Consider the following 273,467-nt stretch of genomic DNA (forward strand, 5'->3'; position numbering starts at 1 on the left):
TTTTGCCGACTTTTCCAACTTTTAAGAGACTCGGCTGGGTGTGTTATGGACATTTTGGGCATCCCGGCCGGGACTTGTGGGACTGGAACCTGGGTAGGTATTTTAAACATTTTTGGGGACTTTTGCCGACTTTTCTCACTTTTCTCCCCCACATCCCGTGGGACTTTGTTGGGTGCGTTTTGGACATTTTTTGTATCCGGCGGCAGGACTCGTGGGACTGGAACCCGGGGAGGTAGTTTGGACACAATTGGGACTTTAGACCAATTTGGCCGCCTTTTCCCCCTCTTCTTCCCCGCCTTCCTGTACACCATTGCTGGGTATGTTTTGGACATTTGGACAAAAATATTTTCAAGCATGTTTTACTCAATATAGGTCATAACATCTCAGCAACAAGCTGTAATATCTTACTGAGATCATTTAGGACCAAAACACTTAAAACAAGTAAAACACTCTAACATAAAATCTTATGTATGGCCACGCAAGTCCCGGGATGCCCAAAATGTCCATAACACACACAGCCCAGTCCCAGGGGGAGGGGAGATAAAAGTTGGAAAAGTCGGCAAAAGTCTCAAAAATGTTCAAAATACCTACCCAGGTTCGAGTCCCGCATGGAGTCTTAAGACTTGTGGCACTCGAACCCGGGTGAGATTTTTCAACATTTTACCGACTTTTCTCGCTTTTCTCCCCGCCTTCCCGTCGCCGGCCGGGATGCAAAAAATGTCCAAAACGCGCCCAGCAAAGTCCCACGGGAAGGCGGGGAGAAAAGTGAGAAAAGTCGGTAAAATGTTGAAAAATCACACCCGGGTTCGAGTGCCACAAGTCTTAAGACTCCATGCGGGACTCGAACCTGGGTAGGTATTTTGAACATTTTTGGGACTTTTGCCGACGTTTCTCACTTTTCTCCCCCACTTCCCATGGGACTTTGCTGGGTGCGTTTTGGACATTTTTTGCATCCCAGGACTTGTGCGGCCAGCAGCGTGACTCGTGGGACTGGAACCCGGGGCGGTATTTTGGACACAATTGGAACTTTTGACCAATTTGGCCGCCTTTTCCCCTCTTCTTCCCCACCGTCCTGTGCACCATTGCTGGGTGTGTTTCGGACATTTGGACAGAAATAGTTTCAAGCATGTTTTACTCAATATGCCCAAAATGTCCATAACACACCCAGCCGAGTCCCACGGGGAGGGGAGATAAAAGTTGGAAAAGTCGGCAAAAGTCTCAAAAATGTTCAAAATACCTACCCAGGTTCCAGTCCCTTAAGTCCCACCGCCGGCCGGGATTCCCAAAATGTCCAAAACGCGCCCAGCAAAGTCCCACGGGAAGGCGGGGAGAAAAGTCGGTAAAATGTTCAAAAATCACACCCGGGTTCGAGTGCCACAAGTCTTAAGACTCCATGCGGGACTCGAACCTGGGTAGGTATTTTGAACATTTTTGGGACTTTTGCCGACGTTTCTCACTTTTCTCCCCCACTTCCCATGGGACTTTGCTGGGTGCGTTTTGGACATTTTTTGCATCCCAGGACTTGTGCGGCCAGCAGCGTGACTCGTGGGACTGGAACCCGGGGCGGTATTTTGGACACAATTGGAACTTTTGACCAATTTGGCCGCCTTTTCCCCTCTTCTTCCCCACCGTCCTGTGCACCATTGCTGGGTGTGTTTCGGACATTTGGACAGAAATAGTTTCAAGCATGTTTTACTCAATATGCCCAAAATGTCCATAACACACCCAGCCGAGTCCCACGGGGAGGGGAGATAAAAGTTGGAAAAGTCGGCAAAAGTCTCAAAAATGTTCAAAATACCTACCCAGGTTCCAGTCCCTTAAGTCCCACCGCCGGCCGGGATTCCCAAAATGTCCAAAACGCGCCCAGCAAAGTCCCACGGGAAGGCGGGGAGAAAAGTCGGTAAAATGTTCAAAAATCACACCCGGGTTCGAGTGCCACAAGTCTTAAGACTCCATGTGGGACTCCAACCTGGATAAGTTTTTGGGACTTTTGCCGACTTTTCTCACTTTTCTCCCCCACTTCCCATGGGACTTTGCTGGGTGCGTTTTGGACATTTTTTGCATCCCGGGACTTGTGCGGCCGGCGTATTTTGGACAAAATTGGGACTTTTGACCATTTTGGCCGCCTTTTCCCCTCTTCTTCCCCGCCTTCCTGTGCACCATTGCTGGGTATGTTTTGAACATTTGGACAAAAATAGTTTCAAGCATGTTTTACTCAATATAGGTCATAACATCTCAGCAACAAGCTGTAATATCTTACTGAGATCATTTAGGACCAAAACACTTAAAACAAGTAAAACACTCTAACATAAAATCTTATGTATGGCCACGCAAGTGCCGGGATGCCCAAAATGTCCATAACACACCCAGCCGAGTCCCACGGGGAGGGGAGGTAAAAGTTGGAAATATCAGCAAAAGTCCCAAAAATGTTCAAAATACCTACCCAGGTTCGAGTCCCACAAGTCCCGCCACCGGCCGGGATGCCCAAAATGTCCAAAACGCGCCCAGCAAAGTCCCACAGGAAGGCGGGGAGAAAAGTGAGAAAAGTCGGTAAAATGTTGAAAAATCACACCCGGGTTCGAGTGCCACAAGTCTTAAGACTCCATGTGGGACTCCAACCTGGGTAGGTTTTTGGGACTTTTGCCGACTTTTCTCACTTTTCTCCCCCACTTCCCGTAGGACTTTGTTGGGTGCGTTTTGGACATTTTTTGCATCCCAGGACTTGTGCGGCCGGCGGCGGGACTCATGGGACTGGAAGGGAGGTATTTTGGACAAAATTGGGACTTTTGACCATTTTGGCCGCCTTTTCCCCTCTTCTTCCCCGCCTTCCTGTGCACCATTGCTGGGTGTGTTTTGGACATTTGGACAAAAATAGTTTCAAGCATGTTTTACTCAATATAGGTCATAACATCTCAGCAACAAGCTGTAATATCTTACTGAGATCATTTAGGACCAAAACACTTAAAACAAGTAAAACACTCTAACATAAAATCTTATGTATGGCCACGCAAGTCCCGGGATGCCCAAAATGTCCATAACACACCCAGCCGAGTCCCACGGGGAGGGGAGATAAAAGTTGGAAAAGTCGGCAAAAGTCTCAAAAATGTTCAAAATACCTACCCAGGTTTGAGTCCCACAAGTCCCGCCGCCGGCCGGGATGCCCAAAATGTCGAAAACACGCCCAGCAAAGTCCCACAGGAAGGCGGGGAGAAAAGTGAGAAAAGTCGGTAAAATGTTGAAAAATCACACCTGGGTTCGAGTGCCACAAGTCTTAAGACTCCATGTGGGACTCCAACCTGGGTAGGTATTTTGAAAATTTTTGGGCACTTTTGCCGACTTTTCTCACTTTTCTCCCCCACTTCCCGTGGGACTTTGCTGGGTGCGTTTTGGACATTTTTTGTATCCGGCGGCCGGCATCGGGACTCGTGGGACTGGAACCCGGGGAGGTAGTTTGGACACAATTGGGACTTTAGACCAATTTGGCCGCCTTTTCCCCTCTTCTTCCTCGCCGTCCTGTGCACCATTGCTGGGTATGTTTTGGACATTTGGACAAAAATAGTTTCAAGCATGTTTTACTCAATATAGGTCATAACATCTCAGCAACAAGCTGTAATATCTTACTGAGATCATTTAGGACCAAAACACTTAAAACAAGTAAAACACTCTAACATAAAATCTTATGTATGGCCACGCAAGTCCCGGGATGCCCAAAATGTCCATAACACACCCAGCCGAGTCCCACGGGGAGGGGAGATAAAAGTAGGCAAAAGTCCCAAAAACGTTCAAAATACCTACCCAGGTTCGAGTCCCACAAGTCCCGCCGCCGGCCGGGATGTCCAAAACGCGCCCAGCAAAGTCCCACGGGAAGGCGGGGAGAAAAGTGAGAAAAGTTGGTAAAATGTTGAAAAATCACTCTGGTTCGAGTGCCACAAGTCTTAAGACTCCATGTGAGACTTCAACCTGGGTAGGTATTTTGAACATTTTTGGGGACTTTTGCCGACTTTTCTCCCCCACTTCCCATGGGACTTTGCTGGGTGCGTTTTGGACATTTTTTTGCATCCCAGGACTTGTGCGGCCGGCGGCGGGACTCGTGGGACTGGAACCCGGGGAGGTATTTTGAACAAAATTGGGACTTTTGACCATTTTGGCCGCCTTTTCCCCTCCTCTTCCCCGCCTTCCTGTGCACCATTGCTGGGTATGTTTTGGACATTTGGACAAAAATTGTTTCAAGCATGTTTTACTCAATATAGGTCATAACATCTCAGCAACAAGCTGTAATATCTTACTGAGATCATTTAGGACCAAAACACTTAAAACAAGTAAAACACTCTAACATAAAATCTTATGTATGGCCACGCAAGTCCCGGGATGCCCAAAATGTCCATAACACACCCAGCCGAGTCCCACGGGGAGGGGAGATAAAAGTTGGAAAAGTCGGCAAAAGTCTCAAAAATGTTCAAAATACCTACTCAGGTTCAAGTCCCACCGCCGGCCGGGATGCCCAAAATGTCCAAAACGTGCCCAGCAAAGTCCCACGGGAAGGCGGGGAGAAAAGCGAGAAAAGTCGGTAAAATGTTGAAAAATCACACCCGGGTTCGAGTGCCACAAGTCTTAAGACTCCATGTGGGACTCCAACCTGGGTAGGTATTTTGAAAATTTTTGGGACTTTTGCCGACTTTTCTCACTTTTCTCCCCCACTTCCCATGGGACTTTGCTGGGTGCGTTTTGGACATTTTTTGCATCCCAGGACTTGTGCGGCCGGCGGCGGCACTCGTGGGACTGGAACCCGGGGAGGTATTTTGGACAAAATTGGGACTTTTGACCATTTTGGCCGCCTTTTCCCCTCTTCTTCCCCGCCGTCCTGTGCACCATGTTTTGGACATTTGGACAAAAATAGTTTCAAGCATGTTTCACTCAATATAGGTCATAACATCTCAGCAACAAGCTGTAATATCTTACTTAGATCATTTAGGACCAAAACACTTAAAACAAGTAAAACACTGTAACATAAAATCTTATGTATGGCCACGCAAGTCCCAAAATGTCCATAACACACCCAGCCGAGTCCCACGGGGAGGGGAGGTAAAAGTTGGAAATGTCAGCAAAAGTCCCAAAAATGTCCAAAATACCTACCCAGGTTCGAGTGCCACAAGTCTTAAGACTCCATGTGGGACTCCAACCTGGGTAGGTATTTTGAACATTTTTGGGGACTTTTGCCGACTTTTCTCACTTTTCTCCCCCACTTCCCATGGGACTTTGTTGGGTGAGTTTTGGACATTTTTTGCATCCCAGGACTTGTGCGGCCGGCAGCGGGACTTGTGGGAGGTAGTTTGGACACAATTGGGACTTTTGACCAATTTGACCGCCTTTTCCCCTCTTCTTCCCCGCCTTCCTGTGCACCATTGCTGGGTATGTTTTGGACATTTGGACAAAAATAGTTTCAAGCATGTTTTACTCAATATAGGTCATAACATCTCAGCAACAAGCTGTAATATCTTACTGAGATCATTTAGGACCAAAACACTTAAAACAAGTAAAACACTCTAACATAAAATCTTATGTATGGCCACGCAAGTCCCGGGATGCCCAAAATGTCCATAACACACCCAGCCGAGTCCCACGAGGAGGGGAGATAAAAGTTGGAAAAGTCGGCAAAAGTCCCAAAAATGTTCAAAATACCTACCCAGGTTCCAGTCCCACAAGTCCCACCGCCGGCCGGGATGCCCAAAATGTCCAAAACGCACCCAGCAAAGTCCCACGGGAAGGCGGGGAGAAAAGTGAGAAAAGTCGGTAAAATGTTGAAAAATCACACCCGGGTTCGAGTGCCACAAGTCTTAAGACTCCATGTGGGACTGGAACATGGGTAGGTATTTTGAACATTTTTGGGGACTTTTGCCGACTTTTCTCACTTTTCTCCCCCACTTCCCATGGGACTTTGCTGGGTGCGTTTTGAACATTTTTTGCATCCCGGGACTTGTGCGGCGGGACTCGTGGGACTGGAACCCGGGGAGGTATTTTGGACAAAATTGGGACTTTTGACCATTTTGGCCGCCTTTTCCCCTCTTCTTCCCCGCCTTCCTGTGCACCATTGCTGGGTGTGTTTTGGACATTTGAACAAAAATAGTTACAAGCATGTTTTACTCAATATAGGTCATAACATCTCAGCAACAAGCTGTAATATCTTACTGAGATCATTTAGGAGTAAAACACTCTAACATAAAATCTGCTTAGTGAGAAGAATGATCTTATCAGACAGAAAAAAAGCAAATATCACCCTTATTTGAGATATTTCATCTTACTTAGATTTCACTTTTTGCAGTGTGATCGAGGGTGATGGGTCAAATGCAGAGAATAATTTCACCACACCTAGTGTGTGTATCATTGGTACTTTTTTTTACTTTTTGAGTTTGTTTCTAGTCAGTGAGTATTTTTGCAGTTTCCGCAGCATGGACTATGACATGCTGGACAGACATGGACCGTGTCTGTTTACACAACCTCCAGTTGATTTACCTTTTTTTAAAACGACTTGCAAGTTTGTTCTGTCTTTAATTAAAAGATAAACGTGCACAAAAAAGCAGGTTGTTGTTATCCTTGATGTTGATTCAATCACAAAGATGATGTCGTCCACTTCAATGCGGTTTACTTTGATAACAGAGCAGTTTTTTCTCATCTCAGAAAACACTTCAAAAAATCAAATCAACTTTATTTATAAAGCACATTTAAAATGTACCACAGGGGTATCCAAAGTGCTGCAGAATAGGCAGGTTAAAAGATAACACAAGAAAAACAAGCAAACAGAGCACGATAAAAAAAAAAACTTTGCTCTCCTAGTATCACCATAATGACCAGCTGTAAAATACAGTAGCGTAGTAGACCTAAGGCTATGTCTACACTAAGCCGGATAACCCTTTAAACCAGTGGTCCCCAACCCCAGTTCCAAAAAGGTTGGGGACCACCGCCTTAAACTAATACTTATTTAGCCTAAGCCCAGTTTCAGCCACACTAAACTATCGTTTAAGGCAGGGGTGCTCACACTTTTTCTGCAGGCGAGCTACTTTTCAATTGATCAAGTCGTGGGGATCTACCTCATTCATATATATCATTTATATTTACTTATTTATGAAATATATGTTTTTGTTAACAAGTTAAAGGTGTTTAATGATAATGCAAGCATGTTTAACACATATAGTTAATATTGTTAAAAAATTAAAGGTGTTTAATGATAATACAAGTATGTTTAATACATATAGTTAATATTGTTAAAAAATTAAAAGTGTTTAATGATAATACAAGTATGTTTAATACATATAGTTAATATTGTTAAATTAAAGGTGTTTAATGATAATACAAGTATGTTTAATACATATAGTTAATATTGTTAACAAGTTCCATCCATCCATCCATTTTCTACCGCTTATTCCCTTTGGGGTCGCGGGGGGCGCTGGAGACAATCTCAGCTACAATCGGGCGGAAGGCGGGGTACACCCTGGACAAGTCGCTACTTCATCGCAGGGCCAACACAGATCGACAGACAACAACTAGGGCCAATTTAGTGTTGCAAGTTAAAGGTGTTTAATGATAATGCAAGCATGTTTAACACATATAGTTAATATTGTTAAAAAATTAAAGGTGTTTAATGATAATACAAGTATGTTTAATACATATAGTTAATATTGTTAACAAGTTAAAGGTGTTTAAAGATAATGCAAGCATGTTTAACACATATAGTTAATACTGTTAACAAGTTAAAGGTGTTTAAAGATAATACAAGCATGTTTAACACATATAGTTAATATTGTTAAAAAATTAAAGGTGTTTAATGATAATACAAGAATGTTTAACACATATAGTTAATATTGTTAATAAGTTAAAGGTGTTTAAAGATAATACAAGCATGTTTAACACATATAGATTCCTTTCTTTCATGAAGACAAGAATATAAGTTGGTGTATTACCTGATTGTGATGACTTGCATTGATTGGAATCAGACAGTGGTGCTGATAACGTCCGCATTTTCGAATGGAGGAGAAAAAAAGTCCTCCTTTCTGTCCAATACCACATGAAAGTGGTTGGTTTTTGGCATCTTATTTGTCCAGCTTCCGTACTCCTTTGTATACACTTTACAAGAAATACATTGTCGGCAAACTCCGTAGGTTGCTAGCTTGTGCACGCCAGCTTTCTGAGACTCTTATTTTGGTAGCGCAACTGTGCAGTCACTCTTTGGAGTTTTGACAACAGGTACGGCGCCAGAGTCTGTTGAAATAATGTGTTTCTCGCCTTCCAGTCGGTAATTTTAAGGAGCTGGCAGCAGCCAGCGTCATCTCAGAATAAGACCCTTGGGTACCGTGAATGTCAATCAAGTGACGAAAGTGACGTCATAGTGAAGATTTATGATCGCTCATTTTTAGGACTATTTTTTTAATGCCTGGCTGGTGATCGACTGACACACCCTCCGAGATCGACCGGTAGCTCGCGATCGACGTAATGAGCACCCCTGGTTTAAGGTAACCCTCCTTGGATAATTTTTTACACGGTACAAAAATACAAAATCTCCGGCTCTTCGCTTTGTATGGACTCATTGATCGTTTACAAAGTGAGTTCGGAGAGGAAGTGACGCCAGAGAGACCGAGCCCCACGCAGGAAGTGACGTCAGAAAGAACGCGCCCCAGCCAGCTTCATAATAAAGCGGTTTCGTAACTCGGGGCTTACCACTGTAAATATGGAGGCGAGTCATCCAGACAAGCCCGTGTTTCTCCTTCTTCTACATCATACTTGCCAACCTTGAGACCTCCGATTTCGGGAGGTGGGGGGTGGGGGTGGGGGCGTGGTTGGGGGTGGGGCGGGGGGCGTGGTTAAGATATATATATATATATATATATATATATAAGAAATACTTGACTTTCAGTGAATTCTAGCTATATATATATATAACATGGCAAATTCTTGCATCCAGCACACCTTACAATAGTGGTAATAAAAGATGCAACCTATGCTTGAAAGAGAAACTGTTTATTATTTACCGTCCAGACCTGTCATCCCTCAACAAGCGCAGCGAAATTGTAACAACATGCCGCCATAGACGGAAACACCTCCTAGGTAACACATGAGCCAATCACCACGCCCCTAGGCCAGCCTGTACCCACCCACTCTGTGCCCTATATAAACCATGGTATGCGAATGCTCCCATTAAAATCTCCTGATGATTGAGGGTACCCCCCCTCATGAAACAGGCCTGTAGAGATGAAATAGTCTTGTGATTTTTTTCCCACACATACATATATATATATATATATATATATATATATATATAAATAAAATAAATACTTGAATTTCAGTGTTCATTTACAAACTACAACTCACAAACACTTTAGAGTTAGGCTCCACCATCAGAATGTGTACTTAAACTTATAAAGATCACATGGATATTATTCAGTGAGTTGATTCACCAAAACTAACCTGTTACACAGGAGGAAAAAGCACACAGGACGTTTCAATTGTTCACAGACTGGTCGCGCTCATCAGAATGACAAGCCACATCCGGTCTGCAGGTGATAGCATTCAATTGGGAAGAAACGCCCTACTGCCCCCTACTGACCAATGTGAATACTGATAAATGTGTAATGACAGCTCCAAAAACGAATTCAAACCACAAAATAAACTAAATAAATCAACACAAAAATGTGACACATTATGGGTGGGTCACATATGCATGTACAGTAGATGGCAGTATTGTCCTGTTTAAAAGTGTCACAACATTGCTGTTTACGGCAGACGAACTGCTTTACGGTAGACACTGTTGTTGTGTGTTGTCAACACGTCACTCAGGTCCGCCTGAATTTCGGGAGTTTTTCGGGAGAAAATTTGTCCCGGGAGGTTTTCGGGAGAGGCGCTGAATTTCGGGAGTCTCCCGGAAAATCCGGGAGGGTTGGCAAGTATGTTCTACATGTACAGACGCTTGTGGAACTCACACATGAATACCTTAAGAGAAAGCCATTGCAGCTATTTGGGATACAACACTTCTCAGACACCAAGAGAACTTTCCAATTGTGATTCTACTTACCGAAAAAACTTCAACCATTTGTCGAAGGAGAGACGACGAGAATGCGGGCTCCCGTGGATGTGATTAAAAAAAGGTAGCGTGTGCTTTGTATTACCTGGCCGTCGAGGAAAGACTACGGAAAACGGCGAATGCTTTTGGACTGGCAAAGCAGACTGTATCAGTTATTGTCCGCCATGTATGTCCCGGACTCAACGTCTAGGTTCAGAGTATATAAAGTCACCAAAAAGGAATGGACAATGAAGGCGAAGGCAAAAGTGTGAGGAGTGTCCTGACCAGATATCTAGATCCCTAGTATGATTGATGTAAAATGTTCTTTATCACATTGTTTACTTTTACTTGTTTAAAAAATATGTGATTAATGTATGATGTCAGGTGTGATTCACTACAATAGAGCCCCACAGCACACTGGATTCCAGTTCATTGAAATAGCACAACACTGGATATTGTTCAGATAAGTGACATTTAAGAACTTGCACACAAAGCAACACTAGAGGTGACTATGACAAGCGCATTTTCCACGCATGCGTACTTTGGCGCCGGCGGACGGAGGGGTTAGGGGGTCTTAAACAATGGCATTGTTGTGTGTGGACACGGATAAGGTTAAGTGTGATTTACCCTGGATAATCTTATCCGGCTTAGTGTAAACAGGGCCTAAATATTCATCAAAACAAGACAGAGGTTTTATTTAGCAAATATATTTGATATTGTTGGCAACTGTAACATTACACAGTTTGAACAGTAACACTGTTTGAATATTTTTATGATTTTGGCATATTCAGTGGTACATGTACCACAGTTTGAATAGAGACGATATAAAAAAGGCTACAGTAGCCACTAACTTCTGTGAAAAGTACAAAAGATAATATTGAACTCTACGAGGAGTCCAAGTAGTTGCAAAATGCATTTTAGTTTGATGAATGGGTACAGACCATAGACAGATAGCTAACTACTAACTTGTGAAGATCATAACAGACTGTACACACAGTTTGAACAGTAACACTGTTTAACTATTTATTTGATTTTGGCGTACTTAGTGGTACGTGTACCACAGTTTGATAATCATGGTGTAGAGTAGAGACAATACAAATTAAAGCTGCAAGCAGCGTTGGTCGGGCCCGCGTATTTGGCAGGTGCTAGTCCTAAGTGTCCCAATACTTTTGTCCAGTTTTAGTCCCAAGTGTCCCAATACTTTTGTCAAGTTGTAGTCCTAAGTGTCGCAATACTTTTATCCAGTGTAGGTGTCCCAATACTTTTGTCCAGTGGTATTCCTAAGTGTCCCAATACTTTTGTGCAGTGTAAGTGTCCCAATACTTTTGTCCAGTTTTGGTCATAAGTGTCCCAATACTTTTGTCCAGTTTTGGTCATAAGTGTCCCAATACTTTTGTCAAGTTGTAGTCCCAAGTGTCCCAATACTTTTGTCCAGTTTTCGTGCTGTGTCCCAATACTTTTGTCCAGTGGTAGTCATAAGTGTCCCAATACTTTTGTCTACTTTTAGTCCGAATTGTCCCAATACTTTTGTCTAGTGTACCTACCTTGTCTGCATTGTGTGGGCACGCTGGTGCTGCCTGCTTTTAAGCAGCCATCTTGAAAAAAACAGCAGCATCAGCGCAGAGGTTCTTTGAAGGGTCATAAAATCAAAACCGGAGCAGGTATCAAAACTCTTTTTCCAACTTTTAATCAGAAGGGTTCAATCTCTCTCCTGTGTTAGTTTGAAGCCGAAACAACAAATGCGCTCCGAGGAGATAATGTTTGAAGAAAGGTGACCGGTTTTTACAAACATTTTGTTTTGAAGGGGGAATAGCAAACTTCCTGTTGATTTTTGCTGGGGGTTGTCAATTTATGAAATGTAGGTCTAAGTTAGACCTACCGTATTTTCCGCACTATAAGGCGCACCTAAAAACCACAATTTTTCTCAAAAGCTGACAGTGCGCCTAATAACCCGGTGCGCTTTATTACGATTCATTTTCATAAAGTTTCGGTCTCGCAACTTCGGTAAACAGCCGCCATCTTTTTTCCCGGTAGAACAGGAAGCGCTTCTTCTTCTACGCAAGCAACCGCCAAGGAAAGCACCCGCCCCCATAGAACAGGAAGCGCTTCACCCGCCCCCATAGAAAAGGAAGCGCTTCACCCGCCCCCGGAAGAAGAAGAAAAAACGCGCGGATATCACCGTACGTTTCATTTCCTGTTTACATCTGTAAAGACCACAAAATGGCTCCTAATAAGCGATCCGGTTCATAAAAAGACGCAATCTCTCCATCCGCACACGGATTACTACCGTATTTCACAGCAACTGATATTCCTGTGAACCGCACTGTGGAACGGGAGCACGTACGGTGAATATTCGCACCACAGGGAATGAAGTCATCCTTCACTGTGGTTCTAGCTTGCCATGCTAACTTCCACTCATGGTGATATTCAAAAGGAAGACCTTGCCAAAAGAGACCTTTCCAGCCGGCGTCATCATAAAAGCTAACTCGAAGGGATGGATGGATGAAGAAAAGATGAGCGAGTGGTTAAGGGAAGTTTACGCGAAGAGGCCGGGTGGCTTTTTTCACACAGCTCCGAAGGCGAACACACCTTCACTAAGACGGGCAGACAGCCTCGGACGACATACGCCAACATCTGCCAGTGGATCGTAAATGCTTGGGCAGATATTTCGGTCACAACTGTGGTCCGAGCTTTCCGGAAGGCAGGATTCACAGAACAACAGCGACACTGACTCCCGATGACTTCTACGAGACGGAACCGGCCATTTTGGATCCCGTATTCGCCCAACTTTTCAATTCGGACACCGAAGACGAAGAATTCGAAGGATTTACGAATGAAGAATAACTTCAGAAGGTGAGCGCTATGTTTATTTTGTGTGTTGTGACATTAACGTTAAAGCAACATTATGTTGCTATTGTTCTACACCATTTTGAATTTTACTATGTTTGTGATTGCACATTTGCATACATTTTGGGACAGAGTTGTTAGAACGCTGGTTTTCAATATATTATTAAAGTTTGACTGAACTATCTGACTGTTTTTTTGACATTCACTTTAGCGCAGCGTTTTTTTGACATTCACTTTAGCGCAGCGTAGGCGCGGCTTTTAGTCCGGGGCGGCTTATTGGTGGACAAAATTATGAAATATGTAATTCATAGAAGGTGCGGCTAATAATCCGGTGCGCCTTATAGTGCGGAAAATACGGTACATAGAGGTTTTTGTTTCATGTCTCTCCGACCTTCCCAGTGGGAGTTACAGGCAGTTTTGTCATTTTTTTTCTTCCGAAGAGCAGTTTTTTCTGCGTTTTATTCAAAAATGGGGTTAGGTTTTTTTATAAGATCGCAATTTTTGACAGTCCTGATGTGTGCGTTCAGTTTGGTGAGTTTTGAAGCGTGTTAAGGGGGTCAAATTACAGCTCAAAGAGGCAAAAGTTACTGTTTTTAGTACTTTTTTGTCTTGAAGGGGGAATTACCAACTTCCTGTTGATTTTAGCCCGACAATGTACTATTATGAAATGTAGGTCCAAGTCAGACCTACATAGAGGTTTTTGTTTCATGTCTCTCCGACCTTCCTAGTGGGAGTTACAGGCAGTCTAGGTTTTTTTTTCCTAGGGGGCGCTATAGTGCAATTTTGAGTTTTGTGGTTCGTTTTTTTTTTTAAAAGGCAATTTTCGCAGGTCCTGATTTGTGGGTCAAATATGGTGAGTTTTGAAGCATGTTAAGTGGGTCAAATTACAGTTTAATGTGGCGGCGGAAGAATAAAGAATAAAGAATAAAACCTTACAAATTCAATAGGTCCTTATGTCCCATTGCATAAGGGAGTCCTTATACAATGGGCCATGCGGGCCCTAAAAAGGCTACAGTAGCCACTAACTTCTGTGAAAAGTACAAAAGATAATATTGAACCCTACAAGGAGTCCAAGTAGTAGCAAAATGCATTTTAGTTTGATGAATGGGTACAGACCATAGACAGATAGCTAACTAATAACTTGTGAAGATCATAACAGAATATTAGAATGAATCGACGGAGTATTGTGAAACATTTGAAGTTAGAAAACTGTTGTTCTTTACACAGGAAGTCACACAAACGGTTTGTGTTTTTGTTCAGATCCCAATTTCACTAACCCTTTTTCATGTGTAGTTGAATCGACTTGCAAGCATTTATCCTGTCAGACTCCGGGTGCCTTGCTTAAAGGGGAACATTATCACCAGACCTATGTAAGCGTCAATATATACCTTGATGTTGCAGGAAAAAGACCATATATATTTTTTAACCGATTTCCGAACTCTAAATGGGTGAATTTTGGCGAATTAAACGCCTTTCTAATATTCGCTCTCGGAGCGATGACGTCACAATGTGACGTCACATCGGGAAGCAATCCGCCATTTTCTCAAACACCGAGTCAAATCAGCTCTGTTGTTTTCCGTTTTTTCGACTGTTTTCCGTACCTTGGAGACATCATGCATACCTGCCAACTACTCCGGTTTTCCCGTAATTAGTACGGTTTTCATCAACCTATTCCGGGTTACGGTTGCAGTGATAAAAAATACGGTTTTTCATTCATTTAAAAAAAAATTTTTTTTTAAATGCGCGAGGCTATTTATAGCACCGCTGCCAAGCACGAGGCACCTGTTGCCATTGTTTCCAAACGAGCGAACGATCATGGAATCAGCCGGAGAAAAATCGCAAACGAGTCTTAAACCGAAAAGAAAACTGCAGTCATTCCGTGAAGAATATTCAAAAGCCTATCCGGGAATAATTATCCGTTCCAAAAAGGGTGAAAACTACGCCAATTGCACCTTGTGCAGACAAGATTTTTCGATCGGACACGGAGGAATTAGCGATGTAAAAGACCACGTTGGGACAAAAAAACACAAGTCTAATGCCGTTGCTAGCGATACAAGTGGAAAACTTTCAACGTTTTTCGGATTTTAGCCGCAAAAAGGTAATGACACCAATGTTATCTATTGGAATTGTTTAGTACTGTTATACTGTTAAAAGTGTTTATACTATTTATGCTTTCAAGTCCAAGTTGAAGAAATCTTGTTAAATGTTGACAGCATAACTACCAAAATACAGAAGTATGTCCTTAATATTTTTGCAGTGCTATTTCTGTTGAAAAGTTCAAATGATTACATTAGAGATGTGATGTGCCACTTTTCAAGTGTCTGATGGCTTAAATTAATTTTCATTAATTTTTCATATTTTGAATTCTTTTGAAAGGCTTACAAAAAAACTACATTTGAATTGTAATTCCATGCTATTGACAGGACTATTAATTTTAATGAAGTTAGCTTACCATGTTTACAGTATGATAATTGTGATAGAAATGTGAATTTTAGGCACAGAATATTTTTTACAATTGAACAAGGCAGTAGATTATACAAGCTTGGACAGAAAGTTAATAATGACACCAATTTTTTTTTTTATGGAATTGTTTAGTACTGTTTTACCATTTGTTTACTGTAAAAAGTGTTTATACTGTTTATACTTTCAATTAACAAATTGAAGTCTTGTGAAAGGTTGACAGGATAACTGGCATTAACTGTCAAAATAATTTCAAACTATTGAAGTTATCTTACAGAATAAACATGTCAATCAACCCATATGATTTTTGCTGTAATATTTTTGTTTTGAAAAGTCACTGTGACTGATAGAAAAGTGATGGTTTTAGCAACATTTTAACCTGTCTGAATGCTAATAATCATTTTGCGTCGGGGGGCGAAGCCTGAACCCCCCACCAGGACTTTGTCCTGGACCTACCGGAGCCTGCGGCCCCTGGACCCTGGCTACTAGGTTTTTCTGATTTCAAAAGTTGGCAGGTATGCATCATGCCTCGTCGGTGTGTTGTCGGAGGGTGTAACAACACGAACAGGGACGGATTCAAGTTGCACCAGTGGCCCAAAGATGCCAAAGTGGCAAGAAATCGGCCGTTTGTTCCGCACACTTTACCGACGAAAGCTATGCTACGACAGAGATGGCAAGAATGTGTGGATATCCTGCGACACTCAAAGCAGATGCATTTCCAACGATAAAGTCAAAGAAATCTGCTGGAGTGTGTGAGCAATTCAGGGACAAAGGGCCTCGGTAGCACGGCAAGCAATGGCGGCAGTTTGTTCCCGCAGACGAGCGAGCTAAACCCCCTGGATGTCTTGGCTCACACCGTCCCTTATGCCACCGAAGATGATCAAGAGAAGAATATCGACCCTAGCTTCCCTGGCCTGCTGACATCAACTCCAAAACTGGACAGATCAGCTTTCAGAAAAAGAGCGCGGATGAGGGTATGTCTACAGAATATATTAATTGATGAAAATTGGGCTGTCTGCACTCTCAAAGTGCATGTTGTTGCCAAATGTATTTCATATGCTGTAAACCTAGTTCATAGTTGTTAGTTTCCTTCAATGCCAAACAAACACATACCAATCGTTGGTTAGAAGGCGATCGCCGAATTCGTCCTCGCTTTCTCCCGTGTCGCTGGCTGTCGTGTCGTTTTCGTCGGTTTCGCTTGCATACGGTTCAAACCGATATGGCTCAATAGCTTCAGTTTCTTCTTCAATTTCGTTTTCGCTACCTGCCTCCACACTACAACCATCCGTTTCAATACATGCGAAATCTGTTGAATCGCTTAAGCCGCTGAGATCAGAGTCTGAATCGGAGCTAATGTCGCTATAGCTTGCTGTTCTTTCCGCCATGTTTGTTTGTGTTGGCTTCACTATGTGACATCACAGGAAAATGGACGGGTGGTTAAAATCAGGCACTTTGAAGCTTTTTTTAGGGATATTGCATGATGGGTAAAATTTTGAAAAAACTTCGAAAAATAAAATAAGCCACTGGGAACTGATTTTTAATGGTTTTAACCCTTCTGAAATTGTGATAATGTTCCCCTTTAAGAGTACTGGACAGTAGTCAGGATGCAGACTACCATCTTTATGATAACTAGCTGCAGTATTTTGGAGCCAAAGTAGGGCTCAAACTGAGAACTAAAGCTGCACGATTTTAAGAAATCTTTCATTTTTTTCATTAAATCATAAGAAATAGTTATTCTTGTGAAATTGCATTTTTTGTTCTCATAAAATAATAACTTTTATAATGTGTTTTAATTCATAAAGCACTTTGAAAAATACAACTTTAATTACTAAACTTGAACAATTTTTACTGTAATATTACAACGATATACATATATACGATTGTGGCATTGACCAGTAATTACTACTTTTCTCTTCATTTCTTTTAATCTGTGGGCCTTTTATTGATACAAGAGGATTTGCTGTGTGTCTTAGCTAGGGGTGTAACGGTACACAAAAATTTCGGTTCGGTACGTACCTCGGTTTAGAGGTCACGGTTCGGTTGATTTTTGGTACAGTAAGAAAACAACAAAATATACATTTTTTGGTTATTTATTTACCAAAATATATATATTTTTTTTATTTTTTTATTTTTTTGGTGGAAGATTTTTATTTTTTTTATTTTTTTTCTTTAGAAAAAAAATTTGCAAAATATTTTTCTTAGTGTAATATTTGATGTGAAGTAATCGGAACCTTGGATAGGTCAATAATTCATAATAACATTGATTTTGATTCAATATTATGTTTTGAGCAAAACAGCTTTGTTTTATTAGTCAACATTGCAACTTTTTCTAAATTACATTTAACCTTTTCGCTTTTTTATTTCACTTTTGTTATGTTTTTGTTTGTTTTAATAATATTTTTAGAATTTGCCGTGGGCCTTTAAAACATTAGCTGTGGGCCGCAAATGGCTTCCGGGGCACACTTTTGACACCCCTGCTATAGATGATAAAAAATTAAATGTGATAAATCTATGGATAAAAAGCAGAGCCTGGCGACGCATGCGCGTTCATCATAACTCTCTCTCTCTCTCTCTGTCTCTGCCCCCTCCCTCACCAATGCTGCTGCACGCACAATTTGTTTTGTTTTTAACCCCTTCTTAACCCTGAACGTACATTGAAAATACACACAACCATAACTCAAAATGCCATGTCCTCTTTTGCGGAGCTGTCCGGGCGGAGTTTCTTAAATGCCTCAAATGTCCGGCATTTTTGAGTATTGTTTACACAACGTGCAGTACGCTACTTAATATGTCCGTGTGGAAACTCATTCGGTACACTTCCGAACCGAACCGGAACCCCCGTACCGAAACGGTTCAATACAAATACACGTACCGTTACACCCCTTGTCTTAGCTGATGTCTGTTGTTTCTCCTGGTCTAACGCTGCTTTTGTCCCAAACAAATATAGTATATACAAAAAAGTAGTTTTTTTGCGATCTTATCACAGTTGCAGATTGGTTGTGCTCTGACGGTGCGTGACAACACTCCACTGAACTAACACCGAGCTGTTGATAAAGACTGATATTATCTTAAAGTGCTCTGATTGACAGTAAAATAGATGGCAAAAATGCGTAGGGTGTTGCCTTGACGACAACCTATGCCAACTCCACACTTCAGTCTGGTGGTACACCTGCACCTGTTGCTGATATTATTTTACCATATCAACATTTCTTTTTACTGGTATCTGTAATGAACGTGAATGAAGTTTAAACACCCTCGGGACTGTCAGCATAGCCATCAAACACAACTAATCACGTGATTCCCCTGCCAACATGGCCATCAAACACAACTAGTCACGTGATTCCCCTGTCAACATGGCCATCAAACACAACTAGTCACGTGATTCCCCTGCCAACATGGCTATCAAACACAACTAGTCACCTGATTCCCCTGCCAACATGGCCATCAAACACAACTAGTCACGTGATTCCCCTGCCAACATGGCCATCAAACACAACTAGTTATATGATTCCCCTGCCAACATGGCCATCAAACACAACTAGTCACGTGATTCCCCTGCCAACATGGCCATTAAACACAACTAGTTACGTGATTCCCCTGCCAACATGGCCATTAAACACAACTAGTCACGTGATTCTCCTGCCAACATGGCCATTAAACACAACTAGTCACGTGATTCCCCTGCCAACATGGCCATTAAACACAACTAGTCACGTGATTCCCCTGCCAACATGGCCATCAAACACAACTAGTCACGTGATTCCCCTGCCAACATGGCCATCAAACACAACTAGTCACGTGACCCTCCTCTATTCTCAGGGCATTCAATTGATCACAAATAGACTGTTTGGTTTGTCTTAGAAGACGTTTCGCTTCTCATCCAAGTAGGCTTCATCAGTTCATGCTCTTTGGCCCCATTTACACAGCACACCAAATCTGATTTTTTTTGCCCTCAGGTGACACGGATATGATTTTTTTTGTTTGCCAGTCCAAATGCTCCAAAGTGCTTAAAATCGGATCTTTTGGCATCAGATTTGTGCCACATCAGGAGGTAGTCCTGAATCCGATAGGAATCTTCTCTTCTTAAATGTGAGTGCAGTCTTAATGCAATGCAACCTGAATCTGACCTGAAAGATAAAAAATCTGACCTAAAAAAAAAAATTTAAAAAAGAAAATAAAGAATCTGACCTGAATGTGATTTTTTTTTCCCCGTCAGCTTTGGGCGAGTTACGTCAAGGAATTATTTTTTTTTAAATTTAAGATTACCAAATTTTCACTGCATCACTTGTCAATAATGCACAAATAATAGGCTATATTTAATATATGAATATATATTTTGATTCCACAGATATGGCGATTGTTAAAAGACAGGAATTGATGCTGTGGCACATTTGCTTACATATGGGTTGAGAAATGAAGCTCCTGTAGATCATACTTGCCAACACTCCCGGATTTTCCGGGAGACTCTCGAAATTCAGTGCCTCTCCCGAAAACCTCCCGGGTCAAATTTTCTCCCGAAATCCAGGCGGACCTGAGTGACATATCGACAGCCTGTTTTCACGTCCGCTTTCACACAATATAAACACCGTGCCTGCCCAATCACGTTACAAGAATGATCGAGGGCGAGTTCTTGGTTTCTTATGTGGGTTTATTGTTAGGCAGTTTCATTAACGTCCTCCCAGCGCGGCAACAACACACAACAACAGCAGTCACGTTTTCGTCTACCGTAAAGCAGTTTGTCTGCCGTAAACAGCAATGTTGTGACACTCTTAAACAGGACAATACTGCCATCTACTGTACATGTATATGTGACAATAACATCTAGGGCTTTTAGAGAGTGCAGTGCACAACTGCGCACACAACAAGGAGACGAAGCAGAATGCATCATCAGAGAGGGTGTTCAGCATGGTTAGAAAAATAGTGACAGAGAATAGAACAAGGATGGACAATTCAACTCAACAATGAGTAGATGAGTGTTATGTGTGTTTTGTATGTGTAAATAAATGAACACTGAAATTCAAGTATTTCTCTTATTTATATATATATATATATATATATATATATATATATATATATACAGTGGGGCAAAAAAGTATTTAGTCAGCCACCGATTGTGCAAGTTCTCCCACTTAAAATGATGACAGAGGTCTGTAATTTTCATCATAGGTACACTTCAACTGTGAGAGACAGAATGTGAAAAAAAAATCCAGGAATTCACATTGTAGGAATTTTAAAGAATTTATTTGTAAATTATGGTGGAAAATAAGTATTTGGTCACTTCAAACAAGGAAGATCTCTGGCTCTCACAGACCTGTAACTTCTTCTTTAACAAGCTCTTCTGTCCTCCACATCTTACCTGTATTAATGGCACCTGTTTGAACTCGTTATCTGTATAAAAGACACCTGTCCACAGCCTCAAACAGTCAGACTCCAAACTCCACTATGGCCAAGACCAAAGAGCTGTCGAAGGACACCAGGAAAAGAATTGTAGACCTGCACCAGACTGTGAAGAGTGAATCTACAATAGGCAAGCAGCTTGGTGTGAAAAAATCAACTGTGGGAGCAATTAGCAGAAAATGAAAGACATACAAGACCACTGATAATCTCCCTCAATCTGGGACTCCACGCAAGATCTCATCCCGTGGGGTCAAAATGATCATGAGAACGGTGAGCAAAAATCCCAGAACCACACGGGGGGACCTGGTCAATGACCTGCAGAGAGCTGGGACCAAAGTAACAAAGGTTACCATCAGTAACACACTACGCCGACAGGGAATCAAATCCTGCAGTGCCAGTCGTGTCCCCCTGCTTAAGCCAGTGCATGTCCAGGCCCGTGTGAAGTTTGCCAGAGAGCACATGGATGATACAGCAGAGGATTGGGAGAATGTCATGTGGTCAGATAAAACCAAAATAGAACTTTTTGGTATAAACTCAACTCGTCGTGATTGGAGGAAGAAGAATACTGAGTTGCATCCCAAGAACACCATACCTACTGTGAAGCATGGGGGTGGAAACATCATGCTTTGGGGCTGTTTTTCTGCTAAGGGCACAGGCCGACTGATCCGTGTTAAGGAAAGAATGAATGGGGCCATGTATCGTGAGATTTTGAGCCAAAACCTCCTTCCATCAGTGAGAGCTTTGAAGATGAAACGTGGCTGGGTCTTCCAGCATGACAATGATCCCAAACACACCGCCCGGGCAACGAAGGAGTGGCTCCGTAAGAAGCATTTGAAAGTCCTGGAGTGGCCTAGCCAGTCTCCAGACCTCAACCCCATAGAAAATCTGTGGAGGGAGTTGACAGCCCCAAAACATCACTGCTCTCGAGAAGATCTGCATGGAAGAATGGGCCAAAATACCAGCTACTGTGTGTGCAAACCTTGTAAAGAACTATAGTAATCGTTTGACCTCTGTTATTGCCAACAAAGGTTATATTACAAAGTATTGAGTTGAATTTTTGTTATTGACCAAATACTTATTTTCCACCATAATTTACAAATAAATTCTTTAAAATTCCTACAATGTGAATTCCTGGATTTTGTTTTCACATTCTGTCTCTCACAGTTGAAGTGTACCTATGATGAAAATTACAGACCTCTATCTATATATATATATATGAAATACTTGACTCCTCCCCTCTTAACCACGCCCCCCCCCCCCCCCCCCCCCCCCCCTTCCTCCACCTCCGGAAATCGGAGGTCTCAAGGTTGGCAAGTATGCCGTAGATCCACGTTGATGTCCGTGTCTACTCTACTTAACAGCAATAAAAAGATTACAACCCTCCCAAATGTATTTCACTATATACATCCATTTATACATTATATTACTTTCACTTAAAAAAAACCTAATTTTTAAGGTGTTTAGTTTATTTTGTAGTGGTAGAGACTTCCTTCCCTTCAACTTCCTTTGTTTTCACTTTATCGAAGTGCGCATGCAAGTGACGTCGAGGCCACATTGGGGCCTGTGCGCGTTTACACTGTAGTCTGATTTAAAAAAAATCGCATTTTACTTGCAGTGCAAACAGTCGTCAGGAAAAAATCAGATCTAAAAAAAAATAATCTGATTTGGGCCACTATGGCCTGCAGTGTGAACATAATCTAAGTGGCACAGTCAGAGTTGCTAAGAAATACAAGTTCTTAGAAGATTCCATAAAAAACTGCCTGGTTGTTTTTAGCCCAACTTGTGGAAGAGTGGGGTAGTGATACAAAAACTGCAGTTTCTTAAAATTAATGAGAGAAAACAAATTACAAATGGCCTCATGTCACAAACATGTTTTATGAGAAATACTTGGAATATGAAAATATTACAACTTTTCATTTTAAAGATTTTGAAAAAATAACCTGGTCAAACACATATGAAGTGCTCTTACTAAGTGCACAAATTGCTTTGTGGAAATATTTAGGATCATCTTTCTAGGCACCATTTTTAATAATGCTATTTAGGATGCATCATGTTGAACTCATATTGTTTTTGTTCCGGTCCAATAATTAGAACTAGTTAGCATACTTCCACAATGGCGCCATGTAACAAAATGCAAGAGCTGAACGGGTTGGTGTTGGAATTGTTTGAATCGGTTAAGAAATGTGGGGATTTGAAAAATGTCACATTCATTTCAGTGGAAAACTTTTGGTAGTTTTTGGGAAATGATAAATGGCATTAATGTCCTAAATGAGCTGAATTGGTTGGTTTTGGAATGGTTTGAACTGGTTGAGAAATGTGGGAATTGTTGAACTTTGAAAAAAATTCCTATTAATTTAATTGGGAATTTCCTGGTAATTTTAGGAAAATAATAAATAGCATTACTTTCCTGAACTAGCTGAGTTGGTTGGTGTTGGAATGGTTTAAATTGAGACCTTTCCAGCCGGCGTCATCATAAAAGCTAACTCGAAGGGATGGATGGATGAAGAAAAGATGAGCGAGTGGTTAAGGTAAGTTTACGCGAAGAGGCCGGGTGGCTTTTTTCACGCAGCTCCGTCCATGTTGATATACGACTCCATGCGCGCCCACATCACGCTGGTTTTTAATATATTATTAAAGTTTGACTGACCTATCTGACTGTTTTTTTGACATTCCTTTAGCGCAGTTAGATGCGGCTTATAGGTGGACAAAGTTTTGAAATATGCCGTTCATTGAAGGCGCGGCTTATAACCCAGGGCGCCTTATGGTGCGGAAAATACGGGATATATTGACGCTTACATAGGTCTGGTGATAATGTTCCCCTTTAAATCTACCATCTTCCGCCTGCTCCGCCGTTGAGGTCTTCACCGTATTCCTGGCTAGGGGGCAGTCAGGTACTAGGCCTTTGCCAAGGGCCACCTGGGGTAACAGTAGTAAAGGGGTTAACCTCCTAGTGCCCCAAGACCCCATAGAGGAGCCTCCACTGCCGGATGCACTTTAACGTCATGCCCAGGACACAAAGCAAACAGCCAGGCACGGAAGAAAACCCTCAAAAGAGCAACACTGCTTTAACGTTCACTCATTGAGAAATATTTTGTCTGCTTGCTTCAAGATATCGTCTCGGAGGCAGCAATTTCCCCATGGTACACCAGTTTGAGACCCCTGCGCTACTCTCTGAATATATCGACAACGTCGCTGAAGTGCATCGCAGATCATTTCTGCTACGTCTCAATTTCTAGTAAACCAACCAATCATCTTGGATTTTGTTATACCTAAACCAACCAATCATCATGGAGTTTCTCCGTATTTTTTTTCCATGTTTGTCTCTGCAATGCCAACAAATTACGTCCGTTTTATCTAAAGTTCCTTCAGAGTGTGTTTTGAAGTGAAATTGGCCGCCTCTCATCACTCATCTTTGCACCGTACAACAATAGGCGTCGATGAATGGGAATGGGAAGAATGCAGAACTGACTAAGTCAAGTTGACTAACCACTTTTTGGCATTTTTCCCCTCAAACAATTATCCTTACCACTTTTTCACAGTACGTTTTGGAGCCTATTCCAGCTAAAGGTGCACTACACTGGGACTTTTTGCCACATAAGCAGTGTTGGAGCCATATACTATTTCTGCCCGTCAAGTGCATGGCGTCACTAAGGGGTTGGCTCAAGGCCAAGTGCCAGTCTACTTGGGGAGGGGCTGGGATCTTGCTCAGGTGTTGCTGAGTGGAGGCGCAACAGTTTTTGACTATGCCAGGCTATTATTTGCTTGCTCCCGTTTATTTTCCGTTTTTGCTCCAAAGTGAGTTTTATTTAGGTGACTTTATGATAATAAACATTTTTCTTAAACATGGACACAATTCTGGACATCGATTATTAGCCGGCTGCACACGTCTGAACTAGCTTCATTTACTGTGGGGCAAAAAAGTATTTAGTCAGCCACCGATTGTGCAAGTTCTCCCACTTAAAATGACAGAGGTCTGTAATGTTCATCATAGGTACACTTCAACTGTGAGAGACAGAATGTGAAAAAAAAAATCCAGGAATTCACATTGTAGGAATTTTAAAGAATTTATTTGTAAATTATGGTGGAAAATAAGTATTTGGTCACTTCAAACAAGGAAGATCTCTGGCTCTCACAGACCTGTAACTTCTTCTTTAAGAAGCTCTTCTGTCCTCCACTCATTCCCTGTCTTAATGGCACCTATTTGAACTTGTTATCTGTACAAAAGACACCTGTCCACAGCCTCAAACAGTCAGACTCCAAACTCCACTATGGCCAAGACCAAAGAGCTGTCGAAGGACACCAGGAAAAGAATTGTAGACCTGCACCAGACTGTGAAGAGTGAATCTACAATAGGCAAGCAGCTTGGTGTGAAAAAATCAACTGTGGGAGCAATTATCAGAAAATGGAAGACATACAAGACCACTGATAATCTCCCTCAATCTGGGGTTCCACGCAAGATCTAATCCCGTGGGGTCAAAATGATCATGAGAACGGTGAGCAAAAATCCCTGAACCACACGGGGGGACCTGGTGAATGACCTGCAGAGAGCTGGGACCAAAGTAACAAAGGTTACCATCAGTAACACACTACGCCGACAGGGAATCAAATCCTGCAGTGCCAGACGTGTCCCCCTGCTTAAGCCAGTGCATGTCCAGGCCCGTCTGAAGTTTGCCAGAGAGCACATGGATGATACAGCAGAGGATTGGGAGAATGTCATGTGGTCAGATGAAACCAAAATAGAACTTTTTGGTATAAACTCAACTCGTCGTGTTTGGAGGAAGAAGAATACTGAGTTGCATCCCAAGAACACCATACCTACTGTGAAGCATGGGGGTGGAAACATCATGCTTTGGGGCTGTTTTTCTGCTAAGGGGACAGGCCGACTGATCTGTGTTAAGGAAAGAATGAATAGGGCCATGTATCGTGAGATTTTGAGCCAAAACCTCCTTCCATCAGTGAGAGCTTTGAAGATGAAACGTGGCTGGGTCTTCCAGCATGACAATGATGCCAAACACACCGCCCGGGCAACGAAGGAGTGGCTCCGTAAGAAGCATTTGAAAGTCCTGTAGTGGCCTAGCCAGTCTCCAGACCTCAACCCCAAAGAAAATCTGTGGAGGGAGTTGAAAGTCCGTGTTGCTCGGCGACAGCCCCAAAACATCACTGCTATCGAGAAGATCTGCATGGAGGAATGGGCCAAAATACCAGCTACTGTGTGTGCAAACCTGGTAAAGACCTATAGTAATCGTTTGACCTCTGTTATTGCCAACAAAGGTTATATTACAAAGTATTGAGTTGAATTTTTGTTATTGACCAAATACTTATTTTCCACCATAATTTACAAATAAATTCTTTAAAAATCCTACAATGTAAATTCCTGGAATTTTTTTCCACATTCTGTCTCTCACAGTTGAAGTGTACCTATGATGAAAATTACAGACCTCTGTCATCATTTTAAGTGGGAGAACTTGCACAATTGGTGGCTGACTAAATACTTTTTTGCCCCACTGTATATTCGGCAACCAGTAGTAGTAATAGTTTAGGATTTTACCGCTACACTAAGTCAAAAACTGTTGCGCCTCCACTCAGCAACACTTGAGCAAGATCCCAGCCCCTCCCCAAGTAGACTGGCACTTGGCCTTGAGCCAACCCCTTAGTGACGTCATGAACTAGACAGACATAAAGAGTATATGGCTCTAACAAGCAGTTTTTTATAATATACAGTAGTAGCTCATATCCCCCTTTTTTCGTGTAATTTGGTTTTCGCTAAAATGCTCACTCTAATTTTGCCCCAGTTTTTGTATATGGCTCTGTTATCGTACGGCCAAACATTGTGCTTAACAAACTAGTCGTTTTCCCCACGCATCACTATGCACTATCAAGTGCCCCAACAAAACTTATTTTGCATGATATCGAATGGGAAAACTTTGCTTTGGTTTTCGTTTGAGTCAGACATCGCCCAACAATTTGGAACCAATTATCAATGAAAGCCAAAGTACCATATCATTGGACTGTTGCCATTGCCACGTGATTTGTTGTGGTTGGTTGGGGATGCAGCTCAGTGACACTTCACCCTGCTAGAATGTTGCCAGGGAACACTGATTCAAGTGCTTGAGCTGAATGTCTGGCCTCAATCCAGATGGGGGAACTGAAAAATCACAGATGTTGGAACCGCCCAGTTCTTCAGTATTATGAAACCATATGACTCAAAAACTAGACGTGTATACCGTGGTCAAAGATGAACAGAGAAAGAATGAGAATTATGACTTCTAACAGCTGTCCTTACATTTTTGTTGCCATTTAACTTTCAAATGCTTTCAGATGAGTGGTCAAAGACTTGAGTTTAGAGTGCACTGTTGCGTTATACTGGCGAGTTAGTGGGAAGTGTCACAGGTGCACAATGTTGACATGCATGCTGGAATAGGATGTGAAAGGAAGTTCACGGACCTCATCCAAATTTACAATCCTGCTCGCGCTCTGAGGTCCGAGAGCCAGCTCCAGCTCGTGGTGCCCAAGACCAGACTTAAAACCAGGGGAGACAGGGCCTTCTCTGTGGTCGGCCCTAAGCTCTGGATTGGATTGGAAGTGATTTAAAATTGCTTTACATTAAGAAACCCATTATCTACATTTAGGCTACATTTACACCAGTGTGGTTGACACTAGGAGCAAAGTGGGGGAAGTGTCTTGCCAGAGGACACAACAGCAGTGAATAGGATGGCGAAAGCTAGATTCGAACCAGGAACCCTCAAGTTTCTGGCTCAGACAGTGTACCGTCTGAGCCATGCTGCCCCTTCTATGTTCCTAATCATCACTAATTTACAGGCTCGGTTTGATTGATTGATTTAAACTTTTTTATTAGTAGATTGCACAGTACAGTACATATTCCGTACAATTGACCACTAAATGGTAACACCCGAATAAGTTTTTCAACTTGTTTAAGCCGGGGTCCAAATATATACTATCATCATAATACAGTCATCACACAAGTTAATCATCAGAGTATATACATTGAATTATTTACATTATTTACAATCCGAGGGGCGGGATGCGGGGGGGTTTGGTTGGGTTGCTATCAGCATACTTCAGTCATCAACAATTATATCATCAGTGTCGGAGGCAGATATTTACATATATCCGAATTTAAGTTGTACTTCTTTCATTTCTTAGTCATATTTGAAAACAGCTCGTGTTTTCCATTTCTTGTCTTGATGCTCTGTCAGCAAGTAAACTGTGTGTGTTAACCTTGAGTTCTTTGGAATGTATTATGACTAGGGAGACGTTGTGCTTGTATTATGGCTAGGGAGGGGGAAGGAAAGAGGGGTTTTTGGCGTTGGGAAGACAGACCATTTTTGGGAGGCGCAATAGAATGTTCTAGGGTTAGACTGGTCTCAAAATGTATATTGGCAAAGCTTTGAAAATATACAACAAAATACCTATTCTGTCTCTGGTGGTTTTTCAACTCAGCTTTAAGTGTCGTAACGAGCTTGGGAGCGAATTGTGACTTGAATTCCCTGGGAGGAACAACTGGTCCAAAACGCAACATCAGAGAAATGGACATTGTAACAGTGTAGGTCTCACTTCGTAGGATATGTACAGCGAGCGGTGAACATAGTGAGCTCAGAAAGCATAAGAACAAGTATATACATTTGATTATTTACAATCCGGGGAGGTGGGATGTGGTGGGGGTAGTGGGTTAGGCTAGGGTAGAGTTGTAGCTGCCTGTAGGTCCTTCCTGTCTTTGTGGTTGAACACAAGTGCACACATTGGGAAACAGCTTTTTTAATATTGTTTTTGTAATGGGTGTGATGGCACCGAAGAGGGTTGTCTCAGGTGAATCGGTAGTTCCATTTGCACTCGTGCCAGACTTGGAAGCTCTTGGGGAGCTTATTAGTGGCTTAAGAGCTCTTGAAATCCCCTATTATACCTCACCCGCCACCCGCTTCCACCCATCAAAAGTAGCTAAATGCTGAGATGAGTGTATGAGTAATTATAGAGTAGTAATCTGTATTATATACAAGCAGGGTTATTTGCACTGCTTCTCCCCCCGGGGGAGTGTTCAAGGAGATTAGTGAGAGATTACAATCGGAACCACAGGGGAAGGCTGTTCTTCTCTGCTTTTTGTAGCAAAGACAACAACTTTGGTTTGTAAAACCGGGCCACCCAAAATGAAAGATTGAAGAAATCCAAAACACAGAAGAAAAGCTTGGTTGTCAAAAGCTGCTTTTTTAGAATTCCGTCAGCTACCCCCGTGTTCATTACGATTAAGACAAGTCATGCGGTTTACTCGCTTGCGAAATGAATCTGGGTGATAGTATCTCAGGAAAGAGACATTTTAGAAATCTACTCAAGATACATTACTAGGATGCATGATAATCATTACTTAGAATAATGTCTTCACACTGACAAATCCAATAACATTAAAATAATAGCTCTAGGCGCACTGGATTATAAGGCGCACTGCCGATGAATGATCTATTCAGGTCTATTTTCATATATAAAGCGCGCTGGATTATAAGGCACACTGCCGATGAATGGTCTATCCAAGTCTATTTTCATATATAAGGCGCACTGGATTATAAGGCGCACTGCCGATGAATGGTCTATTCGGGTCTATTTTCATATATAAGGCGCACTGCTGATGAATGGTCTATTCGGGTCTATTTTCATATATAAGGCGCACTGGATTATAAAGCGCATGGCCGATGAACGGTCTATTCAGGTCTATTTTCATATATAAAGCGCACTGGATTATAAAGTGCACTGCCGATGAATGGTCTATTCGGGTCTATTTTTACATATATAAGGCGCACTGCCGATGAATGGTCTATTTGGGTCTATTTTCATATATAAAGCGTACTGGATTATAAGGCGCACTGCCGATGAATGGTCTATTCGGGTCTATTTTCATATATATAACGCACTGCTGATGAATGGTCTATTCGGGTCTATTTTCATATATAAGGCTCACTGGATTATAAAGCGCATGGCCGATGAACGGTCTATTCAGGTCTATTTTCATATATAAAGCGCACTGGATTATAAAGTGCACTGCCGATGAATGGTCTATTCGGGTCTATTTTTACATATATAAGGCGCACTGCTGATGAATGGTCTATTCGGGTCTATTTTCATATATAAAGCGTACTGGATTATAAGGCGGACTGCCGATGAATGGTCTATTCGGTCTATTTTCATATATCAATCAATCAATCAAAGTTTACTTATATAGCCCTTTATCACAAATGTCTCAAAGGGCTGCACAAGCCACAACGACATCCTCGGCTCAGATCCCACATCAGGGCAAGAAAAAACTCAACCCAATGGGAACAACGAAAAACCTTTGACAAAAAGGGCATAAAACAAACAAAAAAATATTTATAAAATAAATTAAAACTTTTAAACAACAGATAGATCATATGTTGACCTCGAGATAAAAGTGTTGAAAGTATCAAAAAAAACAACTTATTTTTAACATTTTTGTTGATAGGGCCCTTTTGGATCCTCAAGTATTCTAGTGAGATTTTTTTCAAATTGTCATTGCTCAAAAAATAATAACGAATTCAAATCAATGGTAATGCAGCTGAGATAGGCTCCAGCACCCCCCGCGATCCGGGACAAGCGGTAGAAAATGGATGGATGGGGTATGAATTATTGATGTATTTAAGGCTCAGGGGTAGTGCATGTGCCTCACAATACGAAGGTCCTGAGTTTAACCCCGGGCTCGGGATCTTTCTGTGTGGAGTTTGCATGATCTCCCCGTGACTGCTTGGGTTCCCTCCGGGTACTCCAGCTTCCTCCCACCTCCAAAAACATGCACCTGGGGATAGGTTGATTGGCAACACTAAAATTGGCCCTAGTGTGTGAGTGTGAATGTTGTCTGTCTATCTGTGTTGGCCCTGTGATGAGGTGGCGACTTGTCCAGGGTGTACCCCGCCTTCCGCCCGAATGCAGCTGAGATAGGCTCCAGCACCCCCCGCGACCCCGAAAGGGACAAGCGGTCGAAAATGGATGGATGGATGGACATTTTTGCCATTAAAAAAGGGTTTCTTTGGCATAAAACATAAAAACATATGACAAATAGACCTGAAATTAATTTAGAGAGTTAAGCGTTGAATAATATATATATTACCATCCTTTTTCTACTGCTTGTTGCTCTTGGGTACGGGCTGGGGCCTATCCCAGCTGCACTGGGGCGGAAGGCAGCGTACACCCTGGACAATATGACTCATTTTTAAATGTTTATGACTGATGCCCTTTTAGGTCTCCGAGACCAAATTTGAGGGGAGCCCTAAAGGCTAAAAAAAATCTGAAAAATGTATTGGTTTAGAAAATTAAAAATATCAAAATGGCTCTTGCATATGCTTTTAATTTTTCAGTGTGCGGCTCTCAGTGGAAAAACTCTGGCCTGAAGCTTTAAAATGACATAACCACGCAGGATCACATGCCCTATCTAGACACCCCAACTAGTCCCACTTGTAACGAAATGCTTCAACATACCGCAATACAACTCAAACACAAGTAGATGTAAGTAACTTCCTTTGGAGTTTGAGAGTGCAGCACAGTCAACCCCAGTAGCTTTAAAATGCAGTTTTCTATCAGGCGCACTGCCGATGGATGGTCTATCCGGGTATATTTTCATATATAAGGCGCACTGGATTATAAGGCGCGCTGCCGATGAATGGTCTATTCGGGTCTATTTTTGATTAACAAATTGATGTTTCTGTTTTTCTTGTATTTCTTTAGGGTTTTTGCGGAGCCAGCACAGTTTCCCTCCCGGAAACCCTGCTCTTTGTGTCCACCCTGGATGGAAACCTGCACGCCGTGAGCAAGAAATCTGGTTCAATCAAATGGACACTGAAAGAAGGTTAGAGGCACTCAAGTCTTAGGCCATGTCCTCACGAACACAGATACTTCATAAACACATACTTATCTCTGCGTGTAGGCCTCTTGTCCACATGCAGACTTTTGTCTTTAAAACGCAGACTTTTGCAAACACTGGCCAAAGCGGAGAGTTCCAAAAGTCTCCGCTTAGCGTATGCGTGTACACGGCACAAACAGAGACTTGTGATGTCATTTCCAAGCTCAGCAACACTGCCTTGCTGCCTTTAAACACACTATAAGATGACTTACGGTATGTTTGAACGTAAATATGCTGATATTTTCACTCAACATTAATAAAAAAGATACATCAAAATGGGCTTTGCGACGCTCCCACCTGCCCAAATGACAGTGAGCTGTTCTGGATATGTTCTGGATATGTATGCCCGGTACTCGTTTTATCTTTTAACCTGTTCATTGTACAGCACTTTGGCTACCTCTGTGGTAAATTTTAAATGTGCTCTATAAATAAAGTTGATTTGATTTGATTTGATTTGATGTTATGGATATTGGATATGGATATGTTATGACATTAGGATATTGGATATGGATATTGCCTGTCAGGATATTATTGTTAGGGATTATTGTTAGGGATTTGTTAGGTATTATTGTTAGGGATTTTGTTATCAATCAATCAATCAATCAATGTTTATTTATATAGCCCTAAATCACAAGTGTCTCAAAGGGCTGCACAAGCCACAACGACATCCTCGGTACAGAGCCCACATAAGGGCAAGGAAAAACTCACCCCAGTGGGACGTCGATGTGAATGACTATGAGAAACCTTAGAATGTTAGGATTTTGTTATTATTAGGATATTGGATATGGATATGTTATGGATATTGGATATGGATATGTACTTTATTGACACATATCATTTCCAGGTGTTTGCGGGCCAGATAAGATAAGATGATGTCGCGGATCTGGCCCCCGGGCCTTGAGTTTGAGGCCTTCTGGTCTAAATTAATATAAATATATCAAAATAAACATAAAAAGAGGTGTAATGCCACCAAGTCAGCTATTGCTGCTTTTTTTCAGGCTTCTGATTGGAGAAAATGTGCATGACAGCAGGTGTGGGCAGTTTTGAAACTACAATTGTGTGGTTGGAGATAGTTTCAACCCCAAATATGTTTTTTTGAAACTGTCCGTGTTCGTGTTGACATGTTTCTGGAGTCTTTCTGGAGATATTTGAAAAATGCACCGAGTTGTATGCCACCAATTAAATACTTGTAATGTTCTGAATTTGTATCTTTCAGCTTGAGGTTATACAAACTGATCTCATTCACACTCTCAATGTTCAATCATGGTTCAGTTACAAGAGAAATAATAATAATTCTTATTGTTGACTTTCTTGGCCTTATACTTTGTGCAAGTTTGCTCATGAAAAAGTTTCCGAGATTACTACAGATATTTTATTTGTGTTACACTTCAGCAATGCCTCGAGTTGTTCTGTTGACATTACAGAAAGTGTGTAATGATTAACAGGGAGGGGGGGGTAATTATAGCCTGTAATCATGGAGTGGGCAAGAGTGAGCAACCTGGCTAGTCCCTGTGCTCATGGACGACCCTGCACACTGTGGACTCTCGATAAGATAGACTTTGTCAGATATGTGTTGTTTTTGAAGCGCATGTCAAAACAAGGGTAAGGCTTAAGAAATGCAGCGAAACATCACAAGGTCATCACAAACCCTGTATTAACCTTGCAGGCAACATTTTCACAACATATTGGCATTATGAAGTCTTACAAGTGTAAAAAGAAGTTACCGTATTTTCCGCACTATTAGCCGCACCTAAAAACCACAAATTTACTCAAAAGCTGACAGTGCGGCTTTTAACCCGGTGCGCTTTATATATGGATTAATATTAAGATTCATTTTTATAAAGTTTCGGTCTCGCAACTACGGTAAACAGCCGCCATCTTTTTTCCCCGTAGAAGAGGAAGTGCTTCTTCTTCTACGCAAGCAACCGCCAAGGTAAGCACCCGCCCCCATAGAACAGGAAGCGCTTCTTCTTCTACTGTAAGCAACCACCCGCCCCCATAGAAGAAGAAAAAGCGCGCGGATATTACCGTACGTTTCATTTCCTTTGTGTGTTTACATCTGTAAAGACCACAAAATGGCTCCTACTAAGCGACAGGGATCCGGTTCATGAAAAGACGCAATCTCTCCATCCGCACACGGATTACTATTTCACAGCAACTGCCTAAAGACTTTCAAGAAAAGCTGGCTACTTTCCGTGCATATTGTAAAAACAAGATAGCTGAAAAAAAGATCCGGCCAGAGAACATTATCAACATGGACGAGGTTCCACTGACTTTTGATATTCCTGTGAACCGCACTGTGGATACAACGGGAGCACGTACGGTGAATATTCGCACCACAGGGAATGAGAAGTCATCCTTCACTGTGGTTCTAGCTTGCCATGCTAATGGCCAGAAACTTCCACCCATGGTGATATTCAAAAGGAAGACCTTGCCAAAAGAGACCTTTCCAGCCGGCGTCATTATAAAAGCTAACTCGAAGGGATGGATGAAGAAAAGATGAGCGAGTGGTTAAGGTAAGTTTAAGTTTACGCGAAGAGGCCGGGTGGCTTTTTTCACGCAGCTCCGTCCATGTTGATATACGATTCCATGCGCGCCCACATCACGCTGGTTTTAATATATTATTAAAGTTTGACTGACCTATTTGACTGTTTTTTTGACATTCCTTTAGCGCAGTTAGATGCGGCTTACAACACGGGGTGGACAAAAGTTTTGAAATATGCCGTTCATTGAAGGCGCGGCTTATAACCCAGGGCGCCTTATGGTGCGGAAAATACGGTAACCACTGCTTCAAGTCAAACAGAACAATAGTGCATGTGCATGGGTTGCATCATGGATATGCCTTACACGTTTTAATAATACTAATAATAGATTTTATTTGTAAAAAGCACTTTACATTGAGTAAACAACCCCAAAGTGCTACAGTGTATTAATAAAAATAAATTAAAAAAAGATAATAAAAATCATTTTAAGTGATATACAACTCCTGGCAAAAAAAATACGGACTCACCAGTCTTGAAAATAGAGCAGATAACTGTCAGACATGACACAAAATTTTAGTAATTTAAAATCATAACTTTTTGGCTTTAAGAAACACGAAAATAAATCAAGAAAATGAATTGTGGTAGTCCGTAACAGTTTCATTTTTAGATTAAGCAGAGTGAATAAAAAAATATAGAATCACTCAATTCTGAGGATGGAATTATCAAATCGTGAAAAATAAACAAAAGAAACACTACAACACAGCAGTAGTACTTTGTTACACCAGTAGTACTTTGTTGCACCACCTCTGGCTTTTATAACCGCTTGCAGTCTCTGAGGTATGGACTTAAAGGGGAACTGCACATTCTTTAGAATTTTGCTTATCGTTCACAATCATTATGAAAGACATGACGACAGATGGATTTCTTTAATGCATCGTAAATAATAAATAAACAGCGGAGTCAATCGGAAGTCCTTTATTCCACTTGTAAAATCCATGAAATAACCATTCAAAAAGCGCCAACAATACCACATTTACATTTCGTGACTTTATTATTAACCAAGTATTAACAATACTGGTATTATAAGCGGTAACACAAACTATTTTTAGCGGCGACATGATCACTACCGTGTGTACTAGAGATGCGCGGATAGGCAATTATTTCATCCGCAACCGCATCAGAAAGTCGTCAACCATCCGCCATCCACCCGATCTAACATTTAATCAGAACCGCACCCGCCCGTTGTTATATATCTAATATAGACGATGCAAGGCATTAGTGAGGTTATAAAGCTTTTGCCTGTTAAAGAAAGGAGACTGATCCAATGCAGCACAGACATTCGCGTGCCACGCTGTCACGGCCCAGACGCACACCAGTGCGCAATCATATGGGAGCCGCGCTGAGCGCACCTCCAAGCGCGTCTCGCTGCCGGCGACGGCCGGGTATGGGCTCGACGCTCCAGCGCCATCCATTTTCAGGGCTAGTTGATTCGGCAGGTGGGTTGTTACACACTCCTTAGCGGGTTCCGACTTCCATGGCCACAGCCCTGCTGTCTATATCAACCAGGGTGAGCCCCACCACTTTCGTGAGCGCACTGCGCGCGGAGTGACCCCTGTTACGCGCCCCCGGCAACAGGGGTGGCGGGCAGGTAAGCTGCGCGGGCGGAGCGCGCGGAGTGACCCCTGTTACGAGCCCCCGGCCACGGGGGTGGCGGGCAGGTAAGCTGCTTACCTGCTGCGCGTGACGCCGGCCGCGGCGAAGGCGGACGAGGCGGGGTGTCGGTGCGGTGGGCGCGGTGGTGACCCTGGACGTGCGTCGGGCCCTTCTCGCGGATCGCCTCAGCTACGGCTCCCGGTGGGGCCCTCTCGGGGGAAGGGGCCTCGGTCCCGGACCCCGGCGAGGCGTCCCTTCTCCGCTCCGTAAAAGTGTCCATCTCTTTTCTTTTTTTTTCTTCTGTTGTGGCATATGCAGCAGGTGCCTGCTCGTTTTTCGTATGTGGGTAACAACATTTAACTATGTATATATATTTCCCAATTGGTTTAACTGCCACCCGCCTGAATCTATTTAAAATCTAATTTTTTTTTATTTCAACCGCCCGACCCGACCCGCGGATAAAATCAATTTTTTTTTAATTTCAACCGCCCGACCCGCGGATAATCCGCGGATCGGGCGGTTGTGTCCGCAAACCGCGCATCTCTATGTTTACATCATCGAGTATTTAAATCAATCAATCAATCAAAGTTTATTTATATGGCCCTAATTCACGAGTGTCTCAAAGGGCTGCACAAACCATAACGACATCCTCTGCTCAGATCCCACATCAGGGCAAGAAAAAACTCAACCCAATGGGATTACAATGAGAAACCCCCCCCGCTTCACCCCACGTGGTATGAGCAGTGCCCCTTGTGGCTGGCAGCTTCGGGCCGGCTGCCCGCCCCCCTCACCCCTCGTTGCAAGTCTCGAGTTGTATGTCGTAATATTTATGTGCTTTGCTACATTATGGACTGTTTTTCTCACTCCAGACTGGGCACCCCTCAATAGAAGCTCAGTCTTAAATAGACTTTTTTTTTGCTCATCCTCTTCCAGCATCTACCCTTTTCCAGGTTTTACGGTGCGCCGTGAGTGGCGACCCATCACCATTCCTGTTCTGTTCCCTGTACAAAGTTTGTTTGTCTAATCTAGAACTGGTATGTAGTGAAAATTAAATTTCATTGTACTTGTGCAATGGAAATGAAGGGCATACCATACCATGCCAACTAAACCACTCCTCTATACGTCATCAGCCTGATTTGTATGAACTACCCTGAACTGTGACATGAGACTATTCTCATGTTTAGTGACTCTTTACTTCCGTCGCTCCAGCTGTATTTTCTCTCCTTGAAAGAGTGCAATTGTCCTCTTAATATTTGTACACTGCATATTTTGTAGATCGCTGTCTGCGGGTTTGTCTCGGATATATTAAAGTATGTCCACATCCCAAACATGATGACTGCGCTCCACACTTGGTTATGTCATCACAACATCCTGGTTAGGTAGTGCTGTTGCAGAGATCGAAGTCTTCTTTTTTTTTGGTGGCTGAATTTTTGTTGCATCACTAGTCAGTAGTGCGTAAATAATAGGCTATATTAGGGCTGGTCGATAGGAACCAAAATTAATATCCCAGTATTAGGCCAAATGGGATATATGATATATACCGGTATCTTAAACAAAACGTGCTAACCAGCGTTGAGAGTAGGGATGTCCCGATCCAGGTTTTTGCACTTCCGTTTCGATACCGATATTGTTTTTGCATTTCCGATCCGATACCGATACTGACCGATACCGATACTGGCCTATCCGAGCATGTATTAAAGTTTAAAGTTATTTAGCCTACTTAGTTGTCAGAATCATGTTGAAAAGGGTTTTAGTACTCTTGATAACAACTAGCCAGCTGAATTAGGGGAGTTTGAATAATACACAATGGTTGGTAACAAGAAACTGACCTGTTTATTCAAAGATAAACACAAAATAGACAAAATTATACATGACAAACAGAAATGGCATCATTGAAACAAGGGCTGGGCGATATGGCCTTTTTTTAATATTGCGATATTTTAAGGCCATATTGCGATACACGATATATATCTCGATATTTTGCCTTAGCCTTGAATGAACACTTGATGCATATAATCACAGCAGTATGATGATTCTATGTGTTTTGATTGATTGATTGAGACTTTTATTAGTAGGTTGCACAGTGAAGTACATATTCCGTACAATTGACCACTAAATGGTAACAACACCCCAATAAGTTTTCAACTTGTTTAAGTCGGGGTCCACTTAAATTGATTCATGATACAGATATATACTATCAGATATATACTATCACCATAATACAGTCATCACACAAGATAATCACATTGAATTATTTACATTATTTATAATCCAGGGTGTGGAGGGGGGCGCCAGATGTAAGTGTCAAAAAGACAGCCAAAAGAGTTTGATATGAGAATAAATCTAAAGTTAAAATATAGGGTAGAAATGCACCCATTTGCAGGAAATGTAGTCTTGATTTTTCAAAATGTTCTTTCAAGGCTTGCATGTCTACATTAAAACATTCTTCTTCATACTGCATTAATATATGCTACTTTTAAACTTTCATGCAGAGAAGGAAATCACAAATAAAAAAAATCACTAATTTTTTCATACGGTGTTGATGTGGAAATTTTTGCCTCAGCATTTTGATGGTGTGGACGTGTGGCACCGAATGGAGATAAGCGTCTCGACAGACGTCACAATATTTGAACAATGATGACGAAAACTGTTGTCTCTGTCGTGTCCGTGTGTCGAAAATTGTTATGCGCTTATTTTTTTACTTGATTTTGCGCGTGGCATAGATTTGCTATGCGCAGAGGACGCTTAAACAGTGCGCAATTGCACAGGCGAGCACCTTAGAGGGAGCGTTGCTCGCACGGCTGCGCTAGCATCACAGCTAACGTTAGCCATGCTGCTACCTCTCTGCTCGGGGAGGACGTATACGTATGTGACGTATGACGTGACCGTATGTGACGTGTGTAAGAAGGTGCGCTCGCTATCTGTGAGAGGGAGACACAGGAAAGAGTGAGAAGAGCCTGTCGTGTAATGCCAGCAGCTAAAAGCAACTGCGTAAGAATTGTGGATGTGTTGAAGGTGTGCTGGAAAATGCGGAACGGAAATTAGGGAGCAGCAGAAAAGTGGAATGTATTATTTAAATCTGTGCGTTGGAAAACACGGACCGGAGTTTTTTTTTAAACTGGATCTGGATCGGCATTTTCCCATGCCTTGCCGATACGCAATTTTTGGCAAATATCGGATCGGGACATCCCTAGTTGAGAGTACTCGGATTATTTTTGTTGTAAGTAGTAACGTTACATGTTGTTCATTTTTATAAAGTAATTAGTTAGCCGTTACTATGTCAAAGCAGTTTTTGTAAATTTTGTTCATTAACGGTGTATATGTAAATAACGCTGAAGTCACTCACCAGTAACAAAAGCATTGCATCACTCGGGAATCGAGAAGTTTGCACCGGGGCTGGCGAGCCGCCATATTCTTTTGAAAAGTTGAATGTGTTGCATCATCATGTGTCAGAGAAGCCTACGTAAACACGCAAAGGGCAGGCTTGAGCCCAAAGGAAAGCCATGTGCGTCACCAGTTCAACGACCATACAAAAGCAGATCAAATATCTGTATTGACTCAAATATTTACCGCTTTTTAAAATATATCGGTATACTGCCCAGCCCTAGGCTATATACATCCATTCATCCATCCATCCATTTTCTACCGCTTGTCCCTTACGGGGTCGCGGGGGGGTGCTGGAGCCTATTTTTTTTTTTTAATTTGATGTCACGTAAAAAAACAACTCATTTTTGAGGAAACACGGCTAGATATATCCTGTGGTGTACCCCAGGGATCAATACTGGGACCAAGATTGTTCAATCTTTATATAAACGACATTTGTAAGGTTACAAAGGACTTAAAGTTGGTTTTATTTGCGGACGACACAACTGCTTTCTGTTCAGGAGAGAGCACACAGAAGATAATACAAATAATAACAGAAGAAATGAACAAACTAAAAAGATGGTTTGACAAAAACAGACTATCTTTGAATCTCAGTAAAAACTAAAATAATGCTATTTGGTAATAGTAGAAAAGAGCATCATACACAAATACAAATAGACATTGAAAGGGTAAAAGAAACTAGATTTTTGGGAGTATTAATAGATGATCAAATGAACTGGAAATCTCATATACAAAACATACAACATAAGGTGGCAAAAAACATTTCAATAATGAATAAAGCAAAATACGTCCTGGGCCAAAAATCACTTCATATTCTCTACTGCTTACTAGTGTTACATATCTGAGTTATTGTGCAGAAATATGGGGAAATAACTACAAATGTGCGCTACATTCGCTAACCGTGTTACAAAAAAGATCAGTTAGAATAATACATAATGTTGGATATAGAGAACATACAAACACTTTATTTATTAAGTCAAAAATATGAAAGTTCGGTGATTTGGTAAAATTGCAAACAGCTAAAATGATGTACAAAGCAAACTATAACCTGCTACCAAAGAATGTACAACAATTCTTCTCAACTAAAGAGGAGAAATATAACCTTAGAGGAAAAAATTATTTAAAACATTTACCGTATTTTCCGCACTATAAGGCGCACCGGATTATTAGCCGCACCTTCTATGAATTACATATTTCATAATTTTGTCCACCAATAAGCCGCCCCGGACTATAAGCCGCGCCTACGCTGCGCTAAAGTGAATGTCAAAAAAACGCTGCGCTAAAGTAAATGTCAAAAAAACAGTCAGATAGTTCAGTCAAACTTTAATAATATATTGAAAACCAGCGTTCTAACAACTCTGTCCCAAAATGTACGCAAATGTGCAATCACAAACATAGTAAAATTCAAAATGGTGTAGAGCAAAAGCAACATAATGTTGCTTTAACGTTAATGTCACAACACACAAAATAAACATAGCGCTCACCTTCTGAAGTTATTCTTCATTCGTAAATCCTTCGAATTCTTCGTCTTCGGTGTCCGAATTGAAAAGTTGCGCAAGCGTGGGATCCAAAAATGGCCGGCTCCGTCTGTCTGCTCGTCTTAGTGAAGGTGTGTTCGCCTTCGGAGCTGTGTGAAAAAAGCCACCCGGCCTCTTCGCGTAAACTTCCCTTAACCACTCGCTCATCTTTTCTTCATCCATCCATCCCTTCGAGTTAGCTTTTATGATGACGCCGGCTGGAAAGGTCTCTTTTGGCAAGGTCTTCCTTTTGAATATCACCATGGGTGGAAGTTAGCATGGCAAGCTAGAACCACAGTGAAGGATGACTTCTCATTCCCTGTGGTGCGAATATTCACCGTACGTGCTCCCGTTCCACAGTGCAGTTCACAGGAATATCAGTTGCTGTGAAATACAGTAGTAATCCGTGTGCGGATGGAGAGATTGCGTCTTTTTATGAACCGGATCCTTGTCGCTTTGTAGGAGCCATTTTGTGGTCTTTACAGATGTAAACAGGAAATGAAACGTACGGTGATATCCGCGCGTTTTTTCTTCTTCTTCCGGGGGCGGGTAGAAGAAGAAGCGCTTCCTGTTCTATGGGGGCGGGTGCTTTCCTTGGCGGTTGCTTGCGTAGAAGAAGAAGCGCTTCCTGTTCTACCGGGAAAAAAGATGGCGGCTGTTTACCGAAGTTGCGAGATCGAAACTTTATGAAAATGAATCGTAATAAAGCGCACCGGGTTATAAGGCGCACTGTCAGCTTTTGAGAAAAATTGTGGTTTTTAGGTGCGCCTTATAGTGCGGAAAATACGGTATATGCACGTACAACACTTAGAACTTTTAGCATATCAGTATGTGGAATTAAATGATGGAATGGATTAAGTAAAGAAGTTAAAAATTGAGGTTGTTCAAAATAATAGTGCTTACAGAGTACAAAGAAGAAGAATTATGAGAAATACTTCCAACCTTATTGAAAATAAGATATTCTTCATCTCAGTATGTTAATAATGACTGAATTAATTAATTACATATTACAAAACTGTTGTAAACTAATTCATAGATGTTATTTTATTATATAAAAAGGTCAGTAAATTATTCTATATATTTGTAAACGCTTTGAAGTGGGAAAGGGGTAGGATTAAATAAGCTTTGCTTTTTCCTACTCCTTTTCGGGCATGATGTAAAATGAAATGATGTGAAATTGTGTGATGTATTATGCTGTAAGTGTGTTCATGTTCCAAATAAACTAAAGAAAGAAAGGTGTTTTGTTTTTTTGTTGTGGTGGCGCGTAACGATCAATTACATGTTGGGGAAACCCGATCTATTGAATTTATTAAATGGTTAGAGTAAGCGTTGCTTTGGTAATCTATTAAATGGACGGATGTTGTGATCCAAACAAGAAGCAAACAGATTGTGACAAAATCCACTCCCTCTGTGCAATCTTGACTTAAAAGATGAAAAATGATTGTTTTTCTTTAACCACACTTTGCAATTACACACACTAGTGATGCTTGTTTAAACTTAGTTATTGACCACCCTCAGGTAATCCTATCCCACCCTACCAACCCCCTGACACAGACTACAATTGTTGACTCTTTCAGACACTTCAAATGAGATCAGCACCATCTGGTCCACACCCTGTATGTTCACACTGTAGGAAAGTGTGATGTTTGTCGGGCAGCAGTGCTCACAATGCTCTCATTGATTTAGTTTAAGAATGTTTGATCAAATATGATGTGATTAGCTTCCTTTTTATACCTGTTGCACAGGTACTTGCTCTACAACTACTGGTCACAATGCACTGTTTCACCTTGTGCTTTTGTTAACCTTCAATAACAATTGGCCTCTTTTACTACAGATCCAGTTCTTCAGGTCCCCACGCATGTTGCAGAGTAAGTCATTTTATGTGCGGATTGTAATTCCCATGAAGGCAACATTCCTTATATGAACCTTGAACTAATTGGTAGTTGTCTTACGCGTGATTGATCTGTGTGTTGTTTTGTTTTTTCAGGCCAGCTTTTCTACCTGACCCCAATGATGGCAGTCTGTATTCCCTGGGTGGAAAGAACAACAAAGGCCTCACAGTAAGAAGAAATAGCTTAAGCACAAACGTCAATCTTTCATCAAATTTTGACTGGCTACTGCACCTTCATTATGCAGCGCCATTATGTTCCTTGCATACATTATCTTAAAATAAGCAGGACATTGTGGTTATCTCATGTTAATTCATTGTTCTCAAACAGAAATTACCATTCACTATTCCCGAGTTGGTCCAAGCGTCTCCCTGCCGCAGCTCTGATGGAATCCTTTACATGGGTAAGGCCAATTACCATCAGGTAGTTAAGCATTTTTTCCATTTTAGAGGCCATTAACAGGGCTCCTTTGTCGTGTGAGCTTCAGGCTACAAGCACTCCTTTAATTTTTGCGTTCCACCCTGCAGTTGCTGGCTGACTAAATACAATGAGGCATCTCCTCCTAACTATACGAATGCACATATTGCCCGTCCCCTTAAAAGGGGTGGGGGGTGTCGCACTAATATACAATGAAAACTTTAACCTTACCCCTAACCTAAATAATAAATACAAATCGTTTGAGGTGCTTACTATGAGGTCTGTCGCACCGCTGGCTGTTATCTACCGCCCCCCAGGGCCCTACTCGGACTTTATCAATGAATTCTCAGAGTTCGTTGCTGATCTAGTGACGCACGCAGACAATATAATCATAATGGGGGACTTTAATATCCATATGAATACCCCATCGGACCCTCAGTGCGTGGCGCTCCAGACTATAATTGATAGCTGTGGTCTTACACAAATAATAAATGAACCTACGCATCGCAACGGTAATACGATAGATCTAGTGCTGGTCAGGGGTGTCACCACCTCCAAAGTTATGGTACTCCCGTATACTAAAGTAATGTCCGATCATTACCTTATAAAATTCGAAGTTCTGACTCATTGTCAACAAGCTACCGTATTTTCCGCACCATAAGGCGCCCTGGGTTATAAGCCGCGCCTTCAATGAACGGCATATTTCAAAACTTTGTCCACCTATAAGCCGCCCCGTGTTATAAGCCGCATCTAACTGCGCTAAAGGAATGTCAAAAAAACAGTCAGATAGGTCAGTCAAACTTTAATAATATATTAAAAACCAGCGTGATGTGGGCGCGCATGGAGTCGTATATCAACATGGACGGAGCTGCGTGAAAAAAGCCACCCGGCCTCTTCGCGTAAACTTACCTTAACCACTCGCTCATCTTTTCTTCATCCATCCATCCCTTCGAGTTAGCTTTTATGATGACGCCGGCTGGAAAGGTCTCTTTTGGCAAGGTCTTCCTTTTGAATATCACCATGGGTGGAAGTTTCTGGCCATTACCATGGCAAGCTAGAACCACAGTGAAGGATGACTTCTCATTCCCTGTGGTGCGAATATTCACCGTACGTGCTCCCGTTGTATCCACAGTGCGGTTCACAGGAATATCAAAAGTCAGTGGAACCTCGTCCATGTTGATAATGTTCTCTGGCCGGATCTTTTTTTCAGCTATCTTGTTTTTACAATATGCACGGAAAGTAGCCAGCTTTTCTTGAAAGTCTTTAGGCAGTTGCTGTGAAATAGTAGTCCGTGTGCGGATGGAGAGATTGCGTCTTGGAAACCTGTCGCTTAGTAGGAGCCATTTTGTGGTCTTTACAGATGTAAACACACAAAGGAAATGAAACGTAATATCTGCGCGCTTCTTCTTCTACGCGGGAGGGTGGTTGCTTACAGTAGAAGAAGAAGCGCTTCCTGTTCTATGGGGGCGGGTGCTTACCTTGGCGGTTGCTTGCGTAGAAGAAGAAGCACTTCCTCTTCTACGGGGAAAAAAGATGGCGGCTGTTTACCGTAGTTGCGAGACCGAAACTTTATGAAAATGAATCTTAATATTAATCCATATATAAAGCGCACCGGGTTATAAGCCGCACTGTCAGCTTTTGAGTAAATTTGTGGTTTTTAGGTGCGGCTAATAGTGCGGAAAATACGGTAATAATAATAATAACTGCTATAGCAGCCGTAACATTAATGCTGCCACAACGATGACTCTTGCTGACCTACTGCCTTCGGTAATGGCACCATTCCCAAATTATGTCGGCTCTATTGATAACAACTAACTAACAACTTTGACAATGCTCTGCGCAAAACCATTGATAGTATAGCACCGCTAAAACAAAAAAGGGCCCCTAAAAGGCGCACCCCATGGTTTACAGAAGAAACCAGAGCTCATAAATTATCATGTAGAAAGTTGGAACGCAAATGGCGCGCGACCAAGCTTGAGGTTTTCCATCAAGAGAGACTAGAGGGGGGGGGGGGTTACCCACATATGCGGTCCTCTCCAAGGTTTCTCATAGTCATTCACATCGACGTCCCACTGGGGTGAGTTTTTCCTTGCCCTTATGTGGGCTTTGTACCGAGGATGTCGTTGTGGCTTGTGCAGCCCTTTGAGACACTTGTGATTTAGGGCTATATAAATAAACATTGATTGATTGATTGATTGATTGAATTAATGATAGATGAATGATAGATAAAGATCACAGTGTATGTCAGATGTGTAGGTTTAATTTGTCATGCAATTGCTTGTATTCTATCACGTGACTTTTTCCCGGAAGTGAAAAACGGTGGTTATCAACCAAGCCAAGGTAGCTGCTGTGCAAACTCTCTTGAGTACGCAAGGGGCCTAAATCTTCCCGCAAAAAAGCAGATACAAGCAAAAAAAAAAATCAAGCTATGCAATGGAATCTATCACTATACATTATCAAAAAAATATTTGTCGAGTGATATCAAGGATTATCCGTCGGTGGAATTCCCAAACATGTCGAACTATCTTGTGCTCCAGACTTCATTCTACATGACAAAACAGAACTTGGAAAAGCATGGAGGTCTACAAGTTCTTTGTGTGTGGCTGGGTCAAGGAAATTGGTATCATGACTCGTCAGGATTAGGGTTGTCTCGATACCAATATTTTGGTACCGGTACCAAAATGTATTTCGATACTTTTCTAAATAAAGGGAACCACAAAAATGGCATTATTGGCTTTATTTTAACAAAAAATCTTACGGTACATTAAACATCAGTTTCTTATTGTAATCGAATAACAATTTTGTCCTTAAAGGGGAACATTATCACCAGACCAATGTAAGCGTCAATATATACCTTGATGTTGCAGAAAAAAGACCATATATTTTTTTAACCGATTTCCGAACACTAAATGGGTGAATTTTGGTGAATTAATCGCCTTTCTATTATTCGCTCTCGGAGCGATGACGTCACGTTGTGACGTCACATTGGGAAGCAATCCGCCATTTTCTCACTTTCGTCGGTGTGTTGTCGGAGGGTGTAACAACACGAACAGGGACGGATTCAAGTTGCACCAGTGGCCCAAAGATGCGAAAGTGGCAAGAAATTGGACGAAACGTGTTCAAAATACGAGGCTGTGGGGAAAGCCGACGAAATGGTCAGTCGTTTGTTCCGTATGTTTAACACATATAGTTAATATTGTTAACAAGTTAAAGGTGTTTAATGATAATACAAGCATGTTTAACACATATACCGTAGTTAATATTGTTAATAAGTTAAAGGTGTTTAAAGATAATGCAAGCATGTTTAACACATATAGTTAATATTGTTAACAAGTTAAGGCGTTTAAAGATAATACAGGCATGTTTAACACATATAGATTCCTTTCTTTCATGAAGACAAAAATATAAGTTGGTGTATTACCTGATTCTGATGACTTGCATTGATTGGAATCAGACAGTGGTGCTAAAAACGTCCGCATTTTTGAATGGAGGAGAAAAAAAGTCCTCTTTTCTGTCCAATACCACATGAAAGTGGTTGGTTTTTGGCATCTTATTTGTCCAGCTTCCGTACTCCTTTATATGCACTTTACAAGAAATACATTGTCGGCAAACTCCGTAGCTTGCTAGCTTGTGCACGCCAGCTTTCTGAGACTCTTGTTTTGTTAGCGCAACTGTGCAGTCAGTCTTTGGAGTTTTGACGACAGGTACGGCGCCAGAGTCTGTTGAAATAAAGTGTTTCTCGCCTTCCTGTCGGTAATTTTAATGAGCTGGCAGCAGCCAGCGTCATCTCAGAAGACCCTCGGGTGCCGTGAATGTCAATCAAGTGACGAAAGTGACGTCATAGTGAAGATTTATGATCGCTCATTTTTAGGACTATTTTTTTAATGCCTGGCTGGTGATCGACTGACACACCCTCCGAGATCGACCGGTAGCTCGCGATCGACGTAGTGAGCACCCCTGGTCTATAGTGTCCCAACTCTAAAAGAAGGCTGAGTCACCACTTTCAGCAGAATGGACTGGAGTAGATAAAAACCTAGACCTACTTTTCGTCAAAAAAACAAATACAATACAAAAAAGAAGGCGTATGAAAAGCGAGGTTACTGGCAGTACATGTTTTTGTTTGTGCATGTTTTCAGGTAAAAAGCAGGATCTCTGGCACGTGGTAGACCTGTTGACTGGCGAGAAGCAGCAGACGTTGACCTCGTCCTTCGCTGACATGCTGTGTCCCTCTTCGTCTCTGCTATATCTGGGCCGCACAGGTAAACAAAACACAACGAGCTGGACAAGCTGACCCTTTTTGCTATGCTATTTTGTCATTACTACATTGGTCTATTTGCATTGGACCTTAGTGTGTGTGGTCAAATGCACTACGATTGACATTCCGCCCTTCGGCATGGTGGTGTCTGGTGATGAGGTGTCATGTTCATTCCAAACACTGCATATGCACAATTCAGTTTCACGACACCGTGTTCACACCCTGATATAAATACAGGTCACTCTCCCGTATCCAATGACTAGCTTTTGTGAATGTTACAAAAGGAAAACAGAACTGTAGCTTATGTAATCCTCTCCTTGCGGATTGTTCTCACGACTCCAGAATATACCATCACAATGTACGACACCAAAAGCCGAGAGTTGCGCTGGAATGCCACCTACTCCGACTACGCCGCCACGCTTCCCGATGACGACACCAAATACAGTAAGTCACCTGGACGTTTTTGCTCTGTTGTGGCCTTCCTGAGCCATGACGTCTCCCTTGGTGCCCCTTGCAGAAGTGGCCCATTTTGTGTCCAACGGCGACGGCCTAGTAGTGACGGTGGACAGCGAGTCTGGTGACGTCCAGTGGGTCCAGAATTACAACTCGCCGGTGGTGGCCATGTACATCTGGCAGCGCGAAGGCCTCCGCAAGGTTCCCCACACTAACGTTGCCGTGGAAACCTTGCGCTACCTCACCTTCATGTCTGGGGAGGTTGGCCGCATCACCCAGTGGAAGTACCCCTTTCCAAAGGAGAAGAAGCCAGAGAACAAGTTAATGTAAGCGCATTCTGTCACTCATTTTGGAAAGGATGTTGCAAATCAACAATCTGTTATCTCCGGGCATTCAATCGATTGCAACTGGACTGTTTGGTTTGTCTTAGAATACGTTCCGCCGCTCTTCCGAGTAGGCTTCATCACATACTTGCCAACCTTGAGACCTCCAATTTCAGGGGGTGGGGGGTGGGGGATGGTTGCGGGGGGCGTGGTTGGGGCGGGGGCGTGGTTGGGGGCGTGGTTAAGAGGGGAGGAGTATATTTACAGCTAGAATTCACCAAGTCAAGTATTTCATATATATATATATATATATTAGAGATGCGCGGTTTGCGGGCACAACCGCGGAGTCCGCGGATTATCCGCGGATTGGGCGGATGAAATAAAAAAAATTAGATTTTATCCGCGGGTCGGGTCGGGTGGTTGAAATAAAAAAAAAAATTAGATTTTAAATAGATTCAGGCGGGTGGCAGTTAAACCAATTGGGAAATATATATACATAGTTAAATGTTGTTACCCACATACGAAAAACGAGCAGGCACCTGCAGCATATGCCACAACAGAAGAAAAAAAAAAAAGAGATGGACACTTTTACGGAGCGGAGAAGGGACGCCTCGCCGGGGTCCGGGACCGAGGCCCCTTCCCCCGAGAGGGCCCCACCGGGAGCCGTAGCTGAGGCGATCCGCGAGAAGGGCCCGACGCACGTCCAGGGTCACCACCGCACCGACACCCCGCCTCGTCCGCCTTCGTCACGCGCAGCAGGTAAGCAGCGTACCTGCCCGCCACCCCCGTGGCCGGGGACTCGTAACAGGGGTCACTCCGCGCGCTCCGCCCGCGCAGCTTACCTGCCCGCCACCCCTGTTGCCGGGGGCGCGTAACAGGGGTCACTCCGCGCGCAGTGCGCTCACGAAAGGGGTGGGGCTCACCCTGGTCGATATAGACAGCAGGACGGTGGCCATGGAAGTCGGAACCCGCTAAGGAGTGTGTAACAACCCACCTGCCGAATCAACTAGCCCTGAAAATGGATGGCGCTGGAGCGTCGGGCCCATACCCGGCCGTCGCCGGCAGCGAGACGCACTTGGAGGTGCGCTCAGCGCGGCTCCCATATGATTGCGCACTGGTGTGCGTCTGGGTCGTGACAGCGTGGCACGCGAATGTCTGTGCTGCATTGGATCAGTCTCCTTTCTTTAACAGGCAAAAGCTTTATAACCTCACTAATGCCTTGCATCGTCTATATTAGATATATAACAACGGGCGGGTGCGGGCGGGTGCGGTTCTGATCAAATGTTACATCGGGTGGATGGCGGATGGTTGACGACTTTCTGATGCGGTTGCGGATGAAATAATTGCCTATTCGCGCATCTCTAATATATATATATATATATATCCCCGCGACCCCGAAGGGAATAAGCGGTAGAAAATGGATGGATGGATGGATGGATATATATATATATATATATATATATATATATATATATATATATATATATATATATATATATATATATATATAGAAATAATTGACTTTCAGTGAATTCTAGCTATATATATATATATATATATATATATATATATATATATATATATATATATATATATATATATATATATATATATATATATATATATATATATATAATAAAATAAATACTTGAATTTCAGTGTTCATTTATTTACATATATACACACACATAACACTCATCTACTCATTGTTGAGTTAAGGGTTGAATTGTCCATCCTTGTTCTATTCTCTGTCACTATGTTTCTAACCATGCTGAACACCCTCTCTGATGATGCATTGATGTGTGGCACGCACAAAAGTGCTTTCATCAAATGCACTAGATGGCAGTATTGTCCTGTTTAAGAGTGTCACAACATTGCTGTTTATGGCAGACGGACTGCTTTACCGTAGACGTTCTTTATATTGTGGGAAAGCAGACTCAGGTCCGCATGGAGCTGGAGGGGGCGTGGCCTCCAGCTCCGCCTGAATTTCGGGAGATTTTCGGGAGATAATTTGTCCCGGGAGGTTTTCGGGAGAGGCGCTGAATTTCGGGAGTCTCCCGGAAAATCCGGGAGGGTTGGCAAGTATGCTTCATCAGTTTGTGCTCATAGACTTTGATCGGTCAGATCTAGTCCAGCGGCTGGTGCCAAAACCCCAAATATTTATACTCCAAAAAAACAGGAGGGTCTACCTGGGCAAGGATGGTTTTGCTCTGTCGTTGTTTGAAAAACAACTGTTTTAATGCAAACGAGCAATTCTAACTGTCAAAGCCAACGACTGTGGAAGTTTAATTTCGCCTCGTGAGCATTGAGGTATTGTGTGGCAGAACGATCGCTGTGGATCGACGACTACCAGTCCAAAATAGTCAGAATCCAATCTACCATTCAGTTGTGAACAAATGGCACAGATGGCATTCTGGTCACCTTCTGTGACCAGAATGTTTCTAACTCCTGTTATTTGTTAAAGGCTAAATTGCAGAGTCTTTAAAGAATGGTTGAAAGGACAGTGTTGTATGTGGGAGATAGGTGGTGTCGCAGGGATCGTTTTTCAACCTTCACATAAATGGCTTCCCTCACGTCCTTCCTGTCCAGAATCTGTACATGTTTGTTCCCAAAGGAGTGCCGTTTCTCCCTGAGTTGCAGTTAGACAGCGGAGTCTTGGCCTGAAGAGTTTGCCCGCCTATGTTCTGCCTTACATCGGCTTAGCAGTTGTTTTGTTTCCCCAATATATGAATCAGTGCATTCATCGTTACACTGGATTGTTTTTGTGGGTGTGGGGTGTCCGGTCTTTAGCATGCACCAATCTCTGTCTCAGGGTGTTGCCTGGTTTGAAGTGTACTGAGATGTGTTGGTTAAAAATTATTCTGCATTTCTGAGATAGACCTGATACATATGGAATGACAATAGTTTTGCATGGGTCACCTTTTTCCTCCTCATCCACTCTGTTCTTGTTATTTCTGGAACTGGATGCACTTTTCACAAACGACCAGCTGGGGTAACCAAAGGTTTTGAGGGCTTCCCTCAAATGCCTATGCTCTTTCTCTTTGGCCTGTGGGCTGGTAGAAACATTATCAGCTCTGTGTTGTAGGGTTTGGATATCGCCCAGTTTGTATTCCAGTGGGTGGTGTGAGTCAAAAAGTTGGTATTGATCGGAATGTGTGGGTTTTCGGTAAACCCTGACATGGAGGCCCCTGTTTTCGCCAACGTGGACATCACAGTCCAAAAAAGGCAACTTACTGTCTTTGACATCCTCACATTTTTTGTTCACTGAGTTAATGTGCTAAGTGAAGGTTCAAGGTTCAAGGTTCAACTTTATTGTCCCCGCGGGGAAATTTGTCTTGGGCACAGTGCATCATTGCTTTCTTAACATACCCAAAAACAACAGAAGAAAAACACAAGCACAGACACAACCACAACCATACAACTAACATTTAAACATCAGAACATGGAGCTTGATAGACATAGGTGGCACTTTGATGTAGGCATAAAATCTACAGTATGGAGATAAAGATAAAATACCAATGTGCATTGCACTAGAGCTCATGGATAAAGTGCTGTGTGCTAAAGTGCTTAGTTCTAAAGTGCTATGTGCTAAAAAAGTGCTAACCTATGTATTAAAATTCTATTGCACATTGTTGGTCAGCTTAATGGAGGCTGGGACAAATGATAATTTAAGGCGGTTAGATTTGCATAGTGGGACCCGGAGTCTTCTCCCTGATGGCAGGGTTCCATATTCAGGAAAGAGTGGGTGCTTTTTTCCTAACTGCCTGCTCATAGATGCTCTGTATAGGCTCATATTCTTTCCTCCCTACGATTTTCATTGCCGTTTTATGCATGTCGGCCAGTCTCCCACATTCAACACTGTCCTTTTAAATATTCTTAAAAAAGTCTACAATTTAGCCTCCAACAAATAACAAGAGTCACCTTCTCTGACCAGAATGCCATTTGTGCCATTTGTTTACAACTGAATGGAATGCTTACGCGGGGGATTCCTACTATTTTGGACTGGAAGTAGTCGACCCATAGCGATCGTTCTGCCACACAATACCTCAATGCTAACGAGGGGAAATTAAACTTCGACTGTCATTGGCTTTGACAGTTAGGATTGCTGGTTTGCATTAAAACCGTTAGTTTTTCTCACTACAACAGGGCAAAAACATCCTTGCCCTGGCACACCCTCCTGGTTTTTGGAGTATACATTTTGGGGGTTTTGGTCAGATCTAGTCCAGCGGCTGGTGGTCTATGAGCACGAACTGAAGAAGCCTACTCGGATGAGCGGCGGAACGTCTTCTAAGACTAACCAAGCAGTTCAGTTGCGATCGATTGAATGACCTGGATGAATGAAAACATTCATAGACAACAATCTGTTATAATTTTTTTCTCTGAATGTTCTGAACTCCTTTTTCCATGCCAGTACTGATCAGAATAATGCTGATATAGCAATCTTTGGTCATCGCACAACTGTCCTTCTTTAGACTGCACACTAGTTGGGATTTAATCAGAAGCACCTCTCCTGGTTGCAGCCAAGTCAATTAATCATTTAATCAGCCTATGCCTATTGTAAAATGTGGTGAAAGTTACTCTGCTGTCTCTACTTTATTATTTTTTTATGTTTAGTCACACCTGCTTGCTTATTTTTGACATGAAACACAGTACTTCTCATACATCACTGACAGTGCACTCAAAGTTGTTTGTTTTCAATCAGGTCTCTAGCTCACTTCCCTTTGTTTTATCACACATGTGTTTTATTCATTGGTGAATGTATTTATTTATTCTCTTTCAGGGACACTCTGTATGTGGGTAAATACTCCACCAGTTTGTATGCGTCTCCTTCCCTGGTGCACGATGGAGTCACTGTAGTGGTGAGTGAAAGAAGGCATAGAAACATTAACATAATACAGTAGCATAACTTATTAGAATCTAGTAGGGGTGTAACGGTATGTGTATTTGTATTGAACCGTTTCGGTACGGGGGGTTCGGTTCGGAGGTGTACCGAACGAGTTTTCACACGAACATATTAAGCTAAGCTAAAGTCTTAACAAGCTGCTCCGCTTCCTTCTGCCTGTCTCTGTCAGAACTCTACACAGCACCAAGCATTGTCCCATCCACACAACCATCTGATTGGTTACATACAGAGCAGTAACAGCCAATCAGCAGTGCATATTCAGAGCGGTAACAGCCAATCAGCAGTGCGTATTCAGAGCGCATGTAGTCAGTGCTTAGCGTTTAGCAGGTAATCATCAGGCAGCGGACTCTCCCCAAATTATAATAAACACCTACTAGTAACATCACTATGAGCCTGTTGACCTTCTAGAAATATAAACTGCAGCTTAGCTCGCTCGTAGTCCTGGCTTGAGGTGAAGGCTAATTCGCTTTTAGTTAGCTCATTTTGGTGCGTGTGTGTGTGTGTGTGTTACGGACAGCAAAGCCCTGTCTGTCTGTTATTTCACTTTACCTTTTTCTGTGTTGATTGAGCTGCGTTGAAGCAGCAAAAAAGGACATCAGAAGAATCAGAATCAGCTTTATTGTCATTACGCAGGGTAACGAGATTGAGGCCATTCCATACAGTGCGATGTGTGCATGCTAGAAAAACAATGTGTAAATATATAAAAATATAAAAAATATAGAAGTGTTAAATGAAGAGTTTCTGTCTCTGATAGTTGATATAATAATGTAAGTGCATCATTCAGCCTACATGAACTCCATGGTGTTCAGGGATGAATAGTCTCTCCTATTGCTATTGTACTATTTTTTCAGCTATAGTTACACTAATCATTAGTAATGGAGCAGCCTAGTTTTGAATGGCAGGGTCCCTGCTATCACATGTTGATAAAAATACAACAGTTGCATAATAAAAATCAACTACAGGCTTCCTAAAGGCTGTAATAAATTAAGCATGATGAGTTGACTTGAAACTGTTTAATGTTGCACTTTTTATATGTAGAAGAAAAGTTTTGTCATTTTATTTAATCTGAGCAACAACTTGAGGCAGTTTAATGTTGATTAACGTGGGCAGAATTATTATAGTGTTCCCAATGTTAAAAGGATAAAGCCATTGTTTACAAATTTGGTAAATAAATAACCAAAAAATTTATATTTTGTTGTTTTCTTACTGTACCGAAAATGAACCAGGTCACGAGGGCTCTAAAACAACTTAAACCTAGAAAGCCAGCTGGCTCAGATAAGTTGGAACCGCTCTTTTTAAAGTTGGCAGCTGAAATTATAGCTGAACCACTGACTCACATTTTTAACCTTACTCTAATTTCAAATGAAATCCCTTTTGGGTTGGAAATCTGCCCTTGTAATCCCCCCTATTAAAAGGAGGTGACCCTAGTAAACCAATCTCTAAACTCTGTTCTGGCAAAAGTGCTTGAATCCCTTATCAGTGAACAGATAAAAGACTTTTTGGACACCAATTTTATTCTGTCACCATTTCAGTCAGGTTTTCGCAGAAATCACAGTACTGTTACTGCTGCTATGAAGTTTATACATGATGTAACTGAAGCTCTTGACAAGAAGCAGTGCTGTCTGTCCCTCTTTATTGACTTTTCAAAGGCATTTGATACTGTTAATCATGTCATTTTAATCAAACGTCTTTCAGCTATTGGTTTTTCTCAGCAAGCAGTTGGATGGTTTGCAAATTACCTCACAAGTAGAACTCAGGCTGTTCAGATAGAAGGTTCCTCCTCGGACGTACTGCAAGTGAAAAAGGGTGTCCCTCAAGGTTCTGTGTTGGGCCCCTTATTATTCACTATTTACATAAATAATCTTGGACAGAATATTCCGAACTCAACTTTCCATTTCTATGCTGCTGCCCTGATCTTTGATCTCAATGGGATTTTACCCGGTTAAATAAAGGCTAATAATAATGAACCGAACCGTGACCTCTAAACCGAGGTACGTACCGAACCGAAATATTTGTGTACCGTTACACCCCTAGAATCTAGCTATGGCAATCATAGTAAAAAAATATCATGGTGCAGTCTTGGGACCACCCTGGAGTATACTGCGCTAGAAGAACACATTCCTCCTTGAGGAAAATATTTCTGAATTCCTGAAATATTTGTTTGCATGTGCAGCCTCGAGGCAGCTCCTTCCCCATGCTGGAGGGTCCAGACAGCCAGGAGACGGACAAGAACAAAAAGTGTGTTATCACCCCGAGTACCAGTGTCAACTTCGACGCTGCCCTTCGTGAGAAACACCGTATCAATTTCATGCGCAACCACCTGCTGCTCATAGGTAAGCGTATAATGGAACACCATACTGTCACCACACAAGTCTTTGCCCACTTTTTTTTTTTTTTAATATCAGGCCACCATGAGACCCCTCCTGAAGCGCACAACAAGATCCTGGAAACTTTCCCTGATAACTTGCCTCGCAATCAAGGCAACGTCATTCCACCTACCACCAACAAGAAAGTAGAGGAGGTGGGTACAAACATTTACCATAAAGTGACTAGAGCAGTGGTGCCGCAACTTTTTGCCTCCAAGGGCCAAAGGGAACATGTGCCAATGGGCCGTGGGCCAAAGACTGCAACTTTAGGCAGGAGTGTGCCAATATAGCTTTTTCACTTCCAATACTTAACCAATATTGGAGCGTCGAGACTTGACCGATACTGATTTTGGTCAGCAGGAATCATGCATACTTGTTAGAGATGCGCGGATAGGCAATTATTTCATCCGCAACCGCATCACAAAAGTCGTCAACCATCCGCATCCACCCGAACTAACATTTAATCAAACCCGCACCCGCCCGCACCCGCCCGTTGTTATATATCTAATATAGACGATGCAAGGCATTAGTGAGGTTATAAAGCTTTTGCCTGTTAAAGAAAGGAGACTGATCCAATGCAGCAGAGACATTCAATGCGTGCCACGCTGTCACGGCCCAGACGCACACCAGTGCGCAATCATCTGGGAGCCGCGCTGAGCGCACCTCCAAGCGCATGGAGGTGCGATGTCCCTCGCACCCGCGGCGGCTCCACCCGGGCTCGCGCCCAAGGCTTCAGCGCGCACCGCAACGGCCATCCTACTCGTCGCGGCCTAGCCCTCGCGGCTCTCGCTGCCGGCGACGGCCGGGTATGGGCCCGACGCTCCAGCCCCATCCATTTTCAGGGCCAGTTGATTCGGCAGGTGGGTTGTTACACACTCCTTAGCGGGTTCCGACTTCCATGGCCACCGTCCTGCTGTCTATATCAACCAACACCTTTTCTGGGGTCTGATGAGCGTCGGCATCGGGCGCCTTAACCCGGCGTTCGGTTCATCCCGCAGCGCCAGTTTTGCTTGCCAAAAGTGGCCCACTCGGCTCACCAGGGTGAGCCCCACCCCTTTCGTGAGCGCACTGCGCGCGGAGTGACCCCTGTTACGCGCCCCCGGCAACGGGGGTGGCGGGCAGGTAAGCTGCGCGGGCGGAGCGCGCGGAGTGACCCCTGTTACGAGCCCCCGGCCACGGGGGTGGCGGGCAGGTAAGCTGCTTACCTGCTGCGCGTGACGCCGGCCGCGGCGAAGGCGGACGAGGCGGGGTGTCGGCGCGGTGGTGACCCTGGACGTGCGTCGGGCCCTTCTCGCGGATCACCTCAGCTACGGCTCCCGGTGGGGCCCTCTCGGGGGAAGGGGCCTCCGTCCCGGACCCCGGTGAGGCGTCCCTTCTCCGCTCCGTAAAAGTGTCCATCTCTTTTTTTTTTCTTCTTCTGTTGTGGCATATGCTGCAGGTGCCTGCTCGTTTTTCGTATGTGGGTAACAACATTTAACTATGTATATATATTTCCCAATTGGTTTAACTGCCACCCGCCTGAATCTATTTAAAATCTAATTTTTTTTAATTTCAACCGCCTGACCCGACCCACGGATAAAATCTAATTTTTTTTTATTTCAACCGCCCGACCCGCGGATAATCCGCGGACTCCGCGGTTGTGTCCGCAAACCGTGCATCTCTAATACTTGTATTTAGAGATGTCCGATAATATCGGACTGCCGATATTATCAGCCGATAAATGCTAATATCGGAAATGATCGGTATCAGTTTCAAAAAGTAAAATTTATGACTTTTTAAAACGCCGCTGTACAGAGTGGTACACGAACGTAGGGAGAAGTACAGAGCAGTTGCGTCTCCCAGTCATACTTGCCAACCCTCCCGATTTTCCCGTCTCCCGGGGCAACCATTCTCCCCGAATTTCTCCCGATTTCCACTCAGACAACAATATTGGGGGCGTACCTTAAAGGCACTGCCTTTGCGTGCCGGCCCAATCACATAATATCTACGGCTTTTCACACACACACAAGTGAATGCAAGGCATTCTTGGTCAACAGCCATAGAGGTCACACTGAGGGTGGCCGTAAAAACAACTTTAACACTGTTACAAATATGCGCCACACTGTGAACCCACACCAAGCAAGAATGACAAACACATTTCGGGAGAACATCCGCACCGTAACACAACATAAACACAACAGAACAAATACCCAGAACCCCTTGCAGCACTAACTCTTATGGGACGCTACAATATACACCCCCCGCCCACCTCAACCTCCTCATGCTCTCTCAGGGAGAGCATGTCCCAAATTCCAAGCTGCTGTTTTGAGGCATGTTAAAAAAAAATAATGCACTTTGTGACTTCAATAATAAATATGGCAGTGCCATGTTGGCATTTTTTTCCATAACTTAAGTTGATTTATTTTTGGAAAACCTTGTTACATTGTTTAATGCAACAAAATTAGGCATAATAATGTGTTAATTCCATGACTGTATATATCGGTATCAGTTGATATCGAAATCGGTAATTAAGAGTTGGACAATATCGGATATCGGCAAAAAAGCCATTATCGGACACCTCTACTTGTATTATTTTTTGTTATAGTATATTAAAGTTTGATCAAGTGAAAAGAGTCAAACCGAGTATAGACCGAGCAACAATCGTGTTCCCATGTTTAGTTTTGACTCATTTTTACTAATTGGTTTTTATCTAATCTGCACTTTGTCTGTGTTATTATTATTATTGGCTTTTATCTAATTTGCTCTTTGTCTATATTATTACTATTATCATTATTATCGACTCATTCTATTTGTTATTTTCCTATTTTAATGATGTCAGATCTGTGTTGTTGTTGTTGTTGTTGGGGACAAGTGTTGTAAATTAGCTTTGGCTACAAACACTATGATGCATACATTGGATAACCGTTTCAGATGTCTATGTTTCTGTATCCGTCCCTATTTCAAATACCGTATTTTCCGCACCATAAGCCACCCTGGGTTATAAGCCGCGCCTTCAATGAACAGCATATTTCAAAACTTTGTCCACCTATAAGCCGCCCCGTGTTATAAGCCGCATCTAACTGCGCTAAAGGAATGTCAAAAAAACAGTCAGATAGGTCAGTCAAACTTTAATAATATATTAAAAACCAGCGTGATGTGGGCGCACATGGAGTCGTATATCAACATGGACGGAGCTGCGTGAAAAAAGCCACCCGGCCTCTTCGCGTAAACTTCCCTTAACCACTCGCTCATCTTTTCTTCATCCATCCATCCCTTCGAGTTAGCTTTTATGATGACGCCGGCTGGAAAGGTCTCTTTTGGCAAGGTCTTCCTTTTGAATATCACCATGGGTGGAAGTTTCTGGCCATTAGCATGGCAAGCTAGAACCACAGTGAAGGAAGACTTCTCATTCCCTGTGGTGCGAATATTCACCGTACGTGCTCCCGTTGTATCCACAGTGCGGTTTACAGGAATATCAAAAGTCAGTGGAACCTCGTCCATGTTGATAATGTTCTCTGGCCGGATCTTTTTTTCAGCTATCTTGTTTTTACAATATGCACGGAAAGTAGCCAGCTTTTCTTGAAAGTCTTTAGGCAGTTTATGTGAAATAGTAGTCCGTGTGCGGATGGAGAGATTGCGTCTTTTCATGAACCGTAAACCTGTCGCTTAGTAGGAGCCATTTTGTGGTCTTTACAGATGTAAACACACAAAGGAAATGAAACGTAATATCCGCGCGCTTCTTCTTCTTCTTCTTCTACGCGGGCGGGTGGTTGCTTACAGTAGAAGAAGAAGCGCTTCCTGTTCTATGGGGGCGGGTGCTTACCTTGGCGGTTGCTTGCGTAGAAGAAGAAGCACTTCCTCTTCTACGGGGAAAAAAGATGGCGGCTGTTTACCGTAATTGCGAGACCGAAACTTTATGAAAATGAATCTTAATATTAATCCATATATAAAGCGCACCGGGTTATAAGCCGCACTGTCAGCTTTTGAGTAAATTTGTGGTTTTTAGGTGCGGCTAATAGTGCGGAAAATACGGTAATAATGATAGGTATGAAAAACCTAAATGTAATGAGCCTAGATGTAAAAATTAAAGTTCCCGCTCTTTGACGGGCCAAACAAAACAACTCTGCATGCCAAATTTGGCCCACGGGGCCCCACTTTTGGCCCCTCTGGACTAAAGAATATATGCCGTATGTATGTTTCTCACACAGTTTCTTTTTTCCATACCATAGAAAGTGAACAATGTTGTCATAGATGACACGCCACCTTCCCCTCCCATGCCCGAAACATCAATTCAAGAGCCAGGGATCAGTGGTCGCACTGTCCGTCCGGAGGCCTCTGTGGACTCCATGTTGAAAGACATGGCCACCATCATCTTTTCCACTTTCCTCCTGGCTGGCTGGGTGGCCTTTGTCATCACCTACCCAAAAGTAAGTCAAATACTACCTTCTAACGCAGGGGTCACCAACCTTTTTGAAACCAAAAAGCTACTTCTTGGGTACTGTTGCGTTTTGGACCAGTTGTTCCTCCCAGGGAATTCAAGTCACAATTCGCTCCCAAGTTCTTTCCGACACTTAAAGCTGAGTTGAAAAACCACCAGAGACAGAATAGGTATTTTGTTGTATATTCTCAAAGCTTTGCCAATATACATTGATTGAGACCAGTCTAACCCTAGAACATTCTATTGCGCCTCCCAAAATGGTCTGTCTTCCCGATCCCACCACCCTCTCTCTCGTCCCATCTCTGTAGACAAAACAAATGCTAGTCAAAACACATTCCAAAGAACTCAAGGTTAACACACACAGTATACTTGCTGACAGAGCATCAAGAGAAGAAATGGAAAACACGAGCTGTTTTCAAATATGACAAAGAAATGGAAGAAGTACAACTTAAATTCGGATATATGTAAATATCTGCCTCCGACAGTACTGATTAATGCGAAGGGCTACCAGTTTCCATGCATCCATTTTCTACCGCTTATTCCCTTTGGGGTCGCGGGGGGGCGCTGGAGCCTATCTCAGCTACAATCGGGCGGAAGGCGGGGTACACCCTGGACAAGTCGCCACCTCATCGCAGGGGCTACCAGTTTGATACACACTTAAATAAATTGCCAGAAATAGCCAATTTGCTCAATTTACCTTTAACTCTGTTATTATTAATAATTAATGATATTTATCTTCGCGGAAACACTGATCATCTTAATGATTTTTCACAATAAATATATATAGAAACAGATAAATATCGATATGCAACACTTTATTTTTATATTTTCTCTAAGTGCACATTTTTCAAATTGAACATTTTCAAATGATCACTTCTAAGACAGTCTTGTGAAATCACAATATCCCATTTTAACGAGCTAGCCACTAATATTTTTTAACAAATCATGAATTACTTTGCCCCATGTTTGTACAAATAATAACTGATGTAAAATACAAAAGTCAACTCTCAAATTTTTAAATAAATCATGTCAAACTTTGAACTGGACACCAAATTTGTTATTTGTAAGTGCATCATTAAGCCGACACGAACTCCATGGTGTTCAGGGATGAATAGTCTCTCCTATTGCTATTGTACTATTTTTTCAGCTATAGTTACACTAATCATTAGTAATGGAGCAGCCTAGTTTTGAATGGCAGGGTCCCTGCTATCACATGTTGATAAAAATATAACATTTACATAATAAATCAACTACAGGCTTCCTAAAGGCTGTAATAAATTAAGCATGATGAGTTGACTTGAAACTGTTTAATGTTGCACTTTTTATATGTAGAAGAAAAGTTTTGTCATTTTATTTAATCTGAGCAACAACTTGAGGCAGTTTAATGTTGATTAACGTGGGCAGAATTATTATAGTGTTCCCAATGTTAAAAGGATAAAGCCATTGTTTACAAATTTGGTAAATAAATAACCAAAACATTTATATTTTGTTGTTTTCTTACTGTACCGAAAATGAACCAGGTCACAAGGGCTCTAAAACAACTTAAACCTAGAAAGCCAGCTGGCTCAGATAAGTTGGAGCCGCTCTTTTTAAAGTTGGCAGCTGAAATTATAGCTGAACCACTGACTCACATTTTTAACCTTACTCTAATTTCAAATGAAATCCCTTTGGATTGGAAATCTGCCCTTGTAATCCACCCTATTAAAAGGAGGTGACCCTAGTTAACCGATCTCTAAACTCTCTGTTCTGGCAAAAGTGCTTGAATCCCTTATCAGTGAACAGATAAAAGACTTTTTGGACACCAATTTTATTCTGTCACCATTTCAGTCAGGTTTTCGCAGAAATCACAGTACTGTTACTGCTGCTATGAAGTTTATAAATGATGTAACCGAAGCTCTTGACAAGAAGCAGTGCTGTCTGTCCCTCTTTATTGACTTTTCAAAGGCATTTGATACTGTTAATCATGTCATTTTAATCAAACGTCTTTCAGCTATTGGTTTTTCTCAGCAAGCAGTTGGATGGTTTGCAAATTACCTCACAAGTAGAACTCAGGCTGTTCAGATAGAAGGTTCCTCCTCGGACGTACTGCAAGTGAAAAAGGGTGTCCCTCAAGGTTCTGTGTTGGGCCCCTTATTATTCACTATTTACATAAATAATCTTGGACAGAATATTCCGAACTCAACTTTTCATTTCTATGCTGATGATACTGTCATATACTGCACAGCACCCACTCCTGCTGAGGCTTTTAAATATCTACAACATGCATTTGACAGAGTAAAAGAACAACCCCTGTTTCTTTGTCAGTTAGTGAAGACAAAGTCTTTAAAATATTTTCTTGGATTTTCAAATTCTATTTGAGTTTTGTCTCTCTTAGAATTAAAAATGTCGAGCAAAGCGAGACCAGCTTGCTAGTAAATAAATACAATTTAAAAAAAATAGAGGCAGCTCACTGGTAAGTGCTGCTATTTGAGCTATTTTTAGAACAGGCCAGCGGGCGACTCATCTGGTCCTTACGGGCTACCTGGTGCCCGCGGGCACCGCGTTGGTGACCCCTGTTCTAACGGCTTGATAGAGTGATGAAAATAACCTTTACTCAATAGTCCCAGTTAGTGCTTTGTATATTTTAATGAGACTACAGCAAGGGACAATTCTGTTTAGCTCCACCCTTTGGGCACTGCCACGAAAGGTGGGGAAAAATTATCGATTTTCTGATGCATCACGATTAGAAGTGGATTATTCTGTCACATTACAAAAAAATGTCTATGGTCTACAGCCATTTCTCCACACCTTCTTCAACAAAGAATGTTTTTATTCGGGATGTTAAATGATTAAAATATGGAATTGCAAATAATCACATTGTTCATGTTAACTCAAATTAATCGCGATAATTGCACAAATACATATTGTTTCATCATTAATAAGTGTACCCTAGACAGATATTTTTTAAGTTTTTAATACCATGACTGGACAATTAATTTGTTTTTATGAAATATTTTTAAACATGAGGCTTTTTGAAACAGCTCAACACAAAAATGATACAAACACGCTATTGAAGATAATTTAAAAAAAAATACCTGTTGTGTGTTGGTGTCTTGCCAGAGTTTGTATTTTGTAGGAATACAGAATTTGAATTCCTCCTTTAGGAGTACTTTCATTTAGAGGAGAGGAGCTACACTTCCTTGTTTAGATAGCGGTTTCACGCATTAACAACACAACATGTGGATTGTTACGATCATGCTTTGATTGTCAAAGATATTGGCAAGATCTAAAGATATAAGAGAGATTTTTTCTACCTGAATAAATGTTTCGGAGATTCTTTACGTTAGATGTTGTACAAGTTAATGGCATTCATAACTCTGCATGACAATGTTTTAAGTTTCTCTACCGGCCTATTACTAAAATGTAATATTCAGCATGTTAAACATTCTGTAACTGCGGACTATCAATCAGAAAAGGTTATCAAATAATATACCATAGTGATGGTAATACTGTAGGGAATTGTAGTTACCCGATGTGGGCTGCAGAGGGCAGTGGCAGGCATGCCTGCAGTATTACGCCTAGTCTCAGTGGTAGCGAAGAAGAAGACGAGTTTGTTCAAAGACAGTCTTACTCCTCCATATCGCCGCTACCATTTCAATGCACTTTATTTCCATCTGCCAGAAAATATTTGTTTAGTTAGAAACAACACAGAATAGCATGATCGTATTGTAAGACTAATTTTCGTTGTTTTGTTGGTTGTGAAGCGTAGCGCTATTATTGTGAAGCCGCCAACCGGAATTTTGTGATTGGTATGGGAAAATATTTTACATGTATTGACGAAAATCTCTGATAAAAGTGACTGTAGACTTCCTTTCTACCGTCGGTTGATATCGGAATCGGTAATTAAGAGTTGGACAATATCGGAATATCGGATATCGGCAAAAAAGCCAATATCTCAACTAGGGATGTCCCGATCCAGGTTTTTGCACTTCCGATCCGATACCGATATTGTTTTTGCATTTCCGATCCGATACCGATACTGACCGATACTGGCCTATCCGAGCATGTATTAAAGTTTAAAGTTATTTAGCCTACTTAGTTGTCAGAATCATGTTAAAAAGGGTTTTAGTACTCTTGATAACAACTAGCCAGCTGAATTAGGGGAGTTTGAATAATACACAATGGTTGGTAACAAGAAACTGACCTGTTTATTCAAGGATAAACACAAAATAGACAAAATTATACATGACAAACAGAAATGGCATCATTGAACTAGGGCTGGGCGGTATGGCCTTTTTTTTAATATTGCGAAATGCGCAGAGGACGTTTAAACAGTGCGCAATTGCACAGGCGAGCACCTTAGAGGGAGCGTTGCTCGCACGGCTGCGCTAGCATCACAGCTAACGTTAGCCATGCTGCTACCTCTCTGCTCTGGGAGGACGTATACGTATGTGACGTATGACGTGACAGTATGTGACGTGTGTAAGAAGGTGCGCTTGCTGTCTGTGAGAGGGAGACACAGGAAAGAGTGAGAAGAGCCTGTCGTGTAATGCCAGCAGCTAAAAGCAACTGCGTGAGAATTCACAGACATGTGGATGTGTTGAAGGTGTGCTGGAAAATGCGGAACGGAAATTACGGAGCAGCAGAAAAGTGGAATGTATTATTTAAATCGGTGCGTTGGAAAACACGGACCGGAGTTTTTTTTTAAACTGGATCTGGATCGGCATTTTCCCATGCCTTGCCGATACGCAATTTTTGGCAAATATCGGCAGCCGATCCGATCCAAATATCGGATCGGGACATCCCTAATCTCAACTCAAAACATTACCTGTACAGTTAATATGTGATATTTTGTTGTGTTGTTGCAGAGTGTCCACAAGCAGCAGCAGCTTCAGCACCAGGAGTTCCAGAAACAGCTGGAGGAGAGGTTGGATATGCTACAGAGACAGCAGCCTTTCCCCACCGCAGACATTGGGCTTGCTTTGAACCCAGACGGCGACTACCTGGAAGTGGTTCAGCCTCGCTCTGAATGCTCGGACCACAGCACTCCAAACATCACCCCACGCGCCTCAAACCACTCCAATCTTTCCATTTCTGAGCTGGGCAGCTCAGCCAACGAACATGAGGATGGAGGTTAATATTAATAATAATAATAATAATAATACATTGTATTTGGTATAGCGCTTTTCAGGGTACTCAAAGACGCTTTACAGGATAAAAATGAAAATAAAAACAGTTCAAAGTAATAATAGAGGAAATATAAAAGCAGTACATAGTAACACTGGACATTACAAGACACAGAATACTAATCACAGGTTAAAAGCAGATCTGAAGAGGTGTGTTTTGAGAAGGCTTTTGAAGGTAGGAAGGTCTGAGCAGTCATGGATGGGTTTGGGGAGAGAGTTCCAGAGGATGGGAGCAGCGATGGAGAAGGCTCTTATCACACCAGGTCCGGAGCTTGGTTCTGAGTGGTGGCTGCGTGAAGGGGTATGGCGTTGAAGCAGGATGGTGAGGTAGCAGGGGGCCTGGTTGTGCAGGGCTTTGTGGGTGAGGAGGAGGATTTTAAAGTGGATCCGGTGAGGAACGGGAAGCCAGAAGGAATTTCTGAAGGACTGGGGTGATGTGCTCACAGGAGCGGGTGTGGGGGAGCAGGCAGGCGGCAGAGTTTTGAATGGCGACTTAGACTTCCTTTTTATTGTCATGGATTCAGGAGGAACAGTGTGGTTTTCGTCCTGGTCGTGGAACTGTGGACCAGCTCTATACTCTCGGCAGGGTCCTTGAGGGTGCATGGGAGTTTTCCCAACCAGTCTACATGTGCTTTGTGGACTTGGAGAAGGCATTCGACCGTGTACCCCGGGAAGTCCTGTGGGGAGTGCTCAGAGAGTATGGGGTAACGGACTGTCTTATTGTGGCAGTTCGCTCCCTGTATGATCAGTGTCAGAGCTTGGTCCGCATTGCCGGCAGCAAGTCGGACACGTTTCCAGTGAGGGTTGGACTCCGCCAAGGCTGCCCTTTGTCACCCATTCTGTTCATAACCTTTATGGACAGAATTTCTAGGCGCAGTCAGGGCGTTGAGGGGATCTGGTTTGGTGGCTGCAGGATTAGGTCTCTGCTATTTGCAGATGATGTGGTCCTGATGGCTTCCTCCGGCCAAGATCTTCTGCTCTCACTGGATCGGTTTGCAGCCGAGTGTGAAGCGACTGGGATGGGAATGAGCACCTCCAAGTCCGAGTCCATGGTTCTCTCCCGGAAAAGGGTGGAGTGCCATCTCCGGGTTGGGGAGGAGATCTTTCCCCAAGTGGAGGAGTTCAAGTACCTCGGAGTCTTGTTCACGAGTGGGGGAAGAGTGGATCGTGAGATCGACAGGCGGATCGGTGCGGCGTCTTCAGTAATGCGGACGCTGTATCGATCCGTTGTGGTGAAGAAGGAGCTGAGCCGGAAGGCAAAGCTCTCGATTTACCGGTCGATCTACGTTCCCATCCTCACCTATGGTCATGAGCTTTAGGTCATGACCCGTGATCTTGTCCTTTCGGTCATGACCCAAAGCTCATGACCGAAAGGACAAGATCACGGGTACAAGCGGCCCAAATGAGTTTCCTCCGCCGAGTGGCGGGGCTCTCCCTTAGAGATAGGGTGAGAAGCTCTGTCATTCGGGGGGAGCTCAAAGTAAAGCCGCTGCTCCTCCACATCGAGAGGAGCCAGATGAGGTGGTTCGGGCATCTGGTCAGGATGCCACCCGAACGCCTCCCTAGGAAGGTGTTTCGGGCACGTCCGACCGGTAGGAGGCCACGGGGAAGACCCAGGACACGCTGGGAAGACTATCTCTCCCGGCTGGCCTGGGAACGCCTCGGGATCCCCCGGGAGGAGCTGGACGAAGTGGCTGGGGAGAGGGAAGTCTGGGCTTCCCTGCTTAAGCTGCTGCCCCCGCGACCCGACTTCGGATAAGCGGAAGAAGATGGATGGATGGATTTATTGTCATTAAAATTTGAACTTTACAGTACAGATAAGAACAACATTTTGTTGCATTAGCTGGTTGTAGTGCAGGATAAAAAATCAATAAGGTGCAGATATAAATAAATAGATTACTGTACAGATAAATATATTGCACTTTTGCATATGCATCCACGTTAATGGATGTATGTTATATTGTCTTTATATTTCAGCCAGTTAATCCATTTTTGGGGGGGAATTGAGGGGATTATTTTGATGCGTTCAAGAGTCTTAAGGCCTGAGGGAAGAAGCTGTTACAGAACCTGGAGGTTCTGCTTCGGAGGCTGCGGAACCTCTTTCTAGAATCCAGCTGTGAAAACAGTCCTTGGTGGGGGTGGGAGGAGTCTTTGCAGATTTTCTGAGCCCTGGTCAGGCAGCGGCTTTTTGCGATCTCCTGGATAGGAGAAAGAGGAGTCCTGATGATCTTTTCCGCCGTCCTGCAGAGACTTCCAGTCTGAGGCACTGCAGGCTCCAGTCCAGACAGAGATGCAGTTGGTCAGCAGGCTCTCTATAGTGCCTCTGTAGAATGTGCTGAGAATGGGGGGAGGGAGCTGTGCTCTTTTCATCCCACGCAAAAAGTGCATGCGCTGCTGAGCTCTTTTTACAAGAGCTCCGGTATTGGAGTTTATTGAGGATTTTGGAGGATGCTGTTACAGTATTGGAGTCTGGAGGTGATGAAGGCATGGATCAGGGTTTCAGCGGCAGAGAGGGAGAGGGATGGACGGAGACGGGCAATATTTTTGAGGTGGAAGAAAGCAGTTTTTGTAATGTGGTTGACGTGGTGTTCAAAAGAGAGGTTATCGTCCAGAATGACTCCCAAGGTTGCGGATGTGAGTGGATGGAGACAGAGTGGAGTTTAAAAGGTTAAAAAATAAACCAAAAAAAAAGCCAAGAACGCTGAATGTATTAAAGACCGTTTTAATAGTTTGTCGTTTTGTCTCATTTAGAGGAAGACTCCAACGTTGTCCGAGTGGGAAACATAACATTCCACCCCAAACAAGTGTTGGGACATGGTGCCGAAGGTACCATAGTGTACAAGTAAGTGTACAAAAAGACGCAATGAGTCTGCTGTTCATTGTCAGTTCCTCAGTAAAACATCATCTTCTCACCTCTAGGGGTCAGTTTGACAACCGCCAGGTGGCAGTGAAGAGAATTCTCCCCGAGTGTTTCAGCTTTGCAGACCGTGAAGTTCAGCTGCTGAGGGAATCGGACGAACACCCAAATGTCATTCGATACTTCTGCACTGAGAGGGACCGTCAGTTCCAGTACATTGCCATCGAGCTGTGCGCTGCTTCACTCCAGGAGGTGCGACACGGCTGAGTTAAACACTTATTTCTGTTTGGAAGTTGTGCTGCGAGTTTAACTCCCATTATGGCTCTGCGCAGTACGTGGAATTGAAAGATTTCGATCGTCACGGACTCGAGCCTGTTATGCTGCTACAGCAGACCATGTCAGGACTGTCCCATCTGCACTCACTCAATATAGGTAATGTATCTTATTGTGGGCCTGCTGCAATGCAAGCAGCCCATATTATCATTGCTCATACTTCAAACTTTATTGTTATTTTTGTGTTTCTATACTAAACTCTTACGTTCGCTACGAGACGAACCGGGCCAACGAACCCCCACATATTGTATACCGTCGGAAAAGTCTCGTTCGCGCCGATTTGCGAAAACATTTCAATTGGTAACGTTTCGTGTTACCATGGCAACGCTATTCACAAACAAAACAAAAATGGGCCAATTGAATAGTATTACCTTTTGTGTAATACGAAACGAACCCTCACATGTTCTACACCGTCCGAAAGGTCAATTGCTGGCCAATGGCCGTATTTTAACTTAGGAACATTTTGTGTTTTCATGGCGACGCGATTCATGATTTTTTTTTTTTAAATGGGCCAATTTAATGGGTACGCCTAATTTGTCTAATACAAGAAGAACCGGCCAACGAACCCCCACATATGTTATACCATCGGAAAGGTAAACTTCTCGCCAATGCGCGTATTTTAAGTTGGGAACATTTCGTGTTACTATGGCGACGCTATTCACGATGTTTAAAAAAAAAAAAGCGCCAGTTTCTTTGCAAAAAATGGGCCAATTGAATGGGTACGCCTATTTTGTCTAATACGAGATGAGCCGGCCAACGAACCCCCACATATGTTACACCGTCAGAAAGGTCTTGTTTGCTTCGATGGGTGTATTTTAAATTGGGAACATTTCGTGTTACTATGGCGACGCTATTCACGATGTTTAAAAAAATGCGCCAGTTTTTTTTGCAAAAATGGGCCAATTGAATGGGTACGCCTATTGTGTCTAATACGAGATGAACTGGCCAACGAACCCCCACATATGTTATACCGTCAGAAAGGTCTCGTTTTCCCCGATGGGTGTATTTTAAATTGGGAACATTTCGTGTTAATATTGCAACGCTATTCACGAACCAAAAAAACCCACCTTTTTTCTACTACGAGACGAACCGGCCAACGAACCCCCACATATTGTATACTGTCGGAAAAGTCATGTTCGCGCCGATTTGCGAAAATCTCAATTGGTAATGTTTCGTGTTACAATGGCAACGCTATTCACAAACAAAACAAAAATGGGCCAACTGAATAGAAGCGCACATTTTGTGTAATACGAAACGAACCGGCCAAGGAACCCCCACATGTTGTATACCGTCGGAAAGGTCAACTTCTCGACAAAGGGCTTATTTTAAGTTGGGAACATTTCGTGTTACCACGGCGACGCTATTCACGATTTTTTTTTAAATGGGCCAATTGAATGGGTGCGCCTATTTTGTCTAATACGAGATGAACCGGCCAACGAACCCCCACATATGTTATACCGTCGGAAAGGTCAACTTCTCGCCAATGAGCGTATTTTAAGTTGGGAACATTTCGTGTTACCATCGCTATTCACGATGTTTAAAAAAAAAATGCGCCAGTTTTTTTGCTTTTTTTGCAAAAATGGGCCAATTGAATGGGTACGCCTATTTTGTCTAATACGAGATGAACCGGCCAACCAACCCCCACATATGTTATACCGTCGGAAAGGTCTCGTTTTCCCCGATGGGTGTATTTTAAATTGGGAACATTTCGTGTTACTATTGCAACGCTATTCACAAACAAAAAAATAAAACACCCTTTGTCTACTACGAGACGAACCGGCCAACGCACCCCCACATATTTTATACAGTCGGAAAAGTCTTGTTCGCGCCGATTTACGAAAATCTCAATTGGTAATGTTTCGTGTTACAATGGCAACGCTATTCACAAACAAAACAAAAATGGGCCAATTGAATAGAAACGCACATTTTGTGTAATACGAAACGAACCGGCCAAGGAACATGTTGTATACCGTTGGAAAGGTCAACTTCTCGACAAAGGGCTTATTTTAAGTTGGGAACATTTCGTGTTACCATGGCGACGCTATTCACAATGTTTAAAAAAAATGTGCCAGTTTTTTTTTTTTTGCAAAAATGGGCCAATTGAATGAGTACGCCTATTTTGTCTAATAGGAGATGAACCGGCCAGCAAACCCCCACATATGTTATACCGTCGGAAAGGTCTCGTTTCCCCCGATGGGTGTATTTTAAATTGGTAACGTTTCGTGTTACCATGGCAACGCTATTCACAAACAAAACAAAAATGGGCCAATTGAATAGAAACGCACCTTTTGTGTAATACGAAACGAACCGGCCAACGAACCCCCACATGTTGTATACCATCGGAAAGGTAAACTTCTCGACAAAGGGCGTATTTTAAGTTGGGAACATTTCGTGTTACCATGGCGACGCTATTTACAATGTTTAAAAAAAATGGGCCAATTGAATGGGTACGCCTATTTTGTCTAATACGAGCTGAACCGGCCAACGAACCCCCACATATGTTATACTGTCGGAAAGGTCTCGTTTTCCCCGATGGGTGTATTTTAAATTGGTAACGTTTTGTGTTACCATGGCAACGCTATTCACAAACAAAACAAAAATGGGCCAATTGAATAGAAACGCACCTTTTGTGTAATACGAAACGAACCGGCCAACGAACCCCCACATGTTGTATACCATGGGAAAGGTAAACTTCTCGACAAAGGGCATATTTTAAGTTGGGAACATTTCGTGTTACCATGGCGACGCTATTTACAATGTTTAAAAAAATGGGCCAATTGAATGGGTACGCCTATTTTGTCTAATACGAGCTGAACCGGCCAGCAAACCCTCACATATGTTATACCGTCGGAAAGATCTCGTTTTCCCCGATGGGTGTATTTTAAATTGGTAACATTTCGTGTTACCATGGCAACGCTATTCACGAACCAAAAAAATTACTACGAGACGAACCGTCCAACGAACCCCCACCTATGTTATAATATATGCTTATTGTTATTTCGCCCCTCACCTGTGACCCCCTGTAGTCCACAGAGACCTAAAACCCCACAACATCCTGGTGTCCATGCCAAACGCCCACGGTCGAGTACGGGCTATGATCTCTGACTTTGGCCTGTGTAAGAAGCTAGCAGTGGGCCGTCATAGTTTCAGTAGACGGTCTGGAGTGCCGGGGACGGAGGGCTGGATCGCTCCTGAGGTGCTCAGTGAAGACTGCAAAGACAACCCGGTAAGTAGAAAAGAGTGAAAGAGTCATTTGTGGTTTGAGAAGAGACTAAACACGATTTATTTAAGGTCAGGCGCTATCTGCTCAAGTGGATTACACTTTGTCATCCTAGTAGATTCAATAAATGTAGGCATATTTTCATGAAAGGAAAATAGCTAAAGAAGTGTATTAGGGATGTCCCGATCCCGATACCGATATTGTTTTTGCATTTCCGATCCGATACCGATACTGACCGATACTGGCCTATCCGAGCATGTATTAAAGTTTAAAGTTATTTAGCCTACATAGTTGTCAGAATCATGTTGAAAAGGGTTTTAGTACTCTTGATAACAACTAGCCAGCTGAATTAGGGGAGTTTGAATAATACACAATGGTTGGTAACAAGAAACTGACCTGTTTATTCAAGGATAAACACAAAATAGACAAAATTATACATGACAAACAGAAATGGCATCATTGAACTAGGGCTGGGCGATATGGCCTTTTTTTAATATTGCGATATTTTAAGGCCATATTGCGATACACGATATATATCTCGATATTTTGCCTTAGCCTTGAATGAACACTTGATGCATATAATCACAGCAGTATGATGATTCTATGTGTTTTGATTGATTGATTGAGACTTTTATTAGTAGGTTGCACAGTGAAGTACATATTCCGTACAATTGACCACTAAATGGTAACACCCCAATAAGTTTTTCAACTTGTTTAAGTTCATGATACAGATATATACTATCAGATATATACTATCATCATAATACAGTCATCATACAAGATAATCACATTGAATTATTTACATTATTTATAATCCAGGGTGTGGAGGGAGGCGCCGGATGTAAGTGTCAAAAAGACAGCCAAAAGAGTTTGATATGAGAATAAATCTAAAGTTAAAATATAGGGTAGAAATGCACCCATTTGCAGGAAATGTAGTCTTGATTTTCAACATTTTCTTTCAAGGCTTGCATGTCTACATTAAAACATTCTTCTTCATACTGCATTAATATATGCTACTTTTAAACTTTCATGCAGAGAAGGAAAGCACAACTAAAAAAAATCACTAATTTTTTCATACGGTGTTGATGTGGAAATTTTTGCCTCAGCATTTTGATGGTGTGGACGTGTGGCACCGAATGGAGATAAGCGTCTCGACAGACGTCACAATATTTGAACAATGATGACGAAAACTGTTTTCTCTGTCGTGTCCGTGTGTCGAAAATTGTCATGCGCTTATTTTTTTATTTGATTTTGTGCGTGGCATAGATTTGCTATGCGCAGAGGACGCTTAAACAGTGCGCAATTGCACAGGCGAGCACCTTAGAGGGAGCGTTGCTCGCACGGCTGCGCTAGCATCACAGCTAACGTTAGCCATGCTGCTACCTCTCTGCTCGGGGAGGACGTATACGTATGTGACGTATGACGTGACAGTATGTGACGTATGTCGTGACAGTATGTGACGTGTGTAAGAAGGTGCACTTGCTGTCTGTGAGAGGGAGACACGGGAAAGAGTGAGAAGAGCCTGTCGTGTAATGCCAGCAGCTAAAAGCAACTGCGTGAGAATCCACAGACGTGTGGATGTGTTGAAGGTGTGTTGGAAAATGCGGAACGGAATATACGGAGCAGCAGAAAAGTGGAATGTATTATTTAAATCGGTGCGTTGGAAAACACGGACCGGAGTTTTTTTTTAAACTGGATCTGGATCGGCATTTTCCCATGCCTTGCCGATACGCAATTTTTGGCAAATATCGGCAGCCAATCCGATCCAAATATCGGATCGGGACATCCCTAAAGTGTATGCTGAATAAAAACAAACAGAATTATCCAACTTGTTTTCTTTTCTATTCCTCTTTGTCACATTTCAGACCTGTGCTGTAGACATCTTTTCGGCCGGTTGCGTCTTCTACTACGTTGTTTCCCAAGGTAGCCACCCTTTTGGCAAATCCCTGCAGAGACAAGCCAACATCCTGCTGGGAACATACAGTCTGGACCACCTGCAAACTGACAAACACAGTAAGGCTTGAAACTGGAAGTTTTTCGTTTGCGATTAAATTGAAGAATGACCTACATTTTTTTGTCCTTTGTCTTAACCAGCTGACTTCATAGCCAGACAGTTGATAGAGCAGATGATGAGCATGGAGCCTCATCGCAGGCCTTCAGCAGAGTGTGTTCTCAAACACCCTTTCTTCTGGAGCCTGGAGAAGGAACTGCAGTTCTTTCAGGTGCACACACACCTCTTGAATGCACAAAACCCGTTGTGTAAATGGTAAATAAAAAGAGAATACAACAAATCCTTTTCAACTTATATTCAATTGAATAGACTGCAAAGACAAGATATTTCATGTTCACACTGAGAAACTTCATTTGTTTTTGCAAATAATCATGAACTTAGAATTTAATGGCAGCAACACATTGCAAAAAAGTTGTCACAGGGGCATTTTTACCACTGTGTTACATGGCCTTTCCTTTTAACAACACTCAGTAAAGGTTTGGGAACTGAGGAGACACATTTTTGAAGTGGAATTATTTCCCATTCTTGCTTGATGTACAGCATGGGTGTCAAACTCTGGCCCGCGGCCCAGTCACATAACATGTGCATACCTGCCAACTACTCCGGTTTTCCCGTAATTAGTACGGATTTCATCAACCTATTCCGGGTTACGGTTGCAGTGATAAAAAATACGTTTTTTCATTAATTAAAAAAAAAAAATTTTTTAAGTTTTATTCACGAAATCGCGTAACAACAATGACATTCGACCTGCTTCCCGTAACTTCCTATCGAGCCATTCCGCGAGGCTATTTATAGCACCGCTGCCAAGCACGAGGCACCAGTTGCCATTGTTTCCAAACGAGCGAACGATCACGGAATCAGCCGGAGAAAAATCGCATACGAGTCTTAAACCGAAAAGAAAACTGCAGTCATTCCGTGAAGAATATTCAAAAGCCTATCCGGGAATAATTATCCGTTCCAAAAAGGGTGAAAACTACGCGAATTGCACCTTGTGCAGACAAGATTTTTCGATCGGACACGGAGGAATTAGCGATGTAAAAGACCACGTTGGGACAAAAAAACACAAGTCTAATGCCGTTGCTAGCGATACAAGTGGAAAACTTTCAACGTTTTCCGGATTTTAGCCACAAAAAGGTAATGACTATCTATTGGAATTGTTTAGTACTGTTATACTGTTAAAAGTGTTTATACTATTTATGCTTTCAAGTCCAAGTTGAAGAAATCTTGTTAAATGTTGACAGCATAACTACCAAAATACAGAAGTATGTCCTTAATATTTTTGCAGTGCTATTTCTGTTGAAAAGTTCAAATGATTACATTAGAGATGTGATGTGCCACTTTTCAAGTGTCTGATGGCTTAAATTAATTTTCATTCATTTTTCATATTTTGAATTCTTTTGAAAGGCTTACAAAAAAACTACATTTGAATTGTAATTCCATGCTATTGACAGGACTATTAATTTTAATGAAGTTAGCTTACCATGTTTACAGTATGATAATTGTGATAGAAATGTGAATTTTAGGCACAGAATATTTTTTACAATTGAACAAGGCAGTAGATTATACAAGCTTGGACAGAAAGTTAATAATGACACCAATTTTTTTTTGAATGGAATTGTTTAGTACTGTTTTACCATTTGTTTACTGTAAAAAGTGTTTATACTTTCAATTAACAAATTGAAGTCTTGTGAAAGGTTGACAGGATAACTGGCATTAACTGTCAAAATAATTTCAAACTATTGAAGTTAGCTTACAGAATAAACATATGATTTTTGCTGTAATATTTTTGTTTTGAAAAGTCACTGTGACTGATAGAAAAGTGATGGTTTTAGCAACATTTTAACCTGTCTGAATGCTAATAATCATTTTGCGTCGGGGGGCGAAGCCTGAACCCCCCACCAGGACTTTGTCCTGGACCTACCGGGGCCTGCGGCCCCTGGACCCTGGCTACTAGGTTTTTCTGATTTCAAAAGTTGGCAGGTATGCATGTGCGGCTTCTGCACGCACACACAATTGAATGCAACGCACACTTCATCAACAGTGATACAGGTTACACTGAGGGTAACCGAATAAAAAACTTTAACACTGTTAGAAATATACGCCACACTGTGAATCCACACCAAACCAGAACCCTTTGCAGCACTAACTCTTCCGGGACGCTACAAGGTGTGTGTGTGTGTGGGGAGGGGGGGTTTGGTGGTAGCGGGGGTGTATTTTGTAGCGTCCCGGAAGAGTTAGTGCTGCAAAGGATTCTGGGTATTTGTTCGGTTGTGTTTATGCTGTGTTACGGTGCGGATGTTCTCCCGAAATGTGTTTGTCATTCTTGTTTGGTGTGGATTCAGTGTGGTGTGTATTTTTAACAGTGTTAAAGTTTTTTATACTGTTACCCTCAGTGTAACCTGTATCGCTGTTGATTAAGTATGCGTTGCATTCGCTCGTGTGTGCGTACAGAAGCCGCACATATCTTGTGACTGGGTCTGAACGATGTTAGAATGGATGAAAAGCGGACGTGAGGATAGCTCGTAGAGTACTTTAAAGGTTCATTTATTCAACCTTGGCCCGCGGCTTTGTTCAGTTTTAAATTTTGGCCCACTCTGTATTTGAGTTTGACACCCCTGATGTACAGCTTAAGTTGTTCAACAGTCCGGGGGTCTCTGTTGTGATATTTTAAGCTTCATAATGCGCCACACATTTTCAATGGGAGACAGGTCTGGACTCATCGGCAGTCACTCGAAGCGAGTATGACGATCCTCCTGGTAGGGGTGTATCCCTTTATGGAGGATGCCTGTGCGTGACTTAGTTTAACGTAGACAGTCACCACACGATTCTTGACAGAATCGGATCAGGGTCCAGTGGCATGGAGTCCAAGACGACTGGGGACCCTTTTCTGCTGCAGCCTTCTTCCGCCATCGCAGCCGTTGTGGTAGTTCTTAAATCTACCGTCTTAAAGTTAAAGTACCAATGATTGTCACACACACACTAGGTGTGACGAGATTATTCTCTGCATTTGACCCATCACCCTTGATCACCCCCTGGGAGGTGAGGGGAGCAGTGGGCAGCAGTGGTGGCCGCGCCCGGGAATCATTTTGGTGATTTAACCCCCAATTCCAACCCTTGATGCTGAGTGCCAAGCAGGGAGGTAATGGGTCCCATTTTTATAGTCTTTGGTATGACTCGGCCGGGGTTTGAACTCACAATCTACCGATCTCAGGGCGGACACTCTAACCACTAGGCCACTGAGTAGGTCTTCCGCCTGCTCCGCCGTTGAGGTCTTCACCGTATCCCTGGCTAGGGGGCAGTCAGGTACTAGGTCTTTGCCCAGGGCCACCTGGGGTAACAGTAGTAAAGGGGTTAACCTCCTAGTGCCCCAATACCCCATAGAGGAGCCTCCACTGCCGGATGCACTTTAACGTCATGCCCAGGACACAAATCCACGCATGTTTGGACTACAGGCAGGCCAGTCTAGTACCTGCACTCTTTTACTATGAAGCCACACTGTTGTAACACGTGGCTTGGCATTGCCTTGCTGAAATAAGCAGGGGCGTCCATGGTAACGTTGCTTGGATGGCAACATATGTTGTTCCAAAACCTGTATGTACCTTTCAGCATTATGATGTGTAAGTTACCCATGTCTTGGGCACTAACATACCCCCCATACCATCACACATGCTGCCTTTTCCACTTTGCGCCTACAACAGTCCATATGGTGACCTTTGCCCCGTCCTTGTTTGTGAATGACTGAGCATTTCATGGAAGCTGCTTTTATGTCCAATCATGGCACCCACCTGTTCCCAATTAGCCTGTTCACTTGTGGGATGTTCCAAATAAGTGTTTAATGAGCATTTCTCAACTTTCTCAGTCTTTTTTGCCACTTGTGCCAGCTTTTTTGAAACATGTTGCAGGCATCAAATTCCAAATATTTGCAAAAAGTAACGAAATTTTCCAGTGTGCACATTAAATATCTTGTCTTTGCAGTCTATTCAATTGAATATAAGTTGAAAAGGATTTGTTGTATTCTCTTTTTATTTACCTTTTACACAACGTGACAACTTCACCGGCTTTGGGTTTTGTACTTTATATACTGAAGGGTTTCTAAATGAGGACACTCCTTTGGTCAACCAGTTGACATGTGTGCATCTCTATGTGTCAACATAAGACTATATTCAAATGTTCACTAAAGGTGTGTTTTGTGTCGCCGCAGGATGTGAGTGACAGAATAGAGAAGGAGCCGCTGGACGGACCAATCGTGAGACAGCTGGAGCGAGGAGGGCGGGCTGTAGTCAAGAGTGACTGGAGGGAGCATATCACAGTGCCACTGCAGACGGGTAGGAGGTCACGCATAAATCTCTGTAACCTGACATAAATATTTATTCAGGAAGTACTTTTCACATTGATGCTTTTCCCCTCATTTTTAGTATCTTATATTTATAGTCCAGTGCTCTGATTTCTGACTGCCCTCAGTCTCCGCCTGAATAACATTTATCTCTTGTCACTTCTGATTTCCAGCACCATCCACCGTTGTGATTAGAGATGTCCGATAATGGCTTTTTTGCCAATATCCAATATTCCGATATTGTCCAACTCTTAATTACCGATTCCGATATCAACCGATACCGATATATACGGTCGTGGAATGAACACATTACCGTATTTTCCGCACTATAAGGCGCACCGGATTATTAGCCGCACCTTCAATGAATTACATATTTCATAACTTTGTCCACCAATAAGCCGCCCCGGACTATAAGCCGCGCCTACGCTGCGCTAAAGGGAATGTCAAAAAAACAGTCAGATAGGTCAGTCAAACTTTAATAATATATTAAAAACCAGCGTTCTAACAACTCTGTTCACTCCCAAAATGTACGCAAATGTGCAATCACAAACATAGTAAAATTCAAAATAGTGCAGAGCAATAGCAACATAATGTTGCTCGAACGTTAATGTCACAACACACAAAATAAACATAGCGCTCACTTTCTGAAGTTATTCTTCATTCGTAAATCCTTCGTCTTCGGTGTCCGAAGTGAAAAGTTGGGCAAATTTACGATCCACTGGCAGATGTTGGCGTCGTCTGGCGCTGCCTCCTCGTCTTAGTGAAGGTGTGTTCGCCTTCTGTCTTCCATTGTTCCCACGCAGTTAGCAGTCTAGCTTCGAATGCCCTGTTGACACCAATATCTAGCGGCTGGAGGTCTTTTGTCAATCCACCCGGAATGACGGCGAGTATTGAATTAAGCGCGTAAGCGTGTCTCTCAATGTGCTGTTATGAGCTAGCAAATATAACAACTACACTACCCAGCATGCAACGATAGTTACGAGCATGCGCGGTAGCCCTGAGAAGTTCCCACGCAGTTAGCAGTCTAGCTTCGAATGCCCTGTTGACACCAATATCTAGCGGCTGGAGGTCTTTTGTCAATCCACCCGGAATGACGGCGAGTATTGAATTAAGCGCGTAAGCTTGTCTCTCAATGTGCTGTTATGAGCTAGCAAATATAACAACTACACTACCCAGCATGCAACGATAGTTACGAGCATGAGCGGTAGCCCTGAGAAGCGATGTTGTATGCTGGGAGTTCGAATGTGGTTATGAGCACGCTGTGAGAAAACTTTGAGAACTCAGTTAACACGCCTCGTCTGCATTATTTATAATTAGACAGACAACACACTTAATAGGAGCCATTTTGGGGTCTTTACATAAACACACAAATGGAAATGAAACGTCACATATCCCAGCATGCACCGCGCGCTTCTTCTACGGGGAAAAAAGATGGCGGCTGTTTACCGTAGTTGCGAGACCTAAACTTTATGAAAATGAATCTTAATATTTATCCATATATAAAGCGCACCGGGTTATAAGGCGCACTGTCAGCTTTTGAGAAAGTTTGTGGTTTTTAGGTGCGCCTTATAGTGCGGAAAATACGGTATTATGCCTAATTTTGTTGTGATGCCCCGCTGGATGCATTAAACAATGTAACAAGGTTTTCCAAAATAAATCAACTCCAGTTATGGAAAAAAATGCCAACATGGCACTGCCATATTTATTATTGAAGTCACAAAGTGCGTTATTTTTTTTAACATGCCTCAAAACAGCAGCTTGGAATTTGAGACATGCTCAAAAATTTTACCTTGAAAATAATTTTTTACCTTGAAAATCATTTTTAACATTGAGGAAAAAAAATTTACCTTGAAAATTTTTTTTACCTTAAAAAAATGTTTTACCTTGAAAATCATTTTTTACATTGAAAAAAAAATTTACCTTGAAAAATTTTTCTTACGTTAAAAAAAATTTTTACCTTAAAAAATGTTTTTACCTTGAAAATTGTTTTTATCTTGAAAATCATTTTTTACCTTGAAAATCATTTTTTACCTTGAAAAAAAAATGTTACCTTGAAAAAAAATGTTTACCTTGAAAATCATTTTTTACATTGAAAATCATTTTTTACCTTGAAAATCATTTTTTACATTGAAAAAAAAATGTACCTCGAAAAAAAAATTTAACTTTAAAAAAAAATTTTTACCTTAAAAATCATTTTTTACCTTGAAAATCATTTTTTACCTTGAAAATCATTTTTTACCTTGAAAATTTTTTTTACCTTGAAAATCATTTTTTACCTTGAAAAAAAATTTTACCTTGAAAAATTTTTTTTACCATAAAAAATTTTTTTACCTTGAAAATCATTTTTTAATTTGAAAATCATTCATTTTTTACCTAGAAATTTTTTTTTTACCTTAGAAAAATGTTTTGCCTTGAAAAAAAATTTTTACCTTGAAAATCATTTTTTACCTTGAAAATCATTTTTTACCTTGAAAAAAAAAATGTACCTTGAAAAAAAAGTTACTTTGAAAATCATTTTTAACCTTGAAAAAAAATGTTTACCTTAAAAACATTTTTTTACCTTAAAACATTTTTTTACCTACAAAATCATTTTTTACCTTGAAAATTATTTTTTACCTTGAAAATCATTTTTTACCTTGAAAAAAAAATTTTACCTTGAAAAAAAAATGTTACCTTGAAAATCATTGTTTACCTTGAAAATCATTTTTAAACCTGAAAAAAAAAATTTACCTTGAAAAAATTTTTTTTCCTTAAAAAAATTTTTTGCCTTGAAAATAATTTTTTACCTTAAAAATCATTTTTAACGTTGAAAAAAAAAATTTACCTTGAAAAATTTTTTTTACCTTGAAAAAAATTTTTTACCTTGAAAATCATTTTTTACCTTGAAAATCATTTTTAACCTTGAAAAAAAAATTTAACCTTGGAAAAATTTTTTACCTTGAGAATCATTTTTTACCTTCAAAATCATTTTTTACCTTGAAAAAAAAATGTTATACCTTCAAAATCATTTTTACCTTGAAAAAAAAGTTTTACCTTGAAAAAAATTTTTTACCCTAAAAATTTTTTTTACCTTGAAAATCATTTTTAACCTTGAAAAAAAAATGTATCTTGAAAATTTTTTTTACCTTCAAAATTTTTTTTTACCTAGAAAATAATTTTTTACCCTGAAAATCATTTTTTACCTTCAAAATCATTTTTAACCTTGAAAAAAAAAAAAATACCTTGAAAATCATTTTTTACCTTGAAAAAAAAATGTTACCTTGAAAATCATTTTTACCTTGAAAATCATTTTTAACCTTGAAAAAAAAATTTTACCTTGAAAAAAAATGTTTACCTTGAAAATCATTTTTTACCTTGAAAATCATTTTTTACCTTGAAAATCATTTTTAACCTTGAAAAAAAAATGTTACCTTAAAAATCATTTTTTACCTTGAAAATCATTTTTAACCTTGAAAAAAAAATGTTACCTTGAAAAAAATGTTTCACCTTGAAAATCATTTCTAACCTTGAAAATGAGGAGGTTGAGGTGGTGAATATTGTAGCGTCCCGGAAGAGTTAGTGCTGCAAGGGGTTCTGGGTATTTGTTCTGTTGTGTTTATGTTGTGTTACGGTGCGGATGTTCTCCCGAAATGTGTTTGTCATTCTTGTTTGGTGTGGGTTCACAGTGTAGCGCATATTTGTAACAGTGTTATAGTTTTTTATACGGCCACCCTCAGTGTGACCTGTATGGCTGTTGACCAAGTATGCCTTGCATTCACTTGTGTGTGTGAAAAGCCGTAGATATTATGTGACTGGGCCGGCACGCAAAGGCAATGCCTTTAAGGTTTATTGGCGCTCTGTACTTCTCCCTACGTCCGTGTACACAGCGGCATACATTTTACTTTTTAAAAAACTGATACTGATAATTTCCGATATTAAATTTAAAAGCATTTATCGGCTGATCATATCGGCAGTCCGATATTATCGGACATCTCTAATTGTGATGTGTTTTTGTCTCCTTACAGATCTGAGAAAGTTTCGTTCCTACAAAGGTGGCTCGGTCAGAGACCTCCTCCGTGCAATGAGAAACAAGGTAAGAGTGGAGTCACATCCAATGTTGCCCTTAACGCACTTTTTCTGTCTTTGGACGCTGTTTCTTTTTTCTTTTCTTTTTTTCCGGCCCTGCCTTCTTCAGGTCAAAACTCCAGTTTGCTTGTTTTTTTAATAGTTTAATAGTTTTTTTGAATAATTATCGCTTTCCGCTGGTGTTTTGTTTTGTTTATATTTGCTGGTGTTGTGCCAAAATGTGACTGCCTACCAATAATGTAAAAAATAAAGAACATTTTTACCTTGAAACATTTTTTTACCTTAAAACATTTTTTTAACCTTAAAAAAAATTTTTACCTGGAAAATTGTTTTTACCTTGAAAATAATTTTTTACCTTGAAAATCATTTTTTACCTTGAAAAAAAAAATGTTACCTTGAAAAAAAAATTTTACCTTGAAAATCATTTTTTACCTTGAAAATCATTTTTAACCTTGAAAAAAAAATTTACCTTGAAAAAAAATTTTTACCTTAAAAAAATTTTTTACCTTAAAAATTTTTTTTACCTAAAAAAATCATTTTTTTACCTTGAAAATCATTTTTTACATTGAAAAAAAAAAAATACCTCGAAAAAAAAAATTTTTACCTTAAAAAATTTGTTTTACCTTGGAAATCATTTTTTACCTTGAAAATCATTTTTTACCTTGAAAATCATTTTTAACCTTGAAAAAAAAAATTTACCTTGAAAATTTTTTTTTACCTTGAAAATCATTTTTTACCTTGAAAATCATTTTTTACCTTGAAAAAAAATTTTTACCTTGAAAATCATTTTTTACCTTGAAAATCATTTTCTACCTTGAAAAAAAAAAAATACCTCGAAAAAAAAAATTTTTACCTTAAAAAATTTGTTTTACCTTGGAAATCATTTTTTACCTTGAAAATCATTTTTTACCTTGAAAATCATTTTTAACCTTGAAAAAAAAAATTTACCTTGAAAATTTTTTTTTACCTTGAAAATCATTTTTTACCTTGAAAATCATTTTTTACCTTGAAAAAAAATTTTTACCTTGAAAATCATTTTTTACCTTGAAAATCATTTTCTACCTTGAAAAAAAAATTTTACCTTAAAAATCATTTTTTACCTTGAAAAATTTTTTTTACCATAAAATAATTTTTTATCTTGAAAATCATTTTTTAATTTGAAAATCATTTTTTACTTTCAAAATCATTTTTTACCTTGAAAATTTTTTTTTACCTTAAAAAAATGTTTTGCCTTGAAAAAAAAATGTTTTGCCTTGGAAAAAAAAAATGTTACCTTGAAAATCATTTTTTACCTTGGAAACAAGGTAAGAGTGCAGTCACATCCAATGTTGCCCTTAACGCACTTTTTCTGTCTTTGGACGCTGTTTCTTTTTTCCTTTTTTTTTTCGGCCCTGCCTTCTTCAGGTCAAAACTCCAGTTTGCTTGTTTTTTTAATAGTTTAATAGTTTTTTTGAATAATTATCGCTTTCCGCTGGTGTTTTGTTTTGTTTATATTTGCTGGTGTTGTGCCAAAATGTGACTGCCTACCAATAATGTAAAAAATAAAGAAAATTTTTACCTTAAAACATTTTTTTACCTTAAAAAAAATTTTTACCTGGAAAATTGTTTTTACCTTGAAAATCATTTTTTACCTTGAAAATCATTTTTTACCTTGAAAAAAAAATGTTACCTTGAAAAAAAATTTTTACCTTGAAAATCATTTTTTACCTTGAAAATCATTTTTAACCTTGAAAAAAAAATTTACCTTGAAAAATTTTTTTTACCTTAAAAAAATTTTTTACCTTAAAAAATTTTTTTACCTAAAAAATCATTTTTTACCTTGAAAATCATTTTTTACATTGAAAAAAAAAATTTACCTCGAAAAAAAATGTTTACCTTAAAAATTTGTTTTACCTTGGAAATCATTTTTTACCTTGAAAATCATTTTTTACCTTGAAAATCATTTTTAACCTTGAAAAAAAAATTTTACCTTGAAAATTTTTTTTTACCTTGAAAATCATTTTTTACCTTGAAAATCATTTTTTACCTTGAAAAAAAAATTTTACCTTGAAAATCATTTTTTACCTTGAAAATCATTTTCTACCTTGAAAAAAAAAATTTACCTTAAAAATCATTTTTTACCTTGAAAAATTTTTTTTACCATAAAAAAATGTTTTATCTTGAAAATCATTTTTTAATTTGAAAATCATTTTTTACTTTCAAAATAATTTTTTACCTTGAAAATTTTTTTTTACCTTAAAAAAATGTTTTGCCTTGAAAAAAAAATGTTACCTTGAAAATCATTTTTTACCTTGGAAACAAGGTAAGAGTGCAGTCACATCCAATGTTGCCCTTAACGCACTTTTTCTGTCTTTGGACGCTGTTTCTTTTTTCTTTTTTTTTTCCAGCCCTGCCTTCTTCAGGTCAAAACTCCGGTTTGCTTGTTTTTTTAATAGTTTAATAGTTTTTTTGAATAATTATCGCTTTCCGCTGGTGTTTTGTTTTGTTTATATTTGCTGGTGTTGTGCCAAAATGTGACTGCCTACCAATAATGTAAAAAATAAAGAACATTTTTACCTTAAAACATTTTTTTACCTTAAAAAAAATTTTTACCTGGAAAATTGTTTTTACCTTGAAAATCATTTTTTACCTTGAAAATCATTTTTTACCTTGAAAAAAAGTTACCTTGAAAAAAAAATTTTACCTTGAAAATCATTTTTTACCTTGAAAATCATTTTTAACCTTGAAAAAAAAATTTACCTTGAAAAATTTTTTTTTACCTTAAAAAAATTTTTTACCTTAAAAATTTTTTTTACCTAAAAAATCATTTTTTACCTTGAAAATCATTTTTTACATAGAAAAAAAAAATGTACCTCGAAAAAAAATTTTTACCTTAAAAATTTGTTTTACCTTGGAAATCATTTTTTACCTTGAAAATCATTTTTTACCTTGAAAATCATTTTTAACCTTGAAAAAAAAATTTTACCTTGAAAATTTTTTTTTACCTTGAAAATCATTTTTTACCTTGAAAATCATTTTTTACCTTGAAAAAAAATTTTTACCTTGAAAATCATTTTTTACCTTGAAAATCATTTTCTACCTTGAAAAAAAAAATTTACCTTAAAAATCATTTTTTACCTTGAAAAAATTTTTTTACCATAAAAAAATTTTTTACCTTGAAAATCATTTTTTAATTTGAAAATCATTTTTTACTTTCAAAATCATTTTTTACCTTGAAAATTTTTTTTTACCTTAAAAAAATGTTTTGCCTTGAAAAAAAAAAGTTTTGCCTTGAAAAAAAAAATTTTACCTTGAAAATCATTTTTTACCTTGGAAACAAGGTAAGAGTGGAGTCACATCCAATGTTGCCCTTAACGCACTTTTTCTGTCTTTGGACGCTGTTTCTTTTTTCTTTTTTTTTTCCAGCCCTGCCTTCTTCAGGTCAAAACTCCAGTTTGCTTGTTTTTTTAATAGTTTAATAGTTTTTTTGAATAATTATCGCTTTCCGCTGGTGTTTTGTTTTGTTTATATTTGCTGCTGTTGTGCCAAAATGTGACTGCCTACCAATAATGTAAGGGGGACGACGTGGCGCAGTTGGGAGAGTGGCCGTGCCAGCAACCTGAGGGTTCCTGGTTCGATCCCCACCTACCAACCTTGTCATGTCCGCACTGCAAAAAGTCAGTGTTCAAAACCAAGGAAAAAAAATTTCAAAAATGAGGGGTATTTTACTTGAACTAAGCAAAATGATCTGCCAATAGAACAAGAAAATTCGGCTTGTCAAGACTTTCCAAAACAGGTCAAATTAGATAACCTAAATCAGGGGTCGGCAACCCGCGGCTCTTTAGCGCCGCCCTAGTGGCTCTCTGGAGCTTTTTAAAAAATGTATGAAAAATGGCAAAAGATGAGGGGAAAAAAATATATTTTTAGTTTTAATATGGTTTCTGTGGGAGGACAAACATGACACACGCCTCCTTAATTGTTATAAATCACACTGTTTATATTAAACATGCTTCGCTGATTCGAGTATTTGGCGAGCGCCGCTTTGTCCTACTAATTTTGACAACAGTCAAGGGGTGCATTCTACGGCGGGGGTGCGTTATCCGGCACAACACCTGCCGCAATACACCGCTTCCCACCTACAGCTTTCTTCTTTGCTGTCTCCATTGTTCATTGAACAAATTGCAAAAGATTCACCAACACAGATGTCCAGAATACTGTGGAATTTTGCGATGAAAACAGACGACTTAATAGCTGGCCACCATGCTGTCCCAAAATGTCCTCTACAATCCGTGACGTCACGCGCAGGCGTCATCATACCGAGACGTTTTCAGCAGGATATTTTGCGCGAAATTTAAAATTGCACTTTAGTAAGCTATTGGCATGTGTTGCAATGTTAAGATTTCATCATTGATATATAAACTATCAGACTGCGTGGTCGCTAGTAGTGGCTTTCAGTCGGCCTTTAAACATCAAGTCTGTTTTTGTTCCTTCCAACAGAAACATCATTACCGGGAGTTGCCTCTCGACGTCCAGGAGACCCTCGGCTCCATCCCGGACGACTTTGTCTCCTACTTCACGTCCCGTTTCCCGCACCTGCTCATGCACACGTACTTGGCCATGCGGACCTGCGCTACGGAGAGGCCTTTCTTGCCTTACTATTCCAAAATGGCACGAGTGGAGGCGCCACTAACGCGAAATGAACGTCAAACGAACACAACACCGAACCAAGAGTGCACACAGACGTCACAGGAAGGTGAAAGCCCATCTGAGTGTGAAGCCTCTTCTTCTTCATCATCATCGCCGCCGCCGCCGCACGACCCGTCTTCTTGTGCATCAGGTGAGACTCAGTCAGACTTGAACTGCCTCAGAACCCCAAACTCTTGAACTCCATTCAGTCCGAGACTTTGAAAAGCGGAGCTGTGTGATTTACTTGAAGACCTTTTACGGGACCAGTTGCTGTGTTTTGTGGTGTCGAGGACCAGGCCTGCAGTGCCTGGGGACGCGCTCGCCCGGACCAGCTGCTGCTGCGTCCTAATTGAAGTGCCTTCCGGGTCAAATGCAACTAGAACCGTCCGCAAGTCCGACAGCCACAACGAGTTGCCGGGTTTTGTTGTCGTAGCTAAACTGAGCAAGAAGGTTTTTTTTAAGAAGTCCAAAAAGAGTATTTGTCCCAAAAAAAAACAAAAAAAACCTGGCCTTCTATTGTGGGAATTGTGGGTAATTTTATTGTGCAATGTTGTATTTTTCAGTGGGTTTGTTCACTGCACAGATACTGTATGAATATTTTTGACAGACCCGATGCAAAAATTTGCATCGTCAATGTGGCAACCGTGCCTTTTTTTTAATAAACAAATAACTCATAAATCTAATTATGCTAAATCTGCTTGTTAATGCTGCTAAGTGCTTCTTGTCAATCAAGATGTGTGCTGCAAGTGGAGGATTTTTTTCATGATATGAATTCTGCAGGTAATTTTACTATGGTTATATTTTTTTTTTTTTGCTTTAAATGACTTGAGAGGGCAAATCTGCAGAGAGTACTCCTATGTGTGAAAGTGAAGGTAATGACATGTGCATTAAAGTATTTTGTTTTATACTCAATTTGTGTGTTATTTGCAGACTTGGCTGTCATTTAAACATGCTGAAAGTATAATAATGATATACAAAATGTTCTTGCCATTTGGTGAGTTACAAAAGAGTAATCTGTCGAGTGTCCGTGACAAAGGTTTCAAGTGACTTAGACATGAGTTCAAATCAACCACTGGTAGTACCGTATTTTCCGCACCATAAGGCGCCCTGGGTTATAAGCCGCGCCTTCAATGAACGGCATATTTCAAAACTTTGTCCACCTATAAGCCGCCCCGTGTTGTAAGCCGCATCTAACTGCGCTAAAGGAATGTCAAAAAAACAGTCAAATAGGTCAGTCAAACTTTAATAATATATTAAAAACCAGCGTGATGTGGGCGTGCATGGAGTCGTATATCAACATGGACGAAGCTGCGTGAAAAAAGCCACCCCGGCCTCTTCGCGTAAACTTAAACTTACCTTAACCACTCGCTCATCTTTTCTTCATCCATCCCTTCGAGTTAGCTTTTATGATGACGCCGGCTGGAAAGGTCTCTTTTGGCAAGGTCCTTTTGAATATCACCATGGGTGGAAGTTTCTGGCCATTAGCATGGCAAGCTAGAACCACAGTGAAGGATGACTTCTCATTCCCTGTGGTGCAAATATTCACCGTACGTGCTCCCGTTGTATCCACAGTGCGGTTCACAGGAATATCAGTTGCTGTGAAATAGTAATCCGTGTGCGGATGGAGAGATTGCGTCTTTTCATGAACCGGATACCTGTCGTTTAGTAGGAGCCATTTTGTGGTCTTTACAGATGTAAACACACAAAGGAAATGAAACGTACGGTGATATCCGCGCCCTTTTTCTTCTTCTACGCGGGCGGGTGGTTGCTTACAGTAGAAGAAGAAGCGCTTCCTGTTCTATGGGGGCGGGTGCTTACCTTGGCGGTTGCTTGCGTAGAAGAAGAAGCGCTTCCTGTTCTACCGGGAAAAAAGATGGCGGCTGTTTACCGTAGTTACGAGACCGAAACTTTATGAAAATGAATCTTAATATTAATCCATATATAAAGCGCACCGGGTTATAAGGCGCACTGTCAGCTTTTGAGAAAATTTGTGGTTTTTAGGTGCGCCTTATAGTGCGGAAAATACGGTATAATATTTTATTAAATAATAGCTCAAATGTGCATATTTTTTTTAATGATCAAGTTGAACACAGGATAGCCTGAAGTTGTGACAACATTGTTAGTTTTAATGTTCAACATCCAATTTACTACTAATAAAAATATGCATTTAAACATATGTTAATCTTTTTTTTTTCTTTATGGTATTTTATTATAAAAAATATTGAACACAGGATAGTCTGCTTGTATAATATTTTATTAAATAATAGCTCAAATGTGCATCTTTTTTTAAATTGTTTTTAATGATGAAGTTGAACACAGGATACCCTGAAGTTGTGACAACATTGTTAGTTTTAATGTTCTACATCCAAATACTGTAATTCACTATTAATTAATGCATTTAAACATATTTTGATCTTTTTTTTTCTTTATGGTATTTTATTATTAAAAAATATTGAACACAAGATAGTCTGCTAGTATAATATTTTATTAAATAATAGCTCAAATGTGCATTTAAAAAAAAATTGTTTTGAATGATCAAGTTGAACATAAAATAGACTGAAGTTGTGACAACATTGTTAGTTTTAATGTTCAACATCCAAATACTGTAATTTACTATTAATTAATGCATTTAAACATATGTTGATCTTTTTGTTTTCTTTGTGGTATTTTATTATTAAAAAATATTGAACACAAGATAGTCTGCTAGTATAATATTTTATTAAATAATAGCTCAAATGTGCATTTTTTTTTAATTGTTTTGAATGATCAAGTTCAACACAAAATAGCCTGAAGTTGTGACATTGTTAGTTTTAATGTTCAACATCCAAATACTGTAATTTACTATTAATTAATGCATTTAAACACATGTTGATCTTTTTGTTTTCTTTGTGGTATTTTATTATTAAAAAATATTGAACACAAGATAGTCTGCTAGTATATTATTGTATTAAATAATAGCTCAAATGTGCATTTTTTTAAAATTGTTTTGAATGATCAAGTTGAACACAAAATAGCCTGAAGTTGTGACAACATTGTTAGTTTTAATGTTCAACATCCAAATACTGTAATTTACTATTAATTAATGCATTTAAACATATGTTGATCTTTTTGTTTTCTTTGTGGTATTTTATTATTAAAAAATATTGAACACAAGATAGTCTGCTAGTATAATATTTTATTAAATAATAGCTCAAATGTGCATTTTTTTTAAATTGTTTTGAATGATCAAGTTCAACACAAAATAGCCTGAAGTTGTGACATTGTTAGTTTTAATGTTCAACATCCAAATACTGTAATTTACTATTAACTAATGCATTTAAACATATGTTGATCTTTTTGTTTTCTTTGTGGTATTTTATTATTAAAAAATATTGAACACAAGATAGTCTGCTAGTATAATATTTTATTAAATAATAGCTCAAATGTGCATTTTTTTTAAAGTGTTTTGAATGATCAAGTTGAACACAAAATAGCCTGAAGTTGTGACAACATTGTTAGTTTTAATGTTCAACATCCAAATACTGTAATTTACTATTAACTAATGCATTCAAACATATGTTGATCTTTTTGTTTTCTTTGTGGTATTTTATTATTAAAAAATATTGAACACAAGATAGTCTGCTAGTATAATATGTTATTAAATAATAGCTCAAATGTGCATTTTTTTTTTAAATTGTTTTGAATGATCAAGTTGAACACAAAATAGCCTGAAGTTGTGACAACATTGTTAGTTTTAATGTTCAACATCCAAATACTGTAATTTACTATTAATTAATGCATTTAAACATATGTTGCTTTTTTGTTTTCTTTGTGGTATTTTATTATTAAAAAATATTGAACACAAGATAGTCTGCTAGTATAATATTTTATTAAATAATAGCTCAAATGTGCATTTAAAAAAAAATTGTTTTGAATGATCAAGTTGAACACAAAATAGCCTGAAGTTGTGACATTGTTAGTTTTAATGTTCAACATCCAAATACTGTAATTTACTATTAATTAATGCATTTAAACACATGTTGATCTTTTTGTTTTCTTTGTGGTATTTTATTATTAAAAAATATTGAACACAAGATAGTCTGCTAGTATATTATTGTATTAAATAATAGCTCAAATGTGCATTTTTTTTTTAATTGTTTTGAATGATCAAGTTGAACACAAAATAGCCTGAAGTTGTGACATTGTTAGTTTTAATCTTCAACATCCAAATACTGTAATTTACTATTAATTATTGCATTTAAACATATGTTGATCTTTTTGTTTTCTTTGTGGTATTTTATTATTAAAAAATATTGAACACAAGATAGTCTACTAGTATAATATTTTATTAAATAATAGCTCAAATGTGCATTCTTTTTAAATTGTTTTGAATGATCAAGTTGAACACAGGATAGCCTGAAGTTGTGACAACATTGTTAGTTTTAATGTTCAACATCCAATTTACTACTAATAAAAATATGCATTTAAACATATGTTAATCTTTTTTTTTCTTTGTGGTATTTTATTATAAAAAATATTGAACACAGGATAGTCTGCTTGTATAATATTTTATTAAATAATAGGTCAAATGTGCATATTTTTTTAAATAGTTTTTAATGATAAAGTTGAACACATGATAGCCTGAAGTTGTGACAACATTGTTAGTTTTAATGTTCAACATCCATATACTGCAATTTACTACTAATAAAAATATGCATTTAAACATATGTTAATCTTTTTTTTTTCTTTATGGTATTTTATTATAAAAAATATTGAACACAGGATAGTCTACTAGTAAAATATGTTATTAAATAATAGGTCAAATGTGCATCTTTTTTAAAAGTTATTTTTAATGATCAAGTTGAACACAGGATAGCCTGAAGTTGTGACAACATTGTTAGTTTTAATGTTCAACATCCAAATACTGTAATTTACTATTAATGAATGCATTTAAACATATGTTGATCTTTTTGTTTTCTTTTTGTGGTATTTTATTATTAAAAAATATTGAACACAGGATAGTCTGCTAGTATAATATTTTATTAAATAATAGTTCAAATGTGCATCTTTTTTTAAATTGTTTTGAATGATCAAGTTGAACACAAAATAGCCTGAAGTTGTGACATTGTTAGTTTTAATATTCAACATCCAAATACTGTAATTTACTATTAATTAATGCATTTAAACATATGTTGATCTTTTTGTTTTCTTTGTGGTATTTTATTATTAAAAAGTATTGAACACAAGATAGTCTGCTAGTATAATATTTTATTAAATAATAGCTCAAATGTGCATCTTTTTTTAATAGTTTTTAATGATCAAGTTGAACACAGGATAGCCTGAAGTTGTGACAACATTGTTAGTTTTAATGTTCAACATCCAAATACTGTAATTTACTATTAATTAATGCATTTAAACATATGTTGATATTTTTGTTTTCTTTGTGGTATTTTATTATTAAAAAATATTGAACACAAGATAGTCTGCTAGTATAATATTTTATTAAATAATAGCTCAAATGTGCATTTTTTAAAAATTGTTTTGAATGATCAAGTTGAACACAAAATAGCCTGAAGTTGTGACAACATTGTTAGTTTTAATGTTCAACATTCAATTTACTACTAATAAAAATATGCATTTCAACATATGTTAATCTTTTTTTTTCTTTATGGTATTTTATTATTAAAAAAATATTGAACACATGATAGTCTGCTCGTCAAATATGTTATTAAATAATAGGTCAAATGTGCATTTTTTAAAAATTGTTTTGAATGATCAAGTTGAACACAAAATAGCCTGAAGTTGTGACATTGTTAGTTTTAATGTTCAACATCCAAATACTGTAATTTACTATTAATTAATGCATTTAAACACATGTTGATCTTTTTGTTTTCTTTGTGGTATTTTATTATTAAAAAATATTGAACACAAGATAGTCTGCTAGTATAATATTTTATTAAATAATAGCTCAAATGTGCATTTAAAAAAAAATTGTTTTGAATAATCAAGTTGAACAAAATAGCCTGAAGTTGTGACATTGTTAGTTTTAATGTTCAATCATGGTTCGTCAGTGTAATAATTATTATTACCTGTGGTAATGCCACCATGATACAACATTTGTATTATAATCCTTAAACAAAGTAACAGTGAAAGTCAAAGTATTAATCACTGAATGGAGAACTGAGGGTGGGATTAAATAAATGATCTTCTTCCCACTCCCTTTCAGGCAAAACTGGATCATCATGTTTACGTATTGTACATTACCTTTTGCATTATATTCATTTATATTATTATGTGTTGTCTAGCTTGTACTTTTTTTGTCATTGCCTGAAATAAATGAATACATTAAAAAAAGAGAATGAAAATGGAATATCCAAATACTGTAATTTACTACTAATAAAAATATGCTTTTAAACATATGTTAATTTTTTTTTCTTTGTGGTATTTTATTATAGAATTATTAAGTAATAGCTCAAATGTACATCTTTTTTATTTTTATTTTTAATGATCAAAAAGAGCTGCTGGGGAAAGCTTTTAAAGAGGGAGACGTTTGAGATATTTTGTCAACTCTCGCTTGCCGTAGCTGCCAATTTTGGGCCCGCCATGTTTAAAGAGACATAACCATAATAATCCATGAATGTAGGCTCATATAACTTCTTTGTTTGTCTTGTCTTTATTGTAGAAGATGCAATTCAACCACACAACAACTACAACTACACAACAAATACTCCAACGCCTTACTTCCTATCATCAACGTCACTTTTCTATCTCTCCCCGGAAGTCCCGCCCCCCAGCCAAAGTCATTGGCTAACACCCCGTAGCGCATAGACATCTTCTAAGGGTACGCAGCATGGAGCGCTACTGCCTACAGGCGCTGACGAGACGCGAGGCCGCCATCTTGGAGTGGTGATCCGCTCCACTCAGTGCAATTCATTTGTCAGGAGCAATGAACTGTCAGCGCATTTAATTCATTTTATCTCACTGAATACCACTGATTTTCACGCAGTTTTTTGTCATACGTGTAGCTATGATGAAGGACCATACTTGCCAATTCTCCCGGATTTTCAGCGCATCTCCCGAAAACCTCCTGGGACAAATTTTCTCCCGAAAATCTCCCGAAATTCAGGCGGAGCTGGAGGCCACGCCAATGTTGTGACACTTTTAAACAGGACAATACTGCCATCTACTGTACATGCATATGTGACCCACCCATAATGTGTCACATTTTTGTGTTGATTTATTTATTTTATTTTGTGGTTTGAGTTCGTTTTTGGAGCTGTCGTTCCACATTTATCAGTATTCACATTGGTCAGTAGGGGGCAGTAGGGCGTTTCTTCCCAATTGAATGCTATCACCTGCAGACCGGAAGTGTCTTGTCATTCTGATGAGCGCGACCAGTCTGTGAACAATTGAATCGTCCTGCGTGCTTTTTCCTCCTGTATAACAGGTTAGTTTTGGTGAATCAACTCACTGAATAATATCCATGTGATCTTTATAAGTTTAAGTACACATTCTGATGGTGGAGCCTAACTCTAAAGTGTTTGTGAGTTGTAGTTTGTATTTGTGAATGAATCCAGTGCACAGCTGCAGTAATCAATACAAAAAGGCGACGTGAGTGCGCAATGTTTATATAGGAACTTCTGATCCTAACTCAGACTCCCAAATTAGAGCTCCCGTTTTCTTATTGATTTTATAATGTATATTTGTATAATGTGTGTGTTCTGAAATAGTGACAGAGAATAGAACAAGGATGGACAATTCAACCCTTAACTCAACAATGAGTAGAATGAGTGTTATGTGTGTGTATATGTGTAAATAAATGAACACTGAAATTCAAGTATTTCTTTTATATATATATATAATATATTGGGGCGGCATGGCGTAGTGGGTAGAGCAACCGTGCCAGAAACCTGAGGGTTGCAGGTTCGCTCCCCGCCTCATACCATCCAAAAATCGCTGCCGTTGTGCCCTTGGGCGGGACACTTCACCCTTTGCCCCCGGTGCCACTCACACCGGTGAATTGAATGATGAATGATAGGTGGTGGTCGGAGGGGCCGTTGGCGCAAATTGCAGCCACGCTTCCGTCAGTCTACCCCAGGGCAGCTGTGGCTATGAAAGTAGCTTACCACCACCAGGTGTGAATGATTGATGGGTTCTACATGTAAAGCGACTTTGGGTACTTAGAAAAGCGCTATATAAATCCCAGTTATTATTATTATTATTATATATATATATATATATATATATATGTATGTGTGGGGGGAAAAAATCACAAGACTATTTCATCTCTACAGGCCTGTTTCATGAGGGGGGTACCCTCAATCGTCAGGAGATTTTCTGAGAATCTCCTGACGATTGAGGTACCCCCCTCATGAAACAGGCCTGTAGAGATGAAATAGTCTTGTGATTTTTTTCCCCCACACATACATATATTGCGCTCTACTACGGTATCGAGCACTATTTTTTGGATAACCTTATTAAGACATATATATATATATATATATATATATATATGTAATAAAAAAAATATATATATATAGCTAGAATTCACTGAAAGTCAAGTATTTCTTATATATATATATATACATCTTAACCACGCCCCCAACCACGCCCCTGACCACGCCCCCCACCCCACACCTCCCACCTCCCGAAATCGGAGGTCTCAAGGTTGGCAAGTATGATGCTGCGTCTACTTATAAGATGTGTGTATGTGTATATATATATATATATATATATATATATATATATATATATATATATATATATATATATATATATACGTATACATATATATATATATATATAGCATCATGGCTAATAAAAATATGCATTAAAATATATGTTAATCTTTTTTTTCTTTATGGTATTTTATTATAAAAAAAATATTAAGTAATAGCTCAATTGTACATAATTTTTCTTTTTTTTTAATGATTTAAAAAAACTGCTGAGGAAACCTTTTAATGAGGAGGAAGGCGTTTGAGCTATTTTGCCAACTCTCGCTTGCCGTAGCTGCCATGTTTGGCCCCGCCATGTTTAAAGAGACATAAACATATATATAATATATATATTTCGTATCATGGCGACCTAAATTAACCTCTCTTGTGAGTTTAATGGCGCACTAAGAGACAGCACAACAACTAAATAACACTCTCGTGTTCGTCTTGTCGCTTTGTTTACCTTCCTAAACTTTGTGTTAGCGAGCTCATGGCTGTAAGTATCAAACTAACTGTAGCTGTGCTTCTCACTTTAGCTTTGGCTGCATTTATGGACTTTATTATCAGCAAACCTTCATTTATGGACTTTATTACCAGCAAACCTTCATTTATGGACTTTATTACCAGCAAAGTTGGTGAAAATGCACCAGAGACACAACAACCCGTCCAGTGTGTCATGTCCCCGGACAGACGCTTCGACTGTGGCCGGGACAGAGTCCTCAGTCAGGGGGAATGTGAGCAGAGAGCTTGTTGTTACTCTCCACTCACTAACTCTTCCAGGGCTCCATGGTGCTTCTACCCTCATGTATACCCAGGATACAGCATGAGTGCCCTCACTCCCACCCACCGGGGTCAGGCTGCCACCCTCACCCGGGACTCCCCCTCATACCTGCCCAGAGATGTCCCCGCTCTCCACCTGCAGGAGACACAGGAGTCTGCAGGCTGCCTGCGCCTCACTGTGAGAAACAACTACATGGCATGTTTAAATCACAACATAAAGGTAACATTGTGTTTTTCCACGCAGCTGAAGGATCCATGGACACGCAGATATGAAGTTGACCTTCCTTCTGGGGTCCCTCAGGGCAAGGCCACTGCCCAGGATGCCTTATATGCCATTAAGTACCAGACCCAGCCATTTGGCTTCGTCGTGACACGCAAATCCAATGGAAGGGTTCTGTAAGTACAGTATAAGGTCATGGTTTAGTGTCCATTTTCTGATTGGGAGAAAAATACAGAATGTCTAGTCCATCCATCCATTTTCAATCAATCAATCAATCAATGTTTATTTATATAGCCCTAAATCACAAGTGTCTCAAAGGGCTGCACAAGCCACAACGACATCCTCGGTACAAAGCCCACATAAGGGCAAGGAAAAACTCACCCCAGTGGGACGTCGATGTGAATGACTATGAGAAACCTTGGAGAGGACCGCATATGTGGGTAACCCCCCCCCCCCCCCTCTAGGGGAGACCGGAAGCAATGGATGTCGAGTGGGTCTGACATAATATAGTGAGAGTCCAGTCCATAGTGGATCCAACATAATAGTAAGAGTCCAGTCCATAGTGGGGCCAGCAGGACACCATCCCGAGCGGAGACGGGTCAGCAGCGTAGAGATGTTCCCAGCCGATGCACAGGCGAACGGTCCACCCCGGGTCCCGACTCTGGACAGCCAGCACTTCATCCATGGCCACCGGACCTGTGCCCCCCCCCCCCCCCACAAGGAAAAGGGGAGAAGAGGAGAAAAGAAAAGAAACGGCAGATCAACTGGTCTAAAAGGGGGGCTATTTAAAGGCTAGAGTATACAAATGAGTTTTAAGATGGGACTTAAATGCTTCTACTGAGGTAGCATCTCTAATTGTTACCGGGAGGGCATTCCATAGTACTGGAGCCCCAATAGAAAACGCTCTATAGCCCGCAGACTTTTTTTGGGCTCTGGGAATCACTAATAAGCCGGAGTTCTTTGAACGCAGATTTCTTGCCGGGACATATGGTACAATGCAATCGACAAGATAGGACGGAGCTAGACCGTGTAGTATTTTATACGTAAGTAGTAAAACCTTAAAGTCACAACTTAAGTGCACAGGAAGCCAGTGCAGGTGAGCCAGTATAGGTGTATATATAGGTATATATGTATTTATGTATACAGTATAGGCATAATATGATCCAACTTTCTTGTTCTTGTCAAAAGTCTAGCAGCCACATTTTGTACCAACTGTAATTTTTTAATGCTAGACATAGGGAGACCCGAAAATAATACGTTACAGTAGTCGAGACGAGACGTAACGAACGCATGAATAATGATCTCAGCGTCGCTAGTGGATAAAATAGAACGAATTTTAGCGATATTACGGCGATGAAAGAAGGCCGTTTTAGTAACACTCTTAATGTGTGACTCAAAGGAGAGAGTTGGGTCGAAAATAATACCCAGATTCTTTACTACCGCTTGTCCCTTTTTGGCATACTTGCCAACCCTCCCGGATTTTCCGGGAGACTCCCGAAATTCAGCGCTTCTCCCGAAAACCTCCCGGGACAAATTTTCTCCCGAAAATCTCCCGAAATTCAGGCGGACCTGAGTGACGTGTAGACAGCCTGTTTTCACGTCCGCTTTCCCACATTATAAACAGCGTGCCTGCCCAATCAGGTTATAACTGTAGAATGATCGAGGGCGAGTTCTTAGTTCCTTATGTGGGTCAGAGGTGGGTAGAGTAGCCAGAAATTGTACTCAAGTAAGAGTACTGTTACTTTAGAGATTTACTACTCAAGTAAAAGTAAGGAGTAGTCACCCAAATATTTACTTGAGTAAAAGTCAAAAGTATGTTGTGAAAAAAACTACTCAAGTACTGAGTAACTGATGAGTAACATACACACACATATAATATAATATATATATATATATATATATATATATATATATATATATATATACATACATACACACATATATATATATACATATATATATATATACACACACACACATTTATATATATATACATATATATATATATATATATATATATATATGCACATATATATATATATACAGTATATAATTTATATTTATTTATTTTGCCGTTTTTGTTTACATGTTAAAGGTGTTTTAATGAATATACATGCATGTTTAACACATATAGATTCCTTTCTTTCATGAAAACAAGAATATAAGTTGGTGTATTACCTGATTCTGATGACTTGCATTGATTGTAATCAGACAGTAGTGCTGATAGCGTCCACGTTTTCAAATGGAGGAGAAAAAAAGTTCCTCCTTTCTGTCTAATACCACATGAAAGTTGTTGGTTTTTGGCATCTTATTTGTCCAGCTTCCATATTCGTTTTTATACACTTTACAAGAAATACATTGGCGGCAAACTCCGTAGCTTGCTAGCTTGTTTGCGCTGGCTTTCGGAGACTCTTGTTTTGAAAGCGCAGGCGCGATGGAGCGGCACTTTTATTGTGAAGACAGGAACTGTGCAGTCGGTCTTTAGGCTTTTGACGGGATGTACGGTTGAAATAAAAAAGGGTCTTTTTTTCCTTCACACTTTTGATTGATTGATTGAAACTTTTATTAGTAGATTGCACAGTACAGTATATATTCCGTACAATTGACCACTAAATGGTAACACCCCAATAAGTTTTTCAACTTGTTTAAGTCAGGTCATGTGACCGCCTGGCTCTGTTTGATTGGTCCAACGTCACCAGTGACTGCATCTGATTGGTGGAACGGAGTGAAAGTCACCAGTGACAGTATTTGTTGAAACGCAGGCACTATGAAGGTCTGTCTGACAGACCAAAACAAACAAAGCGTGCATTAACAGATCGATAAAAATTAGTAGCGAGTAGCGAGCTGAATGTAGATAAAAGTAGCGGAATAAAAGTAGCGGAGTAAAAGTAGCGTTTCTTCTCTATAAATATACTCAAGTAAAAGTAAAAGTATGTTGCATTAAAACTACTCTTAGAAGTACAATTTATCCCAAAAGTTACTCAAGTAGATGTAACGGAGTAAATGTAGCGCGTTACTACCCACCTCTGGTGTGGGTTTATTGTTAGGCAGTTTCATTAACATCCTCCCAGCGCGGCAACAACACACAACAACAGCAGTCACGTTTTCGTCTACCGTAAAGCAGTTCGTCTGCCGTAAACAGCAATGTTGTGACACTCTTAAACATGGCAATACTGCCATCTACTGTACATGCATATGTGACAATAACATCTAGGGCTTTTAGAGAGTGCAGTGCACAACTGCGCACACAAGGAGACGAAGCAGAATGCATCATCAGAGAGGGTGTTCAGCATGGTTAGAAAAATAGTGACAGAGAATAGGACAAGGATGGACAATTCAACCCTTAACCCAACAATGAGTAGATGAGTGTTGTGTGTGTGTGTATATGCGTAAATAAATGAACACTGAAATTCAAGTATTTCTCTTATTTATATATATATATATATATATATATATATATATATATATATATATATATATATAGCTAGAATTCACTGAAAGTCAAGTATTTCTTATGTATATATATATATATATATATATATATATATATATATATATATATATATATATATATATATGTGTATGTGTGGGGAATATATATACATATATATATATATATATATATATAGCTAGAATTCACTGAAAGTCAAGTATTTCTTATGTATATATATATATATATATATATATATGTATGTGTGGGGAATATATATACATATATATATATATGTATATATATATATATATGAAATACTTGACTTGGTGAATTCTAGCTGAAATCGGAGGTCTCAAGGTTGGCAAGTATGCTTTTTGGGGTATGGGCGGAAGGCGGGGTACACCCTGGACAAGTCGCCACCTCATCGCAGGGCCAACACAGATAGACAGACAACATTCACACTCACATTCACACACCATTTAGTGTTGCCAATCAACCTATCCCCATTTGTCTAGTAATAGACTGTATTATTTTTGTGGTTTTCTACACCAAAATTAATCTACAGTTGTGGTCAAAAGTTTACATACACTTGTAAAGGACATAATGTCATGGCTGTCTTGAGTTTCCAATCATTTCTACAACTCTTATTTTTTTGTGATAGAGTGATTGGAGCACATACTTGTTGGTCACAAAAAACATTCATGAAGTTTGCTTCTTGTATGAATTTATTATGGGTCTACTGAAAATGTGATTTGGTCAAAAGTATACATACAGCAATGTTAATATTTGCTTACATGTCCCTTGGCAAGTTTACCTACAATAAGGCGCAAGCTTCTGCTTGAATTTTTGACCACTCCTCTTGACAAAATTGGTGCAGTTCGGCTAAATGTGTTGTTTTTCTGACATGGACTTGTTTCTTCAGCATTGTCCACACGTTTAAGTCAGGACTTTGGGAAGGCCATTCTAAAACCTTCATTCTAGCCTGATTTATCCATTCCTTTACCACTTTTGACGTGTGTTTGGGGTCATTGTCCTGTTGGAACACCCAACTGCGCCCAAGACCCAACCTCCGGGCTGATGATTTTAGCTTGTCCTGAAGAATTTGGAGGTAATCCTCCTTTTTCATTGTCCCATTTACTCTCTGTAAAGCACCAGTTCCATTGGCAGCAAAACAGGCCCAGAGCATAATACTACCACCACCATGCTTGATGGTAGGAATGGTGTTCCTGGGATTAAATGGCTCACTTTTCCTCCTCCAGACATATTGCTGGGTGTTGTGGCCAAACAGCTCCATTTTTGTTTCATCTGACCACAGAACTTTCCTCCAGAAGGTCTTATCTTTGTCCATGTGATGTCAGCTTGTGGATGGCTCCCAAAAGCGCCTTATTGCAGGTAAACTTGCCAAGGGACATGTAAGCAAATATTAACATTGCTGTATGTATACTTTTGACCCAGCACATTTGCTCACATTTTCAGTAGACCCATAATAAATTCATAAAAGAAGCAAACTTCATGAATGTTTTTTGTGACCAACAAGTATGTGCTCCAATCACTCTATCACAAAAAAATAAGAGTTGTAGAAATGATTGGAAACTCAAGACAGCCATGACATCATGTTCTTTACAAGTGTATGTCAACTTTTGATCACGACTGTATGTCGTATGATTGCAATATGTCTCAAATTACTTTGGCTTTGCATAGTAGAGTTTTAATTTAGATTTAGATGTAGCGACAAACTGTAGTTACTGACAGTGGTTTTCTGAAGTGTTCCTGAGCCCATGTGGTGATATCCTTTACACACGGATGTCGCTTTTTGATGCAATACCGCCTGAGGGATGGAAGGTCTGTAATATCATCGCTTACGTGCAGTGATTTCTCCAGATTCTCTGAAACTTTTGATGATATTACGGACCGTAGATGGTGAAATCTCCAAATTCTTTGCAATAGCTTGTTGAGAAATGTTGTTTTTAAACTGTTGGACAATTTGCTCACGTATTTGTTGACAAAGTGGTGACCCTCGCCCCATCCTTGTTTGTGAATGACTGAGCATTTCCTGGAAGCTGCTTTTATACCCAATCATGACAACCACCTGTTCCCAATTAGCCTGCACACCTGTGGGATGTTCCAAATAAGTGTTTTAATGAGCATTCCTCAACTTTCTCAGTCATTTTTGCCACTTGTGCCAGCTTTTTTGAAACATGTTTCAGGCATCAAATTCTAAAGGAGCTAATATTTGCAAAAAATAATAAAAGTTTACCAGTTCGAATATTAAATATCTTGTCTTTGCAGTCTATTCAATTGAATATAAGTTGAAAAGGATTAGCAAATCATTGTTTTCTCTTTTTATATACCATTTACACAACGTTTTGGGGTTTGTACTTGCCGGCATCACTTTTGCCTTATATGGTCATTTCCTGTGCATTATTACCAGCAATATATGAGGGTTTTAACAGATATACACAACCCAATTCATAAGATCCAACAAAATGCAATTATTGAGATGAATGTGCTTTGCAATGTTTATCGAATTTCCAGCCTTAAAATGTATATATATATATGTATGTATGTATGTATATGTACAGTACATGACCAATCATATCAAGATAGTATTATAATTTTTGTTTGTTTCCAATCTAGCATGAATACCACAGTGGCGCCTTTGCTGTTTTCTGACCAGTACCTGCAGCTGTCCACCTCATTGGCCTCGTCTCTTGTGTCAGGCCTTGGAGAGCACTACACCCCCCTCATCTTGGACCTTAACTGGACCTCCCTGACCCTCTGGAACAGAGACATGGCCCCTCATGTGATTTATATTGAGCAAAGATATCCACCCCAGTTAATAGAATGTAACTACCCGTATATGTCTACTTTTTCATACAGCCCCATGCAAACCTCTATGGCTCTCATCCGTTCTACATGGTCCAGGAGGAGGATGGACTGGCACACGGGGTGTTCCTTCTCAACAGCAATGCCATTGGTGCGGACTTTAAAAACACATTATTTTTGCCATTTTATTATTCTAAGTGTGTATTTCTCCCCAGAGGTGATCCTGCAGCCTCTTCCAGCTCTGACTTGGGTCTCTACAGGTGGAATCCTGGATCTGTACATCTTCATGGGTCCAGATCCTCAGACTGTTCTACGACAATACCTGCAAGTCATTGGTACAAGTCACGACCTACTTTATGTGAATAATCGTGTTAAAAGATACATATTTAAATGTGTTCATCCCCAGGGTATCCCATGATGCCCCCTTATTGGTCATTGGGCTTCCACCTGTGTCGCTGGGGATACACAAGCACTAATATGACACGGCGGGTGGTACAGAGGATGCGTGATGCTAACTTACCCATGGTAAATGAACCTAACATGAATCATATACTGGAAAAAACAATATACCGTATTTTCCGGACTATAAGGCACACATAAAATCTTATTTTTTTCTCAAAACTCAACAGCGCGCCTTATGTAAGGAATACGTTTGGTTGAGCTTACTCACCTCAAAGCTATTTTATTTGGTACATGGTGTAATGATAAGTGTGACCAGTAGATGGCAGTGAAACATAAGAGATATGTGTAGACAGCACTATGATTGCAATATGTCTCAAATGAACAACACCAACATTATAAATGTTCCATTGAAAATATAGAACATTACACACGGCGCTCTAAAATATATCAAAATGTTTTAGTACAACTTTGGTAAGCTATGAAGCCACACCGCTTGAAGGATTGTCGGCGAATTAAACATAGGAGTATTATTATGGTGTGTGTTTAAGGTAAAACATATTATCTGGCGGGTTTTTTTTCGCAATATTTTGCAAAAGCAACTTTTCTTACCTTCTGGTACCTGCTGATCTGTATTTAGGATCTGCATAAGTCCTGAAAAGTTGCGCGCGTCCGCCTTTGTAGTCCGTGCGGACTCCGTAGTCGATAAGCTTCTTCTTTTTCCTCTATCTTCTTGTTATGTGACATTCATCCTCCACTGTTGCCATATCTAATATAAAGTAGTGTAAAGTTCTTACTTATATCTGTCAGTAAACTCACCATGAAAGCACTAAAACATACCGGTGCGGTGAGTTTACATTATTCACCCAAGGAACTTTAGTTATACCGTATTTTCCGCACTATTAGCCGCACCTAAAAACCACAAATTTACTCAAAAGCTGACAGTGCGGCTTATAACCCGGTGCGCTTTATATATGGATTAATATTAAGATTCATTTTCATAAAGTTTCGGTCTCGCAACTACGGTAAACAGCCGCCATCTTTTTTCCCCGTACAAGAGGAAGCGCTTCTTCTTCTACTGTAAGCAACCACCCGCCCCCGTAGAAGAAGAAGAAGCGCGCGGATATTACGTTTCATTTCCTTTGTGTGTTTACATCTGTAAAGACCACAAAATGGCTCCTACTAAGCGACAGGTTTCCGGTTCATGAAAAGACGCAATCTCTCCATCCGCACACAGACTACTATTTCACAGCAACTGCCTAAAGACTTTCAAGAAAAGCTGGCTACTTTCCGTGCATATTGTAAAAACAAGATAGCTGAAAAAAAGATCCGGCCAGAGAACATTATCAACATGGACGAGGTTCCACTGACTTTTGATATTCCTGTGAACCGCACTGTGGATACAACGGGAGCACGTACGGTGAATATTCGCACCACAGGGAATGAGAAGTCATCCTTCACTGTGGTTCTAGCTTGCCATGCTAATGGCCAGAAACTTCCACTCATGGTGATATTCAAAAGGAAGACCTTGCCAAAAGAGACCTTTCCAGCCGGCGTCATCATAAAAGCTAACTCGAAGGGATGGATGGATGAAGAAAAGATGAGCGAGTGGTTAAGGGAAGTTTACGCGAAGAGGCCGGGTGGCTTTTTTCACGCAACTCCGTCCATGTTGATATACGACTCCATGCGCGCCCACATCACGCTGGTTTTTAATATATTATTAAAGTTTGACTGACCTATCTGACTGTTTTTTTGACATTCCCTTTAGCGCAGTTAGATGCGGCTTATAAAACGGGGCGGCTTATAGGTGGACAAAGTTTTGAAATATGCCGTTCATTGAAGGCGCGGCTTATAACCCAGGGCGGCTTATGGTGCGGAAAATACGGTAATAATAATAATAATATCTTTTATTTGTAAAAAGCACTTTACATTGAGTAAACAACCTCAAAGTGCTACAGTGTATTAAAAAAAATAAAAATAAAAGGATAATAAAAAATAAATACAAATAAAAACTAGAACAGCCAAATAGCTAAAACTAGTATGCATATATCTAAAATAAGGCTTTTTTAAAAAGAAGGGTTTTTAAGCCTTTTTTAAAAGCATCCACAGTCTGTGGTGCCCTCAGGTAGTCAGGGAGAGCGTTCCACAGACTGGGAGCGGCGGAGCAGAAAGCCCGGTCTCCCATTGTTCGCAGCTTTGACCTCGGAGGTTGGAGGAGGTTAGCCTGTCCGAAGCGGAGGTGTCGTGTGGAGGATTTGGGGGTGAGTAGTTCTTTGAGGTAGAGGGGGGCATTTCCATGGAGGCACTTATTAGAGAGTTCCGGTCGGACGGTTTTCGGCGTTGTTGTTGTTTCCGGATGAGGAGATGCTGCTCTGTTATTGATTGAAGTAAAGTCTGAATGTCATTAAAACAGTTAGCGCCATCTTTTGACACTTCTTCCACTCCCGTCCTTGCACGCTACACCGCTACAACAAAGATGACGAGGAGAAGACGCTGTCGAAGGTGAGGCGCGTAGATAAGACCGCCCACAAAACGGCGCATCTTGAAGAGACTGTCAGAAAGCGACTTGAAGATGATGTGTAAAACATCATCTATGCAACATTTTGAGCAAAGAACCACCAATACATGTTATGTAGACCACAAGGAAATCTTTTACATTTAGAAAATAAATAAATAAATGACTCCTTTAATGCGCCATATAATCCGGTGCGCCCTATGGTCCGGAAAATACGGTAAATAATGAATAATTACTTCCATTTAATATTTGATCATTTGTATTGTGTGATCTAATATAGTATCTGTCCAATGACACACAGTATTTATCTCCAAATGTTGTTTATTTATTTATATACTGTTTGATGCTTTCAGAATAACTACATTCAATTATAGAATGTTTTATTATACAAACAAAAATATAATTGGTTATTTTTCATAGTGAATTTTGCATTATTGGAGTATGTATATACATTTATTTTAATATGTCCTAATATAGTGTTTTAAAACATGTATCTAAAAAAACAATATCATTAAATGTTATAGTTAATATTTCAAAAGTATAAAGTACATTTTACTGGACATTTATTTTTAATGCACAGAATAAAGTTTTTTTACTTATTATTTATCTAATATCAATTAAAGCCCATTTTTAATATTAATGAAATCATACATTATTAGACAATATAAAACATAATTGTGTATTAATTACCGGTATATATAATTGTTAGTGCTTTGAATCAGATTAATCACATTATTATTCTGCTCCGCCGCTCCCAGTCTGTGGAACGCTCTCCCTGACCACCTGAGGGCACCACAGACTGTGGACCCATCTTTTTTTTAAAAGCCTCTTTTTTTTTAGATATATGCATACTAGTTTTAGCTATTTGGCTGTTCTAGTTTTTATTTTTTTATTTTTTTTTATTATCTTTTTATTTTTATTTATTTTATTTATTTTTTTAATACACTGTAGCACTTTGAGGTTGTTTACTCAATGTTAAGTGCTTTTTTTTACAAATAAAATCTATTATAATTATTATTATTATTATTAAATTTGGATTAACTGATTAACTACAGGTTGTTACTTGCTCGGTTAATTTGAAATATATAATAAAAAAGACCCCAATATGATTTCATTGGAGTGCAATTTTATTGTCAGAATGTGATCCAGGAATATTTTTTCAATGTTTTACTCAAATATATACAGAGGTGGGTAGTAACGCGCTACATTTACTCCGTTACATCTACTTGAGTAACTTTTGGGATAAATTGTACTTCTAAGAGTAGTTTTAATGCAACATACTTTTACTTTTACTTAAGTATATTTATAGAGAAGGAACGCTACTTTTACTCCGCTACTTTTATCTACATTCAGCTCGCTACTAATTTTTATCGATCTGTTAATGCACGCTTTGTTTGTTTTGGTCTGTCAGACAGACCTTCAAAGTGCCTGCCTTACTGGTGACGTTTCACTCCGTTCCACCAATCAGATGCAGTCACTGGTGACGTTGGACCAATCAAACAGAGCCAGGCGGTCACATGACCTGACTTAAACAAGTTGAAAAACTTATCGGGGTGTTACCATTTAGTGGTCAATCGTACGGAATATATACTGTACTGTGCAATCTACTAATAAAAGTTCCAATCAATCAATCAAAAGTGTGAAGGAAAAAAGATGCTTCTTTATTTCAACCGTACATCCCGTCAAAAGCCTAAAGACTGACTGCACAGTTCCTGTCTTCACAATAAAAGTGCCGCTCCATCGCGCCTGCGCTTTCAAAACAAGAGTCTCCGAAAGCCAGCGCAAACAAGCTAGCAAGCTAAGGAGTTTGACGCCAATATATTTCTTGTAAAGTGTATAAAAACGAATATGGAAGCTGGACAAATAAGATGCCAAAAACCAACCACTTTCATGTGGTATTGGACAGAAAGGAGGAACTTTTCTTCTCCTCCATTTGAAAACGTGGACGTTATCATCACTACTGTCTGATTACAATCAACACAAGTCATCAGAATCAGGTAATACACCAACTTATATTCTAGTCTTCATGAAAGAAAGGAATCTATATGTTAAACATGCATGTATATTCATTAAAACATCTTTAACATGTAAACAAAAACAGCAAAATAAATACATATAAATTATATACTGTATATATCAATGTATATGTATGTATGTATATATATATATATATATATATATATATATATATATATATATATATATATATATATATATATATATGTGTGTGTGTGTGTATGTTACTCATCAGTTACTCATCAGTACTTGAGTAGTTTTTTCACAACATACTTTTTACTTTTACTCAAGTAAATATTTGGGTGACTACTCCTTACTTTTACTTGAGTAATAAATCTCTAAAGTAACAGTACTCTTACTTGAGTACCGGTACAATTTCTGGCTACTCTACCCACCTCTGAATATATATGTCATTTTCTCAAAACTTGGTAATAATTTGATCTAAAGTCCAGTTAGTGGGTATTTTGAAAATAAATGTGCTTTGACCTGATCACTGACTCTATAACAACTTGTGAATAATCTGCATGTATACATTATAAACACAATATTTTTTTGTGATTAATCACCTGAATTAATTCATTATTTTTGACAACCCTAATAATAATAATAATAATTATTATTATTATTATTGTGTGAAGTAATCTTCCAAAAACCTTCTTTTTGTATTTTTGCTGCTGTTAGGATGTGCAGTGGAACGACCTTGATTATGCATCTAAAAGCCGGGTATTCACCTTTGACCCTGTGCGCTTCAGGGACATTAAAGACATGGTGGAGGAGTTTCACGAAAAAGGACTGAAGTACATCCTTATCCTGGTAAGACAAAGCTTACCCACCAACTAACACATACAGTATGTGCCAATAAGACACGTTCCTATGTGTCGTCTCACGTTAGGACCCAGGGATCAGCACCACCAGTCCTCCAGGAACTTACCAACCCTTCGACGACGGACTGAAACGAGACGTGTTTATAAAAAACGCTACAGGTCACCTTCTGATCGGGAAGGTTAGACATTCCTTTTTTGCCATGTGTCTACTATAGTACTGTATAAGCACATTCCCTGTCTGTGCATTCAGCTTTGGCCTGGTCCCACGGCCTTCCCTGACTTCACCAACCCGGAGACACGACACTGGTGGGAAGACTGTATTAGGGCTTTTTATGCCCAGGTGCCCATGGATGGATTGTGGATTGTAAGGACGTAGATACACACACACACACCTCGTCTGCACTCACCAAGCACAATATGACGGTGACTTATGTCCGCACATAACTGAGAACTGTCCTGTGAGTGAACATTACTTCAAACTCCCTCACAGGATATGAACGAACCCTCCAGTTTTGTTTCGGGCTCATTGGAGGGTTGTCCTGACACAGATGTTGAGAACCCACCTTACACACCGAGTAAGTTTACCAAATCAGTCTAGTCTATTACAAAACCCAAAACCAGTTGTTACGTTGTGTATATGGTAAATAAAAAGAGTATACAATGATTTGCAAATCCTTTTCAACTTATATTCAATTGAATAGACTGCAAAGACAATATATTTCATATTCACACTGAGAAATTTAATTTATTTTTGCAAATATTCATTAACTTAGAATTTAATGGCAGCAACACATTTCAAAAAAGTTGTTACCGGGGCATTTTTACCACTGTGTTACATGGCCTTTCCTTTTAACAACACTCAGTAAAGGTTTGGGAACTGAGGAGACACATTTTTGAAGTGGAATTCTTTCCCATTCTTGCTTGATGTACAGCTTAAGTTGTTCAACGGTCAATGGGAGACAGATCTGGATTACAGGCAGGCCAGTCTAGTACCCACACTCTTTTACTACGAAGCCATGCTATTGTAACACGTGGCTTAGCATTGTCTTGCTGAAATAAGCAGGGGCGTCCATGATAACGTTGCTTGGATGGCAACATCCATCCATCCATCCATTTTCTACTGCTTATTCCCTTTGGGGTCGCAGGGGGCGCTGGAGCCTATCTCAGCTACAATCGGGCGGAAGGCGGGGTACACCCTGGACAAGTCGCCACCTCATCGCAGGGCCAACACAGATAGACAGACAACATTCACACTCACATTCACACACTAGGGCCAATTTAGTGTTGCCAATCAACTTATCCCCAGGTGCATGTCTTTGGAAGTGGGAGGAAGCCGGAGTACCCGGAGGGAACCCACGCAGTCACGGGGAGAATATGCAAACTCCACACAGAAAGATCCCGAGCCCGGGATTGAACCCATGACTACTCAGGACCTTCGTATTGTGAGGCAGATGCACTAACCCCTCTGCCACCGTGAAGCCCCAAAGGCCAACATATGTTGCTCCAAAACCTGTATGTACCTTTCAGCACAGATGTGTAAGTTACCCATGCCTTGGGCACTAATACACCCCCATACCATCACAGATGCTGGCTTTTCCACTTTGTGCCTATAACAGTCCGGATGATTATTTTCATTATTTTCATTTCCATAAAACAATTTGAAATGTGGACTCGTCAGACCACAGAACACTTTTACACTTTGCATCAGTCCATCTTAGATGAGCTCGGGCCCAGCGAAGCCGGCGGCGTTTCTGGGTGTTGTTGATAAATTACTTTGGATTTGTATAGTAGAGTTTTAATTTAGATTTAGATGTAGCGACAAACTTTAGTTACCGACAGTGGTTTTCTGAAGTGTTCCTGAGCCCATGTGGTGATATCCTTTACACACAGATGTCGCTTTTTGATGCAATACCGCCTGAGGGATGGAGGGTCCGTAATATCATAGTGTCCTGCTGGCTCCACTATGGACTGCACTCTTACTATTATGTTGGATCCACTATGGACTGGACTCTCACAATATTATGTCAGACCCACTCGACATCCATTGCATTCGGTCTCCTCTAGAGGGGGGGGGGGGGGGGGGGGGGGGGGGTTACCCACATATGCGGTCCTCTCCAAGGTTTCTCATAGTCATTCACATCGACGTCCCACTGGGGTGAGTTTTTCCTTGCCCTTATGTGGGCTTTGTACCGAGGATGTCGTTGTGGCTTGTGCAGCCCTTTGAGACACTTGTGATTTAGGGCTATATAAATAAACATTGATTGATTGATTGATTGATCGCTTACGTGCAGTGATTTCTCCAGATTCTCTGAAACTTTTGATGATATTACGGACCGTAGATGGTGAAATCTCCAAATTCCTTGCAATAGCTTGTTGAGAAATGTTGTTTTTAAACTGTTGGACGATTTGCTCTGGTATTTGTTGACAAAGTGGTGACCCTCGTCCCATCCTTGTTTGTGAATGACTGAGCATTTCCTGGAAGCTGCTTTTATACCCAATCATGACACCCACTCGTTCCCAATTAGCCTGTTCACCTGTGGGATGTTCCAAATAAGTGTTTTAATGAGCATTCCTCAACTTTATCAGTCTTTTTTGCCACTTGGGGACGGCGTGGCGCAGTGGAAGAGTGGCCGTGCGCAACCCGAGGGTCCCTGGTTCAATCCCCACCTAGTACCAACCTTGTCATGTCCGTTGTGTCCTGAGCAAGACACTTCACCCTTGCTCCTGATGGGTGCTGGTTAGCGCCTTGCATGGCAGCTCCCTCCATCAGTGTGTGAATGTGTGTGTGAATGGGTGAATGTGGAAATAGTGTCAAAGCGCTTTGAGTACCTTGAAGGTAGAAAAGCGCTATACAAGTACAACCCATTTATTTATTTATCATTTATCACTTGTGCCAGCTTTTTTGAAACATGTTTCAGGCATCAAATTCTAAAGGAGCTAATATTTGCAAAAAATAATAAAAGTTTACCAGTTCAAATATTAAATATCTTGTCTTTGCAGTCTATTCAATTGAATATAAGTTGAAAAGGATTAGCAAATCATTGTTTTCTCTTTTTATTTACCATTTACACAACGTTTTGGGGTTTGTACTTGCCGGCATCACTTTTGCCTTATATGGTCATTTCCTGTGCATTATTACCAGCAATACAGGTAAAAGCCAGTAAATTAGAATATTTTGAAAAACTTGATTTATTTCAGTAATTGCATTCAAAAGGTGTAACTTGTACATTATATTTATTCATTGCACACAGACTGATGCATTCAAATGTTTATTTCATTTAATTTTGATGATTTGAAGTGGCAACAAATGAAAATCCCAAATTCCGTGTGTCACAAAATTAGAATATTACTTAAGGCTAATACAAAAAAGGGATTTTTAGAAATGTTGGCCAACTGAAAAGTATGAAAATGAAAAATATGAGCATGTACAATACTCAATACTTGGTTGGAGCTCCTTTTGCCTCAATTACTGCGTTAATGCGGCGTGGCATGGAGTCGATGAGTTTCTGGCACTGGTCAGGTGTTATGAGAGCCCAGGTTGCTCTGATAGTGGCCTTCAACTCTTCTGCGTTTTTGGGTCTGGCATTCTGCATCTTCCTTTTCACAATACCCCACAGATTTTCTATGGGGCTAAGGTCAGGGGAGTTGGCGGGCCAATTTAGAACAGAAATACCATGGTCCGTAAACCAGGCACGGGTAGATTTTGCCATGTGTGCAGGCGCCAAGTCCTGTTGGAACTTGAAATCTCCATCTCCATAGAGCAGGTCAGCAGCAGGAAGCATGAAGTGCTCTAAAACTTGCTGGTAGACGGCTGCGTTGACCCTGGATCTCAGGAAACAGAGTGGACCGACACCAGCAGATGACATGGCACCCCAAACCATCACCCAACCATGCAAATTTTGCATTTCCTTTGGAAATCGAGGTCCCAGAGTCTGGAGGAAGACAGGAGAGGCACAGGATCCACGTTGCCTGAAGTCTAGTGTAAAGTTTCCACCATCAGTGATGGTTTGGGGTGCCATGTCATCTGCTGGTGTCGGTCCACTCTGTTTCCTGAGATCCAGGGTCAACGCAGCCGTCTACCAAATCAAGTTTTTCAAAATATTCTAATTTACTGGCTTTTACCTGTATATGAGGGTTTTAACAGATGTACACAACCCAATTCATAAGATCCAACAAAATGCAATTATTGAGATGAATGTGCTTTGCAATGTTTATCAAATTTCCAGCCTTAAAATGTATGCATTTATTAACGGCTTTGATGTGTGGCTGACAAACAGGGGTTATCGGAGGTCGCTTAAACTCAGGGACTCTTTGCATGTCGGCTGAGCAAAAGTTGTCCACTCACTACAATCTGCACAATATGTACGGACTGACTGAAGCCTTCGCCACTCATAGGTATGTAGAATCATGTAAATAAAATGTCAGCACAATCCAGTTTGTTTCTGTTGTTAATAGTTTAGAGGTGATGGTCATCCGCAGTGCTCTCGTCAAAGTACGAGGGAAGAGGCCATTTGTCCTGTCTCGATCTTCCTTCCCGAGCATCGGACGCTTCTCCGGAGTGTGGACAGGAGACGTTAGGAGCGACTGGGAGCAACTTCGATACTCCATCCCTTGTAAGGACGTGTGTGTTTGTTGTCTTTCCAAACGTTTGACATCCCACCTTTTATTATGAGGACATGACTCTTTGACTGGTCCACACAAGACAAATGCAAGGATGTGTTCCTTTTTACCTAATTATATTCTTTTGACGTGACTTTAGTCACACGTCCTTTAGGTGTCGTGCCACTGCATGACTTGTCCTGAATGCTAGTAGGACTGAAACACTAAAAAGTGGAAATTAGTACTTGTTTCTACACCTTTTTTAGACCATTGCCAAAAATGAGTGGCTTGTTGCTTATTAGCATTGGCGTTGTTAGGCATATTTTAGGGGGGCTCAAGCCCCCCTAAAATATTCTTAAGCCCCCCTAAATAATTTGGTGTTTTTTTTTTTTTTTTACAAATACATGCCGACATAGTCATTATAAAGTGGCCCGAATATGAGTTTAAATAAATAATCATATAACCTGTTATTATTCACTCAGTTTCCCCTCACTTCGTAGCGTAAAGTAGAGAGCCCCTTTAGTGCGTCGGTATCCAATCCATTCCACTTGTTCATATAGTAAATGCCCACATCACTCAAATTCCAGTCCGCATTTTCTCTGCGACCTTGCTTGCGGTCCTGCAGGTGTACGAAGCACATTATCTTCCTTTACAATGAGTGAAGCTGCACGAAACCTTGTGTGTGCAATTGTAATTGATTTAGTTTTTAAGTTTTGTGTTTCTTGTAGAATCTATATAAAGTAATATACATTAGCCTATTGTTAAAATAATGAAAAAAACATCATTAAATATATTTGTTTTATTGTATTGTTACATTAATTGTCATGTCTGTGTAATCATATTTTGTTTTAAGTCATGTTTTGTTTAGTTTCTGGCTTTTCACTCCCTTGTCTTGTTTGCATGATTACCCATTAGTTTCACCTGTTCCACGTTTGGACTCATTGTGCACTCTTGTTTGTCACCATAGCAACCATTAGTTTTCACCTGTCACGACGCACCTGTTTCACGTTTTGAGTCACGCACCTGCTTTCACTAATCATGTCCATAGTATTTAAGTTCATTCATTTTCTGTTGTTCGTCCTGACGACATCCCCGCATTTATGCTCCTGCACACTCTCCACACCCTGATGACCCTTGCTACTCTTTTTTTCATGCCGGTTCCATGCCAAGTAAGTTTTTGTTTATTAAGCCACAGTTAGTGTTTTGTTTAATTGTTCATAGTTTCTGCCAATGTGCAAGTTTTGTGTTTATAGTCTAGTTTTGTACCTCCGCCCCTGTGCGCGCTTTTCGTTTATTCCTTTTTTGATAGTTTAAATAAATCATGTACCCACCTTCAAGCCTTGACCAGTCCAGTTCATTTGCACCACGGGAGAACAAACCAAGCCACAGTCCTAGTCTTGACAGATGTCATCAGCACTGTCAAGACTAGGACTGTGGTTAAACAAAAACTTACTTGGCATGGAACCGGCATGAAAAAAAGAGTAGCAAGGGTCATCAGGGTGTGGAGAGTGTGCAGGAGCATAAATGCGGGGATGTCGTCAGGACGAACAACAGAAAATGAATGAACTTAAATACTATGGACATGATTAGTGAAAGCAGGTGCGTGACTCAAAACGTGAAACAGGTGCGTGACGTGACAGGTGAAAACTAATGGTTGCTATGGTGACAAACAAGAGTGCACAATGAGTCCAAACGTGGAACAGGTGAAACTAATGGGTAATCATGCAAACAAGACAAGGGAGTGAAAAGCCAGAAACTAAACAAAACATGACTTAAAACAAAATATGATTACACAGACATGACATTAATAGCTGTTGTATTATTATAGGATGGCTTGTTAAACATTTCATAGGATTTTCAGAGGGAGGAAAAACCAAGACATTTAATATAAAATGTAAAATGAATAAATACATAAAAAGAAAAAGAAAAAAAATGGTTAAAACCCATCGTCCCGGGGAGCATTTCATTTCGTCCCGTGCATTTAAAAAAAAAAATAATAATAACAATGAATAATTTCTAAGTCTTTGTTAGCCGTTTGTGAAGTTTTGTGCTTGCGCGTAACGTTCGCTCGCATCCTGTGCATCTCCTGGGGGCTAAGCCCCCCCTGTCCTTAAAAGCTAGTGACGCCCCTGCTTATTAGAGATGTCCCATAATATCGGGCTGCCGATATTATCCGCCGATAAATGCTTTAAAATGTAATATCGGAAATTATCGGTATTGGTTTCAAAAAGTAAAATATATGACTTTTTAAAAGGCCGCTGTGTACACGGACGTAGGGACAAATACAGAGCGCCAATAAACCTTAAAGGCACTGCCAGTCACATAATATCTACGGCTTTTCACACACACAAGTGAATGCAAGGCATACTTGGTCAACAGCCATACAGGTCACACTGAGGGTGGCCGTATAAACTTTTTTAACACTGTTACAAATATGCGCCACACTGTGAACCCACACCAAACAAGAATGACAAAACACATTTCGGGAGAACATCCACAACATAAACACAACAGAACAAATACCCAGAACCCCTTGCAGCACTAACTTTTCCGGAACGCTACAATATACACCCCCTGCAACCTGAAATCCCGCCCTCCCCAACCCCGCCCACCTCAACCTCTTCATGCTCTCTTAGGGAGAGCATGTCCCAAATTCCAAGCTGCTGTTTTGAGGCATGTTAAAAAAAATAATGCACTTTGTGACTTCAATAATAAATATGGCAGTGCCATGTTGGCATTTTTTTTTTCCTTAACTTGAGTTGATTTATTTTGGAAAACCTTGTTACATTGTTTAATGCATCCAGCGGGGCATCACAACAAAATTAGGTATAATAATGTGTTAATTCCACGACTGTATGTATCAGTATTGGTTGATATCGGAATCGGTAATTAAGAGTTGGACAATATCGGAATATTGGATATCGGCAAAAAAGCCATTATCGGACGGTTTTTTTTCCAAACTAATTTTGTCGTTTTTGTGTATTCCTGTGAACTAGGATGGTATCTTACTAGCAGAACTCAAACACTACCCAACCAATACCCTTAAAACTTTATAAATGGAACTTTGGAACTCTAATTGATGTTGATTATTTATTATTGTGGAAAACCAAAATGGCAAAAGTGTGGAGTTCCTCGTTACGGCTCTTGTATAATCTAAATAGAACACAGATGAGGCACAGCTAAGTGAAAGATAAACAAGACAGAGCTCTTGTGTAAACTGAATGCAATTAAAATCAAGTTAAACTAGCTTATTTGACCAAGGAGATGCTAACGTACAGTACAGGCCAAACGTTTGGACACACCTTCTCATTCAATGTGTTTTTTTTATTTTCATGACTATTTACATTGTAGATTGTCACATCAAAACTATGAATGAACACATGTGGAGTTATGTACTTAACAAAAAAAGGTGAAATAACTGAAAACATGTTTTATATTCTAGTTTCTTCAAAATAGCCACCCTTTGCACACTCTTGGTATTCTCTCCATGAGCTTCAAAGTTAAAGTTCCAATGATTGTCACACACACACTAGGTGTGGTGAAAATTGTCGTCTACATTTGACCCATCGCCATGTTCACCCCCTGTGGGGTGAGTGGAGCAGTGAGCAGCAGCGTGCGCCTCGCTCGTGAATCATTTGGTGATTTCATTGGTGAGGTCAAGCACACCTGTGAAGTGAAATCAATCAATCAATCAATCAATCAATGTTTATTTATATAGCCCTAAATCACAAGTGTCTCAAAGGGCTGCACAAGCCACAACGACATCCTCGGTTCCGAGCCCACATAAGAGCAAGGAAAAACTCACAACCCAGTGGGATGTCAATATGAATGACTATGAGAAACCTTGGAGAGGACCGCAGATGTGGGTGACTCCCCCCACCCCCCACCCACCACACCCCCCTCTAGGGGAGACCGGATGCAATGGACGTCGAGTGGGTCTAGCATAATATTGTGAAAGTCCAGTCCATAGTGGATCTAACATAATAGTGAAGAGTCCAGTCCATAGTGGATCTAACATAATAGTGTGAGAGTCCAGTCCATAGTGGATCTAACATAATAGTGTGAGAGTCCAGTCCATTGTGGATCTAACATAATAGTGTGAGAGTCCAGTCCATAGTGGATCTAACATAATAGTGAGAGTCCAGTCCATAGTGGATCTAACATAATAGTGTGAGAGTCCAGTCCATAGTGGATCTAACATAATAGTGAGAGTCCAGTCCATAGTGGATCTAACATAATAGTGTGAGAGTCCAGTCCATAGTGGATCTAACATAATAGTGAAAGTCCAGCCCATAGTGGATCTAACATAATAGTGAGAGTCCAGTCCATAGTGGATCTAACATAATAGTGAGAGTCCAGTCCATAGTGGATCTAACATAATAGTGAGAGTCCAGTCCATAGTGGATTTAACATAATAGTGTGAGAGTCCAGTCCATATTGGATCTAACATAATAGTGAGAGTCCAGTCCATAGTGGATCTAACATAATATTGTGAGAGTCCAGTTCATAGTGGATCTAACATAATAGTGAGAGTCCAGTCCATAGTGGATCTAACATAATAGTGTGAGAGTCCAGTCCATAGTGGATCTAACATAATAGTGTGAGAGTCCAGTCCATAGTGGATCTAACATAATAGTGAGAGTCCAGTCCATAGTGGATCTAACATAATAGTGTGAGAGTCCAGTCCATAGTGGATCTAACATAATAGTGTGAGAGTCCAGTCCATAGTGGATCTAACATAATAGTGTGAGAGTCCAGTCCATAGTGGATCTAACATAATAGTGAGAGTCCAGTCCATAGTGGATCTAACATAATAGTGAGAGTCCAGTCCATAGTGGATCTAACATAATAGTGAGAGTCCAGTCCATAGTGGATCTAACATAATAGTGTGAGAGTCCAGTCCATAGTGGATCTAACATAATAGTGAGAGTCCAGTCCATAGTGGATCTAACATAATAGTGTGAGAGTCCAGTCCATAGTGGATCTAACATAATAGTGTGAGAGTCCAGTCCATAGTGGATCTAACATAATAGTGTGAGAGTCCAGTCCATAGTGGATCTAACATAATAGTGTGAGAGTCCAGTCCATAGTGGATCTAACATAATAGTGTGAGAGTCCAGTCCATAGTGGATCTAACATAATAGTGTGAGAGTCCAGTCCATAGTGGATCTAACATAATAGTGTGAGAGTCCAGTCCATAGTGGATCTAACATAATAGTGTGAGAGTCCAGTCCATAGTGGATCTAACATAATAGTGTGAGAGTCCAGTCCATAGTGGATCTAACATAATAGTGTGAGAGTCCAGTCCATAGTGGATCTAACATAATAGTGTGAGAGTCCAGTCCATAGTGGATCTAACATAATAGTGAGAGTCCAGTCCATAGTGGATCTAACATAATAGTGAGAGTCCAGTCCATAGTGGATCTAACATAATAGTGAGAGTCCAGTCCATAGTGGATCTAACATAATAGTGAGAGTCCAGTCCATAGTGGATCTAACATAATAGTGAGAGTCCAGTCCATAGTGGATCTAACATAATAGTGAGAGTCCAGTCCATAGTGGATCTAACATAATAGTGAGAGTCCAGTCCATAGTGGGGCCAGTAGGAGATCAGAAAAAAGCAAAACAGTTTGATGTTTGAGTCATATTTGTCCAGGAAATGAGGCTTGAATGCCAAATTGTGCTCATATTGCACCGAGCTGCCGTACTTCAATTTGATCATCCCACTTGTTCTCTTTGCATCATTCCAGTGTTGGCATCACATGTGAGCAATATTTCTTAGACAATGCTGTTTTAACTGTATGGACTTACAGTGTGTGCATGTGTCCCTGTAGCTGTGCTGCGGTTCAGTTTATTGGGGGTGCCTCTGGTGGGTGCAGACATCTGTGGCTTCCAAGGCAACACCACAGAGGAGTTGTGCGTACGATGGATGCAGCTTGGGGCCTTCTACCCATTCATGAGGAATCACAATGACAGGCAATATGCTGTGAGACACACACACACACACACTTCCATATTTGCTTGACATACTAACACTGCAAAAACTGAAATCCAAGTAAGATGAAATATGTCAAATAAGGGTGATATTTGCTTATTTTCTGTCTGATAAGATAATTCTTCTCACTAAGCAGATTTTATGTTAGAGTGTTTTACTTCTTTTAAGTGTTTTGCTCCTAAATGATCTCAGTAAGATATTACAGCTTGTTGCTGAGATGTTATGACCTATATTGAGTAAAACATGCTTGAAACTAGAATATCAAGTGTTGCAAAGCTGTGTCATCAACACTCACAAGTATAAAACTACTTTTTTAAAGTCATCATTTCTTACTTCAAGAATGAAAAACAAAAATCATGATTTTGACACAATTGTCTCGTAATTAAAACAGATGACAGCCAAATGGACTTTGCTGTTTTATTTTCAATGAAACAATAGAAAACACGTACTCATATAGTAGTACAGTTGGCACAGTACAGTAAACTGACAGTTAATATTTAAACATTTAACATTTCTAACAATTTTGAACAGAAATAGTTCATGCACATTGAGATAAATTCCTCAAAATTACTATTAGAATTTTTTTGGCCGGGGGCCGGGCTGTATATATGCACACTAGAGATGCGCGGATAGGCAATTATTTCATCCGCAACTGCATCAGAAAGTCGTCAACCATCCGCCATCCACCCGACCTAACATTTAATCAGAACCGCACGCGCCCGCAGCCGCCCGCACCCGCCCGTTGTTATATATCTAATATAGACGATGCAAGGCATTAGTGAGGTTATAAAGCGTTTGCCTGTTAAAGAAAGGAGACTGATCCAATGCAGCACAGACATTTGCGTGCCACGCTGTCACGGCCCAGACGCACACCAGTGCGCAATCATATGGGAGCCGCGCTGAGCGCACCTCCAAGCGCGTCTTGCTGCCGGCGACGGCCGGGTATGGTGCCGACGCTCCAGCGCCATCCATTTTCAGGGCTAGTTGATTCGGCAGGTGGGTTGTTACACACTCCTTAGCGGGTTCCAACTTCCATGGCCACCGTCCTGCTGTCTATATCAACCAGGGTGAGCCCCACCCCTTTCGTGAGCGCACTGCGCGCGGAGTGACCCCTGTTACGCGCCCCCGGCAACGGGGGTGGCGGGCAGGTAAGCTGCGCGGGCGGAGCGCGCGGAGTGACCCCTGTTACGAGTCCCCGGCCACGGGGGTGGCGGGCAGGTAAGCTGCTTACCTGCTGCGCGTGACGCCGGCCGCGGCGAAGGCGGACGAGGCGGGGTGTCGGTGCGGTGGGCGCGGTGGTGACCCTGGACGTGCGTCGGGCCCTTCTCGCGGATCACCTCAGCTACGGCTCCCGGTGGGGCCCTCTCGGGGGAAGGGGCCTCGGTCCCGGACCCCGACGAGGCGTCCCTTCTCCGCTCCGTAAAAGTGTCCATCTCTTCTTTTTTTTTTTCTTTCGTTGTGGCATATGCTGCAGGTGCCTGCTCGTTTTTCGTATGTGGGTAACAACATTTAACTATGTATATATATTTCCCAATTGGTTTAACTGCCACCCGCCTGAATCTATTTAAAATCTTTTTTTTTTTTTTTTCAACCGCCCGACCCGACCCACGGATAAAATCTAATTTTTTTAAATTTCATCCGCCCGATCCGCGGATAATCCGCGGACTCCGCGGTTGTGCCCGCAAACCGCGCATCTCTAATGCACACTAATTGACTGAAAGAGCACGCACTTGGCGCGATGATGTCATGTTATCCATGGAAAAATGCATTTTTAGACAATATGATTTGCCTGAGCGGCTAGGAGACCCCGAGAGTAACAAGCGCTTGCCTTGTTGCCTTTCCATTAAGAACAATAAATTAGTTTTTAGTGTAAGTTTGCTGCTTTCAAGAAATGTAATGCCGAGCGCATATCATTATGTCAAGATAATGGCACTAGCATTTACTTCATTTCAGAATATTTTTCAACATATTGAGCAAAAAGGTCTCTTTTTGTTTCTACCAAGAAAAGTGCACTTGTTATTAGTGAGAATATACTTATTTTAAGGTATTTTTGGGTTCATTGAGGTTAGCTAATTTTACATGTTTTGGAAAGTCTTGACAAGCCAAATTTTCTTGTTCTATTGGCAGAAAATGTTGCTTAGTTCAAATAAAATACCCCTCTTTTTTTCTTTTTTTTTCTTGTTTTTGACAACTGACTTTTTGCAGTGTAATGTCTTTGTGTCTCTTCGTGAAGTCCCAGGAGCCATATGTGTTTGGACAGAAGGCCCAGACGGCCATGCGAATTGCATTAAACCTTCGTTACTCCCTCCTTCCGTTTCTCTACACACTCTTCCATCATGCACACACCTCTGGAGACGCGGTGGCCAGGCCTCTTTTCATGGAGTATGTCATCCTAACTCATTTTTAATGTCTCTCTCTCTAAAACGTCATCATGCTTTATCTTCATCTTTGTCATTTTAGGTTTCCCGCTGACCCCAACAGTCAGATTATAGACAGACAGTTCCTATGGGGGAGTTCCCTGCTCATCAGCCCGGTCTTAGAGGAAGGTGCTGTGGATGTTGTCGCTTACCTGCCCCCCTGCACTTGGTACAGCCTTCACAACGTGAGCTGCTCCCTTTTTAATTCATTCAATCTCGTACACTGCAAAAAGTGAAATCTAAGCATACTTGCCAACCCTCCCGGATTTTCCGGGAGACTCCCGAAATTCAGCGCCTCTCCCGAAAGCCTCCCGGGACAAATTTTCTCCCGAAAATCTCCTGAAATTCAGGCGGAGCTGGAGGCCACGCCCCCTCCAGCTCCATGCGGACCTGAGTGACGTGTTGACAGCCTGTTGTACATGCATATGTGACCCACCCATAATGTGTCACATTTTTGTGTTGATTTATTTATTTTATTTTGTGGTTTGAATTCGTTTTTGGAGCTGTCATTCCACATTTATCAGTATTCACATTGGTCAGTAGGGGGCAGTAGGGCGTTTCTTCCCAATTGAATGCTATCACCTGCAGACCGGAAGTGTCTTGTCATTCTGATGAGCGCGACCAGTCTGTGAACAATTGAAACGTCCTGTGTGCTTTTTCCTCCTGTATAACAGGTTAGTTTTGGTGAATCAACTCACTGAATAATATCCATGTGATCTTTATAAGTTTAAGTACACATTCTGATGGTGGAGCCTAACTCTAAAGTGTTTGTGAGTTGTAGTTTGTATTTGTGAATGAATCCAGTGCACAGCTGCAGTAATCAATACAAAATGGCGACGTGAGTACACAATGTTTATATAGGAACTTCTGACCCTAATTCAGACTCCCAAATTAGAGCTCCCGTTTTCTTATTGATTTTGTAATGTATATTTGTATAATCTGTGTGTTCTGAAATAGTGACAGAGAATAGAACAAGGATGGACAATTCAACCCTTAACTCAACAATGAGTAGATGAGTGTTATGTGTGTGTATATGTGTAAATAAATGAACACTGAAATTCAAGTATTTCTTTTATTTATGTAATATATATATATATATATATATATATATATATATATATATATATATATATATATATATATATATATATATATATATATATATATATTTTGTATTATATATATATATATATATATATATATATATAATAAATTATATATGTATATATATATATATATATATATATATATATATAGCTAGAATTCACTGAAAGTCAAGTATTTCTTATATATATATATATATATATATATATATATTAACCACGCCCCCAACCACGCCCCCCGCCCCACCCCGACCACGCCCCCCGCCCCCCACCTCCCGAAATCGGAGGTCTCAAGGTTGGCAAGTATGAATCTAAGTAAGATGAAATATCTCAAATAAGGGTGAAATTTGCTTATTTTCTGTCTGATAAGATAATTCTTCTCACTAAGCAGATTTTATGTTAGAGTGTTTTACTTGTTTTAAGTGTTTTGGTCCTAAATGATCTCAGTAAGATATTACAGCTTGTTGCTGAGATGTTATGACCTATATTGAGTAAAACATGCTTGAAACTAGAATATCAAGTGTTGCAAAGCTGTGTCAACAACACTCACAAGTATAAAACTACTTTTTTAAAGTAATAGTTTCTTACTTCAAGCATCCTTGCCAACCTTGAGACCTCCAATTTCGGGAGGTGTGGGGTGGGGGGTGGGTGCGGGGGGCGTGGTTGGGGGCGTGGTTAAGAGGCGAGGAGTATATTTACAGCTAGAATTCACCAAGTCAAGTATTTCATATATATATGTATGTATATATATATATATATATATATATATATATATATATATATATATATATATATATATATCCCCGCGACCCCGAAAGGAATAAGCGGTAGAAAATGGATGGATGGATGGATGGATATATATATATATATATATAAGAAATAATTGACTTTCAGTGAATTCTAGCTATATATATGTATATACGTATATATATATATATATATTATATATATATATATATATATATATTATATATATATATATATATATGTATATATATATATATAAATAACAGAAATACTTGAATTTCAGTGTTCATTTATTTACACATATACACACACATAACACTCATCTACTCATTGTTGAGTTGAGGGTTGAATTGTCCATCCTTTTTCTATTCTCTGTCACTATCTTTCTAACCATGCTGAACACCCTCTCTGATGATGCATTGCTGTGTGGCACGCACAAAAGTGCTTTCATCAAATGCACTAGATGGCAGTATTGTCCTGTTTAAGAGTGTCACAACATTGCTGTTTACGGCAGACGGACTGCTTTACGGTAGACGTTCTTTATATTGTGGGAAAGCGGACTCAGGTCCGCATGGAGCTGGAGGGGGCGTGGCCTCCAGCTCCGCCTGAATTTCGGGAGATTTTCGGGAGAAAAGTTGTCCCGGGAGGTTTTCGGGAGAGGCGCTGAATTTCGGGAGTCTCCCGGAAAATCCGGGAGGGTTGGCAAGTATGCTTCAAGCATAAAAAAAAAAAATCATGAAGCCGAGCGCATATCATTATGTCAAGATAATGGCACTAGCATTTACTTCATTTAAGAATATTTTTCAACATATTGAGCAAAAAGGTCTCTTTTTTTTTCTACCAAGAAAAGTGCACTTGTTATTAGTGATAATATACTTATTTTAAGCTATTTTTTGTTGTGTTTAGACTAAAGGGGAGGTGACGGCAAACAGACACCAGGGGGAAGTATATACAATTATTTATTATATATATATAGTCAACATATATATATATAATAATAATAATAAACAATACTACTAAACTAAGGAAATGGAGTGTGAACTAGAATACAAGAGTGTGTGGTGTAAGACTATGTGTGTAGTTAACTGAAGTGAGTGTTACCAACGTGTTGAACGAGATACGAGGAAGTCCATGGGGCAGGCAGGTTATCCGGGGCGAGAGAGAGGCGTCGGAATCCAGGGGCGAGTGAGAGGTCGAGAAACGAAGGAGGTTAGTCAAGAGTCCAGAGGGAGATCCAGGGAAAAGTGAAATGCACAGCTCACTTTCCAGGCGACGGAGGGTAGGTACACCATGAGAAAACTAAGTTCCCGCGCCGATCCTAGGGTCCACTGGTCTTTTATTGAGCTTGCCCTCATCAGACCCAGGAGTGTAGATTGCCGGTGAGTGATTGCAGCTGGTGGCTGCTGCAGGGCGGGGACGCGCGTGGCGCGTCCCTGGATGTGCGCACCCGTGGGCGTGTCCCGAGGTGCGCACAGACGAATGAGCGGCGTTGGCAGGAGCCTGAGCCGTAACATTTTTGGGTTCATTGAGGTTAGCTAATTTTACTTGTTTTGGAAAGTCTTGACAACCGAATTTTCTTGTTCTATTGGCAGATAATTTTGCTTAGTTCAAGTAAAATACCCCTCATTTTTGTATTTTTTTTTCTGAACACTGACTTTTTGCAGTGTACATTCTCAAAAATATCATATGCAAGGCCACAGTTGTTTATTATTTACCCTCTCATTAGGGTCAGCCTTTTCATAGTGAAGGTCAGTTCCTGGTCCTGTCAGCTCCTTTGGACACGATCAACATCCACGTGAGGGAAGGACACATTATCCCCCAGCAGGTTAGTGCATCACTCTATGCGAGCCATTCCTGCACGGTAATGGTGCTGTTAGGAGTATGACACATGTTAATTATGACCTGAGCAGCGGAGCAAGCACTGTAGGTGCAATGCAGAGCACTGCAAGGGCCCTATTGAAATTGCTATGTTTACTATTATTATTATTAGTAGTACCGTATTTTCCGGACCATAGGGTGCACCGGATTATATGTATTATTGTATTATATGTATATATATGTGTTATTTGTATTTCATACAAAAGGCTTATTGTGGTGCGCATTAAAGGAGTCATATTATGATTTTTTTTTTCTAAATGTAAAAGACTTCCTTGTGGTCTACATAACATGTAATGGTGGTCAAAATGTTGCATAGATGATGTTTTACAGACCATCTTCAAGTCACTTTTTGACTTTTGCTTCAGGATGCGCCGTTTTGTGGGCGGTCTTATTTACGTGCCTCCACTTCGACGGTTCACTGCTCCCCTCACCTCCCAGGGGGTGGAACAAGGGTGATGGGTCAAATGCAGAGAATAATGTCACCACAACGAGTGTGTGTGTGTGACAATCATTGGTACTTTAACTTTAACTTGAACTAATGTCCAATTGAAAGGTGAACATTTGGATTTGGTTTTGTGTAAATCATGTTTTATAAATTGAACAGTTTTTTTAAATTTACTTTTAGTGTATTTAAATAAAAAATATAAATCTAAAATGATTTCATAATAATAATAATAATAATAATAATCTGTTTATTCTCATTTTCTTTTAGAAAAGTACATATTGCACAGCAATAAAAATAACATTTAGAAAAAATATTTTAACGATTTAATATAAATGCAATCATTTATCATACAGTAACTGTGTATTGGGTTAGGTGGAATCTGTTGTTACTCAATCATTGGTGCTGAAAGGATAAAACTGGTTCATCTGGTTGTCTTGCCTTACAGCTGTAGTGACGTTCTAACTGAAAGCCTAAAGCACACTGAAACTGTTTTTCAGTATTTTCTTAAAGACACAGTTTTTTTTGTTTTTTTTGGTCCCAAACTCCCCCTATTGCACAGGTGTCAAACTTAAGGTCCTAGGGCCAGATCCTGGCTTGCCACGTCATTTTATGTGGCCCGAGAAAACCTGGAAATAATATGCTTCAATAAAGTACTTTATTTTTTCTCAATGTATTTGTTATTTCCATTTGGACAGTACTGTACTGTTGTACAAACTTAAATATTAATGATGCAACAAATATGACTTCATATATTTTAAAAAAATGAGAAAAAATACTTCAATATCTGCTTAACTTATGATTTCAAAACAAGCTATTTATTAATTTGTACACTGTAAACATGATATTAGTTTACGGCAAAAAAAACTGGCAGCTCAGTCAGCAGAATTTTACTGTAAAAACCAGTGGCATACCACTTTTTAACCATACCACATTTTACTGTTTTTCCAGTAATATAGTATTAAAAACCCTGTACATTTTACGATAAAATTCTGGTGACTATCTGCCAGTTTTTTTTCCACTGTAAAATCCACAGTGTTTTTTTAAGGTGTATATAAAATATATATATATATATATATATATATATATATATATATATATATATATATATATATATATATATATATATATATATATATATGTATGTATGTATGTATGTATGTATGTATGTATGTATGTATGTATGTATGTATGTATGTATGTATGTATGTATGTATGTATATATATATGTATATATATATATATATATATATATGTATGTATATATATATATATATATATATGTGTATATATATATATATGTATGTATATATATATATATATATATGTATATATATATATATATATATATATATATATATGTATATATATATATATATGTATATATATATATATATATATATGTATATATATATATATATATGTATGTATATATATATATATATATATATGTATATATATATATATATATATATATATATATATATATATATGTGTGTATATATATATATATATACTGTATATATATATATGTATATATATGTATATATATATATATATATATATATATATATATATATACGTATGTATAAATATATATATATATATGTGTATATATATATATATATATATATATATATATATATATATATATATATATACACATATATATATATACACATATATATATATATACAGTGGGGCAAAAAAGTATTTAAAATGAACATTATTACACATGTGGAGCAATAAAAACACTGGTAGAAATAACAGTATTGATAATGATAAATAATAATAATTATCTCTGTTATCAACATTACAATTGCTTTAAATGCAACAATACATGAATGTAATCAATACTTGAATTACAAAAGAAAGCAGATTAAGAGGGGGGAAGAAAGCAAAGCGGACTATATTAACCTTATAGATTGTTATGGAAAAAATAGGTTGCGATTTAGCAGTGTTCCGTGTTTCTACCCAGTTCCACCTGGGAGGGACAATGTTAATATATGTTTGTTGAAACGTGATTATATGCATGAGTGTACGTATGTATATGTGCATGTACAGTTGTGCTCATAAGTTTACACACCCTGGGAGAATTTATGATTTCTTGGCCATTCTTCAGAGAATATGAATGATAACACAAAACCTTTCTTCCACTCATGCTTAATGTTTGTGTGAAGCTATTTATTGGCAAACAGCTGTGTTTACTTTTTTTTTTAAATCAAAATGACAAAAGAAAGTACCCAAATGACCCTGATCACAAGTTTACATACCCCAGTGACTTTGATCTGATAACATGCACAAAAGTTGACACAAACAGGTTTGAATGGCTAATCAAGGTTCCAATCCTCACCTGTGACATGTTTGTTTGTAATTAATGTGTGTGTATAAAAGGTCAGTGAGTTTCTGGGCTTCTGACAGACCATTGCATCTTTCATCCAGTGCTGCACACATGTTTCTGGATTCTGAGTCATGGGGAAGGCAAAGGAATTGTCAATGGATCTGCGAGAAAAGGTAATTGAACTGCATAAAACAGGAAAGTGGTATAAAAAGATATCCAAAGAATTGAGAATGCCAGTCAGCAGTGTTCAAACGCTGATTAAGAAGTGGAAAATTAGGGATTCAGGTAGACCAGCAAAGATTTCAGCCACAACTGCCAGGAAAATTGTTCGAGATGCAAAGAAAAATCCACAAATAACTTCAGCTGAAATACAGGACTCTCTGAAAAATGGTGGTGTGGCTGTTTCAAGATGCACAATAAGGAGGCGCTTGAAGAAAAATGGGCTGCACGGTCGAGTGGCCAGAAGAAAGCCATCACTCCAAATTACTTTGTTCCAGAAGTTTTGAGGCTTGTCTCTGTGCTGTTTGGCGTAATGTAAGCAGGATACTTTGTGACATTTGCGCAGACATGGCTTTCTTCTAATTACAAACAAATATGTCACAGGAGAGGATTGGAACCTTGATTAGCCATTCAAACCTGTTTGTGTCAACTTTTGTGCATGTTATCAGATCAAAGTCACTGGGGTATGTAAACTTGTGATCAGGGTCATTTGGGTACTTTCTTTTGTCATTTTGATTTAAAAAGAGTAAACACAGTTGTTTGCCAATAAATAGCTTCACACAACCTTTAAGCATGAGTGGAAGAAAGGTTTTTGTGTTATCATTCATATTCTCTGAAGAATGGCCAAGAAATCATACATTCTCCCAGGGTATGTACACTTATGAGCACGACTGTATACGTACAGTATGTATGTATGTTTGTACAGTGAATGTGCGTGTGAATGTACTGTATGTACCGTGTATGTATCTGCGTCTGGGGGCGGGTATATCTGACTTTTAGGAACACTAAGACAAAACCTCACAATAATGTCTGATTGAATGCTAAAAAAATTTATGACAGACCACCTGAAAAAACGGAATGGAATTTAAAAATGTTTTGCTGAATGAGACACCCAGAATGTACATGAAAATAAAGAATGTGGGATTTACAGTATTAACTATGAAGGATAAAACACTGAATATTGACAACATATGAACGTCACTATACCCCCTCTCCATCCACATATTTTACAATCAAGCAAAACACAACGAAAATGCAACAAACACAGTGAAATATGCGAAGGGTAAAAAAAATAAACCCTATACAATCTGATATATTTGATATATCACTAAACTTTAGAACTTTGTTGAAAAAATCCCTTCCGCGTCTGTCCCTGACACCCACATTTCAGGCTGGCCGCTCTAGAAACGCTCTATGGAAACACTCCCCACCCACACTGCTTGGTGCCTCGTCTGAGCTGCTGTGACTTACATTACCATAGTAACTAATTAGATGACCACAGTAACTAATTAGATGACCATAGTAAGTAATTAGATTACCATAGTAACTAATTAAATTACCATAGTAACTAATTAGATTACCATAGTAACTAGTATATAATGCAAAAGCGCAGATTCCAACCACTGAACTACTTGTATAGTTGAAGACTTACGGTCATTAGAAAACATGAGTGCACATCATAATGGCAGCTTCACTTTACATCTTAAACATCTAAACAAATGATTTGGGAATGTCCGGCAGGCCAGATTGAAGAGCTTAACAGGCCGCATGTGGCCCCCGGGGCCTTAATTTGCCAGGGTCTGCCATAGACAGACACGCCCGGCCGAGGACAAGGCACGGGACAAGCAGGAGACAACCATCCTTTAAGCCCGCGAAAGAAGGGACGCCAAGGCCCAAGGGGCCCAGAGAGTCCCCGCAGCCGGACGGGAAGACAGCCCAGTCCCACAAGCAACACGGCCCCCATTATTTACTGTTACGATCAGCCCTCTGAGGGCAGCCATAACTGTGACGTGGCCCTCAATGAAAGCGCGTTTGACAACCCTGCCCTACAAGGTCCTCACACTATACTTATCATATAAAATTACTGTTTTTTTCTTTTTCTTAACAAGGAGCCAGCTTTAAGTACGACAACCTCACGCAAAAACCCCTTTCTCCTGACGGTGGCGCTCTCTGCAGAAGGATCGGCCTGCGGCGACTTGTTCTGGGATGACGGGGATAGCATGGACTCCTTTGAAGGGGGAAGTTATAGTTATGTAAACTTCACTGCCGGTCAGGTAGGCAAGACTTAAATGTTGCTGTGTTGTTTACATTTAATTGAACCTGGCTGCTTCAGTCCCAGGTGGTGAGTAACCCTATTGAGATGAACGGAACCCTGGATGGTCTCATGCTGGGGGCAATGCAGGTGTTTGGGGTACCCTCGCAGCCGCAATACGTCGTAGCCAATGGGGAGGAAGTCAGGGACTTTGTGTACAACAGTGACACAAAGGTTAGTGACTGAGAAAGTTGAAATAAAACGATGGTGATGATAATTGTGTCCTTCCACAGGTTTTAAAAGTGAGCCGCCTGACTCTGCCCATGTCAAAGATGATTACAGTCCAGTGGGCTCCATGATAAAGTGATATCTATTACCCATGATGCCCTGGGAGGGCTTCTTTTTAAAGGACTGGCACCAACCCAAAGGTTATTGTGCGCTTATTCCCAATATGGTGACAGTGCCTGTAACTGTCCTGTACGTGCAGAATTGTATTCTTTTATAGTATGTTTGATCCAAAAAATATTTGCAGTATTGTAAGTATTTTGTTTTAGATTGCCATAAAAAGGGATATACTTCTTAGCTACTCAACTGTCGTTTGAAGCTTCATAGATCTGTCAAGACTTGGTCTTGGGTGTGTGCTTTTCCGGGATGCAACGGAAAGTTGGCTCGGGCGAGACGGGAATGAAGGTACATGATTTATTAATTATTATCAAAAAAAAAAGGAATAAATGAAAGCGCGCACAGTGGCGGAGAATAAACTATGAAATCAAAAGACTATAGCAAAAAGTACAAACGAAAAAACACGCACAATGGTGGAGAACAAACTATGAAACCAAAAAGACTATAAACATGGAACAAAAACTTACTTGGCTTGGACAAAAAATAGTTGCAGCGTGAACGATGGACATGAAAAGGAGTTAGAAATGTGTCGAGCATAAATGTGGAGATGTCGTCAGGACGAACAACAGAAAATTAAAAGCTTAAATAACACAGACATGATTAACGAAAACAGGTGCGTGACGTGACAGGTGAAAACTAATGGTTGCTATGGTGACAAACAAGAGTGCACAATGAGTCCAAACGTGGAACAGGTGAAACTAATGGGTACTCATGCAAACAAGACAAGGGAGTGAAAAGCCAGAAACTAAACAAAACATGATTACACAGACATGACAAGATCACTATTGTCTTAAAATTAAACTAAACTACACTTCTCTTCTGTTGTTGCCAAAAACATTTAGGACACTTTTTTGAGGGCCCTTGTTTGTCACGGCTAAATCTTACCAAGTGACTGTTGTGTGCGTGAGTTACAGGAAGAAAAGCTCAGAGGACAGTCATTTAGGGACCACCTGTTTATTTGCATGTGTAAATCTCTAGACTGTTAATATGAGCCTTCTGTATTTTTTTATATATTTTTATTTTGTCTTAGTAAAATCTATAATATATTTTGGTAAATAGAGTGATTAATTTCCCTAAACAATATTTATTATGGTGTATTTAATAATGTGGTTAATAGTAATAATAAACCACTTAAAGTATGTTTTATTTATAAGTACATGCTGACAAAACGTATGACGATTGTAACATTCTGCACGAAAAAAGTACATTTAAAATGTCAACACGTGGATTCAATAACAGCTTTGTGGCTTTAATAGTTACCAGATTTTTCCACAAATCATAAAAACATGGACACACAATATTTTGTCTTTTTCATATGAAATGATACATTTATAGACGTTAATTTAAAACATATTTAGTGCCCAATTTTGTGTTAAACCAACTGATTAAAATGAATTATGCCTCATTGCGGAAGCGGTGATTTTGGGGTGATTGATCAGGGCTGTCCAGAAAGTCAAGCTAGAAAGTGGAAACAGGAAATATAAAATGTGTTTTTAATGGCTAAATCTTACCAAGTGACTGTTGTGTGCGTGAGTGACAGGAAGAAAAGCTCAGAGGACAGTAATTTTGGGACACAAAATTAATTGTATTTTTATTTGTATTTTTTCTTGACTCATTACATCCAGCCATAGAATTATACATTAAAATAAACATATTTGAAATTATTGATTTTAAATTATCATAATAATTCATTTAAAATGACCATATTTAATTATTAAAATAATTGCTTGTTTATCAACAACTTTAGCATTTTATTCATTACATTACTCTCAGATGCCAAGTTATGTTATATTTCTTAATATTTATTTATGCAAGTTTGAAGTATCAATTATCTAAACACAGTTTTGTTTGCATATTTTCAGGATGTAGATATCTATATTTATTTATATATATATATATATATATATGTATATGTATGAAATACTTGACTTGGTGAATCCTAGCTGTCAATATACTCCTCCCCTCTTAACCACGCCCCCAACCACGCCCCCACCCCGACCACGCCCCCACCCCCCACCTCCCGAAATCGGAGGTCTCAAGGTTGGCAAGTATGATTTCCCTAAACAATATTTATTATGATGTATTTAATAATGTGGTTGATAGTAATAATAAATCACTTAAAATATGTTTTATTTATAAGTACATGCTGACAAAATGTATGAAAAAATTACATTTAAAATGTCAACACGTGGATTCAAGGCATAATTAATCGATAACAGCTTCGTGGCTTTAATAGTTACCAGATTTTTCAAAAAATCGACACAATATTTTGTCCTTTTCATATGAAATGATACATTTATAGACGTTAATGTAAAACATATTTAGTGCCCAATTTGATGATTAAAATGAATTATGCCTCATTGCGGAAGCGGTGATTTGGGGGTGATTGATCAGGGCTGTCCAGAAAGTCAAGCTAGAAAGCGTAAAACCGGAAACAAAAATTGTTTCTTTCAAAGTAAAACCACTGGCGGTAAGGTAAGCATATGTCTGGCACTATCCTGTCACGCTCTGTGGGTTTATTTTGGAAATTGTATCCGGGAAAGTGGCATGTTAAAAAAAGCGGGGTAGCAGCAGTGAAATATGTGGCGTCACGGACATAACACACAGGGAGGCAAACAAGACTTCTACCTTTGAAAAAGAAAGCTGATCTAATTCACCGCGGAGGCTGAAAAAAAAGGCGCAGGGTGTCATTGATGTTCGCCATGGACTGTAGACTCTCGTGGCGGGATAAAAGGTGAGCACTCCACGCACTTGTAGTCCTTACACGCCGCTTGCTACTCAATGGTTAGTTCATCCGGCACAGGTGCAGCAATGCCGCTAACACTCTTTAAAAAGTTGCCTATCAGACGAACACACACTCAAATATCCCAGCCAGGTAACATGAACTAACATATGTTTGACCGAAATGCGTGGGATGGAGTCCGTAGTGGAGCCATCAATGTGTGGCCTGTGCTGGTATGGCAGGCGGATGCTGGCTGGCTGACAGTCCAGGATGGAGCCCTCTCCACCCGGCCATGAATACCATGTGTCTCCCTTTATCTTCCACCCACAGCAGGCAAATGAGAAACCTTGGAGGGGACCGCAGATGTGGGGACCCCCCCTAGGCGACCGGTGCAATGGACGTGGTGGAGTGGATCTAGTTAATAGTGTGAGAGTCCAGTCCATAGTGGATCTAACATAATAGTGAGAGTCCAGTCCATAGTGGATCTAACATAATAGTGAGAGTCCAGTCCATAGTGGATCTAACATAATGGTGTGAGAGTCCAGTCCATAGTGGATCTAACATAATATTGTGAGAGTCCAGTCCATAGTGGGTTAAACATAATATTGTGAGAGTCCAGTCCATAGTGGATCTAACATAATAGTGTGAGAGTCCAGTCCATAGTGGATCTAACATAATAGTGAGAGTCCAGTCCATAGTGGATCTAACATAATATTGTGAGAGTCCAGTCTATAGTGGATCTAACATAATATTGTGAGAGTCCAGTCCATAGTGGATCTAACATAATAGTGTGAGAGTCCAGTCCATTGTTGATCTAGTTAATAGTGTGGCAGTCCAGTCCATAGTGGATCTAACATAATAGTGAGAATCCAGTCCATAGTGGATCTAACATAGTAGTGTGAGAGTCCAGTCCATAGTGGATCTAACATAATAGTGTGAGAGTCCAGTCCATAGTGGATCTAACATAATAGTGTGAGAGTCCAGTCCATAGTGGATCTAACATAATAGTGTGAGAGTCCAGTCCATAGTGGATCTAACATAATAGTGTGAGAGTCCAGTACATAGTGGATCTAACATAATAGTGTGAGAGTCCAGTCCATAGTGGATCTAACATAATATTGTGAGAGTCCAGTCCATAGTGGATCTAACATAATAGTGTGAGAGTCCAGTCCATAGTGGATCTAACATAATAGTGTGAGAGTCCAGTCCATAGTGGATCTAGCATAATAGTGTGAGAGTCCAGTCCATAGTGGATCTAACATAATAGTGTGAGAGTCCAGTCCATAGTGGATCTAACATAATAGTGTGAGAGTCCAGTCCATAGTGGATCTAGTTAATAGTGTGAGAGTCCAGTCCATAGTGGATCTAACATAATAGTGAGAGTCCAATCCGTAGTGGATCTAACATAATAGTGTGAGAGTCCAGTCCATAGTGGATCTAACATAATAGTGTGAGAGTCCAGTCCATAGTGGATCTAATATAATAGTGTGAGAGTTCAGTCCATAGTGGATCTAACATAATAGTGTGAGAGTCCAGTCCATAGTGGATCTAACATAATAGTGTGAGAGTCCAGTCCATAGTGGATCTAACATAATAGTGTGAGAGTCCAGTCCATAGTGGATCTAACATAATAGTGTGAGAGTCCAGTCCATAGTGGATCTAACATAATAGTGTGAGAGTCCAGTCCATAGTGGGTTAAACATAATAGTGTGAGAGTCCAGTCCATAGTGGGTTAAACATAATAGTGTGAGAGTCTAGTCCATAGTGGATCTAACATAATAGTGTGAGAGTCCAGTCCATAGTGGATCTAACATAATAGTGTGAGAGTCCAGTCCATAGTGGATCTAACATAATATTGTGAGAATCCAGTCCATAGTGGATCTAACAAAATAGTGTGAGAGTCCAGTCCATAGTGGATCTAACATAATAGTGTGAGAGTCCAGTCCATAGTGGATCTAACATAATAGTGTGAGAGTCCAGTCCATAGTGGATCTAACATAATAGTGTGAGAGTCCAGTCCATAGTGGATCTAACATAATAGTGTGAGAGTCTAGTCCATAGTGGATCTAACATAATAGTGTGAGAGTATAGTCCATAGTGGATCTAGTTAATAGCGTGAGAGTTCAGTCCATAGTGGGTTAAACATAATAGTGTGAGAGTCTAGTCCATAGTGGATCTAACATAATAGTGAGAGTCCAGTCCATAGTGGATCTAACATAATAGTGTGAGAGTCCAGTCCGTTGTGGATCTAGCATAATAGTGTGAGAGTCCAGTCCATAGTGGATCTAACATAATAGTGTGAGAGTCCAGTCCATAGTGGATCTAACATGATAGTGTGAGAGTCCAGTCCATAGTGGATCTAATATAATAGTGAGAGTCCAGTTCATAGTGGATCTAGCATAATAGTGTGAGAGTCCAGTCCATAGTGGATCTAACATAATAGTGTGAGAGTCCAGTCCATAGTGGATCTAACATAATAGTGTGAGAGTCCAGTCCATAGTGGATCTAGTTAATAGTGTGAGAGTCCAGTCCATAGTGGATCTAACATAATAGTGTGAGAGTCCAGTCCATAGTGGATCTAACATAATAGTGTGAGAGTCCAGTCCATAGTGGATCTAACATAATAGTGAGAGAGTCCAGTCCATAGTGGATCTAACCTAATAGTGTGAGAGTCCAGTCCATAGTGGATCTAACATAATATTGTGAGAGTCCAGTCCATAGTGGGTTAAACATAATAGTGTGAGAGTCTAGTCCATAGTGGATCTAACATAATAGTGAGTGTCCAGTCCATAGTGGATCTAACATAATAGTGTGAGAGTCCAGTCCATTGTTGATCTAGTTAATAGTGTGGCAGTCCAGTCCATAGTGGATCTAACATAATAGTGAGAATCCAGTCCATAGTGGATCTAACATAGTAGTGTGAGAGTCCAGTCCATAGTGGGTCTAACATAATAGTGTGAGAGTCCAGTCCATAGTGGATCTAGTTAATAGTGTGAGAGTCCAGTCCATAGTGGATTTGATTAATAGTGTGAGAGTCCAGTCCATAGTGGATCTAACATGATAGTGTGAGAGTCCAGTCCATAGTGGATCTAACATAATAGTGTGAGAGTCCAGTCCATAGTGGATCTAACATAATAGTGTGAGAGTCCAGTCCATAGTGGATCTAACATAATAGTGTGAGAGTCCAGTCCATAGTGGATCTAACATAATAGTGTGAGAGTCCAGTCCATAGTGGATCTAACATAATAGTGTGAGAGTCCAATCCATAGTGGATCTAGTTAATAATGTGAGAGTCCAGTCCATAGTGGATCTAACATAATAGTGTGAGAGTCCAGTCCATAGTGGATCTAACATAATAGTGTGAGAGTCCAGTCCATAGTGGATCTAACATAATAGTGAGAGTCCAGTTCATAGTGGATCTAGCATAATAGTGTGAGAGTCCAGTCCATAGTGGATCTAACATAATATTGTGAGAGTCCAGTCCATAGTGGATCTAACATAATATTGTGAGAGTCCAATCCATAGTGGGTTAAACATAATAGTGTGAGAGTCTAGTCCATAGTGGATCTAACATAATAGTGAGTGTCCAGTCCATAGTGGATCTAACATAATAGTGTGAGAGTCCAGTCCATTGTTGATCTAGTTAATAGTGTGGCAGTCCAGTCCATAGTGGATCTAACATAATAGTGAGAATCCAGTCCATAGTGGATCTAACATAGTAGTGTGAGAGTCCAGTCCATAGTGGGTCTAACATAATAGTGTGAGAGTCCAGTCCATAGTGGATCTAGTTAATAGTGTGAGAGTCCAGTCCATAGTGGATTTGATTAATAGTGTGAGAGTCCAGTCCATAGTGGATCTAACATAATAGTGTGAGAGTCCAGTCCATAGTGGATCTAACATAATAGTGTGAGAGTCCAGTCCATAGTGGATCTAACATAATAGTGAGAGAGTCCAGTCCATAGTGGATCTAACATAATAGTGTGAGAGTCCAGTCCATAGTGGATCTAACATAATAGTGTGGGAGTCCAGTCCATAGTGGATCTAGTTAATAGTGTGAGAGTCCAGTCCATAGTGGATCTAACATAATAGTGTGAGAGTCCAGTCCATAGTGGATCTAACATGATAGTGTGAGAGTCCAGTCCATAGTGGATCTAGCATAATAGTGTGAGAGTCCAGTCCATAGTGGATCTAGTTAATAGTGTGAGAGTCCAGTCCATAGTGGATCTAACATAATAGTGTGAGAGTCCAGTCCATAGTGGATCTAACATAATAGTGTGAGAGTCCAGTCCATAGTGGATCTAACATAATATTGTGAGAGTCCAGTCCATAGTAGATCTAACATAATAGTGTGAGAGTCCAGTCCATAGTGGATCTAACATAATAGTGTGAGAGTCCAATCCATAGTGCATCTAGTTATTAATGTGAGAGTCCAGTCCATAGTGGATCTAACATAATAGTGTGAGAGTCCAGTCCATAGTGGATCTAACATAATAGTGTGAGAGTCCAGTCAATAGTGGATCTAACATAATATTGAGAGTCCAGTCCATAGTGGATCTAACATAATAGTGAGAGTCCAGTTCATAGTGGATCTTACATAATATTGTGAGAGTCCAGTCCATAGTGGGTTAAACATAATAGTGTGAGAGTCTAGTCCATAGTGGATCTAACATAATAGTGTGAGAGTCCAGTCCATAGTGGATCTAGTTAATAGTGTGAGAGTCCAGTCCATAGTGGATCTAACATAATAGTGTGAGAGTCCAGTCCATAGTGGATCTAACCTAATAGTGTGAGAGTCCAGTCCGTAGTGGATCTTACATAATATTGTGAGAGTCCAGTCCATAGTGGGTTAAACATAATAGTGTGAGAGTCTAGTCCATAGTGGATCTAACATAATATTGTGAGAGTCCAGTCCATAGTGGATCTAACATAATAGTGTGAGAGTCCAGTCCATAGTGGATCTAACATAATAGTGAGAGTCCAGTCCATAGTGGATCTAACATAATAGTGTGAGAGTCCAGTCCATAGTCGATCTAACATAATAGTGTGAGAGTCCAGTCCATAGTGGATCTAACATAATAGTGTGAGAGTCCAGTCCATAGTGGATCTAACATAATATTGTGAGAGTCCAGCCCATAGTGGATCTAACATAATAGTGTGAGAGTCCAGTCTATAGTGGATCTTACATAATAGTGTGAGAGTCCAGTCCATAGTGGATCTGACATAATAGTGTGAGAGTCCAGTCCATAGTGGATCTAACATAATATTGTGAGAGTCCAGCCCATAGTGGATCTAACATAATAGTGTGAGAGTCCAGTCCATAGTGGATCGAACATAATAGTGTGAGAGTCCAGTCCATAGTGGATCTAGTTAATAGTTTGAGAGTCCAGTCCATAGTAGATCTAGTTAATATTGTGAGAGTCCAGTCCATAGTGGGTTAAACATAATAGTGTGAGAGTCTAGTCCATAGTGGATCTAACATAATAGTGAGAGTCCAGTCCATAGTGGATCTAACATAATAGTGTGAGAGTCTAGTCCATGGTGGATCTAACATAATAGTGTGAGAGTCCAGTCCATAGTGGATCTAACATAATATTGTGAGAGTCCAGTCCATAGTGGGTTAAACATAATAGTGTGAGAGTCCAGTCCATAGTGGATCTAACATAATAGTGTGAGAGTCCAGTCCATAGTGGATCTAACATAATAGTGTGAGAGTCCAGTCCATAGTGGATCTAACATAATAGTGTGAGAGTCCAGTCCATAGTGGATCTAACATAATAGTGTGAGAGTCTAGTCCATAGTGGATCTAACATAATAGTGAGAGTCCAGTCCATAGTGGATCTAACATGATAGTGTGAGAGTCCAGTCCATAGTGGATCTAACATAATATTGTGAGAGTCCAGTCCATAGTGGGTTAAACATAATAGTGTGAGAGTCCAGTCCATAGTGGATCTAACATAATATTGTGAGAGTCCAGTCCATAGTGGATATAACATAATAGTGTGAGAGTCCAGTCCATAGTGGATCTAACATAATATTGTGAGAGTCCAGTCCATAGTGGATCTAACATAATTGTGTGAGAGTCCAGTCCATAGTGGATCTTACATAATATTGTGAGAGTCCAGTCCATAGTGGGTTAAACATAATAGTGTGAGAGTCCAGTCCATAGTGGATCTAACATAATAGTGTGAGAGTCCAGTCCACAGTGGATCTAACATAATATGAGAGTCCAGTCCATAGTGGATCTAACATAATATTGTGAGAGTCCAGTCCATAGTGGATCTAACATAATAGTGAGAGTCCAGTCCATAGTGGATCTAACATAATAGTGTGAGAGTCCAGTCCATAGTGGATCTAACATAATAGTGTGAGAGTCCAGTCCATTGTGGATCTAGTTAATAGTGTGAGAGTCCAGTCCATAGTGGATCTAACATAATAGTGTGAGAGTCCAGTCCATAGTGGATCTAACATAATAGTGTGAGAGTCCAGTCCACAGTGGATCTAACATAATAGTGTGAGAGTCCAGTTCATAGTGGATTTGGTTAATAGTGTGAGAGTCCAGTCCATAGTGGATCTAACATAATATTGTGAGAGTCCAGCCCATAGTGGATCTAACATAATAGTGTGAGAGTCCAGTCCATAGTGGATCTAACATAATAGTGAGAGTCCAGTCCTTAGTGGATCTAACATAATAGTGTGAGAGTATAGTCCATAGTGGATCTAGTTAATAGCGTGAGAGTTCAGTCTATAGTGGATCTAACATAATAGTGTGAGAGTCCAGTTCATAGTGGATCTAAGACAATAGTGTGAGAGTCCAGTCCATAGTGGATCTAGTTAATAGTGTGAGAGTCCAGTCCATAGTGGATCTAACATAATAGTGTGAGAGTCCAGTCCATAGTGGATCTAACATAATAGTGAGAATCCAGTCCATAGTGGATCTAACATAATAGTGTGAGAGTCCAGTCCATAGTGGATCTAGCATAATAGTGTGAGAGTCCAGTCCATAGTGGATCTAGTTAATAGTGTGAGAGTCCAGTCCATAGTGGATCTAGTTAATAGTGTGAGAGTCCAGTCCATAGTGGATCTAGTTAATAGTCTGAGAGTCCAGTCCATAGTGGATTTGATTAAGCGCAGATTTCGACCATTGAAAGACTTTCTATAGTACCTGACTTACAGTAATTTAAAAACAGCACTACACATCATAATAGCGGCTACAGTTTTGTTGTTAAAGGTCTAAAAAAAAATTATGTAGAACGTCCGGCGGGCCGGTTTGAAAATCTTAACGGGCCACATTAAAATAAATAGGGTTATTGCTGTGGCTTAGAAGGACAATCCCTGAAAGTTTGAGGTAAAATCGGCCAAGAATTCCGGCTGGTAGACATCTGCAACTGCCACAGATACATCACCTACTGTGTTTTGGGTCTAGCTCAAAATCAATAGGTTGCTTTACCATGGAAGATTGGCAGACAAGCACGACTGGTAGAGCCTTGCAAACAAACATGTCATGAGTGATTTTAACCCTTGTCCACAGCAGATACAACAGTCACCTTGTACCTACTGTTAGTTTAAAATCAATCGGGTTCTTGCTATGGCATTGAATGATTCCGTTAGATTGGTTAACCAGCATGACTGGTAAAGAGATGCAAACAAATGTGGAATATTTGACTGATAGAGCACTAGAAATGAACTAAATGCTGATTTGACTTCGGACCTGTGATACCTTACTATTTTGATAGGGTGACGTGTGAAACTCAAAGTTTGAGGACTGTTTGTATGGCTGAAAGAGCAATAGAAATGAATGTATTAATTTGACGTTGGATATTTTGCCCATCATTCAAAATCCGTAGGGCATACTTGCCAACCCTCCCGGATTTTCCGGGAGACTCCCGAAATTCAGCGCCTCTCCCGAAAACCTCCCGGGACAAATTTTCTCCCGAAAATCTCCCGAAATTCAGGCGGAGCTGGAGGCCACGCCCCCTCCAGCTCCATGCGGACCTGAGTGACGTGTTGACAGCCTGTTCACACGTCCGCTTTCCCATAATATAAACAGCTAATGATCGAGGGCGAGTTCTTGGTTTCTTATGTGGGTTTATTGTTAGGCAGTTTCATTAACGTCCTCCCAGCGCGGTTACAACACACAACAACAGCAGTCACGTTTTCGTCTACCTACCGTAAAGCAGTTCGTCTGCCGTAAACAGCAATGTTGTGACACTTTTAAACAGGACAATACTGCCATCTACTGTACATGCATATGTGACCCACCCATAATGTGTTACATTTTTGTGTTGATTTATTTATTTTATTTTGTGTTTTGATTTCGTTTTTGGAGCTGTCATTACACATTTATCAGTATTCACATTGGTCAGTAGGGGGCAGTAGGGCGTTTCTTCCCAATTGAATGCTATCACCTGCAGACCGGAAGTGTCTTGTCATTCTGATGAGCGCGACCAGTCTGTGAACAATTGAAACGTCCTGTGTGCTTTTTCCTCCTGTATAACAGGTTAGTTTTGGTGAATCAACTCACTGAATAATATCCATGTGATCTTTATAAGTTTAAGTACACATTCTGATGGTGGAGCCTAACTCTAAAGTGTTTGTGAGTTGTAGTTTGTATTTGTGAATGAATCCAGTGCACAGCTGCAGTAATCAATACAAAAAGGCGACGTGAGTGCGCAATGTTTATATAGGAACTTCTGATCCTAATTCAGACTCCCAAATTAGAGCTCCCGTTTTCTTATTGATTTTATAATGTATATTTGTATAATGTGTGTGTTCTGAAATAGTGACAGAGAATAGAACAAGGATGGACAATTCAACCCTTAACTCAACAATGAGTAGATGATGTGTGTATATGTGTAAATAAATGAACACTGAAATTCAAGTATTTCTTTTATTTATATATATATATATATATATATATATATATATATATATATATATATATATATATATGTAATAAAATATATATATTGCTAGAATTCACTGAAAGTCAAGTATTTCTTATATATATATCTTAACCACGCCCCCAACCACGCACCCGCCCCACCCCCGACCACGCCCCCCACCCCCCACCCCCCACCTCCCGAAATCGGAGGTCTCAAGGTTGGCAAGTATGCCGTAGGGTGTTTGCTTGCTTTAGCCTTGACAATCCCTCAAAGATGAAGGGACAGTTGAAAACAAGATTGCTATAGAAAATGACTTTATATTGGAATGTGTGATATTTACACCTCTGAAGATTGACTAGTGTCAGGTTCAAACACTGATGACATCTATTAAACAGACAAGAAGCAAGGAATCATGCAGAGACAGAGTTAAATTTTGCTCAATTGAGGAGAGACGTTTTTTTGGGCTGTACTCTAGTTACAGATCCAAACTGCGTTGTAAAGTCCAGACCACGTGCTTCCTCTATTTATTTGGGAGGTCCCTGGTTACATCACCGAAGCTGCCACTGAAGGAAAGGGGTAATCTCAGCAGCTCCAGTTAGACACAATGTATGACTATTAATGAAATGCAAATGTGTTGACACTCGTGATATCGCCCTGTATCAGCTCTGTCTGCGCCACGGCACTCGATGTTCCCTCGGCAGTCAGCAGGCCGATTCTGGAAACAAACACTGATACAAGACGACTAACTTTGCACAGATAGAAAAAGTACAACTTCAGCACAATTGATAATAACTATAGCAACGGCCCTCAAGCATAAGAGTTGTGTGATAATATATACATCATTATTCTGACACTAGGAATGGGTACTGAATATAGTGCTTTTTTTAGGTACCAACTGATTCTGTTCCCACCTACAGTATTTCACCTATTTTATTATTCACTGTAACATATTTTGATACCAGTAATGTGGCAAATTTTACATGCAAAGAAGGCAAGCATGCCTGATAAAAAGCGCCAAAAGGAAGTCTCTACTTTTTAAAGTATGCTCGATGCTAATGTTATATTGAATATAGCATCAGTGATTTTACATGGCAATTTAAACTACGCCAAACTAAAACTGAGATGCACGTTACAATCAAACAGCAAGTGTGTAATAAGTGCAACTCTGCAGTGCTCAAAGAGGGATGTAACGATATGAAAATGTTAATATCACAGGTACTGTGATCAAAATGATCGCGGTTATCATTATCGCGGTATTATTAAATGTGCCCAAAAAGTACAATACGCACTGAAATCTTTTGACTAAGTTATATTTTTTTCAAATAACTAAAAAAAACATTAAGAAAAAACACCATTTTGCATATTTTGTGTTTCTTATACTTTACTGATCGTTTTTTAGTGTTGCATCTGTTTTAATATTTATAATATTGCACTTTTTAATATAGTTTGTACTGTATGTAGGACTTTAAGATTTATTTAAATGAAAAAGTGCGTAAAAAGTATGTTATTTCTGGTGAGCGGTGTGGCGTCCTACTCTGTTCAGCGGTCCTTGAACGCGCCTTAAACACCTCGGTCTCATATTCCTTCGAGTATAGAATAATTGCTCTGTTCAGCAAAATTTCGGTTCGGTACATACCTCGGTTTAGAGGTCACGGTTCGGTTCATTTTCGGTACAGTAATTGTTGCGTTTTGGACCAGTTGTTCCTCCCAGGGAATTCAAGTCACAAGTCGCTCCCAAGCTCTTTACGACACTTAAAGCTGAGTAGAAAAACCACCAGAGACAGAATAGGTATTTTGTAATATATTTGCAAAGCTTTGTAAATACATTGAGACCAGTCCAGCATAGAACATTCAATCACGCCGCCAAGATGGTCTGCCCCCCCTTGAAAAACCCTCTCCCCTCTTAAGTCTCTCAGTCATGTCCCTCCAACCAAAACACATGCCCATTGTCCTCCGCACCTGGACATAAGGCTAGATAAGAGAAAGGAGTATCTCTCTTTCTTACATTCCTCACTCAAGGTTTAAGCACACAGTAATTGCAGACAACCAAAAGACCACAATGGGAAGAAAAACACTAGCTGTTTTGTAATATGATTATGAAAAGAAAAGAAGTAACACTTAAATACGGATATATGTAAATATCTGCCTCCAACATAAGAAAACAAAAACATTAAAATTTTTGGGTTATTTATTTACCAAATTTGCAAAATCTTCCACCAAAAATATTTTTCTCAGTGGAATATTTGATGTGAAGTAATGGGAACCTTGGATGGGTCAATAATTCATAATAACATTGATTTTGATTCAATATTATGTTTTGAGCAATGACAGTTTGAAAGAAAAAAAAAACAGCTTTGTTTTATTAGTCAACGTTGCAACTTTTTCTAAATTACATTTCACCTTTTAAGCTTTTTTATTTCACTTTTGTTATGTTTTTGTTTATTTTAATAGTATTTTTAGAATGTGCCGTGGGCCTTTAAAACATTCGCTGTGGGCCGCAAATGGCACACTTTTGACACCCCTGCTATAGATAATAAAAAATGAAATGTGATAAATCTATGGATAAAAAGCAGAGCCTGGCGACGCATGCGCATTTATCATAACTCTCTCTCTCTCTCTCTGTCTCTGCCCCTCCCTCACCAATGCTGCTGTTTGTTTTGTTTTTAACCCCTTCTTAACCCTGAACGTACATTGAAAATACACGCAACCCTAACTCAAAATGCCGGACATTTGAGGCATTTAAGAAACTCCGCCCTGACAGCCCCGCAAAAGAGGACATGTCCGGTGAAAAGAGGACGTATGGTCAGTCTATCCTAGCCCGTTAGCTGCTAGCATGCCGTGTGTTGTGCCTCGGTGTGCATTGTTTACACAACGTGCGTTACGCTACTTAATATGTCCGTGTGGAAACTCGTTCGGTACACCTCCGAACCGAACCGGAACCCCCGTACCAAAACGGTTCAATACAAATACACGTACCGTTACAACCCTATCCGACAGTAATGTGTTAAATAAGTTTAGATTAGGGTATGTCAATTCTTAATGGATTGGCAGACCGGGGTGGTGGTTCCTCTCTTTAAGAAGGGGAACCGGAGGGTGTGTTCCAACTATCGTGGGATCACACTCCTCAGCCTTCCCGGTAAGGTCTATTCAGGTGTACTGGAGAGGAGGCTACGCCGGATAGTCGAACCTCGGATTCAGGAGGAACAGTGTGGTTTTCGTCCTGGTCGTGGAACTGTGGACCAGCTCTATACTCTCGGCAGGGTCCTTGAGGGTGCATGGGAGTTTGCCCAACCAGTCTACATGTGCTTTGTGGACTTGGAGAAGGCATTCGACCGTGTACCCCGGGAAGTCCTGTGGGGAGTGCTCAGAGAGTATGGGGTAACGGACTGTCTTATTGTGGCAGTTCGCTCCCTGTATGATCAGTGTCAGAGCTTGGTCCGCATTGCCGGCAGTAAGTCGGACACGTTTCCAGTGAGGGTTGGACTCCGCCAAGGCTGCCCTTTGTCACCGATTCTGTTCATAACTTTTATGGACAGAATTTCTAGGCGCAGTCAGGGCGTTGAGGGTATCTGGTTTGATGGCTGCAGGATTAGGTCTCTGCTATTTGCAGATTATGTGGTCCTGATGGCTTCCTCCGGCCAAGATCTTCAGCTCTCACTGGATCGGTTCGCAGCCGAGTGTGAAGCGACTGGGATGGGAATCAGCACCTCCAAGTCCGAGTCCATGGTTCTCTCCAGGAAAAGGGTGGAGTGCCATCTCCGGGTTGGGGAGGAGATCTTGCCCCAAGTAGAGGAGTTCAAGTACCTCGGAGTCTTGTTCACGAGTGGGGGAGGAGTGGATCGTGAGATCGACAGGCGGATCGGTGCGGCGTCTTCAGTAATGCGGACGGTGTATCGATCCGTTGTGGTGAAGAAGGAGCTGAGCCGGAAGGCAAAGCTCTCGATTTACCGGTCGATCTACGTTCCCATCCTCACCTATGGTCATGAGCTTTGGGTCATGACCGAAAGGACAAGATCACGGGTACAAGCGGCCGAAATGAGTTTCCTCCGCCGAGTGGCGGGGCTCTCCCTTAGAGATAGGGTGAGAAGCTCTGTCATCCGGGGGGAGCTCAAAGTAAAGCCGCTGCTCCTCCACATCGAGAGGAGCCAGATGAGGTGGTTCGGGCATCTGGTCAGGATGCCACCCGAACGCCTCCTTAGGAAGGTGTTTCAGGCATGTCCGACCGGTAGGAGGCCACGGGGAAGACCCAGGACACGCTGGGAAGACTATCTCTCCCGGCTGGCCTGGGAACGCCTCGGGATCCCCCGGGAAGAGCTGGACGAAGTGGCTGGGGAGAGGGAAGTCTGGGCTTCCCTGCTTAAGCTGCTGCCCCCGCGACCCGACCTCGGATAAGCGGAAGAAGATGGATGGAATTCTTAATGAGGAAAGACGTCATTGTCTCTTGTTTTCATGTTGGCATTTAAATAATGAGCTAGTGCCAGTTTGTCCGTGAATTTATCCAAGTGCAGTTATCAATCACAATTTTTCCATCATCTTATTTAAAGTGGTGATACTAACCGCCTGGAGTTTTACCGCAGTTACCATTATTACCATTTATGGTTACATCCCCAGGCTCAAGAAAAGACAAGCTAGGAGCATTCAACCAAATGGTAAAGACTACTTTCCTATTACGGCAAAATACTTAGGACAAACTAAAATGAATGCATATTGGCAAAAGGGACTCAGAAGTGTAAGAAAAGAAAATATAACAACTGGACAGCATAGTTATCAATGTTAAAGGCCTACTGAAATGCGATTTTCTTATTTAAACGGGGATAGCAGGTCCATTCTATGTGTCATACTTGATCATTTCGCAATATTGCCATATTTTTGCTGAAAGGATTTAGTAGGGAACATCGACGATAAAGTTCGCAACTTTTGGTCGCTGATAAAAAAAAGCCTTGCCTGTACCGGAAGTAGCAGACGAGTAGCGTGACGTTACAGGTTGTGGAGCTCCTCACATCTGCACATTGTTTACAATCATGACCACCAGCAGCGAGAGCGATTCGGACCGAGAAAGCGACGATTTCCCCATTAATTTGAGCGAGGATGAAAGATTTGTGGATGAGGAAAGTGAGAGTGAAGGACTAGAGGGCAGTGGGAGCGATTCAGATAGGGAAGATGCTGTGAGAGGCGGGTGGGACCTGATATTCAGCTGGGAATGACTAAAACAGTAAATAAACACACGACATATATATACTCTATTAGCCACAACACAACCAGGCTTATATTTAATATGCCACAAATTAATCCCGCATAACAAACACCTCCCGTCCATATAACCCGCCAATACAACTCAAACACCTGCACAACACACTCAATCCCACAGCCCAAAGTACCGTTCACCTCCCCAAAGTTCATACAGCACATATATTTCCCCAAAGTCCCCAAAGTTACGTACGGGCAAGCGATCAAATGTTTGGAAGCCGCAGCTGCATGCGTACTCACGGTACCGCGTCTGCGCATCCAACTCAAAGTCCTCCTGGTAAGAGTCTCTGTTGTCCCAGTTCTCCACAGGCCATTGGTAAAGCTTGACTGTCATCTTCCGGGAATGTAAACAATGAAACACCGGCTGTGTTTGTGTTGCTGCAGCCGCCCGCAATACACCGCTTCCCACCTACAGCTTTCTCCTTGGCCGTCTCCATTGTTCATTGAACAAATTGCAACACAGATGTCCAGAATACTGTGGAATTTTGCGATGAAAACAGACGACTTAATAGCTGGCCACCATGCTGTCCCAAAATGTCCTCCACAATCCGTGACGTCACGCGCTGACGTCATCATACCGAGACGTTTTCAGCAGGATATTACGCGCAAAATTTAAAATTGCACTTTAGTAAACTAACTAGGGCTGCAGCTAACGATTATTTTTCTATAGATTATTTTTTCGATTAATCGGTTAATCTATAGATTATTTTTTCGATTAATCTATAGATTATTTTTCCTTTTACCGATTTTTTTTTAAATTTAAAATGAAGAGGAAAAAATAAATGTAGGCCAGTTTTTTCAAAAGGCATGGCTTTTATTTACAAAAAAAAAAGTATCTTCACTAGTCAGTCAACATTGACAACAACATGACAAAATATTCTGTAACAATGTAAACATTTAAAACTTTTAACATTTAACAAAATTAAAAGTAGCTTATTTGCTTTTTAATGTGCAAATATAAAAGTAAACATCCAGTGCAAATCGTAATATTCTGGAATAGTATAAGCATTTCAAAAGTAAAAGTATTGCTTATTTTGCTTTAAAATGTGCAAAAATAAAGATAAACATCCAATACAAAAAAAGTGCAAAACGGAAATATTCTGTAACAAGTGTAAACATTTCAACAAAAGTAAAAGTATTGCTTATTTGCTAAAATGTGCAAAAATAAAGCTAAACATCCAATACAAAAAAGTGTACAGTGTAAACATTTCAACAAAAGTAAAAGTATTGCTTATTTTGCTTAATAACACAACAATGATAGTATGATTAAAGTGAAAGTTAATTGTTGGTTTGTACATAGTATATGTAACTGTTAATGTTGTAAAAGGTATTTGCACAACTAATTAACGTTAGCGTTTGTGACACGTCTTGTGCCGTGGGGTTCTTTCAGGACCGACAGACTGAACGCCAGACGGCTTTGCCAGGTTTACAATCTTTTAATTTTACACAAAGTCTTTTCTCTTCCAACTGCGCGGATCGCGCACCTGGGCACGATTGCGGCGTCGCTCCCGGCGCGCCCCGCCTCGCCGCTCGCTCGCCGCCTCTCCACAGCGTTAAAGAGGAGCGCGTCTTTGTAAACACTGAACAGGCACGCCAAACGCGCCTCTCAGAGCGAAACGGTGCTTTAGTTTATGAATTTACAACGCAGATACAAATGACACATTCATGTTTTTGTGTAATAATGACAACGTATACGCACGCGGACGATTGACTTGTTGATGGTGATGGCAAGAACGCTGTCGGGGGTTTTCTTTTCAAATGTTCGTTCATAGCCGTTGTGCTGCTATGATAGGCCATTTCCGCTCGACACAGTGTGCATACAACAACATTATTAGGCCGTTTATTGAAATACTCCCACACTTTTGACGACTTTTGGCGTGCTTTTTTCCCCTCGCTCGCATCGTCTGCTTTGCGCTCCGCCATGACAGTAAAGTAGTGTGACGTAAATATGCGACGCGCCGACGCACAAAAACGGCGTCGACGTATTTACGTAACCGATGACGTCGACTACGTCGACGCGTCGTTTCAGCCTTAAAACTAACCCGGCCGTATTGGCATGTGTTGCAATGTTAAGATTTCATCATTGATATATAAACTATCAGACTGCGTGGTCGGTAGTAGTGGCTTTCAGTAGGCCTTTAAATGTTAAAATAAATAGATTATTACCAAATAGAGACACAGAAGTACAAAACATTTTGGCTTTAGATCAGATTCGATTCAGTTGAGGGATTGAAGACACATTATGTCAAGGATACCTGCCCATCCACTGTTGAGTCATAGTAAGCCAACACTGTACGTTAAAACATGTTTTTCTCGCTTCTTTGTTAACTTTTTCTCCCTGCGGAAAAGAAAGATCTCTCCCTTCCTTCTCCCTAGTTTTTTATTACTCAAACATCGGCGTGGCAGCTAATTTAACCCTCCTTCCCAGGTGAAACTTTGTAGCTGAAGTAGTCAGTTTCCACGGGTTTGGTGTCAAATTCAACTTTTTTTGACAGGGGAGAAAAAGGTCCTCCCTCAGATCCAGACTACTGCAGAAAGAAGGTGCCAGTCTGTCCACCTGACCCCAGTGGGCTATCAGAGTCTGCAGACCAAAATAACCTTAAGATAAAAGAGCAGGAGAGAATATGTCACAATCAAGGACCAGCTCAGGATATTTGTGCATAGGCCTCCTTCAAGGCTGAATTGTCAACAAAACCATATTTAGTGGCTAATTCCAAACAATTCTACTATAAATGTTAGAATAATTATGTATAAGTTATCACACAATTGATAATTTATAATAATTATGAATGATTATGTATTATTATATAATTATCAGGTTCAAACACCGAACTATCTATTACACAAGACAAGAAGAAGGAATCACGCAGAGACAGAGTTGAATTTTGCTCATGAGGAGAGACGTATTGGGCTGCACACTCAGTTACGGTTTCACCCTACGCTCCAAGGTACAGTCCCACGTGCTCCTCTATTTATTCAAGAGGTCCCGAGTTAACATCACTGTGTCATGTCTGTGTAATCATGTTTTGTTTTAAGTCATGTTTTGTTTAGTTTCTGGCTTTTCACTCCCTTGTCTTGTTTGCATGATTACCCATTAGTTTCACCTGTTCCACGTTTGGACTCATTGTGCACTCTTGTTTGTCACCATAGCAACCCATTCGTTTTCACCTGTCACGTCACGCACCTGTTTCACGTTTTGAGTCACGCACCTGTTTTCGTTTATCATGTCCGTGTTATTTAAGCTTTTCATTTTCTGTTGTTCGTCCTGACGACATCACCACGTTTATGCTTCTGTACACTCTTCATCCTCTAAGATCCTGCTTCATGTCCCTTGTCATAGTAAGTTTTTGTTCCATGTTTATAGTCTTTTTGTTTTTCATAGTTTGTTCTCCCGCCACTGTGCGTGCTTTTCATTTGTACTTTTTTGCTATAGTCTTTTGGTTTCATAGTTTATTCTCCGCCTCTGTGCGCGCTTTTTGTTTGATCCTTTTTTTTTGTATTTATAGTCTTTAAATAAAAAATGTACCGTATTTTCCGCACCATAAGGCGCCCTGGGTTATAAGCCGCGCCTTCAATGAACGGCATATTTCAAAACTTTGTCCACCTATAAGCCGCCCCGTGTTGTAAGCCGCATCTAACTGCGCTAAAGGAATGTCAAAAAAACAGTCAAATAGGTCAGTCAAACTTTAATAATATATTAAAACCAGCGTGATGTGGGCGCGCATGGAGTCGTATATCAACATGGACGAAGCTGCGTGAAAAAAGCCACCCGGCCTCTTCGCGTAAACTTAAACTTACCTTAACCACTCGCTCATCTTTTCTTCATCCATCCCTTCGAGTTAGCTTTTATGATGACGCCGGCTGGAAAGGTCTCTTTTGGCAAGGTCTTCCTTTTGAATATCACCATGGGTGGAAGTTTCTGGCCATTAGCATGGCAAGCTAGAACCACAGTGAAGGATGACTTCTCATTCCCTGTGGTGCGAATATTCACCGTACGTGCTCCCGTTGTATCCACAGTGCGGTTCACAGGAATATCAGTTGCTGTGAAATAGTAATCCGTGTGCGGATGGAGAGATTGCGTCTTTTCATGAACCGGATCCCTGTCGTTTAGTAGGAGCCATTTTGTGGTCTTTACAGATGTAAACACACAAAGGAAATTAAACGTACGGTAATATCCGCGTGCTTTTTCTTCTTCTACGCGGGCGGGTGGTTGCTTACAGTAGAAGAAGAAGCGCTTCCTGTTCTATGGGGGCGGGTGCTTACCTTGGCGGTTGCTTGCGTAGAAGAAGAAGCGCTTCCTGTTCTACCGGGAAAAAAGATGGCGGCTGTTTACCGTAGTTGCGAGACCGAAACTTTATGAAAATGAATCTTAATATTTATCCATATATAAAGCGCACCGGGTTATAAGGCGCACTGTCAGCTTTTGAGAAAATTTGTGGTTTTTAGGTGCGCCTTATAGTGCGGAAAATACTGTACTTACATTCCCGTCTCGCCCGAGCCAACTTTCCGTTGCATCCACATGACACACTGAGGCTGCAAGCAGCCCCAGTAGACACAATACGTGATTATTCAGAATAGAAATGGGCTGACACTCGTGATTTCGCCCTGTCTCTGTTTTGTCTGCGTTGAGGTACTCGATGTCCGTCCTTGGCTGTCAGCAGGAAGGGTCTGGAAACAAACTGCTGACACGAAGCAAGATTACAAGTTGTGCCTTTGCACAGGTAGAAAAGTACAACTTCAGCACAATTGATAATAACTATAGCAACGGCCTTTTAAGCATAAGAGTTGTGTGATAACTTATACATAATTATTCTAACAATAAATTACTTGTGGTTTGCCATATTTGGGCATGTTTGATATCAAGGTACTTCCTGTTTCATGGTAAATTTGTAAGGATGCAGGACTACCCTTTTGGTATCAGGGACAGGGCGGGTGATTTAAACCGCTGAAACGGGAAACACAATCTGTTACTGGAAGTACAAATTATGTTGACTGTCAAGTTGGGCATGTTTAACCGTCATTTCAGGAAGAGCCAAGTTTTTATTTTACAGACCGCCTTAAAAAACAGAATGGAATTTTACATTTCTTTACTGAATGAGACACCCAGAATGTACATGAAAATAAAGAATGGGATTTACAATATTAACTATGAAGGATAAAACACTGAATATTGACAACATATGAACGTCACTATACCCCCTCTCCATCCACATATATTACAATCAAGCGAAACGCAACAAAAACGCAACAAACACAGCGAAATATGAACGCGAAAAATGGTAAATGGGTTATACATGTATAGCGCTTTTCTACCTTTTTTTTAAGGAACGAAGGGTAAAAAACCCACCTACAATCTGATATATGTGATATATCACTAAGCTTTAGAACTTTGTTGTAAAAATCTCCTTCCACGTCTGTCCCTGACACCCACATTTCAGACTCGCTCTGGAAACACTCTGTGGAAACGCTCCCCACCCACACTGCTTGGTACCTCGTCTGAGCTGCTGTGACTTACATTACCATAGTAACTAATTAGATGACCATAGTAACTAATTAGATGACCATAGTAGGGATGTCCCGATCCAGGTTTTTGCACTTCCGATCCGATACCGATATTGTTTTTGCATTTCCGATCCGATACCGATACTGACCGATACCGATACTGGCCTATCCGAGCATGTATTAAAGTTTAAAGTTATTTAGCCTACTTAGTTGTCAGAATCATGTTGAAAAGGGTTTTAGTACTCTTGATAACAACTAGCCAGCTGAATTAGGGGAGTTTGAATAATACACAATGGTTGGTAACAAGAAACTGACCTGTTTATTCAAGGATAAACACAAAATAGACAAAATTATACATGACAAGCAGAAATGGCATCATTGAACTAGGGCTGGGCGATATGGCCTTTTTTTAATATTGTGATATTTTAAGGCCATATTGCGATACACGATATATATCTCGATATTTTGCCTTAGCCTTGAATGAACACTTGATGCATATAATCACAGCAGTATGATGATTCTATGTGTTTTGATTGATTGATTGAGACTTTTATTAGTAGGTTGCACAGTGAAGTACATATTCCGTACAATTGACCACTAAATGGTAACACCCCAATAAGTTTTTCAACTTGTTTAAGTCGGGGTCCACTTAAATTGATTCATGATACAGATATATACTATCAGATATATACTATCATCATAATACAGTCATCACACAAGATAATCACATTGAATTATTTACATTATTTATAATCCAGGGTGTGGAGGGGGGCGCCGGATGTAAGTGTCAAAAAGACAGCCAAAAGAGTTTGATATGAGAATAAATCTAAAGTTAAAATATAGGGTAGAAATGCACCCATTTGCAGGAAATGTAGTCTTGATTTTCAAAATGTTCTTTCAAGGCTTGCATGTCTACATTAAAACATTCTTCTTCATACTGCATTAATATATGCTACTTTTAAACTTTCATGCAGAGAAGGAAATCACAACTAAAAAAATCACTAATTTTTTCATACGGTGTTGATGTGGAAATTTTTGCCTCGGCATTTTGATGGTGTGGGCGTGTGGCACCAAATGGAGATAAGCGTCTCGACAGACGTCACAATATTTGAACAATGATGACGAAAACTGTTTTCTCTGTCGTGTCCGTGTCGAAAATTGTTATGCGCTTATTTTTTTATTTGATTTTGTGCGTGGCATAGATTTGCTATGCGCAGAGGACGCTTAAACAGTGCGCAATTGCACAGGCGAGCACCTTAGAGGGAGCGTTGCTCGCACGGCTGCGCTAGCATCACAGCTAACGTTAGCCATGCTGCCACCTCTCTGCTCGGGGAGGACGTATACGTATGTGACGTATGACGTGACAGTATGTGACGTATGACGTGACAGTATGTGACGTGTAAGAAGGTGCGCTTGCTGTCTGTGAGAGGGAGACACAGGAAAGAGTGAGAAGAGCCTGTCGTGTAATGCCAGCAGCTAAAAGCAACTGCGTGAGAATCCACAGACCTGTGGATGTGTTGAAGGTGTGCTGGAAAATGCGGAACGGAAATTACGGAGCAGCGGAAAAGTGGAATGTATTATTTAAATCGGTGCGTTGGAAAACACGGACCGGAGTTTTTTTTAAAACTGGATCTGGATCGGCATTTTCCCATGCCTTGCCGATACGCAATTTTTGGCAAATATCGGCAGACATCCCTAGACCATAGTAACTAGTATATCATGCAAAAGCTCAGATTCCAACCATTGAAAGACTTAGTATAGTTGAAGACTTAGTCATTAGAAAAGATGAGTGCACATCATAATGGCAGCTACACTTTACATCTTAAACATCTAAAAAAAATATTTGGGAATGTCCGACGGGCCAGATTGAAAAGTTTGACGGGCCGCATGTGGCCCCCGGGGCCTTAATTTGCCCAGGTCTGCTGTACTTGGTACTTGTCTTTGAACTAATAAGTAAAAGAATTGGCTAGGGATGTCCCGATCCGATATTTGGATCGGATCGGCTGCCGATATTTGCCAAAAATTGCGTATCGGCAAGGCATGGGAAAATGCCGATCCAGATCCAGTTTAAAAAAAAAAACTCCAGTCCGTGTTTTCCAACGCACCGATTTAAATAATACATTCCACTTTTCTGATGCTCCCTAATTTCCGTTCCGCATTTTCCAGCACACCTTCAACACATCCACAATTCTCACGCAGTTGCTTTTAGCTGCTGGCATTACACGACAGGCTCTTCTCACTCTTTCCTGTGTCTCCCTCTCACAGACAGCGAGCGCACCTTCTTACACACGTCACATACTGTCACGTCATACGTCACATACTGTTACGACATACCTCACATACTGTCACGTCATACGTCACATGCTGTCACGACATACCTCACATACTGTCACGTCATACGTCACATACTGTTACGTCATACGTCACATACTGTCACGTCATACGTCACATACTGTCACGTCATACGTCACATACTGTTACGTCATACGTCACATACTGTCACGTCATACGTCACATACTGTCACGTCATACGTCACATACTGTCACGTCATACGTCACATACGTATACGTCCTCTCCCAGCAGAGAGTGAGGTAGCGGCATGGCTAACGTTAGCTGTGATGCTAGCGCAGCCGCTAAGGTGCGCGCCTGCTCAAGCGTCCTCTGCGCACGGCAAATCTATGCCACGCACAAAATCAAATAAAAAAATAAGCGCATAACAATTTTCGACACACGGACACGACAGAGACAACAGTTTTCGTCATCATTGTTCAAATATTGTGACGTCTGTCGAGACGCTTATCTCCGTTCGGTGCCACACGTCCACACCATCAAAATGGCAAAAATTTCCACATCAACACCGTATGAAAAAATTAGTGATTTTTTTAGTTGTGATTTCCTTCTCTGCATGAAAGTTTAAAAGTAGCATATATTAATGCAGTATGAAAAAGAATGTTTTAATGTAGACATGCAAGCCTTGAAAGAAAATGTTGAAAATCAAGACTACATTTCCTGCAAATGGGTGCATTTCTACCCTATATTTTAACTTTAGATTTATTCTCATATCAAACTCTTTTGGCTGTCTTTTTGACACTTACATCCGGCGCCCCCCTCCACACCCTGGATTATAAATGTAAATAATTCAATGTGATTATCTTGTGTGATGACTGTATTATGATGATAGTATATATCTGATAGTATATATCTGTATCATGAATCAATTTAAGTGGACCCCGACTTAAACAAGTTGAAAAACTTATTGGGGTGTTACCATTTAGTGGTCAATTGTACGGAATATGTACTTCACTGTGCAACCTACTAATAAAAGTCTCAATCAATCAATCAAAACACATAGAATCATCATACTGCTGTGATTATATGCATCAAGTGTTCATTCAAGGCTAAGGCAAAATATCGAGATATATATCGTGTATCGCAATATGGCCTTAAAATATCGCAATTTTAAAAAAAGGCCATATCGCCCAGCCCTAGTTCAATGATGCCATTTCTGTTTGTCATGTATCATTTTGTCTATTTTGTGTTTATCCTTGAATAAACAGGTCAGTTTCTTGTTACCAACCATTGTGTATTATTCAAACTCCCCTAATTCAGCTGGCTAGTTGTTATCAAGAGTACTAAAACCCTTTTCAACATGATTCTGACAACTAAGTAGGCTAAGTAATTTAAACTTTAATACATGCTCGGATAGGCCAGTATCGGTCAGTATCGGTATCGGATCGGAAATGCAAAAACAATATCGGTATCGGATCGGAAGTGCAAAAACCTGGATCGGGACATCCCTAGAATAGGCTTCAAGTTCCCTCCGTGGACCTTGATGCCAGTGGACTTCCTCTCTGGATGTTGGCATCAGGAAGTGAGGCAGAGGTCAACATGGCCAGTGAGGAGGACAAATGTAACATTCTTCAGATAAAGGGAGAAGTACGGTACATGCAACAGGAAGACGTGCATGTCGAGAGGAAAGAGACTCGACAGAAACAACACAATTAATTGCTTATCTTGTAGTTTGAGTGTGTATTCAAGCACGGCGTCAACATCTGCCAGCTGCTGATATGCGCTTTAAAATCTCACACGGATGCAAGTGTATGTGTGTGTGTGTGTGTGTGTGTGTGTGTGTGTGTGTGTGGTTTGCAGTTGTTGTGTTTATCAAAGGTGGCGGTGGTTGTTCCAAGTCGAAGGAGGAAGGTTGGCACGGACCGTGCAGCAAGGAGCCGTCACTTTGCCCCCTAAAAGATGTTTTTCTCCTGTCGTTTGCAGAAGATGGGCCCCGCGTCCCCGTTACTGAGGAGATGTCACTGGGTCGGCTCCTGCGGCGTGCCTCCTCTAAGGCGTCCGACCTCCTGACCTTTAACCCCGGCGCGGCGGGAGCATCGCTGCGTGCAGGCCTGGACGGCGAGATTATTTTCTCCAAAAATAACGTGTGCGTGCACCCCGCCGAGCCGCTGCCGGGCCTGGCGGAGCACCACCCAGGTCGGTTTGCGCCTAATTAGGTCATTAGCACTAATAGCAAGCCCTTCAATTTCTATTAGAATAACTTTGAACACACTTCAAGTTGTACAGTTTAAAGAGCAACATTTGTTCTACTGCTGTCACTATTTACATAATAGTGTGAGAGTCCAGTCCATAGTGGATCTAACATAATAGTGAGAGTCCAGTCCATAGTGGATCTAACATAATAGTGTGAGAGTCCAGTCCATAGTGGATCTAACATAATAGTGTGAGAGTCCAGTCCATAGTGGATCTAACATAATAGTGAGAGTCCAGTCCATAGTGGATCTAACATAATAGTAAGAGTCCAGTCCATAGTGGATCTAACATAATAGTAAGAGTCCAGTCCATAGTGGATCTAACATAATAGTAAGAGTCCAGTCCATAGTGGATCTAACATAATAGTAAGAGTCCAGTCCATAGTGGATCTAACATAATAGTAAGAGTCCAGTCCATAGTGGATCTAATATAATAGTGTGAGAGTCCAGTCCATAGTGGATCTAACATAATAGTGTGATAGTCCAGTCCATAGTGGATCTAACATAATAGTGTGAGAGTCCAGTCCATAGTGGATCTAACATAATAGTGTGATAGTCCAGTCCATAGTGGATCTAGCATAACATTGGGAGAGTCTAGTCCATAGTGGATCTAACATAATAGTGTGAGAGTCCAGTCCATAGTGGATCTAACATAATAGTGTGAGAGTCCAGTCCATAGTGGATCTAACATAATAGTGAGAGTCCAGTCCATAGTGGATCTAACATAATAGTGTGAGAGTCCAGTCCATAGTGGATCTAACATAATAGTGTGAGAGTCCAGTCCATAGTGGATCTAACATAATAGTGAGAGTCCAGTCCATAGTGGATCGAACATAATAGTGAGAGTCCAGTCCATAGTGGATCCAACATAATAGTGAGAGTCCAGTCCATAGTGGATCTAGCATAATATTGTGAGAGTCCAGTCCATAGTGGATCTAACATAATAGTGTGAGAGTCCAGTTTGTAGTGGATCTAACATAATAGTGAGAGTCCAGTCCATAGTGGATCTAGCATAATATTGTGAGAGTCCAGTCCATAGTGGATCTAACATAATAGTGTGAGAGTCCAGTTCGTAGTGGATCTAACATAATAGTGAGAGTCCAGTCCATAGTGGCTCTAACGTAATTGTGTGAGAGTCCAGTCCATAGTGGATCTAACATAATATTGTGAGAGTCCAGTCCATAGTGGATCTTACATAATAGTGAGAGTCCAGTCCATAGTGGATCTAACATAATAGTGAGAGTCCAGTCCATAGTGGATCCAACATAATAGTGAGAGTCCAGTCCATAGTGGATCTAACATAATAGTGTGAGTAAAGTCCATAGTGGATCTAACATAATAGTGTGAGAGTCCAGTCCATAGTGGATCTAACATAATAGTGTGAGAGTCTAGTCCATAGTGGATCTAACATAATAGTGTGAGTCCAGTCCATAGTGGATCTAACATAATAGTGAGAGTCCAGTCCATAGTGGATCTAACATAATAGTGTGAGAGTCCAGTCCATAGTGGATCTAACATAATAGTGAGAATCCAGTCCATAGTGGATCTAACATAATATTGGGAGAGTCTAGTCCATAGTGGATCTAACATAATAGTGAGAGTCCAGTCCATAGTGGATCTAACATAATAGTGAGAGTCCAGTCCATAGTGGATCTAACATAATAGTGAGAGTCCAGTCCATAGTGGATCTAACATAATAGTGAGAGAGTCCAGTCCATAGTGGATCTAACACAATAGTGAGAGTCCAGTCCATAGTGGATCTAACATCATAGTGTGAGAGTCCAGTCCATAGTGGATCTAGCATAATATTGGGAGAGTCCAGTCCATAGTGGATCTAACATAATATTGTGAAATTCCAGTCCATAGTGGATCTAACATAATAGTGTGAGAGTCCAGTCCATAGTGGATCTAACATAATAGTGTGAGAGTCCAGTCCATAGTGGATCTAACATAATAGTAAGAGTCCAGTCCATAGTGGATCTAACATAATAGTGTGAGAGTCCAGTCCATAGTGGATCTAACATAATAGTGAGAGTCCAGTCCATAGTGGCTCTAACGTAATTGTGTGAGAGTCCAGTCCATAGTGGATCTAACATAATATTGTGAGAGTCAAGTCCATAGTGGATCTTACATAATAGTGAGAGTCCAGTCCATAGTGGATCTAACATAATAGTGAGAGTCCAGTCCATAGTGGATCTAACATAATAGTGAGAGTCCAGTCCATAGTGGATCTAACATAATAGTGAGAGAGTCCAGTCCATAGTGGATCTAACATAATAGTGTGAGAGTCCAGTCCATAGTGGATCTAACATAATAGTGTGAGAGTCCAGTCCATAGTGGATCTAACATAATAGTGTGAGAGTCCAGTCCATAGTGGATCTAACATAATAGTGAGAGTCCAGTCCATAGTGGATCTAACATAATAGTGTGAGAGTCCAGTCCATAGTGGATCTAACATAATAGTGTGAGAGTCCAGTCCATAGTGGATCTAACATAATAGTAAGAGTCCAGTCCATAGTGGATCTAACATAATAGTGTGAGAGTCCAGTCCATAGTGGATCTAACATAATAGTAAGAGTCCAGTCCATAGTGGATCTAACATAATAGTGTGAGAGTCCAGTCCATAGTGGATCTAACATAATAGTGTGAGAGTCCAGTCCATAGTGGATCTAACATAGTAGTGAGAGTCCAGTCCATAGTGGATCTAACATAATAGTTTGAGAGTCCAGTCCATAGTGGATCTAACATAATAGTGTGAGAGTCCAGTCCATAGTGGATCTAACATAATATTGTGAGAGTCCAGTCCATAGTGGATCTAACATAATAGTGTGAGAGTCCAGTCCATAGTGGATCTAACATAATAGTAAGAGTCCAGTCCATAGTGGATCTAACATAATAGTAAGAGTCCAGTCCATAGTGGATCTAATATAATAGTGTGAGAGTCCAGTCCATAGTGGATCTAACATAATAGTGAGAGAGTACAGTCCATAGTGGATCTAACATAATAGTGTGAGAGTCCAGTCCATAGTGGATCTAACATAATAGTGTGAGAGTCCAGTCCATAGTGGATCTAACATAATAGTGTGAGAGTCCAGTCCATAGTGGATCTAACATAATAGTGTGAGAGTCCAGTCCATAGTGGATCTAACATAATAGTGTGAGACTCCAGTCCATAGTGGATCTAACATAATATTGTGAGAGTCCAGTCCATAGTGGATCTAATATAATAGCAAGAGTCCAGTCCATAGTGGATCTAACATAATAGTGTGAGAGTCCAGTCCATAGTGGATCTAACATAATATTGTGAGAGTCTAGTCCATAGTAGATCTAACATTATAGTGAGAGTCCAGTCCATAGTGGATCTAACATAATAGTGAGAGAGTCCAGTCCATAGTGGATCTAGCATAATATTGTGAGAGTCCAGTCCATAGTAGATCTTACATAATAGTGAGAGTCCAGTCCATAGTGGATCTAACATAATAGTGTGAGAGTCCAGTCCATAGTGGATCTAACACAATATTGTGAGAGTCTAGTCCATAGTGGATCTAACACAATATTGTGAGAGTCTAGTCCATAGTGGATCTAACATAATAGTGAGTGAGTCCAGTCCATAGTGGATCTAACATAATATTGTGAGAGTCCAGTCCAAGTTTCGTTCTTAATAATCAAATATAGGAAAGGAATTGTTTTTATGGTTTTCGATATATTATGAACTTATTTTTACACTTGATGATGTGCAACATTTAATACAATTAACACATTGGAACACACAAAAGTACTGAAAATTGGTTCCGTCACTTCCCAGGTACTGTATTGATTCAAGTGTGAATGGTACCCTTCCCTAGAAACGGTTACAAAGCGGAAAAAAAAATATATTAATAATCAAAGATAGGAAAGGAATTGTTTTTGTGGTTTCGATATATTATTAACTGATTTTTACACTTGATAATGTACAACATTTAATACAATGAACACATTTGAACACACACAAAAGTACTGAAAATTGTTTCCGTCACTTCCCAGGTACTGTATTGATTCAAGTGTGAACGGTACCCTTCCCTAGAGACGGATATAAATGCAGAAAAAAAATAAAATTAATAATTAAAAATAGGAAAGGAATTGTTTTTATGGTTTACGATATATTAACTAATTTTTACACTTGATGGTGTGCAACATTTAATACAATGAACACATTTGAACACACACAAAAGTACTGAAAATTGGTTCCGTCACTTCCCAGGTACTGTATTGATTCAAGTGTGAACGGTACCCTTCCCTAGAGACGAGTATAAATGCGGAAAAATAATTAAAGATAGGAAATTAATTGTTTTTATGGTTTTCGATATATTAGTAACTGATTTTTACACTTGATGGTGTGCAACATTTAATACAATGAACACATTTGAACACACACAAAAGTACTGAAAATGGGTTCCGTCACTTCCCAGGTACAGTATTGATTCAAGTGTGAATGGTACCCTTCCCTAGAGACGGGTATAAAGCGGAAAAAAATATATATAAATAATCAAAGATAGGAAAGGAATTGTTTTTGTGGTTTCGATGTATTATTAACTAATTTTTACACTTGATAATGTGCAACATTTAATACAATTAACACATTTGAACACACACAAAAGTACTGAAAATTGGTTCCGTCACTTCCCAGGTACTGTATTGATTCAAGTGTGAACGGTACCCTTCCCTAGAGACGAGTATAAATGCAGAAAAAAAATAAAATTAATAATTAAAAATAGGAAAGGAATTGTTTTTATGGTTTACGATATATTAACTTATTTTTACACTTGATGATGTGCAACATTTAATACAATTAACACATTTGAACACACACAAAAGTACTGAAAATTGGTTCCGTCACTTCCCAGGTACTGTATTGATTCAAGTGTGAACGGTACCCTTCCCTAGAGACGAGTATAAATGCGGAAAAATAAATAAATGAATAATTAAAGATAGGAAATGAATTGTTTTTATGGTTTTCGATTAATTAGTAACTTATTTTTACACTTGATGTGTAACATTTAATACAATTAATACACTTGAACACACACAAAAGTATTGAAAATTGGTTCCGTCACTTCCCAGGTACTGTATTGATTCAAGTGTGAATGGTACCCTTCCCTAGAGACGGGTATAAATGCGGGGGAAAAACATTCTTAATAATCAAAGATTGGAAAGGAATTGTTTTTATGGTTTTCGATATATTATGAACTTATTTTTACACTTGATAATGTGCAACATATTTCTTATTACTTCCTCCTTTTGTCATCAAGTTAAATGAATGATTAACACGTAAGTGATTATTAATATATATTTGTTTTAATTAGACGTTAGCATACCTGCCAACTACTCCGGTTTTCCCGTAATTAGTACGGTTTTCATCAACCTTGGTTGCAGTGATAAAAAATACGGTTTTTCATTCATTAAAAAAAAATTTTTTTTTTAAGTTTTATTCACGAAATCGACAATCGACACTGCTTCCCGTAACTTCCTATCGAGCCATTCCGAATGCCATGCGCGAGGCTATTTATAGCACCGCTGCCAAGCACGAGGCACCTGTTGCCATTGTTTCCAAACGAGCGAACGATCATGGAATCAGCCGGAGAAAAATCGCAAACGAGTCTTAAACCGAAAAGAAAACTGCAGTCATTCCGTGAAGAATATTCAAAAGCCTATCCGGGAATAATTATCCGTTCCAAAAAGGGTAAAAATTACGCGAATTGCACCTTGTGCAGACAAGATTTTTCGATCGGACACGGAGGAATTAGCGATGTAAAAGACCACGTTGGGACAAAAAAACACAAGTCTAATGCCGTTGCTAGCGATACAAGTGGAAAACTTTCAACGTTTTTCGGATTTTAGCCACAAAAAGGTAATGACACCAATGTTATCTATTGGAATTGTTTAGTACTGTTATACTGTTAAAAGTGTTTATACTATTTATGCTTTCAAGTCCAAGTTGAAGAAATCTTGTTAAATGTTGACAGCATAACTACCAAAATACAGAAGTATGTCCTTAATATTTTTGCAGTGCTATTTCTGTTGAAAAGTTCAAATGATTACATTAGAGATGTGATGTGCCACTTTTCAAGTGTCTGATGGCTTAAATTAATTTTCATGAATTTTTCATATTTTGAATTCTTTTGAAAGGCTTACAAAAAAACTACATTTGAATTGTAATTCCATGCTATTGACAGGACTATTAATTTTAATGAAGTTAGCTTACCATGTTTACAGTATGATAATTGTGATAGAAATGTGAATTTTAGGCACAGAATATTTTTTACAACTGAACAAGGCAGTAGATTATACAAGCTTGGACAAGAAAGTTAATAATGACACCAATTTTTTTTTTTAATGGAATTGTTTAGTACTGTTTTACCATTTGTTTACTGTAAAAAGTGTTGATACTGTTTATACTTTCAATTAACAAATTGAAGTCTTGTGAAAGGTTGACCGGATAACTGGCATTAACTGTCAAAATAATTTCAATCTATTGAAGTTAGCTTACAGAATAAACATGTCAATCAACCCATATGAGTTTTGCTGTAATATTTTTGTTTTGAAAAGTCACTGTGACTGATAGAAAAGTGATGGTTTTAGCAACATTTTAACCTGTCTGAATGCTAATAATCATTTTGCGTCGCCTGAACCCCCCACCAGGACTTTGTCCTGGACCTACCGGGGCTTGCGGCCCCTGGACCCTGGCTACTAGGTTTTTCTGATTTCAAAAGTTGTCAGGTATGCGATACCGATACTGACCGATACCGATACTGGCCTATCCGAGCATGTATTAAAGTTTAAAGTTATTTAGCCTACTTAGTTGTCAGAATCATCATCAGGCTTGCATGTCTACATTAAAACATTCTTCTTCATACTGCATTAATATATGCTACTTTTAAACTTTCATGCAGAGAAGGAAATCACAACTAAAAAAAAATCACAAATTTTTTCATACGGTGTTGATGTGGAAATTTTTGCCTCGGCATTTTGATGGTGTGGACGTGTGGCACCGAATGGAGATAAGCGTCTCGACAGACGTCGCAATATTTGAACAATGATGACGAAAACTGTTTTCTCTGTCGTGTCCGTGTGTCGAAAATTGTTATGCGCTTATTTTTTTATTTGACTTTGTGCGTGGCATAGATTTGCTATGCGCGGAGGACGCTTAAACAGTGCGCAATTGCACAGGCGAGCACCTTAGAGGGAGCGTTGCTCGCACGGCTGCGCTAGCATCACAGCTAACGTTAGCCATGCTGCTCCCTCTCTGCTCGGGGAGGACGTATACGTATGTGACGTATGACGTGACAGTATGTGACGTATGACGTGACAGTATGTGACGTATGACGCGACAGTATGTGACGTATGACGTGACAGTATGTGACGTGTGTAAGAAGGTGCACTTGCTGTCTGTGAGAGGGAGACACAGGAAAGAGTGAGAAGAGCCTGTCGTGTAATGCCAGCAGCTAAAAGCAACTGCGTGAGAATCCACAGACCTGTGGATGTGTTGAAGGTGTGCTGGAAAATGCGGAATGGAAATTAGGGAGCAGCAGAAAAGTGGAATGTATTATTTAAATCGGTGCGTTGGAAAACATGGACCGGAGTTTTTTTTTAAACTGGATCTGGATCGGCATTTTCCCATGCCTTGCCGATACGCAATTTTTGGCAAATATCGGCAGCCGATCCGATCCAAATATCGGATCGGGACATCCCTATTATGAACTTATTTTTACACTTGATAATGTGCAACATATTTCTTATTACTTCCTCCTTTTGTCATCAAGTTAAATGAATGATTAACACGTAAGTGATTATGTATTTTCCGCACCATAAGGCGCCCTGGGTTATAAGCCGCGCCTTCAATGAACGGCATATTTCAAAACTTTGTCCACCTATAAGCCGCCCCGTGTTGTAAGCCGCATCTAACTGCGCTAAAGGAATGTCAAAAAAACAGTCAGATAGGTCAGTCAAACTTTAATAATATATTAAAAACCAGCGTGATGTGGGCGCGCATGGAGTCGTATATCAACATGGACGGAGCTGCGTGAAAAAAGCCACCCGGCCTCTTCGCGTAAACTTACCTTAACCACTCGCTCATCTTTTCTTCATCCATCCATCCCTTCGAGTTAGCTTTTATGATGACGCCGGCTGGAAAGGTCTCTTTTGGCAAGGTCTTCCTTTTGAATATCACCATGGGTGGAAGTTTCTGGCCATTAGCATGGCAAGCTAGAACCACAGTGAAGGATGACTTCTCATTCCCTGTGGTGCGAATATTCACCGTACGTGCTCCCGTTGTATCCACAGTGCGGTTCACAGGAATATCAAAAGTCAGTGGAACCTCGTCCATGTTGATAATGTTCTCTGGCCGGATCTTTTTTTCAGCTATCTTGTTTATACAATATGCACGGAAAGTAGCCAGCTTTTCTTGAAAGTCTTTAGGCAGTTGCTGTGAAATAGTAGTCCGTGTGCGGATGGAGAGATTGCGTCTTTTCATGAACCGGATCCCTGTCGCTTAGTAGGAGCCATTTTGTGGTCTTTACAGATGTAAACACACAAAGGAAATGAAACGTACGGTATATCCGCGCGCTTTTTCTTCTTCTACGCGGGCGGGTGGTTGCTTACAGTAGAAGAAGAAGCGCTTCCTGTTCTATGGGGGCGGGTGCTTACCTTGGCGGTTGCTTGCGTAGAAGAAGAAGCACTTCCTCTTCTACGGGGAAAAAAGATGGCGGCTGTTTACCGTAGTTGCGAGACCGAAACTTTATGAAAATGAATCTTAATATTAATCCATATATAAAGCGCACCGGGTTATAAGCCGCACTGTCAGCTTTTGAGTAAATTTGTGGTTTTTAGGTGCGGCTAATAGTGCGGAAAATACGGTATTTGTTTTAATTAGACGTTGGCACTAAACTGTTTGACGGCGCCCCCCTGCAGGCTACCTGTGTGTGCACGTGGAGAAGGACGAGAGCTTGGGCAGCACTCTCATTCTCACCTGGGTGCCCAACTCCCGAATCCATAGGCAGGATGAAGAGGCACTACGCTACATCACGCCCGAGAGCTCGCCTGTACGCCGGAACGGGCGCCGCAGAGGCAGACGGTAGGGAGCATCCGCAGTGAATCGCTATTCTACTGTCGGCCATCACGAGGCTGTAAAAAATAACGGCACACAGGAGAGGAACTAAAGCTCCATTAGATGCTAAGATAACGATCAAAACTAAGCATTATCTTTGTCAAAGCAGAAGGAGTCATACGACTGTCACTCAAGTGTCTTACCTCCCCTGCAGACCCCACTCCCGCCCCCCGGCTGCACAGGTGGAAGAAGGGGACGAGGAGAGGAACGTCACTCTAACCTCCTCCGTCGAGAGCCAAGGTCCGGTGGTGGACCCCGTAGCAGACCTTCCCTCCGTGCAGCTCAAGCAGCATCCCCCTTCCGGGGAGGAGGGCGACGAGGGCTCCTGCGAGCTGTCGGACGAAGTGAGCCGGGACAGCACCATGGGGTCCGACTCGGATACCTTCTCCTCGCCGTTCTGCTTGTCCCCCGTCAGCGAGGCGCTCTGTGAGAGCAGCAGCTCTGTCTTCTTGGACAATGACAGCAGGTCAGCTTTGTTTCATGTTTCCCTTTTATTTGTCTTATTTATTTATAAATGATTATAGTTATGATAAAATGTACACCAACCTTTTAGCTCTTATTTCCAAAATTGTGTACACTACTGAATTGGGGTCTTATGGCCACTTATGTGGACACTTATACTGCCATCTGGTGGTGTCAGAAGAGTATAACATATAATGGAATTTGGATAAATGAAAGTGTAAAAATAAGAATTAGCATGCCACTAAGCATGAAGTACACTTTTGTTACTTATGGACTACCGTATTTTTCGGAGTATAAGTCGCTCCGGAGTATAAGTCGCACCGACCAAAAATGCATAATAAAGAAGGAAAAAAACATATATAAGTCGCATTTTTTGGGGAAATGTATTTGATAAAAGCCAACAGCAAGAATAGACATTTGAAAGGCAATTTAAAATAAATCAAGAATAGTTTGCATACGAAGGCATATTTGGCTCGATCTAATGGTCCGTAAATCAAAAAGTTTGCAAAAAGAGGGGTTTGTAAATCGATGTTCCGCTGTACTATCGTGTGGATTTAACCTCTAAAGGCTTAGTGGCCACATTGGTGGACAGCACCTTTTAGCTCTTATTTCCAAAATTGTGTACACTACTGAATTGGGGTCTTATGGCCACTTATGTGGACACTTGTACTGCCATCTGGTGGTGTCAGAAGAGTATAACATATAATGGAATTTGGAAAAAAGAAAGTGTAAAAATAAGAATTAGCATGTCACTAAGCATGAAGTACACTTTTGTTACTTATGGACTACCGGATTTTTCGGAGTATAAGCCGCTCCGGAGTATAAGTCGCACCGGCCGAAAATGCATAATAAAGAAGGAAAAAACATATATAAGTCGCATTTTTTGGGGAAATGTATTTGATAAAAGCCAACAGCAAGAATAGACATTTGAAAGGCAATTTAAAATAAATCAAGAATAGTTTGCATACGAAGGCATATTTGGCTTGATCTAAAGGTCCGTAAATCAAAAAGTTTGCAAAAAGAGGGGTTTGTAAATCGATGTTCCGCTGTACTATCGTGTGGATTTAACCTCTAAAGGCTTAGTGGCCACATGCGTGGACAGCACCTTTTTAGCTCTTATTTCCAAAATTGTGTACACTACTGAATTGGGGTCTTATGGCCACTTATGTGGACACTTATACTGCCATCTGGTGGTGTCAGAAGAGTATAACATATAATGGAATTTGGAAAAAATTAAAGTGTAAAAATAAGAATTAGCATGTCACTAAGCATGAAGTACACTTTTGTTACTTATGGACTACCGTATTTTTCGGAGTATAAGTCGCTCCGGAGTATAAGTCGCACCGACCAAAAATGCACAATAAAGAAGGAAAAAAACATATATAAGTCGCATTTTTTGGGGAAATGTATTTGATAAAAGCCAACGGCAAGAATAGACATTTGAAAGGCAATGTAAAATAAATCAAGAATAGTTTGCATACGAAGGCATATTTGGCTTGATCTAATGGTCCGTAAATCAAAAAGTTTGCAAAAAGAGGGGTTTGTAAATCGATGTTCCGCTGTACTATCGTGTGGATTTAACCTCGAAAGGCTTAGTGGCCACATTGGTGGACAGCACCTTTTAGCTCTTATTTCCAAAATTGTGTACACTACTGAATTGGGGTCTTATGGCCACTTATGTGTACACTTATACTGCCATCTTGTGGTGGTGTCAGAAGAGTATAACATATAATGGAATTTGGAAAAAAGAAAGTGTAAAAATAAGAATTAGCATGTCACTAAGCATGAAGTACACTTTTGTTACTTATGGACTACCGCATTTTTCGGAGTATAAGTCGCTCCGGAGTATAAGTCGCACCGACCAAAAATGCATAATAAAGAAGGAAAAAACATATATAAGTCGCATTTTTGGGGAAATGTATTTGATAAAAGCCAACAGCAAGAATAGACATTTGAAAGGCAATTTAAAATAAATCAAGAATAGTTTGCATACGAAGGCATATTTGGCTTGATCTAATGGTCCGTAAATCAAAAAGTTTGCAAAAAGAGGGGTTTGTAAATCGATGTTCCGCTGTACTATCGTGTGGATTTAACCTCGAAAGGCTTAGTGGCCACATTGGTGGACAGCACCTTTTAGCTCTTATTTCCAAAATTGTGTACACTACTGAATTGGGGTCTTATGGCCACTTATGTGGACACTTATACTGCCATCTGGCGGTGTCAGAAGAGTATAACATATAATGGAATTTGGAAAAAAGAAAGTGTAAAAATAAGAATTAGCATGTCACTAAGCATGAAGTACACTTTTGTTACTTATGGACTACCGTATTTTTCGGAGTATAAGTCGCTCCGGAGTATAAGTCGCACTGGCCGAAAATGCATAATAAAAAAGGAAAAAACATATATAAGTCGCATTTTTTGGGGAAATGTATTTGATAAAAGCCAACAGCAAGAATATACATTTGAAAGGCAATTTAAAATAAATCAAGAATATTTTGCATACGAAGGCATATTTGGCTTGATCTAATGGTCCGTAAATCAAAAAGTTTGCAAAAAGAGGGGTTTGTAAATCGATGTTCCGCTGTACTATCGTGTGGATTTAACCTCTAAAGGCTTAGTGGCCACATTGGTGGACAGCACCTTTTTAGCTCTTATTTCCAAAATTGTGTACACTACTGAATTGGGGTCTTATGGCCACTTATGTGGACACTTATACTGCCATCTGGTGGTGTCAGAAGAGTATAACATATAATGGAATTTGGAAAAAAGAAAGTGTAAAAATAAGAATTAGCATGTCACTAAGCATGAAGTACACTTTTGTTACTTATGGACTACCGTATTTTTCGGAGTATAAGTCGCTCCGGAGTATAAGTCGCACCGGCCGAAAATGCATAATAAAGAAGGAAAAAAACATATATAAGTCGCATTTTTTGGGGAAATGTATTTGATAAAAGCCAACAGCAAGAATAGACATTTGAAAGGCAATTTAAAATAAATCAAGAATAGTTTGCATACGAAGGCATATTTGGCTCGATCTAATGGTCCGTAAATCAAAAAGTTTGCAAAAAGAGGGGTTTGTAAATCGATGTTCCGCTGTACTATCATGTGGATTTAACCTCTAAAGGCTTAGTGGCCACATTGGTGGACAGCACCTTTTAGCTCTTATTTCCAAAATTGTGTACAGTACTGAATTGGGGTCTTATGGCCACTTATGTGGACACTTATACTGCCATCTGGTGGTGTCAGAAGAGTATAACATATAATGGAATTTGGAAAAAAGAAAGTGTAAAAATAAGAATTAGCATGTCACTAAGCATGAAGTACACTTTTGTTACTTATGGACTACCGTATTTTTCGGAGTATAAGTCGCTCCGGAGTATAAGTCGCACCGGCCGAAAATGCATAATAAAGAAGGAAAAAACATATATAAGTCGCATTTTTTGGGGAAATGTATTTGATAAAAGCCAACAGCAAGAATAGACATTTGAAAGGCAATTTAAAATAAATCAAGAATAGTTTGCATACGAAGGCATATTTGGCTTGATCTAATGGTCCGTAAATCAAAAAGTTTGCAAAAAGAGGGGTTTGTAAATCGATATTCCGCTGTACTATCGTGTGGATTTAACCTCTAAAGGCTTAGTGGCCACATTGGTGGACAGCACCTTTTAGCTCTTATTTCCAAAATTATGTACACTACTGAATTGGGGTCTTATGGCCACTTATGTGGACACTTATACTGCCATCTGGTGGTGTCAGAAGAGTATAACATATAATGGAATTTGGAAAAAAGAAAGTGTAAAAATAAGAATTAGCATGTCACTAAGCATGAAGTACACTTTTGTTACTTATGGACTACCGTATTTTTCGGAGTATAAGTCGCTCCGGAGTATAAGTCGCACCGGCCGAAAATGCACAATAAAGAAGGAAAAAAACATATATAAGTCGCATTTTTTGGGGAAATGTATTTGATAAAAGCCAACAGCAAGAATAGACATTTGAAAGGCAATTTAAAATAAATCAAGAATAGTTTGCATACGAAGGCATATTTGGCTTGATCTAATGGTCCGTAAATCAAAAAGTTTGCAAAAAGAGGGGTTTGTAAATCGATGTTCCGCTGTACTATCGTGTAGATTTAACCTCTAAAGGCTTAGTGGCCACATTGGTGGACAGCACCTTTTAGCTCTTATATCCAAAATTGTGTACACTACTGAATTGGGGTCTTATGGCCACTTATGTGGACACTTATACTGCCATCTGGTGGTGTCAGAAGAGTATAACATATAATGGAATTTGGAAAAAAGAAAGTGTAAAAATAAGAATTAGCATGTCACTAAGCATGAAGTACACTTTTGTTACTTATGGACTACCGCATTTTTCGGAGTATAAGTCGCTCCGGAGTATAAGTCGCACCGGCCGAAAATGCATAATAAAGAAGGAAAAAACATATATAAGTCGCATTTTTGGGGGAAATGTATTTGATAAAAGCCAACAGCAAGAATAGACATTTGAAAGGCAATTTAAAATAAATCAAGAATAGTTTGCATACGAAGGCATATTTGGCTTGATCTAATGGTCCGTAAATCAAAAAGTTTGCAAAAAGAGGGGTTTGTAAATCGATGTTCCGCTGTACTATCGTGTGGATTTAACCTCTAAAGGCTTAGTGGCCACATGCGTGGACAGCACCTTTTAGCTCTTATTTCCAAAATTGTGTCCACTACTGAATTGGGGTCTTATGGCCACTTATGTGGACACTTATACTGCCATCTGGTGGTGTCAGAAGAGTATAACATATAATGGAATTTGGAAAAAAGAAAGTGTAAAAATAAGAATTAGCATGTCACTAAGCATGAAGTACACTTTTGTTACTTATGGACTACCGTATTTTTCGGAGTATAAGTCGCACCGACCAAAAATGCACAATAAAGAAGGAAAAAAACATATAAGTCGCACTGGAGTATAAGTCGCATTTTTTGGGGAAATGTATTTGATAAAAGCCAACAGCAAGAATAGACATTTGAAAGGCAATTTAGAATAAATAAAGAATAGTGAACAACAGGCTGAATAAGTGTACGTTATATGAGGCATAAATAACCAACTGGTATGTTAACGTAACATATTATGGTAAGAGTCATTCAAATAACTATAACATATAGAACATGCTATACGTTTACCAAACAATCTGTCACTCCTAATCGCTAAATCGCCTGAAATCATTGATTGATTGATTGAAGATAGAGAAAAAGAAAAAGCTTGTCGGCATGGACTTAAAGAAAAAATATGACTTGGCTGTTGCATTTTATTTTCGTATGATTAGAACTACTTAGGAAAAAAATTACTCTCCAAAATGTTTTTGACTACTATTATTGAAAAAGATCACCTTTTTATGCACTCTTTTAAGACTATGATCATTTTTTAAAGATTACGACATTATTATCGTAAAATAGAGTTTTTTAAAGAAAAAAATGCAACGGTATTCTTGTAGGATTATGACTATATCATAAAAATTCTGTTAAAATTACATTTGTATTTATTTGTTTTACTTTATGACATTTCTTTAACAGAAATAACTTAATTCCCCAGCAAATTCGACTTTTTCTTGATAAAATACAACTTGATTTTGGTCAAATTTGGGTCTTTGAAAAAAAAAAAAGCCAACTCAAATTAAAGTACTATGTAATATAGAACTTTTTTTTTTACATTAATTTCTTTTTAAAACAGCAACATTGAAAAAAGAATTCTGTCTTTATTCCTATAAGATTCATTTCTGTGTGACTTTATTCTCATGATATTCCAAACTCATTCTTATTGTACAATTGGTGCGGCGTGGCTCGGTTGGTAGATCGGCCGTGGTAGCATCTTGAGGTTTCCGGGTTCGATATCGGCTTCCGCCATCCTAGTCACTGCCGTTGTGTCCTTGGGCAAGACACTTTACCCGCCTGCTCCCAGTGCCACCCACACTGCTTTAAATGGAACTTAGATATTGGGTTTCACTATGTAAAAGTGCTTTGAGTCAATAGAGAAAAGCGCTATATAAATATAATCAGAGGTGGGTAGAGTAGCCAGAAATTGTACTCAAGTAAGAGTACTGTTACTTTAGAGATTTATTACTCAAGTAAAAGTAAGGAGTAGTCATCCAAATATTTACTTGAGTAAAAGTAAAAAGTATGTTGTGAAAAAACTACTCAAGTACTGAGTAACTGATGAGTAACATACACACACATATCATATATATATATATATATATATATATATATATATATATATATATATATATATATATACATACATTGATATATACAGTATATAATTTATATTTATTTATTTTGCCGTTTTTGTTTACATGTTAAAGGTGTTTTAATGAATATACATGCATGTTTAACACATATAGATTCCTTTCTTTCATGAAGACAAGAATATAAGTTGGTGTATTACCTGATTATGATGACTTGCATTGATTGTAATCAGACAGTAGTGATGATAACGTCCACGTTTTCAAATGGAGGAGAAAAAAAGTTCCTCCTTTCTGTCTAATACCACATGAAAGTGGTTGGTTTTTGGCATCTTATTTGTCCAGCTTCCATATTCGTTTTTATACACTTTACAAGAAATACATTGGCGGCAAACTCCGTAGCTTGCTAGCTTGTTTGCGCTGGCTTTCGGAGACTCTTATTTTGAAAGCGCAGGCGCGATGGAGCGGCACTTTTATTGTGAAGACAGGAACTGTGCAGTCAGTCTTTAGGCTTTTGACGGGATGTACGGTTGAAATAAAAAAGGGTCTTTTTTCCTTCACACTTTTGATTGATTGATTGGAACTTTTATTAGTAGATTGCACAGTACAGTACACAAATTCCGTACAATTGACCACTAAATGGTAACACCCCAATAAGTTTTTCAACTTGTTTAAGTCAGGTCATGTGACCGCCTGGCTCTGTTTGATTGGTCCAACGTCACCAGTGACTGCATCTGATTGGTGGAACGAAGTGAAACGTCACCAGTAAGGCAGGCACTTTGAAGGTCTGTCTGACAAACCAAAACAAACAAAGCGTGCATTAACAGATTGATAAAAATAGTAGCGAGTAGCGAGCTGAATGTAGATAAAAGTAGCGGAGTAAAAGTAGCGTTTCTTCTCTATAAATATACTCAAGTAAAAGTAAAAGTATGTTGCATTAAAACTACTCTTAGAAGTACAATTTATCCCAAAAGTTACTCAAGTAGATGTAACGGAGTAAATGTAGCGCGTTACTACCCACCTCTGAATATAATTCACTTCACTTCACCATCCATCCATCCATCTTCTTCCGCTTATCCGAGGTCGGGTCGCGGGGGCAGCAGCTTAAGCAGGGAAGCCCAGACTTCCCTCTCCCCAGCCACTTCGTCCAGCTCCTCCCGGGGGATCCCGAGGCGTTCCCAGGCCAGCCGGGAGAGATAGTCTTCCCAGCGTGTCCTGGGTCTTCCCCGTGGCCTCCTACCGGTCGGACGTGCCCGAAACACCTTCCTAGGGAGGCGTTCGGGTGGCATCCTGACCAGATGCCCGAACCACCTCATCTGGCTCCTCTCGATGTGGAGGAGCAGCGGCTTTACTTTGAGCTCCCCCCGAATGACAGAGCTTCTCACCCTATCTCTAAGGGAGAGCCCCGCCACCCGGCGGAGGAAACTCATTTCGGCCGCTTGTACCCGTGATCTTGTCCTTTCGGTCATGACCCAAAGCTCATGACCATAGGTGAGGATGGGAACGTAGATCGTCCGGTAAATCGAGAGCTTTGCCTTCCGGCTCAGCTCCTTCTTCACCACAACGGATCGATACAGCGTCCGCATTACTGAAGATGCCGCACCGATCCGCCTGTCGATCTCACGATCCACTCTTCCCCCACTCGTGAACAAGACTCCGAGGTACTTGAACTCCTCCACTTGGGGCAAGATCTCCTCCCCAACCCGGAGATGGCACTCCACCCTTTTCCGGGAGAGAACCATGGACTCGGACTTGGAGGTGCTGATTCCCATCCCAGTCGCTTCACACTCGGCTGCGAACCGATCCAGCGAGAGCTGAAGATCTTGGCCAGAAGAAGCCATCAGGACCACATCATCTGCAAATAGCAGAGACCTAATCCTGCAGCCACCAAACCAGATCCCCTCAACGCCCTGACTGCGCCTAGAAATTCTGTCCATAAAGGTTATGAACAGAATGGGTGACAAAGGGCAGCCTTGGCGGAGTCCAACCCTCACTGCAAACGTGTCCGACTTACTGCCGGCAATGCGGACCAAGCTCTGGCACTGATTATACAGGGAGCGAACTGCCACAATAAGACAGTCCGATACCCCATACTCTCTGAGCACTCCCCACAGGACTTCCCGGGGTACACGGTCGAATGCCTTCTCCAAGTCCACAAAGCACATGTAGACTGGTTGGGCAAACTCCCATGCACCCTCAAGGACCCTGCCGAGAGTATAGAGCTGGTCCACAGTTCCACGACCAGGACGAAAACCACACTGTTCCTCCTGAATCCGAGGTTCGACTATCCGGCGTAGCCTCCTCTCCAGTACACCTGAATAGACCTTACCGGGAAGGCTTCACTTCACTTTAACCAAAAAGTAGTAAAATTGTGTTATGAGTTAATGCCACCCGAGTTTGCCACTAGGTAGCGCCATAAGGAAAAGTATGGAACACACTTGGGATGTAATACAGCTTCAGTCCACCAGATGTCTCACTTCTCTCTAAACCACTGCAGGTTGATGACGTCAAGAGGTGGCATAATGAAGAGATGCAAATGTTTAATTAATCTGAACCCCAGAAGGCCTATTGTCAGTTCCAGTGTGTTTTGGGAGGGCGGGGGTCTTTTTACTCTCATAGTTCCCTCTTATTGATGTCCAGAATGTGTGTGTGCGTGCTGCTAAAGCCTTTTTAACCTCTCTCATCCCTCAGCCTGTTTGCTCCAAGTGTGTGTGACTTGGCAGCACTCTCGCCTTCTAACATTTACTCTCTACCTCCTCCTGCTTTGGGGTTCTCCTCTTCACATATTTCTTCCCCCCCTGCTTTTGGAATACGTTCGTTCTCTCTGAATATTTTTTTCTTCCCAATATTGTTTTTTTCTCAGATATCTTCCCCCTTCCCCCTCTCCTTCCTAAAGTCTGTGTGAAGCTCTTTGATTTCCAGCTCTCCCGCCCGGGGTTGTTGTGCTGGGCTGAATGTCAGCTCGCCGGATTAGAGAGGAAAGAGAGCAGGGGAGGCAGCCAAGACCCTGGAACTCTCTCGCCCATCTCCCTTTTCTCTCTCCCTCGCTTTTTAATTGACACTGTTAAGGGGGCCGGGAACTGGAAACATGTCACTTGGAATCACTGGGAGAGAGAAAAGGCTTGCTGCCTATGGGAGAGCAAGTGTGGATGAGGGAGGGAGGCAAAGAAGAGGAATCTACCGCCAAGCAAGCTTTCTAAAAAAGCGTCTTGACAGTTGAACCAAAGTAACCACCGCCAGCTGCCAGTCAGCGCCCAAGGACACTTCATTAGGTACATCTAATGAGTACTGTTCTGTAATAACAATTTTGATTAATGACACAATATTATAGGGCTGTAGCTGTGAATTATTTTAGTAATAAATAAGTTTGTACTATGGTTGTACAGAAGTACAAACTAATCAATAGATTATTTATTACCAAAACAATTATGGTTGTACTGTTGTATTTATATGTAATAATGGGCAGCGCGGTGGTACAGGGGTTAGTGCATGTGCCTCACAATACGAAGGTCCTGAGTTCAATCGTTGTGTGGAGTTTGCATGTTCTCCCCGGGACTGCGTGGGTTCCCTCCGGGTACTCCGGCTTCCTCCCACCTCCAAAGACATGCACCTGGGGATAGGCTCCTCCCACGTCCAAAGACATGCACCTGGGGATAGGCTCCTCCCACCTCCAAAGACATGCACCTGGGGATAGGCTCCTCCCACGTCCAAAGACATGCACCTGGGGATAGGCTCCTCCAAAGACATGCACCTGGGGATAGGCTCCTCCCACGTCCAAAGACATGCACCTGGGGATAGGCTCCTCCCACCTCCAAAGACATGCACCTGGGAATAGGCTCCTCCCACCTCCTAAGACATGCACCTGGGGATAGGCTCCTCCCACGTCCAAAGACATGCACCTGGGGATAGGCTCCTCCCACCTCCAAAGACATGCACCTGGGGATAGGCTCCTCCCACCGCCAAAGACATGCACCTGGGGATAGGCTCCTCCCACCTCCAAAAACATGCACCTGGGGATAGGCTCCTCCCACCTCCAAAGACATGCACCTGGGGATAGGCTCCTCCCACTTCCAAAGACATGCACCTGGGGATAGGCTCCTCCCACGTCCAAAGACATGCACCTGGGGATAGGCTCCTCCCACCTCCAAAGACATGCACCTGGGGATAGGCTCCTCCCACCTCCAAAGACATGCACCTGGGGATAGGCTCCTCCCACCTCCAAAGACATGCACCTGGGGATAGGCTCCTCCCACCTCCAAAGACATGCACCTGGGGATAGGCTCCTCCCACCTCCAAAGACATGCACCTGGGGATAGGCTCCTCCCACCTCCAAAGATATGCACCTGGGGATAGGCTCCTCCCACCTCCAAAGATATGCACCTGGGGATAGGCTCCTCCCACCTCCAAAGACATGCACCTGGGGATAGGCTCCTCCCACCTCCAAAGACATGCACCTGGGGATAGGCTCCTCCGACCTCCAAAGACATGCACCTGGGGATAGGCTCCTCCAAAGACATGCACCTGGGGATAGGCTCCTCCCACCTCCAAAGACATGCACCTGGGGATAGGCTCCTCCGACCTCCAAAGACATGCACCTGGGGATAGGCTCCTCCAAAGACATGCACCTGGGGATAGGCTCTTTCCACCTCCAAAGACATGCACCTGGGGATAGGCCCCTCCCACGTCCAAAGACATGCACCTGGGGATAGGCTCCTCCCACCTCCAAAGACATGCACCTGGGGATAGGCTCCTCCCACCTCCAAAGACATGCACCTGGGGATAGGCTCCTCCCACCTCCAAAGACATGCACCTGGGGATAGGCTCCTCCCACCTCCAAAGACATGCACCTGGGGATAGGCTCCTCCCACCTCCAAAGACATGCACCTGGGGATAGGCCCCTCCCACCTCCAAAGACATGCACCTGGGGATAGGCTCCTCCCACCTCCAAAGACATGCACCTGGGTATAGGTTAATTGGCAACACTAAATGGTCCCTAGTGTGTGAATGTTGTCTGTCTATCTGTGTTGGCCCTGTGATGAGGGGGTGACTTGTCCAGGGTGTACCCCGCCTTCCACCCGAATGCAGCTGAGATAGGCTCCAGCACCCAACGCAACACCGAAAGGGACAAGCGGTAGAAAATGGATGGATGGATGGTTGTACGGTATACTGGTATTAGTATAGTACCACGATACTAATGAATCATATTCTGTACCATACCGCCTCTAAAAAGTACCGGTCTCTTACAAGTATCATCCCTGCAGGATAAGGAATAGCTAAACATGCTTCATTAAAAGCCGTAGCTCACCGGCGTCACAATGTAACCCCCTCAAGCTACGAGGGTCAGAGTCGATGTATCGTTCCCAAAGTTATGTAAATATTTTATGAAGGTTGAAAAGTTACTTAGTGCTGCTTTTAACATGTGTGCGTTATTGAAAATAAAACTTTATTGGCTGCCACACAGATGACTGCACCCACTCATGTGCTTCCTTGCAGTGGCCGGGTGGAAAGTATGCCTGCGTATTAAAGTTCCTGGCACTCCATGCGGTCTGTATTTCATACATTTTTATGAGTTACACTTATTAAACGATTAATCACAGCAACAGAATATAAATCAAAGCTTTTTTCTAACGGGGCGGTTGGTGGAGCGGCCGTGCCAGCAACTTGAGGGTTGCAGGTTCAATCCCCGCATCCGCCATCCTACTTACTGCCGTTGTGTCCTTGGGCAAGAGACTTTACCCACCTGCTCCCAGTGCCACCCACATTGGTTTAAATGGAACTTAGATATTGGGTATCACTATGTAAAGCGCTTTGAGTCACTAGAGAAAAGCGCTATATAAATATAATTCACTTCACTTCGCTTCGCTAACCGAATTAAAAGATTTAGGCGATTAATCATTGTAGCCCTACAATATGATTTGAGTAATATACTTAGGGCATACTTGCCAACCTTGAGACCTCTGATTTCGGGAGGGGGTGGGGGGCGTGGTTAAGAGGGGAGGAGTATATTTACAGCTATAATTCAAGTATTTCATATATATATATATATTAGGGATGTCCGATAATGGCTTTTTGCCGATATCCAATATTCCGATATTGTCCAACTCTTTAATTACCGATACCGATATCAACCGATATATACAATCGTGGAATTAACACATTATTATGCCTAATTTGGACAACCAGGTATGGTGAAGATAAGGTACTTTAAACATTTTTTTTATAAAATAAAATAAGATAAATAAATTAAAAACATTTTCTTGAATAAAAAAGAAAGTAAAACAATATAAAAACATAGAAACTAGTAATTAATGAAAATGAGTAAAATTAAGTGTTAAAGGTTAGTACTATTAGTGGACCAGCAGCACGCACAATCATGTGTGCTTACGGACTGTATCCCTTGCAGACTGTATTGATATATATTGATATATAATGTAGGAACCACAATATTAATAACAGAAAGAAACAACCCTTTTGTGTGAATGAGTGTGAATGGGGGAGGGAGGTTTTTTGGGTTGGTGCACTAATTGTAAGTGTATCTTGTGTTTTTTATGTTGATTTAATAAAATTTTTAAAAAAAAGATACTGATAATAAAAAAAACAATACCGATAATTTCTGATATTGCATTTTAACGCATTTATCGGCCGATAATATCGGCAGGCCGATATCGGACATCTCTAATATATATATATATATATATATATATATATATATAAGAAATACTTGACTTTCAGTGAATTCTAGCTATATATATATATATATATATATATATATATATATATATAAATAAAATAAATACTTGAATTTCAGTGTTCATTTATTTACACACATACGCACACATAACACTCATCTACTCATTGTTGTACTTGAAAGACGTGATCAAATACACAGTAATGAAAACACAGTTGTTCTACTAACTGTACTGTGCTTGCAGCTTACTTACTAAAAAAAAAAACAACAACAACACTTACCTTTCACTATTTGAGTAGCCTTTGTTCTGCCATTTGAGTACTGGCGAGCGATCTCTGAATCCGGGAACATACCCTTCACGGATTTGTTGTAGACATCCGCAAATGAGAACGAGATGTTGCTACCAGCTATCAGCATGGCCATCTTTGTCTCGGCATAAGTTACACCCTCGGGTCTCAATTTAGCGAGGTGGCCCATAATACTGGGCTGGGGCCGCCGCTTTGTGCTTCGCTGACCGTTCATGAGTGACTATATCCGTTCGGCCACCGTGTTCAATGGAGAAGTCTGTTCTACAAAATTTACATGCAGCATGCCCCTTCCCCTTCCAACTGTCCTGGATGAACTGAAATTCTTGTTTCCATTCGTTTTGGAACTTACAAGCGTATTTCTTCATCTTACTCGTCGCCATGGCTGTATCTTCCTCATTCTTCTGCTTCGTCTCCTTGTTGTGTGCGCAGTTGCGCACTCTCTATCAATCAATCAATTAATGGTTATTATATATCTCTGTGTGTTGGTTGAGGTGGGCGGGGTTTGGGGGGGGGGTGTATAATGTATCCCGGAAGAGTTAGGGCTGCACGGGATTCTGGGTATTTGTCCTGTTGTGTTTATGTTGTGTTACGGTGCAGATGTTCTCCCGAAATGTGTTTGTCATTCTTGTTTGGTGTGGATTCACAGTGTGGCGCATTATTAGTAAGAGTGTTGTAGTTGTTGACCAAGTATGCCTTGCTGTCACCTACGTGAGCAAGCGGAAGCCCCACACAATGTGTAACTGATCAGGCACGCTGGTTGTAGCGGGTGCTATATGCCGTACCATCACGGCACGCATGACGCTGACAAGCGCCATTCATTTAAAACCTGCGTGCCGCACCAGCTTTTAAATTCCACATAAAGGTGTGGGCAGCGTGTCTGAGACCCCTGTTTTATACATAGCATAAAGCCAAAAAAAAAAAATTGTATGCAGTGTTATTTCATTTAAAATTTCAAAACATTTTTGCGGCTCCCATTGTTTTCTATAATTTGTGAAACTGGTCAAAATGGCTCTTTGACTGGTAAAGGTTGCCGACCCCTGCCCTAGTGCTATTTAAATTATAGGAACTGTTACCCATACACTTATGTGGTTAAACTAGGGCTGAAGCAATAGATTATTTTAATAATAGACTAATGTATCAATTAGAGTAATTGGATAAAATGCACTTTATAGCTTTAATGCATATTTTAGGGAAAATATTAGAAATATTTTTTTCTAATAAATGCACACCATCAACATTGACATTGCACTTTTTTTTTAAGAAAAATATTTTTTTAAACTAATCGCTGTTTGCCGCTACACAGATCACACATTGAACGTGCGCTCTATTATAGAGTCCGTGTGGAAACTACATGTGTTTAAAGTTCTGGACACACCATGCCGTCCAAAGTTTATACATTTTATCAAAGCAACATAATATATACGTCAACGCTCTTTTCTAATGAGTTTAATCATTGAAGCCCGAGGTGAAACAAAACACAAAAAAACTATTATAATATGAAGCCCGAGGTGAAACAAAACACAAAAAAACTATTATAATATGAAGCTCGAGGTGAAACAAAACACAAAAAAACTATTATAATATGAAGCTCGAGGTGAAACAAAACACAAAAAAAACTATTATAATATGAAGCTCGAGGTGAAACAAAACACAAAAAAACTATTATAATATGAAGCTCGAGGTGAAACAAAACACAAAAAAACTATTATAATAAAATGAAGCACTGAGTGGATAAAAGGTGATCACTGATGTTTGTAAACTGGGTGATGTTTGAATATGTAGCAACTACCTCATGTTTACACAGCTAGATGCTGTTAAGCCTCTGGGGTTTAGCAGCCATTTATTTACTGACCACTTACGGCATTGCACTCATCCTTCTGTTCACTGGGGCTCTTAGCTGAGGGAGCACTTGGTTGTGGTTCTCAGGGTGAGCCAGCCTCTTGGGGGGCCTGGAGGCACAGGGGCGGGGGCTGGTGTGCAGTTGTACCCGCCTGCATCAAAACAGCCTATTTACCTTGTCGCTGGGTGTGTGTGTGTGTGTGTGTGTGTGTGTGTGTGTGTGTGTGTGTGTGTGTGTGCAACTTGTTTTCCATTCACTGAATACTTCTGGACAAGCATCTACAAACCCCGTGTCCATATGAGTTGGGAAATTGTGTTAGATGTAAATATAAACGGAATACAATGATTTGCTAATCCTTTTCAACCTATATTCAGTTGAATATGTCATGTCTGTGTAATCATGTTTTGTTTTAAGTCATGTTTTGTTTAGTTTCTGTCTTTTCACTCCCTTGTCTTGTTTCCATGATTACCCCATTAGTTTCACCTGTTCCACGTTTGGACTCATTGTGCACTCTTGTTTGTCACCATAGCAACCATTAGTTTTCACCTGTCACGTCACGCACCTGTTTCACGTTTTGAGTCACGCACCTGCTTTCACTAATCATGTCCATAGTATTTAAGTTCATTCTTTTCAGTTTGTCGTTCTGACGACATCACCACATTTATGCTTATGTACTCTCTTCATCCTCTAAGATCCTGCTTCACGTCCCTTGTCAAAGTAAGTTTTTGTTCCATGTTTATAGTCTTTTTGTTTTTCATAGTTTGTTCTCCGCCACTGTGCGTGCTTTTCATTTGTACTTTTTTGCTATAGTCTTTTGGTTTCATAGTTTATTCTCCGCCACTGTGCGCGCTTTCATTTATTCCTTTTTTTTGATAATAATAAATAAATCATGTACCTTCATTCCCGTCTCGCCCGAGCCAACTTTCCGTTGCATCCCGGAAAAGCACACACCCAAGACCAAGTCATGACAGAATATGCTACAAAGACAACATATTTGATGTTCAAACTCATAAACATTTTTTTTTTTTGTGCAAATAATCATTAACTTTAGAATTTGATGCCAACAACACGTGACAAAGAAGTTGGGAAAGGTGGCAATAAATACTGATAAAGTTGAGGAATGCTCATCAAACACTTATTTGGAGTGAACAGGCAAATTGGGAACAGGTGGGTGCCATGATTGGGTATAAAAGTAGATTCCATGAAATGCTCAGTCATTCACAAACAAGGATGGGGCGAGGGTCACCACTTTGGCAACAAATGCGTGAGCAAATTGTTGAACAGTTTAAGAAAAACCTTTCTCAACCAGCTATTGCAAGGAATTTAGGGATTTCACCATCTACGGTCCGTAATATCATCAAAGGGTTCAGAGAATCTGGAGAAATCACTCCACGTAAGCAGCAGCTAAGCCCGTGACCTTCCATCCCTCAGGCTGTACTGCATCAACAAGCGACATCAGTGTGTAAAGGATATCACCACATGGGCTCAGGAACACTTCAGAAACCCACTGTCAGTAACTACAGTTGGTCGCTACATCTGTAAGTGCACGTTAAAACTCTCCTATGCAAGGCGAAAACCGTTTATCAACAACACCCAGAAACGCCGTCGGCTTCGCTAGGCCTGAGCTCATCTAAGATGGACTGATACAAAGTGGAAAAGTGTTCTGTGGTCTGACGAGTCCACATTTGAAATTGTTTTTGGAAACTGTGGACGTCAAAGAGGAAAAGAACCATCCGGATTGTTATAGGCGCAAAGTTGAAAAGCCAGCATGTGTGATGGTATGGGGGTGTATTAGTGCCCAAGACATGGGTAACTTACACATCTGTGAAGGCACCATTAATGCTGAAAGGTACAAACAGGTTTTGGAGCAACATATGTTGCCATCCCAGCAACGTTACCATGGACGCCCCTGCTTATTTCAGCAAGACAATGGCAAGCCACGTGTTACATCAACGTGGCTTCATAGTAAAAGAGTGCGGGTACTAGACTGGCCCGCCTGCAGTCCAGACCTGTCTCCCATTGAAAATGTGTGGCGCATTATGAAGCCTAAAATAGCACAACGGAGAAGTTGAACAACTTAAGCTGTACATCAAGCAAGAATGGGAAAGAATTCCACCTGAGAAGCTTCAAAAAATGTGTCTCCTCAGTTCCCAAACGTTTACTGAGTGTTGTTAAAAGGAAAGGCCATGTAACACAGTGGTGAACATGCCCTTGCAGCCATGAAATTCTAAGTTAATTATTATTTGCAAAAAAAAAATACAGTTTATGAGTTTGAACATCAAATATGTTGTCTTTGTAGTGCATTCAATTGAATATGGGTTGAAAAGGATTTGCAAATCATTGTATTCTGTTTTTATTAACACAATATCCCAACTCGTATGGAAACGGGGTTTGTATTAGTGAGCAATGCATTTGTCAGGTGTATATTCCAGTGAAAACACAAAGAAGTATAGTCAGCTTTAGTCGTGTGATGTATGAGACACAAAAGCAATAAAATAGCAGACAAAAACCACGTGAACTTTGGATTGATCCACCATCGGGGAGGCACGGGAAATCATTAACAAGACACCACAGATTAGAAGTCCCACATAGGAGAGTCACGTCTTACATTTTGCACATTCTTGAAAAACGTTGAGGAGGAATATCCCTCAGAGCCAATAATGAACGGCTTAAGTGTACTTGGGCTTGACTGTAGACTTGCTGGATGCTGTTGCTTGGCTTTCTCAGCACTCTCATGGCTGGAGACGTGTTGGAGAGCACATCATGGTCATTAGCTATGGTTCATTAGTGTGTGTGTGTGTGTGTGTGTGTGTGTGTGTGTACATGCGTTAGTGTTAAAAAGACAGAAAACACCAGTTGTTTTTTCTTACAATTTAACAACGTGGCTACATACTCATTGAAGCCAGTCATCCATGTGGTTGCATGTGTCTGTCTTTACTTGTGTGTGTGTTTTGGTGTGTGTGTTTTAGTGTGTGTGTGTATGTTTGTGTGTGCGCGCAACTGAGGAACGCTGCACTCGGATTTCAAAGCTGGGAAAAGCAAGGTGGCCACAGGGGGGTGACTGTTAGATGGTGGAGTGGAATGATTTGTGTGCGTTCATTTGCATTTACATGGACAAAAGTATTAAGACATCGAGATAGTGTGTGTGTGTATAAACTATATTAGATATAAATATAAACATAGTTATACGGTCGTTTCTCACCTCATCGTGCATCATATCATTCGCCATACAGCAATAGGTGATATTTGTCTATTACCGGACACTTTTTGTTAGCTACTTCTCTTTGTTTATAATGTATATTTTCTGCTCTCTATTTTCTGCTGCCCCTTAGGGAACTCTCCTGAAGGAATCAATACAGTACTATCTATCTATCTTTTTCTGCTGCAACTGTACATATACTGTAATATTGTACATGGTAATTGGGATTTGTTATATATATATATACAGGTAAAAGCCAGTAAATTAGAATATTTAGAAAAACTTGATTTATTTCAGTAATTGCATTCAAAAGGTGTAACTTGTACATTATATTTATTCATTGCACACAGACTGATGCATTCAAATGTTTATTTCATTTAATTTTGATGATTTGAAGTGGCAACAAATGAAAATCCAAAATTCCGTGTGTCACAAAATTAGAATATTACTTAAGGCTAATACAAAAAAGAAATTTTTAGAAATGTTGGCCAACTGAAAAGTATGAAAATGAAAAATATGAGCATGTACAATACTCAATACTTGGTTGGAGCTCCTTTTGCCTCAATTCCTGCGTTAATGCGGCGTGGCATGGAGTCGATGAGTTTCTGGCACTGCTCAGGTGTTATGAGAGCCCAGGTTGCTCTGATAGTGGCCTTCAACTCTTCTGCGTTTTTGGGTCTGGCATTCTGCATCTTCCTTTTCACAATACCCCACAGATTTTCTATGGGGCTAAGGTCAGGGGAGTTGGCGGGCCAATTTAGAACAGAAATACCATGGTCCGTAAACCAGGCACGGGTAGATTTTGCGCTGTGTGCAGGCGCCAAGTCCTGTTGGAACTTGAAATCTCCATCTCCATAGAGCAGGTCAGCAGCAGGAAGCATGAAGTGCTCTAAAACTTGCTGGTAGACGGCTGCGTTGACCCTGGATCTCAGGAAACAGTGGACCGACACCAGCTGGACTGCTGCTGAGTGGTCCAAAGTCATGTTTTCTGACGAAAGCAAATTTTGCATTTCCTTTGGAAATCGAGGTCCCAGAGTCTGGAGGAAGACAGGAGAGGCACAGGATCCATGTTGCCTGAAGTCTAGTGTAAAGTTTCCACCATCAGTGATGGTTTGGGGTGCCATGTCATCTGCTGGTGTCGGTCCACTCTGTTTCCTGAGATCCAGGGTCAACGCAGCCGTCTACCAGCAAGTTTTAGAGCACTTCATGCTTCCTGCTGCTGACCTGCTCTATGGAGATGGAGATTTCAAGTTCCAACAGGACAACAGGACAGCACACAGCGCAAAATCTACCCGTGCCTGGTTTACGGACCATGGTATTTCTGTTCTAAATTGGCCCGCCAACTCCCCTGACCTTAGCCCCATAGAAAATCTGTGGGGTATTGTGAAAAGGAAGATGCAGAATGCCAGACCCAAAAACGCAGAAGAGTTGAAGGCCACTATCAGAGCAACCTGGGCTCTCATAACACCTGAGCAGTGCCAGAAACTCATCGACTCCATGCCACGCCGCATTAACGCAGTAATTGAGGCAAAAGGAGCTCCAACCAAGTATTGAGTATTGTACATGCTCATATTTTTCATTTTCATACTTTTCAGTTGGCCAACATTTCTAAAAATCCCTTTTTTGTATTAGCCTTAAGTAATATTCTAATTTTGTGACACACGGAATTTTGGATTTTCATTTGTTGCCACTTCAAATCATCAAAATTAAATGAAATAAACATTTGAATGCATCAGTCTGTGTGCAATGAATAAATATAATGTACAAGTTACACCTTTTGAATGCAATTACTGAAATAAATCAAGTTTTTCAAAATATTCTAATTTACTGGCTTTTACCTGTGTGTATATATATATAATATGTAAATATTACATGTTATATTTTATATTGCTACTATGGTACATTTTTTGTCTACTTTATACCTTAGGGGTTAGGTTAGGTCAGGGGTCGGCAACCCGCGGCTCTAGAGCCGCATGCGGCTCTTTAGCGCCGCCCTGGTGGCTCTCTGGAGCTTTTTCCAAAAATGTATGAAAAATGGAAAAAGATGAGGGGAAAAAATATATTTTTTGTTTTAATATGGTTTCTGTAGGAGGCCAAACATGACACAAACCTCCCTAATTGTTATAAAGCACACTGTTTATATTAAACATGCTTCACTGATTGAGTATTTGGTGAGCGCCGTTTTGTCCTACTAATTTTGGCGGTCCTTGAACTCACCGTAGTTTGTTTACATGTATAACTTTCTCCGACTTTCTAGGACGTGTTTTTTGCCACTTCTTTTTCTGTCTCATTTTGTCCACCAAACTTTTAATGTTGTGCATGAATGCACAAAGGTGAGTTTTGTTGATGTTATTGACTTGTGGGGAGTGCTAATCGGACATATTTGGTCACTGCATGACTGCAAGCTAATCGATGCTAACATGCTATTTAGGCTAGCTATATGTACATATTGCATCATTATGCCTCATTTGTAGCTATATTTGAGGTCATTTAGTTTCCTTTAAGTCCTCTTAATTCAATTTATATCTCATAACACACTATCTGTATGTAATATGGCTTTTCATTTTTTGTGGCTCCAGACAGATTTGTTTTTGTATTTTTGGTCCAATATGGCTCTTTCAACATTTTGGGTTGCCGACCCCTGGGTTAGGGTTATAGGTTAACCTTATTCACTTTATAAATATTAATTATGTGCACTAAGAAATAACAGTTACAATTGTATGTTTCTTCCAAACAAGAAAGAGGTTTTATCACATCAACATGGGACTGACAGTCCTTTTAAATCTCAATAATACCACAGAAGAACACGATAAAGGCTTAAATAATGTCAAACAATACAATAACCAGGAAGATAAAGTGTTTGTCTTCCACCTACTAATTAGCTGTGGACACACCAAGCCCAGCAATGCAGGTTTAGCGAATGGTGCACGCTCCCGCCAAGGAAATACATTTTTGGTAGGCAATCGCATTTTGGCACAACACACGAATATAAACAGAACAAGCGATAATCTATTTAAAAACAACAACAACAAAAAACAAGCAAACTGGAGTTTTGACCCAAAGAAGGCAGGATCGTATGGCGTCACATTAGTGCCAAAAATCCGAGCGCATAAAAACTGTTATCGCCTTTTTGCGGGCGCGCGGTGCCTTTCTGCGCGCGCGCGACGCCTTTCTGCGCGCTCTCTGTGTACTCCTGGCATCTCTCCTCGCGCTGTCATGTTTCTTTTTGGCACTTTGGGGGCGGGTATGCTTAGACGGCCCCTTCTTTCTGATTGGCTGTGAGCATTTTTCATATGACCAATCATTCTCCAGTGTAGCAACGTTGTAGCCATCTTACTTCGGACATCTAGCCTCAATCATTACATTGATGTCAATGGTACATGTACTAATTACATTACCATAACTTGCTCGATTTTCCACCAATTTACAAACGGTTTGCCTTGTTACAAATCTTATTACATGTAGATATGACATAGGATGCTGTACCTGTTGAAATTACCTCTTTCGCTTTAAAAAAAAAAAGACTTAATTGTGCAACATAGTTGTGTAGGGTCAGTGTTAGTCAGTTCTCTGATTATTTTAAACTGTTTCAGAATACATTATTAAAAGCTATTTTTAACATTTTAAAAACAAAATTCAAAGATTATTTCATTAATTTTATGGCTGAATCAAAAGAAATTCCATAAATTAGAAAACAAATGTTGAAGAAGAAGTGAAAATATAAAATAATGTTATTGCTGGTGGACCAGTTCTGGCTGAAAGATGTGATTATGGTGTTTGTTGTCTTATTATTTATTTGGGTCACATTTTGTATTACCCTGTATTGTGTTTATGTGGTATGAAATAACCTTCATCAGCGCGCGACATTTTTTTATCCACTTCTTCCTCCATAAAATCTTCATACATATTGACGATGACCCGCCCTGCTATACTTCTGATTGGCTCTGAGCATTTTTCAGCATTTTTCGCCTGACCAATCAGAAAGAAGGGGCCGTCTAAGCATACCCGCCCCCAAAGTGCCAAAATGAAACATGACAGCGCGAGGAGAGAGTTGAGTTGAGTTTGAGTTTATTTGGAACATGCAAGTATACAACATGATACATCACAATCTCCAGTTTCTCTTTTCAACATGTTCGAAAAGGAGTAGGAAGAAGCAGAGCTTATTTAATCCTACCCCTTTTCTTTTACATAACAGTTGCTAAAACTTTTGTTCACTTCCTGTTCTCAATTTATTCACAATATACTCCATAAGTAATCACAATAAAATAAGTAAATAAATAATAATTGGTGAAGTAAGTTACATTTCATATGTTGAGATAAGTAAGATTATTTTGTGAGTGAAAGAATGAAAGAATGGATGAGTTAAATACATTCAGAATGTTTATCATGGTTCTTCTTCTTTGTACTTTGTAAACACTTTAAGTTTGAAGAGTTTCTTGAAGTGGATCATATTAGTACATTGATTGATTGCTTTGCTTAATCCATTCCATCATTTAATTCCACATACTGATATACTGAAGGTCTTAAGTGTTGTACGTGCATACAAATGTTTTAAATTACATTTCTCCCTAAGATTATATTTCTCCTCTTTTTTTGAGAAGAATTGTTGTATATTCTTGGGTAGCAGGTTATAGTTTGCTTTGTGTGTAATTTTAGCTGTTTGCAAATTCACTATGTCGTAGAATTTCAGAATCTTTGATTCAATAAATAAAGAATTTGTGTGTTCTCTATATCCAACATTATGTATTATTCTAACTGTTCTTTTTTGTAACACCGTTAATGAATGAAGTGTACTTTTGTAATTATTTCCCCATATTTCTGCACAATAACTCAGATATGGTAACACTAGTGTGCAGTAGAGAATATGAAGTGATTTTTTGTCTAGAACATGTTTTGCTTTATTCATTATTGACGTGTTTCTTGCTACTTTATGTTGTATATTTTTTACGTGAGATTTCCAGTTCAATGTATCATCAATCATTATACCTAGAAATTTGGTTTCATTTACTCTTTCAATTTCTATTCCATCTATTTGTATTTGTGTTTGACTTTCTCTTCTACTGTTACCAAATAGCATTATTTTAGTTTTACTGAGATTCAACGATAGTCTGTTTTTGTCAAACCATCTTTTTAATTTGTTCATTTCTTGTTATTATTTGTAGTATCTTCTGTGTGTTCTCTCCTGAACAAAACGCTGTTGTATCATCCGCAAATAATACTAACTTTAAATCTTTTGTAACTTTACAAATGTCATTTATATATAGATTGAATAATTTAGGTCCTAGTATTGATCCCTGAGGTACACCACAGGATATATTTAGCGTTGTAGAGGTGTGTTCGCCTACCTTCACGTATTGTTTCCTGTTCATTAGATAACTTCTTATCCAGTTTAAGACTAACCCTCTGATGCCATATCGTTCTAGTTTTTTGATTAAAATATTGTGATTAATTGTGTCAAATGCTTTAGTTAGATCCATAAAAACTGCTGCCAGGAGTACACAGAGAGCGCGCAGAAAGGCGTCGCGCGCGCAAAAAGGCGTCGCGCGCGCAAAAAGGCACCACGCGCGCGCAAAAAGGCACCACGCGCGCGCAAAAGGGTGTCTCGCGCGCGCACGAAGTGGAGAATCAGCACGCGATAACAGTTTTTATGCGCTCGGATTTTTGGCACTAATGTGACGCCATAGGATTGGTAAAAAAATAAAATCTGCGTCACAGGGACGCGCAGATTGTCGGAACCGCGTCCTTTCTGATCAGAATCAGAATCAGAAATACTTTAATAATCCCCGAGGGGAAATTAACATTTTCAGCACAATCCCATTCAAGATCAGACAAACATTACAGGGAGACAGAACAGGATCGCTGACGGGTCTGACAATTTCCGGCGCCCCTTATAAAAAAGTTGAGATACAGGTAAACAATGGGGGGGTGAGTAAAAAAAAATTGGTCTAAGCCTGGGCCCCTGGAGAGGGGGTCCAGACTGATGCGTTAAAAGACACAAAAAGTGCGTTAACGCCAACATTGAAAACAATATTTGTTGGCTTAAGACTTTGGCACAGTATTGTTTCTATTGTAAGATGGGACATTTAATTGATAAGAGATTTGTCTCCCTTTTGCAGCAATAACACGTTTTTAGTAGTTTTTTCATGAGAACGTTTGTCCATTCATCCAGAGGAGCGTTGCGTTCAATGACGCCAGCGTTCTCCTTGTGTCTTCTCAGGGAGCTGTGCGACGAGGCCATGCGTCACTCGGTGAGCTCCGCCTCCAGCCTGGAGAGCCACGCCCCCTCCGAGAGCAACGGCGGCCAGTCGCAATACGTGCGCGGGTGGGAGGAGCAGCAGAAGGTGCTCGCTCTGGAGCAGCTGTGCGGCGTGTTCCGGGTGGACCTGGGCCACATGAGGTCACTGCGTCTGTTCTTCAGGTCAGCCGGGGAATATGCAACAATTCATGAAGTCATCAACAGAGAAATAGCTGCTGTTGCTGTTGCAGTGACGATGCGTGCACCAGTGGCCAGCTGGTCATAGCCAGCAGAGAGAGCCAGTACAAGATCCTCCACTTCCACCACGCTGGCCTGGACAAGCTGGCGGAGGTTTTCCAGCAATGGAAGTGCTGCAGGGAGACTCAGCTCAAAGACCAGGTGGCCTTCTTAAACTCTTAGTTCAGACAACACAGAAAACATGAGATGGAGAAAAAGAATCATCCAGGCAAAATGCGATAAATGCTCTAATTATCATTGGGGTGTTTATTTACTAAACCACAAACAGGACCGAGTGTGAATTGGAAGCAGGTGTTCACTGAGGAAGTGTTATTTTCATTATGTATGAACAATAAATTAGTATTAATAATGATTTGGAGTACATGAAGTGGAAAAGAAAGCTTTAAAGACGTGGTCGTTTGAAGACGTGGTCGTTTAAAGACCTGGTCGTTTAAAGACGTGGTCGTTTAAAGACGTGGTCGTTTGAAGACGTGGTCGTTTAAAGATGTGGTCGTTTAGAGACGTGGTCGTTTAAAGACGTGGTCGTTTAGAGACGTGGTCGTTTAGAGACGTGGTCGTTTAAAGACGTGGTCGTTTAAAGACGTGGTCGTTTAAAGACGTGGTCGTTTAGAGACGTGGTCGTTTAAAGACGTGGTCCTTTAAAGACGTGGTCCTTTAAAGACGTGGTCCTTTAAAGACGTGGTCATTTAAAGACGTGGTCATTTAAAGACGTGGTCATTTAAAGACATGGTCGTTTATAGACGTGGTCATTTAAAGACGTGGTCGTTTAAAGACGTGGTCGTTTAAAGACGTGGTCGTTTAAAGACGTGGTCGTTTAAAGACATGGTCGTTTAAAGACATGGTCATTTAAAGACATGGTCATTTAAAGACGTGGTCATTTAAAGACGTGGTCATTTAAAGACATGGTCATTTAAAGACATGGTCATTTAAAGACATGGTCATTTAAAGACATGGTCATTTAAAGACATGGTCATTTAAAGACATGGTCATTTAAAGACGTGGTCATTTAAGAACAAGTATACTGCACAGCAAACAGTAATAGCAAACTGCCCAGTCAGCATTATCACTGCTGATGAGTTGACTGTAGACAAAAGTGCAGCAAGTGTAACATGCACATACTTGCCAACCCTCACGATTTTCCCGGGAGACTCCCGAATTTCAGTGCCCCTCCCGAAAATCTCCCGGGACAACCATTCGCCCAAATTTCTCCCGATTTTCCCCCGGACAACAATATTAAGGGCGTGTCGTGATGGCACTGCCTTTGGTGTCCTCTACAACCTGTCAACGTGTCCGCTTTTTCACCGTACAAATAGCGTGCCGGCTCAGTCACACGTTGTATGCAGCTTCTGTATACACACAAAAGTGACTGCAAGACATACTTGGTCAACAGCCATACAGGTCACACTGAGGGTGGCCGTACAAACAACTTTAACACTGTTGCAAATATGCGCCACACTGTGAACCCACACCAAACAAGAATGACAAACACATTTCGGAAGAACATGCGCACCGTAACACAACATAAACACAACAGAACAAATACCCAGAATCCCTTGTATCTCTAACTCTTCCGGGCTACATTATACACCCCCCGCTACCATCAAACCCTGTGTCTGACTGGAGCAGGCAGACACAAGGGGGACATAGGAAGGGGCCGAAAAGGCCGAAAAAGTGTGTGCCGAAAGACGATGAGCAGGCAATCCTTTATTTAGCCTTCTTCTCCGCTGTGATATAAGTCCACTTTGGCATCTCTTTCCAGTAAAGCCCGGTCTCATTACAATAAAAACCTTGCTGTGGTGCAAAGCCTGCTTGGTCGATTCTTCCATACTTGCGAGCGCCATTGACTTATTCCTTGCAAAGTTTTGTTTTGTAACGCTACAGCGAGCCCCTCATTCTTTCCACACTGGTCTGTTGTCTCATATGGACTCTCATTATGTTAGCAAAATGGACAAAACTTGTCAATAGCTGAAAAAAAAGGCACACACGCTGAAGCCCTGAGAAGTGACGAGTCGTGTACTGCATTGCATAGCAGGTCGTGTTGAGGGCTCCACCTCTTCTAAATGGATGAGCCCTGTGGCACAAAATGGCTGCCTGCAGGACACAAAATGAAGTGTTGGTACACAGAGACATGGTTTGCATATGAAGGCATATTTGGTTTGATCTAATGGTCCGTAAATAAAAAAGTTTGCAAAAAGAGGGGTTTGTAAATCGATGTTCCACTGTGCTATCGTGTGGATTTAACCTCTGAAGGCTTAGTGGCCACATGCGTGGACAGCACCTTTTAGCTCTTATTTCCAAAATTGTGTACACTACTGAATTGGGGTCTTATGGCCACTTATGTGGACACTTATACTGCCATCTGGTGGTGTCAGAAGAGTACAACATACAACGGAATTTTGAAAAAAAAGTGTAAAAATAAGAATTAGCATGTCACTAAACATGAAGTACACGTTTGTTACTTATGGACTACCGTATTTTTCGGAGTATAAGTCGCTCCGGAGTATAAGTCGCACCGACCAAAAATGCATAATAAAGAAGGAAAAAACATATATAAGTCGCACTGGAGTATAAGTCGCATTTTTGGGGGAAATGTATTTGATAAAAGCCAACAGCAAGAATAGACATTTGAAAGGCAATTCAAAATAAATCAAGAATAGTGAACAACAGGCTGAATAAGTGTACGTTATATGAGGCATAAATAAGCAACTGGTATGTTAACGTAACATATTATGGTAAGAGTCATTCAAATAACTATAACATATAGAACATGCTATACGTTTACCAAACAATCTGTCACTCCTAATCGCTAAATCCCATGAAATCTTATACGTCTAGTCTCTTACGTGAATGACATCAATAATATTATTTGATATTTTACAGTCATGTGTTTAATCATTTCACACATAAGTCGCTCCTGAGTATAAGTCGCACCCCCGGCCAAACTATGAAAAAAACTGCGACTTATAGTCCGAAAAATACGGTAAGTACATCATATCAAAAGATGATTCTTAGTTTTTAGGGTCCAATAAGCCCAAATAGCAAAGAGAAATAAAAAAAAAGCATGTAAACAAACAGCTTGGGCCTTAAAGGGGAACATTATCACCAGACCTATGTAAGCGTCAATATATACCTTGATGTTGCAGAAAAAAGACCATATATTTTTTTAACCGATTTCCGAACTCTAAATGGGTGAATTTTGGCAAATTAATGAATTAATGTGACGTCACATCGGGAAGCAATCCGCCATTTTCTCAAACACCGAGTCAAATCAGCTCTGTTATTTTCCGTTTTTTTCGATTGTTTTCCGTACCTTGGAGACATCATGCCTCGTCGGTGTGTTGTCGGAGGGTGTAACAACACCAACAGGGACGGATTCAAGTTGCACCAGTGGCCCAAAGATGCCAAAGTGGCAAGAAATTGGACGTTTGTTCCGCACACTTTACCGACGAAAGCTATGCTACGACAGAGATGGCAAGAATGTGTGGATATCCTGCGACACTCAAAGCAGATGCATTTCCAACCATAAAGTCAAAGAAATCTGCCGCCAGACCCCCATTGAATCTGCCGGAGTGTGTGAGCAATTCAGGGACAAAGGACCTCGCTAGCACGGCCAGCAATGGCGGCAGTTTGTTCCCGCAGACGAGCGAGCTAAACCCCCTGGATGTCTTGGCTCACACTGTCCCAAGATGATCAAGAGAAGAATATCGACCCTAGCTTCCCTGGCCTGCTGACATGAGGGTATGTCTACAGAATATATTAATTGATGAAAATTGGGCTGTCTGCACTCTCAAAGTGCATGTTGTTGCCAAATGTATTTCATATGCTGTAAACCTAGTTCATAGTTGTTAGTTTCCTTTAATGCCAAACAAACACATACCAATCGTTGGTTAGAAGGCGATCGCCGAATTCGTCCTCGCTTTCTCCCGTGTCGCTGGCTGTCGTGTCGTTTTCGTCGGTTTCGCTTGCATACGGTTCAAACAGATATGGCTCAATAGCTTCAGTTTCTTCTTCAATTTGGTTTTCGCTACCTGCCTCCACACTACAACCATCCGTTTCAATACATGCGTCATCTGTTGAATCGCTTAAGCCGCTGAAATCCGAGTCGGAATCCGAGCTAATGTCGCTATAGCTTGCTGTTCTATGCGCCATGTTTGTTTGTGTTGGCATCACTATGTGACGTCACAGGAAAATGGACGGGTGTATATAACGATGGTTAAAATCAGGCACTTTGAAGCTTTTTTTTTTAGGGATATTGCGTGATGGGTAAAATTTTGAAAAAAACTTCGAAAAATATAATAAGCCACTGGGAACTGATTTTTAATGGTTTTAACCCTTCTGAAATTGTGATAATGTTCCCCTTTAAACGACCACGTCTTTAAACGACCACGTCTTTAAACGATTACGTCTTTAAACGATTACGTCTTTAAACGACCACGTCTTTAAACGACCACGTCTTTAAACGACCACGTCTTTAAACGACCACGTCTTTAAACGACCACGTCTTTAAACGACCACGTCTTTAAACGACCACGTCTTTAAACGACCACGTCTTTAAACGACCACGTCTTTAAACGACCACGTCTTTAAACGATTACGTCTTTAAACGATTACGTCTTTAAACGACCACGTCTTTAAACGACCACGTCTTTAAACGACCACGTCTTTAAACGATTACGTCTTTAAACGATTACGTCTTTAAACGACCACGTCTTTAAACGACCACGTCTTTAAACGACCACGTCTTTAAACGACCACGTCTTTAAACGACCACGTCTTTAAACGACAACGTCTTTAAACGACCACGTCTTTAAACGACCACGTCTTTAAACGATTACGTCTTTAAACGATTACGTCTTTAAACGACCACGTCTTTAAACGACCACGTCTTTAAACGACCACGTCTTTAAACGACCACGTCTTTAAACGACCACGTCTTTAAACGACCACGTCTTTAAACGACCACGTCTTTAAACGACCACGTCTTTAAACGACCACGTCTTTAAACGACCACGTCTTTAAACGATTACGTCTTTAAACGATTACGTCTTTAAACGACCACGTCTTTAAACGACCACGTCTTTAAACGACCACGTCTTTAAACGATTACGTCTTTAAACGATTACGTCTTTAAACGACCACGTCTTTAAACGACCACGTCTTTAAACGACCACGTCTTTAAACGACCACGTCTTTAAACGACCACGTCTTTAAACGATTACGTCTTTAAACGACCACGTCTTTAAACGATTACGTCTTTAAACGATTACGTCTTTAAACGACCACGTCTCTAAACGACCACGTCTTTAAACGACCACGTCTTTAAACGATTACGTCTTTAAACGATTACGTCTTTAAACGACCACGTCTTTAAACGACCACGTCTTTAAACGATTACGTCTTTAAACGATTACGTCTTTAAACGACCACGTCTTTAAACGACCACGTCTTTAAACGACCACGTCTTTAAACGACCGCGTCTTTAAACGACCGCGTCTTTAAACGACCGCGTCTTTAAACGACCGCGTCTTTAAACGACCGCGTCTTTAAACGACCGCGTCTTTAAACGACCGCGTCTTTAAACGACCGCGTCTTTAAACGACCGCGTCTTTAAACGACCACGTCTTTAAACGACCACGTCTTTAAACGACCACGTCTTTAAACGACCACGTCTTTAAACGACCACGTCTTTAAACGACCACGTCTTTAAACGACCACGTCTTTAAACGACCACGTCTTTAAACGACCACGTCTTTAAACGACCACGTCTTTAAACGACAATGTCTTTAAACGACCACGTCTTTAAACGACCACGTTTTTAAACGACCACGTCTTTAAACGACAATGTCTTTAAACGACCACGTCTTTAAACGACCACGTCTTTAAACGACCACGTCTTTAAACGACCACGTCTTTAAACGACCACGTCTTTAAACGACAATGTCTTTAAACGACCACGTCTTTAAACGACCACGTCTTTAAACGACCACGTCTTTAAACGACCACGTCTTTAAACGATTACGTCTTTAAACGATTACGTCTTTAAACGACCACGTCTTTAAACGACCACGTCTTTAAACGACCACGTCTTTAAACGACCACGTCTTTAAACGACCACGTCTTTAAACGACCACGTCTTTAAACGACCACGTCTTTAAACGACAATGTCTTTAAACGACCACGTCTTTAAACGACCACGTCTTTAAACGACAATGTCTTTAAACGACCACGTCTCTAAACGACCACGTCTTTAAACGACCACGTCTTTAAACGACCACGTCTCTAAACGACCACGTCTTTAAACGATTACGTCTTTAAACGACCACGTCTTTAAACGACCACGTCTTTAAACGACCACGTCTTTAAACGACCACGTATTTAAACGACCACGTCTTTAAACGACCACGTCTTTAAACGACCACGTCTCTAAACGACCACGTCTTTAAACGACCACGTCTTTAAACGACCACGTCTTTAAACGACAATGTCTTTAAACGACCACGTCTTTAAACGACCACGTCTTTAAACGACCACGTCTTTAAACGATTACGTCTTTAAACGATTACGTCTTTAAACGACCACGTCTTTAAACGACCACGTCTTTAAACGATTACGTCTTTAAACGACCACGTCTTTAAACGACCACGTCTTTAAACGACCACGTCTTTAAACGACCACGTCTTTAAACGACAATGTCTTTAAACGACCACGTCTCTAAACGACCACGTCTTTAAACGACCACGTCTTTAAACGACCACGTCTCTAAACGACCACGTCTTTAAACGATTACGTCTTTAAACGACCACGTCTTTAAACGACCACGTCTTTAAACGACCACGTCTTTAAACGACCACGTCTTTAAACGACCACGTATTTAAACGACCACGTCTTTAAACGACCACGTCTTTAAACGACCACGTCTCTAAACGACCACGTCTTTAAACGACCACGTCTTTAAACGATTACGTCTTTAAACGACTACGTCTTTAAACGACCACGTCTTTAAACGATTACGTCTTTAAACGATTACGTCTTTAAACGACCACGTCTTTAAACGACCACGTCTTTAAACGACCACGTCTTTAAACGATTACGTCTTTAAACGATTACGTCTTTAAACGATTACGTCTTTAAACGACCACGTCTTTAAACGACCACGTATTTAAACGACCACGTCTTTAAACGACCACGTCTTTAAACGACCACGTCTCTAAACGATTACGTCTTTAAACGACTACGTCTTTAAACGATTACGTCTTTAAACGATTACGTCTTTAAACGACCACGTCTTTAAACGACCACGTATTTAAACGACCACGTCTTTAAACGACCACGTCTTTAAACGACCACGTCTTTAAACGACCACGTCTCTAAACGATTACGTCTTTAAACGACTACGTCTTTAAACGACCACGTCTTTAAACGATTACGTCTTTAAACGATTACGTCTTTAAACGACCACGTCTTTAAACGACCACGTCTTTAAACGACTACGTCTTTAAACGACCACGTCTTTAAACGATTACGTCTTTAAACGATTACGTCTTTAAACGACCACGTCTTTAAACGACCACGTCTTTAAACGACCACGTCTTTAAACGACCACGTCTTTAAACGATTACGTCTTTAAACGATTACGTCTTTAAACGACCACGTCTTTAAACGACCACGTATTTAAACGACCACGTCTTTAAACGACCACGTCTTTAAACGACCACGTCTTTAAACGACCACGTCTCTAAACGATTACGTCTTTAAACGACTACGTCTTTAAACGACCACGTCTTTAAACGATTACGTCTTTAAACGATTACGTCTTTAAACGACCACGTCTTTAAACGACCACGTCTTTAAACGACCACGTCTTTAAACGATTACGTCTTTAAACGATTAGGTCTTTAAATGACCACGTCTTTAAACGACCACGTCTTTAAAGGACCACGTCTTTAAACGACCACGAAATCCGAGTCTGAATCCGAGCTAATGTCGCTATAGCTTGCTGTTCTATGCGCCATGTTTGTTTGTGTTGGCATCACTATGTGACGTCACAGGAAAATGGACGGGTGTATATAACGATGGTTAAAATCAGGCACTTTGAAGCTTTTTTTTAGGGATATTGCGTGATGGGTAAAATTTTGAAAAATATAATAAGCCACTGGGAACTGATTTTGAACGGTTTTAACCATTCTGAAATTGTGATAATGTTCCCCTTTTAAGAGGTTAAAAAAGTCAGGAGGTTGCCTACAGCCACAGCACATGTTTTTTGACCTGGGACTAATTAGAGACCCCAGCAGTTATACGACTATGTTGGACTGGGTGGCTAAATGAATCGATGGTGTCAGTAGAGTTGTGTATAAAATGGGAAAAAAAAAAAAAATGGAATAAAGTCCATTCAGTCTTTTTTGGGTTGATTTTAAACCACTCCATTCCATTCATCTCCTTCATCTCCATGCTTTGTTCCCCTGTTCAGCGTGTCCTTTCCAACAAACCTGTTTGTCTTTCCCGCAAGGTGTCGGACGAGAAGTCCTGCATGCAGTTTTCCATCCAGAGGGCCATGCTGCCGTCGGCCGAGAGCCACCCGGAGGAGAAGCTCTACCGGAGGCTGGACGTCACCACCTGGCTGCGGCACCTCAACTCCAGTGGCCAGGTGGAGGAGGAGTATAAGCTGCGCAAGGTAAGGTTGGTTTGGCTTTATGTCCGTATAAAAAGGTGGTCTTGACCCTGAGCTTGATGGGGGCACTCCCGTTCTGCATTGTAGCCACCTGTCAGTCACAGAGCACTGCCTCTATAAAGACTTGCAACCGCCTCTTCAAAGTGACAATAAACATGTCCAAGTGGGCACTCTTACTGCAGTCATAAATCAGACAAAGGCCCTCTACTGGCCAGCATGGTTACTGCAAGTTGAAGTGTGATGAATTCTGTATCAATCACTGTCATCACTCTCACCAACTCCCCCCCCCGAAATGACTTGCACTCTGAAAATACATCTTCACAGTTTCTCTTGGCAGCTGCTGACACACGCTGAGTCATTTCAGACTTCTGGGATTGACTCACGTAACCGTTTTTTTGTTGTGTTTCGTACTGCGATGACTCAGACGTCGTTCACACGTGAGGGTTTTTTTTTTTCTCAGTAAACAGAACGCTGCAGTTTCTTGGGTGTCAGGGGGTTCACTGCAAAAGGTCAGTGTTCAAAAACAAGAAAAAAAAATACAAAAATGAGGGGTATTTTATTTGAACTAAGCAAAATTATCTGCCAATAGAACAAGAAAATTTGGCTTGTCAAGACTTTCCAAAACAAGTAAAATTAAAGCTGCAAGCAGCATTGGTCGGGCCCGCGTATTTGGCAGGTGCTAGTCCTAAGTGTCCCAATACTTTTGTCAAGTTTTAGTCCCAAGTGTCCCAATACTTTTGTCCAGTGTAAGTGTCCCAATACTTTTGTCCAGTGGTAGTCCTAAGTGTCCCAATACTTTAGTCTACTTTTAGTGTGAAGTGTCCCAATACTTTTGTGCAGTGGTATTCCTAAGTGTCCCAATACTTTTGTGCAGTGTAAGTGTCCAAATACTTTTGTCCAGTTTTCGTCATAAGTGTCCCAATACTTTTGTCCAGTGGTAGTAATAAGTGTCCCAATACTTTTGTCAAGTTGTAGTCCCAAGTGTCCCAATACTTTTGTCCAGTTTTCGTGCTGTGTCCCAATACTTTTGTCCAGTGGTAGTCATAAGTGTCCCAATACTTTTGTGCAGTGGTATTCCTAAGTGTCCCAATACTTTTGTGCAGTGTAAGTGTCCAAATACTTTTGTCCAGTTTTCGTCATAAGTGTCCCAATACTTTTGTCCAGTGGTAGTAATAAGTGTCCCAATACTTTTGTCAAGTTGTAGTCCCAAGTGTCCCAATACTTTTGTCCAGTTTTCGTGCTGTGTGTCCCAATACTTTTTGTCCAGTGGTAGTCATAAGTGTCCCAATACTTTTGTCTACTTTTAGTCCGAATTGTCCCAATACTTTTGTTTAGTGTACCTACCTTGTCTGCATTGTGTGGGCACGCTGGTGCTTCCTGCTTTTAAGCAGCCTTCTCGAAAAAACAGCAGCATCAGCACAGCGGCTCTTTGAAGGGTCATAAAATCAAAACCGGAGCCGGTATTAAAACTCTTTCGATAACTTTTAATCAAAAGGGTTCAATCTCTCTCCTGTGTTAGTTTGAAGCCGAAACAACAAACACGCTCAGAGGAGATAATGTTTGAAGAAAGGTGACCGGTTTTTACAAAAATGTTGTGTTGAAGGGGGAATAGCAAGCTTCTTGTAGATTTTTGCTGGGGGTTGTCAATTTATGAAATGTAGGTCTAAGTGAGACCTACGGAGAGGATTTTGTTTCATGTCTCTCCGACCTTCCCAGTGGGAGTTACAGGCAGTTTTGTCTTTTTTTTCTTCCGAGGAGCAGTTTTTTGTTCGTTTTATTAAAAAATTGCTGTAGAGCACAATTTTTAGATTTGGGGTTAGGTTTTTTCATTAGATCACAGTTGTAGCCAGTCCTGATGTGTGTGTTCAGTTCGGTGAGTTTTGAAGCATGTTAAGGGGGTCAAATTACAGCTCAAAGAGGCAAAAGTGACTGTTTTTAGTACTTTTTTGTCTTGAAGGGGGAATTGCCAACTTCCTGTAGATTTTAGCCCGAGGATGTACAATTATGAGAACTAGGTCTGAGTCAGACCTACATAGAGGATTTTGTTTCATGTTTTTCCGACCTTCCTAATGGGAGTTACAGGCAGTCTAGTTTTTGTTTTTCCTAGGGGGCGCTAGAGCGCAATTTTGATTTTTGCGGTTCGGTTGTATTATTAAAAGACAATTTTCGCAGGTCCTGATGTGTGGGTCAAATATGGTGAGTTTTGAAGCATGTTAAGTGGGTCAAATTAGTGCTCAAAGAGGCGGCGGAAGAATAATAATAATAATAATAATAAAGAATAATAATAAAACCTTAGAAATTCAATAGGTCCTTATGTCCCATTGCATAAGGACTCCCTGTGGGAGTCCTTTTGCAATGGGCCATTGCGGGCCCTAATTAAAGCTGCAAGCAGCATTGGTCGGGCCCGCATATTTGGCAGGTGCTAGTCCTAAGTGTCCCAATACTTTTGTCAAGTTTTAGTCCCAAGTGTCCCAATACTTTTGTCCAGTGTAAGTGTCCCAATACTTTTGTCCAGTGGTAGTCCTAAGTGTCCCAATACTTTTGTGCAGTGTAAGTGTCCAAATACTTTTGTCCAGTTTTCGTCATAAGTGTCCCAATACTTTTGTCCAGTGGTAGTAATAAGTGTCCCAATACTTTTGTCAAGTTTTCGTGCTATGTGTCCCAATACTTTTGTCCAGTGGTAGTCATAAGTGTCCCAATACTTTTGTCTACTTTTAGTCCGAATTGTCCCAATACTTTTGTCTAGTGTACCTACCTTGTCTGCATTGTGTGGGCACGCTGGTGCTTCCTGCTTTTAAGCAGCCTTCTCGAAAAAACAGCAGCATCAGCGCAGCGGCTCTTTGAAGGGTCATAAAATCAAAACCGGAGCCGGTATTAAATCTCTTTCGATAACTTTTAATCAAAAGGGTTCAATCTCTCTCCGGTGTTAGTTTGAAGCCGAAACGACAAACACGCTCAGAGGAGATAATGTTTGAAGAAAGGTGACCGGTTTTTACAAAAATGTTGTGTTGAAGGGGGAATAGCAAGCTTCTTGTAGATTTTTGCTGGGGGTTGTCAATTTATGAAATGTAGGTCTAAGTGAGACCTACGGAGAGGATTTTGTTTCATGTCTCTCCGACTTTCCCAGTGGGAGTTACAGGCAGTTTTGTCTTTTTTTTCTTCCGAGGAGCAGTTTTTTGTTCGTTTTATTAAAAAATTGCTGTAGAGCACAATTTTTAGATTTGGGGTTAGGTTTTTTCATTAGATCACAGTTGTAGCCAGTCCTGATGTGTGTGTTCAGTTTGGTGAGTTTTGAAGCATGTTAAGGGGGTCAAATTACAGCTCAAAGAGGCAAAAGTGACTGTTTTTAGTACTTTTTTGTCTTGAAGGGGGAATTGCCAACTTCCTGTTGATTTTTGCCCGAGGATATACAATTATGAAAACTAGGTCTAAGTCAAACCTACATAGAGGTTTTTGTTTCATGTCTCTCCGACCTTTCTAGTGGGAGTTACAGGCAGTCTAGTTTTTTTTTCCCCTAGGGGGCACTAGAGCGCAATTTTGAGTTTTGGGGTTCGTTTTTTTTATTAAAAGACCATTTTCGCAGGTCCTGATGTGTGGGTCAAATATGGTGAGTTTTGAAGCATGTTAAGTGGGTCAAATTAGTGCTCAAAGAGGCGGCGGAAGAATAATAATAATAAAGAAAGAATAAAACCTTACAAATTCAATAGGTCCTTATGTCCCATTGCATAAGGACTCCCTGTGGGAGTCCTTATGCAATGGGCCATGCGGGCCCTAATTAAAGCTGCAAGCAGCGATGGACGGGACCGACTTTGACGGCACATAAAAACCAAACCGAAGCAGTAAATACAATTCTTTGGTCAACTTTTAATCAGAAGGGTTCAATCCCTCTCCTGTGCTAGTTTGAAGGCGACACGACAAATGCGCTCAGAGGAGATAGTGTTTGAAAAAAGGTGACCGTTTTTTACAAAGCTTTTGTTTTGAAGGGGGAATTGCCAACTTCCTATTGATTTTTGCTGGGGGTTGTCAATATATGTGAAATGTAGGTCTAAGTGAGACCTACATAGAGGTTTTTGTTTCATGTCTCTAAGACATTCCTATTGGAAGTTACAGGCAGTTTTGTCTGAGTTTTCTTCCTAGGAGCAGTTGTGTCTGTGTTTTCTTCCTAGGGGGCGCTAGAGCGCAATTTAGTGTTTTGGGGTTGTTGTTTTTTTTTTTTTATTAGATCGCAATTTTTGCCAGTCCTGATGTGTGTGTCCAGTTTGGTGAGTTTTGAAGCATGTTAAGGGGGTCAAATTACAGCTCAGAGGCAAAAGTGACTGTTTTTACAAAACTTTTGTTTTGAAGGGGGAATTGCCAATTTCCTGTTGATTTTTGCTGGGGGTTGTCAATATATGAAATGTAGGTCTAAGTGAGATCTACATAGAGGTTTTGGTTTCATGTCTCTAAGACATTCCTATTGGAAGTTACGGGCAGTTTTGTCTGAGTTTTCTTCCTAGGAGCAGTTGTGTCTGTGTTTTCTTCCTAGGGGGCGCTAGAGCGCAATTTAGTGTTTTTTTGTTTTTTTTTGTTTTTTTTATTAGATCGCAATTTTTGCCAGTCCTGATGTGTGTGTCCAGTTTGGTGAGTTTTGAAGCATGTTAAGGGGGTCAAATTACAGCTCAAAGAGGCAAAAGTGACTGTTTTTACAAAACTTTTGTTTTGAAGGGGGAATTGCCAACTTCCTGTTGATTTTTGCTGAAGGAGGTCGATGTATGAAATCTAGGTCTAAGTCAGACCTACATAGAAGTTTTTGTTTCACGTCTCTACGACATTCCTACCGGAAGTTACAAGCAGTTTTGTCTTTGTTTTTTCCTAGGGAGCGCTAGAGCGCAATTTTGAGTTTTGGGGTTTGGTTTTTTTATTAAATGGCAATTTTCGCCAGTCCTGATGTGTGTGTCAAATATGGTGAGTTTTGAAGCATGTTAAGGCGGTCAAATTACAGCTCAAAGAGGCGGTGGAATAATAATAATAATAAAACGCACAAAATACAATAGGGTCCTCTGTCCCAAAGGGACATTCGGTCCCTAAAAATACAAAAATGAGGGGTATTTTACTTGATCTAAGCAAAATTATCTGCCAATAGAACAAGAAAATTTGGCTTGTCAAGACTTTCCAAAACAAGTCAAATTAGCTAACCTCAACGAACCCAAAAATAGCTTAAAATAAGTATATTCTCACTAATAACAAGTGCACTTTTCTTGGCAGAATAAAAGAGACCTTTTTGCTCAATATGTTGAAAAATATTCTTAAATGAAGTAAATGCTAGTGCCATTTAGGGCTGCAACTAACGATTAATCTGTCGATTATTACTTCGATTAATCGATTAATAATCGGATAAAAGAGACAAACTACATTTCTATCCTTTCCAGTATTTTATTGGGGGAAAAAACAGCATACCGGCGCCATGTTCTTTCAACTTGCCAAATAAAACAGGGAAAATGTTACCAAAATGCACACTTTTGACACCCCTGCTATAGATAATAAAAAATTAAATGTGATAAATCTATGGATAAAAAGCAGAGCCTGGCGACGCATGCGCGTTTATCATAACTCTCTCTCTCTCTCTCTCTGTCTCTGCCCCTCCCTCACCAATGCTGCTGTTGTTTTGTTTTTAACCCCTTCTTAGCCCTGAACGTACATTGAAAATACACACATAACTCAAAATGCCGGCCATTCGAGGCATTTAAGAAACTCCGCCCTGACAGCTCCGCAAAAGAGGACATGTCCTCTTTTGCAGAGCTGTCAGGGCGGTGTTTTTTTAAATGCCACACAACATAAACACAACAGGACAAATACCCAGAATCCCATGCAGCCCTGACTCTTCCGGGATACATTATACACCCCCGCTACCAAACCCTGCCCACCTCAACCGACGCACAGAGAGGGGGGGGGGTGATGTGTGAGGGAGCAGGGTTGGGGTGGGGGCGGGGTTTGGTGGTAGCAGGGGTGTATAATGTAGCCCGGAAGAGTCAGGGCTGCATGGGATTCTGGGTGTTTGTTCTGTTGTGTTTATGTTGTGTTAAGGTGCAGATGTTCTCCCGAAATGTGTTTGTCATTCTTGTTTGGTTTTGGTTCAAAGTGTGGCGCATTATTAGTAAGAGTGTTAAAGTTGTTTTATAAAACCACCGTCAGTGTAACCTGTGTGGCTGTTGACCAAGTATGCCTTGCTGTCACGTACGTGTGCAAGCAGAAGATGTATATTGTATAACAAGTGTTGGGCTGGCACGCTGTTAATACAGATTGTAGAGGGCGCCAAATGTTGTACCATCATGGCACGCCCTTATTATAGCTGTAAGGTTGAAAATCGGTGAATATTAATCCCGGGAGTTTTCTGCAAGAGGCACTGAAAATCCGGAAGTCTCACAGGAAAATTGGGGGGTTCAGCAAGTAAGCTGCTGAGCCGCATCAGAGTGATCAAAGAGCCGCATGCGGCTCCGGAGCCGCGGGTTGCCGACCCCTGGACTAGACGTATAAGATTTCATGGGATTTAGCGATTAGGAGTGACAGATTGTTTGGTAAACGTATAGCATGTTCTATATGTTATAGTTATTTGAATGACTCTTACCATAATATGTTACGTTAACATACCAGTTGCTTATTTATGCCTCATATAACGTACACTTATTCAGCCTGTTGTTCACTATTCTTGATTTATTTTAAATTGCCTTTCAAATGTCGATTCTTGCTGTTGGCTTTTATCAAATACATTTCCCCAAAAAATGCGACTTATATATGTTTTTTTTCCTTCTTTATTCTGCATTTTCGGCCGGTGCGACTTATACTCCGGAGCGACTTATACTCCGAAAGATACGGTACACGTTTGTGTACTTATGGACTAAGTCCATCATATCAAAAGATGATTTATAGTTTTTATTCTAATTAGGGTCTAATAAGCCCAAATAGCAAAGAGAATTAAAAAAAAGCATGTAAACAAACAGCTTGGGCCTTAAGAGGTTAAGTAAAAGTAATATTAAGCACTTTTTGATGATTGACATTAAAAGAAGGCACATTAACATTTCAATCTGTCGTACAAGTATAATAAGAAATCAAAATGTTTCAACTAAACTGCCTGGGAGGTGAGTCTCTAAATGAGCTGGTTTTATGGTCTCCACTCTTAGTAATGATGCCTCCTCCTCAATTCATGCCTCAATAAGGTCCATTCTACGGTTGTCATCACACTTCTAAGATCTTTAGGTTTGACAGTATTTCTTTTAAAGACATCAATCATCAGAGGTGTGGACTCGAGTCACATGACTTGGACTCGAGTCAGACTCGAGTCATGAATTTGATGACTTTAGACTCGACTTGACAAAATGTAAAAAGACTTGCAACTCGACTTAGACTTTAACATCAATGACTTGTGACTTCACTTGGACTTGAGCCTTTTGAATTGACATGACTTGACATGACTTGCTACTTTCCCCAAAACCCAAAGATGAAAAAGTTATTCGGGAGCGCTCCGTATTTTTCATTGTGTACTTGTCTATCAGCGTTGCGTGTGTCAGCTGGTGTGGTCTCAGTACAACAGCCAATCAAATTAGATCTACTTTGTTTTCATCACACAGCATTCATCCAATCAAATTGCAGGACAACCAACGAAGAAGACATGTCCAAACCACACGCCAGTGAACAAAAAATGATACCTAAAATAATTTTGTTTGGGTATAAAAATTACGAGGTGGTCAACACAAAACGGTTTGCAGTATGCAACACATGCGGTTCGAAAATTACTGATGGAGAGGCAACAACTTCCAACTTCGTCCGGCATTTGAAGTTGCACAAAGAACGGTAAGTTTTGAATGTAAGATAACGTTTATTGGCTAAGTAACGTGACTTTTATTTGCTGTGTAGTTAAATCAGTGAGGCTGTAAACTCACTGCTAACGTTATAACGTTATTGCAAACACGGGAATCTGTTGCAGTTCACTACCTTATTCATACTTTTTGTTCAGTGATTTTTTTTAAGCAGGGTTACGTTAGTCAATATATCACACGTAACGTTAGACGGCGGTCAGCAGCACCGCGTATTTTAGCCACCTAAAAAAAGACAAAAATAGTCAAATAAAGGTCAGTTAAAATGTATACTATATTATGAATATGTGTACCGTTTTAGCTAGCTTTCTGACATACTGTTGGTTGTTTACCTCAGTGGTCCCCAACCACCGGACCGCGGCCCGGTACTGGTCCGTGGATCGATTGGTATCGGGCCGCACAAGAAATATATATATATATATATATATATTTTTTTTTTTTTTTAAATTAAATCAACATAAAAAACACAAGATACACTTACAAGTAGTGCACCAACCCAAAACAACTCTCTCCCCCCTTTTGTTCTGGGCATTGAACATGAAGACTCTTCCTTCACTGTTCCGAGTGGCCATGAGAGTCTTGGCAGTGCCTGCCTCCAGTGCTCCAGTGGAGCGAGTTTTCAGCCATGGTGGCATCATACTACGCCCCCATCGTGCACAAATGACTGACAGACTCTTGGCTAATTTGGTCTTTTGCAGATGCAATGCAGCATAGGGCCCTGACATATAAAAAGTACAACTTTTTTGTTATGTTCACGTATATGTCATGTTTTTTCAATGTTAACACTTTTGTACAAATAAGTACATTTGCACTTTATTTTTCAATGTGTTTGTTCTGTAAAGGAATGAGTTAATGTTTAAAATGACTGGTTAATAGTGCTATTATAAAGTGCAATGTCAGCACAATTTTCTTTCCTGCAATTTAAAATGCACTTGTTTTAATAAATAAATACAGCGTTTGAAAAGCATACACAATCTGTGTTAATATATTAGTCTGTGGTTAAAAGGACTTGAAAGGACTCGAAACTCAAAATGCAGGACTTAGGACTTGACTTGAGACTTTCCAGTCTTGACTTTGGACTTGACTCGGGGCTTGCCTGTCTTGACTCGGGACTTGACTTGGACTTGAGGGCAAAGACTTGAGACTTACTTGTGACTTGCAAAACAATGACTTGGTCCCACCTCTGTCAATTAGTCCTTTGCTGTTTGATGTGCTTACTGTGTTGGTCGCCCTCAACCAGGCCATCTTCTTCGGTGGCATCGACCCGTCCATCCGCGGCGAGGTGTGGCCCTTCCTGTTGCACTACTACAGCTACGACTCCAGCTCCCAGGAGAGGGAGGCGTGGCGGCTGCAGAAGCGGACCCTCTACCATGACATCCAGCAGAAGAGGTGAGATTTGATTTGTATTTATTGGCGTAGAAGCACTTGACTTGGTGTATAAACTGTCCCGTGACCACGCTTTTGGCTGCTGAGGGCTCACTAGTCGATACATGAAAGCATACACGGCAAGCGCTGAGCAATCAATAGGAACAATGAGGGAAGTGTTAAGGGGAGGTGGCGGGTGTGAAATAAAAAGGTCTCAGGAGAAAAAAACATGTCAGCGCTTATCAGATCATATTGTCCTGTCAGTAAGAGTTAGAAAAGCAGCTGTGGTATGCATGAGCACCCCCACCCTAAGCCAAAGGTTGAGAGTGCACATATTTCCACACGACTATAATGAGTGTCATAATTGGACAGGTTTGATCCGCACGCCCTATTAACATTTGCAGTTGCGGAGAAGGTCTGATCAAAGTAATTACAACCTTTTCTTCCCACTCGGATGGGGATTCCTTTAAAGAGCAGCCTGGAGGGTCTCTCCTTGGTCATTAGGAAGTATCCGTGTCTCCACTTTTGGCTCCTCCTCCTCCTCCTCCTCCTCCGCGTCCAAGCGCAGAAGCTTGGCAGCTGTCGGAGGCCAGAATAAAGTCACTTTAAGCCAAGTGGAGCCATCAATCAAAAAAATGGTGATGAATGTGGCAGAGGAATGTTGCCCTCGACAAAATGGCATTGAAGCAGTCTTAGTTAGCCATGTCCAGCATTTGGGAGATAATTCTTTACATTTTCCACTTAGACTTAGACAAACTTTATTGAGCCACAAGAGAAATTGTTCCACACAGTAGCTCAGTTACAAAGGATGCAAAGGATAATGCAGATATTAAGAAAACTAAAAATGTACCGTAGTAGCAATATAACATATATGTAATATTTACATATATATATATATATATATATATATATATATATATATATATATATATATATATATATATATATATAAATATGTTTTGTTAAATATGTTAATATGTGATATATATATATATATATTAATATATACATATTAATATATATATTAAAATATATATGTATATATATATATATATATATATATATATATAAATATAAATATATTGTTCCACACAGTAGCTCAGTTACAAAGGATGCAAAGGATAATGCAGGTATTAAGTAGACTAAAAATGTACCGTAGTTGCAATATAACATATATGTAATATTTATATATATATATATATATATATATATATATATATATATATATATATATATAAATATGTTTTGTTAAATATGTTAATATGTGATATATATATATATATATTAATATATACATATTAATATATATATTAAAATATATATGTATATATATATATATATATATATATATATATAAATATAAATATATTGTTCCACACAGTAGCTCAGTTACAAAGGATGCAAAGGATAATGCAGGTATTAAGTAGACTAAAAATGTACCGTAGTTGCAATATAACATATATGTAATATTTACATATATATATATATATATATATATATATATATATATATATATATATATATATATATATATATATATATATATATATATATATATATATATATAAATATGTTTTGTTAAATATGTTAATATGTGATATATATATATATATATTAATATATACATATTAATATATATTAAAATATATATGTGTATATATATATATATATATATATATATATATAAATATATTGTTCCACACAGTAGCTCAGTTACAAAGGATGCAAAGGATAATGCAGGTATTAAGTTGACTAAAAAAGTAGATTAAAAAGTACAGTAGTAGCAATATAACATATATGTAATATTTACATGTTATATATACATTATATAAAATATATATATATATATATATATAAATATATATATATATATTAATATATAATAATATATATATATATATATATATATATAAATATAATGTTTTGTTAAATATATTAATATGTGATATATATATATATATATATATATATTAAAATATATATATACATATATATATTTATATATGTGTGTATATATATATATATATATCAGTTACAAAGGATGCAAAGGATAATGCAGGTATTAAGTAGACTAAAAAGTAGATTTAAAAAGTACAGTAGCAGCAATATAACATATATGTAATATTTACATATTATATATACATTATATAATATGTATTGATATTATATATATATATATATATATATATATATATATATAGATGTGTATATATATAGATGTATATTATAATAATAGTAATTAAAATGATTCCCGGGCGCGGCCACCGCTGCTGCCCACTGCTCCCCTCACTTCCCAGGGGGTGATCAAGGGTGATGGGTCAAATGCAGAGAATAATTTCGCCACACCTAGTGTGTGTGTGACAATCATTGGTACTTTAACTTTAACTTTTAACTTTAATATAATAGTACGTGGGCTTCACGGTGGCAGAGGGGTTAGTGCATCTGCCTCACAATACGAAGGTCCTGAGTAGTCTGGGGTTCAATCCCGGGCTCGGGATCTTTCTGTGTGGAGTTTGCATGTTCTCCCCGTGACTGCGTGGGTTCCCTCCGGGTACTCCGGCTTCCTCCCACCTCCAAAGACATGCACCTGGGGATAAGTTGATTGGCAACACTAAATTGGCCCTAGTGTGTGGATGTGAGTGTGAATGTTGTCTGTCTATCTGTGTTGGCCCTGCGATGAGGTGGCGACTTGTCCAGGGTGTACACCGCCTTCCGCCCGACTGTAGCTGAGATAGGCTCCAGCGCCCCCCCGCGACCCCAAAGGGAATAAGCGGTAGAAAATGGATGGATGGATAATAGTACGTCATCAAATTATTCAGATAAATGTAATAATTACAAATAAAGTGTACCTTATAATTATTCCAAGCATGCAATATATACATTTTCGTATTATTTAAATAAAGTAAATAGTCCCCTTTTGGCTGAATAAACATAAAGCTCCTTCCATAAAATGTAAATGAACTTAAATAGCATTTAGGCTCCTACAATATTGGTATCGAGAAAACACTAATAGATACAGTATCATAATAACTTGTAGTGGGATACATTGTGGCCGTCTACAAACATGCAATTGGCAGAAATGTAATTAAGTGATAAAAAAACAACTGTGAGGCAGATTGATCAGGCACCAGCCAAGAAGCAGAACTGTCCATCTGACACTGGACATAAGAACCCTCCGGTTTGACAGTCAGTGACAGGTGTGTCTCCTGTCTATCAATCAAAAGCAAGTTAGGGAAAAGGTGAAAGTGTTAATAAAGCACTGGACAGGAAACCAAGGAAAAGGTCATGACTGTCAATCATGACACAATTGTGTAATTTCTCCAGTGTGGGATAAATGAATTATACCCTGTCGAACAGTTGATGAAACAGTTTATCCAGGTCAATTTGAGTTGGTAAGACTTCTTTACATTGTAATAAGTCGTGTATCTAGGTGTCAAACAAGGTTGTTATGGTTAACTAAATGTTTGCACTTGAAAAAGATGAGATGAGAAGCCTCCAGGAGAGCAGAGAATACAAACATGGTGACAAATAAACAGTTGCATGGTGTTGCATCAGGTGCTGCCTCATTATTCCTGGAGGGACCACGCCAAAAACAAACGCTGTTAATTAAATCCCCTTTTGCTTGTTAAGACTGGAGTAGGTGATTAGTGCATTATTAAGTGTACAATACACACAGTGTCAATATCAGATAGGTTCATCATCTTGTTGACCTTCTGTCTTGTCCCCCGCCAGGTTGTCCATGAGCCCTGAAGAGCACAGCCACTTCTGGAGGAAGGTCCAGTTCACGGTGGACAAGGATGTGGTGAGGACGGACCGCAGCAACCAGTTCTTCAGGGGGGAGAACAACCCCAACGTGGAGATCATGAGGTGAGTGAGCAAGTCCCACAGGGGCCACACATGACTTTCATGCTTGATTGGCTTTGACTCAACCAAACACTGCAGGATGGATGCTTGTGCTCCATGATTTAAAATAGCATATTTACTACATATACATTCACTGTACAAACATACATATATACATACATGTACATATACATTCACTGTACAAACATACATATATACATACATGTTCATATACATTCACTGTACAAACATACATATATACATACATGTACATATACATTCACTGTACAAACATACATATATACATACATGTACATATACATTCACTGTACAAACATACATATATACATACATGTACATATACATTCACTGTACAAACATACATATATACATACATGTACATATACATTCACTGTACAAACATACATATATACATACATGTTCATATACATTCACTGTACAAACATACATATATACATACATGTACATATACATTCACTGTACAAACATACATATATACATACATGTACATATACATTCACTGTACAAACATACATATATACATACATGTACATATACATTCACTGTACAAACATACATACATATACTGTGCATATACATTCACTGTACAAACATACATATATACATACATGTACATATACATTCACTGTACAAACATACATATATACATACATGTACATATACATTCACTGTACAAACATACATATACACATACATGTACATATACATTCACTGTACAAACATACATATATACATACACGTACATATACATTCACTGTACAAACATACATATACACATACTGTACATATACATTCACTGTACAAACATACATATATACATACATGTACATATACATTCACTGTACAAACATACATATACACATACTGTACGTATACATTCACTGTACAAACATACATATATACATACTGTACATATACATTCACTGTACAAACATACATATACACATACTGTACATATACATTCACTGTACAAACATACATATACACATACATGTACATATACATTCACTGTACATACATACATACATACATACATACATACATACATACATACATACATACATATACACATACATGTACATATACATTCACTGTACAAACAATACACATACTGTATATATACAAGTACATATACATACACACACTCATGCATATAATCACGTCTCATCAAACATAAATTAACGTTGTGGCCCTAGGGTAAACTGGGTATAACACATGGCACACTGACAAAGCTTAACCTATTGTTACTATAACAATCTACAAGGTTAATATAGGTTGCTTCTCTTTCTTCCCCTCCATTTTTCTGCATTCTTTTGTATCTCTAGTTATCGTAACGTATATGTATTGTTGCATGTGAAACAATTGTATTGTTGATAATAGAGGTCAATTATTGGTATTGTTCATTATCAATAGTGATATTTCTATTGGTATTTGTATTGATCCATTTGTAGTGTAATAATGCTCATTGTCATTTCTGTATTATTATTTGTTTCACTAACTGCTACTTTTACCATCATATTTGTACATATCCTATTTGATGATGTTGCTCTATTGTTGTTGTTGTTGTTGTTATCTCTCTGTCTAATCCCCTCTTGTCTTCACAATTTCCCCCTCTGTGTAACCCCTCCTGCTCTGGCCCGGCTGCACCAAATGATAATATAAATACATTTAATAAAGTCAAATACAAATAAGGCAACAAGAGAAGTATCCTACACTTCTCTTTGAGTCACTAGAGAAACAAATAAAAATTAAAGCTGCAAGCAGCATTGGTCGGGCCCGCATATTTGGCAGGTGCTAGTCCTAAATGTCCCAATACTTTTGTCCAGTGATAGTCCTAAGTGTCCCAATACTTTTGTCTACTTTTAGTCTGAAGTGTCCCAAGACTTTTGTCTAGTGACCTACCTTGTCTGCATTGTGTGGGCACGTTGGTGCTTCCTGCTTTTAAGCAGCCATCTTAAAAAAACAGCAGCGCAGCGGGTCTTTGAAGGGTCATAAAATCAAAACCGGAGCAGTTAGAAAAACCCGCTTCTGTAGTTTTAATCACAAGGGTTCAATCTCTCTCCTGTGTTAGTTTGAAGGCAAAACGACAAACGCGCTCAGAGGAGATAGATTTTGAAGGAAGGTGACCGGTTTTTACAAAAAAATTGTTTTGAAGAGGGAATAGCAAACTTCCTGTTGATTTTTGCTGGGTGTTGTCAATCTATGAAATGTAGGTCTAAGTGAGACCTACATAGAGGTTTTTGTTTCATGTCTCTCCGACCTTCCCAGTGGGAGTTACAGGCAGTTTTGTCATTTTTTTTCTTCCGAGGAGCAGTTTTTTCTGCGTTTTATAAAACAATTGCGGTAGAGCACAATTTTTAGATTTGGGGTTAGGTTTTTTTCATTAGATCACAGTTTTAGCCAGTCCAGTGTTCAGTTTGGTGAGTTTTGAAGCATGTTAAGGGGGTCAAATTACAGCTCATAGAGGCAAAAGTGACTGTTTTTAGTACTTTTTTGTCTTGAAGGGGGAATTGCCTACTTCCTGTTGATTTTTGCCCGAAGATATACAATAATGAAAACTAGGTCTAAGTCAGACCTACATAGAAGTTTTTGTTTCATGTCTCTCCGACCTTCCTAGTGGGAGTTACAGGCAGCTTAGTTTTTCTTTCTTCCTAGGGGGCGCTAGAGCGCAATTTTGAGTTTTGGGGTTTGTTTTTTTTATTAAAAGGCAATTTTCGCAGGTCCTGATGTGTGGGTCAAATATGGTGAGTTTTGAAGCATGTTAAGTGGGTCAAATTACGGCGGAAGAAAAAAGAAAGAAGAAAAATAATTAAAGCTGCAAGCAGCATTGGTCGGGTCTGCGTATTTGGCAGGTGCTAGTCCTAAGTGTCCCAAGACTTTTGTCTAGTGTACCTACCTTGTCTGCATTTTGTGGGCATGTTGGTGCTTCCTGCTTTTAAGCAGCCATCTTAAAAAAACAGCAGAGCAGCAGCATCAGCGCAGCGGGTCTTTGAAGGGTCATAAAATCAAAACCGGAGCAGGTATTAAAACGCTGTTCTGTTATTTTATACACAAGGGTTTAATCTCTCTCCTGTGTTAGTTTGAAGCCGAAACAACAAACGCGCTCAGAGTTTTTGAAGGAAGGTGACCGGTTTTTACAAAAAATTTGTTTTGAAGGGGGAATAGCAAACTTCCTGTTGATTTTTGCTGGGGGTTGTCAATTTATGAAATGTAGGTCTAAGTGAGACCTACATAGAGGTTTTTGTTTCATGTCTCTCCGACCTTTACAGGCAGTTTTGTCAGTTTTTTCATCCGAGGAGCAGTTTTTTGTGCGTTTCATTAAAAAATTGCGCTAGAGCACAATTTTGAGATTTGGGGTTAGGTTTTTTTTATTAGATCACAATTTTTGCCAGTCCTGATGTGTGTGTTCAGTTCGGTGAGTTTTGAAGCATGTTAAGGGGGTCAAATTACAGCTCAAAGAGGCAAAAGTGACTGTTTTTAGTACTTTTTTGTCTTGAAGGGGGAATTGCCAACTTCCTGTTGATTTTTGCCCGAGAATATACTATTATGAAATCAAGGTCTAAGTCACACCTACATAAAGGTTTTTGTTTCATGTCTCTCCGACCTTCCCAGTGGGAGTTACAGGCAGTTTTGTCATTTTTTTCTTCCGAGGAGCAGTTTTTTCTGCGTTTTATAAAAAAATTGCGGTAGAGCACAATTTTTAGATTTGGGGTTAGGTTTTTTTCATTAGATCACAATTTTAGCCAGTCCTGATATGTGTGTTCAGTTTGGTGAGTTTTGAAGCATGTTAAGGGGGTCAAATTACAGCTCAAAGAGGCAAAAGTGACTGTTTTTAGTACTTTTTTGTCTTGAAGGGGGAATTGCCTACTTCCTGTTGATTTTTGCCCAAAGATATACAATTATGAAAACTAGGTGTAAGTCAGACCTACATAGAAGTTTTTGTTTCATGTCTCTCCGACCTTCCTAGTGGGAGTTACAGGCAGCTTAGTTTTTCTTTCTTCCTAGGGGGCGCTAGAGCGCAATTTTGAGTTTTGGGGTTCGTTTTTTTTATTAAAAGGCAATTTTCGCAGGTCCTGATTTGTGGGTCAGATATGGTGAGTTTTGAAGCATGTTAAGTGGGTCAAATTACAGTTTAAAGTGGCGGCGGAAGAATAAAGAATAAAGAATAATTAAAGCTGCAAGCAGCGTTGGTCGGGCCCGCGTATTTGGCAGGTGCTAGTCCTAAGTGTCCCAATACTTTTGTCCAGTGATAGTCATAAGTGTCCCAATACTTTTGTCCAGTGATAGTCTGAAGTGTCCCAATACTTTTGTCTAGTGTACCTACCTTGTCTGCATTGTGTGGGCATGTTGGTGCTTCCTGCTTTTAAGCAGCCATCTTAAAAAAACAGCGGCGCAGTAAAATCAGCGCAGCGGTTCTTTGAAGGCTCATAAAATCAAAACCGGAGCAGTTATAAAAAAAGCGCTTCTGTTGTTGTAATCACAAAGGTTCAATCTCTCTCCTGTGTTAGTTTGAAGGCGAAACGACAAAAGCGCTCAGAGGAGTTCGTTTTTGAAGGAAGGTGACCGGTTTTTACAAAAAATTTGTTTTGAAGGGGGAATAGCAAACTTCCTGTTGATTTTTGCTGGGGGTTGTCAATTTATGAAATGTAGGTCTAAGTGAGACCTACATAGAGGTTTTTGTTTCATGTCTCTCCGACCTTCCCAGTGGGAGTTACAGACCGTTTTGTCATTTTTTTCTTCCGAGGAGCAGTTTTTTCTGCGTTTTATAAAAAAAAATTTAGATTTGGGGTTAGGTTTTTTTCATTAGATCACAGTTTTAGCCAGTCCTGATATGTGTGTTCAGTTTGGTGAGTTTTGAAGCATGTTAAGGGGGTCAAATTACAGCTCAAAGAGGCAAAAGTGACTGTTTTTAGTACTTTTTTGTCTTGAAGGGGGAATTGCCTACTTCCTGTTGATTTTTGCCCGAAGATATACAATTATGAAAACTAGGTGTAAGTCAGACCTACATAGAAGTTTTTGTTTCATGTCTCTCCGACCTTCCTAGTGGGAGTTACAGGCAGCTTAGTTTTTCTTTCTTCCTAGGGGGCGCTAGAGCGCAATTTTGAGTGTTGGGTTTTTTCTTTTTTATTAAAAGGCAATTTTCGCAGGTCCTGATGTGTGGGTCAAATATGGTGAGTTTTGAAGCATGTTAAGTGGGTCAAATTACAGCTCAAAGAGGCGGCGGAAGATAGGTCCTTATGTCCCATTGCATAAGGACTCCCTTTGGGAGTCCTTATACAATGGGCCATGCGGGCCCTAATAAAAAGCACTATATATTCTTGACACACTTTCATAATGTTTAAGAATTGTTTTGCCAACTTAATGCTGCATGAGTGCTACCAGAAGCACTTAAAGGGAGAACATGAAATAACTTTCTTATTCCAGTAGAAGTTGGCATTGAGTCACAACCATTCAAAGTTGGGCTTGTTGTGTTTCCTCTTTGGTGTTTGTTTGAAGTCCAACACATGTCGGAACATTCTGGGTGGCTCCATGAAGGACGGCCTCATGTTTCCAAGCTTCAGGCTTGTACTAGACATGTCTGCTCAGATGTAGAACATGACGACATGTGTGGTGATTTTCTGCCCTCAGGCGGATTCTGCTCAACTACGCCGTGTCCAACCCCGACTTGGGTTACTGCCAAGGCATGTCGGACCTGGTGGCCCCGCTCCTCACCGAGATCCAGGATGAAAGCGACACTTTCTGGTGCTTTGTGGGCCTCATGGAGAACACCATCTTCATCAGCTCGCCGCGCGATGAGGACATGGAGAGGCAGTTGGTATGTTTTTTCCCCCACAACGCTGACTTTTCAGACAACATGGGTGAAGTTGTGTGTGCGCCCACAGATGTACCTGCGGGAGCTGCTGCGCCTCATGCTGCCTCACTTCCACCAGCACCTGACCACGCTGGGCGAGGACGGCCTCCAGTTGCTCTTCTGCCACCGCTGGATCCTTCTCTGCTTCAAGAGGGAATTCCCAGACATGGAGGCCCTGCGCATGTGGGAGGCCTGCTGGGCTCACTACCAGGTCAGAGTCCAAGTCTCCCTTTGTGGAGACCGTACACACGCATTAGAGATGCGCGGTTTGCGGACACAACCGCGGATTATCCGCGGATTGGGCGGTTGAAATAAAAAAAAAAAGTAGATTTTATCCGCAGGTCGGGTCGGGCGGTTGAAATAAAAAAAAATTAGATTTTAAATAGATTCAGGCGGGTGGCAGTTAAACCAATTGGGAAATATATATACATAGTTAAATGTTGTTACCCACATACGAAAAACGAGCAGGCACCTGCAGCATATGCCACAACAGAAGAAGAAGAAAAAAAAAGAGATGGACACTTTTACGGAGCGGAGAAGTGACGCCTCGCCGGGGTCCGGGACCGAGGCCCCTTCCCCCGAGAGGGCCCCACCGGGAGCCGTAGCTGAGGTGATCCGCGAGAAGGGCCCGACGCACGTCCAGGGTCACCACCGCGCCCACCGCACCGACACCCCGCCTCGTCCGCCTTCGCCGGCGTCACGCGCAGCAGGTAAGCAGCTTACCTGCCCGCCACCCCCGTTGCCGGGGGCGTGTAACAGGGGTCACTCCGCGCGCAGTGCGCTCACGAAAGGGGTGGGGCTCACCCTGGTGAGCCGAGAGGGCCACTTTTGGTAAGCAGAACTGGCGCTGCAGGATGAACCGAACGCCGGGTTAAGGCGCCCAATGCCGACGCTCATCAGACCCCAGAAAAGGTGTTGGTTGATATAGACAGCAGGACGGTGGCCATGGAAGTCGGAAACCGCTAAGGAGTGTGTAACAACCCACCTGCCGAATCAACTAGCCCTGAAAATGGATGGCGCTGGAGCGTCGGGCCCATACCCGGCCGTCGCCGGCAGCGAGAGCCGCGAGGGCTAGGCCGCGACGAGTAGGATGGCCCGGGTGGAGCCGCCGCGGGTGCGAGGGACATCGCACCTCAGCGCGGCTCCCAGATGATTGCGCACTGGCGTGCGTCTGGGCCGTGACAGCGTGGCACGCATTGAATGTCTCTGCTACATTGGATCAGTCTCCTTTCTTTAACAGGCAAAAGCTTTATAACCTCACTAATGCCTTGCATCGTCTATATTAGATATATAACAACGGGCGGGTGCGGTGTTGATTAAATGTTAATTCGGGTGGATGGCGGATGGTTGACGACTTTTGTGATGCGGTTGCGGATGAAATAATTGCCTATCTGCGCATCTCTAATAAACACGCGTCATATTTAATCACTGAAATCTAAGTAAGATGAAATATGTCAAATAAGGGTGATATTTGCTTATTTTCTGTCTGATAAGATCATTCTACTCACTAAGCAGATTTTATGTTAGAGTGTTTTACTTGTTTTAAGTGTTTTGCTCCTAAATGATCTCAGTAAGATATTACAGCTTGTTGCTGAGATGTTATGACCTATATCAGGGGTCGGCAACCTTTACCAGTCAAAGAGCCATTTTGACCAGTTTCACAAATTATAGAAAACAATGGGAGCCGCAAAAAATTTTGAAATTTTAAATGAAATAACACTGCATAAAAAGTTTTTTTTTTTTGCTTTGTTTAAACCAGAGGTCTCAGACACGCCGCCCACACTTTTGTATGGATTTCGTAAGCTGGTGCGGCACGCGGGTTTTAAATGAATAGCGCTTGTCAGCGTCATGCGTGCCGTGATGGTACACCATGTAGCGCCCACCACAACCAGTGTGCCTGATCAGCCACATGTTGTATGGGGCTTCCGCTTGCTCACGTACGTGACAGCAAGGCATACTTGTTCAACAGCCACACAGGTTACACTGACGGTGGCGGTATAAAAAAAACTTTAACACTCTTACTAATAATGCGCCACACTGTGAACCCACACCAAACACATTTCGGGAGAACATCTTCACCGTAACACAACATAAACACAACAGGACAAATACCCAGAATCCCATGCAGCCCTAACTCTTCCGGGATACATTATACACCCCCGCTACCAAACCCCGCCCACCTCAACCGACGCACAGAGAGGGGGGGGGGGGGGGTATAATGTAGCCCGGAAGAGTCAGGGCTGCATGGGATTCTGGGTGTTTGTTCTGTTGTGTTTATGTTGTGTTAAGGTGCAGATGTTCTCCCGAAATGTGTTTGTCATTCTTGTTTGGTTTTGGTTCAAAGTGTGGCGCATTATTAGTAACAGTGTTAAAGTTGTTTTATATGGTCACCGTCAGTGTAACCTGTGTGGCTGTTGATCAAGTATGCTTTGCTGTCACGTACGTGTGCAAGCAGAAGATGTATATTGTATAACAAGTGTTGGGTTGGCACGTTGTTAATACAGATTGTAGAAGGCGCCAAATGTTGTACCATCATGGCACGCCCTTATTATAGCCGTAAGGGTGAAAATCGGTGAATATTAATCCCGGGAGTTTTCTGCGAGAGGCACTGAAATCCGGAAGTCTCACGGGAAAATTGGGGGGTTCAGCAAGTAAGCTGCTGAGCCGCATCAGAGTGATCAAAGAGCCGCATGCGGCTCCGGAGCCGCGGGTTGCCGACCCCTGACCTATATTGAGTAAAACATGCTTGAAACTAGAATATCAAGTGTTGCAAAGCTGTGTCATCAACACTCACAGGTATAAAACTACTTTTTTAAAGTACCGTATTTTTCGGAGTATAAGTCGCACCAGAGTATAAGTTGCACCTGCCGAAAATGCATAATAAAGATGGAAAAAAATTCTTATAAGTCGCACTGGAGCCCGGCCGAACTATGAAAAAAACTGCAACTTATAGTCCGAAAAATACGGTAATCATTTCTTCAAGCATGAAAAAAAAATCATGATGCCGAGCACATATCATTATGTCAAGATAATGGCACAAGCATTTACCGTATTTTTCGGACTATAAGTGGCAGTTTTTTTCATAGTTTGGCCGGGGGTGCGACTTATACTCAGGAGCGACTTATGTGTGAAATGATGAACACATTATAATATTATTGATGTCATTCACGTAAGAGACTAGACGTATAAGATTTCATGGGATTTAGCGATTAGGAGTGACAGATTGTTTGGTAAACGTATAGCATGTTCTATATGTTATAGTTATTTGAATGACTCTTACCATAATATGTTACGTTAACATACCAGTTGGTTATTTATGCCTCATATAACGTACACTTATTCAGCCTGTTGTTCACTATTCTTGATTTATTCGGGCCCGCATGGCCCATTGTATAAGGACTCCCAAAGGGAGTCCTTATGCAATGGGACATAAGGACCTATTGAATTTGTAAGGTTTTATTATTATTATTATACCGGCCGCCTCTTTGAGCTACAATTTGACCCACTTAACATCCTTCAAAACTCACCATATTTGACGCACACATCAGGGCTAGCGAAAATTGCCTTTTGATAAAAAAACCAAACCCCAAAAATAAAAATTGCGCTCTAGCGCCCCCTAGGAAAAAAAAACAAACTAGACTGCCTGTAACTCCCACTAGGAAGGTCGGAGAGACATGAAACAAAAACTTCTATGTAGGTCTGACTCAGACCTAGTTTTCATAATTGTATATCATCGGGCAGAAATCAACAGGAAGTTGGCAATTCCCCCTTCAAGACAAAAAAGTACTAAAAACAGTCACTTTTGCCTCTTTTTTTTTAAATTGCCTTTCAAATGTCTATTCTTGCTGTTGGCTTTTATCAAATACATTCCCCCAAAAAATGCGACTTATACTCCAGTGCGACTTATATATGTTTTTTTCCTTCTTTATTATGCATTTTCGGCCGGTGCGACTCATACTCCAAAACATACGGTACTTCATTTAAGAATATTTGTCAACATATTGAGCAAAAAGGTCTCTTTTTTTTTTCCTACCAAGAAAAGTGCACTTGTTATTAGTGAGAATATACTTATTTTAAGCTATTTTTGGGTTCATTGAGGTTAGCTAATTTTACTTGTTTTGGAAAGTCTTGACCAGCCAAATGTTCTTGTTCTATTGGCAGATAATTTTGCTTAGTTCAAATAAAATACCCCTCATTTTTGTATTTTATTCTTGTTTTTGAACATTGACTTTTTGCAGTGATTGTCATTGTCTGACCGCCATTTTACTACATCACAGTTTATTTAATCCTCATTAATAGTCTTACCCTTTATTTTACAGCAATAATTATAATGCGTCTAAAAATAAAAAAGACTAAAATTATAAATATAGTACATAATTATATTATTTATTTAATTATGGGCCTGCTGCAAATTAAGAGCCCATGTACTTAAGTGCACTTATTTAACCCACTCAATTTGTGCGCTTACTAAAGAGTACACTTACCTTGTGCTCTTGTTGTATTATGTTACACACTTAAACTTTGCACTAGGGTTGTACGGTATACCGGTACTAGTATAGTACTAGTATAGTAGCGCGATACTAATGAGTCAGAAACTGTACTATACCGCCTCTAAATAGTACCAATGCCCGTCCCCCTTTTTTTTAATGGGCGTGACATTGCTGGTTTTACGAGCAGAGGAGCATTTTCGGCAACGCACACACACGGAGTACTTACAAGCAGACACAGTGTGTAGACAGAAAAGAGAGAATGGACTCATTATGTTTATAAAGTCAGTAAATATGTCCCTGGACACATGAGGACTTTGAATATGACCAATGTATGATCCTGTAACTACTTGGTATAAGATCGATACTTAAATGTGTGGTATCATCCAAAACTAATGTAAAGTATCAAAGAGGAGAAGAATAAGTGATTATTACATTTTAACAGAAGTGTACAAAGGGAATAAGCGGTAGAAAATGGATGGGATGGATAGATAGAACATGTTAAAAGAGAAAGTAAGCAGATATTAACAGTAAATGAACAAGAAGATTAATAATAATTTTTTACAGTTTGTCCTTTTATAATGTGTACAAAATAATAGGTGTATAAATGACACAATATGTCAGCACTAATTAGGAGTCTTTGTTTGTTTACTTACTACAAAAAGACAAGTTGTCTAGTATGTTCACTATTTTATTTAAGGACAAACTTGCAATAATAAACATGTTTAATGTACCCTAAGGTTTTTTATGGTTAAAATAAAGCCAATAATGCCATTTTTTGTGGTCCCCTTTATTTAGAAAAGTATCAAAATACATATTGGTACCAGAATATTTGCATCTGGACAACCATGATTTGCACTTAAAGGGGAACTGCACTTTTTATTTTTTATTTTGACTATCGTTCACACTCATACTTGCCAACCCTCCCGAATTTTCCGGGAGACTCCCGAAATTCAGCGCCTCTCCCGAAAACCTCCCGGGACAAATAATCTCCCGAAAATCTCCCGATTTCCACCCGGAGCTGGAGGCCACGCCCCCTCCAGCTCCATGCGGACCTGAGTGAGGACTGAGTGAGCCTTTTTTTTTTATGATGGGAGGACCACAGTGTGACAAGAACTAAATCATCCAGACTAGAGATAAATTGTATAATTATGTTTATCTTACCTAAAAATAAATATATTTATTAATAAAAATTAAAAAAAAGTACCGTATTTTCCGCACTATTAGCCGCACCTAAAAACCACAAATTTACTCAATAGCTGACAGTGCGGCTTATAACCCGGTGCGCTTTATATATGGATTAATATTAAGATTCATTTTCATAAAGTTTAGGTCTCGCAACTACGGTAAACAGCCGCCATCTTTTTTCCCCGTAGAACAGGAAGCGCTTCTTCTTCTACGGCAAGCAACCGCCAAGGTAAGCACCCGCCCCCATAGAAGAGGAAGCGCTTCTTCTTCTACTGTAAGCAACCACCCGCCCCCGTAGAAGAAGGAGAAGCGCGCGGATATTACGTTTCATTTCCTTTGTGTGTTTACATCTGTAAAGACCACAAAATGGCTCCTACTAAGCGACAGGTTTCCGGTTCATGAAAAGACGCAATCTCTCCATCCGCACACGGACTACTATTTCACAGCAACTGCCTAAAGACTTTCAAGAAAAGCTGGCTACTTTCCGTGCAAATTGTAAAAACAAGATAGCTGAAAAAAAGATCCGGCCAGAGAACATTATCAACATGGACGAGGTTCCACTGACTTTTGATATTCCTGTGAACCGCACTGTGGATACAACGGGAGCACGTACGGTGAATATTCGCACCACAGGGAATGAGAAGTCATCCTTCACTGTGGTTCTAGCTTGCCATGCTAATGGCCAGAAACTTCCACCCATGGTGATATTCAAAAGGAAGACCTTGCCAAAAGAGACCTTTCCAGCCGGCGTCATCATAAAAGCTAACTCGAAGGGATGGATGGATGAAGAAAAGATGAGCGAGTGGTTAAGGGAAGTTTACGCGAAGAGGCCGGGTGGCTTTTTTCACGCAGCTCCGTCCATGTTGATATACGACTCCATGCGCGCCCACATCACGCTGGTTTTAATATATTATTAAAGTTTGACTGACCTATCTGACTGTTTTTTTGACATTCCTTTAGCGCAGTTAGATGCGGCTTATAACACGGGGCGGCTTATAGGTGGACAAAGTTTTGAAATATGCCGTTCATTGAAGGCGCGGCTTATAACCCAGGGCGGCTTATGGTGCGGAAAATACGGTAAATACATTTTTACTATATTTTGCTAAAAACATCAAAATTAATTGTATTTTTATTTGTATTTTTTCTGACTCCTTATTACATCCAGCCATAGAATTATACATTAAAATAAACATATTGGAAATAATTAATTTTAAATGATCATAATAATTCCTTTAAAATGACCATATTTAATTATTAAAATAATTGCTTGTTTATCAACAACTTTAGCATTTTATTCATTACATTTTGAAGCTCTCAGAAGCCAAGTTATGTTATATTCCTTAATATTTATTTATGCAAGTTTGAAGTATCAATGATCTAAACACAGTTTTGTTTGCATATTTTCAGGATATATATATATATATATATATATATATATATATATATACATACATACACCCCCCCCACCTCCCGAAATCGGAGGTCTCAAGGTTGGCAAGTATGTTCACACTCCTTATGGGAGACAGAACAAAAGGTTAGAACTCACAACCTACCCAAGTCAGGGCGGACACTCTAACCACAAGGCCATTTTGCCTACTCATGTAATGCACTTAACATTTACATAGGTAGTGCACTTATTGTGCACGCATTTGTACTTACGTGCACTTATTTTGTGCACTTAACACGTGCATTTAAAATTGTGAAAATATTTTGCGCTCTTAACTTGTGCACTTCTGCTACACTTTAAACATCATTCAATCAAACACATTATTTGCAAACATACGAACTGTAGCATAAAGTGCTTTTCATAAACATGTGCACTTACCTTGTGTACTTAAATTGGGCTGGAGGTTCAGGTGGTGCAGGCTCATTCAAAATGTCCATGGGAATTTTCTAGTTATCACTGTAGTTAATAAAAAAAAATGGAAATAATTTGTTTTTATTGTATTTGACCCCAAAAATTAACAATGTAATATAATTTGTCTCTTTTTATGATGAATATGTTAGTGAGTTTGACCATTACATCACTGAACTGTGTATTGCAGGGGTGCTCACACTTTTTCTGCAGGCGAGCTACTTTTCAATTGATCAAGTCGTGGGGATCTACCTCATTCATATATATCATTTATATTCACTTATTTATGAAATATATGTTTTTGTTAACAAGTTAAAGGTGTTTAATGATAATGCAAGCATGTTTAACACATATAGTTAATATTGTTAAAAAATTAAAGGTGTTTAATGATAATACAAGTATGTTTAATACATATAGTTAATATTGTTAACAAGTTAAAGGTGTTTAAAGATAATGCAAGCATGTTTAACACATATAGTTAATATTGTTAAAAAATTAAAGATGTTTAATGATAATACAAGCATGTTTAACACATATAGTTAATATTGTTAATAAGTTAAAGGTGTTTAATGATAATGCAAGCATGTTTAACACATATAGTTAATATTGTTAACAAGTTAAAGGTGTTTAATGATAATACAAGCATGTTCAACAAAGTTAATATTGTTAAAAAATTAAAGGTGTTTAAAGATAATGCAAGCATGTTTAACACATATAGTTAATATTGTTAAAAAATTAAAGGTGTTTAATGATAATACAAGCATGTTTAACACATATAGTTAATATTGTTAAAAAATTAAAGATGTTTAATGATAATACAAGCATGTTTAATACATATAGTTAATATTGTTAACAAGTTAAAGGTGTTTAATGATAATACAAGCATGTTTAACACATATAGTTAATATTGTTAATAAGTTAAAGGTGTTTAATGATAATGCAAGCATGTTTAACACATATAGTTAATATTGTTAACAAGTTAAAGGTGTTTAATGATAATACAAGCATGTTCAACAAAGTTAATATTGTTAAAAAATTAAAGGTGTTTAAAGATAATGCAAGCATGTTTAACACATATAGTTAATATTGTTAAAAAATTAAAGATGTTTAATGATAATACAAGCATGTTTAATACATATAGTTAATATTGTTAACAAGTTAAAGGTGTTTAATGATAATACAAGCATGTTTAATACATATAGTTAATATTGTTAACAAGTTAAAGGTGTTTAATGATAATACAAGCATGTTTAACACAGTTAATATTGTTAAAAAATTAAAGGTGTTTAATGATAATACAAGAATGTTTAATACATATAGTTAATAAGTTAAAGGTGTTTAAAGATAATACAAGCATGTTTAACACATATAGTTAATATTGTTAATAAGTTAAAGGTGTTTAAAGATAATACAAGCATGTTTAACACATATAGTTAATATTGTTAATAAGTTAAAAGTGTTTAAAGATAATACAAACATGTTTAACATATAGATTCCTTTCTTTCATGAAGACAAGAATATAAGTTGGTGTATTACCTGATTCTGATGACTTGCATTGATTGGAATCAGACAGTGGTGATGATAACGTCCGCATTTTCGAATGGATGAGAAAAAAAGTCCTCCTTTCTGTCCAATACCGCATGAAAGTGGTTGGTTTTTGGCATCTTATTTGTCCAGCTTCCGTACTCCTTTGTATACACTTTACAAGAAATACATTGTCGGCAAACTCCGTAGCTTGCTAGCTTGTGCACGCCAGCTTTCTGAGACTCTTATTTTGTTAGCGCAACTGTGCAACTGTGCAGTCGGTCTTTGGAGTTTTGACGACAGGTACGGCGCCAGAGTCTGTTGAAATAAAGTGTTTCTCGCCTTCCAGTCGGTAATTTTAATGAGCTGGCAGCAGCCAGCGTCATCTCAGAAGACCCTCGGGTGCCGTGAATGTCAATCAAGTGACGAAAGTGACGTCATAGTGAAGATTTATGATCGCTCATTTTTAGGACTATTTTTTTAATGCCTGGCTGGTGATCGACTGACACACCCTCCGAGATCGACCGGTAGCTCGCGATCGACGTAATGAGCACCCCTGGTGTATTGTGTTAATGGCTCCATATAAATAGAATAACATTAGATACAGTGAACATTTTAAAATGGATACTTTTTAGCACTCTTTTCTGCCAACCACAAGAACTTATTTGCACACCAAGTGTTTGTCGCTGCTCAAAGATGAAATTGTGTTTCCAGACAGATTACTTCCACCTCTTCCTGTGCATCGCCATCATTGTTCTGTACGGCGAGGATGTGACGGATCAGCAGCTGGCGACCGACCAAATGCTGCTGCACTTCAGCAACCTGTCTATGCACATGAACGGAGAGCTGGTGCTGCGCAAGGTAACAAGCACACATTTACCTTTTATTTCTAACTACTTTGTCCTTGTCATGTCTTTGTTTATTTCCTGACATGACACTTGTGTTGAGTACTTCATTTAGGACAGTGGTCAGCAACCCTGAATGTTGAATGAGCCATATTGGACCAAAAATACTAAACAAAAATCTGTCTGGCGCCACCAAGAATCAAAAGTCCTATATAAGTGTTATAATGAAGACAACACATGATGTAAGTGTCTATATTAGCCTACTATCAAAATGACTTTAAAAGTCTTATATAAGTGTTATAATGAAGTCAACACATGATGTAAGTGTCTATATTAGCCTACTATCAAAATGAATTTAAAAGTCTTATATAAGTGTTATAATGAAGGCAACACGTGATGTAAGTGTCTATATTAGCCTACTATCAAAATGACTTTAAAAGTCTTATATAAGTGTTATAACGACGACAACGCATGATGTAAGTGTCTATATTAGCTGTATTAGCCTACTATCAAAATGACTTTAAAAGTCTTATATAAGTGTTATAATGAAGGCAACACATGATGTAAGTGTCTATATTAGCCTACTATCAAAATGACTTTAAAAGTCTTATATAAGTGTTATAATGAAGGCAACACATGATGTAAGTGTCTATATTAGCCTACTATCAAAGTGACTTTAAAAGTTTTATATAAGTGTTATAATGAAGGCAACACATGATGTAAGTGTCTATATTAGCCTACTATCAAAATGACTTTAAAAGTCTTATATAAGTGTTATAATGAAGGCAACACATGATGTAAGTGTCTATATTAGCCTACTATCAAAGTGACTTTAAAAGTTTTATATAAGTGTTATAATGAAGGCAACACATGATGTAAGTGTCTATATTAGCCTACTATCAAAATGACTTTAAAAGTCTTATATAAGTGTTATAATGAAGGCAACACATGATGTACAGTAAGTGTCTATATTAGCCTACTATCAAAATGACTTTAAAAGTGTTATAATGAAGGCAACACATGATGTGTCTATATTAGTTGTACTAGCCTACTATCAAAATGACTTTAAAAGTCTTATATAAGTGTTATAATGAAGAAAACACATGATGTAAGTGTCTATAATAGCCTACTATCAAAATGACTTTAAAAGTCTTATATAAGTGTTATAATGAAGAAAACACATGATGTAAGTGTCTATATTAGCCTACTATCAAAATGACTTTAAAAGTTTTATAATGAAGACAACACATGATGTAAGTGTCTATATTAGTTATATTAGCCTACTATCAAAATGACTTTAAAAGTCTTATATAAGTGTTATAATGAAGACAACACATGATGTAAGTGTCTATATTAGCCTACTATCAAAATGATTTTAAAAGTGTTAGAATGAAAACAACACATGATGTAAGTGAATATATTAGCCTACTATCAAAGGCTGAAGCAAATCTTTGTTGACAGAAATGTTGAAATGTAATATTTATTCTACACATTTTTGCAACATTAGAAAACATTAGTAAAATGGAGGCTTCTCAAAGGGTGAGATAACTTCTGGAAATGACTGGCTTTTAATGACCAAAGGTATAGATGTGTGTGTCCAAGTTAAAGGAAACTTTCTTCTTCTAATGGATTTATTACAATCTTTGGCAAACTAGGTAATGTTTGCTGTGGTCTGGAACAACATGGCACACAAACAAGAGAAATGCAGTTAATATTACAAACATCTTAATTTCGCCTTGCGGATTAATAAAGTACTTCTGATTCTGATAATGTGTCATGAGACATCCAAGTATAAATTAAATACAAAGGACATAAGTAAAGGAAATTAAATGAGCTCAAATATAGCTACTAATGATGCAATATGTACATACAGCTAGCCTACATAGCATGTTAGCATCGATTAGCAGTGACCAAATATTCCTGATTAGCACTCCACACAAGTCAATAACATCAACAAAGCTCACCTTTGTGCATTCACGCACAGCATAAAACGTTTGTTGGACAAAATGAGACAAAGGAGTGGCATAAAACACGTCTTTCTGTGGCAGCGTTGGAGAAAGTTGTACATGTAAACAAACTACAATGAGTTCAGGGATCGCTGAAATTAGTAGGACAAAACGGCGCTCGCCAAATCCTCTCATCAGTGAAGCATGTTTAATATAAACAGTGTGATTTCTAACAATTAACAATATAAACAGTGTGATTTCTAACAATTAACTAATTAATTAACAATATAAACAGTGTGATTTCTAACAATTAGCTAATTAACAATATAAACAGTGTGATTTCCAACAATTAACTAATTAATTAACAATATAAACAGTGTGATTTCTAACAATTAACTAATTAATTAACAATATAAACAGTGTGATTTCTAACAATTAACTAATTAATTAACAATATAAACAGTGTGATTTCTAACAATTAACTAATTAACAATATAAACAGTGTGATTTCTAACAATTAACTAATTAATTAACAATATAAACAGTGTGATTTCTAACAATTAACTAATTAACAATATAAACAGTGTGATTTCTAACAATTAACTAATTAATTAACAATATAAACAGTGTGATTTCTAACAATTAACTAATTGATTTCTAACAATTAAATTAATTAATAACAATTAACTAATTGATTTCTAACAATTAACTAGTTAATTAACAATATAAACAGTGTGATTTCTAACAATTAACTAATTAATTAACAATATAAACAGTGTGATTTCTAACAATTAACAAATTAATTAATAACAATTAACTAATTGATTTCTAACAATTAACTAATTAATTAACAATATAAACAGTGTGATTTCTAACAATTAACTAATTAATTAACAATATAAACAGTGTGATTTCTAACAATTAACTAATTGATTTCTAACAATTAACTAATTAATTAACAATATAAACAGTGTGATTTCTAACAATTAACTAATTGATTTCTAACAATTAACAAATTAATTAATAACAATTAACTAATTGATTTCTAACAATTAACTAATCAACAATATAAACAGTGTGATGTCTAACAATTAACTAATTAATTAACAATATAAACAGTGTGATTTCTAACAATTAACTAATTAATTAACAATATAAACAGTGTGATTTCTAACAATTAACTAATTGATTTCTAACAATTCACAAATTAATTAATAACAATTAACTAATTGATTTCTAACAATTAACTAATTAACAATATAAACAGTGTGATTTCTAACAATTAACTAATTAATTAACAATATAAACAGTGTGATTTCTAACAATTAACTAATTGATTTCTAACAATTAACAAATTAATTAATAACAATTAACTAATTAATTAACAATATAAACAGTGTGATTTCTAACAATTAACTAATTAATTAACAATATAAACAGTGTGATTTTTAACAATATAAACAGTGTGATTTCTAACAATTAACAAATTAATTAATAACAATTAACTAATTGATTTCTAACAATTAACTAATTAATTAACAATATAAACAGTGTGATTTTTAACAATTAACTAATTAATTAATAACAATTAACTAATTGATTTCTAACAATTAACTAATTAATTAACTAATTAATTAACAATATAAACAGTGTGATTTCTAACAATTAGGAAGGTTTGTGACTCCTACAGGAAATATATTAAAACAATAAATATATTTTTCCATTTTCACACATCTCTGATAGAGGTCCAGGGAGCCACTAGGGCGGCGCTAGAGAGCCACGTTGCTGACCCCCTGATGAAGGATAGTAAACAATGAAGCTATCTGCAAGCTAAGACATGAAATATGTGGAGTCAAAACTATAAATGCTAACAAAACTCCTTTTTATTTTATAACATTGTGTTGGATGCAATGTCATTATTAAGTCGTAATCTCTGCTAAAAGAGGGGATGCCAGGTTGCCGTGGTGACGACAAAGAGGCCGTCAGAATGACTTTAAAGATGAAATAGAATCCAAATGGAGGACACTTCATTGAAATTTGCATGCGCTGCTCTCACCCTCGCAGCCCACACAGGCCGTGGTGAGGCGTTCACTGACCTTGTTGTGGTGCTACCAGGAGGATTTATGTGTCCTCATCTTTATGGATGCCGCCATCGCGTTAGCATGCCGCTCATGTTCTCCTTTTGTTTAGCAGCATTTGCATAATTTCTTAGCAATGTTGTTTTTCCCTCCACAAGGCCACTGGTTATTTCATAGCTTGGTGTTAGGAGAGTGTGCGAGAAGCTGTTTAGCATGCACTAACTTCAAGGCTCATGTCCTCTCTAGGCGCGCAGCCTCCTCTACCAGTTCCGCCTTCTACCCAGAATCCCCTGCAGCCTGCACGACCTGTGTAAACTGTGCGGGCCGGGGATGTGGGACAGTCGCTACATCCCCGCCGTGGAATGTTCCGGACAGCACCCGGACTCTCAGAGCTGCCCTTACGGGGGCACGTCCACGCCGCGGCCCTCCTCGCCTTCCCCGTCATGCATGCCCTCGCCAAACCACGCCCCCAAACCTCCCCGAGGCTCTAAGAGTCAGGATATTTTCACCTTCAGGAAACAGTCCTGAGAGAGAGTTCACGGGGAGGTCTGCATTGCTGGAATATTTGCGGCCACACTTGTAGCGTACGGCCTCAATAAGGACATCAGACCCAACTTGTACCACACTTGTAGCGTACGGCCTCAATAAGGACATCTGTCACATCAGACCCAAGGTCAACCAGCCTCCTTTCCTTTTCAAGTCCAGCGGACAATTGGCAGCCTTTATGCCGGCCCTAGGCGACCCCAGGCTCTGCTTGGCACTCTTCCACCGACTTTGTGGGGCGGTGCATCAGGGTCTGAATACTGAATTCTTGCAGTCTGACCAGAGAAGAGGTCAAACTGTGAATGAATCCACTGCAGTCCTCATCATTTATCTTCACTGAGAGATATTTTTATCCAACTTCCAGGTCGACGGACGGCTTTTGTTTCACATCCATTGTTTTTTTCTCGCCGATATTTAGCAATATTATAAGCCTGCATGTAGAGAACACAGCCTTACGAATCTTGGACGGCAAACACGGAGGAAGGACAAATCACCATCCATCAAGTTACCTAGTCACATGATGCTGTTAACCCATGTTCCACCACACTTTGGAGCTATAAACATGGCAAAGACCACCCAATTGTACATGAACCAAAGAAGAAAAAAATCAGTTCAATCCATCCATCCACAAGAATAAAGACCAAACACATTCTATACAGAATAACTAGAACAACTAAGTAAATCATCCCTTGTTGATTGCCTTTAATTAGTTAGGAATTATTTACTTATTATTTTCATAGCTGCACCATAAAAAAATGTTGTATAGTTAGGAATTATTTACTTATTATTTTCATAGCTACACCATAAAAAATGTTTACAACCATCTAAATAAGTTATTATGAGAGCCCTCTAGACATGGAATAACATCCACACAGTCATCTATAGCAGGCCTGGGCAATTATTTTGACTCAGGGGCCACATTTAGAGGAAAAAAGTGTGTCTGGGGGCCGGTATATCTATTTTTAGGAACACTAATACAAAACCTCACGATAATGTCTGATTGAATGCTAAAAACATTATGACAGACCACCTTAAAACAACGTAATGGAATTTTAAAATTTTCTATCCACGATAAAACACTGAATATTGACAACATATGAACGTCACACCCCCTTTCGATCGACATATTTTGCAATCAAGTGAAACGCAACAAATAGTGAAATATGAACGCGAAGGGTACAAAATAAACCCACCTACAATCTGATACATCTTATATATCACTAAGCTTTAGAACTTTGTTGTGAAAATCTCCTTCCGCGTCTGTGGAAACGCTTCCCACCCACACTGCTTGGTGCCTCGTCTGAGCTGCTGTGACGTAGATGACCATAGTAACAGATGACCATAGTAACTAATTAGATGACCATAGTAACTAATTAGATGACCATAGTAACTAATTAGATGACCATAGTAACTAGTATATAATGCAGATTTCAAGCATTGAAAGATTTAGTATAGTTGAAGACTTACGGTCATTATAAAAGATGAGTTCACATCATAATGGCAGCTACACTTTACATCTTAAACTTCTAAAAAAATTATTTGGGAATGTCCGGCGGGCCAGATTGAAAAGCTTAACGGGCCGCATGTGGCCCCCGGGCCTTAATTTGCCCAGGTCTGGTTTAATCCATCCACCCAAAAATATAAAGACCAAACACATTCTATACAGAATAACTAGAACAACAACTAAGTAAATCATCCCTTGTTGATTGCCTTTAATTAGTTAGGAATTATTGACTTATTTTCATAGCTACACCATAAAAAATGTGTACTACCATCTAAATAAGTTATTATGAGAGCCCTCTAGACATGGAATAACATCCACACAGTCATCTAATAGTACTGTATCAGGCCTGGGCAATTATTTTACTCGGGGAGACCACATTTAGATAAAAAAAGTGTGTCTGGGGCATACTTGCCAACCCTCCCGGATTTTCGGGGAGACTCCCGAAATTCAGCGCCTCTCCCGAAAACCTCCCGGGACAACTTTTCTCCCGAAAATCTCCCGAAATTCAGGCGGAGCTGGAGGCCACGCCCCCTCCAGCTCCGTGCGGACCTGAGTCCGCTTTCCCGCAATATAAAGAACGTCTACAGTAAAGCAGTCCGTCTGCCGTAAACAGCAATGTTGTGACACTCTTAAACAGGACAATACTGCCATCTAGTGCATTTGATGAAAGCACTTTTGTGCGTGCCACACAGCAATGCATCATCAGAGAGGGTGTTCAGCATGGTTAGAAAGATAGTGACGGAGAATAGAACAAGGATGGACAATTCAACCCTTAACTCAACAATGAGTAGATGAGTGTTATGTGTGTGTATATGTGTAAATAAATGAACACTGAAATTCAAGTATTTCTTTTATTTATATATATATATATATATATATATATATATATATATATATATAGCTAGAATTCCCTGAAAGTCAATTATTTATTTTATATATATATATATATATATATATATATATATATATATATATATATATATATCCATTTACTACCGCTTATTCCCTTCGGGGTCGCGGGGATACATATATATATATATATATATATATATATATATATATATATACTGTATATATATGAAATACTTGACTTGGTGAATTCTAGCTGTAAATATACTCCTCCCCTCTTAACCACGCCCCCAACCACGCCCCCGCCCCAACCACACCCCCCGCACCCACCCCCCGAAATTGGAGGTCTCAAGGTTGGCAAGTATGGTCTAGGGGCCGATATATCTATTTTTAGGAACACTAATACAAAACCTCACAATAATGATTGAAAGCTAAAAACATTATGACAGACCGCCTTAAAAAACAGAATGGAATTTGACTTTTTTTCTTACTGAATGAGACACCTAGAATGTACATGAAAATAAAGAATGTGGGATTTGCAATATTAACTATGAAGGATAAAACACTGAATATTGACAACATATTTTACAATCAAGCGAAACACAACCAAAATGCAACAAACAGTGAAATATGAACACGAAGGGGGGGAAAAAAAACCCACCTACAATCTGAGATATCGCATAGTGACCATAGTAACTAATTAGATGACCATAGTAACTAATTATATGACTATAGTAACTAGTATATCATGCAGATTCCAAGCATTGAAAGACTTAGTATAGTAGAATCATTAGAAAAGATGAGTGCACATCATAATGGCAGCTACTAGAGATGCGCGGTTTGCGGGCAAAACTGCGGAGTCCGCGGATTATCCGCGGATCGGGCGGATGAAATTAAAAAAAATTAGATTTTATCCGCGGGTCGGGTCGGGTCGGGTGGTTGAAATAAAAAAAAATTAGATTTTAAATAGATTCAGGCGGGTGGCAGTTAAACCAATTGGGAAATATATATACATAGTTAAATGTTGTTACCCACATACGAAAAACGAGCAGGCACCTGCAGCATATGCCACAACAGAAGAAGAAAAAAAAGAGATGGACACTTTTACGGAGCGGAGAAGGGACGCCTCGCCGGGGTCCGGGACCGAGGCCCCTTCCCCCGAGAGGGCCCCACCGGGAGCCGTAGCTGAGGCGATCCGCGAGAAGGGCCCGACGCACGTCCAGGGTCACCACCGCGCCCACCGCACCGACACCCCGCCTCGTCTGCCTTCGCCGCGGCCGGCGTCACGCGCAGCAGGTAAGCAGCTTACCTGCCCGCCACCCACGTGGCCGGGGGCTCCGAACAGGGGTCACTCCGCGCGCTCCGCCCGCGCAGCTTACCTGCCCGCCACCCCTGTTGCCGGGGGCGCGTAACAGGGGTCACTCCGCGCGCAGTGCGCTCACGAAAGGGGTGGGGCTCACCCTGGTTGATATAGACAGCAGGACGGTGGCCATGGAAGTCGGAACCCGCTAAGGAGTGTGTAACAACCCACCTGCCGAATCAACTAGCCCTGAAAATGGATGGCGCTGGAGCGTCGGGACCATACCCGGCCGTCGCCGGCAGCGAGATGCGCTTGGAGGTGCGCTCAGCGCGGCTCCCATATGATTGCGCACTGGTGTGCGTCTGCATGGGTCGTGACAGCGTGGCACGCAAATGTCTGTGCTGCATTGGATCAGTCTCCTTTCTTTAACAGGCAAAAGCTTTATAACCTCACTAATGCCTTGCATCGTCTATATTAGATATATAACAACGGGCGGGTGCGGGCGGGTGCGGTTCTGATCAAATGTTACATCGGGCGGATGGTTGACGACTTTCTGATGCGGTTGCGGATGAAATAATTGCCTATCCGCGCATCTCTAGCAGCTACACTTTTAAACATCTAAAATAATTATTTGGTAATGTCCGGCGGGCCAGATTGAAAAGCTTAACGGGCCTTCATTTGCCCAGGTCTGTACTGTATAATAATACAACATACCACACAAGGAAGACTTTAAATGGAGCTGAGAGGAGCCAAAGCTTCCTTTTTTCTTTTTGTTCATCAAATGTAAAGATGGTTCCAAATCAGTCCCTCCCCCAAACAAATAATTGCTTCTGAAATAAGTGTTTAAGGCAACAAACAACATGGTGGACCTGCTATGCAAGTCTATAGGTTAGTTTACAACACGCACTAGTCTGAACACCTTCAGGATTGGATGTTCTTCATTGAATGAAGACACGCTCATTTTGCATTACTTTCTAGAGAAATCCAATTTGTTGCTGGAATGTTCCCTGCTTGTAAGGACAACAATATGTGTGTTAGAGTGGTCCTACTATGTCCAAAAGGCAGGTTAGAAAGTTCACCGTTCACTTCCTTCAAACTTTCAGGGACTATATTTATTTTTTCATACTCTGCATCGTTTGTGGACTCACTGCATGCAACTTTGTGTCATCTTTGGGATGGAAGCATCAGGAAAACACAAAAAGATGTCGCTGGCTGTTGAAATGAATCAAGTGTCCGACACTGAATGTTCAGCACTGCTGTATGACGTCACTCGTTACAATCTGCATTTTCACACTATTCATTAAAAAGAAAACATCTTTGCCTTCAAATACTTTCTTAGCTTCCTTTTTTTTGTACCAAACGTACAACTTGGCATTGTGCACATGTTCACACAAGGGTAGAGCATCAAATACTTGTCTTCATTAGCAGGGCTGTCACAATCGCAGTTATGGCTGCCTTCTAGGGTTGTACGGTAGTGATGGGTCCGGCAACACCGATGCATCGGCGCATGCGTCGAGCTCATAGAGCAAAACCCTGTGTCGGTGCGCGTACCGCTTTTAGAAAGTCACGTGACCGATCATGAGCTGTTTTGGTCACGTGACCGATACGCCAACTGTGTCGCACTGACGCCTCCTCTGTGCCCTGTGAGCGGCTCTTTTCTACAGCCGGAGAAATAATAACTAAGAAGAGAAATCGTCTAAAATGTAATGTAACTTTTTTTTTTTTTTTTTTATATAAAAATGTGTAAAAATAAAAATAAATAAAAAATCCCAGTCCACAATCATCCACAACACGTTCTCTTAGATTTCCATGTTATGATACATGTTCACATTATTTATTGAATGTATCTAAAAAAGATACAAATATATTTTTATTTAAATGAAGATATGAAATAATCCTAAATGAAATACAATATTATTGTATATACTAGGGCAGGGGTCACCAACGCGGTGCCCGCGGTCACCAGGTAGCCCGTAAGGACCAGATCAGTCGCCCGCTGGCCTGTTCTAAAAATAGCTCAAAGAGCAGCACTTACCAGTGAGCTGCCTCTATTTTTTAAATTGTATTTATTTACTAGCAAGCTGGTCTCGCTTTGCTCGACATTTTTAATTCTAAAAGAGACAAAACTCAAATAGAATTTGAAAATCCAAGAAAATATTTTAAAGACTTGGTCTTCACTTGGAATAAGCGGTAGAAAATGGATGGATGGATGGGTCTTCACTTGTTTAAATAAATTCATTTATTTTTTACTTTGCTTCTTATTACTTTTAGAAATACAATTTTAGAGAAAAAATACAACCTTAAAAATGATTTTAGGATTTTTAAACAAATATACCTTTTTACCTTTTAAATTTCTTCCTCTTCTTTCCTGACAATTTAAATCAATGTTCAAGTAAATTTATTTATTTTTTATTGTAAAGAATAATAAATATTTTAGCTTCTGTTTTTTTGACGAAGAATATTTGTGAAATATTTCTTTAAACTTACTATGATTCAAATTCAAAAAAATTATTCTGGCAAATCTAGAAAATCTGTAGAATCAAATTTAAATCTTATTTCAAAGTATTTTGAATTTCTTTTAACATTTTTGTTCTGGAAAATCTAGAAGAAATACTGATTTGTCTTTGTTAGAAATATAGCTTGGTCCAATTTGTTAAATATTCTAACAAAGTGCAGATTGGATTTTAACCAATTCAAAACATGTCATCAAAATTCTAAAATGTATCTTAATCAGGAAAAATTACTAATGATGTTCCATAAATTCTTTTTTTTAATTTTTTCAAAAAGATTCAAATAAGCTAGTTTTTCTCTTCTTTTTGTCGGTTGAATTTTGAATTATAAAGAGTCGAAATTGAAGATAAACTATGTTTCAAAATTTTATTTAAATTTTTTTCGTATTTTCTCCTCTTATAAACCGTTCAATTAAGTGTTTTTTTTTCATCATTTATTCTCTACAGAAAACCTTCCGTAAAAGGAAAAAAAATGTACGGCGGAATGACAGACAGAAATACTCATTTTTTTATATATATACATTTCTTTATTTAGCTATTCTTGTTTAAATCACACTTACGTGTAACTTACAAATGACAATATATTTATTTATTTAAGTGTGTATCAAACTGGTAGCCCTTCGCATTAATCAGTACCCAAGAAGTAGTTTTTGGTTTCAAAAAGGTTGGTGACCCCTGTACTAGGGCATCAAATCAGTGTCAGTTGAGTCGGTCCATAGGTTGCCTGTAGGGATTTTTAATGTCCAGCAGATGTCAGTATTTAGTGACACAGTATCGACACAGTATCAATACAGTTTTGCAATGTGTCGAAACGCTTCATGACGCCTCATCAACCCATCACTATTGTACGGTATAGTAGTGGATCATATTCCGTACTATACCACCTCTAAAAAGTACTCTAAGGCGGGAGAACAGTTCCAATGTCATTTAAATTATCCAAAAAATTAATTCTCCATGCAAAGGCCAAAACAAGTCAAGTGTCCACTATTTTTGTTTGTGTAAAAGTTGGCAGGATACTACTTCCTGATTCATGGCAGGATACTACTTCCTGATTCATGGATAATAAAGCATACACATGGACGGGAGGAAGCAGTTCCATCAAGACTCAAACTATCCAAAAATGTATTTATTATGGGCCTGCTGCAATGCCAGCAGGCCATATTATTATTGCTCATACTTATTATTCTTTTTTTTGTTCCTCTTACTACAAGACGAACCGGCCAACAAGCCCCCACATATGTTATATCGTCGGAAAGGTCTCGTTCGCAGCGACTCCGGGTTTTTAAATTGGGAACATTTTGAGTTACCATGGCAACGTTATTCATGAACCCCCCCCCAAAAAATGGGCAATTGAATGGGTACGCACCTTTTGTCTAATACGAGACGAACCAGCCAACGAACCCCCACATATGTTATACCGTCGGAAAGGTCTCATTCGCCGCAATAGGCGTACTTTAAGTTGGGAACTTTTTGTGTTACCATGGTGACGCTATTCCCGATTTAAAAAAAACATGGGCCAATTTACTGGGGAAAATGGCCCGATTGAATGGGTATGCACCTTTTATAATAGCGAATATTTCCAGCAGTTCTATTTCCGCAGCCATACACCTTTGAGTCATACAACTTGGTATATGAAACATGCTGACTGTTTTCATGCTATCGTTAGCACACATGCTAAGTGTTAGCATTTTTATGTAAACATGCTACTGTTTTAGGCTAGCTCTGTGGCTCATTTTGTACAGTGGCACCTAAAACTCACACTCTACTACAAGACGAACCGGCCAACAGGCCCCCACATATGTTATATCGTCAAAAAGGTCTCGTTCGCTGCGACTCCGGGTTTTTAAATTGGGAACATTTTGAGTTACCATGGCAACGTTATTCACGAACCCCCCCTCCCAAAAAATGGGCATTTGAATGGGTACGCACCTTTTGTCTAATACGAGACGAACCAGCCAACGAACCCCCACATATGTTATACCGTCGGAAAGGTCTCATTCGCCGCAATAGGCGTACTTTAAGTTGGGAACTTTTCGTGTTACCATGGTGACGCTATTCCCGATTTAAAAAAAACATGGGCCAATTTACTGGGGGAAAATGGCCCGATTGAATGGGTATGCACCTTTTATAATAGCGAATATTTCCAGCAGTTCTATTTCCGCAGCCATACACCTTTGAGTCATACAACTTGGTATATGAAACATGCTGACTGTTTTCATGCTATCGTTAGCACACATGCTAAGTGTTAGCATTTTTATGTAAACATGCTACTGTTTTAGGCTAGCTCTGTGGCTCATTTTGTACAATGGCACCTAAAACTCACACTCTACTACAAGACGAACCGGCCAACAGGCCCCCACATATGTTATATCGTCGGAAAGGTCTCGTTCGCAGCGACTCCGGGTTTTTAAATTGGGAACATTTTGAGTTACCATGGCAACGTTATTCATGAACCCCCCCCCAAAAAATGGGCAATTGAATGGGTACGCACCTTTTGTCTAATACGAGACGAACCAGCCAACGAACCCCCACATATGTTATACCGTCGGAAAGGTCTCATTCACGCCAATGGGTGTACTTTAAGTTGGGAACATTTCGTGTTACCATGGTGACGCTATTCCCGATTTAAAAAAAACATGGGCCAATTTACTGGGGAAAATGGCCCGATTGAATGGGTACGCACCTTTTGTCTAATACAAGACGAACCAGCCAACGAACCCCCACATATGTTATACCGTCGGAAAGGTTTCGTTCGCGCCAATGGGCGTACTTTAAGTTGGGAACATTTCGTGTTACCATGGTGACGCTATTCCCGATTTAAAAAAAACATGGGCCAATTTACTGGGGAAAATGGCCCGATTGAATGGGTACGCACCTTTTGTCTAATACAAGACGAACCAGCCAACGAACCCCCACATATGTTATACCGTCGGAAAGGTTTCGTTCACGCCAATGGGCGTACTTTAAGTTGGGAACATTTCGTGTTACCATGGTGACGCTATTCCCGATTTTAAAAAAAACATGGGCCAATTTACTGGGGAAAATGGCCCGATTGAATGGGTATGCACCTTTTCTAATAGCGAATATTTCCAGCAGTTCTATTTACACAGCCATACACCTTTGAGTCATACAACTTGGTATATGAAACATGCTGACTGTTTTCATGCTATCGTTAGCACACATGCTAAGTGTTAGCATTTTTATGTAAACATGCTACTGTTTGAGGCTAGCTCTGTGGCTCATTTTTAAAACTCACACTCTACTACAAGACGAACTGGCCAACAAGCCCCCACATATGCTATATCGTCGGAAAGGTCTCGTTCGCAGCAACTCCGGATTTTTAAATTGGGAACATTTTGAGTTACCATGGCAACGTTATTCATGAACCCCCCCCAAAAAAATGGGCAATTGAATGGGTACGCACCTTTTGTCTAATACGAGACGAACCAGCCAACGAACCCCCACATATGTTATACCGTCGGAAAGGTCTCATTCACGCCAATGGGTGTACTTTAAGTTGGGAACTTTTTGTGTTACCATGGTGACGCTATTCCCGATTTAAAAAAAACATGGGCCAATTTACTGGGGAAAATGGCCCGATTGAATGGGTATGCACCTTTTATAATAGCGAATATTTCCAGCAGTTCTATTTCCGCAGCCATACACCTTTGAGTCATACAACTTGGTATATGAAACATGCTGACTGTTTTCATGCTATCGTTAGCACACATGCTAAGTGTTAGCATTTTTATGTAAACATGCTACTGTTTGAGGCTAGCTCTGTGGCTCATTTTGTACAGTGGCACCTAAAACTCACGGAGTCAGACACTCGGCACCATCTAATACAAGGGTGTCAAACTCTGGCCCGCGGGCCAAATTTGGCCCTCCGTGTAATTTCACTTGGCCCTTGAGGCGATATCAAATTAACACTAAAGCTGGCCCGCCGATCATATATTGCGGCGGTGCCCTAATTCTCATACTTGCCAAGTATGAGAAATCCACCTTAACGGCGGATGGTTACCTGAAAGGCTGCGTGATCAGGTCAGTGCAAAGATGAGTGAGGAGACTACAACTCTTTGCTCACTGGCAAATTTATCTTCAAAATAAACCCAGATGGAACTTTGGATAAAACTGTTACCAAGTTTTGAGCAAATAAATTATGTGAATTTAAATAAAACATTTAAAAATGTTCCTGTATGGCGCTACAAGGTGTGTTGGTGGTAGCGGGGTGTGTATTTTGTGGCGTCCCGGAAGAATTTGTGCTGCAAAGGATTCTGGGTATTTGTTCTGTTGTGTTACGGTGCGGATGTTCTCCCGAAATGTGTTTGTCATTCTTGTTTGGTGTGGATTCAGAGTGTGGCGTATATTTCTAACAGTGTTAAAGTTTTTTATACGGGCACCCTCAGTGTAACCTGTATCGCTGTTGATTAAGTATTGTTGGAGGCAGATATTTACATATATCCGAATTTAAGTGTTACTTATTTTATTTCATAATCATATTACAAAACAGCTAGTGTTTTTCTTCCAATTGTGGTCTTTTGGTTGTCTGCAAAAAACTGTGTGCTTAACCTTGAGTGAGGAATGTAAGAAAGAGAGATAATGGGCATGTGTTTTGGCTAGAGGGACATGACTGCCAGGGTGGGAGAAAGAGAGACTTAAGAGGGGAGAGGGTTTTTCGGGGGTAGAATGTTCTATGCTGGACTGGTCTCAATGTATATATGCAAAGCTTTGCAAATATATTACAAAATACCTATTCTGTCTCTGGTGGTTTTTCTACTCAGCTCTAAGTGTCGTAAAGAGCTTGGGAGAGCGACTTGTGACTTGAATTCCCTGGGAGGAACAACTGGTCCAAAACGCAACAGTATGCATTGCATTCACGTGTGTGTGCGTACAGAAGCCGCACATATCTTATGGCTGGGTCTGCACGTTGTTAGAATGGATGAAAAGCGGACTTGACGACAGCTCGTAGAGTACGTTAAAAGCAGTGCCTTTAAGGCATACCCGCAAGACTGTGGTCCGGGTGGACTACGGGATATAATGACTGATGAACACCTTCGTTGGATAATGAAGGTTGCCTCAGCTCAAAGTCTGAGCCCCAACCTAGCATCCAAGAAAAGATGGCAGGTATCTGGCTTGGGCACATCAAAATAGATCAGTGTGTTGTAAACTGAGCAGTTTAAAGTCCTGAATGGTTGGTTTATTCATTGTTATTTTATTTTCCAATTTATTAGCCTGTGGAAAAAGTTAATGTTAATATTTACCTCAGAAGGCTGCAAATAGAAAAGAGGCATTCAATTTGTATTTAAATTGTATTTGATATGCCATTGATATTTTTTAATTATTATTATTGTTATTTGAAACTGGATTTTGCATGTCACTATAAAGTTATATCAGCCTTGTTCAATATTCAATGCAAAACTTGTTTGGGTCTATTAAAAGGTTCATTTGTTCAACCTTGGCCCGCGGCTTTGTTCAGTTTTAAATTTTGGACCACCCTGTATTTGAGTTTGACACCCCTGATCTAATAAGTACAGCGACCCCCGGCCAGAGGTGCAGGGCACAGATAGCAGACCCATCAAAATGTTGTAGTTACTCTTACTTTTGTTTGTATGTCAGCTTGTAGGCAACTACTTCCTGGATGCAGGAGAATGACGTACACAAATGAACAGGCCTTCTAACTCCACCATGTAGACTCTAAGGCAGGGGGCACAGTTCCATTGTCACTCAGATGACCAAAGATTTGAAGAAATTCTCCACACAAAGAGAAAAAAAGTCAAGGAACACCCACTATATTCTGTTTTTATGTTAGCTCTCAGGCTACTACTACTTCCTGGCTCATGGATGATGAAATCTACAAAATGACAGACCTTATAACGCCACTCTAAAGCATGTAGACCAGGGGTGCTCATACTTTTTCTGCAGGCGAGCTACTTTTCAATTGATCAAGTCGTGGGGATCTACCTCATTCATATATATAAATTATATTTACTTATTTATGAAATATATGTTTTTGTTAACAAGTTAAAGGTGTTTAATGATAATACAAGCATGTTTAACACATATAGTTAATATTGTTAAAAAATGAAAGGTGTTTAATGATAATACAAGCATGTTTAATACATATAGTTAATATTGTTAACAAGTTAAAGGTGCTTAATGATAATACAAGCATGTTTAACACATATAGTTAATATTGTTAATAAATTAAAGGTGTTTAATGATAATACAAGTATGTTTAATACATATAGTTAATATTGTTAACAAGTAAAAGGTGTTTAAAGATAATGCAAGCATGTTTAACACATATAGTTAATATTGTTAATAAATTAAAGGTGTTTAATGATAATATAAGCATGTTTAACACATATAGTTAATATTGTTAACAAGTTAAAGGTGTTTAATGATAATACAAGCATGTTTAACACGTATAGTTAATATTGTTAACAAGTTAAAGGTGTTTAATGATAATGCAAGCATGTTTAACACATATAGTTAATATTGTTAATAAATTAAAGGTGTTTAATGATAATATAAGCATGTTTAACACGTATAGTTAATATTGTTAACAAGTTAAAGGTGTTTAATGATAATACAAGCATGTTTAACACATATAGTTAATATTGTTAACAAGTTAAAGGTGTTTAATGATAATACAAGCATGTTTAACACAGTTAATATTGTTAAAAAAATTAAAGGTGTTTAATGATAATACAAGAATGTTTAACACATATAGTTAATATTGTTAACAAGTTAAAGGTGTTTAAAGATATTACAAGCATGTTTAACACATATAGTTAATATTGTTAATAAGTTAAAAGTGTTTAAAGATAATACAAGCATGTTAAACATTCCTTTCTTTCATGAAGACAAGAATATAAGTTGGTGTATTACCTGATTCTGATGACTTGCATTGATAGGAATCAGACAGTGGTGATGATAACGTCCGCATTTTCGAATGGAGGAGAAAAAAAAGTCCTCCTTTCTGTCCAATACCACATGAAAGTGGTTGGTTTTTGGCATCTTATTTGTCCAGCTTCCGTACTCCTTTGTATACACTTTACAAGAAATACATTGTCGGCAAACTCCGTAGCTTGCTAGCTTGTGTGTGCTAGCTTTCTGAGACTCTTATTTTGGTAGCGCAACTGTGCAGTCGGTCTTTGGAGTTTTGACGACAGGTACGGCGCCAGAGTCTGTTGAAATAAAGTGTTTCTCGCCTTCCAGTCGGTAATTTTAATGAGCTGGCAGCAGCCAGCGTCATCTCAGAAGACCCTCGGGTGCCGTGAATGTCAATCAAGTGACGAAAGTGACGTCATAGTGAAGATTTATGATCGCTCATTTTTAGGACTATTTTTTTAATGCCTGGCTGGTGATCGACTGACACACCCTCCGAGATCGACCGGTAGCTCGCGATCGACGTAATGAGCACCCCTGCTGTAGACCGTACCAAAAACTGTAATTGCATTTCAGGTCAAAAGTAGCAGAGCACCTAATGTTTGTGTTTGTTAGCTGGCAGGCTACTTCTGGGCTCATGAAGGTGGACTTGAGACCTTCGGAAGAAACAAACTTGACTCTACTATTTGTAACGTGAGCAAGGGAAAGCTTCCATAAAGACAAAAAATGCCCCCAAAATATCCTAACATTTAAAAATCACGAATCAGCCGAAATTTAGTGTGTTGATCCAACATGTATCACCTGTGTCTGATCCAACATGTATCACCTATCTCTGCACTGACTGATCCAACATGTATCACCTATCTCTGCACCGAGTGAGCCTCTCACTTTGAAGCCGTCTTTGTATGGATCATGCACATACTTGCCAACCTTGAGACCTCCGATTTCGGGAGGTGGGGGGTGGGGGGCGTGGTTGTGGGCGTGGTTAAGATATATATATATATATATATATATATATATATATATATATAAGAAATACTTGACTTTCAGTGAATTCTAGCTATATATATATATATATATATAGCGCAATATATGTATGTGTGGGAAAAAAAATCACAAGACTATTTCATCTCTACAGGCCTGTTTCATGAGGGGGGGTACCCTCAATCATCAGGAGATTTTTTTTTTCTCCTGATGATTGAGGGTACCCCTTCTCATGAAACAGGCCTGTAGAGATGAAATAGTCTTGTGATTTTTTTTCCACACATACACATATATATATATATATATATATATATATATATATATATATATATATATACATACATATATATATATATATATATATATACATACATACATACATACATATATATATACATACATACATACATACATATATATATATATATATATATATATATATATATATATATATATATATATATATATATATATATATATATATATATATATATATATATATATATATATATATATATATAAATAAATAAAAGAAATACTTGAATTTCAGTGTTCATTTATTTACACATATACACACACATAACACTCCTCTACTCATTGTTGAGTTAAGGGTTGAATTGTCCATCCTTGTTCTATTCTCTGTCACTATTTCAGAACACACACATTATACAAATATACATTATAAAACCAATAAGAAAACGGGAGCTCTAATTTGGGAGTCTGAATTAGGATCAGAAGTTCCTATATAAACATTGCGCACTCACGTCGCCTTTTTGTATTGATTACTGCAGCTGTGCACTGGATTCATTCACAAATACAAACTACAACTCACAAACACTTTAGAGTTAGGCTCCACCATCAGAATGTGTACTTAAACGTATAAAGATCACATGGATATTATTCAGTGAGTTGATTCACCAAAACTAACCTGTTATACAGGAGGAAAAAGCACACAGGACGTTTCAATTGTTCACAGACTGGTCGCGCTCATCAGAATGTGACAAGACACTTCCGGTCTGCAGGTGATAGCATTCAATTGGGAAGAAACGCCCTACTGCCCCCTACTGACAAATGTGAATACTGATAAATGTGTAATGACAGCTCCAAAAACGAATTCAAACCACAAAATAAACTAAATAAATCAACACAAAAATGTGACACATTATGGGTGGGTCACATATGCATGTACAACAGGCTGTCAACACGTCACTCAGGTCCGCATGGAGCTGGAGGGGGCGTGGCCTCCAGCTCCACCTGAATTTCGGGAGATTTTCGGGAGAAAATCTGTCCCGGGAGGTTTTCGGGAGAGGCGCTGAATTTCGGGAGTCTCCCAGAAAATCCGGGAGGGTTGGCAAGTATGATCATGCATGATGTGACTCTAATGGCTTCCAAAAGGCAAAATGACTTCAGCATGTACCCCGACATGGCCCCCGGGGGACTTCATCCGTCATAAGCAATTGTCTACTGTACGCCTGATTATTATTGCGCTAGAGCCCCCCGGACCCCCTGTGCCGCCGGTGATGCATGCAATTACAAGCCATTAGCCCCCCCCCCCCCCCCCCCCGATTGAAAGCCTCTGAGGGCTAATGCAGGACAAACGACAACATGAAGGGAAATGAAGAAGACGCCACTTCTTATTAGTGAAGTGTCCGACCTCTTTGCCTGACTTCAACATGCACGCTCGTACAAGTGTAAGAAGAAGTGAAGTACTTATATTTGCTTGGTACCTTCATGCAATATTCAGTCAAAGTGATGATCAGTGTGACAGGAACGCAAACAAACATTACAGCCAACAGTTGGCAACACAATCACCAATCTACAAATGCAAATAATGTATTTTTTTTAATCATAAGAATAGTCTTTTCCCCATTTGCTTATACACAATTTTACTAACTGTCTTTTTTTAAAAGATATACACACTTTTAAATACTCGATTTTAATGGTAAAATACTTGGTTTCAATGGTTAAATACTCGGTTTAAATGGTTAAATACTCGGTTTTAATGGTAAAATACTCGGTTTCAATGGTAAAATACTCGGTTTAAATGGTTAAATACTGTTTCAATGGTAAAATACTCGGTTTTAATGGTTAAATACTCTGTTTCAATGGTTAAATACTCGGTTTCAATGGTTAAATACTCGGTTTCAATGGCTAAATACTGTTTCAATGGTTAAATACTCGGTTTCAATGGTTAAATACTCGGTTTCAATGGCTAAATACTCGGTTTCAACGGTTAAATACTCGGTTTCAATGGTTAAATACGAGGTTTCAATGGTTAAATACTCTGTTTCAATGGTTAAATACTTGGTTTTAATGGTTAAATACTCGGTTATAATGGTAAAATACTCGGTTTCAATGGTTAAATACTCTGTTTCAATGGTTGAATACTCGGTTGCAATCGTTAAATCCTAGGTTTCAATGGTTAAATACTTGGTTTTAATGGTAAAATACTCGGTTATAAAGGTAAAATATTCGGTTTCAATGGTTAAATACTCGATTTCAATGGTTAAATACTCGGTTTAAATGGTTAAATACTGTTTCAATGGTAAAATACTCGGTTTTAATGGTAAAATACTCGGTTTCAATGGTTAAATACTCGGTTTCAATGGTTAAATACTAGGTTTCAATGGTTAAATACTCGGTTTCAATGGTTAAATACTCGGTTTCAATGGTTAAATACTCGGTTTAAATGGTTAAATACTGTTTCAATGGTAAAATACTCGGTTTTAATGGTAAAATACTGTTTCAATGGTAAAATACTCGGTTTTAATGGTAAAATACTCTGTTTCAATGGTTAAATACTCGGTTTCAATGGTTAAATACAAGGTTTCAGTGGTTAAATACTCTGTTTCAATGGTTAAATACTTGGTTTTAATGGTTAAATACTCGGTTATAATGGTAAAATACTCGGTTTCAATGGTTAAATACTCTGTTTCAATGGTTGAATACTCGGTTGCAATCGTTAAATCCTAGGTTTCAATGGTTAAATACTTGGTTTTAATGGTAAAATACTCGGTTATAAAGGTAAAATATTCGGTTTCAATGGTTAAATACTCGATTTCAATGGTTAAATACTCTGTTTCAATGGTTAAATACTGTTTCAATGGTAAAATACTCGGTTTCAATGGTTAAATACTCGGTTTAAATGGTTAAATACTGTTTCAATGGTAAAATACTCGGTTTTAATGGTAAAATACTCGGTTTCAATGGTTAAATACTCGGTTTCAATGGTTAAATACTCGGTTTCAATGGCTAAATACTCGGTTTCAACGGTTAAATACTCGGTTTCAATGGATAAATACGAGGTTTCAATGGTTAAATACTCTGTTTCAATGGTTGAATACTCGGTTGCAATCGTTAAATCCTAGGTTTCAATGGTTAAATACTTGGTTTTAATGGTAAAATATTCGGTTTCAATGGTTAAATACTGTTTCAATGGTAAAATACTGTTTCAATGGTAAAATACTCGGTTTCAATGGTTAAATACTCGGTTTCAAAGGTAAAATACTCGGTTTCAATGGTTAAATACTCGGTTTAAATGGTTAAATACTGTTTCAATGGTAAAATACTCGGTTTTAATGGTAAAATACTCGGTTTCAATGGTTAAATACTCTGTTTCAATGGTTAAATACTAGGTTTATCCATGATGATGAACTGGTCACTACATTATCCATGATGATGAACTGGTCACTACATTATCCATGATGATGAACTGGTCACTACATTATCCATGATGATGAACTGGTCACTACATTATCCATGATGATGAACTGGTCACTACATTATCCATGATGATGAACTGGTCACTACATTATCCATGATGATGACCTGGTCACTACATTATCCATGATGATGAACTGGTCACTACATTATCCATGATGATGAACTGGTCACTACATTATCCATGATGAAGAACTGGTCACTACACTATCCATGATGATGAACTGGTCACTACTTTATCCATGATGATGAACTGGTCACTACACTATCCATGATGATGAACTGGTCACTACATTATCCATGATGATGAACTGGTCACTACATTATCCATGATGTTGAACTGGTCACTACATTATCCATGATGATGAACTGGTCACTACATTATCCATGATGATGAACTGGTCACTACATTATCCATGATGATGAACTGGTCACTACATTATCCATGATGATGAACTGGTCACTACATTATCCATGATGATGAACTGGTCACTACATTATCCATGATGATGAACTGGTCACTACATTATCCATGATGATGAACTGGTCACTACATTATCCATGATGATGAACTGGTCACTACATTATCCATGATGATGAACTGGTCACTACATTATCCATGATGATGAACTGGTCACTACATTATCCATGATGATGAACTGGTCACTACATTATCCATGATGATGAACTGGTCACTACATTATCCATGATGATGAACTGGTCACTACATTATCCATGATGATGAACTGGTCACTACATTATCCATGATGATGAACTGGTCACTACATTATCCATGATGATGAACTGGTCACTACATTATCCATGATGATGAACTGGTCACTACATTATCCATGATGATGAACTGGTCACTACATTATCCATGATGATGAACTGGTCACTACATTATCCATGATGATGAACTGGTCACTACATTATCCATGATGATGAACTGGTCACTACATTATCCATGATGATGAACTGGTCACTACATTATCCATGATGATGAACTGGTCACTACATTATCCATGATGATGAACTGGTCACTACATTATCCATGATGATGAACTGGTCACTACATTATCCATGATGATGAACTGGTCACTACACTATCCATGATGATGAACTGGTCACTACATTATCCATGATGATGAACTGGTCACTACATTATCCATGATGATGAACTGGTCACTACATTATCCATGATGATGAACTGGTCACTACATTATCCATGATGATGAACTGGTCACTACATTATCCATGATGATGAACACTGTTACAAATAAGCGCCACACTGTGAACCCACACCAAACAAGAATGACAAACACATTTCGGGAGAACATCCGCACCGTAACACAACATACACACAACAGAACAAATACCCAGAATCCCTTGAAGCACTAACTCTTCCGGGACGCTACAATATACACCCCCCGCTACCCCCACCCACCTCAACCTCCTCATGCTTTCACAGGGAGAGCATGTCCCAAATTCCAAGCTGCTGTTTTGAGGCATGTTAAAAAAAAGAATGCACTTTGTGACTTCAATAATAAATATGGCAGTGCCATGTTGGCATTTTTTTTTTCCATAACTTGAGTTGATTTATTTTGGAAAACCTTGTTACATTGTTTAATGCATCCAGCGGGGCATCACAACAAAATTAGGCATAATAATGTGTTCATTCCACGACTGATATCGGAATCGGTAATTAAGAGTTGGACAATATCGGATATCGGCAAAAAAGCCATTATCGGACATCTCTAGTAAATACAGTAGCAGAATCATTCATTACCTCCCTGCTTGGCACTCAGCATCAAGGGTTGGAATTGGGGGTTAAATCACCAAAAATGATTCTTGAGCATGGCCACCGCTGCTGCTCACTGCTCCCCCCGCCCCATAAGCAGACTTTTATGATCCACTTTAATGTTTCCATGATGTGTGTGTGCTTTAAAGTCCCCTTGCTGGCCCCTCTGTGTCGCTCTGGGAGACCAGCTATGACGCAAGTTACAATCCCTGCAGGCACGCAGCCATGCAGGTAAATAAACCTATGTGTGTGTGTGTGTGTGTGTGTGTGTGTGTGTGTGTGTGTGTGTGTGTGTGTGTGTGTGTGTGTGCGTGTGTGTTCCTGTATTTCCAGCCTTCTTGAGACATGAAGAAGGAAAGGTATCTTCCATATGAGGAGGTGTGAACAAGTGATGACATAAATCAATAACATTGCATCTAATAGAGAATGTCTCATTTGCACCCCTGCTGGTGACATCTATCAAAATGAGGGTGGTCCCAAAAAGGAGGGATTTTTCACATTGACTGTTTTTTTAAAAGTGCTCCCCCTCTGGCCAACATATGAAATAACAAGTGTGTGTAAGACATTGAATTGTGCCCCCTTTGGCCAAAATTAATTAAAAAAATAAATAAATATGTAAATAGAGACATACTGTAATAAGTTGAAGTATCAATCAATCAATCAATGTTTATTTATATAGCCCTAAATCACAAGTGTCTCAAAGGGCTGCACAAGCCACAACGACATCCTCGGTACAAAGCCCACATAAGGGCAAGGAAAAACTCACCCCAGTGGGACGTCGATGTGAATGACTATGAGAAACCTTGGAGAGGACCGCATATGTGGGTAACCCCCCCACCCTCTAGGGGAGACCGAATGCAATGGATGTCGAGTGGGTCTGACATAATAGTGTGAGAGTCCAGTCTATAGTGGATCCAACATAATAATGTGAGAGTCCAGTCCATAGTGGATCTAACATAATAGTGTGAGAGTCCAGTCCATAGTGGATCTAACATAATAGTGTGAGAGTCCAGTCCATAGTGGATCTAACATAATAGTGTGAGAGTCCAGTCCATAGTGGATCTAACATAATAGTGTGAGAGTCCAGTCCATAGTGGATCTAACATAATAGTGTGAGAGTCCAGTCCATAGTGGATCTAACATAATAGTGAGAGTCCAGTCCATAGTGGATCTAACATAATAGTGTGAGAGTCCAGTCCATAGTGGATCTAACATAATAGTGTGAGAGTCCAGTCCATAGTGGATCTAACATAATAGTGAGAGTCCAGTCCATAGTGGATCTAACATAATAGTGTGAGAGTCCAGTCCATAGTGGATCTAACATAATAGTGAGAGTCCAGTCCATAGTGGATCTAACATAATAGTGTGAGAGTCCAGTCCATAGTGGATCTAACATAATAGTGTGAGAGTCCAGTCCATAGTGGATCTAACATAATAGTGAGAGTCCAGTCCATAGTGGATCCAACATAATAGTAAGAGTCCAGTCAATAGTGGATCTAACATAATAGTGAGAGTCCAGTCCATAGTGGATCTAACATAATAGTGTGAGAGTACAGTCCATAGTGGATCTAACATAATAGTAAGAGTCCAGTCCATAGTGGATCCAACATAATAGTGTGAGAGTACAGTCCATAGTGGATCTAACATAATAGTGAGAGTCCAGTCCATAGTGGATCTAACATAATAGTGTGAGAGTCCAGTCCATAGTGGATCTAACATAATAGTGTGAGAGTCCAGTCCATAGTGGATCTAACATAATAGTGTGAGAGTCCAGTCCATAGTGGATCTAACATAATAGTGTGAGAGTCCAGTCCATAGTGGATCTAACATAATAGTAAGAGTCCAGTCCATAGTGGATCTAACATAATAGTGTGAGAGTCCAGTCCATAGTGGATCTAACATAATAGTAAGAGTCCAGTCCATAGTGGATCTAACATAATAGTGTGAGAGTCCAGTCCATAGTGGATCTAACATAATAGTGAGAGTCCAGTCCATAGTGGATCTAACATAATAGTGAGAGTCCAGTCCATAGTGGATCTAACATAATAGTGTGAGAGTCCAGTCCATAGTGGATCTAACATAATAGTGTGAGTCCTGTCCATAGTGGATCTAACATAATAGTAAGAGTCCAGTCCATAGTGGATCTAACATAATAGTGAGAGAGTCCAGTCCATAGTGGATCCAACATAACAGTAAGAGTCCAGTCCATAGTGGATCTAACATAATAGTGAGAGTCCAGTCCATAGTGGATCTAACATAATAGTGAGAGAGTCCAGTCCATAGTGGATCTAACATAATAGTGAGAGTCCAGTCCATAGTGGATCTAACATAATAGTGTGAGAGTCCAGTCCATAGTGGATCTAACATAATAGTGAGAGTCCAGTCCATAGTGGATCTAACATAATAGTGTGAGAGTCCAGTCCATAGTGGATCTAACATAATAGTGAGAGTCCAGTCCATAGTGGATCTAACATAATAGTGTGAGAGTCCAGTCCATAGTGGATCTAACATAATAGTGAGAGTCCAGTCCATAGTGGATCTAACATAATAGTGTGAGAGTCCAGTCCATAGTGGATCTAACATAATAGTGAGAGTCCAGTCCATAGTGGATCTAACATAATAGTGAGAGTCCAGTCCATAGTGGATCTAACATAATAGTGAGAGTCCAGTCCATAGTGGATCTAACATAATAGTGTGAGAGTCCAGTCCATAGTGGATCTAACATAATAGTGAGAGTCCTGTCCATAGTGGATCTAACATAATAGTGAGAGTCCAGTCCATAGTGGATCTAACATAATAGTGAGAGTCCAGTCCATAGTGGATCTAACATAATAGTGTGAGAGTCCAGTCCATAGTGGATCTAACATAATAGTGTGAGAGTCCAGTCCATAGTGGATCTAACATAATAGTGTGAGAGTCCAGTCCATAGTGGATCTAACATAATAGTAAGAGTCCAGTCCATAGTGGGGTCAGCAGGAAACCATCCTGAGCGGGGACGGGTAAATAATGAAGATTAAAAACCAATTACCAACAAAAAAATTAAACAACAAAAAAAGTATTTTTCTCACAATGTTTCAACTTTTCTTATAAAATTGGGAACAATTTCTCATATTCTTTCTGTTTCTGTAATATTGCAATATTTTCTGGTAAAATTATAAAAAAAAAAATTTTTTGTATTACTTTTAACGCAAAAATGAAACATTTGTCATATAAAAATTGGACTTGTATCACATTATTGCCCATTTTTTTGTTCTTGTAAAATACTGATGTTTTTTTGAGTAAAATTATGACTTTTGTCATAATTTTGCCGATTAAAATTCCGATTATTATTATTATATTATTGCCAAAATGTTTAAGTTTTCTTATAAAATTGTTGACTTTTGTTGAGTAAAATTACAACTCTTTTCATAAAATTGCCAAAATGTTTAGCTTTTCTTGTAAAATTGCAACTGTTATTGAGTACAATTCCAACTTTTATCATAATATTGCACAAATGTTCAGTTTTTCTTGTAACATTTTGACTTGCGTTGAGTAAAATTATGACTTTTATTGTAATACTGCCACAATTCTAAGTTTTTCTTGTGAAATTCCAACTAATTTTTCACAACAAGCTTTTTTATATTTGCATAGTATGTATATATTATTAATGTTGTAAATACACATCTTTATATATCTAGAAAGGCTGGTCCTAAAGAGGGAGGCTTTTTTCTCAGGTCTCAAGAGGGTAACAAATACAAGTGTGTGTGTGTGAGTGTGTGTGTGTGGGTGTGTGTGTGTGTGTGTGTGTGTGTGTGTGTGTGTGTGTGTGTGTGTGTGTGTGTGTGTGTGTGTGTCAGAGACATTCAGTGATGTCACTGACTTGAGTATCATTGATTGTACAATAGAAGATGATGAAAATCCTCCCTAACCTTTACTGCAGATCTATTTACAGACATTTAGCACAGAGATGTCTTATTACAGTTTTTTTTCCATTTGCTTGTACACAATTTTACTAAATGTCTTTTTAAAAAAGATATACACACTTTTAAATACTCGGTTTTAATGGTAAAATACTCGGTTTCAATGGTTAAATACTCGGTTTCAATGGTTAAATACTCGGTTTCAATGGTTAAATACTCGGTTTAAATGGTTAAATACTCGGTTTCAATGGTTAAATACTCGGTTTAAATGGTTAAATACTCGGTTTCAATGGTTAAATACTCGGTTTAAATGGTTAAATACTCGGTTTTAATGGTAAAATACTCGGTTTCAATGGTTAAATACTCGGTTTCAATGGTTAAATACTCGGTTTAAATGGTTAAATACTCGGTTTTAATGGTAAAATACTCGGTTTCAATGGTTAAATACTTGGTTTCAATGGTTAAATACTCGGTTTAAATGGTAAAATACTCGGTTTCAATGGTTAAATACTCGGTTTAAAAGGTTAAATACTCGGTTTAAATGGTTAAATACTGTTTCAATGGTAAAATACTCGGTTTTAATGGTAAAATACTTGGTTTCAATGGTTAAATACTCTGTTTCAATGGTAAAATACTTGGTTTCAACGGTTAAATACTCGGTTTCAACGGTAAAATACTCGGTTTTCAATGGTTAAATACTCGGTTTCAATGGTTAAATACTCGGTTGCAATGGTTAAATACTAGGTTTCAATGGTAAAATACTTGGTTTTAATGGTAAAATACTCGGTTATAAAGGTAAAATACTCGGTTTCAATGGTTAAATACTCAGTTTCAATGGTTAAATACTCGGTTTCAATGGTTAAATGCTAGGTTTCCATGGTTAAATACTTGGTTTTAATGGTAAAATACTCGGTTATAATGGTAAAATACTCGGTTTTAATGGTTAAATACTCAGTTTTAATGGTTAGATATGGTTACAAACTCGGTTTTAATGGTTACATACAAGGTTTAATGGTTAAATACTCGGTTTTAATGGTTAAATACTAGGTTTTAATGGTTAAATACTAGGTTTCAATGGTTAAATACAAGGTTTTAATGGTTAAATACTAGGTTTTAATGGTTAAATACTCTGTTTCAATGGTTAAATACTTGGTTTTAATGGTTAAATACTCTGTTTCAATGGTTAAATACTCAGTTTCAATGGTTAAATACTGGATTTCAATGGTAAATACTCGGTTTTAATGGTTAAATACAAGGTTTCAATGGTTAAATACTCGGTTTCAATGGTTAAATGCTCGATTTCAATGGTTAAATACTCGGTTTTAATGGTTAAATACAAGGTTTCAATGGTTAAATACAAGGTTTCAATGGTTAAATACTCGGTTTTAATGGTAAAATACTCTGTTTCAATGGTTAAATACTCGGTTTTAATGGCTAAATACAAGGTTTCAATGGTTAAATACAAGGTTTTAATGGTTAAATACTAGGTTTTAATGGTTAAATACTCTGTTTCAATGGTTAAATACTTGGTTTTAATGGTTAAATACTCGGTTTCAATGGTTAAATACTTGGTTTTAATGGTTAAATACTCGGTTTAAATGGTTAAATACTTGGTTTTAATGGTTAAATACTCTGTTTCAATGGTTAAATACTTGGTTTTAATGGTTAAATACTCGGTTTCAATGGTTAAATACTTGGTTTTAATGGTTAAATACTCGGTTTTAATGGTTAAATACTCGGTTTTAATGGTTAAATACAAGGTTCCAATGGTTAAATACTCGGTTTCAATGGTTAAATACTCGGTTTTAATGGCTAAATACTCGGTTTTAATGGCTAAATACTCGGTTTTACTGGTTAAATACAAGGTTTCAATGGTTAAATACTCGGTTTAAATGGTTAAACACTGTTTCAATGGTAAAATACTCGGTTTTAATGGTAAAATACTCGGTTTCAATGGTTAAATACTTGGTTATAATGGTAAAATCCTCGGTTTCAATGGTTAAATACTTGGTTTCAATGGTTAAATACTCGGTTTAAATGGTTAAACACTGTTTCAATGGTAAAATACTCGGTTTTAATGGTAAAATACTCGGTTTCAATGGTTAAATACTCTGTTTCAATGGTTAAATACTTGGTTATAATGGTAAAATACTCGGTTTCAACGGTTAAATACTCACTTTCAACGGTTAAATACTCGGTTGCAATGGTTAAATACTCTGTTTCAATGGTTAAATACTCGGTTTCAATGGTTAAATACTCGGTTTCAATGGTTAAATACTCGGTTTCAATGGTTAAATACTCAATTTCAATGGTTAAATACTGGATTTCAATGGTTAAATACTCGGTTTTAATGGTTAAATACTAGGTTTCAAAGGTTAAATACTCGGTTTCAATGGTTAAATACTCGATTTCAATGGTTAAATACTCGGTTTTAATGGTTAAATACTCTGTTTCAATGGTTAAATACTCGGTTTTAATGGCTAAATACAAGGTTTCAATGGTTAAATACTCGGTTTCAATGGTTAAATACTCGGTTTTAATGGCTAAATACAAGGTTTCAATGGTTAAATACAAGGTTTTAATGGTTAAATACTAGGTTTTAATGGTTAAATACTCTGTTTCAATGGTTAAATACTTGGTTTTAATGGTTAAATACTCGGTTTCAATGGTTAAATACTTGGTTTTAATGGTTAAATACTCGGTTTAAATGGTTAAATACTTGGTTTTAATGGTTAAATACTCTGTTTCAATGGTTAAATACTTGGTTTTAATGGTTAAATACTCGGTTTCAATGGTTAAATACTTGGTTTTAATGGTTAAATACTCGGTTTAAATGGTTAAATACTAGGTTTTAATGGTTGAATGCGGTGAAATTCTATATTGACATACACTGTATTTCTATTATTGCAGTATTTGCTCCCAGCTAAATAGCTGTGAAGAACAGTGGTGTGTTGATGTGTGAATAAGACGCATCTCGGTACAAGAGAGTATTGTGGGTATAAAAAGACACATGCAGTATGTGAGGGCTCTCATTAAGACAGTAATTGCCAGTTGTGACAAAGCAGCAATTAGTAAAGGATATCCTGTGCTAAAGTGGCCTCCGATATATGGAGCTGGTATAAGGATATTACGACATGTATTATCCTTCTTTACTATTGTGTGCACATCCCCTCAGGGCGACAAGGCACACTCCAATGCAACTCAGCCCTAATCAGACACCGCTTGCCTGTTCTCTTGTGTTCTCCCGCCATATGAACAACATGGCGCCTCAGGGCATGGCCTGCTATACGGCGCAGGGGCCCCCGTGTAGCCCGCTCTGTGGGAGCACCTTCTAATCCTGGATTATTCCCCCAGACCTGCAGCCTTCTGGATTAGGTGCTGGCGGTGGAGGTGAGTGGGGGTTAGTCGATTGGAAAAAAAAGGGCAACGTCAGCACTTTTTCCCTAGCAGCACGGTGGATTAGAGGTTTTCTTCCTTCTTATGCCAAACATGGGCATGGAAAAAAGGCTTGAGAGCACGCTGCATGACGAGGTGATGTTTCGGTTTGGAGACAGTCGAGACATGGCGAGTATTTAACCATTAAAACCTAGTTTTTAACCAAAACCTAGTATTTAAACATTAAAACTTAGTATTTAACCATTAAAACCTAGTACTTAACCATTAAAACCTAGTATTTAACCATTAAAACCTAGTTTTTAACCAAAACCTAGTATTTAAACATTAAAACCTAGTATTTAACCATTAAAACCTAGTATTTAACCATTAAAACCTAGTTTTTAACCAAAACCTAGTATTTAAACATTAAAACCTAGTATTTAACCATTAAAACCTAGTATTTAACCATTAAAACCTAGTATTTAACCATTAAAACCAAGTATTTAAATATTGAAACCTAGTATTTAACCATTGAAACAGAGTATTTAACCATTAACACCTAGTATTTGACCATTAAAACCTAGTATTTAACCCCTAAAACCTAGTATTTAACCACTAAAGAGTATTTTACCATTGAAACAGAGTATTTATTAAACATTGAAACCTAGTATTAACCACTAAAACCGAGTATTTGACCATTGAAACCGAGTATTTTACCATTGAAACAGAGTATTTAACCATTAATACCTAGTATTTAACCAAAACCTAGTATTTAACCAAAACCATTAAAACCTAGTATTTAACCATTAAAACATATTATTTAACCAAAACCTAGTATTTAACCAAAACCTAGTATTTAACCATTAAAACCTAGTATTTAACCAAAACCTAGTATTTAGCCATTAAAACCTAGTATTTAACCATTGAAACCTAGTATTTAACCACTAAAACCTAGTATTTAACCATTAAAACCTAGTATTTAACCACTAAAACCTAGTATTTAACCATTAAAACCAAGTATTTAATTATTGAAACCTAGTATTTAACCATTGAAACAGAGTATTTAACCATTAAAACCTAGTATTTGACCATTAAAACCTAATATGTAACCCCTAAAACCTAGTATTTAACCACTAAAGAGTATTTTACCATTGAAACAGAGTATTTATTAAACATTGAAACCTAGTATTTAACCACTAAAACCGAGTATTTTACCATTGAAACAGAGTATTTAACCATTGAAACCTAGTATTTAACCATTAAAACTTAGTATTTCACCAAAACCTAGTATTTAACCTTTAAAACCTCGTATTTAACCATTAAAACCTAGTATTTAACCAAAACCTAGTATTTAACCATTGAAACCAAGTATTTAACCACTAAAACCTAGTATTTAACCATTGAAACCTAGTATTTAACCATTGAAACCTAGTATTTAACCTCTAAAACCTAGTATTTAACCATTAAAACCTAGTATTTAACCAAAACCTAGTATTTAACCATTAAAACCTAGTATTTAACCATTGAAATCTAGTATTTAACCACTGAAAACCTAGTATTTAACCATTGAAACCTAGTATTTAACCACTAAAACCTAGTATTTAACCATTACAACTGAGTATTTAATTATTGATACCTAATATTTAACCATTGAAACAGAGTATTTAACCATTATAACGTAGTATTTGACAATTAAAACCTAGTATTTAACCACTAAAACCTAGTATTTAACCACTAAAACCGAGTATTTTACCATTGAAACCTAGTATTTAACCACTAAAACCTAGTATTTAACCACTAAAACCGAGTATTTTACCATTGAAACCTAGTATTTAACCACTAAAACCTAGTATTTAACCATTGAAACCGAGTATTTAACCATTGGAACCGAGTATTTAACCACTAAAACCTAGTATTTAACCACTAAAACCGAGTATTTAACCATTAAAACTGAGTATTTGCCCATTCCTTGGGATGGACCTCGTAAAATGCATTTGTGCAGGAGTCTATGCAACATGTGATGAATATGTGAATAGGTGCATTTGTGCAGGAGTCTATGCAACATGTGATGAATATGTGAATAGATGCATTTGTGCAGGAGTCTATGCAACATGTGATGAATATGTGAACAGATGCATTTGTGCAGGAGTCTATGCAACATGTGATGAATATGTGAATAGATGCATTTGTGCAGGAGTCTATGCAACATGTGATGAATATGTGAATAGATGCATTTGTGCAGGAGTCTATGCAACATGTGATGAATATGTGAATAGATGCATTTGTGCAGGAGTCTATACAACATGTGATGAATATGTGAATAGATGCATTTGTGCAGGAGTCTATGCAACATGTGATGAATATGTGAATAGATGCATTTGTGCAGGAGTCTATGCAACATGTGATGAATGTTGCACTGCAGTCGCCAGCCATGCTTTTGTCTGAAGGGCCCGAGGGTGTGCAAGCGTGCAGCTGCAACCTGCCATCCCTCATTAGACATTCTGCATGCCTTAGCAATGCATTTGTACACAACTCACTGATCACTTGGAGTATTCTCTCTTTTTACGTGTGAGGAGCATCACACTAAGCTAGTTTTCTTCAGCAATCAGCAACTATTGATCAATGAGTCTCAGAGCTGCTGTGCACGGATCAATGACGGCCTGCTGCTGAGCCTCTTTCTTCTTTTTTAACTACGGTTTGTAGTCTTTCTCATGTTCACTATTTGTGTTTTACGCTAAATTGTAGCATCTTCATGCATTTCACTATAAACACCATATTCAACCAATAGAACACTACTTTTTCAACATTTAAAATACACCATTTCTCTATAAAACACCACATTTAACAGCTGTTGAATATTACGTTTACCTAAAAGAGTAAATGTTACCTTTCAAACACTATATTTACCCTTTAAAAGACATTATCAATCCATTAAAAGCACTATAATTGCCCATTAAAACATGTTTAAAGCTTCAAACGTGACATTTACAAAGTCAACTCCTAGGATATGATAGACTTTACTTATCCCACAACGGGGAAATTATGTAGTTGCAGTTCAGATACAAAAAGTCCACAAAAAACAAGAGTAAATTCAAAGAACAAAGGGACATAAAATACATGTAAAAAGCACAGATCTGACGCAAACAGTGGAACCATTTCTACATACAGCTACAAAAGTAAAATGCAAATAAGAACTATAAAATGAGCAATAAATAATACATACAATTGCACCGTGCATAGACAAACAACACAACAAAAACACAATTTCTACAGCCGCACAACCAGAGACAGGAACAGACCCAACAAAGCAACCAAGAAGGCCAACACCATCCTAGGCTGCCCACTAGCCCCCCATGACGGTACCTTGGATAAAACTGTTATCAAGTGTTGACCAAATAAATGTGCATTCTAGTAAAACACTTAAAAAATACATTAGGGTCTTTTAAAAACTTAATTTAAATTATGCATGCAAGTCATTTACTGTGATAAATTACGATTAATCATGTGTGATCAATTCGATTCAAAAAATGTAATCGTTTGACGGCACTAATTTAATCATAGTCATTTTTTGTATCCATACAAACAGCATATTTAAGTATAAAAACAATATTTAGTAGACAGTATTTTACACCATACACTCTTTCTTCTTGTTTTTTAACTATTGAAAAAGACGGTTTGTAGTCTTTCTCATGTTCACAATTTGTGTTTTACACTAAATTGTAGCATCTTCATGCATTTCACTATAAACACCATATTCAACCAATAGAACACTACTTATTCAACATTTAAAATACACCATTTCACTATAAAACACCATATTTAACAGCTGTTGAATATTACGTTTACCTAAAAGAGTAAATGTTACCTTTCAAACACTATATTTACCCTTTAAAAGACATTATCAATTGCCCATTAAAACATGATTAAAGCTTCAAACGTGACATTTACAAAGTCAACTCCTAGGATATGATGGACTTTATTTATCCCACAACGGGGAAATGATGTGGTTGCAGTTCAGATACAAAAAGTCCACAAAAAAAAAAAAAAAAGAGTAATTTCAAAGAACAAAGGGACATTAAAAAAGTACAGATCTGATGCAACCAATGTTCCCTCTAATTTGTCATGTGTGTGAGTCACTAGAGGCAGGTGAGGCGGGGCCTCACCTGTCATCATGGAAAGAAAAAAAATGTAAAAAGAAAAAAAATTAATGAAATTGTTATATGTATTCAGTGATTATACTATAAAGTTATTTTCCATTTAACTTCACCAGTTTTAGATTTTTTTTATTCAAAATCGCTGAATTTTCACATTTGCCGTTCAAATACTGAGAAGAGACGGTGCGGTGATCAGCAGCCAGTTGAGGCACGTCACTCAGTGCCTCAACATGGATTGCGGACTCGGCTAACTGCTGGCCTGCTGTGCAGTGAGACTGTATTGCTATATGAACTATATTATACATTTCCATAGTTTAGTTAGCTGAGGTATATAATGTACAGTGTATTTTGTCAACAACTGTATGTGTGTAACGTATTTCTTGTGCTGAGCGATCATAAAACTGCTGCGAAGACGCACTGTGTGAGGCTCGCAGTAATCCCGCCTCCTGGTGCCTGTTAATGCACCCCCGCCGCAGAATGCACCCCCCGACGGGAGCGCCACACCCAAACCCTCCACGTGCAAGACCGAATCCACCCAAAAAAAGTCACTTAACAAGAAGCCACAAAGTGCAAAAACAACAATGCTCGCGCCGGAGGAGCCGTGAACGACTGCAGGGACACAACATTAGGTACACCTGCAAACTGCAGCACGGATTTCATATTTCATTCATTCACAACTCCTCCAACACGAACACCACTGTTCCCGCACTTATAAGTGAAGGTAAGACCATAATAACGTTTTTTTTAATTAAATGTGCTTTTTTGTGTGCTAGTTTATTAGTTACCTTGGATAAAGTGTTGACCAAATAAAATGTGCATTCTAGTAAAACCCTTAAAAAATACATTAGGGTCTTTTTAAAACCTAATTTAAATGATGCATGCAAGTCATTTACTGTGATAAATTACGATTAATCATAATGTGTGAAAAATGTAATTGATGGCACTAATTTAATCATAGGGTCATTTTTTTTATCCATATAAACCACCATATTTAACTATAAAAACAATATTTATTAGACTTATTGAAAGACTCGAATAAACCGAGTATTTAATTATTGAAACCTAGTATTTAACCATTGAAACAGAGTATTTAACCATTAAAACCTAGTATTTGACCATTAAAAACCTAGTATTTAACCCCTAAAACCTAGTATTTAACCACTAAAGAGTATTTGACCATTGAAACAGAGTATTTATTAAACATTGAAACCTAGTATTTAACCACTAAAACCGAGTATTTGACCATTGAAACCGAGTATTTTACCATTATCAATCAATCAATCAATGTTTATTTATATAGCCCTAAATCACAAGTGTCTCAAAGGGCTGCACAAGCCACAACGACATCCTCGGTACAGAACCCACATAAGGGCAAGGAAAAACTCACCCCAGTGGGACGTCGATGTGAATGACTATGATATTAAATAAGAAATATAAAATGAGCAATAAATAATACATACAATTGCACCGTGCATTGACAAACAACACAACAAAAACAGCATTTCTACAGCCGCACGACCAGAGACAGGAACAGACCCAACAAAGCAACCAAGAAGGCCAACACCATCCTAGGCTGCCCACTAGCCCCCCATGACGGTACCTTGGATAAAACTGTTACCAAGTTTTGACCAAATAAAATGTGCGTTCTAGTAAAACCCTTAAAAAATACATTAGGGTCTTTTTAAAACCTAATTTAAATTATGCATGCAAGTCATTTACTGTGATAAATTACAATTAATCATGTGTGATCAATTTGATTCAAAAAATGTAATCGTTTGACGGCACTAATTTAATCATAGTCATTTTTTGTATCCATACAAACCAGCATATTTAAGTATAAAAACAATATTTAGTAGAAAGTATTTTACACCATACACTCTTTCTTCTTGTTTATTAACTATTAAAAAAGACGGTTTGTAGTCTTTCTCATGTTTACAATTTGTGTTTTACACTAAATTGTAGCATCTTCATGCATTTCACTATAAACACCATATTCAACCAATAGAAAGCTACTTTTTCAACATTTAAACTACACAATTTCTCTATAAAACACCATATTTAACAGCTGTTGAATATCACGTTTACCTAAAAGAGTAAATGTTACCTTTCAAACACTATATTTACCCTTTAAAAGACATTATCAATCCATTAAAACATGATTAAAGCTTCAAACGTGACATTTACAAAGTCAACTCCTAGGATATGATGGACTTTATTTATCCCACAACGGGGAAATGATGTGGTTGCAGTTCAGATACAAAAAGTCCACAAAAAAAAAAAAAAAAGTAATTTCAAAGAACAAAGGGACATTAAAAAAGTACAGATCTGATGCAACCAATGTTCCCTCTAATTTGTCATGTGTGTGAGCCAGTGACGTGCGGTCACTAGAGGCAGGTGATTATACTATAAAGTTATTTTTACATTTAACTTCACCAGTTTTAGATTTTTTTTTATTCAAAATCGCTGAATTTTCACTTTTGCCGTTCAAATACTGAGAAGAGACGGTGCGGTGATCAGCAGCCAGTTGAGGCACGTCACTCAGTGCCTCAACATGGATTGCGGACTCGGCTAACTGCTGGCCTGCTGTGCAGTGAGACTGTATTGCTATATGAACTATATTATAAATTTCCATAGTTTAGTTAGCTGAGGTATATAATGTACAGTGTATTTTGTCAACAACTGTATGTGTGTAACGTATTTCTTGTGCTGAGCGATCATAAAACTGCTGCGAAGACGCACTGTGTGAGGCTCGCAGTAATCCCGCCTCCTGGTGCCGGTTAATGCACCCCCGCCGCAGAATGCACCCCCCGACGGGAGCGCCACACCAACCAAAGCCCACACCCAAACCCTCCACGTGCAAGACCGAATCCACCCAAAAAAAGTCACTTAACAAGAAGCCACAAAGTGCAAAAACAACAATGCTCGCGCCGGAGGAGCCGTGAACGACTGCAGGGACACAACATTAGGTACACCTGCAGACTGCAGCACGGATTTCATATTTCATTCATTCACAACTCCTCCAACACGAACACCACTGTTCCCGCACTTATAAGTAAAGGTAAGACCATAATAAAGTTTTTTTTTTATTAAATGTGCTTTTTTGTGTGCCACAGTTTATTAGTTACCTTGGATAAAACTGTTATCAAGTGTTGACCAAATAAAATGTGCATTCTAGTAAAACCCTTAAAAAAATACATTAGGGTCTTTTTAAAACCTAATTTAAATGATGCATGCAAGTCATTTACTGTGATAAATTACAATTAATCATAATGTGTGAAAAATGTAATTGACGGCACTAATTTAATCATAGGGTCATTTTTTTATCCATATAAACCACCATATTTAACTATAAAAACAATATTTATTAGACTTATTGAAAGACTCGAATAAACCGAGTATTTAATTATTGAAACCTAGTATTTAACCATTAAAACCGAGTATTTAATTATTGAAACCTAGTATTTAACCATTGAAACAGAGTATTTAACCATTAAAACCTAGTATTTGACCATTAAAAACCTAGTATTTAACCCCTAAAACCTAGTATTTAACCACTAAAGAGTATTTGACCATTGAAACAGAGTATTTATTAAACATTGAAACCTAGTATTTAACCACTAAAACCGAGTATTTGACCATTGAAACCGAGTATTTTACCATTATCAATCAATCAATCAATGTTTATTTATATAGCCCTAAATCACAAGTGTCTCAAAGGGCTGCACAAGCCACAACGACATCCTCGGTACAGAACCCACATAAGGGCAAGGAAAAACTCACCCCAGTGGGACGTCGATGTGAATGACTATGATATTAAATAAGAAATATAAAATGAGCAATAAATAATACATACAATTGCACCGTGCATAGACAAACAACACAACAAAAACAGCATTTCTACAGCCGCACGACCAGAGACAGGAACAGACCCAACAAAGCAACCAAGAAGGCCAACTCCATCCTAGACTGCCCACTAGCCTTCCATGACGGTACCTTGGATAAAACTGTTATCAAGTGTTGACCAAATAAATGTGCATTCTAGTAAAACCCTTAAAAAATACATTAGGGTCTTTTTAAAACCTAATTTAAATTAAAGCTGCATATTTGGCAGGTGCTAGTCCTAAGTGTCCCAATACTTTTGTCTACTTTTAGTCTGAAGTGTCCCAAGACTTTTGTCTAGTGTACCTACCTTGTCTGCATTGTGTGGGCATGTTGGTGCTTCCTGCTTTTGAGCAGCCATCTTAAAAAAACAGCAGCGCAGCAGCATCAGTGCAGCGGGTCTTTGAAGGGTCATAAAATCAAAACCGGAGCAGGTATTAAAAAGCTGTTCTACACTTTTATACACAAGGGTTTAATCTCTCTCCTGTGTTAGTTTGAAGCCTAAACGACAAACGCGCTCAGAGGAGATAGATTTTGAAGGAAGGTGGCCGGTTTTTACAAAAATGTTGTTTTGAAGGGGGAATAGCAAACTTCCTGTTGATTTTTGCTGGGGGTTGTCAATTTATGAAATGTAGGTCTAAGTGAGACCTACATTGAGGTTTTTGTTTCATGTCTCTCCGACCTTCCCAGTGGGAGTTACAGGCAGCTTTGTCATTTTTTTCTTACGAGGAGCAGTTTTTTCTCCGTTTTATTAAAAAATTGCTCTAGAGCGCAATTTTTAAATTTGGGGTTAGTTTTTTTTTTTTTTATTAGATCGCAATTTTTGCTAGTCCTGATGTGTGTGTTCAGTTCGGTGAGTTTTGAAGCATGTTAAGGGGGTCAAATTACAGCTCAAAGAGGCAAAAATGACTGTTTTTAGTACATTTTTGTCTTGAAGGGGGAATTGCCAACTTCCTGTTGATTTTTGCCCGAGGAAATTAATTAATGAAAAGTAGGGCTAAGTGAGCCCTACATAGAGGTTTTTGTTTCATGTCTCTACAACATTCGTACTGGGAGTTATAAGCAGTTTTCTTTCTAGGGGGCGCAATTTTGAGTTTTGGGGTTCGGTTTTTTTATTAAAAGACCATTTTCGCAGGTCCTGATGTGTGGGTCAAATATGGTGAGTTTTGAAGCATGTTAAGTGGGTCAAATTAGTGCTCAAAGAGGCGGCGGAATAATAATAAGACCTTAGAAAAACAATAGGTCCTTATGTCCCATTGCAAAAGGACTCCTGTTGGGATTCCTTTTACAATGGGCCATGCGGGCCCTAATTATGCATGCAAGTCATTTACTGTGATAAATTACGACTAATCATAATGTGTGATCAATTTGATTGAAAAAATGTATTTGCGGCACTAATTTAATCATAGGGTCATTTTTTTTAATCCATATAAACCACCATATTTAATTATAAAAACAATATTTATTAGACTTATTGAAAGACTTGAATAAACCTCACTTCATTGGGCCATAGAGTCACAGTATTTCATGAACATACTGTATAAAACACCAATAATAATCACCATGAAACACTACTATACTGTACATGGACGCATAATGTTTGATCTAGCTTTACTATCTTTGCATGTGTGCAGGTACAGAATAGAAATCTAGAAACACATAGAATGACATTTCCTGGCCTACTTCCTATCTACTCCATGCAGACAACAAGGCTACAGTGAAATTGCAAGGTGCCTAATTTGGTCTTTGTCACTCCTAAGTGAAAGCACTCATCCAGTCATCCAGTCATCCCTCCCCCACTGCGGAGGAGAGATAGTGAGCCAGTAAAGGGGGTGTAGTGGATCATTTCCTTATAAGGCCGTGGCTGGATGTGACGTCTCCTTTCAGAAGCATGTATCTGAGCTCCATAGGAGGAATGGTTGGATGGCTGGAGGAGGAATGGTTGCATGGCTGTAGGAGGAATGGTTGCATGGCTGTAGGAGGAATGGTTGCATGGCTGTAGGAGGAATGGTTGGATGGCTGTAGGAGGAATGGTTGCATGGCTGTAGGAGGAATGGTTGCATGGCTGTAGGAGGAATGGTTGGATGGTTGTAGGAGGAATGGTTGGATGGCTGTAGGAGGAATGGTTGGATGGCTGTAGGAGGAATGGTTGGATGGCTGTAGGAGGAATGGTTGGATGGCTGTAGGAGGAATGGTTGGATGGTTGTAGGAGGAATGGTTGGATGGCTGTAGGAGGAATGGTTGGATGGCTGTAGGAGGAATGGTTGGATGGCTGTAGGAGGAATGGTTGGATGGTTGTAGGAGGAATGGTTGGATGGCTGTAGGAGGAATGGTTGGATGGCTGGAGGAATGAATGGTTGGATGGCTGGAGGAATGAATGGTTGGATGGCTGTAGGAGGAATGGTTGCATGGCTGTAGGAGGAATGGTTGCATGGCTGTAGGAGGAATGGTTGGATGGCTGTAGGAGGAATGGTTGGATGGCTGTAGGAGGAATGGTTGGATGGCTGGAGGAAGGAATGGTTGGATGGCTGGAGGAATGAATGGTTGGATGGCTGTAGGAGGAATGGTTGGATGGCTGTAGGAGGAATGGTTGGATGGCTGTAGGAGGAATGGTTGCATGGCTGGAGGAGGAATGGTTGGATGGCTGTAGGAGGTAATGGTTGCATGGCTGTAGGAGGAATGGTTGGATGGCTGTAGGAGGAATGGTTGGATGGTTGTAGGAGGAATGGTTGCATGGCTGGAGGAGGAATGGTTGCATGGCTGGAGGAGGAATGGTTGGATGGCTGTAGGAGGTAATGGTTGCATGGCTGTAGGAGGAATGGTTGGATGGCTGTAGGAGGAATGGTTGGATGGCTGTAGGAGGAATGGTTGGATGGTTGTAGGAGGAATGGTTGGATGGCTGGAGGAAGGAATGGTTGGATGGCTGGAGGAATGAATGGTTGGATGGCTGTAGGAGGAATGGTTGGATGGCTGTAGGAGGAATGGTTGGATGGCTGGAGGAAGGAATGGTTGGATGGCTGGAGGAATGAATGGTTGGATGGCTGTAGGAGGAATGGTTGGATGGCTGTAGGAGGAATGGTTGGATGGCTGTAGGAGGAATGGTTGCATGGCTGGAGGAGGAATGGTTGGATGGCTGTAGGAGGTAATGGTTGCATGGCTGTAGGAGGAATGGTTGGATGGCTGTAGGAGGAATGGTTGGATGGTTGTAGGAGGAATGGTTGCATGGCTGGAGGAGGAATGGTTGCATGGCTGGAGGAGGAATGGTTGGATGGCTGTAGGAGGTAATGGTTGCATGGCTGTAGGAGGAATGGTTGGATGGCTGTAGGAGGAATGGTTGGATGGCTGTAGGAGGAATGGTTGGATGGTTGTAGGAGGAATGGTTGGATGGCTGTAGGAGGAATGGTTGGATGGCTGTAGGAGGAATGGTTGGATGGCTGGAGGAGGAATGGTTGGATGGCTGTAGGAGGAATGGTTGGATGGCTGTAGGAGGAATGGTTGCATGGCTGTAGGAGGAATGGTTGGATGGCTGTAGGAGGAATGGTTGGATGGCTGTAGGAGGAATGGTTGGATGGCTGTAGGAGGAATGGTTGGATCGCCGTAGGAGGAATGGTTGGATGGCTGTAGGAGGAATGGTTGGATGGCTGTAGGAGGAATGGTTGGATGGCTGTAGGAGGAATGGTTGCATGGCTGTAGGAGGAATGGTTGCATGGCTGTAGGAGGAATGGTTGCATGGCTGTAGGAGGAATGGTTGGATGGCTGTAGGAGGAATGGTTGGATGGCTGTAGGAGGAATGGTTGGATGGCTGTAGGAGGAATGGTTGGATGGCTGTAGGAGGAATGGTTGCATGGCTGTAGGAGGAATGGTTGGATGGCTGTAGGAGGAATGGTTGCATGGCTGTAGGAGGAATGGTTGGATGGCTGTAGGAGGAATGGTTGGATGGTTGTAGGAGGAATGGTTGGGTGGCTGTAGGAGGAATGGTTGGATGGTTGTAGGAGGAATGGTTGGATGGCTGGAGGAGGAATGGTTGGATGGCTGTAGGAGGAATGGTTGGATGGCTGGAGGAGGAATGGTTGGATGGCTGTAGGAGGAATGGTTGGATGGCTGTAGGAGGAATGGTTGGATGGCTGGAGGAAGGAATGGTTGGATGGCTGGAGGAATGAATGGTTGGATGGCTGTAGGAGGAATGGTTGGATGGCTGTAGGAGGAATGGTTGGATGGCTGTAGGAGGAATCGTTGGATGGCCGTAGGAGGAATGGTTGGGTGGCTGTAGGAGGAATGGTTGGATGGCTGGAGGAAGGAATGGTTGGATGGCTGGAGGAATGAATGGTTGGATGGCTGTAGGAGGAATGGTTGGATGGCTGTAGGAGGAATCGTTGGATGGCCGTAGGAGGAATGGTTGGATGGCTGTAGGAGGAATGGTTGGATGGCTGGAGGAAGGAATGGTTGGATGGCTGGAGGAATGAATGGTTGGATGGCTGTAGGAGGAATGGTTGGATGGCTGTAGGAGGAATGGTTGCATGGCTGTAGGAGGAATGGTTGGATGGCTGTAGGAGGAATGGTTGCATGGCTGGAGGAGGAATGGTTGGATGGCTGTAGGAGGAATCGTTGGATGGCCGTAGGAGGAATGGTTGGGTGGCTGTAGGAGGAATCGTTGGATGGCCGTAGGAGGAATCGTTGGATGGCCGTAGGAGGAATGGTTGGGTGGCTGTCTAAGCTCTAGTCCTGGTTCGATCCCCGGCTTCCACCACGCTAGTCGTGTCCTGGAGCAAGACACTTGATGCTGACAGGTGGATGTGGAAATAGTGTCAAAGCGCTTTGAGTAGGTAGAAGGTGGGAAAGTGTTGAAGGAGTATAATCTCTTTACCATTTCTAGGTGTACCTAATGTTGCTGTGTGTTTGTAGTAAACATGCCAGAAGTTGACATTTACAGAGCATCATTACATAGTGCCCTAAGAAACACTACATTAGCACGGAGTGAATTATATTTATAAAGCGCTTTTACA

The 273,467-nt window shown here is 39.7% G+C and overlaps 3 protein-coding genes across 4 annotated transcripts in view; all 3 read left to right on the forward strand.

The window, feature by feature from the left end:
- The window catches only part of ern1 (endoplasmic reticulum to nucleus signaling 1), a 90,453-nt gene extending 3,196 nt beyond the window's left edge, over window positions 1-87,257 (forward strand). Inside the window, exons 2-22 of the mRNA XM_061974367.1 lie at window positions 31,493-31,613; window positions 42,539-42,572; window positions 42,692-42,764; window positions 42,924-42,996; window positions 47,147-47,269; window positions 47,608-47,709; window positions 47,783-48,044; window positions 52,822-52,900; window positions 55,118-55,277; window positions 55,350-55,465; window positions 59,519-59,716; window positions 64,575-64,839; window positions 67,644-67,734; window positions 67,812-68,001; window positions 68,082-68,181; window positions 71,109-71,308; window positions 73,168-73,315; window positions 73,397-73,524; window positions 77,515-77,638; window positions 81,651-81,718; window positions 86,188-87,257. Of these exons, the coding sequence (XP_061830351.1) occupies window positions 31,493-31,613; window positions 42,539-42,572; window positions 42,692-42,764; window positions 42,924-42,996; window positions 47,147-47,269; window positions 47,608-47,709; window positions 47,783-48,044; window positions 52,822-52,900; window positions 55,118-55,277; window positions 55,350-55,465; window positions 59,519-59,716; window positions 64,575-64,839; window positions 67,644-67,734; window positions 67,812-68,001; window positions 68,082-68,181; window positions 71,109-71,308; window positions 73,168-73,315; window positions 73,397-73,524; window positions 77,515-77,638; window positions 81,651-81,718; window positions 86,188-86,574 (3,042 nt within the window). The 3' untranslated portion in view covers window positions 86,575-87,257. The remainder of the gene's footprint in view (window positions 1-31,492; window positions 31,614-42,538; window positions 42,573-42,691; window positions 42,765-42,923; window positions 42,997-47,146; window positions 47,270-47,607; window positions 47,710-47,782; window positions 48,045-52,821; window positions 52,901-55,117; window positions 55,278-55,349; window positions 55,466-59,518; window positions 59,717-64,574; window positions 64,840-67,643; window positions 67,735-67,811; window positions 68,002-68,081; window positions 68,182-71,108; window positions 71,309-73,167; window positions 73,316-73,396; window positions 73,525-77,514; window positions 77,639-81,650; window positions 81,719-86,187) is intronic.
- Window positions 87,258-95,390: 8,133 nt separating this feature from the next.
- Window positions 95,391-130,419, forward strand: gaa (alpha glucosidase). 2 transcript variants are annotated; one of them, XM_061973462.1, is made up of 19 exons: window positions 95,391-96,027; window positions 96,094-96,245; window positions 102,140-102,305; window positions 102,383-102,479; window positions 102,544-102,663; window positions 102,735-102,853; window positions 107,940-108,071; window positions 108,151-108,261; window positions 108,333-108,446; window positions 108,573-108,657; window positions 112,360-112,477; window positions 112,538-112,695; window positions 118,516-118,667; window positions 120,910-121,058; window positions 121,137-121,278; window positions 124,670-124,768; window positions 129,713-129,877; window positions 129,937-130,089; window positions 130,149-130,419. In XM_061973462.1, exons 1-19 carry the CDS (start codon window positions 95,560-95,562, stop codon window positions 130,212-130,214), a joined length of 2,766 nt encoding a protein of 921 aa, XP_061829446.1. In that variant the 5' UTR covers window positions 95,391-95,559; the 3' UTR covers window positions 130,215-130,419. The 2 variants fall into 2 exon arrangements, with proteins under 2 accessions (XP_061829446.1, XP_061829447.1); XM_061973463.1 differs by having other exon boundaries at window positions 112,562-112,695; window positions 130,149-130,417.
- A 2,403-nt stretch (window positions 130,420-132,822) lies between these two features.
- tbc1d16 (TBC1 domain family, member 16) lies at window positions 132,823-234,526 on the forward strand. Its single transcript, XM_061974365.2, has 13 exons — window positions 132,823-132,991; window positions 156,884-157,096; window positions 166,099-166,261; window positions 166,449-166,760; window positions 191,238-191,438; window positions 191,507-191,654; window positions 200,020-200,184; window positions 209,272-209,420; window positions 213,129-213,263; window positions 218,910-219,096; window positions 219,164-219,343; window positions 228,901-229,047; window positions 233,302-234,526. Exons 2-13 carry the CDS (start codon window positions 156,916-156,918, stop codon window positions 233,581-233,583), a joined length of 2,250 nt encoding a protein of 749 aa, XP_061830349.1. The 5' UTR covers window positions 132,823-132,991; window positions 156,884-156,915; the 3' UTR covers window positions 233,584-234,526.
- The last annotated feature ends 38,941 nt before the right edge of the window (window positions 234,527-273,467 follow it).

The sequence above is a fragment of the Nerophis lumbriciformis genome, linkage group LG22, assembly GCF_033978685.3.
Source record: "Nerophis lumbriciformis linkage group LG22, RoL_Nlum_v2.1, whole genome shotgun sequence".
Taxonomy (NCBI): domain Eukaryota; kingdom Metazoa; phylum Chordata; class Actinopteri; order Syngnathiformes; family Syngnathidae; genus Nerophis; species Nerophis lumbriciformis.

Coding starts and splice junctions, on each gene's coding strand:
- gaa (XM_061973462.1), top strand. CDS start 95,560: ATGGCTGTAAGTATCAAACTAACTGTAGCTGTGCTTCTCACTTTAGCT. Junction 102,480..102,543: donor TCTCAACAGCAATGCCATTG/GTGCGGACTTTA, acceptor ATTTCTCCCCAG/AGGTGATCCTGCAGCCTCTT. Junction 130,090..130,148: donor TGTACAACAGTGACACAAAG/GTTAGTGACTGA, acceptor GTCCTTCCACAG/GTTTTAAAAGTGAGCCGCCT.
- tbc1d16 (XM_061974365.2), top strand. CDS start 156,916: ATGTCACTGGGTCGGCTCCTGCGGCGTGCCTCCTCTAAGGCGTCCGAC. Junction 209,421..213,128: donor CATGACATCCAGCAGAAGAG/GTGAGATTTGAT, acceptor GTCCCCCGCCAG/GTTGTCCATGAGCCCTGAAG. Junction 229,048..233,301: donor GAGAGCTGGTGCTGCGCAAG/GTAACAAGCACA, acceptor TGTCCTCTCTAG/GCGCGCAGCCTCCTCTACCA.